The sequence below is a fragment of the Leucoraja erinacea genome, chromosome 6 (genome assembly GCF_028641065.1).
Source record: "Leucoraja erinacea ecotype New England chromosome 6, Leri_hhj_1, whole genome shotgun sequence".
Lineage (NCBI taxonomy): Eukaryota > Metazoa > Chordata > Chondrichthyes > Rajiformes > Rajidae > Leucoraja > Leucoraja erinaceus.
Genome location: NC_073382.1, coordinates 45,643,950 through 45,883,380, shown reverse-complemented (window position 1 = coordinate 45,883,380; position 239,431 = coordinate 45,643,950). Strand labels below are relative to the sequence as shown.

Here is a 239,431-nt window from a genome sequence, read left to right as displayed (position 1 = left end):
GCTTTGCTTATAGTTCTTACAGCGATAGAAAAAAACAAAACCAGTTTCCATGGGAATTGATATTAGAATTAAAATCAGAAAGTTACAACAATATTTGTAGTCAAATATCCACAATTATGAACCCAATCTAATTCAAACATAAAACATTTAAATGATAGAATGGGAATGGAAACAATTAAGAGAATTATAGAAGTTTTAAACACTATCATATTTGTTTTATTTCAGGAAGGGGAGCAGTTAAATAGAAGGGAAAAACTGGCATTTCTTATCAAAAGCATTTCTATTTTCTCCTCCCACTAATGTCAGTAGGTTGCAGCTGCAAAACATAAATAATTCTGGGGACATACTTTCAATCAATAGTTGATGGATTGTAAAGCTGGCAACAGATGGGACACGCAAAACGGCAGGATAATGTGGAGATGAGTGGCAGGCACAGGATGTCACATGCACTGGTGCTGTACTTTTGCACACTGTAATATTGCCCAACGCAATTCACAACTCATCAAAAACTCTGGCGTACTAAAATCCAATAATCCATTTTCCCTGTTCCTGCCAGTCTCAGCTGGGTTCCTTACTGTAGCATATTGACCATAAAATGATTGCTTGTAGCTGAATGTACATGACTTTCTATAAAATTGGGGTATTAAAGCATTCATTAATGGAAACGTTTTGTGAGAAAGCGCAAAGAAAATGCACAATGATTGGAGCTTTAGGCAAATGATTATCTAAGGAAGTATTTAGTCCAAGTCTTTTTAAATTTAGTAGAACATGTGGATGTTTTAATAGGTTGCTAAATAATCATGTTAAAAAAATACAGGCTGAAATTCATATATAATTCAAATAGATTTGAAAACTAATGCAGCATTAATGATTGAAAATATATTATTTTGGGATAGACTGGAATATTACCAGCATAGGTGCTCAACTTGAAGAGAATTCATAGAATACATTCAGGGCAGTTTTCCAAGTTCAGTGAATGAAATGTCTAATGCTGAACTTAATGTTGAAAAGATACAAACAAAGGAAATAAAAGAAAATATAATTGGAATACATTTTGGACCCCAAAATCATAATGACCCCAGTTTTCACTGATGCCCACTCTGTTTGCAATCCTCACTTTTCTCAATCTTGGGTCACAAGTTTGTCTACGTTTGTCTAAAAATGCGGTGATATCTCTGCTCCTCTAAATAAATACCGGTCTGCAGATTGCAGAACTTATTATATTTGAATCATATGGGTTTGGTTAAAGTGGATCATCTGTAAAAAGTTTGAAAATCACTGCCTTAAGGGATCTTCTGAGATCCATGATTTGCATTTCGCTGGAGTTCAGGCATCAGAGTGTTATCCCGCATTGAGGATCACATACCTTACTTCAAATTGCAAAATGGTATCTAATCAGAAAGTATTTTATTATCCAACTAGCATCGCTTAACGAGATGAACAAACTAAAAATGAGATGAATGACATTGAAAGATTGGGTGAGTGGTAGTACACTGTTGGAAGTACATTGAGAATGAAATGATGATTGCAGTGGGAGAGAATTGGCAGTTGTAGATCTGTATGCAGGTAAGCTTGTTGGGCCTGGTAAATTGTTCCAATTATTCCTGACGCAAGAGCATTGCTGAAAAGTTGAATTTTAGATGCAGCCCTTTTATTCCTAGTCAGTATTCCCAAATCTGCCCAAGATTACTTAAAAATGGAAAACTTTACAATGGAGTAATTTTGCCTTGATTAAAAATGTAGCTGGCAAATTTGCCTTCTAGTGGTAAATGGGTCATCTGCCTAGCTCCCTCGTCTCTTAAAATAAGAAATCAACACTTTCATTTGGGATTGAATTGATGGTTGTTAAAATATTATTCTACACATTTAGGGATTTAAAATATCCCCAAAACAATTCACGCTATGTTTCTCTGTACACAACATATGGGCGGAAATGTCATCATAGTATGTTGTGAAGTCACCTAATTTAATCTAGACCTGGATTATGACAATATGCAGGTTAGATGAAACACTGAAATGGAGATTGTTTCCAGTGACAACATTGTGGGAACTGGGCCACATAACAATAAATTGGCAACAAACTCTGACACTGTTGGAAGCACAGTTGTAAATCCTTTTAAAGAACATATTTACTATATGTTAACCTATGTCTGGTGGTTTTTAAAATTTACATTTAAAGGCATGGAGAGATTTGCTCATTTATCAATTATATATTTTAAAAACGAAGAAAGGTTTAGTGAAAAAATCAACCTGAATGTTTTGATTTCTTTCTGTAATTATGAAAAGCTCCATGCAGCCAATTATCATTTTTTAGATCTTCATTTGGTTTAAAGAGTTTCTTTATATGCCTGTGGATTTAAATTAACAAAATTGTGAAACTTCATACAATTATCTTAGTTGGCGTAGTTGAAGGCTTCTATGTTTTACTTGAATCAATTAATCCATGTTTAGATACCAGTTTCTTTATAAAGTGTGGTGTTTACAATGGAGTCATTTTGTGGTATAATGGGCCCGCAATGGCCGTCTCACTAACAGTCTGTCTCGTCCCTTCCTTCTTTGGTGTTTCTTAGTATGTGTTAAATGTATGTTTTAGTGTTCTTTAGCTTGTTTTATGTGTGTGTGGGGGGGGGGGGGTTCCTTATCGTATATCCGTCTGCATTGCAGCCTAACATCGTGGAGTTGGCGGCCACTGCTGGAGACCAACTTCGGGAGCTCCAACTGGAGCCTGCAGGACTTAACATCGTGGAGCTGGTGATCCCTTTCGGGGATGGACCTTGGAGCTCCAACCTGCGGACTTTAACCATGGAGCTCGCAGTCACTGATTGGAGACCAACTTCGGGAGCTCCAGGCCGCAGGAGCTTCGATCGCCCCGACGTGGGATCTTCGGCCACTCCGACGTGGGAGCTTAGATCGCCCTGACGTGGGAGCTTCGATCGCCCCGACACAGGGGCTTTGATCGCTGGCTGCGGGAGCTTCGATCGCCCTGACTGCGGGTGGTTCGACTACCCCGACCGTGGGAGAATAAAGAGGAAGAAGATTAGACTTTATTGCCTTCCATCACAGTGCGGTATGTGGGGAATCCACTGTGGTGGATGTTTATGTTAACTTTTATGTAGTTGTGTGTCTTGTTGCTTTTTTTTAGTATGGCTGTATGGTAATTTGAGTTTCACTGTACCTTAATTAGCACACGTGACAATAAACAGACCTATGAACTTTTGTTTTGTGTAATTTGATCTTTTAAATCACACGTTAAAAGTAGTACAAATGTCACTAAATGAATCATGACCAATTTGGTTGTCTCAAAGCCTGGGTTAAACCAAAAACCCAATGAAACCTGCTGCCTATTATACCTGCAGTAAACAACAGTGGCATTTAAGAGACTTTTGGATAGTCATAGGGATATGCAGGGAATGGAGTGATATGGATTATGTACAGGCGGATAAGAGTTGGCTTGGCAACATGTTCAGTACAGATATTGTGGGCCGAAGGGCCTGTTCTTGTGCTGCACTGTCCTATAAGTATTCTGCACAAGGTGTCCATGCGATGAAGAACTATTTAGGCTTTTGGAACAGCAGACCTTTTTGTCAACTTTGTGCTGACACTTTTATCAGTAAAGTGGCCTTTTAAAACCTCAATCTACTGCTTGAAGAAAAATGTCAGTGACAGTCAGGCAATAAAACAGATTGAGACTGAAGATAGATTGCCCCTTTTCCATTCACTGACAAGTTAGAATGTTGAGTAGCTACTCTAGTAGGCTACTTTGGTTTGTAATTTTATCTATGTAAGCTTCCAGTTGCTAAAACAGTCCAGATATGATCATCATGCTATGCACAACACAGAAGCTTTCCACGGTGTACTAGAACTATTTATAAAATAGGTTTTCTGTTCAGTGCAAGGAGTTTTACTGAGCCCTCCAGTCAAGTGCTCAGATCAACTAATGTGAATACTCCGCTGCTTACCAAAGAGGTTCCTGTTCTTGTTAAAGTCGGAGAAAAAAGCATTAACTTAAAATTTCAGGGTGCATTGTCATCATGTGAAAAACCATGTTGATGCCGGAGACAAAAGCAGCATTAAAGCAAACTGCTGTATTTCAATTGGTTGATAATTTTTGGATCATATTTTCATTGTTTGCATTCATTACAGTATAAATGAGTATGACAGCAATAAAACAGAATATCAGTGTTGTTAATGGAACCAGCATCTGTTCAGTCAGTGATGTGTTTTGAGAGAATAATACATATAAACAGCAAAGGGGACAATTGAGAATAGGAATGGTGAGTGAAATGGGATTAAAAGATGATTGATGAATAAATGGAATACATGCCACAAGATCAGCAGCTGAAGTACCTGTAGCGATTTGGTGCTGCCTATGACTACACAACTGTATTCACCGGCACCAGTGGCTCTGGCCATAACTACCACATCGGTATGAATAATGTATTAATCAAGAAATATGGTGAAAGTCCTAAGAAAGAAAGCTGCTCAATATCTAGGCACTCTATCCCTGAGTGTGGAGACTGAGTCATTAAATACATATTGATGACTGAGGTTGAATTTGGATCCTGTCCTCATTGCACTGCTCAGTTTCATGATCTCGACTTTCTGCATTGGCAATAGTTGCAAAAGGAACGTTTTGTGCATTTCTCTGTGTGCATGCCCTATTCTACATGACACTGGGCTTCATGCATGTTCCATTGTTTAAAAAGGGTTCTAAGAGTAAACCTAGCAATTATAGACCTGTTAGTTTGACTTCAGTGGTGGGCAAATTAATGGAAGAGATACTTAGAGATAATATATATAAGCATCTGGGAAAAAAGGGTCTGATTATGAACAGTCAACATGGATTTGTGCCTGGAAGGTCATGTTTGACTAATCTTCTTGAATTTTTTGAAGAGGTTACTAGGGAAATTGATGAGGGTAAAGCAGTGGATGTTGTCTATATGGACTAGTAAGGCCTTTGACAAGGTTGCTCATGGAAGGTTGGTTAAGAAGGTTCAACTGTTGGGTATAAATGCAGGAGTAGCAAGATGGATTCAACAGTGGCTGAATGGGAGAAGCCAGAGGGTAATGGTGGAGGGCTGTTTGTCGGGTTAGAGGCAGGTGACTAGTGGGGTGCCTCAGGGATCTGTGTTGGGTCCTTTGTTGTTTGTCATGTACTTCAATGATCTGGATGAAGGTGTGGTAAATTGGATTAGTAAGTATGCAGATGATACCAAGATAGGGGGTGTTGTGGATAATGAAGAGGATTTCCAAAGTCTACAGAGTGATTTAGGCCATTTGGAAGAATGGGCTGAAAGATGGCAGATAGGAGTTTAATGCTGATAAATGTGAGGTGGTACACCTTGGCAGGACAAATCAAAATAGGACGTACATGGTAAATGGTAGGGAATTGAAGAATACAGTTGAACAGAGGGATTTGGGAATAACCGTGCATAGTTCCTTGAAGGTGGAATCTCATATAGATAGGGTGGTAAAGAAAGCTTTTGGTATGCTAGCCTTTATAAATCAGAGTATTGAGTATAGAAGCTGGGATGTAATGTTAAAATTGTACAAGGCATTGGTGAGACCAAACCTGGAGTATGGTGTACAATTTTGGTCGCCGAATTATAGGAAGGATGTCAACAAAATAGAGAGCTAGAATGTTGTGTGGGTTTCAACAACTAAGTTACAGAGAAAGGTTGAATAAGTTAGGTCTTTATTCTCTGGAACGCAGAAGGTTAAGGGGGGACTTGATAGAGGTCTTTAAAATGATGAGAGGGATAGACAGAGTTGATGTGGACAAGCTTTTCCCTTTGAGAGTAGGGAAGATTCAAACAAGAGGACATGACTTCAGAATTAAGAGACAGAAGTTTAGGGGTAACATGAAGGGGAACTTCTTTACTCAGAGAGTGGTAGCGGTGTGGAATGAGCTTCCAGTGGAAGTGGTGGAGGCAGGTTTGATGGTATCATTTAAAAATAAATTGGATAGGCATATGGATGAGAAGGGAATGGAGGGTTATGGTATGAGTGCAGGCAGGTGGGACTAAGGGAAAATAATTGTTCGGCACGGACTTGTAGGGCCGAGATGGCCTGTTTCCGTGCTGTAATTGTTATATGGTTAGAATATTAGAACTTGGGAATCTTGCACTAAAATATCAAGTTACACCTGCATGGTGTTACATCAATGCATGTTTTAACATGCATGAGAGTCTACTAAGTACAACTGTATGCTTCTAGAACTACCTAGATATGCAGCAGGGAATAATATATATTTCCAGAATTAAGTGTGTGGAAATATCAAAATCCAAATGGTTTGATACCAAGGTAATTCAATGAGCTGGAAATCAAAACCTTCTCGTGAATGAATTCTCAGAACTATTTTAGATGTTAAATATTCAAAATGGAAAGTGGCAGTAGACGTTCAAAATGGTAATATAAAATCCATTAAGCCAGGATAAGTACGTGGCAGTACAGTGCAATGGAATTATCTACTGTAAACAAATGATGCTGAACTAACCTTTCCATAACATTCTTTTTTGTAAGTACATTGTTTCCTTTTTGAGATCAGTATTTTAAGTGATGGTTTGTTCTGCATTAAGATATCACTCAGGCTTTAAGTAATTTTTTCATTAACAGTTTCAAAAATTAAACTTTCAAACATTCACAATGCATCATTTTGACTGCTTCTTGTCAACCAATGTTAGAGTTAGCAGCAGTGCTGCATTATTGATTTTAACTGTACTGTACATAAATATCTTCCTTCAATTTGCAAAGGCTGAACCATCAAAGCACTTAACCATCACTCAAGAAATACAAATGTCAATGCCCTTGCCTCAAACAGCTTTCCCTAAATCAGGCGATCAGAAAAAGTGAGCTCTTTTTTTACTCTGCTGAAGCCTGATTAAAATAAGACCCTATAAGAAAATGACATGGATCACAAGGGCATGATCAATTAAATGACTTAAGTTATGTTCTATTCCATCATAAATTATTTCTAATAAAATGTTAGCATTTGTATTATTGTGGTTAGAATATACATTTCAGGCCTTTGCTGGATGTGTTAAGGAATGTATGTGAAGTGCATTCTAATTTTGACAAACACTTTTAATTATTTTAATATCTTATATGGTCAGGGATAAAGAAAAACAGTGATGAATCACATTGGCGATTATTCTGTGTGACAGTTTTAAGCATAGGCAAGTATTTGAGTAACTTGGTCGGCCTGGACGAGTTGAGTCAAAGGGCCTTTATCCCTGCTTGTATAACTCTATGACTATACCTCTCTGGGAATAAAGAATTTTGGAATTCAATGGTTGTGATATATCTCAATTTATTGGACTTAATTTGAATTTAGCTATCTGGAAATAAATGTATATATTTTGAAATATCACGTGGAAATTATCAAAGACTAGAAATTAATACTCGAAGAAAGGTCTCGACCCAAAATGTCATCTCTTCATTTTCTACAGAGATGCTGCCTGATCCGCTGAGTTACTCCAGCATTTTGTGTCTTTTTTTGGTGTGCAAACCAGCATCTGCAGTTCCTTCCGACACATAAACACAGACAATACTGAAATTATTTTGCTGGTCAAGCAGAAATTAAAATGTTCAGATATTTTCCAAAAGGGAGTATAAATGGGAGTAAATTAATCCTTGTTTGAAATTCCAAAATAAAAATCCTGTGGTTGCTGGTGATTGAAAGAAAGCAAAATTGTTGGAATATTTTTGTATTTGAAATTGTTAAACTCAGATTGAGTCACGAAGGGAGTATATACTGAATCGAAAGATGAGAGGTTGTTCTTTGAGTTTACACTGACCTTTGGGACAGTTTAGATGAATGTTAGAGAGGGGTTCAATATCTCTATCCTGCTTTTTTTTAACACATTTATTTCATCAAAGGTCATGGAACAATGTGACCCCACAAAACAGGTAACAGTGACTGTGTAAATTAAAATAAGGAAATGGCAAACGCATTAAATGATGATAGTGCATCAGTATTTTCATAAGAATAATAGGACAGCATTCAAGACATCCTGGGGAAACTAACAATGAACAAAATAACACATGTGTAGAAAATAATAACATAAAAGGATGTCTATGTCTAAACAGATGTCAGATTTTGTAAGTATGTTGGTAAGCACATTCAAGATAGACACAAAATTCTGGACTAACTCAGCGAGTCCGGCTGCTTCTTTGAAGAAAATGGCTAAGTGACGTTTTGGGACTGGACCCTTCTTCAGACCCTTCATTTTTTCCAGAGATGCTACCTGACCAACTGATTTACTCCAGCATTTTGTGTCTATCTTTGGTATAAACCAGCATCTGCAGTTCCTTTTTATCGCATTCTAGATATCCTACCTATAATCTTCCAAAGTTGTTGCAATTCTACATATTGTCATTTCTATATCAACAACCATGTGGAATTTCAGAGTCAGCCTCACTTTTCTCTTATGTTTGCGTTACTTGTTAGCCATATTATTCCCATTCCATCCAAGCTCCTTTTTAAAGATGCAAATCTGTTCAATACTTTGTATGTTGCATTTCTAAACATGGCTCTTTCCAAGCCTTTTCTCTGCAAGAATAAAATCCATTCAAAGTTTTCTTAATTTATGGTGCTTTGTTTCTGAACAATTTGCCGGCAATAAATAGGGATTATCCTCAGCCTTTTTGCTTGTTTGATTCTAAACCCAAGATCTTTACAAGTACATATAGTGCCCTTACAGTATGTGAATTGCAATTAGAAATGCTTTTTATGGGCCTGTCCCACTTAGGCGACTTTTTAGGCGATTGCAGGAGACTATGCCACATGTTCGTGGATGGTTGCCGGGTAGTTACCTTCATGGTTGTGAGGAGTTCCCGCATTCTGGGCACTAGTCACGGCCTCATTATGGTCACCACAAATTTTTCAACATGTTGAAAAAGTTTCAACGACCAGAATGAAGCCGCCATGGTGAATAACAATATTTCTCGTGCTGTTGGTGCAGTGGAAGTGGGTCGCCAGGAGGTCGTAGGTTCTCGTGGGTTGTAGCCTGTGCTGACCAGTGAATTTCATTGGCTCATTAGGAAAAAAAACCCATAAGGAGTAGTTTTCAGAACCAAGGATAACTGTTCGGTAAAAAGCCGTGTATCTCTGGCTTCTTAAAAGTTGCCTCCACTCCTCCTTCCCCCTTCTCCCCCCTCTTTTAAAGGACTTACGTGACCCTTCCCATACACTGTGCTTTCACCGTCTTAATTACAGCGCCAGCTTTCCTGTTCATCGCAGTGTGTGCCTGTATCACATTGGCTTTACACCGTATGAATTTCACTCAGACAGCGCACCCCCCCGCTTGCCCTCTCCCTGCCTGCATGATGGGCTGGTGAAGGAAGCGATGTGTGTGTGTTCCACTCTGACAGTCGCTGTTCCAGTCGCCTGTTTTCCAATCGCCTGAAAAATCGTCTAAGTGGGACAGGCCTATTATGAAACATGAAAGAACTATCAGGGTGCAAATGAAGAAGTGATCTGTGTGAGCATATTTTGGCATGGATGGTAAAGTGTTAGATTTGCTGCCATACACTGCCAGAGACCCAGGTGTTATCCTGACTGCAGGTGCTGTCTGTACGGAGTTTGTACATTCTCCCTGTGAAGGGGAAGGGGAAATCGTGCTTGAGTAAATGTCTGGAATTTTGTAACAAGTTGAATGAATAAGGGAGAGCCAGTGGATGTGGTACATCTGGACTTTCAAAAAGCCTTTGACAAGGTCCCACATAAGAGATTAGTGTGCAAAATTAGAGCACATGGTATTGGGGGTGGGGTGTTGACACGGATTGAGCACTGGTTGGCAGACAGGAAGCAAAGAGTAGGAATTAAAGGGTCCTTTTATGAATGGCAGGCAGTGACTAGTGGGGTGCCGCAAGGCTCGATGGTGGGACCCAGTTATTTACAATATATATTAATGATTTAGACAAAGGAATTAAATGTAACATCTCCAAGTTTGCGGATGGCACAAAGCTGGGTGGCAGTGTGACCTGCGAGGAGGATGTTATGAGGCTGCAGGGTAGGATGGGTTGGGTGAGTTTGCAGTTGCAGTATAGTGTGGATAAATATCAGGTTATCTACTTTGGTGGCAAGAACAAGAAGGCAGATTATTATCTGAATGATGTTAGATTAGGAGAATGGGAGGTGCAATGAGACCTGGATGTCCTTGTACATCAGTCACTGAAAGTAACCATGCAGGTACAGCAGACAGTGAAGAAACCAAATGGCATGTTGGCCTTCATAGCAAGAGGATTTGTGTATAGGAGCAAGGAGGTCCTACTGCAGTTATATAGGGCCCTGGTGAGACCACACCTGGAGTATTGTGTGTAATTTTGGTCTCCTAATTTGAGGAAGGACATTCTTGCTATTGAGGTAGTGCTGCGTAGATTCACTAGGTTAATTCCCGGAATGGCGGGACTGACAGATGATGAAAGAATGGTCGACTGGGCTTATATTCACTGGAATTTAGAAGGATGAGAGGGCATCTTATAGAAACATATAAAACTCTTAAGGGATTGGGCAGGCTAGATGCAGGAAAAATGTTCCCGATGTTGGGGGAACCAGGAGTTACAGTTTAAGAATAAGGGGTAGGCCATTTAGGACTGAGATGAGGAAAAACCTTTTCACCCAGAAAGTCGTGAACCTGTGGAATTCCCTGCCACAGAAGGCAGTGGATGCCAATTCACTGGATGTTTTCAAGAGAGAGTTAGATACAGCTCTTAGGGCTAATGGAATCAAGGGATTTCAGTAAATATTGTAAATTGTCCCTAGTGTGTAGCATAATGCTAGTGTATGTGATGATCGCCGGCCGACACAGACTCAATGAGCTGAAGGGCCTGTTTCCAAGCTGTATTTCTAGACTAAACTAAACGATACCAAATGCTGATGTAATTGATTCAAGAAGATGTGAAGTACCCAAAAGTCGGGAAAACACCTCTTGAAGTCTCTCAGCTGGCAACTAGGACACTATAAAAATTAATAAATTAAAAAGCGCAGTTATTGGTAGCAGGAGGACTGTTTTAGCTTAGAAGCCCAGGAAACAAATCAGCCAAAAAAAAAGTTTGAAGCATTCTCTATAATATGAGGATAAGTAAACACTGAACTGAAATTTAAAGAGAATTAATATTAATATTGGTGCTTGCATCATTTGCTGTTTAAATGGAGAGACTTGATAGCAATTTCTGGAGGATGCACATGATCAATCAAACGGGGAAATCTAAATGTTGCTTCTTTGGTCCTCCACTTGTGAGCTGTTTTTGCACCTGTTCTTGTGTGACAGTATTTAAAAAAAAGGAGCATAAATAATTTGGCTCTTTGAGCCTATTTTGCCCTTCAATATGATTATGGCTGCTGCTTAACACTATATTCCCACTCTCTTCCTGTATCCCTTGATCCCTTTTGTGCCCCAAAATCTGTCCACCTCTTAAATATACTCAGCGGTGTAAGATATTTTGACAATTTATGAGCGAGTTTCACTGCCGAAAATCTGAAAATTATACAATTTGATGCAAGAAGCGTATGTTTTTAATGATATATGGAGCCATAGTTGACAGTTTAAGAACTACTTTGGCTTTATAAAACTAAATATCATACATGAAAAATTGTTTGTTTAAAGAACATTTTAAAATTTCATAATTGTATGAGATAGAAACATAGAAATTAGGTGCAGGAGTAGGCCATTCGGCCCTTCGAGCCTGCACCGCCATTTAATATGATCATGGCTGATCATCCAACTCAGTATCCCGTACCTGCCTTCTCTCCATACCCTCTGATCCCCTTGGCTACAAGGGCCACATCTAACTCCCTCTTAAATATAGCCAATGAACTGGCCTCAACTACCCTCTGTGGCAGAGAGTTCCAGAGATTCACCACTCTCTGTGTGAAAAAAGTTCTCCTCGTCCCGGTTTTAAAGGATTTCCCCCTTATCCTTAAGCTGTGACCCCTTGTCCTGGACTTCCCCAACATTGGGAACAATCTTCCTGCATCTAGCCTGTCCAACCCCTTAAGAATTTTGTAAGTTTCTATAAGATCCCCTCTCAATCTCCTAAATTCTAGAGAGTATAAACCAAGATGATATTGCTTTATTTTAAAAGGTTGTTGGAAATGAAAGAAACTGCTCTTGCTGGAATCTTAAACAAAAAGCAAAATGCTGGTGGTACTCTGGGTCAGGCAGCATCAATTGAGGGATTACACAGATGATGTTTCACATCTTTTCACAAATGCTGCCTGGCCTGCTGTGTTCCTCCAGCACTGTTTTTATTTAAAAGATTGTCTTTTTTTTGTGCTTATACCTTCTGTATTTTACATTTTTTACAGAAGGTTAAGGGGGGACTTGATAGAGGTCTTTAAAATGATGAGAGGGATAGACAGAGTTGATGTGGCAAGCTTTTCCCTTTGAGAATAGGGAAGATTCAAACAAGAGGACATGACTTCAGAATTAAGGGACAGAAGTTTAGGGGTAACATGAGGGGGAACTTCTTTACTCAGAGAGTGGTAGTGGTGTGGAATGAGCTTCCAGTGGAAGTGGTGGCGGCAGGTTCGTTGGTATCATTTAAAAATAAATTGGATAGGCATATGGATGAGAAGGAATGGAGGGTTATGGTATGAGTGCAGGCAGGTGGGACTAAGGGAAAAAAGTTGTTCGGCACGGATTTGTAGGACCGAGATGGCCTGTTTCCGTGCTGTAATTGTTATATGGTTCTTATATGGTTATAACGTGCCTGTCATCAATTTTTAAATAATGCATGTAAACAACTGAGTCATACAATCTGGTCTCCGATTGGAGGCGTGGGTTCGAATTCCACTTCTGACACCATGTAAACAACTGAGTCATACAATCTAAGATCCTAGATCATCTATAATCAGCATTCAAACTATAGCGGTACAGCAGGTTGTTAGTTGTCAGAGCATCATAACCGCTTCCAAGACTGAGCAGTACAGGAAGTGGGTGTTAATATAAATGGTACAGTAGGGTGTGGTTAGTAATGCAGTCTACTATGATTGGTTGTCATGCATAAACTAATCTACAATGCATGTACTTCCTTATTTGCATTTAGCATAATAGGCTGCTCAATTAGCTTGATGACTATGTTGAAATGCCCCAGAAATCTCCCTCAAAGGTGAAATCCATACCACAGAGAATGCTAAATCTTTGTGAGCAGTATTCTTCAAAGATGAGAGGTGAACATCAATGCTTTCTTGCAAAATTCATGCCCTTTTTATTTTACCATTGCCATTGCTTCTGACTGAAGCAATTGCAATGAATTGCAAAGTATAGAATTTGGGTTTGATTCCAGCATCATGGATTTGTATATCAAAGAGCAACTTCTTCACAATACATAGAACAGTAAAGCACAGCTTTTTCTTTGATTGCATTCAAAGCAGAGATGACAAATTTCTGGATGTTAAAGGATTTGGAGTAGAGATGGAAGATTAGCCATGATGTTGTTGAATGACCAACTCCTGCTCTTGTTTATTTTATCCTTGTGCCTGGCTCCATACGGCACAACAACACAGCACTCCCCACAAATTGGCGTAGATACTAATAAGCATGCCCCTGTTGCAGCTCATAGGCATGTGGTGCTTGTCCATTCCTCGGATTTGCAACAAGATCAACAACTGTTCCAGCAGATAGCCTCAAGTGAGTTCCACAAGGGAGTTGAAGGAGCAGGAGCTCTGGAATTTTGGGAAGAGTTGAAACAACATTTTCCAAAATCCAAGAAAGCGAAGTGTAGTTTAACATTCTTTGATCCAAGTGCAGCTGTTTCATGAGCTGTGAATGATCGATTGTGTTCTTTAATATGGAAATAAATATTTATTAAGGATTCTTTAATAGGGTTCTTATATTGTAAATGTTTCAGGAAGTGAATGCATTTATTCCCATTTATTTTGAAGCTGAAGTCATGCTTAATACTATATTGAACATTTATGCACAGCAAATGAAGTTGCTGGATCAATATATTTCATCATTGATACAGTAAAAATCTTGCAAGCACAGACTCTATAAAGGAATATGTAAGTAGCCCACAGCTGGGCAGAAAATGTAACCACAAATATCAACACTAGAAGCACAAACATTGCGAATTTTAACATAATTTCATGAATTGCTTTAATTGTAAATTAGCTTTTCAAAATGAAGAGTACGTCTTCTGTTTGTTAATGTTTTTCCCATTTCCCTTGATTAATTTATCATGAATCCACTAGAATTTTGATTGAATGCTATCTTTCATTTTCAGTTATTGTGAAATTATGACAAACAATTAATGTAATTTTTGCAGATTCGAACAGTGGAAGTGAAGAAAAAATTAACTCAAAAGCAACCGCTTCAGTAAGTGATGCTTCCAATGGGAAGGCTGGCCTGCAGACTCTGGGAAGTACACAAGCAAATCGGTGGAGTTTGCTCTCTGCACCAAAAACGACCACAGCAGGCAGTGAGTATCAGCAGAAAATAGCACACACTTAGTACAAAGTCTCTTGAATTATCTGCATGAATTATGTACTCAAATATTTCAATCTTAAATTGAGCCGAAGGGAATTTCAACCTCATAGGGCCTGCTATATTAGAAAATGATGCATTTTGTAAAAAATACAGTACATTACATTTTTAGTAGTAAATCGCCCTGCCACTGGCATTCTCTAGTCAGCAGGAGAGCAAATAGAATCATTACTTTAACAAACAAAAACAAAGACAGCACCAACCTACGTCACCTGGTGATAACCTACATTAATCTGGCGACAAACTACGTTAACCTGGCAACAACTACGTTAGGAGAAGTCATGCTACTCTCATTGGCGCCAAACACACTGTCGCTGACTGTCTCCGAAAAATTTTCAACATGTTGAAAATCCAGCGGTGACCAGAAAGACGCTACGACTCTTTGGGCGACTGAGTAGACTACTCACAACCATACAGGCGACACCCCGGCGACCATGTGGCGACAGCCTAGTCGCCGAAAAAATAGCCTAAGTGGTACAGGTCCTTAAATCTTTTCCATCTCACCTTAAACTATGCCCTTTATTTTAGACTCCTTTACTCATGGAAAACTGACTCTTTTCTATCTAGTTTTATAAGGTCACCCAACAGTCTCAACTGTTCTAATCTCTTGTTAGTACTCAAACCTTTCTACCTCTATCTTAAACACATGCTTACTATAACAAGGCAACTAGAACTGCAAATAGTACTTCAAGTACAATGATTTGTTCAACTGTAACATGAGTGGTGATCTTATTGAGGTGTATGAAATCATGATAGGAATAGATCAGGCAGTCTCTTGCCCAGAGTAGGAGAATCAAGGACCAGAGGACATAAGTTTAAGGTGAAGGGAAAATGATTTAATAGGAATCTGAGGGGTAACTTGCTCACGCAAAGGGTGGTGACTGTATGGAACAAGCTGCCTGACGAGGTAGTTGAGCCATGGACTATCCCAACATTTAAGAAACAGTTAGACAGGTACATGGATAGGACAGGTTTGCAGGGATATGGACCAAACACAGGCAAGTGGGACTATTGTAGCTGGGACATGTTGGCCGGTGTTGCCAAGTTGGGCTGAAGGGCCTGTTTCCACACTGTATCACTCTATGACTCTATGATGTCCCAGTTCCTATATTCAATGCCTTGGCCAATGAAGACAAGTATTCTATATACCTTCTTCACCACTTGATCTCCCTATGTTGCCGATTTAAGGGAACTATGATCGTGTACCCCAAGCCCTTGCTGTTCAATAAAGCTCCCCTGGGCACTGCCATTCACATTTGAGATTAAGATAATTGAAAATATCTTTATAAATTATTTCCTATATACAAGACATCAAAATGCCACGGACAAAATAGACACATTAAAAACGCAAATAAACCAGACTGAATATATTGATGTTATGCCCCTTGACACTGATTTCACTGTAAAAACGATAATTAACAGAAAAAGGCCAAGGAATTTAATCACAAAGTAGATTTTTTTCTCAGGACTATGAAATTGAAAATTTACTTTCCTAAAGTGAAATGGGATAAAAAACATTTATGTGGGTGTTTTGTGTTGCTATAGAAAATCGATAGAGCATATCCTGGAATGGTTCGCCCTTGTGCGCCTGATGTGATTTCAGTGTCAGACACAGATTAAGTTACATCATTCCCTGTGGAGCGCACTGAACAGATAATTGCAAGGGAAATCGGAAAAGGTTGTCTGGGCGCAGCCATCATTATACATTCCCAGAACAACTATATTTTTTATCAGCCACACACCTTTCCACCATGCTCTAATCCTCAGCGCATGGGACAGGAGATGCTACGAGGCCTGCCCTATTGTGATCACGGCGTCCCCAGGCCTCAACTCCTCTTATGTGCCACTTCCCCATAGTCCTCAATTCTTCAATCTTTCAAAAGATTTCTACTTCCTTTCTAAATATCTCCAATGATCTAGCCTCCACATACTGTATGGCTGGGTTAGAGAATACCAGAGATTCACATCCTCTGTAAGGAGAAATTCCTACACTCAGTTTTAAATGACCATACCCTTAGACCTGACAACTTAGATCAAACAAATTCAAATAGCCATTAAGATTGGAATTGATCTCTCTGATCCTCCAGCCAACACTGTATTCTGAAGCCAGACCTACAAGATTGTCTACTTAAAAAGTAAACCATTGGCATCTTCTGCAGAAGCTAACATTCTCACCATTCAAATTTAAACTTGTCCCTCCTAATTGAGAATGCAATCAAATCTGGGAATTAAGTGTAGCAAATGGAAGGTAAACACAAAATGCGGAGTAACTCAGCGGGTGAGGCAGCATCTCTGGAGAGAAGGAGTGGATGACAGGATTGTTGCCTGAGCTAGTATCGCCCTAGGTTTATCCATCTGATCTCCAACATGGCATTTTTTACGCCATTTCAAACACCAATGTCTAAAATCAGTGTCTAACTCTGCCCTTACTGACAACTCCCCCATTTTAGATATATGTATTTACCCATTTACTGCCATCATCAACGCTTAGATCACAATATCTGCTTTGATTTATTTAAAAGGAATAAAACAATGCATGAATGGTAGACTATTGATTTTGCAAATCCAAGGATGGCAGCACAGATAGAAACGATGATGAAGGCGGCACATTGAATATTAATTGTGGCTCGTTAATTGTGGCCTAGCAAAAGCATAACAGGATGGTTAAGGTATAACTTTATAAAACATTGGTTGGGCATGGCTGGAGTATGGTGTACAGTTCTGCTTGTCATGCTATAAGATTGCACTGAATCAATTAGCCCATGGTGTAGCATTTAAGCTATGAAGAAAGTTTGAATAGGCCAAGTTTGTTTTCTTTGGAGCTGAGGGTGTATGAGGTGGGACCGATCTTATAGATATATACAAAATTATAAGGAGCAGTGATGGGGTAAACAAAAGGAAGATTTCTCCAGAACAGGGATATCTAAAACTGAAGGACAGGGATATTGAGTAAGGGATAAGTGGGTTGCTTCTGGTGCACCCAGTGGGTGGTTGGAATCTGAAATGCAGTGCCTGGTGGGTGCTAGAGGCAAGTAATCTCACAACATTTCAGAAATAACTGGACGAGCATTTGAATTGCCCCCGTATTAAATGCTATATAAGTAGTAAGTAGGATTCATGTAGAACTGGTACTTGCTGGTTGGTATGAAAAGGTAGGCCAAAGCACTGATTTCTGCATTGTATGACAAAAACATCATGAATGCACAATTGAACTAAATCTATGAACTAGTTTTTATAAATATCTTATAAATATTTTATATATAAAAGTTTGTATTTTTAATAATATTTATGAATCCTAAGTGTTGAGTGCCTTCCATAGTCACTAGAGTTTACATCACGGGGCCATTACTGAAACTAAATTACTTGCTTTGTATTTTGAGTCTAGCCAACTAAAGAGCTGTGCAGTTATGGAACACACAATTTGGGAATAGACTACGATGATAACAAAATCTATTTGATAATCTGAAATGGATCATAATTGTCCTAAAGTACAGAAATGTCCAATAATTTATCTCTCTCCCCACAGACCAGAAGTTTAAGTTACTAATGCAAAATCATGTCGTTTGTGGTAACAAAAGGGGTTGTTTTTGGAAAATCTAACAATAGTCTAAAGATTCCCATATAATTTATCTTTTTAAACAATTTTAATGTTACAGTGGAACTTAGATTTTTGATATTGTTGAAAACATTGCCAAGAATTTTTATAATGTGTATAATGTTGTATATCACTTTAAATGAACAAAATGTTTATCTTGAATAGGTTATTATCTTGCTGGTCTATGCATTTTCTTAAGTTATTTTTAACTGCTTTTGTAGGCAGTTCCAACAAGAGGTTTATACTTGATTTTCGAGTTATTAAAGTATCCTGTGTAAAAAAATTGTGAGGAGATATTATTTAACAAATAGAGTATACGAATCAGGAAATCATGTTGAAGCTTTATCGGGCATTAAGTAGGCCACATTTGGAGTATTGTGTTTGGTTCTGTTCGCCCCATTACACGAAGGATTGGAGATGTTGGAGAGAGTGCAGAAGAGATTTCGCAGAATGCTGCATGGTTAGAGGGTATTAGCTAGAGTATAAAGAGAGGTTGGACAAACTTGAATTGTTTTTCTCTGGAACTTCGGAGGTTGGAGGAAGTTAGAAGGATTTAAAATTATGAGAGGCATGGATAGGGTAGATAGTTAGAATCTTTTCCATGGTGGAAATATCAAAAACAAGAGGGTGTAGCTTTAAAGTAACATGGGCAAGTTTAAAGGAAATGTGCAGGGTGTTGGAGCCAGATACAAGAGTAGAACGTAACAGGATTTTGAATAAGCACACGGGTATGCAGGGAATGAAGGGATATGGATCACACACAGTTTAAAGTGGCACTCTGTTCGGCACAGACATTGTGGGTTGAAGGGCCCATTCTTATGCTATACAGGTGCACAACCTTTTATCCGAAAGCCTTGGGACCAGACACTTTTCGTAATTCAGAATTTTTCGGCTTTCGGAATGGAAGATTTTTAGCGTAGATTTTAACGGCTGGCTCAGTGGTAAAGTGCTCGGCTCGTATCCGCAAGGTCGCGAGTTTGCGCCTCGATCCCGGCAGTTACTCGATCGCGAGTTTGAGTTTTCAATGTAGTTTTTTCTTGCAGAATAGGAGAGAATAGGGAGGGTTAGGCTGGGATCATTCTCTGCGAGATGATCTTAGTGCGGGAGACAAGTGTAGGAGAGGTGTACTGACTGTGTGGGCAGAACTTTGGAAGTGATTGCCCACCATTCTCAAAAGCCGCTGTGTCTCCCTGTCCCTCCAACTCCAGAGGAATCCGCTCCCCGATGGGCCACTACGGCGACAAGTGGCAGTTCGCCCACAGCCCGAGCTGCGCCCACTCATCCGCAACCCGGGTTCCTCTGGAGTTGGAGCGGGGCTGGGCTAGAGTTGTTGCTGGCTGTGAGTCTCTGGGATCTCCGTGCTTGCAGTGGGTCTGGGGGTCGGTGTCCCGATGAGGGGGGCGCAGCTCGGGCTGTGGGCGAACTGCCACTTGTCGCTGTAGCGGCGCATCGGGGAGCGGCTTCTGGTGGTCCTGACGTCTCTCAGCTCCTGTCCAGGGGGGTGGCCGGAGACGTCAGGACCAACAGGAACCCGCTCCCCGTGCGCCGTTACAGCGACAAGTGGCTGTTCGCCCACAGCCCGAGCTGCGCCCCCTCATCCGCAACCCGGGTTCCTCTGGAGTTGGAGCGGGGCTGGGCTAGAGTTGCTGCTGGCTGTGAGTCTATGGGATCTCCGTGCTTGCAGTCGGTGTCCCGTTGGTCCTGACGTCTCCAGTCACCCCCCTGGAATGGAGCTGAGACTGGGAACTGTACCGCCCTTGCCCCCTCCCACTGCAACTGCAAACAACCCCACAGTTCCCAGTCTCAGCTCCTGTACAGGGGGGTGGCCGGAGACGTCACAGCCCGAGCCATCAGCTTCTGTCCCTACGGGGACAGCGGAGAGCGTGTTCCTCTGGAATTGGAGCGGGGCTGGGCTGCTGCTGGCTGTGGGTCTCTGGGATCTCCGTGCTTGCAGTGGGCCTGGGGGCCGGTGTCCCGTTGGTCCTGACGTCTCCGGTGACTGGCACTGGCTCGAACGTGAAGACAGTGCAAAGCCCCCGCGCCGGTGCAATGCGCGGGGAGCTGGAGAGGGGAGGGAAGGGGTCACACACATGGCCGGGAAGCAGAGGGGTGTAGGTGGGGTGAAACTGAAGGGAGCGACAATTTGCTGCTGCCTGCCCGCTTAGTTAAAAAGTTCCCACGATACACTGTGTATCGTGAGTCTACCGTGGGAACTTTTTAACTCAGCGGGCAGGCAGCAGCAGATTGTCAATTATTAACCCTCCCGCGCAATATACCCTCACCTTCTCTTTTATGAATGGGGATTTAGTTCCCCTCTCTTCGAGGACCGACCGGAGGTTCCGCTGTCACCTCTGCGGGCCGCCCTCGGTGAACGTTTTCAAGGACCTTTCTTCAAGGACTGAAAAAATGTCCGCTATTCGGAGGTTTTCGTTATTTGGATCTTCGGATAAAAGGTTGTGCACCTGTACTGGAACCTAGAACTGTACAGCAAACAATGTTCCATACCAAACATGATACCAATTAAACTAATCTCCTCGTGATCCATATCCCTCCATTCCCTGCATTTCTAGGTGAATATATAACAGTATTGTACTACTGTATTGTTCTATGTCCTAATTGTTAAACTCCTAAAGCAGCAATGAAGAAGGAGGTCCAAAAAGACTGTGATATTCCAAAGGCGATTATTTCATCACCAAAAAGACTCGTCATACCTGCCAGCAAGCTTCACTCACCAGGTACGTAAACATTCTGCAACGCATCCTTAGACATTAAAATGTTAACAGGATTGTATGTTATGTTATGATTATGACTTGATTTCAGTATAATCCTGTTCCCAAGTTCAAAACAATGCACATCACAATTTGTCGTGTTATCTGTAAACATACAGTAATTGCATGCCTATCAGGTGCAGTGGTGTTACATGGGAACAGGTTCAACGATCTGACTAGTAGAACAGAAAACGGCTCACTCATCTGTTTAGTTACAAATCAGTTTTATTGGCAAGAGAGAACAAAAACAATACTTGGTATGCGCGGGGTCCGTTTTACAAAAGCATACCTCCCTCTCTGCCTCGTCCGTGGCGCTGATCGCGACTCAGCCCATCGGTGAAACCCTCTCGTACATGAACACATCAGATTTATTGGCAAAAGAGAGAACTAAAAGAATACTTGTCTTGGTATATGCTGGGTCCGTTTTGCAGCAGCACACGTCTCTCTCTCTCTCTCTCTCTCTCTCTCTCTCTCTCTCTCTCTCCCTCTCTGCCTCCGTCCGTGGTGCTGATCGCGAGTCAGCCCATCGGTGAACCCCTCTCATATATAAACTAACTTATGGCTTACTGGCACCTGCCTTTATACAGGTAAGAAATCAGCCGTTGAAATAACCACCGGTAAGTCCTGCCCAATAGCGCTGCTCCCAAATTCAAACTATAACAATGGCAGGGACTGCATCTGAGCGAGCTCCCCCCCTCCTTTGGGAACAAAGGCTATCAGCCGCAGACTGACGGTTAAAGCAATACACAGCACTACAGACTTGGTGCCCAAATCAATACACACTGTGCTACAGACTTGGTTTGTAAAGGTAATACACACGGCGTTGCCGGTTTGGTGCTCAAAGTTTAAACAGAGTGTGGTCGGCATAGTGAGTGGGGATTTAAACAAAGCACTGTCGGCTGCAATGCTATGGGTTTTAAATATAGCACTACCAGCCACATTGCTATGAGGTCTAAATGTAGCGCTACCGGCTACAGCGCTATGGGCTTTAAGCATAGCGCGATGGGTCACAGACTGTTCGGGCAAAATTCTCATATAACATTCCACCCCTCAAACAGTCTGGTTACCATTACATCCGGCCCGCAGGCGTTATCTCATGACATCCGGCTCACAGTCTGTAGTAAAGTCCAGCGGTCGTGATGCCAATCCACACATACAACGTCGTTATATTATAGCCAACAAGATTGTCCCAATGGTCAGTCCCCAGTGCACCACTGTTGTCCACCAGCCTCCAAACATCCCAGCATCCTCCCGGCTTCCTGGACATGGTCAGTGAGGTTGTTGATGTTCTTTTTTACCCCACTCAGGGTCAAACCAGCCACTGAGTCTGTACGACCACACATGGTATAAATTAACTTGTGTTGTCGGTCCCAAACCTTAATGTCGTCATCAATACCACCAGAGACAATCTGATCGCTTGTGTCATTAAAGATTGCTGCCAGTACTTGGTGCGTGTTTTGAAACGTATGGATTGCAGCCTTCTTCCAAATGTCCCATAGCTTCACTGTTTCGTCGTTGCTTCTTGTACAGACCAACTGTGGTCCATATCGGGCTTGATACCTGAATTCACAAAGGATGTGTGACCTTTAAGTCTCTTGATTCTTTCACCAGTTTCACTGTCCTACACTGCTAGTTTTGTCTGTTGATGCTGGAAAAAACATGTTGCCACCCGTGTTAGAATGCAATTCCATCACTGCTCCTTTCAATGTAGCATAATTATCGCAGTCGCCATACAAATTCCAAAACAATAGTAGTCGATCAAATCCTGCAGGTGTCAGTGTTGATCCATTCTGGTGAAATTTGCAATAAACTTCTCCCTCGTGACCCGATAAAAGCATTAGAGGAGCTTGAAGACTCAAGGTCATTGGACCCACCTGCAGCACGGCCTATTGCAGGCCCCCATACACCGAGGGCAGCAGCTTGTTGCGGGGGGTGCTTGGCCTGCACCAGCGGCATCTCGTTTGATATTTCTTTTTTACCAAACATTTTCTATTCTATTCTTCAGATCCTGCCAACTACGCCAAATGTTCCAAGGGAACATTTTAAGACTAGTATCTGACTAGTACAACAGAAAAAGCTCACTCGCCTGTTTAGTTACAAATCAGTTTTATTGGCAAGAGAGAACAAAAACAGTACTTGTCTTGGTATGAGCGGGTCCATTTTACACCTCCCTCTCTCTCTGCCTCCATCCGCAGCGCTGATCGCAACAGACCGTCGGTGAACCCCTCTCGTACATGAACACATCAGCTTGATCCATTCTGGTGAAATTTTGCAACAATAAACTTCTCCCTCGTTGGCAAGAGAGATTTAAACAAAGAGCTGTCGGCTGCAGCTCTATGGGTTCTAAATATAGCGCTACCGGCCGCAGCGCTATGGGCTTTAAAGATAGCGCTATGGCCACAATTCTACGTGTCACAAACAGTTCGGGCAAAATTCTCGTATAACAAATGGTTTGGGGAAAAAAAAATTGTTGCTTTTCTGGAAAATAGAAACATAGGGAAAAACATATATTGAAAGGTGCAGGAGTAGGCCATTCGGCCGTTCGAGCCAGCACCGCCATTCAATATGATCATGGCTCTAACAGCTAAATCTAACTCTCTCTTGAAAACATCCAATGAATTGGCCTTCACTGCCTTCTGTGGCAGAGAATTCCACAGATTCACAACTCTCTGGGTGAAAAAGTTTTTCCTCATCTCAGTCCGAAATGGCCTACCCCTTATTCTTAAACTGGTTCTAGACTCCCCCTTCATCAGGAACATTTTTCCTGCATCTAGCCTGTCCATTCCTTTAAGAATTTTATATGTTTCTATAAGATCCCCTCTCATTCTTCTAAATTACAGTGAATACAAACCCACTCGACCCATTCTTTCATCATACCAAAATAAAATCAGAAAATTGTGCAAAGACTCGACAAGAGAAAATACAAAGAGACATGGTTATGCGCTGAAATGTAGGTCAGAGATGAAACTGCAACCAATACGGTAATCTCAAAGATAGACACAAAGTGCAGGAATAACTCAGCGGATCAGGCAGCATCTCTGGATAAAAAGGATGGGCGACGTTCCGGGTTGGGACCCTTCTTCAGACTAAAGAAGTTCTTAAGTTCTCCAGAGATGCTGCATGACCTGCTGAGTTATTCAAACACTTTGTGTCTATCTTTGGCATCACCAGTTCTTTGTTTCTACCAAAAGGAGAATGTTGGAAATAATGAGCAGATTGAGCAGTATCTGTGGACAGAGAAACCTGAGATAATATGACAGATGGCTAATCTTCCAGCAGACGTAAGAAATTCTCATATAAATAGAATATACAGTGCCCTCCATAATGTTTGGGATAAAGACCCATTATTTATTTACAGTATTTGCCTCTACTCCACAATTTGAGATTGTAATAGAAAAAAAAATCACATGTTAAAATGCACATTGTCAAATTTTAATAAAGGCCATTTTTTATACATTTTGGTTTCACCACGTAGAAATTACAGCAAAGTTTATACATAGTCCCCCCCCATTTCAGGACACCATAATGTTTGGGACACAGCAATGTCATGTAAATGAAAGTAGTCATGTTTATGATTTTGTTGCATATCCTTTGCATGCAATGACTGCTTGAAGTCTGCGAATCATGGACATTACCAGTTGCTGGGTGTCTTCTCTGGTGATGCTCTGCCATCTCTGGTATTGCAGCCATCTTTAGTTTATGCTTGTTTTGGGAGCTAGTCCCCTTCAGTTTTCTCTTCAGCATATAATAGGCATGCTCAATTGGGTTCAAATCGGGTGATTGACTTGGCCACTCAAGTATTGGCCATTTTTTAGCTTTGAAAAACTCTGTTGCTTTAGCAGTATGTTTGGATTCATTGTCTTGCTGTAGAAAGAATTGCCGGCCAATGAGTTTTGAGACATTTGTTTGAACTTGAGCAGATAAGATGTATCTGTACACTTCAGAATTCAATATGCTACTACAGGTGCACAACCTTTTATCCGAAATTCCGGAAACCGAAAAGCTCCGAAAACCGGACATTTTTTCCAGGATGTCGTCTGCACACCAAAGCTCGCGTTTGGCGCCAAACTTGACCCGAAACGACCCACGGTCAACCCAGGTCTGTACTACTGTAGCGGCTGCCTCCTCCCCAGAGACCGGGGGGACACTTAAACATCTGTAAATCATTGCTTAAATGTTAGTCAGTTAGTTTGGAGGGCTTTTATGTGAAGGGGGGGGGGCGGGGTGAAGGAGTAAACTTTAATTCTTAGTCCCCTACCTGGTCGGAGAGGCGGGGAGCGGGCAATGCCTTACTGGGTCGCCGTGCAGTAAGCTCCGGAGCGCTGTGGCCGCCGACTCCCAACATCGCGGAGCTGGGGCTGCGGGCGTCCGGCCGCGGACGGCGCCGGTTGTAGCTCCAACCCCGGCAACTCTACCCGTGGCTGCGCGGAGCTCCAAATCCAGCGCGGCCCGCGGCCGGACGCCCGCAGCCCCAGCTCCGCGATGTTGGGAGTCGGCGGCCACAGCGCTCCGGAGCTTACCGCACGGCGACCCGGTAAGGCATTGCCCGCTCCCCGCTGGTATCCCAGTGCTGTGGCCGCCGACTCCCAACATCGCGGAGCTGGGGCTGCGGGCGTCCGGCTGCGGGCCGCGCTGGATTTGGAGCGCCGCGGAGCCAGGGGTAGAGTTCGCCGGGGTCGGAGCTCCAACCGACGCCGCACGCGGCCGCACGCCCGCAGCCCCAGCTCCACGATGTTGGGAGTCAGCAGCCACAGCGCTCCGGAGCTTACTACATGGCGACCCGGTAAGGCATTGCCTGCTCCCCGCCTCTCCGACCAGGTAGGGGACTAAGAATTAAAGTTTCCCCCTTCACCCTCCCCCCCCCCACCACATACAATCCCTCCAAACTAACTGACTAACATTTAAGCAATGATTTACAATGATTCCCTGGTCTCCGGGGAGGAGGCAGCCGCTCCAGACTTTTCAAGCCGCCCGCGCTACCTACCTAATGTACGCTAAAAATCTTCCATTTCGAAATCCGAAAAATTCCGAAATCCGAGAAGTGTCCGGTCCCAAGGCTTTCGGATAAAAGGTTGTGTACCTGTACCATCAGCAGTTGTATCATCAACGAAGTAAGCCAGTACCCTCAGCAGCTATACATGCCCAGGCCATAACACCCCCACCACCATGTTTCACAGATGAGGTGGTATGCTTTGGATCTTGGGCAGTTCCTTCTCTTCTCCATACTTTCCTCTTGCCATCACTCAGATATACAGTGCATTCAGAAAATATTCAGACGCCTTCACTTTTTCCACATTTTGTTACGTTACAGCCTTATGTTAAAATGGATTAATTTTTTAAAAATCATCAATCTACACAAAATACCCCAGAATGAAAAAGCGAAAACAGGTGTTTAGAAATTTTTGCTGGGGAAGGGTATAAAACAATTTCTGCAGCATTCAATTTCTGCTGGATCCAAAGAGTAGTGGCCTACGTCAATCTTAAATGGACGAACTTTGGAACCACGAGGACTCTTCATAGAGCTGGCCGCCTGGCCAAACTGAGCAATGGGAAAACCTTCCAGAAGGACAACTATATCTGCAGCACTCCATCAATCAGGCCTTTATGGTAGAGTTGCCAGATGGAAGCCACTCCTCAGTAAAAGGCACATGACAGCCCGCTTAGAGTTTGCCAAAAGGCATGAGAAACAAGATTCTCTGGTCTGATGAAACCAAGATTAAACCCTTTGGCATGAATGCCAAGCATCACGTCTGGTGGAAACCAGGCACCGCTCATCACCTGGACAATACCATACCTACGGTGAAGCATGTTGGTTGCAGCATCATGCTGTGGGATGTTTTTCAGCAGCAGGAACTGGGAGACTAGTCAGAATCGAGGGAAAGATGAACAGAGCAAAGTACAGAGAGATCCTTGACGAAAACCTGCTACAGAGCATTCTGGACCTCAGACTGGGACAGAGGTTCACCTTCCAACAGGACAATGACCCTAAGCACACAGCCAAAACAACGCAGGAGTGGCTTTGGTACAAGTCTGTGAATGTCCTTGAGTGGCCCTGCCAGAGCCCGGACTTGAAACCGATCGATCATCTCTGGAGGGACCTGAAAATAGCTGTTCATCTACGCTCCCCATCCAACCTGACAGAGCTTGAGAGGATCTGCAGAGAAGAATGGGAGAAATTCCCCAAATACAAGTGTGCCAAGCTTGTAGCGTCATACCCAAGAAGACTTGAGGCTGTAATCGCTGCCAAAGATGCCTCAACAAAGCATTGAGTAAAGGGTCTGAATACTTATGTAAATGTGATATTTCAGTTATTTATTTTTAATTATTGTGTAAAAATATCTAAACCTGTTTTCGCTTTTTTATTACGGGGTATTGTGTGTAGATTGATGATTAAAAAATGAATTTAATCAATTTTAGAATAAGGCTGTAATGTAACAAAATGTGGAGGAAGTGAAGTTGTCTGAATACTTTCTGAATGAACTGTAATCTTTGTCTCATCTTTCCACAAGACCTTTTTCCAGAACTTTGGTTGCTCTGTTAAGTACTTCTCGGCAAACTGTAACCTGGCCATCCTATTTTTGTTGCTAACCAGTAGTTTGCATCTTGCAGTGTAGCCTTTGAATTTCTGTTCATGAAGTCTTCCGCGGACAGTGGTCATTGACAAATCCACACCTGACTCCTGAAGAGTGTTTCTGATCTGTCGGACAGGTGTTTGGGGATTTTTATTTATTATAGAGCGAGTACTTCTGTCATCAACTGTGGAGGTCTTCCTTGGCATGCCAGCCCCTTTGCGATTAGTAAGCTCACCAGTGCTCTCTTTCTTCATAATTATGTTCCATACAGTTGATTTTGGTAAGCCTAAGGTTTGGCTGATGTCTCTCACAGTTTTATTCGTGTTTCTCAGTCTCATAATGGCATCTTTGCCTTTCATTGGCACAACTTTGGTCCTCATGTTGATAAACAGCAAAAAAAAAGGTTCCAAAGGTGATGGAAAGACTGGAGAGAAGACTAGGTGCTGAGAGCTCTCTTGTACCTGCATGAAGGAGGCAATTAAACACACCTGAGCAATTACAGATGCCTGTGAAGCCATGTGTCCCAAACATCATGATGCCTTTAAATGGGGGGGACTGTGTATAAACACAGCTGTAATTTATACATGTTGAAACCAAAATGTATAAAAATGACCTTTAATAAAATCTGACAATTTGCACTTTAACCACATGTGATTTTTTTTTCTATTACAAATCTCAAATTGTGGAGCACAGTTGCAAATAAATAAATGACGGGTCTTTGTCCCAAACATTATGGAGGGCACTGTATGAGTAGAATAATCAACAATCATTCCGCAATTTGGCAACATACCACATCTCTATTGAACAGTAACAACTATATGCAGAGATTATGTGATCTTTGGCAAGATTAAAAGATGTTTAATGAACAAAATAGCAAGGACAATAATATCTATCTTCTACTTCTATACTATTACTAAAACTCTCATCTTGACCACGTCCGGTCTACGTTGTAATTAAATCGGCGCAAAAACGCTACCCTATATCGCTAGGATTTTTACGCCACCTTACTCACCGTTCTCCTCCCCTCCAACCCACCAAGTTTTGTTCCGATCGATGAAATATGAGAAAAGTTGTAAAAGGTTTAAAAAATCCTGAGGTCAGCAGATTGGTCTTCTCGCCTGTCAGTCACCAGGAAGGTAACACCCCTTCCAGAACCCACTGGAGAATAAAACCCCGGAGGCGGAGCTGAGTAAACAAGCCATGAGCAAGATTGAGTTCACAAGAGTGGAAGCCGCCCTTCCCCCTCATACAGCCCCCCCTCACACACGGTACGCGCTGAGTGGAGTCCCTCACATTCACCCCCCTCACACACACACCCTTCCCCCCCCATTCCACCTCCCCCATTCCCCCCCTCCCCCCCCCCCAACGCGGGGCTGCCCCTCCCTCGTTCCCCCCCCCCCTCCTCCCCACACACTTCCCTCCCCCCCCCACACCACACCCTCCCTTTTAACCCTCCCCTGTTTCTCCCCCCTTCCCTCACCCCCCAAAACTACATTAAAATTACATTTTTCACAACCAATGACAAGTGTATTTTTGTAGACAACTATCGGCAAGAGTCAGTTTATGCATAAAGGAATCTCACAAAATGCATAGTGATAATTGACAGGTAGTCACAATATTTGGATATGGTCACAGAGCACTATAATTTCTCATGCCCTAGTATCATTCCACTGTTCATTTTGTACTTTTCTAATTATTTATAGTATACTTTGTAAAATGTGGCCGTCTAGAGCTTCACAGTTGTAGTCCAGATGTACGTTCAAAATTAAGGCATTCAGCTTTATGTTCAAAGCCTAACATTACACAATATTATGATCATATATGACATTAATGTTATAAATGTGACAGAATACTTGCTATTTGCATTGAAAAGTGCAGCTGCAACAAAACACAGGAAACTCATTGTTGCCAAGGACTGGCCAAGGACTGGCAACCTACATCTGCAAGATGCATTGGTACACCAGCGAAGGTGTCTTGAACAGCATCTCCCATGCATGCAAACTCAGAAAAATGTCAGTAGGAACATCCTTATGTCCAAATGCGGCCATAAACCATGCACAATTCTGATTTGGAAATGTATCGCTGCTCCTCAATATCTCTTGGTAAAAATCCTGGAACTCCAAAGTAAGAGCAGAAAGACTTCAAGAGATTAGGAACAGTAATTTGAAGCAATTCTGTCATTGGAAAAAAAAATTAATTACCAAAGAAACCCTTTGTGGGTAACAGCAGAGAATTTTAATGAACACAGGGAATAGGAAAGCAGGTGTTTGTTCAGCAAAGAGATCAGCTTCTAGTAAGGTCCACAGAGATCGATATTAAACTTATTACTGCTCGCCAGCTTTGTCGTTAATTTGAATCAAGAAAACACTCAAAGTTCTTAAATTATAAAAATATATAAGGACTAGATCCTAAAATGAGACATACTCGTGGGGAAGAGCCGGGTAGAGTGAGATGGGCAGGGCCCAGGTTAAACGGGGGAATAGAATGGCTGGAATTGGGGGGAGTGGAAGAGAAAATGAGAGCTAGGGGATTGTGGTGCAGATGGGATAGGGTGTATGCGAGGGTGATGGAGGGGGAAGTTACATGTACTTGCCGTGTACATTGTAAGGATGTATTGTGATTTTTTATGACATTTTGAGATTCAATGGTTTAAAAAATGATTTTGTTATTTCAGAAACTTGTATTAATGCAGTTTAAGTGTCTAAGTCTACGATGGAAATTCTTGAGCTCTGGAACACAATCAGGCTGTTTGTGAAAACTAATGGTTAATGATTTTTTCAACTTGCAGTGTTTCAGAGTTTCATAATATCCCTTCTTAAATCAAGGATACGTTTAATAAAGTCTGATCAAAGAAGTGAAATATATTCATGAAGCTAAGGACATGAAAGTTCAATCAAGTTGACAGCATGAAGGAGAATAAAGTAGTGAATCCAAAGCTCTAAAATATTGAAAATATTGAGGACTAATCAGACTTGCTTGCTTTCTCTTGTGCAGGAGAGGAGATAATTAGTGAATAATTAGTGAATCATATTACCATATCTGAGTTACTGTGTGGAGATATGGGGTAACACCTACAAAACCAACCTACAGCCGTTATGCACATTACAGAAAAGAGCAATAAGAATTATCAATAACGTTGGATATCTTGAACATACCAATTTATTATTCTTAGTCACATACACTGAAGTTCACCGATCTGGTTAAATTTAAGACTGCACAAATCATGTACAAAGCAAGAAATAATTTACTTCCAAGAAATATACAAAAACTGTTTATGGAAAGACAGGGTGGGTATAATTTGAGAGGGGAACATAATTAAAAAAAAACTCAATGTCAGAACAACTCTTAAAAGTATGTGCATAGCAATCTGTGGGGTGAATTTGTGGAATGGTCTGGAACAGGAGATAAAACTTAGCACAAACATAATTCAGTTTAAAAAGATGTACAGAAACACTTTTTTTTAAAGGATATTGGGATGAGGATAGGTGATTGTGAGTGGGATATTTGTTATACTGATTGTATTGGGAAGGGTGATTATTGGGTGATGGGTTGTATATATGACTAAGATACTGTATAGTATATGAGGGTTTGTTTTATTTTCTTCTCTCTTTTTTGTATGGCTTTGTAAATATTTGATTAGTGTATAAATGTAAATAATTTGGTGTACATATAGCTGCTGGTGTACATATGGTGTACATATAGCTCCTAAATTTGTATAAGATAATTATAAGCAGTTGAATAAGGGGTGGGAATTAATAAGCTTTGGCTTCTTCCTGCTCCTTTTCGGACACATACGATTTCATTTATTTATAGATATTGTTTATGACACTTTATAAATATTCTTGTTTTGTTTTTTGTATGCTGTTTCACACTTGCTTTTTATTCTTTTATTCTGTCCTTGGGGAAAGATGAAACAAGCATTAATTCTAAAGAATTAATAATAATAAGAGTCAAGAGTCAAGAGTCAATTATTAATAATAATAATTTGTTATGGCTTAGCAGTTTCTATTTAGTTTATGATTAAGATCTCTAATCTCTCATACCTATGAACAACTTTAGTTTACACAAATATTAAAAATACACAGGCCTCTATGTTATATGCTGCATTATTGTGATTTTAAATCTTTATTCGGAATGCTAACGCCTATGCATGTTTGTACTCATAACCCAAGAAATATGGGCAATAGCCTAATATCAAGGGTTAAGAAACAAAGGGCAGTTATCATTCATGGTAAAGGCATATACAGATGTGGAATTGTTGCCTTTGTGAAATAGTATTTGAATTTTGCAGTATAGCAGTATTCTTTTTCACTCACGACAAAATTATTATTATAGAGCTTCATATTGTGACATTGACAGCAACACAAATTTAAGTATCCATATAAAGTTGTTCGGCCTGATAGAGCATCATACCATGTACTAACACAATGAAAGATGCTGCAGTCATTACTTTTAATGTATTCATTTAACTACTTGGCCATTGCTCACAAGGCCAGCAATTGCTACCTCTCTCTAATTTCCCCTGAGATGGAGGTGGTAAGCCTCCTTTTTGAACTGTTTTTAAAAAAATATAGAATATTACATTTACCTGTCTGACTTTAATTTTTGTGAATTCGCTTTTTTTATTGGATCATCTCACCATAAGGTGTACCCTGGTAAAGGATTGATTATGTAAATCTAAGTACAATTTTTAAAAGTAAATGCCAGTGGCAATAACTTGAGACAGTGGAATACAAATTGAAATGATAAATGCATCCATATGCGTAAACCCTTATTCAAAGAATGAGCATGATCCTTCAGATGATTTGATTTAATGTAATATTATATGCAAACTAATTCTGCATACAAATAATTCACAGAGAGCACAATTATAATATAAGACATCTGAGATACTGAAAGGTTTGAAGTCTTTGACTTATTTCCGCTTTGTACTATTTGCTTTGATGATGACTCTGCCTATTCATGAGTTTAATCTTCCTTGAATAACTAATCTTGTGGGTACTGCATTTAAATCACATTTTTCCTCCGCTCATTCAATTGCCCTATCTTACTCAGCTGGAGACTAGTATGTTACACACTTTAAGCAGACCATGACCAATGAAATTAATTACATCCGTAGTTGAAATGATTTCTGTTTTAATGATTGCTGGCGTTTAATCTTATCTAATTTGATGCAACTATTAATTAAGTCTTGGTTATACAACCAAAATTGGATGATGCAAAATAAGAATAGGTGATTTTTGCTTTAAAACATTATGCACTGATTTGGTTTTTAAACTTGCTGAGTCTTTGTCTAAAACCTCTAATGCTTGTTTCACCTTTCCCCAAGGACTGAGCAAATTGAGGAGTGCCGCAGCTGTTACAAGAAATGGATTTTCAGCCAAGCCTGACCTCCAGTCACGAGAGACAGAGCGCCAAACCATCCAGAGACTCAAGGAAAGATGTAAGGAGCAAACCAGACAACTGCAATCACTCCACCAGCAACTGAAATACGCTAGTCTTAGTATTGAGGTTCTTGCAATAACAACGCAACATTTCCATCAGAAAGTGAGTACAGCATATATAAATCTGCAGAAAATTGTCACGCATCAACAGGTATTTTCATTAAAAAACCATGGATTTTGTAATGTTATATATATATATAATGGGTCACAAATTTAAGAGCAATGTTGGACCAAAATGTCACAAATTGGCACAACGACATGCCTGCTGATTTTATTGTAATAGTAATTAGTAAGCCATTAATTAGTGGTAATGTTTATTACAAATTGAATTCAATGTTACCCCCATTTCACAAAATCTAAAAACGCCATTGCTTTTAAGATTCATTTGTTGTAAATTTACATTTGATTTGCAATGAAATAGCCAGGGCAAATATTGACACTTGTGTTAGTGCCATTGAAGAAAATGCACTCTCAGTACTTACATTTTCTATAATTTGAACTGTCTTATATAACTTTGGTCCATACTGCCAAAGTTCAAAATATGATTACTCAAAATGGACTTGAAATTAAGTTGCAGCCAAATTGGGTGCAGTGGGAGTGGAGCAGGGCATAATTTCAATCCAGTGAGGATAGAAGCAGAATCATGCAAAATAGTATATTTTGCTTCATAGTATACAAATGTGGGTGCCAGGCTTTGTCAAAGAGAAGATCCTGCAGAAAAAAAAATGCAGAGTGGATTGTTGAGTTGGAAACAGTAAAGGAGGGTGGGCCGAGTTTGCAGAATGGTTCGCATTCCTGGTTTTCCCACATGTACAATAAGGAACCAAACAAATAAAAACTTACCATTCAGGTAGCTATATTGGGTCTTTAAAGATGACTTGCCCTGTAGCTGAATGTGAGAGTACAGACCTCATCTCATTCATATAATTACATGAATTTTGTAAAAGAGATGTGAAGCATCTATTACTGCTTTCATATCTACTCCTCAATAGTTTAAATGGCAGAATTCGCATTTTACAAGTAATACTCCTCTTTCTTTTCTGTATCCACCACCCCCATCCCAGTGCACTCCCATTTGCCCACCATCTCCCAAATCCCCCCACCCTGTCACCCTGTCACTTTCCCCTCCTCTAATTCTCCCATCCTCAAGTCCCCCATTTCCCTTGTATCCCCCTCTTTCCCCTCTCCCCTGATGCCATCCATTCATTCATTCATCCATCCATCCATCCCTCCCTCCATCAGAAGGCAGGAGAATAGGATTGAAAGGGAAAGATCAGCCAGGATTAAATAGCAGTAGGCTCGATTGGTTGAAAGGCCTAATTTTGCTCCTATGACTATTGAACAAGAGTACAAACTAAAAAAATAATCGATTTTTGCTATTTTCTGAGGATTGCAAATCTTTGCACCTTTCTTCCACAAAAGCCAGTAAAGGCAGTATGTTTGAATATTTTGAAGGCAAAGATAAATAGATATTTGATATTCAACATGGTGAAAGTTTACTGCAAAATTGAGGTTTCAATCCAATCAACTATGATCTTATTAAGTGGTCAATGGGTACTCCTGCTCCTAATTTGTGGTATGCAAAATTAAAGTAATCAAGAGACTTGGTTTTTATTGACAGACTAGCGTCACTCCAACATAGGGATACAGGTACCTGAAAATGTTTTACGGTCCCAGAAATATCTTTGAAGTGCTGGATTAGTGCAGGAGGTAAGGCATTTAATTTAATAAAGGAAGCCTCCCCAATATCAGTGCTAGAGGTAAGAAAGTATTTTTGTTATAGTGTTGAATAAAAGATAGATATCAGTCAGGCACCATGGATATCCCCCCCCCCCCTGTTCGTTTTACAATAACATTGTAATTATTTTAAGGTCCATCTGAGAGAAGAGATAGTTCCCGTGTTTAATGAATCTTGATAGTGGGACCATTGCGAGTGGAACAGCACAACTGCCCCCCAGAACTGCATTGAGATGTTAGTCTGAATTTTGCACTTGAATGTGTGGCTTAACACCATAGCCTTCAGAATTGGAGGCAGGAATGTTACTACCTGACCTAGGGCTGCCATGTCATGCAAACATAACACAATCCTCATTGTCCTTTTAAGTAGGGATTCATCTAATTTAATTTTTTACAGTGCCATACAATTATCAACTTTATCAGTTTTCAAATGTCTAATATATGCCATCTGCTGTTTGTCAATGTAATTACAGGCAATTTGTTTCATTTGACTGAATATCAGTCTATTTATAATTATCGTGCAAGTTAATAAATGAGAACATGTGAGTTAATGAGAACAGATTAATTTTGCTGATGTGCTATTTGGAAAAAGCTAATGTTAATTGTAGAGATATTCACTAATTTATTTAATCTAATGCTCTATTCATGTCTTTTTATTGCTATCAGATTTCCACAAATCTTTTGTTCCCTGTTATATTTCCTTCTTTAAGTGGCAGATTCTGATTTAGATAAAATGCACTTTGCCTGATCTCTCTGTGAAATCCTCCATCTAAAATTTTATTCCAGTGCAAGTACATGTTGAAATTCATCCCTCAATGAAAATTGTATTAACAGATGGATGATCAAATCAACCAATTGAGGATGACCTTGATAGTAATCTCTTGAACAGTAGTGAGGTAGTGTTGCAATATGACAATAAAATAAAGTCCTTACAAGATTGGTCACCAAAGATTCCTTAATTTCTTAAAGGTGTGCTTCCATTCCTGAGTCCGGTTGCAAGCAGTGTTAAAGATGGTTGCAAGCAGTGTTAAAGCATGTCATGTAGTGCTGTTGCCTGTTGTGTTAGTCACTTTTGTGATTAAAAAAAACTGCATTGCTGAAGAGGCAGTGCTACGGGAAAATAATTTATTGACTATTTTTTAATGATCTGACTAAAATTCTGTTTTTCATTTTAATATTTTGATATTTTCCTGAATGCCAGAGGCATTTCAGAACATTTAAAAGCCCTGACCACTTGGAAAGCTGGCAAAATTGTGTTGCTCTAGGCCAACTGGATATGTCTTCCACATAAAGGTGAGCCGGGAAGGTAGTGATTAATGGTGACCAGCTAACAAAATGCAAATATTAGTCGTGCACATTATTATAGTTGAAATCTCGTTTTACAAATGCACTATCTGCTGGATAATAACATGTCTTTCACCTGTTTGATACCTCCCCTGAAAGCAACAGGCCATATCTTGCTATTGAGGGAGTTCTTGCTATTGAGGGAGTGCGGGAGTGAGGGAGGGTTTACAAGGTTAATTCCCGGGATGGCGGGACTGCCATATGCTGAGAGAATGGAGCAGCTGGGCTTGTACACACTGGCGTTTAGAAGGATGAGAGGGAATCTCATTGAAGTATAAGATTGTTAAGGGCTTGGACACACTAGAGGCAGGAAACATTTTCCCGATGTTGGGGGAGTCCAGAACCAGGGGCCACAGTTTAAGAATAAGGAGTAAGCCATTTAGAACGGAGACGAGTAAACACTTTTTCACACAGAGAGTGGTGAGTCTGTGGAATTCTCTGCCTCAGAGGGCGGTGGAGGCAGGTTCTCAGGATGCTTTCAAGAGAGAGCTAGACAGTGCTCTTAAAAATAGCGGAGTCAGGGGATATGGGCGGAAGGCAGGAACGGGGTACTGATTGGGGATGATCAGCCATGATCACATTGAGTGGCGGTGAAGGATCAAAGGGCCAAATGGCATACTCCTGCACCTATTGTCTATATCATGAGAGATGATGGCCACTCATGTTCTGAAAATGTCTGATGCTGAGCTACTTCAATTTTCAGCAGAGTTTATTGCCTGAGAGTCTGGCATCATATTGTGTTTTACCTAATTGCAGCCATTGCTCCGTAACTGTAAGTTACATCAAGTCTACTCTGCCATTCAATCATTTATCTTTTCCGCTCAAGCCTTCTCCTCCTTTAAATTATCGGGCATGCATATTTCTGAAGATCTTTCCTGGACCCAGCATATGCAATTATAAAGAAAGACCATCAACTCCTCTACTTCCTGAGAAGATTGTAGAGATTGGGAATGTCAGTGAGGACTTTCTTGATCTTCTACAGGTCTACAATAGAGAGTATATTGACTGGTTGCATCACGGCCTGGTTTGGTGACTTGAATGCTCAAGAGCGAAGACTGTAAAATGTAGTGAACACTTCATCACGGGTTCTTACCTCCCCACCATCTAAGGCATTTACAGGAGTCACTGCCTCAAAAAGGCAGCCAGCATCATCAGGGACCCACACTCAATTCCTTCCTGCCATCGGGAAGAAGATAGTCTGAAAACTGTAACATTCAGGATCAGGTGTGGGTGTGTGTCTCTCTTTGCTTTCTCGTTTATTATATTGTTTATAGAGTACTATGCTTACATATTCTGTTCAGTTCTATCTGGGCCATATAGTATGATAATAAAGCTCTTGAAATTACCCAATGGATGAAGCTGAAAATCTGTAAATTCCTATCCTTAGGTTCCAAGGCATACGTAATGTCCTCAGACATGAACGATAGTTTTGTGTTAGGTCCCCCCACAGTGCAAGGGGGAACTGAGGTACCAAGTCAGCTTGGTCTAGTAAAATGACAAAACAGACTACGGAGTGTGAATGGTACATATGCCAATAATTAATTACTGCTCATCTTGTGACTAAAATGTGGAATCAGCAGGGCACCTAATTAAACAATTGCATCATATGATCATTTTCATCAAGTAAACCATTTTCACAATATTTTAGTGAAAATTCACACTTATTTAATTAATGTCGGCATTGTTTACATTTGGATATCACGTGTGAGACCCATAACAGTATGCTTTTATAAAATTAAATACATGGAAAACTGATACTTGAATTTTTATAACCATACAACATTTAAATAAAGAACTTCCAAATAAAATCATAGGAAGTAAAACTCTGTTTGCTATTCCCATGGCAATAACATAAAAATCTAAATCTTTGGCCCATCTTTTCCATGCTGACCAAGTAGGCATTTTAGGATAGTCTAATTTACGACCATTTGGCCCACATCCCTCTGAACCCATCCTATCCATATATCAGATGTGTGAGAAAGAACTGCAGATGCTGGTTTAAATCGAAGGTAGACACTAAATGCTGGAGTAACTCAACGGGACAGGCAAGCATTCCTTCTCTTCAGATATGCTGCCTGTCCTGATGAGTTACTCCAGCATTTTGTGTCTACTATCCATGTATCACATATTTAAAATGGAAGAGATAGAAGAGTTGGAATAATCAACAGCCTTGGTGATGTTCGCTCCATCATTGCCTTATGAGCCTGTCTCAGGCGACATAATCGCCACATGTTCGCGGGTGATTGCGGGGAGTCGCCTTCATGGTCGTGAGGCGTTCCCTCATTCTGGGAACTAGTCGCGGCCTCATTATGGTCGCCGCGCATTTTTCAACAGCAGTTTTCAGAACCAAGGATAACTGACCGATAATGTTAAATGTCCGCCGAGCTTCACAGCCGTGTATCTCTGGCTTCTTAAAAGTTGTCTCCTCTCCTTCTCCCCCCTTCTCCCCATCCCCCTCCCCCCCTCTTTTATAGTACTTACCGGCCACTGTTTTAGCCGCCTTAATTACAGTGCCAACATTCCTGTTCAACGCGGTGTGTGTCTGTATCACCTTGGCTTTGCACCGTGCGAATTTCACTCGGACAACGCTCCCCCCACTTGCCCTGTCCCCCGCCTGCATAACGGGCTGGTGAAAGAAGTAATGTGTGTGTGTTCCACTGTGACAGTTGCCGTTCCAGTTGCCGGTTTTTCAGGCGACCATAATGAGGTCGGTAGTCTCCTGAAAAATCACCTAAGTGGGACAGGCCCATTATTCCAAGCATATCCATAAACTAAAGTGACATTGAAACCAAACCCGTACCATTCACTAGTTTGCTGGGTGGACAAATTGGAAGGAGAAGTCGTGGTCCCTGGTCCAAGGTGTTCCGGCCAAGGAAATCATAATTCCTATACTGATTCTGTTACGCCCCATAGGATTTTCATTCTTCTGAAATAAACCATGACCGCTTTAATCCCCCGACCCCCCCCTCCACCCCCCCCCCCCCCCCCCCCCCCATTTCCATTGTTATATTGAATTGAATTGAATTGAATTCCTTTATTGTCATTCAGACCTTAAGGTCTGAACGAAATTTCATGCCTGCAGTCATACATACAATCATACAATAATAAACAACACTAAACACAAATTAACATCCACCGCAGTGTATCCTCCAAGCACCTCCTCACTGTGGTGGAGGCAAAAATCTTAGGGCTGCAGTCTCATCCCTCCTCTTCTCCCTCTCCGCTGAGGCGATTCCCCACCGGGCGATGGCACAAACAGTCCCGCGGCTCACCGAACCCCGCAAACGGGCCGGCTCAAACACCGCGGCCCGGGGTGGGCGAAGCTGCCGCCCTTCAGTCCAGCGTAGGTTAACATCTGATAAGCATTTGACGGCACTGGGCGTGTCCTCGCTGGAGTATAGAAGGATGAGGGGGGGACCTCATTGAAACTTACAGAATAGTGAAAGGCTTCGATAGAGTGGATGTGGAGAGGATGTTTTCACTAGTGGGAGAGTCTAGGACTGAAGGTCATAGCCTCAGAATTAAAGGGCGTTCCTTTAGGAAGGAGATGAGGAGGAATTTCTTTTGTCAGAAGGTGGTGAATCTGTGGAATTATTTCCCACAGAACGCTGTGGAGACAGTCAATGGATATTTTTAAGGCAGAGATAGATACTTGATTAGTATGGGTGTCAGGGGTTATGGGGAGAGGGCAGGAGAATGGGGTTAGGCATGATAGATCAGCCATGATTGAATGGCGGAGTAAACGTGATGGGCCGAATGGCCTAATTCTGCTCATTTCACTTATGTCCTTATGACTACAATCCTCCTATTCCAAGAGCCAATCTGTTGAAGCTTCTTTGCACTGAATCACAAGTATGTTGTTCCATTGAGACCAACTGCAGTCTCCCCTTTGTAATTTTAGTAAGATGGTTTTAAGATGGTTTTGATGCTTTCAAATCATCTTGAAATAAGGGTCAATATCATTTATCTCTCATTTTTCCTGAATTGCCTAGTGCACCTGCTTTCTAACATTCAATCAGTTGTCTGTAAGTTCACCCAGGCCTCTCTGAACACCAACACTTTTCAATCTCTCATCGTATGAAGTGTATTCTTTTTGTCTATTCTTTTTTGTGGGGGGCAGGGTGGTGCAGCTGTAGAGTTGCTGCTTTACAGTGCCAGAGACCAGGGTTTGATCCTGACTACAGGTGCTGTCTGTATGGAATTTGTTTGTTCTTCATGTGACCCTGTGGGTTTCCTTTGGGTGCACCGGTTTCCTCCCACATCCCAAAGATGCACAGGTCTGTAGGTTAATTAGCTTCAGTAAAAATTGTAAATTGTTCCTGCACCGCTGTATCTCTAATGTCTAATAATGTCTAATGTTTTCCAACAAATGCTGGATGTTCAGTTGCTGCGAAAATGTCCTCGTTGGTAGAATCTGTTGTTCTATCTAATAAGTGATTTATTTCACCACTTCCCACTAACAGCCTACCGCAGGTCCTGAAGCATGATCAGCATCAAAATAAGTATAAAAATAGTTTATCACCCTGCCAACAAAATGTGGAATTATTAGTTGTCTCCCAACAACATGATCAAGTAGGTATATCCTATCTTTCAGTGATTCCTTATTTTTCCTTGTTGCATCCCATCTCAGACATTAGTTTTTGTTTTCTGTCTGTCTGCCTTCCATTGTAATTATGTATTGATTTTCATAACTGAGTACTTTTAGCACATTTCTTCCTAAAATATTAATCCCGGTGGGGTATCGCCTCAGCGCAGAGGGAGAAGAGGAGGGAAGAGACTGCAGCCCTAAGGAAATAAAGGAAATTCAATTCAATTCAATTCAATTCAATGTTGTTCAGTCAACATTCATGGGGTGCTTGACATTCTATTAGTTGGGATTATGTTGGAAAAAAAACATCCGATATGAAACTAGCATTTATTAGTTTACATCTGTTCATATGAGAGTATAATTATAAAATGTAATTACCAACTAATATGTTTCTAAGACTGGCTTCCCTCCGAAGCACAGTCTGTGACACACTATAGGCATATTACTTATGAATGAATATTCAGCCACAGAGATGAAATACTAAATATACCGTAAGCAAAAATAATGTTCAATTGTAACCACGGCAACTTAAATGATTCTGTAAATATTTTTAAAATGTTCATAGAGGGCTTTGCAATATATGAAAACATCACCTTCAATTTTCATTTGTAATCCAGATCTCATTATTTCAAGTAGATTTTGGTTAAACATAAGTGTTGCATTGCTGACACCTTCTGGAATTATTTGGCAAGTGCTAGCACAGTTCTTCCAAAAATCCAAAACGCATTCAAGGTGCAAGTAAAGTTCAATTAACCTTGTTGCTGACTTTATGGCATTGATTATTGCATTAACCAAACATTAGTTAATTTACGAATGGACAGAACATTTTTTGACTTTCAAGGACAATATTTATGACCATTTGCTCAAAGTAAAACAGAAATTGGGAAACATGATAACTGAGGCAGGTATAGCCAACAAATTTTTATAAACTCAATAGTGGTACACGACTTTTAGCAACTCTATATTCATATTCTGGAATATGCTGCTCGCTACTTTTTAATTAATTAATTTAATTCAAGATAATTGAACAAAGGTAATCAGGCTTTATGTAAATCAGGCTTTACCAGGTGCCACCTATACTCAAGGATCATTACAGAAATTGATATCCAGTAAAAGGAATTCTTCTTTACATCATTTGTAAATCACCTGTTATTGGTGCTTATCAAGTGAGAGGTGCATACAGGTGCCGGGGGTTCTGTTGGTAGATGGATGAACAAAGGCCAGAGATGAAAAAACAGTAAGTATGAATAGGGGGTGCCATCTTGTGGCAATGCTGCTAGCTAGCAGCTGTCCGTCTTTCTCACTCTTTTCTTTAATTTTTAGTGAGTTTCAGTGTTTGTTTTTAGGAGGTCTAGACTTTTTTATGTGGGGGGAGGGGGGGGGAAGGGGGAAACTACTTTCTAGGTCCCTACCTGGTCGGAGAGGCAGCTTTTCTCCGGGCTGCACCGTCGACCCGTCCTCGCGGCCTACCAGCGGGCCTGGAGCGGCGTTTTCCCGAGGAGACCGCCCAGCATCTCGGCTATCGCGGAGCAGAGCGGGCGATGCCTCGCCTGGGTCGCCGCGCTGGAGCTCCGGTGAGCTGAAGACCGCCGATAAAAACATCGCGAAGCTGCGGGTCTGCGGAGAGGGCAGCTGCGGGTGGCGGCACTGACTTCAACATCTGGAGCCTGGGATCTCTCGATGTGATCGCCAGTGGTAGAGCTCCAACCGTCGCGGCCTTGTCGGCTTCGGAAGCCGCGGTCTCCGGTAAGGAAGCGGCCGTTCCAGGTGTCCCTAGCCGCTGAGAGGACTCTCCCGACGCCGGAGCACCATCTCCCGGCGAGAACGGCCTGGAACATCGGGCCTCCGTAGAGGCAACTATGGAGGCCTCAATTGGCCCGACTATGGGTGAACTGGGGATGGGGACTGGACATTGTGCCTTCCCCCATAATGGTAACCATTGTGGGGTGATGTTTCTATGTTAAAGATCCTTATTGTTCTGTTTCCAAGATGGCAGCCGGAAGGGAGAGTGAACGCTGGCGCGAATAGCTGCCGCTGCTCTCTCTTTGAATTGTGTCTTTGAATTGTGTCTTTGAATTGTGTATTGTTGATATTTTTTTTTTTTGTCGTTATTTTTTGTTTTGTTTCATTCCGCTTACATGTTTTGTATTCTGTTTACTAAATTTTGTAAGGTGTCCTTGATAGTCTTGAAAGGCGCCCATAAATAAAATTTATTATTATTATTATTATAAGGATGGAAGAAATGCAAATTGTGAAGCTAGAGGAAGGAATATAGGTGGAAGGAGAAGGGGGAAGACAAGAAATAGTTGCAAATTCAGGTGGGACACTAAGCTACCCAAGCAGAATATGAGGTGGTGTCCCTCTACATTTCCCTAACCTAGATTCATACGCATTTCTCCCCAATCCCTTCCATCTATATTCCTTTCTCTGGCTTCACAATTCACTCTTCTTCAATCCTCATCTTCTTGTCTCACACTTATTGTCTTTTCATCAATCGGAATCACACTTTATTCACCAAGTATGTCTTGCAACATCTGAGGAATTTCATTGGCCAGGTCAGTCATACACTTTAAAAGCAACAGATCACTGATAAACACATTTTAACATGAACATCCACCACAGTGACTCCTGCACATTCCTCACTGTGATGGAAGGCAAAGTAAAGTTCAAGTCCTTTTAGTTCTTCCTCGGTCGTGGACCTCGAGCCCCCGTTGACGGGACGATTTTGATTCCCATAGCCGGCGGCGTTCGGGCCCTCCGCATCGAGGTGATCAGCTCCTGCATCGGGGGGATGTCAGCTCCCCCGCGCCGGGTGATCGAACCTCGCGTCGGGGCTGGTCGAACCTTCTGCGACGTTGGAGCTCCCGACTCAGCCTCTCCTGACCACGAGCTTGATGGTACGTCCGCAGGCCGCGGTGGGAGCGATCTCAGGCAAGGGATCAGCTCCGATGTTAAGTCCGTGCCCCGCGGTGGGACTCACGACAGTCCGAGGAGGCTTCCAGCTCCATCGATGGCAGGCCACAGAGCGACCGGACAATGTGAACCGAAAATTAATCACATCTCTGGCAAGGTAAGAACCTGAAAAAAAAAGTTTCCCCCGATCCCCTCCCCCAAATAAAACAAACCGAGGAACATTAAAACAAACTTTTAACACACTAAAAAAATAACAAAAAGAATGGAAAAACAAACAGACTTTGTTAATTCATCTGCCAATCAACCCCCCCCGCCCGAGTATATCCACTTCATATGAAGATGGGTCTCGAGCTGAAACGTCACCCATTCTTTCTCTCCAGACATGCTGCCTGTTACTCCAGCATTTTGTGTCTACCTTCCACCAATCACTTGCCAGGTTATGGACTGCCCCCGCCCATGTTCCAGCTTTTAGTGTAGTTTAGAGATACAGCATGGAAACAAGCCCTTTGCCCCACCGAGTCCGCACCGACCAGCAGTCCCCGCACATTAATATTACCTTACAGACACTAGGGAGAATTTTACATTTATACCAAGCCAATTAACCTACAAACCTGTACATCTTTGGAGAGTGGGAGGAAACCGAAGATCACGGAGAAAACCCATGCAGCTCACGGGGTGTAAGTACAAACTCCGTACGGACAGCACCCTTGGTCAGGATTGAACCCGGGTCTCTGGCACTGTAAGGCAGTAGCTATAAGGCTCTACCGCTTTGCCACCATTTTTCAGAAATTTACATTTTCATTATATTTGCTGAATTAAGTTTGTTCTTTTGATATAAGTTGTGTTTTTGCTGTGTTAACCTATTACATTATCCTCATGCATGCTACAGCTTGCAATGAAAAAAACATACCGCCATTAGCAAACAACAGACCACATTAAATCAGCCTGCATTACATAACGGGCCCACTTCTTTCACTTTAGTATTGAAGCACTTTAGTATCGCCTGGAGAATCACCAACAAGTCCTTCTCTGGTGAGGAGCTTGACAAGAGACTTACAAGTAACTTGAACCAACCACTGCTGACAGTTTGACACCATATTACACCTTGGAAAGGACAATGAGTAAAGCTCCCTGTCTCCTGTCCCTAAGTCCCCACCATCACGAGTGATCCCAAGTGTAAGAGAAAAAGTCAAAGTCGTGGTTGTCTACGAGAAGCGGAGTTTCACACTTCAGCAGTGTTTTTAAAACACTGACTGGAAGGCGTTTGTGTCAAGTTTGCCGTTTGCTTCTTGATTTCTGCGATGTACCATTGATTCCTATACATCGAGTTTGGACTCTTAAACTCCACCATCAATAGTGTCACCGACATGTGGAATAAATCATCACAGAAGCCATGGATGAAATGTCATGTGTTTTTTTTACTATAAAAGCCTCCCATGACCATGGACAGAAGGTCAGCCCCGATGATCGAGCTACAGTTCTCCAGGTCTCTTAAGTAGCTTCATGCTTCCTTGTCATGTAATTAACCGCTTTTAGGAGCACTTCAACAAAACTCCGACCCCCGTTGCATTTAAAGGCACTTGGCCTGTCGGAAAAAGACGCAAAACGTAAACATCCAACGGACTGCAGGGAAAACCTTCTAAGCCTTTTGACAGGGACAATCTAGAGACAGCCAATTCAGGGCTAAGTTGAACAAGATTTCAAATCCCCTGAAAGTTAGGTTTCACACAGGATAGATGTTCTACCAGAATAAAATGCGTCTCCTGACGGCATCCCCGTTTCGCGTGCATGACCTCGGCTTGCCAGCTTTATTTCACACTCCGGGATCTGTGTAATGTATATGCTGACATAATAAACTGTCACTTGCCCCAGCAGTTGTCCCCACCTTGCCCTTAAAGCCAGTTTAGAGATCGTGCCAGTGCCAAAACACTCCACTGCGGCTTCGGACCAGCGGGTCCGCACCGAGTTGCACGACCCCCATCATCACCAAGTGCTTCGAGAGGCCTGGCACACCTCAAAAGCTGCCTTTTTACATTCACTGGATCCCTATCAACCTACAAACCGGAGAACAGGAGTGTGGGATGCCATCTCAACGGCAGAAAACTCCGCCCTCTCCCACCTTGACAACTTACAACACTCATGTAACAGCACTGTTAGTCGGGATACGCTCAGCATTCGACCATTGCATTCCATGTGATCAGGCAACTCACCACCTGGAATGAAGGCCTCCCTCTTTAAGTGGATAATAGACTTTCTAAGCAAGAAGGTGATCAAGGTCTGAAAGTGTAGAGACAAGCCCACCTAGTCCAACTCGCAGGAGTGCAAGTCCACCATGAGGCGAGGGATGTAGACCGTGATCTGATTGATCCACCACACGAACCACCTAGCGTCGCAGGTGCAGAGAAAGTGGTTGCCGCTTAGCCGCAGCTCCCGAAGGTGTTTGATGGCGCTGTCCGGGAAACTGGAGGCCTGGATGATCTTCAGGTTGTTGTAGCTGAGATCCAGGTATTGCAGGGAGGTCACGTCCCGCAGGAAGTCCTTGGTCAGCGTGGAGATCTTGTTGCAGGTGAGGTTGAAGACGCGCAGGGTCCGGTTGCAGTTGGACAGCATGTGAGGCACCAGCGGGGGCACGTGGTCAAACACGTTGTGTGGCATGAACGGAGTTTCTTCCCCTAATAATCCGCTGCTATCTGTGTTTGAGAGCGAAAACTTGCAAAGTGCGGGCACGGTTCCTCGCCAGCGAAGATGGACACAGAATGCTGCAGTTACTCGGCGGGGCAAGCAGCATTTCTGAAGAGAAGGAATGGGTGACGTTTCGGGTCGAGACCCATTACTTCTCTCCAGAGATACGGCAACAGCACAGCACAAAACCAGTCTGAAGAAGGGTCTCGACCCGAAACGTCACCAATTCCTTTTTTCCAGAGATGCTGTCTGCCCCACTGAGTTACTCCAGCATTTTGTGTCTATATCCCATGGCTTATAATGTCACCCTACATTGTAAAATCATTATCTGAAGAAATGTCTCCTCGCTGGCTCAAACACAATCTATGTACAACTCACTGTTTCTTTCTGCTTCATATACGTGGGAATTCCCTCAGTATGGTCACTTTTCACGCGTCCCGCCCGGTGTTAACCCTTCCCATCAATGCTTGAGCCCCCATCTTCGCTCTGTACCTTCAGCTTCATCGGCGGCTCTCTTACATCGAAAGTATCCAAGTTAATTTCAGACCCTTATCCATCCATACATCCATTCATTTTCCATTAAGATCTAACTAATCTTCAGCATTTCACTTCTGACACTCAGGCCATACCCATGGTAGACTCAAGTCACTACGGTAAACTCACGGGCCACTACGTTCTAACGACGAGTTTAAATGTTTCAAATTTTAACTTCAAGAGTAAATTTGACTCGTGGAAATCTTTAAACATGTTTAAAATTTTTCAAGAGTTAACATTTCCTTAGCGCCACGAGTCGCTAAGTTGCGTCCACGAGTTCCGACGTTCCCGCTACGTTAATCGTACGTGATTACCACGAGTTTAATTTGTTTTAAACTCGGGGTCACTAGTGGGTCGACTTGCACCGTGAGACAGGGGTTTAATGCATCATTTATGGAAAATATTAGGACAGTGCTTTTATAAATCATGAATTTCAAATCCCTTGACACATATGAGTCAGATTTGAGCTGGAGGCTTGAAATCTTTGCAGTGAATTGCTGTTGGGAATTTCTAAGGTATGTTACAGTTTCCATATTCTGAGCCCTTGTGTCCGGTAATATCACAAAGAGATTGATAGGCTAACTATTTGTCAATTTACCACAAACATGGAAGGAAGTCATCTCTGTGTTGAGACGCGGAACTGAATTTGAATTTTCACGTCTGTTTGGACCGGGGATTCCAGTAGTATCCAGGAAACTTGAAATATATTGCAAAGTCCTAGCCTCTGATTTAATATATTTTCCCAGATTTTGCTAACACAGTCTCACTACTTGGAATTGTTACTCTCCATAACTCACTTAATCTGAGTACGGAGGGTTTATCTTTATGGCCTAATGCTCCCAAACTCTCAAAGGACAGTCGAGTCACAAACAATGCAATGACGAAATCTTACTCTGAATCTTTTCTGACTGATGACAACTGGAAAAGCCCAACCCTCAAGTTGTTGACAATCAGGTTTTTAGCTGTTTCTGAATGTCTGTGAGAAAAGAATACTGGCCATAAAATAAACAATTAAAAAAGTAAAATACTTTTTAAGTAAACTCAGATAAAGTCACTTAAAATACTAATTGATTAAAAATCTCACGCAAACCACAAATAATTTAAAATAAAGTATTCACCACTTTACCTGCGTTCAAGTGAGCTTATGAATGCTGATACAGGATCTATGAGTCAATTAAACAGAGTATGTGTACAGAACTCAACAAGAATTCCAACTCCACCTATGGATTCCGTAGATGTCCAGGAATTAAGTTTATTGAAAGATATAGAATCAACCATAGATAAGAAAGTTTGAGATTTCCATGTCAAAATGGATCCCCTAAACTTGCTGCCTTTTACCAGCAAAATATTGATAATTTTTTCTGGACTTATCATCTAATGAGGTTGAGAGATTTGACGACAACTTGTTCATTTCAACTCCACTGTTTAAAGATTCGTAGAGTTGCAGGGAGGAAACAAATAGATAAAATGTCTAAAGGCAATCCTTTGATTTGGTGATATCTTGCTTTGTGCCACATAAACATGACACATTTATATTGATGGGAGAAAGAGCAGAACTGCCAACTAACAAGATGTGGCTAGAGTTTGTTCCAGTATTTATCAGCAGGTGCTTGCTACAATCTTTCAACAGGTTATCACACCGGTACATGATAGATTTGCTCTCCAAAGTGGGAGAGAATAGGGGAGAGAATAAGCAATTGGATCCAAATGCTGCACACAGACACAAACACTGATAGTACAGTTCAAATCAATGGTAGGAAATGTATAGCCTCCCCATCAAGGTAGTCTGATGAAGGGTCCCAACACAAAACGTTGCTTATCCATTTTCTCCAGGAATGCTGTCTGACCCGCCGAGAACCAGCACTTTGTGAGCTTCCATGGAGTAAGACATGAATGCCCACTCTCCCCTGTCTTGTTTATGTAATGCATTGACCCATTTCCAAATCCTTTTGGAAGGACACATGCATCGAGGGCATCCACACCAAAGCCTCCCTCCACATGAACGACATCATTGTCTTCTGGTCAGGTCCATGGTCGGTCTGCAGATTGATCAGCGTCTGTGACCAGTTTAAGTTGGCATCAGGGGCCAGAGTCAATCGCAGGAAGAGAGAGATCTGGCCTCACCTTGTCTTCCATTCCCGTCACCGTCGGGTCTGATTGGCTGACGGTGCTGGATATCTGGTTCGAAGGGGCTGAGGCATTTAACAAAAATTGGCTGGCATGGACAGGAAAGATTAAACAAAAATTGGGACTACAAGGGAGGGCACTCTCAATGATTGGTCAGAATCGTGTCATCAGTTACGAGGTGCTCTCATGGGTGAAAGACATTATTTTGTTTTGCCCAAAACCTATTTGTCTTCAAGTACAATGTGATGCCCGTAATATTCTAGACTGCAGGAGAACAGTCATACATTGTGGAAACAGGTCCTTCAGCCCAATGTGTCCACACCGACCAACATGTCCCATCGACACTAGTCCCACTTGCCTGCATTTGGCTGAGGGAAACACTTTGGTGCATCCAATGCAAAGGCTCTGTGGGGAAGGACTGCATTCTAGAGTCATTCTGCCACTGGGTATTGGGGGCCTGGGCCCAGTGTAGAAGCCCCTCAAACAACAGAGGTTTGTATCACCCAAGATGGCCACCTGCATGGCATTGGTGCTATGCACATAGAAATGTGTCCAAACAATGTAAAAAAAATGTGCGCAACTGCAAATGCATAACTGAATGACAAATGTAAAAAGCCATGCACTGTTTATTTTCTTTTGTATATATTTGTAATTATGAATAAAGTCTATGTTTGATGTACAACATAACAGAGCTGCACATAGTCCTCCTTGCATCTCTGTGACTGCTCTGCCCTCTCCTGCAGGCTGAAGGTAAAGCAGGCGAAAGCTTCTCTCTGAGTGTAGAGTTCCCTAAGGAGCAGAAACATTGCAGAGTTGAACCGCAACAACCTGGAATGATCTGAGGCAAGGAAGCAGAGAGCGGCTGTGACCTTGACCCCAGTAGTGACACCAGTCCACGCACATGTCTGAGGCTGTATTTGGAGTTGCAGTAGATTGCAGCAGTCTAAGAGCACAAACGCTGTTGTTTCAGTGTTGGCCTTTAAAAGCACGGTTTCAGTGAAAGCAGAGTTGGTTAGATTGTGTTATAAGCAAATAATTTACTATAATTCAATATTGCTGGTTAGCATTCTCATTCCTCTCCCTCTCCCTATTTCTTTCTTCCTTTTTCCATCCCAATTTACCTCTCTCTCTCTCTCTCTCTCTCTCTCACTATCTTTCTCTCTCTCTCTTGCATCTGAAGGCTCCAGACCCTTAACATTGTATTCTGAGCGATTAATGCATGGAACGTAGCTACGCACTGCTTCAGAGATAGTTATCTACGGAGACACAAGGAACTGCAGATGATGGTTTACAAAAAACTGAGTTAGAGTAACTCAGCAGATCGGGCAGCATCTCTGGAGGGCATGGATAGGCAACGTTTTGGGGGTGGGACCCTTCTTCTGATTGCAGATAAATGTTAAGACTTTTCCAAGACTTGGAGAGTCTGGAATGAAGGGGACATGGTTTGAGGATAAGTGTGCAGGAATTTTTCTTGCAGAGGGCAGTACATCTCTGCAATTCTCACACTGGAGAGTTGAGGAAATCAGATCGCTATGGAACTTTACAATGAAAATAGGTACAGTTTTGAAAGATTTGGAATTGAGGCCTATGGGGAGTTGGTATAGAAGAGAAGTTAAGTCCTGAGGCAGATCAACCATGATCCTGCTGACTGACAGACAGGGCAGTTTTGTAAGACTGATGGAGTACGTGACCTGCCCTGCGCCTACATTGTGGTGTTCTAGTTCATATTTTAATTGTACTGAGCGCTTAGAGATGGACCCCGGCCTGAAAATTTATTTGTTTTTGTTTCTTAAGATCAAAGGATTTTAAAAAACTATTAAATACATCTCTCAAGGCCTGCCCATGGCCTTGCCTCCTGTCAAATGTTGTCAGGGCATTTGGAGATTGAGGGCTTTGGGAGTGTACCCTCTGAGGCCTCACCATGCCACACTGCCCGGCCCCTCAGAATTGAGAGTCACTGTTCAGCTCTCCACATGTGGCCCTGGTGAGAACTGGTGGCATGAATACTCCTCCATTTTGCCCATTATTTTCTCCTCATCCTGATTTTCTTTTCTACTATACGTGCCTTCAACTTTCTTCATCGTGATGAACCTTTCTTTTAGTATTGTGACATTCGGTGTAAATACAACTAGATCTGAAGTAATACATGATCATATGTAAAATAAAAATATAGAAACATAGAAAATAGGTGCAGGAGTACGCCATTCAGCCCTTTGAGCCTGCACCGCCATTCAATATGATCATGGCTGATCATCCAACTCAATATCCTGTACCTGCCTTCTCTCCATACCCCCTGATCCCTTTAGCCACAAGGGCCACATCTAACTTCCTCTTAAATATAGCCAATGAACTGGCCTCAACTACCTTCTGTGGCAGAGAATTCCAGAGATTCACCACTCTCTGTGTGAAAAATGTTTTCCTCATCTCGGGCCTAAAAGATTTCCCCCTTATCCTTAAACTGTGACCCCTTGTTCTGGACTTCCCCAACATCGGGAACAATCTTCCTGCATCTAGCCTGTCCAACGCCTTAAGAATTTTGTAAGCTTCTATAAGATCCCCCCTCAATCTTCTAAATTCTAGCGAGTACAAACCGAGTCTATCCAGTCTTTCTTCATATGAAAGTCCTGATATCCCAGGAATCAGTCTGGTGAACCTTCTCTGTACTCCCTCTATGGCAAGAATGTCTTTCCTCAGATTTGGAGACCAAAACTGTACGCAATACTCCAGGTGTGGTCTCACCAAGACCCTGTACAACTGCAGTAGAACCTCCCTGCTCCTATATTCAAATCCTTTTGCAATGAATGCTAACATACCATTCGCCTTCTTCACTGCCTGCTGCACCTGCATGCCTACTTTTAATGACTGGTGTACCATGACACCCAGGTCTCGTTGCATTTCCCCCTTTCCTAATCGGCCACCATTCAGATAATAGTCTACTTTCCTGTTTTTGCCACCAAAGTGGATAACCTCACATTTATCCACATTATACTGCATCTGCCATGCATTTGCCCACTCACCCAGCCCATCCAAGTCACTTTGCAGCCTCCTAGCATCCTCCACACAGCTAACACTGCCACCCAGCTTTGTGTCATCCGCAAATTTGGAGATGTTGCATTCAATTCCCTCGTCCAAATAATTAAATATATATCGTAAATAGCTGGGGTCCCAGCACTGAGCCTTGCGGTACCCCACTAGTCACTGCCTGCCATTGTGAAAAGGACCCGTTTACTCCTACTCTTTGCTTCCTGTCTGCCAGCCAGTTCTCTATCCACATCAATACTGAACCCCCAAAACCGTGTGCTTTAAGTTTGTATACTAATCTCTTATGTGGGACCTTGTCGAAAGCCTTCTGAAAGTCCAGATATAACATATCCACTGGTTCTCCCTTATCCACTCTACTAGTTACATCCTCGAAAAATTCTATAAGATTCGTCAGACATGATTTTCCTTTCATAAATCCATGCTGACTTTGTCCAATGATTTCACCACTTTCCAAATGTGCTGCTATCCCATCTTTAATAACTGATTCTATCAGTTTCCCCACTACCGATATTAGACTAACTGGTCTGTAATTCCCCGTTTTCTCTCTCCCTCCCTTTTTAATATGGCCTAATATTTTAGGCAGAGGTTAATTTTAATAAAAAGATTCTATGAGACATTCATCTTTTTTTTTCACTTCTCTGATTCTGATGTATCCTGCTTTCTAGTTTCAATATTTTCTCTTTTACAACCTAAATAAGACGCATAGTGAGGAAACAAACTGAATTGATTTCCTTACTCCGCAATACCGCTCTATCTCTTATTTACCATCGAACTAGAGATATCTTGAATATATCTGGGTTTGAGTTATTGTATCCCCACCCATTACCACAATGAAGCTAGTGGCTGCACAACTAAAAGCTACTTAAAATATACGATCTATTTTAAATAGCTTGATAGCTACGGCAGCTACTGGGAAGAACGGGAATGAATTAGTTCCTTAATATAATTAATCATTTTTACACTGCAATACGCTTTTTTCATTTTTTTGTGTGCTATGTTAATAAATCACCACAGTGCCATAATGTTGTCAGCTTTAAGAGTGATGGAATCAGTACCATACCCTTAACGAGAGTATTGATCAGCCTCATACTGACGCAGGTTACACTGGAACAGTGACTTCCCTTTCAGCAGGATGTTGATAATCTTCCCGTACCCTCCTCTCCCTTTCTGTGCCTTTGGAAATATTAAGAAGACTAAGGTAGTTCTTGGTGTTACACACAGGTAGCTGTTAGCAGTGTGCAGCATTTACTAAACATCATAGCAGCAAAGGACCTGGGAGAAGGCCGATTGAATGAAGCAGGCTTGTATTTCACCGGGCCTGCTAGAATGGGCCAGTGCTGTTGCAAGCTGCACTACTGCTTTGATTGTCTGGACAAGAGGGTAATTTAACTTCCATTCTTTCTTTTTGTGCGACTGAAACAGGGTGGCTTTTCAAGTCATGCTGCCTCCTAAATTAAAATAATTTAGGAACTGCCGTTATGATTTTCAAAGTGTTTTATGGCACAAAATATATTTGTAATCGATATATAATTTAACTTTTATACTGTAAATATTGGAGGATGTATACAAAGAGCGCAATTTAGTTCACAGCTCTGTTCATTGTAATAACTTAAATTGGTAATTTTCTATCTAAAAGAGATGTTTTAATTGGGAGCAACCACAATACTTTTGTTTATTTAGTTTTAGGCTCGGTGTAACGTTGCACGACCACAGCTGATTTTGATTTGAATATTAGAGGGATACAAGTGAGGTGACTTATCATTCCCTCTTGAAGTTACTTTCTCAATCTCATCTTGGTTTTCTGTAAGAGCACAAGGTCATTTTGGTTAATTTTAGACTTGAAAATAGTCCTTAAATCTGTGATTTATTAACCTCTTGCTGCCACAAGTAACTCCCCTTACTCATTCTTCAATAACTTTGCATTCAGTTTCAGTAAACAATAATTATGCTTTCTCTCGTTTAAAAAAAATAGATCACTATAATCTGTATTGATAATACATTAAAGTAAAATTTTGAAGAAACTGTGTTTGTCATTAGTTCTAGGCTTAACTTAGTTGATTATGGAGGGATAAGTTTTCATCTATGCTGGCCTGTGGATTGCATGTCTGGTATACCATTGTTTTTTCGTGAGCTGGCTAGATTAAAATTGCTTTCTTCCAGCAGTTCCTTTTTTAATGTTCTTATCCTTATTTGCAGAATGAAAGTGCCCTTATCAAAGAGAAAGAACTTTCCATTGAGCTTGCTCATATCAGGGACGAAGTAGGTAAGTCAAACAATGAGATGAAATTTAGCTTTATTGCCTGCCTTCTAACAGTATATTTTATCTGTAGAGGTCGTACAAAAGTATAATTACAGAAATAGTTTTAATTGCATGGGAGCTGCTCTTCTTGTTACTGTGGGACTGTAAGGAGCAATAACTTATCCACTCATCTACTCATGTTCCTGTTTTCTTATGCTCTTATGACTCACTCTTGATTGTAAGATACAGCATGGAAACAGGCCTTTTGGCCCACCAAGTTCACGCCGATCATCTATCGCCCGTTCACGCTAGTTCTATGTTATCCCGCTTTCGCATTCACTCCCTACATACTAGGAGTAATTTACAGATCCAACTTGTTACTTTGATGACGGAACTACATCTTGGTTGTGGCACAAACTCATACCCGGGTGTTATCAGGTAATTTTCTCAGCAACCTTTTAATTGATGCATTCTCTTTCATTGCTGCTCCTAAGGGGCTGTCCCACTTGGGCGACCTAATCCGCGAGTTCTGGCGAGTTTGCCCTCGACTCATACTCACAGCATGGTCGACACGAGGTCGTAGGAGGTCTTTGTAACTCTCCTTCATGCTCGAGAGAAGTCCCCGTATACTCAAGGCCTCAGCTAGGTTGCGGTGTATTTTTCAACATGTTGAAAAATGCCCGCGAGTAAAAAAACGTCGCCATGGAAATAATCTATACTTTTTTTACTCGTAGGTTCAGTCGTAGTAGGTTGTAGTAGGTCGGCATGTTAGTCGTAGATAATCGAGGGTAGTCGAAGGTAATCGATGGTAGTCAAAGGTAGTTGTAGATGGTCTGCATCATAGTCGAAGGGAGGTCGAAGGAGAGCGAAGGAGGTCGTCTGCACTCTCCACTATTCGGTGTCCAATTTTCCCAAAGTTAGTCGTATCTAGTCGAAGCTAGTCTTCAACATGGTCGAAGGAGGTCTTCTACAGAGTCGAAAGAGTTCTTCAACATGACATTTTTTCAAACTCTCCTAAACTCTTCCAAGCTTGCCAATTAGGTCGCCCAAGTGGGACAGCCCCTTAAGGCTAAGTAACATTGTTTCATAAATATATAGTTAGTTCCAGTTTTCTTTCATCTCAGTGATTTTTTTCAGGTGTTATTCATTAATATAATAGTTTGATTGAAATGTTAACATACTACATGAATCCTTCTCTTTTATTTTCAAATAAGGCAGCATTGCTTTAGACTGAGTGCAGACATCAAAAAATATACTGAAATCATTGGATATAATAAACTGATTGATAAATATTTTGGACTATCTGAAAGATATGTATATAAGCTTTCCTTGCACTATAAAGCACTGCGATGAATTGTTTCCCATGTATCTATGTGATTTGTAGAAAAGTGATAAAAGATTTACTAAGAAAATTAAAATTTGGTTATTGTATGATAGACAATAGGTGCAGAAGTAGGCCATTCGGCCCTTCGAGCCAGCACCGCCATTCAATGTGATCATGGCTGATCATCCCCAATCAGTACCCCGTTCCTGCCTTCTCCGCATATCCCCTGAATCCGCTATATTTAAGAGCCCTATCTAGCTCTCTCTTGAAAGCATCCAGAGAACCTGCTTCCACCGCCATCTGAGGCAGAGAATTCCACAGACTCACCACTCTCTGTGAGAAAAAGTGTCTCCTCGTCTCCGTTCTCAATGGCTTACTCCTTATTCTTAATAAATCCTGATAAATTCATAAATCATAGGAGCAGAATTAGGACATTCGGCCCATCGAGTCTACTCCGCCATTCAATCATGGCTGATCTACCTTTCCCTCTCAATCCCATTCACCTGCCTTCTCCCCATAACCTTTACCACCCTTGCTAATCAAGAATCTGTCAATCTCCGCTTTAAAATGTTTGGCCTCTACTACTATACACGGCGATGTATTCCAAAGATTCAGTAATATCTGACTGAAAATCAAGTTTAATTTGGGAGATGGCTAATGCTTATACTAGTATAAAACACGGAGACTCTTATTTAATTTTATAAATGTTACACGTTGAACTTTGAACATTCTAATTCCGTTTTCAGAAACCTGACCTCTTTTCAGCTGAGGAGGGAGGGACTGAATGGTACAATTTTAAACACACTCCTAATCAGTTGCTAATGGAAAAATATTAACAGAGATTGCAAGTTAGGCCACAGTCAGTATGTTCCAAGCTCTCAGAAGATGGAAATTGCAATCATTAGAAATAGCTCACGAAAACATAAAGATAAACATGCTTTCAAATAATCAGTTTGCATAATCTTGAATGTCATTTAATTTCATTTCTATATAAATACTGCATGGTGGCACCTCTAGGTCATAATAAACCTGTTATTTTGGTTTTAAACACCTACAAGTCATTACATGGAAGCCAAAAGTAAAGACAAAAAAAAACTTTTTTTCAATCTGCCTACGGAGAACCGGAAAAACAATAGAGTAAAGAAAATAAAGAATATGGCCCATTGAACTGAAACTGAAATTCTTATCTGGTTATTTAAATGCAAACAACACATCTCAAAGGAAAAGGTATTTTGGTTGTTGACAGCAATAAGGGTTGAAGAGGCCAAGGCCGTAGATGTCTGCCTATATGTACTTCAGCAAAGCCTTTGATAAACTTCCACATGGTAGACTGCTCCGGAAGGTTAGATCGCATGGGATCCAGGGAGAGCTAGTGAACTGGAAACAGAATTGGCTTCATGGAAAGAAGCAAAGGGTAATGGTGGAAGGATGTTTTTCGGACTGGAGGTCTGTGATGAGTGGTGTGTCTCAGGATTAGTTGCTGTGGTTTATATCAACAGTTTGGATGAGATGTACAAGGCATGATATGATGACACTGAAGTAGGTGGTATCATGGACACTGAAAATGGTTATCAAAAATTACAACAGGCTCTTGATCAGCTGGGCATGTGGGCTGAGGAATGGTTAATTAAGTTTAATGCAGATAAATGTGAAGTATTGCAATTCGGGAAGTTAACCCAGGGCAGGATCTTCACTGTGAATAGTAAGGCCCTGGGGAGTGTTGCAGAGCAGAGGGATCAAGACGTACAGGGAGAGAGTTCCCTGAAAGTAGCTAGAAATGTAGATAGGGCAGTCATCTTTTGGTAGATAGGCCTTCATTAGTCAGGATATTAAGTTTAGAAGTTGGTGCTTTATGTTACAGTTGTACAATACATAGGACACACATGGAGTACAGTATTCAGTTTTGGTCACCCTGTTATAGGAAGGATGTCATTAAGCTGGAGAAGATTTACGTGGATGTTGCCAGGACTTGAGGGGCTGAGCTATAGGGAGAGGTAGGTCTTTATTCCTTGGAGTGCAGGAGGCAGAGGGTGATCTTATAGAGGTGTATACAATCATGAGAAGAATTGATAAGGTGAATGCAGAGTCTTTTACCCAGGGTGAGGGAATCAAAAGCCACAGGACATATGTTTAAGGTGAGAGGGGTGGATTTAATAGGAACCTGAGGGACGACTTTTTCACCCAGAGTGTGGTGGGGATATTTAAAAGAGGAGACATTTAAAAGACACTTCGAAAAGCTAGGAAAGCTAGAGGGATATTGGTCAAACACAGGCAAATGGGGCTAGCTTGGATGGGGTATCTTGGTTGGCATGGACAATTTGGGTCTGTTTCCTTGCTCTATGACTATATCTTAAGGAAAGACAATAGAGGTTTAGAGTCTTTATATTGAGACGTTTTTTAGCAGTGAGGTCACATGGCCATCTTGAAGGTGTAAAACTTAGAGTGAGCTTAGAAATGAACAAAGTTTTTAATGTGAGCAGTTTTCTGGTATAAGAAGTTGGAGTATTAAGCTTAGCGGTAATGAAGGCAAGAATGAGGGTTTCAGCAACAGCTGATTTGATGCAAGATTGAAAATAAGCAATAAGCCAGAGATGGATATGGGCAGACACAATTATGGAGTGGATATATGACTCGGCTTTGGGCAGTTACAACATCAGAGTTGCGACTGGGCTGACTCAGACATATTCTGGGAATGGGAATGATAACCAGGGAGCATGAACAGAAGACAATGATATCAGCCTTTCCTGCAACTTCTTATTCAATACCGGTTTTGAGAGAAATTAGGTGATAAATCTGAGTAGTAGAGTGTTTAAGAAAGATGGTGTTGAAGCAGTGCGGGATGTCATGTGCTCACACGTGAACTTTGAATGATATTCAGATGAGAAATATGGTTGGTAGTCCTTGGGATACTCAAGATATTGATGCAGGAGTTGAAAGACATAGATAACTCACTGACTCTTTTCAATAAATAATAATGCAACCAAGAAAGAGAAGCTCCACCCAGCTCTACAACAGGGGAGAGATTTTGGATCAGAATAGATGGATAACTGTCGATAACTGCAGGTCGATTGAGAATAGGTCACAACAGTTGAAATCAACAAGTAGCTCTTTAAGAACAACGAGGTGATATTTAATAATTAAAAATACATCTAAAGAAATAATACATTTATTTTAAAACACTATCTTAAATATTAATGCGTTAAAATACATTTTAACTTATCTTTTCCATCCTAGAATGGGGCCACAGTAGATATGTGAGTTAACATAGAAACATAGAAAATAGGTGCAGGAGGAGGCCATTCGGCCCTTCGAGCCAGCACCGCCATTCATTGTGATCATGGCTGATCGTCCCCTATCAATAACCCGTGCCTGCCTTCTCCCCATATCCCTTGACTCCACTAGTCCCTAGAGCTCTATCTAACTCTCTCTTAAATCCATCCAGTGACTTGACCACTGCCCCCTGTGGCAGGGAATTCCATAAATTCACAACTCCCTGGGTGAAAAAGTTTTTTCTCACCTCAGTCTTAAATTACCTCCCCCTTATTCTAAGACTGTGGCCCCTGGTTCTGGACAAGCCCAAAATTGGGAACATTTTTCCCGCATCTAGCTTGTCCAATCCTTTTATAATTTCATATGTTTCTATAAGATCCCTCCTCATCCTTCTAAACTCCAGTGAATATAAGCCTAGTCTTTTCAATCTTTCCTCATATGACAGTCCCGCCATCCCAGGGATCAATCTCGTGAACCTGCGCTGCACTGCCTCAATCACAAGGATGTCCTTCCTCAAATTAGGAGACCAAAACTGTACACAATATTCCAGATGTGGTCTCACCAGAGCCCTATACAACTGCAGGAGAACCTCTTTACTCCTATACTGAAGTCCTCATGTTATGAAGGCCAACATTCCATTAGCTTTCTTCACTGCCTGCTGTACCTGTAAGCCAACTTTCAGTGACTGGTGTACAAGGACGCCCAGGTCACGCTGCACCTCCCCCTTACCTAACCTAACCCCATTGAGATAATAAGGTTATGGTTGATGTAAAGTTGCAGACTGAAATATGTAGTGTATCTGGTCTCTGAGCTCAAAGTGATCTGGACTGGGCCAAGACTCATTGCCGAGTCCAAGGTGAAGTGAGATGTCAGAAGTTCTGCCATTTAACCCTCAGCTTGGCCCCAATTTCCACCTTGCAGAGCACAGACAGGGGTACATTGACCCACACACAGCAGTCAGTGCTACAAGAACATATTGCTCACTTTAATCCTGTAAATTTGTGCTCACTTCTTGTTTCATATAAATATCCTAATTAAAAAAAAATTTAGCAAGAAGGATAATAGTTTAATTCAAAGTACATTATCACATTAGTAGGTCACATGAAATGATCTACTTTTAAATTAGTCATTCCTAAAACACTTGAAATTAGATACAGGCTTTGTGGATGGTCTTCCATTCTTCCTAAATAATATAAGCACGACAAAATAAATATCTGCATGCACTGTTGTGAATTTCTACAAAATCTTTAAATAATAGAATATTGTACATGTTTGATTTGAGAGGAAGATTATATTTTATTGAGGAATCTACTGAGCATTTGATCACAGATGATGTCTAATAAACTATAATTAGAGAGGGAAAATCAAAATACGATGATTTCCAAGTTAAGAAAAACCTAACTCAACAAACCATATTAATATATAAAGTAGAAACTAAATTACACCACTGCGGATGTGGGGCTAGTCATTATTGCAGCATTAATGAACTGAATCTTCAAAAAGCAAGAGATGAACATCCTTTTACGTCAGTGGCTTTGGAGCTCAATGGTAACAAGAATTTGGAATACATCTGTAAAGCATATTCAACTTTCTCATGCAGTTACGAAGCATTTAACTGGTGAACAGCAATCATGCTGACTGAGTATGTCAATGGTGAGAAATTTGTGCTTTAGTAACCAGATCCTGCATACACTGGAAATGTTGCAGTGGACCATCATTGTAAGATTTTAGTGTTAAGCCCCTGTTCCACTTGGGCGACCTAATTGGCGAGTTTGCCCTCGACTCATACTCGCAACATGGCCACCACGAGGTCATAGGAGGTCTTCGTAACTCTCCTTCATGCTCGAGAGTGGTCTCCGCATATTCGAGGCCTCAAGTAGGTCACGGCGTTTTTTCTAACCTGATAAAAAATGTCCGTGATTAAAAAAAGGTCGCCATGGAAAAAAATCGATACTTTTTTACTCGTAGGTAGGTCATAGTAGGTCGTGATGGTAGTCGTAGGTACTCGAAGGTAGTCGAAGGTAACTGGCCCTTGAGAAAAAAAAGATGAGTAGAAAAAAAAGGTTATGTTAACATCAGCACGTGACCTCTGTCACTCCACGGCGTGTTCATTCATAGCTGGAGAGTTTTTGGAAGCAGACACTTGTGTAGAGATGGCACCTAAAAGACAGCAGCGTAGGGGCAGGGCAGTAACCATTGTCTCTTAAGCACACTGGTTGCCTATTTCATATCAGGAGGCCATTTAAGAGAGTCATTTTGGAATTTGATGAGCAATCGTTTCCATTGATAGTTATGCAACTCTTAAATAATGTAACCTTAGCCTTACCCTTTAGTATTTTTAGCTTGCATAAACAAGGTCAACCTATAGCTATTTAATAACACCCTTAGTTTTAAAAAATTCCTGCAGAAAAATTAACTTTGTTATTGTGAGTCTGAAATTCTCTAGTCCCTAACCCATTTTCCCAATGACAATTTGTATTATAACATAATTTATAACTTGATTCTCTAGCGCGTGGGAGCAAATATCGTGTTATAGCAGAACTATTCGTATTGAATTTGATGAAAGGATCAAGTCAAGTAGATCAGATGGAAGTTGAAATTTACTGGAATCTAAATGATAAAATGGGAGCTAACATAATGGGAACTAAGTATGTCAAACACTGTAAATATGCAATCAAAATAAAAAATGCTGGAACCACTCAGCGTCAGACAACATCTTTGGAAAGAGAAACAGTTAACAGGTAGGACACCCTTCTTCAAAACTGGGAAAGAGAGAAAGCAAGCTTATATTCAGTGGCAGAGTCCATGGCTAGTGTGGGGTATGGTGTTGGGATAGGTGCTACAAGGGGAATATCTCTGTTAGGCCAAGACCAATTGAGTTATTGTAGCGATGACACTAGCTGTTAGAATCGGATTGTGCTTCTTTGTTTGGTGTAATGTGCTGCCAATTGCAAATCTTATGGGACATGCCCGACAATCAAGACCACACTAATAAAAAAAGAAACAAACTAGGTCAAAATGACAGGCAGAAATGTTATGGTTCTGTTACAACAGAAGGAAAGAGTGAATTGTCTAAACTTGGAGAATTCAACATTGAATCCTTAAAGCTGTAGAAAGAAGAAGTGTTGTTCCTAAAGTTTGTTTTATGCCTCACTTGTAATAGTGGAGGTGGTCGCTTCGGAATACCAAGTGCCGATTTAAGGATGTAATCAGTAAAAGAATAGTTAAGGAGTGTGCATTTGCTTACGAATGAAGGACCTTGTGGAGAACAAAGATGTGAAACAAATGTTAATTTTGTGTTTTGGGAACAAGTTTTTAAGAAAGAGTGAAAGTGAGAATGAAGGTAAACCAAGAGAGAGAGGAGGGGGGTGAGAGAGAGGAGGGGGGTGAGAGAGAGGAGGGGGTGAGAGAGAGGGGGGGAGAGAGAGAGAGAGAGAGAGGAGAGAGAGAGAGATGGGAGAGAGAGAGAGAGAGAGATGGGGAGAGAGAGAGAGTTGATCCGCCCGCAAGCGACAAAATGATATACAGATGGAGGGAGAGAGAGAGAGAGAGAGAGAGAGGAGGAGAGAGAGAGAGAGGGGAGAGAGAGGAGGGGAGAGAGAGAGAGAGGGGAGAGAGAGAGAGGGGAGGGGGGGTCCGCAAGGTTTTTTTCAAAGCTCGCTTGCGAGCGGCGGCGTGACTGGCGGCGCGTTCGGTTCGCAGCGGGAGGGAGGGAGGGAAGGGCAGCGCGTTCGGTTCGCTGCTCCGGGGGCAGGTTCCCCAGAGGGAGTAATGGCCGCAAGGGCCGCCTTCTCATCGCGTGCGGGGGGGGGGGGGGAGTGATAATGTACCTCGTGGAAAACTGTGCATGCACATTGACATTAATCTGGGGGGGGAGGGGGAGGGGGTGGCACAGAGAGGGAGACATGGATGCACATATAGGGAGACACGGAGGCACAGAGAGAGACACTGTAAGGGTTTTCTGCGTCGAGCTTTCGCCCGACCTAAGGTCCCTGCGGTTTGCTCTGGTCCCTCGACCAGGTCGCGCACAATGGTTCCCCGTGAGTGGCTCGACCCACTCACCCCCTACGGTTCTAGACACTGGACTTAGTTGCAGGAGCGTTGATGGTGCAGAAAATTCAACCAGACCAGATTTGAAGACCAGGGTTTAAACAGGAAAAAACTTTTATTTAGCGGTCGGGACTACAGTACATGAATACTTTGACACAGTTCTATAAGGCATATGCATAATTACAGTTCCTGTTTCGGGATCATAGACGCAATAACTACGATACAATACTCGAGTGCAGGATGGGGAACATACGGCACATCGTAAAATTTGCCAGCGCATCTACACTTACACCCACGTTAATATAACCCCCTCCCCTCTATACTAAACTATGTCCAGGATGTGCAGGATCGGGGTACACGCTCACCATGGGGCGATTACTGAGGTTACTGGCTGGTCGTGCTGCTTCCTCCGATTAGGTGGCTGTGGAAGGGTTGGCAGTGGTGGTCTCGGTCTTTCGGGTGGTCCCGGGGGTTCACCTCACCCAGGTTCCTACTGCTTTCCTTTTTCTTTCCACGTGGCGGGGACTCCAGCCGGAGTGTGTGTCACACTAGATACCATGTACTTTTTAAGCGCTGTCCTGTGTCCTCTCTCTCTCTCCGCAAGTCTCCAGATTCGTTCAGTGACTCCTTCTGTGTCTCCCTCCTTTTTCCTTTCTTAAACCCAAAAATTGTGGCTAGTTATTCTAATCCTGACCCGTCCTATCTCCCGCCAGATCTCGGGATCTCTTTGCTTACAAGATGGGTTTCGAGCTTTCTCTTTGTTCTGCGTTATGTCCGGGAGTATCGGTGATGGCTAGACTGTCTGTTAATTTGTTTCTCGATAAGAGGTGATGGGTTTAACTGGTTTTCCCATCACCAGCCAGGTAGGTTTCTATGAGCTATTGTGCTCCCTTAACGAGATTAACTATGTAGGTCGGCTTGGGGCATTGTGATGCCTGCTGATGTCAGCGCCCCAGTGTCTGGACTTCGACCTGGTTTCGGGGTTTCTGCATGGCCAATATCCATCTATTGTTCAGGCCGTGACTTTGCAGAAACCCAGAGACTGGGCTGTGGGGTTTCGCTTTTGTGGCTGGTCACGAGGTCCCGCGGCCATCTTAGGCCCCACTGATTGTGACATCCCTTGTTAAAACTGACCGCAGCTTTTCTCTCTCTCAGTCCCAGTCCCGTATAAAAAATGTCCAAAATGCAGCTCTTTGGTTTTGTTGATTGTAGCATGAGGGAAAACTTCTCAAATCTTACAGCCCCTCCTGTTGATTTGCATAACCCCAGCTTATCGAATCAATTAAATAATGTGGTTGAGCAATGTTTTCCCGATTCCCCACATCCAGACCCCTGAGGTTTTAACTAACTAGTGCCCCATTACGAACATACAGTCCCCATCTTTTAGGCTGACCTACACTGTCCGTGTCCCGGGCAAAACTATATTATAAACATTTGCATTTTGTGTCTACCTATACACTTACACCTTGCCCCAGGCCGATGCCTCCGCCATCCTCCTGCTGGTGTAAGCTTGAATGTAGGACATGAAAACAAAACCACAGCAAAACGATACATTTTCGTGCATTCTTTCAAAACAATCACTTTTTTTTCCCACCATTTCGAAAAGGACAATACAAAACACAGTTCACTCGGTGTGGAGGGGGCCCGTCCTCCTAGCAGCTTGCAGCTGGGTCCTGCTCGCCCACCCGCACGTAACGGTCTCTCCATTCTCCTTTATTTACCCGGTCATTGAGGCGCTGCCCTCCTTTACATTTCACACATAGTAAATATAACACTATTCCTGCTTGTACAATAACTAATGCATGTGACGCTATCCTAACCCAAGACGGGACCTCGATAGTGGTGAACAGGTCCCACCATGGTGGAACCACAATGTCCAATATCTCAGACCCTATCTCTCTTGTCTTTTGCTCCAGGGTGTAAAAGTGCCTTTGTGATACGGCGACTGCCTTTAACAGGGTTGTGAGATGTTCGGGGAGAGGGGGAATGGCGTACCCGAAATGCGCTACAAATCGCTGCAGGTCGGTGAAGTTTTTCTGTACAGTTAGGTGAACCATGGAGGGTTCAGGAATGGGGACAATTCGCTGCTGTGCCACTTGAACCTCTGCCCTGGGTTTAAAACAGAAGTTGCTGTCCCTTACCGGACACGAACCGTGCTGCCCGTGTCAATAGTGCTGCACGGCAGTGGTAACACAATAGGTGCCACCCCCATGTATGCCACCTGTGGGGGCACATGGCCCTGTGCCATTGCCTCCATGGTACAATTCATAGGCTTCGCGCCAACAGTCCTGAACCCGCACTGCTGTTTCAAAAGGACATTCAAGTGCTGAGGACACAATATAATATGTGCTCCCCGGCTCCGACACCCCGAGAGGTCAGTACCCGTCATCGACTGCTCCCAGCGGATGACGTACGGTGGGACCGCTGCATAGCGAAAATGGCCTCCCCCCTGAATGACTCCAATGTTCTCCACCCTGTACACCGGCGCGGGCCTTGTCGTCTTGCCCAACACCGGCATCCGCACCACTATTCCCATGATTGTGTGGTTTGATTGGCCACAATCTACGGCACCAGGGTACGCCTCCGACGCTAACCTGAGCTGGCACGGGGTGAACGCCTTCTGGAAGGGTAGCAGCGCTTGTAGGTGTTTGTTACTGATCCATGATGGGACCAATCCTTGTTTCAGGTCCTCGAGGTTGCTGCGGCCCTCGCCCGGCAACCACGCCCCATACAGTTCGCACACCTCATTTTGCGCTGCCTGATCAGACGCGTTCCGATCTTCCCTAATCATTGCGTTCACCGCGCCGGCATGCCTTTCCAGCTCAGCAATGATCTCGCACAGGTGTAGTGTCATCGCCTGGTCCTCATGCAGCTCGGACCCGGCGACCTTGTTCCCATCCGTGAGGATGCATTTCAACTGCGACTGTAACCCGTTAATCTGGGTCTGCAGCTCCATGTTATCTAGAGCGTTGACCACAGATGTCCCAGTGTTAAAGCCCGTAAACACATCATTCACTACACCCCTCCTTTGCCTCCCCGTCCGACCCCAGCCCTCCGGCTATTGGCTATACAAGCTCTCCTTGTCCACGCTGGCAATACAATACAATACAATACAATACAATACAATACGGTTTATTTGTCACATTGCACATAAAGTGCAAGTGAAATGAATATGTCAGCAGCGGTACAATGATAAAGAACACACACAAAAACACAATAAAAATTTAACATAAACATCCACCACAGCATTCATCACTGTGGTGGAAGGCACACAATTTGGCCAGTCCTCCTCCATTTTCCCCCTGTGGTCGGGACCTCAACCCCCCGCAGCCGTTGCTGCGGGCGTCCAGATGGTAAAAGGACAAGGTACAAGTCCAGGTAAGTCCAGGATCGGCTCTTCCCCACCGGAGACCGCGGCTTTAAGTTGGTGTAGGCCGCAGGCCGGCGGTCGAGATTTAAAGTTTAAAGTTCCTGCCGCGCCGCAGCCAGAAGCACCGCAGACCGCAGGGCCGGCGGTCGAAGCTCCCCTCCAGGGGTGATGGTAAGTCGCCACTGTGCCCGCGGTAGAAGTTGGCCGCGGGCCGGCAGCTTTTGTGGCTGGTCACGAGGTCCCGCGGCCATCTTGGGCCCACTGATTGTGACATCCCTTGTTAAAACTGACCGCAGCTTTTCTCTCTCTCAGTCCCAGTCCCGTATAAAAAATGTCCAAAATGCGGCTCTTTGGTTTTGTTGATTGTAGCATGAGGAAAACTTCTCAAATCTTACAGTCCCTCCTGTTGATTTGCATAACCCCAGCTTATCGAATCAATTAAATAATGTGGTTGAACAATGTTTTCCCGATTCCCCACATCCAGACCCCTGAGGTTTTAACTAACTAGTGCCCCATTACGAACATACAGTCCCCATCTTTTAGGCTGACCTATACTGTCCGTGTCCCGGGCAAAACTATATTATAAACATTTGCATTTTGTGTCTACCTACACACTTACACCTTGCACCAGGCCGATGCCTCCGCCATCCTCCTGCTGGTGTAAGCTTGAATGTAGGACATGAAAACAAAACCACAGCAAAACGATACATATTCGTGCATTCTTTCAAAACAATCACTTTTTTTTCCCACCATTTCGAAAAGGACAATACAAAACACAGTTCACTCGGTGTGGAGGGGGCCCGTCCTCCTAGCAGCTTGCGGCTGGGTCCTGCTCGCCCACCCGCACGTAACAGTCTCTCCATTCTCCTTTATTTACCCGGTCATTGAGGCGCTGCCCTCCTTTACAAAATGCAGCTCTTTGGTTTTGTTGATTGTAGCATGAGGGAAAACTTCTCAAATCTTACAACATGGAGGCACAGAGAGAGGCACGGAGGCACAGAGAGAGACACGGAGGCACAGAGAGAGACACGGAGGCACAGAGAGAGACACGGAGGCACAGAGAGAGACACGGAGGCACAGAGAGAGACACGGAGGCACAGAGAGAGACACGGAGGCACATAGGGACACGGAGGCACAGAGAGAGACACGGAGGCACAGAGAGAGACACGGAGGCACAGAGAGAGACACGGAGGCACAGAGAGAGACACGGAGGCACATAGGGACACCGAGGCACAGAGAGAGACACGGAGGCACAGAGAGAGACACGGAGGCACAGAGAGAGACACGGAGGCACAGAGAGAGACACGGAGGCACAGAGAGAGACACGGAGGCACAGAGAGAGACATGGAGGCACATAGGGACACCGAGGCACATAGGGACACCGAGGCACAGAGAGGGACACCGACGCACAGAGAGAGACACGGAGACACAGAAAGGGACACCGAGGCACAGAAAGAGACACGGAGGCACAGAGTGGGACACAGAGGCACAGAGAGGGAGACGGAGGCACACAGAGAGGGAGACGGAGGATGGAGTGGGCGGGCAGGCGTGATCCCGAGTGAGCCTGCGGGCCGCCAGCGAGGTCGGCGAAAAGCAGCGTGGGGACCAGCCGATCTGTGGCTTCTTCCAGCGTGACAGCCGGGCTGGGGCGGGGGGGGGGGTGGGGGGGGGGGGGGGGGTGGGGGGGAGTGGAGGAGAGCCGGGCGGCGACAGCATCTGCTTGAATGGAGAGCGTGGTGGGGGTGCCGCTTGGGTCTGTTCCTCCAATGGCCAGTTGCGGTGGGGGGGCTGGGGGGGGGGGGGGGCGGTATGCAGCGTCACACGCACTAACCACCCCCCACACACACTAACTACTAATCCCCACGTGCGCAAAGGGCATTGTGACGTCCGCAGCTGCTGATTTAAAGAAAACAGTAAGTCTTGTGAAGGATTTTATTGAAAATGTGTACAGAAAAACGACCAAATTTCATGAGGAGTGGATTTGCAAATGTAAAAGTAAAATCGCTAGCGAAATGGTAAAAATCGCAGCATTTTTGCGTCTGGTTTTCGCGGAGTAACGAATCAAAGGCAAAATCAAAATCACACACACACACACACACACACACAGTTTTAAAAGTATATAGATATGATATATGATATGATATGATATGAATAATACTGTTGAAATAATTCAGGGACATTCTGGTCAAAGTATATGTCAATTTTAAACATTTGAGTTGTATTGTAGGGTAGCTATGTAACATATTTGTTTAAGAAAGAATGAAAGAAAGCTGGTTGGCATAGACATATTGGGCAGAAGGGCAGGTTTCCGTGCTCTATGACCCTACTATTACTTTGCAACTGTTGACTAATTGCCTTTCATTAGATGAACTATTAACTTTGTATTTCACACATGCTGCCTGATCTGCTGAATATTTCCAGCATTTATTTCTTTGATGAGGGATTAAAAATCGTATAATGCATTTGAACAGAGTGTTAATCTCATTAGTTACTTCCAATTAAATCCTGTTTAAATTAGCATAAAGACTAAAAGGCCTGAAAAGAGTTCCAGGCATCTTATAACACCTCGTGTGGTCAATTAGTAAATCTATTACTGACTCAGGCCAGCTCATGGATAAGACTAAAAAAATGGTGTAAAAACCCTCAGTATTTATCACATATGTACTTATGCAAATGTTTCTAGCTCTGACTATGAGTAGTACAAGGAATATTGAGAATCACAGATAACTGATTACACTGCTCTAGTGTATTTGTAATACATTTATGCACACTCCGCTGCTTCCCACTTAGGAAATAAGTGATTTATCTAATCTCATTAGTCGCAGATTTCTTAACCTCTTTGATAGGGCAGTCACGGTGGCGCAGTGGTAGAGTTGCTGCCTTACAGCAAATGCAGCGCCAGAGACCCGATTACGGGTTCTGTCTGTACGGAGTTTGCATGTTCTCCCCGTGACCTGCGTAGGTGATCTCCCAGATCTTCGGTTTCTTCCCACATTCCGAAGACGTACAGGTTTGTAGGTTAATTGGCTTGGCAAATGTAAAAATAAATTGTCCCCAGTGGGTGTAGGATAGTGTTAATGTGCGGGGATCGCTGTGCGGCGTGGACCCGGTGGGCCGAAGGGCCTGTTTCCGTGCTGTATCTCTAAACTAAACTAAATTAATCATCACAAAGGATTTTGTATCATCCATTTCTTAACTGACAATCACAATTTATCTCAATTCAATAGAAACTTGGGTCATTTCTTCGCCCGTTTCCACTGGATCAACTACTGAATATCTTTCAACATTTAAAAATTCTCTTTCATATCTTTTTTTTCTGGAATTGTCATTTATGAATCCACCACCAATTGTACCTCTTTTTTTCACGATATCTCTTTATATCACCCATTTTAACCCAGCATGCCATTTCTGGGTGTCAATTGTCCTCAAGGTGTCAAAAAATTCAATCATTTTGTTTGATTTATCTCTCTCCACCACATGAGTAATAATTTTGTTGCTGTTTCAACTGCTTGTCTTCCACTCTCCCCTCAAGCTTTGGTTGAACCAAGTTCAATCATATTGAGTCTTCTGCGCATTAGTAACTCAGCTGTATACAACATTTTATGGTGTTGTCCTGGAGTTTAGATGATCAGTGTACTTAAGCATCTTTCTTGCCAGTTCTCACCCATCTTTCCACTGCACCATTTGATGCTTGATGAAACGGTAAAATGAGGAAGTAAACCATTAAGAAGAACCCAAAACTAAATGGACAAATGATCATTATCTGAAACTAGCCCTTCTTAAATTATCTACTTTATTAAGAAAAATAGAAAAACAGATTATTGTTTAAGGGGAGAGAGACTAGAGAATGTTACCAGGCATAGCGATCTGGGTACAGTAAACATTGAGGAAGGCAAATGGAACCTTCTCCTTTATTACAGTGGGGATGGGGTGTAAACATAGGGAAATCTTGCTACATATATATATAGACAATAGACAATAGGTGCAGGAGTAAGCCATTTGGCCCTTCGAGCCAGCACCGCCATTCAATGTGATCATGGCTGATCATCCCCAATCAGTACCCCGTTCCTGCCTTCTCACCATATCCCCTGACTCTGCTATTTTTAAGAGCCGTATCTAGCTCTCTCTTGAAAGCATCCAGAGAACCTGCCTCCACCGCCATCTGAGACAGAGAATTCCACAGACTCACCACACTCTGTGAGAAAAAAGTGTTTCCTCGTCTCCGTTCTAAATGGCTTACTTCTTATTCTTAAACTGTGGCCCATGGTTCTGGACTCCCCCAACATCGGGAACATGGTTCCTGCCTCTAGTGTGTCCATGCCCTTAACAATCTTATATGTTTCAATGAGATATCCTCTCATCCTTCTAAACTCCAGAGTGTACAAGCCCAGCTGCTCCATTCTCTCAGCATATGACAGTCCCGCCATCCCAAGAATTAACCTGGTAAACCTACGCTGCACTCCCTCAATACCAAGAATGTCCTTCCTCAAATTAGGGACCAAAACTGCACACAATACTCTAGCTGTGGTCTCACTAGGGCTCTGTACAACTGCAGAAGGACCTCTTTGCTCCTATATTCGATTCCTCTTGTTATAAAGGCCAACATGTCATTCGCTTTCTTCACTGCCTGCTGTACCTGCATGCTTACTTTCATAGCCTGCACATAAAACTGCACACAATGCTCCAGGTGTGGTCTCACTAGCGCTCTGTACAACTGCTGGCAGGGCCGGATATACGTATAAACTGGACAAGCTTCAGCTTAGGTCCTCGAGATCTAGGGGGGCCTCGCAGAGCCGGATATACCTCTAGGCTTCATAGGCTGAAGCCTAGGCCCTCGAAATCTAGGGGGCCTCCGGCCAAGGCAGGACACCTGCCGTTCAACTCTGGGCGCCCCCCCCCCCCCCCATCTCTCTCTCTCTCTCTCTCTCTCCGTCTCCCCCCGCTATCCGTATCCGAGCCACCGGGCTCCGCTCTCCGCTCGCTCCTCATCCGCCGGCATGGTAGGCCGCCTTGCACATGCGCATTGCTGCGGCCTGCACGTCCTCCCCTGCACATGCGCACAACCACGGCCCGCACATCATCGGCCGCCCTGCGCATGCGCACTGCCACGGCAACTGGTCGGCGCTGGGCACTTTCTCCCTCGCTTTGAATTGTGGGAGATTTGGCCGCCGTTGCTGTCCGGTCGCTGCCTCGCCGCCAGCGCTGAAAACCAATGCAGAATCACTCCCTGACCCTGGATCAGAAGTAACTCCCTGGAGTAACTCTTGCTTCTGGTTTCCTGGTCCTCCATAAATATTCTAAATGGAATTTAAACTGGAGGTGGTGGAGGGCTGAACAATAACAGCCTATTGCATTTTATCTGTTTATTTATTGTGTATATATATGGTCTATGGTATATAAACACACTGAACTTTTATCTCCTGTTCTGTATTATGTTCACATATTCTGTTGTGCTGCAGCAAGCAAGAATTTCATTGTCCTATCTGGGACACATGACAATAAAACTCTTGACAGATGACTTGGACTTAAGCAAAAAAGGGTTCTTGGGGAAAAAAGAGCTACCTTAAATTTAGTTGCGTCTGGTTGGGTAACTATGGTAGGGTGAAGACTATTCCATGCTTTAATTGTGCGGGGGAACTCCATGGAGCAGCCAGCAACTCGAGATAGAAGAAATTGGGTGACGTTTCGGGTAAAGACCCTTCTTTAGACTCTCATCTGGTTTTAGTGTTTCGTTTAATTTAAAGATACAGCGTGGAAACAGGCCCTTCAGCCCACCGAGTCAACGCCGACCACTGATCACCCGTACACTAGTTCTTTCCCACACATTAGCGGAGTAAGTCAAGAGTCAAAACTATTTTATTCTCTCACGTCCCAGTTAGAACAATGAAATCCTTACTTGCACCAGCACAACAGAATATGTAAACATAGTACTCTGTAAACAATGTTATAAATGAGAAAACAAAACGGTGTATATTTATATATGAATATATAACTATATAAATATATATATATATGTGTGTGTGGGTATAAATATATACCTACACACACACACACACACACACACAATTTCCCTCCTGGTATTAATAAAGTTCTATCGTATAGTATAGTGTGTGTAAGAAGGAAGTGCAGATGCTGGTTTAAACTGAAGATAGACACAAAAAGCTGAAGTAACTCAACAGGTCAGACAGGATCTCTGGACAAAAGGAAATATAATAGGATTTGGGTTGGGTCTGAAATAGGTTCCTGCACACCTTTGGAATGTGGAAGGAAACAAGAGCATCCGGAGAAAACCCATGTGATCAAAGGGAAAAGGAGCAAACCATACAGACAGCACCCATATTCAGGATCAATTCCGGGTCTCTGGCACTTTTAGGCAGCAACTTTATGGCCAATGTACAGCCCCATAGTCTTGAACTTAATTAAAACGACAAGTGTGGCAAGGGGGGTGACATGAAAAAGAAAGTAGGCTGATGGAGAGCTGGGAATGGGAGGGGAAGGAGGGAGAAAGCAAGGACTACCTGAAATTAGAGAAGCCAATGTGCATACCGCTGGGGTGTAAACTACCCAAGCAAATATGAGGTGCTGCTCCTGCAATATGCGGTGGGCCTCACTCTGGCCATGGAGGAGGCCCAGGAAAGAAAGGTCGGATTCGGAATGGGAAGGGGAGTTGAAGTGCTGAGCCACCGGGAGATCAGGTTGGTTATTGCGAACTGAGTGGAGATGTTGTCCGAAGCGATCGCCAAGCCTGCGCTTGGTCTCACCGAGGCTGATCATACGCTGAATAATCCAAACACATTTTTGTTTGGAAGTGGAAAGAAATAATAGAAATTGCATTCATAGCAACGTGTAAAAAGAGTTGAGATACTGTATTATAATTTTGCTGCATGTCATTGTGGTATATATCATGTCTTGATTGGTGAATGTTTAGTTAGTGGCTTTATTTGAAGCAGAAATAATATGTGAATGCTTCATTGAGCATAATTCCGACTGGTAACTACGCACTTCGTCCAAGCACATTATCGCACGCGTCATGCAAGCCATCTTAAATGACCACCTAAACTGTCATTTGGCAAACTAAAAAGCTGCCAAGGTTGCCCGGCTGATAACAGAGAAAAAACATATGTGAGAGCCCCGCAAGGTGTATAATATTTTTGACACTGTCATAGGCCTTTCTTACATATGCTGTCACAACGCACTGTAGTCTCTAAACAACCCTTCAGTAATTTTCCTTGCCCTCCATTTCAGAATAATAGTGTTTTAAGCCAATAACTCGACACTAGCAGTGGCGATAGATAGATAGATAGATAGATAGATAGATAGATAGATAGATAGATAGATAGATAGATAGATAGATAGATAGATAGATGAATAAATAAAGCGCAGCTTTCCAGCCCCTTATCTCATTGGCCACACTCGGCTGCAAATCGGTGTCAATCTGGTGGACCATCTTCCTCTAGTCGTAGGCGTGGGGGATTGGGAGGGGCCTCACAAGTGGAACAGCTTAGGGCCTCTCTTCATCTAAATCCGGCCCTGACTGCAGAAGGACCTCTTTGCTCCTATATTCGATTCCTCTTGTTGTAAAGGCCAACATGCCATTAACTTTCTTCACTGCCTGCTGTACCTGCATGCTTACTTTCATAGACTGATGTACAAGGATCCCCAGATCCCATTGTACTTCCCCTTTTCCCAACTTGATTCCATTTAGATAGTAATCTGCCTTCCTGTGTTTGCTACCAAAGTGGATAACCTCACATTTATCTGCATTAAACTTCATCTGCCATGCATCTGCCCCTTCCCCCAACCTGTCCAAGTCACCCTGCATTCTCATAGCATCCTCCTCACTGTTCACACTGCCACCCAGCTTTTTGTTTCCTGTCTGCCAACCACTTCTCTATTCATGTCTGCACTCTACCCCCAATGCCATGTGCCCTAATTTTGCCCACTAATCTCCTATGTGGGACCTTATCAAATGCTTTCTGAAAGTCCAGGTACACCACATCCACTAGCTCTCCCTTGTCCATTTTCCTAGTTACATCTTCAAAAAATTCCAGAAGATTAGTCAAGCATGATTTCCTCTTCGTAAATCCATCCATGACTTGGACCGATCCTGTTACTGCTATCCAAATGTGCGGCTATTTCATCTTTTATAATTGACTCCAGCATCTTCCCCACCACCGATGTCAGGCTAACTGGTCTATAATTTCCCGTTTTCTCTCTCCCGCTTTCCTTAAAAAGTGGGATAACTTTAGCTACCCTCCAATCCACAGGACATCCATATTGGCATTCGTGAGATCACTCCTGAAGTATTGCATATAATTCTGCTCCGTGTATTTAAGAGATTACGGGATTACAGAGGCTGCGTTAGGTTGATTCCTGCAATGAATGTATTGATTTACAAGGACAGGTTGAACAACCCCAATGTCCATGGTTCAATCCTGATCTCAGGCAATGACAGTGTGAATTTTGCACCTTCTCCCTGTCAACACAGTTAACACAGTTATTTCCTGTGGTGTAAGCAAGTAGTAGGAGAAACAGAGTGGAGTTGACAGAGCGAATAGGTTACAGTGAAATAAGTAGGGAATTGAGAATGATGGGATCAGTGGCAAACAAAGCCTGCAAGTGATAGGTGGATACAGGTGAGGTGGATCCAGGTGATTGGCAGATGGGTGGAATTAGTGACAGAGATGAGAGGTGAAAAGGAGTTGTTATTGGTATTGGTTTATTGTGTGTTCTGAGATAGTGGAAAACGTTGTTTTCCACAATATGCAGGCAGATCATACCATACATAAGTACAATCATACCATGTGTGAATATAGCAAATTAGCTACACTCTGAGCTGTGATAAAACTCCATAATTTAACTCCATGAGTTATAAGATATAACAGGTTTGAGATGCTAGTTTCTGGGTTTGTGTATTCAAAGAATGTTGACTAAGGTTCCAATGTGCCTGAGGAGCCGTCAAGGAAAGATCATTCACCCTCCTGTGAAAAATACATCACATAGGGCTTTACTGAAAACACAAATAGAACTAACAGTTCACAAAGTTCCATCAACTGCCAATTAATTTGCTATTATAAGTGTAAGAACGGATATAGTGTTGTGCTGCCTAAAAATCTTAAGCACATGATACAGGTATTGTCTTATGATAAAGCCATTCTGGTAAGTCTTTCCGCTGTCGTCATTTCAGTTCATTTGTTATTGCCCAACTTTCTTTTTCCCTGTTGAGGATTCATAGTGGATGCTACTCTTTCTCACATTGTTCATAGTGCTGGGCAGAAGAGTTCCATTAGACTATGATCAGAGGGAGGGATATATGGTAAGCGCTGTTCTAAGACTTCTGCAATGGTTAACAAGAAGAAAAGATAGCAACCACTGTTCAAAAATATTATTAATTGGTATACTTAAAACAAATCAGCCAAGTTACCTTTGTTTTGTTTTGGTCCCACAATAATCACAGTTAGCACTCAGAACTAATGATGCATGGGTGTTGATTGAATGATTACAGGACATATTGAAGCTTATTGATGTCTGCAGCCTGTACAAAAACAAAACACTGCTTTATACTGATGATTCTTTTGTGATGCTTTCAGTTCCTCACCTTGAATGACACTTGCATTAAATACCACACATAACCAATCTGCAACCTTCACTACTTCATTGTTGTTCGGTACCTCAAAATCTGTGCTCCGAATACCAGCCATGTTTGGAAATGATCATTTTATTTTACCATTGCATTTTACTAAATAGAACTGATGTAATGATTGCATTGATTGCTGTGCTGTTGTTTTTTTAATGTTTTAGACATCTATTTTATCCAGAGGTGGTCTTAATATTCTTTCCTGTCATTATATATGATCCCAGTGCTTTGCTGATCTTATTAGTGATCGATCACATTTGTTTCAGCCTTTAATACAGCACGATGTGAAAAGCTGCAAAAGGAGAAGCAAGGGCTGGATAGGAAGTTTGAGATTGAAGTACAGAGGCTTCAACTGCAACAGCAAGCAGAGATCCGGGACCTTGAAGAGAGGTTGAAGGCTCATTTCACTGCAGAAAAAGAGCACCTCATTGAGGAACATGCAGTGTATTTCAAGAACACCCAGTCTCAGCACAAGGAACAGGTCCGTATCAACATCTTAATAATTAACATAAAGCTTAATTGGATTTAAAATCCACAACCACGCCAGCTCATAAATCTGGCAGTGTGTAATTTAAGAGTCACCAACGTAACGGGGATTAAGACAAGCAAGGGACCCACTTTTTCTGGTGGAGAAAGTGACAAGATCAAGATAAGGTAATGCAGGGCCAGGACTGTTTTTCTGCTTAGCTTCGTCATCTGGGAGTGGATCAGCTTGGTATAGCAGGACTGAATTACTGTTGAGCATAGAATATCAGAAGTTTCTCAGTATTTTGCATTTTATTGCCGTGGTTAGGGCCAGTTTAAATCATTTTTATTTGTGCTACTAATTAACTTTCCTCCTCGCATCATCCACCTAATCATCAAGAACAAAAGAACGTGCAATATACCCCCCTGTCTGCCATCCAGTTGACTTTACTCCAGATTTTTGTGTCTATCTTCAACTTTAATTAGTTGATGATTCCCTGATCTTACATACCTTGGCCAAATCACACCCCAGGACTTACTGGGACTTGCATATGGTTAGGGAGCCTGAGCATTTTCAGACCTATTGTCTTCAAAGCTACAAAAAGGCAACAGGGCTTCTTGAACCTGCTTTCACAGAGAAAATATGAATGTAATCCCGTCGGATTAGAAAGGGTGAATGCACAAAGTATTTTACTCAGGGAAGAGGAATCATCAATTAGAGGACATAGGTGCGATGGGGCAAGATTTAATAGGAACCTAAGGGGCAACTTTTCACTCAGAGGGTAGTGGGTGTATGGAATGAGTAGCCAGAGGTGAAAGTTCTATAACAACATTTAAAAGACAGTTGAACAGGTACAGTGCCCTCCATAATGTTTGAGACAAAGACCCATCATTTATTTATTTGCCTCTGTATTCAACAATTTGAGATTTGTAATAGAAAAAAATCACACGTGGTTAAAGTGCACATTGTCAGATTTTAATAAAAGCCATTTTTAGACATTTTGGTTTCACCAAGTAGACATTACAGCAATGTACATGTACATCATAGTCCCCTCATTTCAGGGTACCATAATGGTTGGGACACATGGCGTCACAGGTATTTGTAATTGCTCAGGTGTGCTTAATTGCCGCCATCATGCAGGTATAAGAGAGCTCTCAGCACCTAGTCTTTCCTCCAGTCTTTCCATCACCTTTTAAAACTTTTATTGCTATTTAGCAACATGAGGACCAAAGTTGGGCCAATGAAAGTCAAATAAGCCATTTTGAGACTGTGAAACAAGAATAAATCGGTTAGAGTCATCAGCCAAACTTTAGGCTTACCAAAATCAACTGTTTGGAACATCATTAAGAATAAAGAGAGCACTGGTGAGCTTACTAATCGCTAAGAGACTGGCAGGCCAAGGAAGACCTCCACAGCAGATGACAGAAGAATTCTCTCTATAATAATGAAAAATCCCCAAACACCTGTCTGACAGATCAGAAACGCTCTCCAGGAGTCAGGTATGGATTTGTCAATGACCACTGTCCACAGAAGATTTTGTGAACAGAAATACAGAGGCTACAATGCAAGATGCAAACTACTGGTTAGCTGCAAAAATAGGATGGGCGGGTTACAGTTTGCCAAGAAGTACTTAAAAGAGTACTGGAAAAAGATCTTGTGGACAGTTCTGGAAAATGGTCTTGTGGACAGATGAAACAAATATTAACATATCAGAGTGATGGCAAGAGCAAAGTATGAAGGAGAGAAGGAACTGCCCAAGATCCAAAGCAGACCACCTCATCTGTGAAACACGGCGGTGGGGGTGAATTTATAATAGAAACAAGGAATTGGCAGACCAGTTCAACAACTACTTTGGTTCTGTCTTCACTAAGGAAGACACAAACAATTTCAGGAAATACTATTGGACCGAGGATAGTGGGAGGGAGGAAGGTTTCAAGGTCAAGGTTTCATTTAATCCACATTAGTCAGGAAATGGTGTTATGTAAACTGTTGGCTGAAGGCATATAAATCCCCAGGGCCTGATGGTCTAGAAATCGTGGTTGCATTTGTGATCATATTCCAATGTTCTATAGACTCTGGATCAGTTCCTGTGGACTGGAGGGTAGCTAATGTAACCCCACTTTTTAAGAAAGGGGGGAGAGAGAAAAAAGGGAATTATAGACCGGTTAGCCTTACATCGGCAGTGGGGAAGATGCTGGAGTCAATTATTAAAGATGTGTAATAGCAGTGACAGGATTGGTCAAAGTCAGCGAGGATTTATGAAGGGGAAATTATGCTTGACTAATCTTCTGGAATTTTTTGGGAATGTAACAAGTAGAATGGATAAGGGAGAGCCAGTGGATCTGGACATTAACAAAAGTATATGACAAGGTCCCACACTAAAAATCAGTGTGCAAAATTAGAGCACATGGTATATTGGAGGTAGGGATTGACATGGATAGAGAACTGTTTGGGAGACAGGAAGAAAAGAGTAGGAATTAATGGGTCTTTTTCAGAATGGCAGGCAGTGACTAGTGGGGTACCACAAGGCTCAGTGCTGGGACCCCAGTTACAATATATATTAAATATGTAGACAAGAGATTTAAATGTAACATCTCCAAGTTTGCAGATGACACAAAGCTGGGTGGCAGTGTGCGGTGTGAGGAGGATGCTATGAGGCTGCAGGGTGACTTGGAAACTTGGAAGGAGTGCAGTGTAAGTTCACCAGGTTAATTCCTGGGGTGGCGAGACTGACATATGATGAAAGAATGGGTCGACTGGGCTTGTATTCATTGGAATTTAGAAGGATGAGAGGGGATCTTATAGAAACACATACAATTCTTAAGGGATTGGATAGGCTAGATGCAGGAAAAATGTTCCCGATCTTGGGGGAGTCCAGAACCGGTGTCACAGTTTAAGAATAAGGGGTAGGCTATTTAGTGCTGACATGAGGAAAAACATTTTCACCCAGTGAGTTGTGAAACTGTGGAATTCTCTGCCGCAGAAGGCAGTGGATGCCTATTCACTGGATGTTTTCAAGAGAGAGTTAGATATAGCTCTTAGGGCCAACGGAATCAAGGGATATAGGGAGCAAGCAGGAACGGGGTACTGATTTTGGATGATTAGCCATGATCATATTGAATGGCAGTGCTGCCTCGAAGGGCCGAATGGCCTACTCCTGCGCCTGTTTTCTATGTTTCTATTTGGGCAACTTCATTTATTGCTACCTTGAACAAAAAAAATTGCTAACTAAAAAGCCATTTCTTTGAAGATGGAGCAAAAGCATAGGAGAGAGAAGATGAAAAACATTACAGAACAATGTTTTACCAAGTACTACTTTATCTTCTCTGGGAAGAATTGAAGATGACATAAAATATGTAGGTGATGAAAGGATATAGATCATGTGCAAGCAGATAAGATTAGTTTAACTTGCATCATGTTCAGCATAGACATTGTGGGCCAAATAATCTGTTCCTGTGCTGAACTTTTCTAAGTTCTATGTATACTCTAAAACTTTGAAAATCTTTTGACCATAAGAAGGTTAATTGTGAAATAGCTATATTTGTCTCGTTCAGACAATAAAAGCAAAGGGCCCGTCAGGGCCCGCTGAAGTATTATAACATTTAAGTGTCACAGTTTCTTGCTTTCTCCCAGTTTGACTTTGCCATGTAGCAGCACTTGTTTCAGTGAAGTGGGTGCACCATTTGTGAAACACCACTTGCTTCAGTGCATACTGAAACAACTGGAGAAGAAATGGGACATTGGTGTTATTTGTAAAGGCTGTGTTGAAGACACAGTTGAACGTTTAAGCAGCAGTCTGCTAACCAACTCTGCTATATAGTAGCAATGTTACAACATTTTGAGATTTAAAAAATAAAGTCTGTAATTTATCCCATCAGATAAAGCATAAAAAAGTTTAATTTGACACCTAATTCACTTTCATATCTCAAGTATTTAAAAAGTTATGGACAATTTCATACTCGGAAATTAGCATCTTGTTCCCTATTGATTTTCTATAGACATAACAAAAAAGCTGTGATCGCGTGCTATCAAAAGGCCATAACCTTCTTAAAAATTAAGAGAACTGAATGAAATTTTCAGTTATCGTAGATTGAAGCATTCTGAAACAAATATAAAATAATCTTACTTGGATGACCTGAAATTAAAACATATAATTAGTTAGTTACCCAAGTGTAGCAAATTTCAAACTTCAATTACTAGATCTAAACATCTATCCATTTCTTAATAAATTATTAACATTTTTAAATAGCCCAAGTGTCCAAATAATATTCATAAATAATTCACAATAAAACATGATTTTTAAATCTCATTTACATTAATTTATAGGCCAAATGGAAGGAATTTAGTGTTCAATTGCTGCAAATTAAAGTCCATTTTAAATCAGCTTTCTAGTGGGTTCCTATGAACGCGCTGGTTTAGAACGTTCACATTGCGGTAGATTTGTGCCTCAAATGCCCAGAAAAATACTGCGGGATATAATGGGCTCAAAATGAGCTACTCTTTGTATATTAAGAAGCCCTTTTTAATGTAAAAATAAGCTACATACCTTTAATTGTTTGCTTTATAAAACCCTGGGGCTGCGAGAGGTCGCGGGTTTAGAGAGTGATTTTTAAACTACTATAACTATTATACAAGGCCATAAAAACTAATATTACCTTTTGCGACGGGGTCTTTCAGCGATTTTTCATTAATGATTTACTAGGCTGAACATTTTCGATTGCAACAGTCTAGTAAAAATCGCGTTTTAAACCCGCCCCCTCAAAACAGCGCCAAAATCACACACACGGGCTGGGGCAGATTTTCAACGACGCTTCACGTAGGTTTTGCAACATACCTATATATAGACCTAACAGAATAATATTTGTATGTCCTTTATCAAAACAATTGACAGGATTGCCATCTTAATGGAGACACAAGAAACAACAGATGCTAGTGCTCCCCCAACACTATATGTGTTGCTATCTGAAATGTTTTTCATGGCATAATCACTGCATTGCCACATTGGAACATTTTGTTATTCTTTTGGAACTTCAGATGGCTAGTGGATTTTATGGGAAACTAGACCAAGTGGGACCAGTTGGGCCCTGTCCCCCAACGTGGGGGGTGGGGGGGGGGGGGGGGGGGGGCAGCGTCGGCGTTCACCCCGAGGAGGGGTGGAAGGAGGGGTGTGGGGGGGGGATGTTTATCGCCACCAGGGGAAAAATGTGAGTAGGATGTGTGAAAATGGGAAGGCTGTGGCCTCGCATTTGGAAGAAGATAGGAATTTACCAGATTGGCACGCACACACGCATGCACGCACAGACACACACACACACATGCAAGCACAGACACAAACAAGACAAAGACTTTTAGTTATATAGAGATTTTGGTTAACTAATGTCAGTATGGACAAAGGAGGGTCCAGACCCAAAACGTCACCTATCCATATTCTTCAGAGATGCTGCCTCACCCGTTGAATTACTCCGGCACTTTGTGTCATAAGATGATAAGGTCATAAGGAATAGGAGTAAAATTAGGCCATTACGCCCATCAAGCCTACTCTGCCATTCAATCATGGCTGATCTCTGTCTCCCTCCGAGCCCCATTCTCCTGCTTTCTCCCCATAACCTCTGACACCCATACTAATCAAGAATCTATCTATCTCTGCCTTAAAAATATTCTTTAACGGCCTCCACAGCCTTCTGTGGAAAAGAATTCCACAGATTCACCACCCTCTGACTAAAGAAATTTCTCCTCATCTCCTTCCTAAAATATCGTTCTTTAATTCTGAGGCTACGACTTCTAGTCCTAGAATCTCCCACTAGTGGAAACGTCCTCTCCATGTCCACTCTATCTAAACCTTTCACTATTTTGTATGTTTCAAGGAGGACCCCCCTCATTCGTCTAAACTCCAGTGAGTACAGGCCCAGTGTCAACAAACGCTCATCATAGGTTAACCTACTAATTCCTGGGATCATTGTTGTAAAACTCCTCAGGACCCTCTCCAGAACCTGAACATCCTTCCTCCGGTATGATGCCCATAATTGCTCACAATATTCCAAATGCGGCCTTACTGGCTCCTTATAGAGCCTCAACATTACATCCCTGCTTTTGTATACAAGCCCCCTTGAAATAAATGCTGTCATTAAGTTTGCTTTCTTTCCTACCGATTGTCTTCAATATGGACAACCTTTATATCCATATTCCAAATTAGTTTGGAAAGTTTACAGATAAAAGATACTTGAAGTGTACTTGAGGTTTGTGGTGGTTACCAAATGTTTTATTCTTATATTTTATTAGATTGAAGACATGACAGCTATCCATACTAGTACAATCACAGAACTGGAGAATAATCACACTGTTGCAATAACTATTCTTCAAGACGAACATGAAAAGAAACTTGAAGGTATTACTTGGGAGCAGTGCGACTGTTGTGATGGTGGATAATCCAAATTTGAAAATACATCACCATGCCTTCAATCGTCAGGTCTGAGTCCTGAGACTCTATCGTGACCGTTGTTGAAGACTCCCATCAGAGGAATCACAGTGAGGAAAGTGGGTCACCACCACCTTCTCAAGGGCAATTGGAGATGGGCAATAAATTTTGGCCTTGACAACAATGTCTAGATCCTGCAAAGTGAATAAGTAGAAAGAGCTGTTTCGCTCCGTTCATCACATGGGATCCAGGGCAAGAAAGCCAACTGGATCCAAAATTGGCTTGAAGGTAGGGAACAGAAGATGACGGTAGAGGGTTGTCGTTCAGACTGGCCTGCAACAAGTCGTGTGCCACACGGATTGGTGCTGGGTCTACTGCTGCTCCTTCTATATATATATATATATATATACTAGACGAAATGTGGAACCGTTGGGTCCCCCTCCCCAACGCACTATTCCACCACTCGCCCATACACGAGGCGATGTTCAGTCAAAATGACGATCCCGGCCCAGCAACACTCCCCCAACTGCGCAGGCTCGGCTGCCGGGCCCACATTACGCAGGCACGACTGCCGCGATCAAAGTTGTGCTGTTGACGGTTAAACCCTCCCCCAACTGCACACGAGCGAGGAGACGACACCATTTTGCATGGTGACGCCGCTGACGGGCCCAGCAAGCGGGAGCGAACTGCGCAGGCATGACTGCCGCAATGATTCACAGTGTAAAGTAGAGAATAAAGTAAATTAAAGTTTATTAAGGGAATTACTTTGTCAAATGGAACAAAACTTGCTACTGCACACCCCAGGCAAATGGTGAGTAAGATGCCCCTAAAATTAAAGTGCTATCGTGTACCGTTTTGGCTGTATTTCGAGAACGTAAAGGCATGCATAAAAAAAGATACTTTTTAGCTATATTTTAAAAGTTTATAAAGGGAAATACTTTGTCAAATCGAACAAAACTTGCTACTGTACACTGCAGGCGAATGGTGAGTAAGGTGGGCCTATAATTGTTGCGCTATCGTGTACCGTTCTGGCTGTATTTCAGGCATATACATACATACAAGATGATAGTTTTAGTTATATACTAGACCAAGTGCTCCCCCGACGCACCCATTCCCTACCCGTAGCCCCCACGGGAGGCGTGGTTCTCCAACTCAAACCGTTCCCGAACATAAATGAAGCTGATCACTGCTAGCCGAGCCATTGTGACGTCATCAGTTGATGCTGGTCGTTTTAAATTCAAAGTCTTTTCATTTTTTTAAACTTTAATCAGTAATAAGTCGAGAAATAAAGCATAAAATGTTCGGTGAAGGTGATCTCTGCCTAGAGGGGAAAAATGAGAATCAGAATATGTAAAAATATTGTGAAAGTTGGCATTTTTAAAGCTTTAATCGCAAATAACTTGTCAAATGTAGGATGAAATCTTCAGTGAAGCTGATCACTGCTAGCCGAGCCATTGTGACGTAATCAGTGAAAGCTGGTTGCTTTAAATTCAAAGTTTTTTGATGTTTTTAAACTTATAACTGATTAAAAGTAAGTAAGAAGTCGAGAAATAAAGCATAAAATGTTCAGTGAAGGTGGTCTCGGCCTCGAGGGGAAAAATATCAATCAGAATATGTAAAAATGTAATCATTACCGCGAAGGTGTAAAGACAACTACTTATACGTCTGAAGAAGGGTTTCGGCTCGAAACGTTGCCTATTTCCTTCGCTCCATAGATGCTGCTGCACCCGCTGAGTTTCTCCAGCTTTTCTGTGTAACCTTCGATTCTCCAGCATCTGCAGTTCCCTCTTAAATACTTATACACACATATACACACGTACAAGATCAGACTTTTAATAAGTATATGATAGATATACTAGACCAAGTGGGACCCATTGTGTCCCTGTCACTGGGGAGGCCTGGTCTCCCAATGCAACCCATTCCCCCAACGCAATATTCCACAACTCACTCGTTCCCCCAACGCAATATTCCACCACTCACCCATAGCCCCCAACTGTGCAGGTGTGGCTTATTTCCCCTCATCCCCCAGCACTCCCTCCCCCTCTTCACCCTCCCTCTTCTTTCCCCTCTCCTCTCCCCCCCACTCACCTCTCCCTCCCTCTCCGTTCCCCTACCCTGAGTCATTCCCTCTCTCCTTCCATAACCCTTCTCCCCTCCCTACCCCCCTCCTCTCTCTCTATTAAACAACAATCCTCTGTTCGTCCCCACCGCCAGTCCCTCCCTCTTCTTACAACAATGTTACAAATCTCTGATTGAACTGGGAGTCCTGTCTTTGTTACATTGCCCATAACCCCTCTCCCCACCCTACCTGAAGTGGGACCTGTTGGGCCTTGATCCCCCAACGCAATATTCCGGTCTGGACCCGCGGGAGGGAGAAGTTGGAACATGACTCCGGGCCTAGCCCGTGTCTGTGTCCAACTGCGCACAAGGCCTTGGGCTGTGGTTCGAGCTGGTGCGAGAGGGCCCGCGGGGAAGCTTCTCCCTCTCCCTCCCCCCGCCCTCGGCTGGCTGCCTCTCCCTCTCCCTATCCCTCTCCCTCCCCCCCCCCCCCCTCCCACGACTCCACACATGCAGCATTTTAAAATAATTGAAAGGTCAGTCAGTGACTTTTTGAGGCTGAGGTCTTGATCCGCAGGAGGGGAGGGGGAGGGAAAAGCGGGACTCTGGGCGCAATCCGTGTCCAGCGTGCTTTTATCGGGGACGAGTTTTTTCTTATGTAAATTAGATCCCATTGTGATGTCATAGCCGTAACTGCCACTGCACTTGAAGTGGGGTTTTGTAAAGTTAAACATGTGAATAACCTGTAAAATATAACATCAATCTGAACGAAATTTGATACAACACACGACAGGACAATGGTGAGTAAGGTGTTGCAAAAATTGTAGCGCTATCATGTACCGTTTTGGCGTAGTTCAGGTCATGAAAAGCAAGTAAACAAACACGCAAATGCAATATTCCACCACTCACTCGTTCTCCAACAGGAAAGGCCTGGACCCCCAAAGCAACCCATTCCCCAACCCAATATTCCACCACTCACCCATTCCCCCCAACGCAATCTGTTCCCCAACGCAATATTCAATCACTCACCCATAGCCTCCAACTGCGCAGGGGCCGCTCATTTCCCTTTATTCACGCTCCCTATTTTAAACTTTAAAAAAATGCAATTGCACTTGCTTGAGCTGGCAGGACCCAGTGTCCTGGGTTAGCAACATTGTAGCGAGCAGGGCGACAATCTCATTGTGACATCATAGCTGTAAGTGCCAGTGCAGAGGGAAGAATTTTTTCTCAAATTGGGGTTTTGTAAATGTAAAAATGTGAATAACATTTAAAATATAACATCAATCTGAACGAAAATTGACACACTACACCACAGGACAATGGTGAGTAAGGTGGTGCAAAATTGTAGCGCTATCGTGTGCTGTTTTGCCGTAGTTCAGGTCATGAAAAGCACACACACACAAACACGCAAATTCACACACAAGATTAGAGTTTTAGTAATATACTAGACCAAGTGCAGACCCGTTGGGTCTGTTCCCCCAAAGTGTGGTTGCGGGGGGGGGGGGGGGCATGCGACGTCACACACACTAACTACCCCCCCACATGCTAACTACCCCCCTTGATATTATATTAATATTATTAATTTGCTCCTTTTACCCCATAACCGCCCTATCCACTGACGCATAGCCCCCAACTCGCAGGCACTTCTAGAGAGGGAGTTGGGGAGGGGGTAGAGAGTGAGCGCATAGAAACATAGAAATTAGGTGCAGGAGTAGGCCATTCGGCCCTTCGAGCCTGCACCGCCATTCAATATGATCATGGCTGATCATCCAACTCAGTATCCTGTACCTGCCTTCTCTCCATACTCCCTGATCCCTTTAGCCACAAGGGTCACATCTAACTCCCTCTTAAATATAGCCAATGAACTGGCCTCAACTACCTTCTGTGGCAGAGCTCCCCCCCCCTCCCTTTTTCCCCTCCCCTCCTCTGTCTGTCTCTCTCTCTCTCTCTCTCTCTCTCTCTCTCTCTCTCTCTCTCTCTCTCTCTCTCTCTCTCTCTCTCTCTCTCTCTCTGTCTCTCTGTCTCTCTCTCTCTCTCCCTTTCTCTCCCTTTCTCTCCCTCAGTCAAATTCAATTTCAATTTAAAAACTTTATTGGCATGATAAAAAACATTGTTATATTGCCAAAGTATAAAACATGACATACATATTTAAAATGCATAAGTATAAATACAAGTATACAGTGCATGGATAGATATGTCCCTGTACATAAACTTGCAATAGGCCTATAGCCCTTTATTGATTGCTACACGTTCTTGCAGCTGTAAGCAGTACACCACAATAGCAAGTTTAGCAATTCAATATTAATTTCTTAGTGTTAGTTAATGTCGATTAGTGTGTACGTACATATGTGCATGTTGGTCATTCACCGTCTCTCAGGTTATGGCATGCTGTTACGTATAGTGCACCAAGATGTGCCGTATTTCCTTCGCCAAGGATTATTCTTAGTTTTGATGTATCATCTAGTTCTTTAAAGTCAGGGGTTGCCACACTGAGTTTGTCAAAGTATGCTTTCCTTGTTTTGTCAATTTTTTTTGCATTTTAGGAGGAAGTGCACCTCTGTTTCAACCTCATCTGTCAAACAGTGGCCGCATATTCTGTTTTCTCTTGGTTGCCAGAATCTCTTCTGTCTTCCTTTTTCAACTGCCAAATAGTGGTCACTTAACCTGTATTTGGTGAGGGTCTGTCTCTGCTTTATGTCTCTAACAGTTGAGAGATAGTCTGCCAATTTATAATCTCTTTTTAGGGAACGGTAACATTCTAATCTGCTTTGGCTTTTGGTTTCTTTATCCCAATGTTCCAAGTACGTTTCTTTACATTGTTTGATAATTTGGTTCACTCTAACTGGTGATTGGGGGTCAGTATTGATCTGGGGCCGGTCAGGGTTTAACTGGATAGGGTTTAACTGAATAGGGGTAGTTAGTCTCAGTACCAACTCTCTCTCTCTTTGTCTCCCTCTCGGTCTGCCTGTGTCTGTTGTGTGTGTGTGTGTGTGTGTCTCTCTGTCTCTCTCTCTCTCTCCCTCTCTGTCTCTGCTGACTCTCTCTCTCTCCATTTCTTTGCTTCTCTAACTGTCTCTCATTATTTCTATCTCTCTCTGTCTCTCTCTCCCTCTCCCCCTCTCTCTCTGTCTCTCCCTCTCTCCTCTCCCCTCTCTCTCTCTCTCTCCCTCCCTCTCTCTCCCTCTCTCTCTCCCTGTCTCTCTCTGTCTCTCTCTCTGACTCTCTCTCTCTCTCTCTCTGTCTCTCTCTCTCTCTCTCTCCCTCCCTCCCTGTCTGTCTCTATCTCTCTCTCTCTCTCTCTCTCTCTCTCTCTGTCTCTCTCTCTCTCTCTCTCTCTCTCTCTCTCTCTCTCTCTCTGTCTCTTTCCCTGCCTAGCTCTCTCTATCTCTCTCTCTCCAGTAAATGGGGTAGGAGAGGCCGAGGTTCCTCCCTGTGCTCTTCCCACCCAGTGCCGCTCCTTGGACCGGGGGCTGTCGGGGGGGACGGGCCGAGCTGTGCGGAGCCAGGGGAGGTCGTGGGCCCGTTGTCACTCCTCGGAGTGGGGGCTGTCAGGGGAGACCGGCCGAGCGGCGTGGAGCCTGAGGAGGGGAAGATAGAGGGCCGTGGGCCTGGAGAATGTAAAATGGAATTTGTGAAGTGAGCAAAAAAATAAATACAATTCTAGTAAGGCCACGCTGAGGACCCGTGGGGTATCCTTTTGATGCCAGTAAAGTAAACGGGCAAAGTAAATGAAACCTCATGTTGGGAATGGCATCGGCGCTCCACGGAGGCAATCAATCGTCCCCAAGTAGGGGAGGGGGGGGGTGGCGCAGCGGCGGCGTTCTCTTCCCCTACATCACACACCCCCACAAGGAAAAATCTGGATTTTTTTTTGTCAATGAATCGTTTCCCCTATTCCACCCACCCACAATGAAATGGGGACCTCCGCCCCATCCCCCCCCCCCCCCCCCCCCCCCCCCCCCCCCCCCCAGGAAAATCTCAATTTTTTTTAGTAAATGATACCTCTCCCCTATTCCACCCCCCAACATTGAAAAAACTACTTCCAAAAAATCTTGTTTCTTTACATGAGATTAGCGATCCCAGTTTTGCTGCTAAATGAGATTCCGTTGCGATGTAATAGTGTTTATGTAAATGAGATCCCATTGTGACTTCATACCTGCTAACTGCCAGAAACTCCCAATTATTGGTCTCAAAGTGGATTTTGTAAAGCTAAAAATGTTAATAACTTGTAAAATATATCATCAATATGAACGAAACTTGGCACAAACCACCACAGGACAATAAGGTGGTGCAAAAATTGTAGTGCTATTGTGTACCGTTTACCCATTGGGTCCCTGTCACATGGAAGGCCTGGACTCTCAACGCAACCCATTCCCCCAACGCAATATTCCACCACCCACCCCTAGCCCCCACGGGAGGCCTGGTCCTCCAATGAAAACCGTTCCCCAAGGCAATATTCCACCACTCACCCGTTGCCCCAACACAATATTCCACCATTCACCCATAGCCCTCAACTGCGCAGGGGCTGCTCATTTCATCTTATTCACCCTCCTTCATTTTTAAACTTAAAACAAAATGCAATTATACTTGCTAGCTAGCAGAACTCAGTGTACTGTGACTTAAATAAAAATGCATTTGCACTTGCTGGGGCTAGCAAGACTCAGTGTACTTGGATAGCAACAATGTTGCGAGCAGGGCTACAATTGTGACGTCATAGCTGTAAGCACAGGGAAGAGATTATTCTCATTGGACTTTTGTAAATCTAAAAATGTCAATCTTGTGAAATATAGCATCAATCTGAACGAACCTTGACACAAACGACCACAGGAGAAAGGTGAGTAAGGTGGTGCAAAAATGTTGTGCTATCGTGTACCGTTTTGGCCTAGTTCCAGGATCACATGGGGGATAGATAGATAGATAGATAGATAGATAGATAGATAGATAGATAGATAGATAGATAGATAGATAGATAGATAGATAGATAGATGAGAGTTTTAGAAATAGATAGATATATACAAGATGAGAGTTTTAGAGATAGATAGATAGATAGATAGATAGATAGATAGATAGATAGATAGATAGATAGATAGATAGATAGATAGATAGATAGATAGATAGATAGATAGATGAGAGTTTTAGAGATAGATAGATAGATAGATAGATAGATAGATAGATAGATAGATAGATAGATAGATAGATAGATAGATAGATAGATAGATAGATAGATAGATAGATAGATAGATAGATGATTTGGATGTGAATGTAGGTGATGCGGTTGGTACGTTTGCAGATGACACTAGAATTGGTGGCATAGTGGACAGTGAAAAATGTTATCTACGATTGTGACAGGATTAGGTGGCACAATGGCACACCTGGTAGAGCAGCTGCCTCAGCTGTCATAGACCTGTGTTCAATCCTGACCTCAGGTGCTGTTTATGTGGAGTTTGCACGTTCTCACTTTGACCACTTAGGTGTCCTCTGGGCACTCCACTTTCTTGCCCCATCCCAAAGACGTGCATGTTTTTGTAGGTTAATTGGCCTCTGTATATTGTCCCCCGGTTTGGCGGGAGTGGATGCAAAAGTGGATATAACATGGGAAAAAGCGTGAATGTTCCATGCTATATCTTTTAATTAACCAATTCAATCAGTCAATCAATCTTGATGAACTGGGCAATGAGCCAAGGAATGGCAGATGGAGTTTAATTCGGATAAATACGAGATGTTACATTTTATAGGGAAAAACCAGGGTAGGACATACACAGTAAATGCTAGGGCCATGGGGAGTGTTATCGAACTGAGAGACTTGGAGGTGAAGGCATATAGTGTCGTTAAACTGGTGACAGGTGTGAACAGAGTGGCGACGATGGTGTTTGACATACCTTATGTCCATTTGTTGGGGTATTAAGTACAGAGAGGACCATCATGTTACAGCTGTAAAATCCATTGATAAGGTCACATCTGGAGTACTGTGCACAATTCTGGTGGCCCTGCTGTAAGAAGGTTATTATTAAATGGAGAGGGTGTAAAAAGGATTTATGAGGATGTAGGGTAGACACAAAATGCTGGAGTAGCGGGACAGACTGTGTCTCTGGAGAGAAGGAATTGGTGATGTTTCGGGTCGAGACCCTTACGATGTAACTGGGTCTGGAGGATTGAGTTATAAGGAGAGGCTGGATAGGCTGTATTTTTTTTCCCTGGAGCATAGGAGGCTGCGAGGTGATCTTACAGAGGGATATAAAATTAAGAGGGCCATAGTTAAGAAGAACATCCAGTCTTTTTCCTCAGAGTAAGGGAGTCAAAAACTAGAGGCCATAGGTTTAAAGTGGGAGAGGAAAGACTGAAAAAGCAACTGAGGGGCAACTTTATCACACGGAAGTAGATGTAGTGCCGACATTTAAAAATCACTTGGACAGATGCATGGGTAGGATAGGAAAGGTTTGGAGGGATATGGGTCAGGTGCACACCAGTGAGACAAGCTAGGTTAAGCATCTTGCTTAAAAGGAGGATAGAAGCAAAAGATAGAAGGGAGGTCAGAAAAACCAAACTATATGCGCTTTGCGTCTATAATGCGAGGAGTTTTCGTAAACCATGCGGTTAATTGAATGTGCAGTTAGTAGTTCCGGGGCATGATATAATTGAGACTAGGTTACGGAGACATGTTTCTGTAATGACCAAGGCTGGCAGCTAAACATGATGGAGTATAGAATACTAGGAACGATAGACAGAAAAGAGGACTTCTACTGTGGTTATCCCATTGCTGCTTAAAGTAGGAGATTAATGCAATAGCAAGGAGAGACATTAGATTGGATGCTGTGGTTGTCGGTTTGGTAGAACTGGATTTAGAGCCAAGATCACTGAAAACGCTTCTGGGGAGGGGTATACTGTACCAAAGGAGACCGCAGTAGGCAGGTTGGGGATAGGATTAAGCAGGAAATTAAAGATGCATGTAGCAAAGGTACACCAGTTATCATGGATGACTTTAATCTGCATATAGATTGGGCCAATCAAATTGGTAGCAGCGCTGAGGAGGAGGATTTCCTGGAATGGTTTTTTAAACCAATATGTAGATTAATCGATTAGAGGACAGGCCATCCTAGACTGGGTATTGTGTAATGAGGAAGGATTAGTTAGCGATCTTGTTGTGCAAAGCCCCTTAGGTAACAGTGACCATAACATGGTGGAATTCTGCATTAGGATAGAAAGTGACAAACTAGGGTCCTGAACTTAAAAAAATGACTTTGAGGGTATGAGACGGGAATTGGCCTGGATAGACGGGCAAATTATACTTAAAGGTTGACGGTGGAGATGCAATGGGAAAGATTTAAAGACCGCATGGATGAACTCCAGAAATTGTTCATCCCTGACTGACGAAAAAATAAAAAGGCGAACGCGGCTCAACTGTGGCTAACGAGGGAAATCAAGGGTAGTGTAAAATCCAAGGAAAAGGCACATAAATTGGCCAGAGGAAGCAGCAAATCGGAGGACTGGGAGAAATTTAGAACTCAACAGAGGAGGACAAAGGGGTTAATTAAGAGGGGGTTGGGGGGGGGGGGGGAAGGAAATTAAAATAAGGCATTGGAGGGCAATTAACTGGATGTTTTCAAGAGAGTTAGATTTAGCTCTTTGGGCTAAAGGAATCAAGGGATATGGGGAAAAAGCAGGAACGGGGTACTGATTTTAGATGATCAGCCATGAACATATTGAATGGCGGTGCTGGCTCGAAGAGCCGAATGGCCCACTACAGCACCTATTTTTCTATGTTTCTAAGTGCAAGAAAACATTAGAGGGCGAGTCACTGTTGAATTCACTGCAGTCTCACCTATACCTCGTGGCGAAATGACCAAATGTCATGTCATGGAGGAGAGGCTGGTGTTGGCACTGATTCAGTGAAGGCATTCACTAACCCTTCAGTGAGAAGGGTGCACAAAAGGTTTCATTGGATCTCAAGTCCTTTCTCCCTTATCAGGTAGGTGGTACAAATCTGAACTATATCAGGGTTGAAACTGAGAAACAACGATAACTCGTAATGCAAAGCATTAAAATTCACTCTTAAAGTATAGCACTCAATCTAAAGAAGATAGACACAAAAAGCTGGAATAACTCAACAGGTCAGGCAGCATCTCTGGAGAAAAGGAATAGGTGACGTTTCTGGTCGACACCCTTCTTCAGACTGAGATTCAGTCTGAAGAAACGTTTGGACCCGAAATTTCATCCATTACTGGCTCGAAGAGCCGAATGGCCCACTACAGCACCTATTTTTCTATGTTTCTAAGTGCGAGAAAACATTAGAGGGCGAGTCACTGTTGAATTCACCGCAGTCTCACCTATACCTCGTGGCGAAATGACCAAATGTCATGTCATGGAGGAGAGGCTGGTGTTGGCACTGATTCAGTGAAGGCATTCACTAACCCTTCAGTAAGAAGGGTGCACAAAAGGTTTCATTGGATCTCAAGTCCTTTCTCCCTTATCAGGTAGGTGGTACTAATCTGAACTATATCAGGGTTGAAACTGAGAAACAACGATAACTCGTAAAGCAAAGCATTCACTCTTAAAGTATAGCACTCAATCTAAAGAAGATAGACACAAAAAGCTGGAATAACTCAACAGGTCAGGCAGCATCTCTGGAGAAAAGGAATAGGTGACGTTTCTGGTCGACACCCTTCTTCAGACTGAGATTCAGCCTGAAGAAACGTTTTGACCCGAAATTTCATCCATTACTTTTCTCCAGAGATGCTACCTGGCTCGCTGAGTTACTCCAGCATTTTGTGTCTATCTTTGATATAATCCAGGGGCCTCCAAACTGTCCCGCGGGCCACATCCGCCCGCCACCGTTTATTAGGCCCGCAGCAAGCTCTGAAACACGGGGTGCGGGCGGGCTATTTAGCGGGTTATGTGGTAGCTCTTCTCCGGCTCCCTCGGCCAGCGAGCTAAAACCCCCCCCCCCCCCCCCCCCCCCTCCCCCAACATCATCGCCATCCTGCTGGACAGGGACCCGCCACAGGTAGTTTACTTTTCTGAAACAGATTTATAGAAAGAGAGACGCCACACAGAGAGATAAAGAAACCAAAAGCCAAAGCAGATTAGAATGTTACCGTGCCCTAAAAAGAGATTATAAATTGGCAGACTATCTCTCAACTGTTAGAGACATAAAGCAGAGACGGACCCTCACCAAATACAGGTTAAGTGACCACTATTTGGCAGTTGAAAAAGGAAGACAGAAGAGATTCTGGTAACCAAGAGAAAACAGAATATGCGGCCACTGTTTGACACACGAGGTTGAAACAGAGGTGCACTTCCTCCTAAAATGCAAAAAAATTGACAAAACAAGGAAAGCATACTTTGACAAACTCAGTGTGGCAACCCCTGACTTTAAAGAACTAGATGATACATCAAAACTAAGAATAATCTTTGGCGAAGGAAATACGGCACATCTTGGTGCACAATACGTAACAGTATGCCATAACCTGAGAGACGGTGAATGATCAACATGCACATATGTACGCACACACTAATTGACATTAACTAACACTAAAAAATTAATATTGAATTGCTAAACTTGCTATGTACTGCTTACAGCTGCAAGAACGTGTAGCAATCAATAAAGGGCTATAGGCCTATTGCAAGTTTATGTACAGGCACATATCTATCCATGCACTGTATACTCGTATTTATACTTATGCATTTTAAACATGTATGTCATGTTTTATAGTTTGGCAATATAACAATGTTTTTTTATCATGCCAATAAAGTTTTTTAATTGAAATTGAATTGAAGAGAGAGAGAGAGAGAGAGAAAGAGTCACACAGAGAGAGAGAGACACAGAGACAGAGAGAGACGGAGAAACAGAGAGAGACTGAGAGAGACAGTCGGAGAGAGAGAGAGAGAGACAGACAGAGAGGGAGCAAGAGACAGATAGCGACAGAGAGAGAGAGGGAGACAGAGAGAGACAGAGAGAGAGAGAGAGAGAGAGAGAGAGAGAGAGAGAGGCAGAGAGAGGAAGAGACAGACAGAGAGAGAGTGACAGATAGACAGAGAAAGAGAGAAAGATACATTAAATTTATAAAACTGACATTTCTTTATTTTTCCTACGGCCTGCAAAAATGTGCGAAATATATAATGTGGCCCTCATACTGAAAAGTTTGGAGACCCCTGATATAAACCGACATCTGCAGTTCCTTCGTAGACACATTTTCCATATGCTGTTTGTTTATCTTCCTTGCTTATAGCGGATTTGAGCCTTTCAACAGAATTTGATGCAAAATTTCATGGAGCATTTTCTTTTTCAGAACTAAAAACCATCCATGAACTTGAGAGGATAACTTTAGAAGAACAATTTGAAAAACTAAGACTTTCTCTTCAGGTTAGTTACATTTTGGGAACATGGAGTTAAGACAAAATCTAATTAGAGCCAGATTTTTTACAAAACAATGTTCTTCTTTGTTTGCAAATATGTAGGTAGTGATGAAAGTAATTGTACTGTTATTTTGTGCATGATATTCTGACAAGCATGACTCTGAGTTCAAGCGTCTTCCTTCCAAAGCATGGTGCAAGTGGCAGATGACCAGCAGATTAAAAAGCCAGCAGAACCTTCAAGCCTGCCCCACAATTCAATGATCATGCCTGATCTGTCCCAGTTCACCACTCCTTCTCTCTGCCAATTCCCCACATCCTTCAATTCCCTGATCATTCACTAAAATATTTATTTTTGGAACGGCACAGTGGCGCAGCAGTAGAGTTGCCTGGTTCGATCTTGACTGTACAGAGTTTGTACGTTCTCCTTGTGATTTTCCTCCATATGCTCTGGTTTCCTCCCACACTCCAAGGACGTACAGGTTTGAGGTTGATTGACTGGTAAAAATGGTAAATTACCCCAGTGTATAGGATAGTGCTGGTATACAGGGTGATCGCTGGTTGGTGTGAATTTGGTTTGCCAAAGGGCCTGTTTCCACACTGTACTTCTAAAGCCTAAAGTGTAATGCCCATTTGGCTTAATTTTGGGTGTCATAAATTATGGCATTTGCCTTTAAATTTTGTCTGCCTGTAATTATGTGGGTGGGATTTATTACGTAGTCGGAGGTATGTTTGCTGCTGGGATTCTTGCGCAGAAGCTAGTAGTTTTTTAGTTCGGAGGAGGCATGGAGAAGGAATATCTTTCGACCATGTGGAGCTATGCGGAGACATATGGAGTTTGACTAGGTTAAAATGTACGAGTCAAATAAGAAGGTTGGGTGAATATCTTACTGTTTTGCTTTGACAATAAAGAAACTATTAATCAAGAAGATTTATCTTTCGAGAGGCTTTGAATGTCTCGTGGAGAGCTCCCATGCGTAAAACGACACACTGTCCTCATCCCACTTCTAGTGGCTAGAGGGTGCGATTCCTTGAATGATATAATAATCTGCCACTATATATAAAGTAAAATTTAAAGTTCTCCTCAATAAATACCTCCACTACCCACCGGGGCAGAGAATTCCAGGGATTTACAAACCTCTGTGAGAAGACATTTCTACACATTTATTTTAAGTAATCACCGCCTTATAATTTCTCCCTTATTCAAGACTCTCCCACTTGCTAATGATCAGAGTTTGCAAGTCCACGGACACACATGTGCTGTTAATGGTTAGAGTTTGCAAGACACACACCAGATTTGGGAATCATTATTTCCCTGAGAATCAATTTAAAACAGAATAGTCTTGACAATTTATTGAACCAATTTTGTGTTTTTGTATTGAAGGATCAAGTCGACACATTAATATTTCAGAATCGTTCACTGAAGGACAAAGCAAAACGATTTGAAGAGGCCTTAAAAAAATCTACAGATGAGCAAGTTGAGGTAAAAGAAATCTCAAGTTTGTATTTGTAATTAGGAACACTGAAGTAATTGAAAATGTCTTAATCTTTCATTTCTCTCTGCATGTCACAAACCAACTATATCCACAAGAACACTTGTGTAACATTGTGTCTGTTATCCATAATTGTTGTTAATTTAGCTCTGTAAATTCTATTTGCAGGCCAGAAACCGGCTGTGCAGGAGACATATAGTGTGGGCTCAGTATACCATACCTCTAGAGGTTATGTAGATCACAAGCCCAATGATTTTTTTAAGCCAGTTGTGAAATTAGATTGCTCAGTTGCACAGCGGCCAAACAAGTGATTGTTCGAAACAAAGTTTGGGAGGCACATCTTCTCCAGAGATGCTGCCTGACCTGCTGAGTTGCTTCAGGACTTTTTGTCTATCTTTGGTATAAACTAGCATCTGCAGTTCTTTGTTTCTACATGCTGGAGGATCAGAGGAACTCAGGCAGCAACTGTGGATGATGAAAATGGACTGACGACATTTTGGGTCGGAACCCTTTCTTGGATGACCTGTAATATTGTCCGTCCATTCCCTCCACTGATGCTGCCTGATCTGCTAAATTCCTCCAGCACTTTGCTTTTCGCTCAAGATTCTATATTTGCAGTTTCTTGTATTGTGTGTTACAATGTGTCACCAACAATGCACATTCTTTGGTATAACACCTAACAGTAGTAGTGGAGTTGGGGATGGCATCAAACAGGAAATTAGAAATGCGTGCAACAAAGGTAAAACAGTTATAATGGGTGACTTCAAACTACATATAGATTGGGCGAATCAAATTGGCAGGGGTGCTGAGGAAGAGGATTTCTTGGAATGTATGCGGGATAGTTTTCTAAACCAACGTGTAGAGGAACCAACGAGAGAGCAGGCTATTCTAGACTGGGTATTGAGTAAAAGAGGAAGGGTTAGTTATCAGTCTTGTTGTGCGTGGCCCCTCGGGCAAGAGTGACCATAATATGGTTGAGTTCTTCATTAGGATGGAGAGTGACATTGTTAATTCAGAAACAAGGGTCCTGAACTTAAAGAAAGGTAACTTTGAGGGTATGAGACGTGAATTGGCCAAGATAGACTGGCAATTGATTCTTAAAGGGTTGACGGTGAATATGCAATGGAAGGCATTTAAAGACTGCATGGATGAACTACAACAATTGTTCATCCCAGTTTGGCAAAAGAATAAATCAGGGAAGCTCGTGCATCCGTGGATAACAAGGGAAATCAGGGAAAGTATCAAAACAAAAGATGAAGCATACAAATTAGCCAGAAAAAGCAGCCTACCAGGGGACTGGGAGAAATTCAGAGTCCAGCAGAGGAGGACAAAGTGCTTAATTAGGAAAGGGGAAATAGATTATGAAAGAAAACTGGCAGAGAACATAAAAACTGACTGCAAATGTTTTTATAGATATGTGAAGAGAAAAAGATTAGTTAAAACAAATGTAGGTCCCTTGCAGTCAGAAACAGGTGAATTGATCATGATCAAGACATAAATAATCTGCCGGAAATAGCAGGGGACCGGGGGTCAAATGAGATGGAAGAACTGAGTGAAATCGAGGTTAGTCGGGAAGTGGTGTTAGGTAAATTGAATGGATTAAAGGCCGATAAATCCCCAGGGCCAGATAGGCTGCATCCCAGGGTACTTAAGGAAGTAGCCCCAGAAATAGTGGATGCATTAGTGATAATTTTTCAAAATTCTTTAGATTCTGGAGTAGTTCCTGAGGATTGGAGGGTAGCTAATGTAACGCCAAAAAAGGGAGGGAGAGAGAAAACGGGGAATTACAGACCAGTTAGTCTAACATCGGCAGTGGGGAAAATGCTAGAGTCACGTATTAAAGATGGGATAGCAGCACATTTGGAAAGTGGTGAATTCATTGGACAAAGATTTATGAAAGGTAAATCATGTCTGATGAATCTTATAGATTTTTTCGAGGATGTAACTAGTAGAGTGGATAAGGGAGAACCAGTGGATGTGTTATATCTGGACTTTCAGAAGGCTTTCGACAAGGTCCCACATAAGAGATTAGTATGCAAACTTAAAGCAGACGGTATTGGGGGTTCAGTATTGATGTGGATAGAGAACTGGCTGGCAGACAGGAAGCAAAGAGTAGGAATAAACGGGTCTTTTTCAGAATGGCAGGCAGTGACCAGTGGGGTACTGCAAGGCTCAGTGCTGGGACCCCAGCTATTTACAATATATATTAATGATCTGGATGAGGGAATTGAATGCAACATCTCCATGTTTGCGGATGACACGAAGCTGGGGTGCAGTTACCTGTGAGGAGGATGCTAGGAGGCTGCAAGGTGACTTAGATAGGTTGGGTGAGTGGGCAATTGCATGGCAGATGCAGTATAATGTGGATAAATGTGAGGTTATCCACTTTGGTGGCAAAAACAGGAAAGTAGACTATTATCTGAATGGTGGCCAATTAGGAAAAGGGGAGATGCAACGAGACCTGGGTGTCATGGTACACCAGTCATTGAAAGTAGGCATGCAGGTGCAGCAGGCAGTGAAGAAAGCGAATGGTATGTTAGCATTCATAGCAAAAGGATTTGAGTATGAGAGCAGGGAGGTTCTACTGCAGTTGTACAGGGTCTTGGTGAGACGACACCTGGAGTATTGCCTACAGTTTTGGTTTCCAAATCTGAGGAAATACATTCTTTCCATAGAGGGAGTACAGAGAAGGTTAACCAGACTGATTCCTGGGATGGCAGGACCTTCATATGAAGAAAGACTGGATAGACTCGGCTTGTACTCGCTAGAATTTAGAAGATTGAGGGGGGATCTTATAGAAATGTACAACATTCTTAAGGGGTTGGACAGGCTAGATGCAGGAAGATTATTCCCGATGTTGGGGAAGTCCAGAACAAGGGGTCAAAGTTTAAGGATAAGGGGGAAGTCTTTTAGGACCGAGATGAGAAAATCATTTTTTACACAGAGGGTGGTGAATCTGTGGAATTCTCTGTCACAGAAGGTAGTTGAGGCCAGTTAATTGGCTATATTTAAGAGGGAGTTAGATGTGGCCCTTGTGGCTAAAGGGATCAGGGGGTATGGAGAGAAGGCAGGTACAGGATTTCTGAGTTGGATGATCAGCCATGACCATATTGAATGGCGGTGCAGGCTCGAAGGGCCGAATGGGCAACTCCTGCACCTAATTTCTATGTTTCTTTTACTTAAATGTGGAACCACGGTAACCACCTTCCTCATTGAAACTGAGGGCCACTTTTGATTTCTAATTGCTTTACACCACCCCAATACCCTCACTTTAGTCCCCTGTCTGCCATGCCACAACTAGCCAAGGAGAGTGCAGTTGGTACATTGATGTTTATAATTACACTTTTAATTCCGGGACCTGGATTCTGCATGTTGTATCTCCCAGTGGCATGGCATATGTTGAGGACTCAGCTACCACAAATGGAGTTGTAACTTTCTATTCAGAGAGTCTGCACTTTCAGACAAACTGCACAGTAGATATACATGGTACACAAAAATGCTGGAGAAACTCAGCGGGCGCAGCAGCATCTATGGAGCGAAGGAAATAGGTGACGTTTCGGGCCGAAACCCTTCAGTAGATATACATCACTGTCAATCCACAATATACCAACTGCACTCCCCCTGGCAGCTTGCTAGTTGTGGTGTGGCAGACAAGGGCCTAAAGTGAGGTATGGGGTGGTGTCATTAGATACACATGATTCCTGATTGGACAGAGTTCTACATAGTTAATAAAAAATAATTAAAGATGCTGGTAATCTAAAATGTAAGTAAAAAATGCTGGAAGCACTCAGCAGTTCTGGCATTTGTACATTTTGATCAATACTAATGAAAACAGATTTTCTGGCCTGCCAACAATACACATTTTGTATAAAGTGACTTTAAAACATAGACCTAATGTTAATAGTATCCAGATACACAGTTGTGATTTGCATCTGGATACTATTAAAGAATTCCATTCCCTCGTCATGTATCAGGTCACTATCCACTACCGCTGCCATTTAGCCTCTGCAATTTGCCCCTAGCGTGTAGGAAGAGGATGAGACAGTGGGATTTCATCAAACTCTGGTGTAGATACGGTAGTAGCTTTTAAGAGACATTTAGACAGGCACATGGAAGGGCAGGGAATAGATGGATATGGACCATGTACAGGCAGGTGAAATCAGTTTAACTTCACATCATGTTCGGCATAAACATTGTGGGCCAAAGGGCCTGCTCCTGTGCTGAAATGTTCTATGTTACATGTACCTGGTCACCAATCAGAATCCTTTCAATAAAAGCTAATTGTGTCAATATTAATTGAATGTAATGATGGCACCATTGAACTCAAGGATTTAGCTTTATAGACCACTGGGATCTCTACAGGGGTAGGGGTGACCTGCACAAAAGGGACAGGTTACACCTTAACTGGAGTGGGACCAACGTTCTGACAGGCAGGTTTGCTAGAGCTACATGTGGGTTTAAACTAAATAGCAGGGGGAGGGATTGACAAATTGGGAGTATAAAGATGGAGTTAAAGGGGAAGTGAGTACAGGAAAAGTTACAAAAGACTCCCGAATTAATGGGAAGGAAAGTTCGAGAAGGGATAAGAAAGTAAGGTCAGGGCCAATAGTGAGAGGGGAGGTGAATACAAAAGTCAAAGTGTTGAATAAGAATGAGCGAAGTATAAGAAATAAAGTGGACGAGCTTGAGACTCAGTTAGAAATTGACAAGTATGATGATGTGGGAATTACAGAGACATGGCTACAAGAGGGCCTGGGCTGGAAACTGAATATTCAAGGGCACACATCCTATCGAAAAGACAGGCAGGTGGGCAGAAGGGGTGGGGTAGGTCCATTGGTGAGGAATGAAATTCAGTCCCTTTCAAGGGGTGACATTCAAACAGGAGATGTGGAGTCAGTATGGATAGAACTAAGGAATTGTAAGGGTAAAAAGACCATAATTGGACTTATCTACAGGCCCCTAAACAGTAGCCTGAATATAGGGTGCAAGTTGAATCAAGAGTTAAAATTGGCATGTAGTAAAGAAAATGCTACGGTTGTTATGGGAGATTTCAACATACAGATATGGTGGGAAAATCAGGTTGGTACTGGACCCCAAGAAAGGGAGTTTGTGGAGTGCCTCCGTGATGGATTCTTAGAGCAGCTTATACTGGAGCCTACCAGGGAGAAGGCAATTCTGGATTTAGTATTGCTTGATGAACCGGATTTGATAAAGGAACTTGGGGTTAAGGATCCATTAGCGGGTAGTGACCATAATATGATAAGTTTTCATCTACAATTTGAGAGGGAGAAGGGTAAATCAGAGGTGTCAGTATTACAGTTGAACAAAGGGGACTATGGAGCCATGAGGGAGGAGTTGGCCAAAGTTGACTGGAAAGATAGGTGGTACACAAAAAAGCTGGAGAAACTCAGCGGGTGCAGCAGCATCTATGGAGCGAAGGAAATAGGCAACGTTTCGGGCCGAAACTGGAAAGATACCCTAGCAGGGATGACGGTGAAGCAACAATACCAGGTATTTCTGGGAATAATACAGAAAGTGCAGGATCGGTTCATTCCAAAGAGGAAGAAAGATTCCAGGGGGAGTAAGGGGCAACTGTGGCTGACAAGGGAAGTCGGGGACAGTAAATAAAAAAAAGAGAAGTACCACATAGCAAAGATGAGCGGGCAGCAAGAGGATTGGGTAACATTTAAAGAGCAACAGAAGATAACTAAAAAGGCAATACGGGGAGAAAAGATGAGGTACGAAGATAAGCTAGCCAAGAATATAAAGGAGGATAGTAAAAGCTTCTTTAGGTATGTGAAGAGGAAAAAATTAGTTAAGACCAAAGTTGGACCCTTGAAGGCTGAAAAAGGTGAATTTATTATGGGGAACAAGGAAATGGCAGATGAGTTGAACAGGTACTTTGGATCCGTCTTCACTAAGGAAAACTCAAACAATCTTCCTGAAGCACTAGTGGCCAGAGGATCTGGGGTGACGGAGGAACTGAAGGAAATCCACATTAGGCAGAAAATGGTGTGGGGTTGCCTGATGGGACTGAACGCTGATAAATCCCCAGGGCCTGATGGTCTGCATCCCAGGGTTCTTAAGGAAGTGGCTCTAGAAATCGTAGACGCATTGGTGATCATTTTCCAATGTTCTATAGATTCAGGATCAGTACCTGTGGATTGCAGGGTATCTAATGTTATCTCACTTTTTAAGAAAGGCAGGAGAGAAAAAACAGGGAATTATAGACTAGTTAGCCTGACATCGGTGCTGGGGAAGATGCTGGAGTCAATTATAAAAGGTGAAATAGCAGCACATTTGGGTAGCAGTAACAGGATCGGTCCAAGTCAGCATGGATTTACGAAGGGGAAATCATGCTTGACTAATCTTCTGGAATTTTTTGAGGATGTAACTAGGAAAATGGACATGGGAGAGCCAGTTGATGTAGTGTACTTGGATTTTCAGAAAGCATTTTGCCCACATAGGAGATTAGTGGGCCAAATTAAGGCACATGGTATTGAGGGTAGAGTGTTGACATGGATAGAAAATTGGTTGGCAGACAGGAAACAAAGAGTAGGGATTAACGGGTCCCTTTCAGAATGGCAGGCAGTGACTAGTGGGGTACCGCAAGGCTCGGTGCTGGGACCGCAGCTATTTACAATATACATCAATAATTTAGATGAAAGGTTTCAAAGCAACATTAGAAAATTTGTAGATGACACAAAACTGGGTGGCAGTGTGTACTGTGTGGAGGATGCTATGAGAATGCAGGGTGACTTGGACAGGTTGGGTGAGTGGGCAGATGCATGGCAGATGCAGTATAATATGGATAAATGGGAGGTTATCCACTTTGGTGGCAAAAACAGGGAGGCAGATTATTATCTAAATGGTGTCAAGTTGGGAAAAGGGGTAGTACAATGGGATCTGGGGGTCCTTGTTCATCAGTCAATGAAAGTAAGCATGCAGGTTCAGCAGGCAGTGAAGAAAGCAAATGGCATGTTAGCCTTCATAACAAGAGGAGTTGAGTATAGGAGCAAAGAGGTCCTTCTGCAGTTGTACAGGGCCCTAGTGAGGCCACACCTGGAGTATTGTGTGCAGTTTTGGTCTCCAAATTTGAGGAAGGACATTCTTGCTATTGAGGGAGTGCAGGGAGGTTCGCAAGGTTAATTCCCGGGATGGCGGTACTGTCATATGCTGAGAGAATGGAGTGGCTGGGCTTGTATACACTAGAATTTAGGATGAGAGGGAATCTTATTGTCCAAGGGGGCACTGTTGAGTATGGCTGCCCTGCCAGCAGCTGTTAGTCTTTTCACCCTTTTTTTATTTTTAGTTAGTTAAAAGTGTTTGTTTTTGGAGGTCTTTTAGTCTTTTAATGTTGGGGGGGGGGGGGGAAACTATCTTTCTCAGTCCCTACCTGGTCGGCGATGCGGCTTTTCTCCGAGCCGTGCTTTCGCCCTTTCCTCGCGGCCTACGAACAGACTGGAGCGGCGTTTTCCTGCCGAGGCCGGCCAGGACTTCAGCTTCGGTGGCGGCACACGCTGAGGCACCGTCGTGAAGCGGGCCATGCCTTACCCGGGTCGCCGTGCAGTAGGCTCCGGAGTGCTGTGACCGCCGACTCCAACATCGCGGAGCTGCGGTCTGTGGTCTGTGGAGCTTCCAGCTGCGGGGGGCGTTGAGCTTTAAACACCGCGGAGCCTGGGATTTCACGTCGAGGTCGCCAGGGTCGGAGCTCCGACCAGAGCGGCTCGTGGACTTCGGAGCCACGATCTCCGGGGAGGAAGCGGCCGCTCCAGACACTCCGGGCCGCTGAGAGTGTTCACCCGACGCCAAAACGGCATCATCCGGTGAGTGGGCCTGAAGCACTGGGCTGCCGTAGAGGCGACTGCAGAGGCCTCAACAGGCCCGACTATGGGTGAACAGGGGTCGGGACTGAACTTTTGCTGCCTTCCCCCACAGTGGGAACCATTGTGGGGGGATGTTTTTATGTTGACTGTTAAATTTTCTGATGTTGTGTCTTATCTTTATTTGTGTGCTGCAATGGCAAGTCAAATTTCACTACACCAATTGGTGTATGTGATAATAAATGTCCTTTGTGTCCTTTGTAACATATAAGATTATTAAGGGTTTTGACAAGCTAGAGGCAGGAAACATGTTCCCGATGTTGGGGGAGTCCAGAACCAGGGGCCACAGTTTAAAAATAAGGGGTAAGCCATTTAGAACGGAGATGAGGAAACACTTTTTCACACAGAGAGTTGTGTCTGTGGAATTCTCTGCCTCAGAGGGCGATGGAGGCCGGTTCTCGGGATACTTTCAAGAGAGCTAGATAGGGGTCTTAAAGATAGCAGAGTCAGGGGATATGGGGAGAAGGAAGAACGGGGTACTGATTGTGGATGATGAGCCATAATCGCATTGAATGGTGGTGCTGGCTCGAGGGGCCGAATGGCCTACTCCTGCACCTATTGTCTATTGACTACCCACTTTAGGGATGTTGAATAGTATACCATGGGAAAGGGATTGATATGTGCAGTAGAGAGAAATTGGTGATCAGACAGTTTGACCAGAATACTGGAGCTAAACTAGATAGACTGTTAGTCTTTCTGTTACTGCTTTTTTGTGGTTCAGTTTGTGTGATTCCCAAAACAATGACTGATAATGCTACCACTTATTTTAAGAACCAGTATTTTCAGAACTACATTGCTCCTTTTTCTAGAAAGTTATTGTAACTAGCAGCATGTGTGTGCATGCATGCACGCGCGTGTCTGAGTGACAACCTATTACTAGGTTTAAGGGGCTGTCCCAGTTGGGCGACCTAATCCGCGAGTTAAGAAGAATGTCTTCGACCTTCAAGCTCGAGGGCACTCGCCTGGAAAGCCTCGAGCTGGATCGACCGTCCGCGTTAAAACCGCTAGCTGGATCGACCGACTGCACACACACACACACACACACACACACACACATCGCAAAGGCGGGGGCCAGGGAAAGCGGGGGAGCGCTGTCTGCGCGATGAAGAGGAAGGTAAAGGGCTGCCACAGAGTACGGTAAGTCCTTTAGAGAGCGCGGAGGGGGGGAGAGAAGGTGAGAGAGCGGGAGAGAAGGTGAGAGAAGGGTGGGAGAAAGGGGAGAGAATGGGGGAGAAGAGGGGGAGAAGGAGTGGACACACTTTTAAGAAGTATAATAAAGTTTAGCGGGCATTTTACCTACTGGTAGGTTTTCCTTGGTCCTGAAAACTCCAATGAGCCAAACAAAATGCCCGGTCAGAGAAGGAGATTGCCTACGGCTGCCATTGACTGCCTTAGCTAAATAGCGACCCCACTCCACTGCACTACGAGTTAAAAAGAACCAAGCCGACCAAATTTTACTCACGGAAAATTTTTCATCATGCTGAAAATTTTCCGCAACCTAGCTGAGGTCACGAGTATTCAGGAACTTCCCTCGAGCATGAAGGAGAGTTCCAGTGACCTCATGGGACCTCCTTGGACCACGTTTCGTCCATGCTGCTAGTTTGAAGGTCGAAGACACTCTTCAAAACTCGCAGATTAACGTCGCCCAAGTGGGACAGCCCATTTAGGTGATTTTAACATCAGTGATATAGGGTGTTGCTTCAAAAGATTTATCAAGTATGATTATATTCGATTCAAGGAACTGAAGTAAAAATGAATGAATCTTAAATGTTACTATATTTATGTTGTACTTTTTATTATAATGTCACAGATTGCCTTGGCACCTTACCAGCATTTAGAGGAAGACATGAACAGTTTAAAACATATTCTTGAAATGAAAAATCAACAAATCCATCACCAAGAAAAGAAAATTATGCAATTGGAAAAACTGGTTAGAAACAAAATGGATTACTATTCATAAAACTTACATGGTTTAGAATCAGATTTGTCAGTTTGTAAATCTGTATAATTTTGATGGGTGTGTCAGAATAGTGTCCTAAAATTTGAGTTTTGAAGCTGTACTGAATATGTAAAATTGGTCTGCGTTGGGCTTTTAGATTAGGTTAAAAAGTACAGCCCTTTAAAAATTGGCATGATTAGCAAGCTTGCCGAGAACACCAAAGTGGGTGGTATTGTAGATAGCAAAGATGGTTATCAAATATTGCAGCAGGATCTTGATCGGTTGGGCAGGTGGGCTGAGGAATAGCTAATGAAGTTTAATGCAGAGAAGTGCGAGATGTTGCATTTTGGTGTCACAATGGCAGGGGTCTGAGGAGTATTGTAGAGCAGAGGGATCTAGGACTGCAGGTACATAGTTCCTTGAAAGTGCCGTCATAGTTAGGTAGGATGGCCAAGAAGGTGGCGGCATATTGGCCTTCATCAGTCAGAATATTGAGTATAGAAGTTGGAAGGTTATAATACAGTTGTACAAGACCTTGGTGAGGCTACATTTGGAGTATTATGTTCAGTTATGATCACCCTGTTATAGGAAAGTTAAGCAAGAAAGGGTGCAGAAACGATTTACGAGGATGTTTTCAGCACTCAAGGGCTTGAGCTATAGGGAGAGGTTGAGCAGGCTAGGGCTTTATTCCTTGGAGCACAAGAGGATGTGGTGATAGAGGGGATTATAGAGGTGTTCACAGAGTCCTCCATAATTTTTGTGACAAAAGCCCATCATTTATTTATTTGTCTCTGAACTCCACATTTTGAGATTTGTAATAGAAAAAAAAATCACATGTGGTTAAAGTGCACATTAAAGGGTATTTTTATACATTTTGGTTTCACCATGTAGAAATTACAGCTGTGTTTATACATAGTCCCCCTCATTTCAGGGCACCATAATGTTTGGGACACATGGCTTCACGGGTGTTTGTAATTGCTCAGGTATGTTTAATTGCCTCCTTCATGCAGCACCTCATCTTTCCTCCAGTCTTTCCATCACCTTTGGAACTTTTATTGTTGTTTATCAACATGAGGACCAAAGTTGTGCCAATGAAAGTCAAATAAGTCATTATGAGACGGAGAAACAAGAATAAAACTGGTAAAGACATCAGCCAAATATTAGGCTTGGCAAAATCAACTGTTTGGAACATCATTAAGAAGAAAGAGAGCACTGGTGAGCTTACTAATCGCAAAGGGACTGGCAGGTCAAGGAAGACCTCCACAGTTGATGACAGAAAAATTCTCTCTATAATAAAGAAAAATCCCCAAACACATGTCCGACAGATCAGAAACACTCTTCACGTCAGGTGTGGATTTATCAATGACCACTGTGCGCAGAAGACTTCATGAGCAGAAATACAGAGGCTACACTGTAAGATGCAAACCACTGGTTAGCTGCAAAAATAGATGGCCAGGTTACAGTTTGCCAAGAAGTACATAAAAGAGCAACTACAATTTTGGAAAAAGGTCTTGTGGGCAGATGAGATGATAATTAACTTATATCAGAGTGATGGCAAGAGCAAAGCATGAAGGAGCTGCCCAAGATCCAAAGCATACCACCTCATCTGTGAAACACGGTGGTGGGGGTGTTATGGCCTGGGCATGAATGGCTGGTAAAGGTACTGGCTCACTTATCTTCATTAATAATACAACTGCTGATGGTAGTAGCATAATGAATTCTGAAGTGTATAGACACATCCTATCTGCACGTTCGAACAAATGCCTCAAAACTCATTTGTCAGGGGTTCATACTACAGCAAGACAATGAACCCAAACATACTGCTAAACCAACAAAGGAGTTTTTCAAAGCAAAAAATAGGTAAATACTTGAGTTGCCAAGTCAATCATCTGATCTGAACCCAATTGAGCATGCCTTTTATATGCTGAAGTGAAAACTGAAGGGGACTAGCCCCTGAAACAAGCATAAGCTAAAGATGGCTGCAATACAGGCCTGGCAGAGCATCACCAGAGAAGACGCCCAGCAACTGGTGATGTCCATGAATCGCAGACTTCAAGCAGTCGTTGTATGCAAAGGATATGCAACAAAATGCTAAACATGACTACTTTCATTTACATTGCATTGTTGTGTCCCAAACATTATGGTGCCCTGAAATGGTGGAGGGGACTATGTATAAACACTGCTGTAATTTCTACATGGTGAAACCAAAATGTATAAATATGGCCTTTATTAAAATGACAATGTGCACTTTAACCACATGTGATTATTTTATATTACAAATCTCAAATTGTGGAGTACAGACGCAAATAAATAAATGATGGGTCTTTGTTCCAAACATTATGGAGGGCACTGTAAGATCATGTGGGGATTATATAGGATATTTTACAGAGTATTTTACCCAGAGTAGGGGAATCAAGAACCAGGAGACCTAGGCTTAAGGTGAGGTGAGAAAGATTTAATACGAATCTGAGAGGCAACTTCTTACACAGAGGGTGGGGGGTATATAAATTGAGCTGCCTGAGGAGATAGTTGAGGCAGCTACTATCACAATGTTTAAAAGACATATTGACAAATACATACGTGAGACTAGTGTAGATGTTGGCCGATGTGGGCAAGTTAGGCCAAGGGCCCATTTCAACTCTATGACTGGCTGTTTTTAATTATCTATTTAATTGTTGAAATTTCAGTGACATAGCTCATCAATGATAAAAATTGACATTTCTTTGGTTTTTCACTGTCTGCCAAATCATTCCCTGTAATGTTTTTCAGATTGAAGGAATTCTTAAAATGCTTAATCTAACATCTAACAATTTGCTCATCTATTTAAACAGTTTTGGTGGGGATGTAGTTCTTTCTCCAAGGTTAAGAAGGGGCATAAATTGAGTTGTTCTTCAAATTATATTATTTTACCTATATATCCTCTATTGAACACCATCACTAACAACAATACAGTTGGTACGAGTTCATGGTCTCCCTCATGACGGAGATCTTCAGCATTGTTCCAATGCATCTGGACTTTACAGCCTCTATTCAAGCTGGTAAAAGGCTGAAAAATACTTATTTCTCCCTGTTCCTTTTAGAAAGTAAAATACATTGCTATGTAAACTTTGAAAAACGCAACTCTAATGACAACAGAATGGACATTTCTCTCCTGTTGTCCCATACAAGAGAAACAGACACATATGCAGAGAGAAAATGCATGATCGTTGTGAAAAAGCATTCATTTAAAATAGAATACGGGAATAACCAAAAGCAGAAGACATATGACTAAACATTTTATTACTTTTAACACCATACACCAGAGAAAATGCACATGGTTGCAAGGAGAACATGCAAACGCTGTACAGACAGCACCCAAGGTCAGGATTGAACCCGGGTATCTGACGCTGTAAGGCAGCAGCTCTACTGCTGTACCACTGTGCCACCCTTGAATGTTTTGGATTAGGATCCTTCTTCAGCCTGATACTTGTTGGCAGTTTCCATGATTCACAACATAATGGAGAGAAAATCATGGATATGATTTACCAGGATGAGGTACTAGTTAGTGAAGGTTTCCAGAGTTAATCCTCTTCTTCTTTCGTGTGGCCTAAAGTTGTGCACAGCCTAAAGTGACTTGTTCGATTTGATCTTCCGTTAGTGCACGTCTAGTTGATTGCATTAGTCGAAACAGGGCGGACCACGTGAAGGTTGCAATCTTCCACCCCAGAGTTAATCCTCCATACTTGCTCAGTATATTTTGCAATGCAATATTCTGAACACTCCACATCATGTTATTATTTGTCCCTTGCTATATGTTTAACTAAGACTTTGACACCCATTATGTGAAATATTCACAATGATGTGTTTAAATATGTTCTTTTTCTGTCATCTGTGCAGTCTGAGAAGAACGTGGTATTAGAAGAAAAGGTTCAAGTACTTCAACAACAGAATGAAGACCTGAAAGTCAGGATTGATAATAATGCTGTCTTAACAAGGCGAGTCATCCTTGTAAAATGCGACTATATAAATCCTGTAGATAATTGGCAGAACATTTACAAGTAAAAAGCAAATGCTGGAGTAACTCAGCGGTTCTGGCAACATCTATGGAGGAACTGAACAAATGACGTTTCAAGTCAGACCCTTCTTCAGACTGATTAGGTAGTGTGGAGAAAGCTGGAAAAGTGAGATGGGGTGGAGCAAAGCCTGCAAGTTAGCAGGTGGGTACAGATGGGGGGAGGGTGATAGACAGACGGGTGGAGAGTGTATAAAACTGAAGGTGGAAAGGAGACAAAAGGGTGTGAGATAAAGAAAGGGTGAGATGTAAAACGGAGTCTAAGTTAAGGATGGAAGGGACAGGGTGGAGGGAAAAGTGGCTTTCCCTCCCCTACTCCATCAGTATTCCAGCATCTGCAGTCTCTTGTGTTATCTTTTCATTACAAGTAGATTTGGGGTCCCTGAGGCTTTCATGAGAAATTTAACTGTGCAAGCTTTTTATTTATCTCAATGAACAGAAAATCATAAACTTTGCATCCAAAATGTGCTCGATAGAATCCTCAAGAGCACTATTACCTGCTGGGAGTGTGTAGAACATTTGCAGTAGTTAATTTTTCAAATGTCATCTATTATTTAATTTCACCTATTATTATTATTTATGTAGTATGTGTTCTTCTCTGATTCAGATCAACTTGTTTTTTTACACAAAGGGTGGTAGGTGTACAGAATGAGCTGCCGGAGGAAGTGGTTCTTCTTCTTGCATATGATGTGCACAGCCTAAAGTTGTAGGACAACTTGTTCTATTTGATCTTATTTGATTGTGCATGCCGGGTTGATTGCATTCGTCGAAACAGGGCAGACCCAGGAGGTGGTTGAGGCAGGTACTAAGCAATGTTTAAAAAACATTTAGACAGGTACATGGATAGGATGGGCCAAATGCAGATAGGTGGGACTAGTGTAGATGGGATATGTGGGTAAGTTAGGTCGAAGGTCCTTTTTTCATGCTGATTGTATCTATGATTGTATAAGAGGCTTGAGCTAATATTGAGCCAAACCCATGATAAAATGCCCTTTAATTTCAGATTAAACTATTTTCAAATTCAATTTACCGGAGGAAGGACGGCTGAAATCACCTCCGTAGTAAAAATGGTTCCTGTCAGTGGCCTAATTTTAATTATTTTCACTCCTGATTTTCAGTAAATTCTGAAAAAAAAACTTTTTGCATGTTCTTGCAGACAACTCTCTGAAGAAAATGCAACGCTTCACAACTATGTTGAGAAGGAAAGCAAGGAAAAGAAACGGCTTAGCAGAACGAATGAGGAGCTGGTCTGGAGACTCCAGACTGGTGAGCCCGTCAGTCCCATCAAAATGTCCCCCTCGACTTCCAACTTCCAGTCTTCTCAGGGCACACTCCCACCTCCAGCAGTGAGCACCAACCCAAGATGATGAAAAAGGATCAGAATGAAAATATGTGGGCCATCGTTATCCCTGTTATGTCTGAAGCTCAGCTCTAACTGCTGAATATAGTGCTTGGTTCTGCTCAAAGAGAAGCCACCATTTGTACTTTGAGCATGCTTGTTAGCAGATAACAATAAGCAAAAGGGATTGCTTTTAAATCTCCGGTCAGTCTTGCTGATGTGGTTCACTGACCCAAATTCTAGTAAAGTTATACCCTGGGGAGTTCGTTCTCAAAAAGCTCTTCCAAAACAGTCCCGGGCCTACTGTTAATGATTCTTATTGACCAGGTATGCAAAAATCAAAAGATTTTCCTTGATCATATGGGCTTTCAAAACATTTGTACCTATGTCCAAATTTATCTTTTAGTATTCCCTTCAGTAATACATTTTAAATAATTCAGGATTTTGCTTCTTGCTGTGAGTGTTTAAACAAATGTGCAGAATTATATATTTTTACACAATTGTCAAAATATTTTGGCTGGTTGCCTCTTTTAAAATATGTCCCAAACAGACTGTGGTGATCCCTGAGTAAATTCCCATTATAGTGGGTGAAGGAAGAAGGTTGTCCTGCAGTCTACTCTCACTTGGTAGTGCTGCTGATCACTGAGGTGCACATCAGTGGCTTGAGATGGAACTCTACGGCCTTCAACGCTGCAGCAGCTTTGAAAGGTACACCTCAAAAGTTGCAAATTAATTTTGCAACGTGCTCATTGTTAAGCAAAGAATCAGTTATTGTATAGAAAAATGTTTGTGTTTCGTAAGCTAAGACCTATATCTGCTGTTGGTATTTTCCTACTGTCCTGAAACATTGATCAAGGAAGCAAATGCACTGCTTGCTGCAAGGCTCCTACTTCCCTTGAATATACCGAAATGAAAACTCTGCAGATGATGAGACAAAGGCTCAAAATGGCTCAAAATGTACTTAAAACCTCAAGTAATGAGCATTTAGCATTAATAGGGTGATTTCACGAAAGGTCACTGGATCATAGATCCTCACCCACGTGACCGCAAAATTTAACTGGGGTACCAACGTCACTTCCGGTACATGTTATTGATGCTAGAAACGCGAACTTTCAAACCTGTTAAAAACCGCGAAAACGGCCCGTTTTTGAGCTGTAAATAACTGTGCCAGTCGGGGTGACCGTGAGGCACAGTTATCTTACTTTACAGTCCAGAAGATAAAGAAAAACAAAGGTAAAGACAAGAGAGCGCTGAAGGGGCAACAACAGCGGAAGTGTTTAGCAAACATTGGCCGTGGAGATATAAAGATAGAAAATATCGGGAATTATCGCGTTTGCTCGCTGCATTTAATCAAAAGTAAGGCATTATGTTTTATCTTTATTAATGTGTCATATAAAATGTTTTAAAAGTGAAAAATCCATCATTAAAATTGCAAAATCGCCCATGGTTCTCAGGTGGGTTTTAACATGCAAAAAGAAAATGCTTCTGAAGCTACATTTACCATTTAAATAATTGTAAACCATAAATGCGTTTTGAAATGAATTTTACTCAGATGCAAGCAAAGGAATGGGATAATTGTCAGCTGTTAATTAGATAATAATAATAAAATGTCCTGATTTTGACCCCGACTGGCAGTTATTTACAGCTCAAAAACGGGCCGTTTTCGCGGTTTTTAACGGGTGTGAAAGTTCGCGTTTCTAGCATCAATAACATGTACCGGAAGTGACGTTTGTACTCCAGTTAAATTTTGCGTCCACGTGGGTGAGGATCCAGTGACCTTTCGTGAAATCACCCTATAAACAGAATGCCAGGAGACAATTCTTCCTGAAGGATCACTGAAGCAAAACCATTGATACAATCTGAAAATTGATGCCTCTTGCTTGTGCAGATTGTATTGCAGACTTAATTCTAAGGAACTGTCAGTGTGAACTAAAATAAATATTTTTGCTACATCTTCACAAAATGTCAGCATATTTTCTAAAAGGTCAAGAAAGAAATCTGTAACATTTAAACAGCAGCTGGGGCTGAACTAGAGTAAATCAGTGACAACAGCAGCTGTGGATGTGGAAGAGATGAAATCTAAAAGAGCCTCAGAGATAGAAAATCAGCCTGCACTTAGTTTTAAGCTAATGCATTAAAATTCTAAAAGCAAAACTGTAGTCGTATTACAGGTTTGGGAAACAATAACAGATGAGAAATGGATTTGTTAAATGAAACAACCAAAAAATAATAACAAAATAATTAAATCAGAATTAGCTACTCCTTGAAATTAGTTGAGGATTCTTGTCCAGTCCCTATAAATTGGAAAATTGTACCAAAGCATATTACAAAAGGTAATAAATATATTTACAATACAATTATAATTTTGTGGGGCATTTTACAGAAATATCAATACAGTTTATGTTTTACAGTCAATTGATAGCTTTGCAAATTGAAAACGGAATTTGGGCCACACAGGCTGTCAAGAGAGCAGTGGGTGCAGCCATACAGTGCATCTCCAAATTGATACTGTAATTTGTCAAGGAGGAATATTTAATGAAAATTTTAAGTTGGAATCACAGGGAACTGCAATTCAGATGCAGTGAGTTATTATGTTCACTTTCATTAAATGATTCAATTTAGAAAGCTAGAAAGACGCTGTGGCATTATTCTAACCATTTTGGTTTACTCTACCAGATTCATCCTTAACTGAACTCATACTGAGGCTACCTTGGTGAATTTTGTCAGTGCCTTTGCAGTCATACAGTGCTAGATAATTACCTTCACTGGTGGGCTGGAGTACTTAATGCTGATTGCGGATTACACATACAGAATGTGTAATGTGAGAAGCAGATATTCCTTCTCTCCAGAGGTGCTGTCTGTCCCGTTGAGTTACTCCAGCATTTTGTGTCTATCTTCAGTTTAAACCAGCATCTGCAGTTCCTTCCTACACAATCTATCAGATAAATCACTTCCAGAGGCACCACTTCTGAGACTTTGTCCAAACCACAATATTAACAACCAAACCACAATTTTAACAACATTTTACTAATACTTAAAATGGGGGAAAAGCTACAAAATAATTCTTAGTTTAGAAAATTCAAGCTTTCCTGTTATTGGAGAAGATTGCTGCTAAAATAATTTAAGTGTCCCTTAGATTTAGGATAAAGTCTTAAGTATGATCAAATAGAAGGAATTTTGCTTTGTATGCAAGAATGCTATATATAAGCTGGGAATGTTCAGTAGATCAAATCATAATGTAATGAAAAGGGAGCCACGGTATGTTATAGGTTTTGTACCATCTGCAAAGCACTAACAGGTTTAATTAAATTTATTGGTGAAAATGGCATTAGATGAGGGCTCATGATTGCTCACATTTGCACTACTAGTTACTTCTGACCCTTGATCATCCCACATTTTGCAATCGTATCTCCATGACACTCCATGTATACAGGATATTGCCCTGTTCTGGCTCCTTGTTACTGGCCGCTTTTTATGCATTTGGTCTGCAGCTGCCGCAAAGAGTTCCTTTAATATCATCCTTCCCTTTGATCAGCACAGAGACAGCAAGTACAGAGAATCTAATACATATGTAAACTGATGGATCTCTATTAATGGACACAAAATGCTGGAGTAACTCATCTCGACAGCCAACATCTCTAGAAAGAAGGAATGGGCGACGTTTCAGGTCAAGACCCTTCTTTAAGCTGACCTCTTAATATAGTTTTGACAAATTTAACATGGTTGATCCAGTTCAATTCAATGTTAGCACCAGGTCTGGTAGATGTGTGGTGCACAGAAGCAAGTGAATTGTTCCATGCATTTCTTCCATTAACAATGATTCCAAGGATAGGAAATGGATTACTTTAACCTTAATACAAAATATCCACCAACAAAACTCTAAAAACTTGATCTTTTGTTTTCATGAAACAATAAGGGCTTCTGCAGGGAGAGAGGTAAACAACTGAGAGGTCCTGTTTTTTGTTGTTGTTGATGAGATGGTTCCAAATTTGGCTGCAGGTGCCAACTCGGCTGTAAGGCTACAAGGCCATATGTGGATGCTGAAAAGATTGGAGGGGGGGGGGGGGGGGGGGGCAAGAGAGAGGCAAGTGGTATAAGCAGCCCATCACCCCTCTAACACTGGAGAAGTGCAGGATGGTAGTTAATGTGTCTTGAAGAGAAGTTAGTGGCCAATGAAGGACCGAAGTTTAGATATCAAGCATCCAATTCAGCATGGCATTCACAACACAGGGAATGTCTCCATACACTCACGTCATCCTCACCATTAGCACTACATGCAGATGGTCATTCTTAGCAGAACTGACGTCAATGGAAACATTGTGCCCTGCAAACCCGTGACAGAATTCTCCAGTCTCTACAGCTGGGATGCTTGCCAGAACATCACAGGTTGCATCAGCTCCAGAAATACCGTGTTTGTCAATGGCCTTCGAGGTGCAGGATGCTTGTCTATCTGCATAAACTTCACTGCTGTTTTGTTTCATCATGTTATCTCCTGGGCCCGATGTATCACAAGGATTAAGAGGGTCAGCTGTGGTCGCTACCTCTCCCTTGTGCTCCATGGTACTACTGCTGCAGAAAGGAGACCCTAGTGAGAATAATGGCATATGTTGAATATGTGGGGGTCAGTAAACAATGGTTACACTGTAGGAAGTTGAAGATGGATGTTAGAAGTGGCTGGATTACTGTAGGCAAGGAAGGATTTGTAAAACAAGCTAGTGCTAGGAATGGATCTTTTGGAGTAGACTCGAGGGAACACATTCACATGCTCGACTAAGGTGGAGACCAGAATGTTGGTGAATCTTGCAGCCACAAAAGGCAGGAACAAGGTTCCACTTTACTGCTGCTCCATTTCTACAGCACTTCCTCCATTCGCAACCCTATTAGAACCTTAGTGAGCTTTCCAATACCATCCCATCATATAATATCGAAAACATGCTATAACATAGTGGTGTGAAACTGGGTGGTAGGCATTGGCAGTTCATTGAGAAAAAAAGTCACCTCAGAAGTTACAATTCAGTCTTAGAAGTGGCAGTTTGACAGACTTTAATACCCTCTTAAGACCAGAATTGCTAAAACCAATTAGATGGCTACAGTATACGTCAAGGTGTGAACCCTTAACTCAACCCAATTACTGCTTTACCTTAAGCATCTGTGGATATCGGGTACTCCAACACTGGAAATGTAAGCATCTATCGAGTCATCTGGGACCACAAACGTGCTTTCATTACAAACAGCTGTTCTATGACAGGTTTTATTGATGCAGCAACAGTGCATTGTGCATATCCTAACCACAGGAGATCAGAAACAATGTTATTATTTATATGCAAATTAAACTCATTTCTGGGCAATTTCAATAGTTATTTCTATTACTTGAAGTGCAGATCTGATGAGTATCTGTAAAAAGTGTACAGAGTAATAAAAATCAGGTATTTATAATGTCCACACTAATTGGGTCTATGTCCTGTGGACACACAAAATTGAAGTTTGATATGTAGAATAAGCCTAGTGTAATTTAGTTCTAGTCGTTAATGATCTGTGAATTGTATTTATTTCTGCCAATTGACCAGGATTGTGTGAGAATTTAGTGTAATACAGCACTGTATTATGTATGTATACATACATGTTCCTACACAATAAAAGATGGACGCATGCAAGTAGCTTAATAAATTGTATTCAATTTGTTAATTTATAGACATGAAGTAACTGTTTTTTTTTTAATATAGCTCAAAGTCTTAGATAACTTTGGAAAGCAAAAGATGTCATAATGCTTTCACATTGTGTGAATTAATTAAAATAGGTTGTTCTCAAAAACAATTTGAGCAGTGTATTAAAAAAAAGGAATAACTGGTCAGTTACAAATTCTATCTTTACAGGACCAGTGTATCTTTTCTCCAGCCAGTCAGCTCAGAAGCCATCCACATGGTGACAATGGATATCCCCTGACTAAACATACACCAGCAGGTCTACACATTTCCCTTTCATCTTAAAGAAAAAGCATTGCATGTACAGTGAAACTTCATAATCCACTATACAATTGTTTGGAAATGCTGATGGTTCAATATCTGGTTTACCAGGCCCCAGTTCCTGCATCCCATTAAAACACTGCAGCCCAGGTTCTTAAATTTCCTCCAGTTATTCCTTTTTCATACATTAACTCGAGATTGTTTTTATCCTTCTGTGTAATATCTAAAACATGTGTTGGAGTATTATTTGAAATAATATCTAATAGTAAAGAAAATCTGTCAGTCCAGCACCAGTCCCATTGCTGGAGTTTTAGTGTAGTTCAGAAAACAATCCAATAATGCGTTCAAAGAGAAATAAGCCTTTGCAGTAAATTAGAGTTATAATCAAGTTTTAAGAATGTATTTTGGTTATTTGTCATCAATTGGAACACCTTTACCAGATAATTTTCCATGTGTAAATAATGCAGAGTACACAAATGGCCAAATTAAAATGCCATTTAAAAAAGCTGTTTATTTACAATATGCAAGAACAGAAAAGTCAGAAACAAAATCGCCAAAACAATCCATTTGTTACAGATGAATGCAAAAAACATATTTAGTATATAGAATGTAAATAGCAAGTATTCTGCAGAATGATTTAAAAAAAAGTATTTTAATACCCGTGAAGAACAGCAAATTGCGCCAGACAATAATTTACTGAAAGGCAAAACAAAAATCTTACAATTTAGTTTTTTTTTTACATAATTACAAATCCTCAACCATACGATTATATACAGAAAACCATCCCATTTCTGGACTGAAATCACTAGGCTATTTACATGATATCACTAAACAATCCACTTTAGAAAAAGTACAATATTACCTATTTTGTTAGAATTTGTTGCTTTTTTAAATCATCTCTTTGCCTTAAACACCAAGCTGGCAATTAGGTGGAATATAGACAATAAAAAGACAGTAAGAACAATTAGCAGGTCAAGATATTTGTAATAATTCTTCTTGTAACATTATACTACAATATCCTGTAAACCTAACCACTTTCTTTCCACCATGGTGAAAATTAATCTTTGAAAATTCTGTACCTAGTCCAAGAATTATTATGCACCAAGATTACTTCAAAATCCATCACAAATCATTTTCACAGTGATTTCAGGTAAAAAGCCCAACACAGCCAAATTCAAGTGTTGAAAATATTCAGAGATCATTTGAAATGAAGTTACATCTTGTAAACACTGGTCAAACAATTATCACCAGAATATAGGTACTGTATTGCTATATGAAAGCAGCAAATTTGGTACCGTCAGATGTGCCAGCTGTCCAGTTATCTGACTCTTGAGAGTGTAACATCAGACCAGTACCTGAGACAGCAAAGACAACTAACACTCTTATGGTGTGATGCATTTAACTCAAACTACACAGGCCCACTGGTTCTGATTTTAATAGGCCTGACAGTCACACTTGTAGCGACAGTTTACCTTCCTTTTCCATTTCAAGGATTTGCTTTGAATTTAAAAGTAAGCCTCCAAGTACGAGCAGCCTGGACTGGACATCAAGATGTAATGCCAGCAAAACAGAACATTTTGGAAATTTTGACCTAAAATGGTAATTCAATTTCTCTTTTTGGCTAACCGATTTGAGTAATTCCAGCATTTTCTGTTTTTGTTTCAGTTTTCCAGCTTCTAATTGTTTTATATTATTTTTGTTTAATGTGCGACTGAAAAGTGGCAGGAACGACGGTCATGACGTTCCCTGTTCATTTGCATAGCTTCATCAAAGCATCTCTTCCCATTCCCCATGGAGAAACTAGAATCCATATATTTTTAGTTCCCTCACTCCTCAACTCCACCCTGCTTTGCTATTGGAAAAATAAATATGGTTTGAACACAAAATTGACTCCACAATAGACAGTGACCCTCATTTTTGCTAAAGTAACGGTTTGAAAATTAGTGGGGGAACGAGTGGACTAGATAAAATCACAGGAAGAAAACCGATGGCTGTTGATCAGATAGATGAACAGTGAATACAGGTGGTGAGTGGCAGCAAGATTTTCGTCAAAGCACTTGCACATGAGCATCTCATCATATCCCCAAAGATAGATCAGTAGGTTGCACTCTATTTATATCTCCCCAATGACTAAGTGGACACCACATCAAAGCAGGGTGAGAAGGCATGATGGGCCCAGCTCACCTGTGAATTACTTACACTTTACAATGACACTCTTGCTTTCCCATCTGACCAAGTAAAAAGTTGTACTGTCATTGAAAAACAAGTTACTTTCGTTTCAAGCAATAGCAATCAAACAAGAAATCCTTCCACTGTGTCAGTGTTGTTTCCTTTTGTTTCTCATTAAATAACCATAAAGCCTAACTATGTTACTCAGAATCTTTCAAAGCTTAAAGCAAGACACAACAAAAGCCAATTACAACTCTTTTAATGCAAATGTAAAGCATGAAGCAACGCACTGCATACTTCAACTGAATGAGGAGATCATTTAAAATAATGTCACATAATGTCAAAGAACTTGGGTTCCCTTTTGAGGGATCATATAATGGGTTTGCCCATTTGAACCTCACCCTGGAAAAATTCCATGGGATCCGAGATAAATATGCCTTAACAGCCGAAGATAATTGTTACTTGTATTATTCATCAGTGGCTAAGTGACAGTAGCTTGTGTAAACAAAACTAAAAACGGAAGTAGATATCATTTGCGGGTTAGATGTTTTATTTTGTTGGGCAAGTTCATCTGGCACCAATGGCCCACCAGCTGTGGTGTTATATATCATCGTCACAGGGGAGGGCTGGACCCCGAACGCAATACTTCACCACTCACCCATATGTCCCAATACTCACCATTCCCTAAAGAGGGAGGGGGTAGACAGGGAGGGGTGGGGGGTAAAGGGAGGGGAAGGGTAGAGAGAGGGAGAGGGGTAGAGAGGGAGAGGGGGTAGAGAGGGAGTGGGGTAGAGACCCCACCCCATCTCCCTCATCCTCCTCACTCCGCAGCACCTACCCAGGTCGCAGAGGAACGCCAGGGCCTGGAACTTGGCCTGGTTCTCGTACTCAGCCTGGCCCTGGCTGTAGACTGCAGCCGTCAGCACGGCCACCTCATGGGCTCCAGCCCAGGCCCGGACTTCATCTCCGGGCTCGTCCCTGACCCCGACTAGTCCTTGGTTCCACCGGAGGCTTCTTCCTCGGCCCCAGTCACTCCAGCTCCAGGCTCGGCTCCAGCCCAGGCGCAATCGACGGGTTCAGCCCGAAGCAGTAGCCTCCCCACCAAGCACCGGGCCTCAAGCGGACGAGGACCCGAGCGAGGTCGCGTGCGGGCGTGTTTGAAACGGGTGCCAACCTGTGTCATAGTGCCCGCCCACCTCATTGTGACATCATATCTTTAAAGATGGCTGTCAGAATGAAGCATCAAGGAATGAGAATGAAGCAGGTCCACCATTGGGGAGGTGGTGAAGCATTTGAGGAATGTTCTGGAAATGCGACCCTCCCCCTGACGTCACTCGAAGCTTGTGGAATATTCTGTGTGTGAAACGGGCTCCGAGCCCAGCCATCGTGCCCGCCCACCTCATTGGACGCCGTCACTGGAAGCTGGTCGTTTTAAAAGGGAGTTTTTTAATTTATTTAAACTTTAATCAGCAATAAATTGCAAACTAAAGCATAAAATCTTAAGTGAAGCTGTTCAATGCTTAGATTGGAAAAATGTCAGAACATGTAAAAATCATATTGTTTTTGCGAAAATATTAAAACACACACAAGGTGAGAATTTTTAAGTCATAGAGATAGTGCCCTCCATAATGTTTGAGACAAAGACCCGTCATTTATTTATTTGCCTTTCTACTCCACAATTTGAGATTTGTAATAGAAAAATAATTCACATGTAGTAAAAGTGCACATTGTCAGGTTTTATTAAAGGCCATTTTAATACATTTTGGTTTCACTATGTAGAAATTACAGCTGTGTTTATACATAGTCCCTCCCATTTCAGGGCACCATAATGTTTGGGTCACATGGCTTCACAGGCATTTGTAATTGCTCAGGTGTGTTTAATTGCCTCCTTAATGCAGGTATAAGAGAGCTCTCAGCATCTAGTCGTTCCTCCTAGTCTTTCCATCACCTTTGGAAACTTTTTTATTGCTGTTTATCAACATGACGACCAAAGTTGTGCCAATGAAAGTCAAAGATGCCATTATGAGACTGAGAAACAATAAATAAAACTGTTCTAGACCAGCCAAACCTTAGACTTACCAAAATCAACTGTTTGGAACATCATTAAGAAGAAAGAGAGCACTGGTTAGCTGAGCTTACTAATCGCAAAGGGACTAGCACCACGGAAGACCTCCACAGCTGATGACAGAAGAATTCTCTCTATAATAAAGAAAAAACCACAAACACCTGTCCGACAGATCAGAAACACTCTTCAGGAGTCAGGTGTGGATTTGTCATTGACCACTATCCGCAGAAGACTTCACGAACAGAAATACAGAGGCTACACTGCAAGATGCAAACCACTGGTTAGCGGTAAAAATAGGAAGGCCGGGTTATAGTTTGCCAATAAGCACTTAAAAGAGCAACCACAGTTCTGGAAAAAGGTGAACAGATGAGACAAAGATTAACATATCAAAGTGATGGCAAGAGCAGTATGGTAGAGAAAAGGAACTGCCCAAGCATACCACCTCATCTGTGAAAAAAGGTGGTGGGGGTGTTATGGCCTGAGCATGTATGGCTGCTGAAGGTACTGGCTCACTTATCTTCATTGATTATACAACTGCTGATGGTAGTAGCATAAACCGAACTAAATAGTGGGGGGGGGGGGGGGGATGGATTGACAAATTGAGAGTATAAAGATGGAGTTATAGGGGAAGTGAGTACAGTGAAAGTTACAAAAGACTCCTGAATTAATGAGAAGGAAAGTTCGAGAAGGGATAAGAGAGTATGGTCAGGGCCGATAGTGACTGGTGTGAGAGAGGAGATGAATTAAAGTGTTGTATGTGAATGTGTGAAGTATAAGATATAAAGTGGATGAGTTTGAGGCTCAGTTAGAAATTGGCAAGTATGATGTTGTGGGAATTACAGAGACATGGCTGCAAGAGGGCCAGGGTTGGGAACTGAATATTCAAAGGTATACCTCCGATCGAAAAGACAGACAGGTGGGCAGAGGGGGTGGGGTAGCTCTGTTGGTGAGGAATGAAATTCAGTCCATTGCGAGGGGTTACATAGAATCAGGAGATGTAGAGTCAGTATGGATAGAACTGAGGAATTGTAAGTGTAAAAAGACCCTAAGTGGCCGTTATCTACAGGTCCCCAAACAGTAGCCTGGATATAAAATCAAGAGTTAAAATTGGCATGTCGCAAAGGTAATGCAACGGTTGTTATGGGAGATTTCAACATGCAGGTAGACTGGGAAAATCATGTTGGTGCTGAACCCCAAGAAAGGAAGTTTGTGGAGTGCCTCCCTGATGGATTCATAGAGCAGCTTGTACTGGAGTCTACCGGGGAGAAAGCAATTCTGAATTTAGTGTTGTGTAATGAACTGGATTTGATCGAGGTAAAGGAGCCATTAGGAAGTAGTGACCATAATACGATAAGTTTTAATCTACAATTTGAGAGGGAGAAGGGAAAATCGGAAGTGTCAGTATTACAGATGAACAAAGGGGACTATGGAGCCATGAGGGAGGAGTTGGCCAAAGTTGACTGGAAAGATACCCTAGCAGGGATGACAGTGGAACAACAATGGCAGGTATTTCTGCGAATAATACAGAAGGTGCAGTTTCAGTTCATTCCAAAGAGGAAGAAAGATTCCAAGGGGAGTAAGGGGCGACCGTGGCTGACAAGGGAAGTCAGGGACAGTATAAAAATAAAAGAGAAGTACAACATAGCAAAGATGAGCGGGAAGCCAGAGGATTGGGAAACTTTTAAAGTGCAACAGAAGATAACTAAAAAGACAATACGGGGAGAAAAGATGAGGTGTGAAGGTAAGCTAGCAAAGAATATAAAGGAGGATAGTAAAAGCTTCTTTAGGTATGTGAAGAGGAAAAAAATTGGTTAAACCAAAGTCGGACCCTTGAAGACGGAAACAGGTGAATTTATTATGGGGAACAAGGAAATGGCAGATGAGTTTAACAGGTACTTTGGATCCGTCTTCACTAAGGAAGACACAATCTCCCTGATCTACTGGTGGCCAGAGAATCTAGGATGACGGAGGAACTGAAGGAAATTCGCATTCGGCAGGAAATGGTGTTGGGTAGGTTGATGGGACTGAAGGTTGATAAATCCCCAGGACCTGATGGGCTGCATCCCAGGATACTTAAGGAAGTGGCTCAAGAAATCGTGGATGCATTGGTGATCATTTTCCAATGTTCTATAGATTCAGGATTAGTTCCTGTGGATTGGAGGGTAGCTAATGTTAACCCACTTTTTAAGAAAGGCGGAAGAGAGAAAACAGGAAATTATAGACCAGTTAGCCTGACATCAGTGGTGGGGAAGATGCTGTAGTCAATTATAAAAGATGAAACGGGGGCACATTTGGATAGCAGTAACAGGATCGGTCTGAGTCAGCATGGATTTACGAAGGGGAAATCATGCTTAATTAATCTGGAATTTTTTGAGGATGTAACTAGGAAAATGGACAAGGGAGATCCAGTGGATGTGGTGTACCTGGATTTTCAGAAAGGTCCCACATAGGAGATTAGTGGGCAAAGTTAGAGCACATGGTATTGGGGATAGGGTATTGACATGCATAGAAAATTGGTCGGCTGACAGGAAACAAAGAGTAGGGATAAACTGATCCCTTTCAGAATGCCAGGCAGTGACTAGTGGGGTACCGCAAGGCTCTGTGCTGGGACCGCAGCTATTTACAATTTAATTAATAAATTGACGGAATTAAAAGTAACATTAGGAAATTTGCAGATGACACAAAGCTGGGTGGCAGTGTGAACTGTGAGGAGGATGCTATGAGGATGCCGGGTGACTTGGACAGGTTGGGTGAGTGGGCAGATACAGTTTAATATGGATAAATGTGAGGTTAACCACTTTGGTGGCAAAAACAGGAAGGCAGATTATTATCTGAATGGTATCAAGATGGGAAAAGGCGGAGTACAACGAGATCTTGGGGGTCCTTGTTCATCAGTCACTGAAAGTAAGCATGCAAGTACAGCAGGCAGTGAAGAAAGCGAATGGCATGTTGGGCTTCATAACAAGAAGAGTTGAGTATAGGAGCAAAGAGGTCCTTCAGCAGTTGTACAGGGCCCAAATGAGACCACACCTGGAATATTGTGTGCAGTTTTGGTCTCCAAATTTGAGGAAGGACATTCTTGCTATTGAGGGAGTGGTTCATGAGGTTAATTCCTGGGATGACAGGACTGTTGATAAAATGGAGCGGCTGGGCTTGTATACTCTGGAATTTAGGACGAAAGGAGATCTTATTGAAACATATCAACATATTATTAAGGGGTTGGACACGCTCGAGGCAGGAAACATGTTCCCGATGTTGGGGGAGTCCAGAGCAAGGGCCCACTGTTTAAGATTAAGGGGTAAACCATTTAGAACGGAGATGATGAAAAACTATTTCACACCGAGGGTTGTGAATCTGTGGAATTCTCTGCCTCAGAATCTGTGGAATTCTCTGGATGGTTTCAGGAGAGTTAGATCGACTTAAAGATAGCAGAGTCAGGAAATATGGCAGGAACTGGGTACTGATTGTGGATGATCAGCCATGATCATATTGAATGGTGGTGCTGGCTCAAAGAGCCGAATGGCCTACTCCTGTACCTATTGTCTATTGTCATAATGAATTCTGAAGTTTATGGACGTATCCTATCTGCTCAAGTTCAAACAAATGTCTCAAAACTCATTGGCCGGGGGTTCATTCTACAGCAAGACGATGATCCCAAACACCGCTAAAGCAACAAAGGAGTTTTTCAAAGCGAAAAAAGGGCCAATTCTTGAGTGACCAAGTCAATCAGCCGATCTGAACCCAAATGAGCATACCTTTATATACTGAAGGGGACTAGCCCCCTAAACAAGCATATGCTAAAGATGGCTGCAATACAGGCCTGGCAGAGCATCACCAGGAAAGACACCCAGCAACTGCTGATGCCCATGAATCTCAGACTTCAAGCAGTCATTGCAAGCAAACGATAAGCAACAAAATACTAAAAATGACTACTTTCATTTACATGACATTGCTGTGTCCCAAACATTATGGTGCCCTGAAATGAGGGGACTATGTATAAACACCGCTGTAATTTCTACATGGTGAAACCAAAATGTATAAAAATGGCCTTTATTAAAATCTGACAATGTGCATTTTAACCACATGTGATTTTTTGTATTACAAATCTCAAATTGTGGAGTACAGAGGCAAATAAATAAATGATGGGTCTTTATCCCGAATATTATGGATGGCACTGTATATTCTATTTATATGAGAATCTCTTACGTCTTAAGATTAGCCATCTGCCATATTATCTCAGGTTTCTCTCTCCACAGATACTGTTCAATCCGCTCATTATTTCCAAAAGTCTCCTTTTGGTAGAAACAAAGAACTGGTTTATACCAAAGATAGACACAAAGTGTCGGAATAACTCGGGTCAGGCAGCATCTCTGAAGAAAAATGATGGGTGACGTTTTGGGTGGGGACCTGTGTCAAAGTCACGTTGACATGTGTCAAAGTCACATTAACCACACATTAAGATCTACTGCTCTGGCCCTGTGCTACTCCTCTGCAGAGTATGCGTGTCCTGTTTGGGAGAGATCATCCCATGCCAAGAAACTAGACCCAGCGTTGAATAACACCTGCCGCTCAATCACTGGCTGCTTGAAGCCCACCAACATAAACAACCTGCACCTCCTTGCTGGCATTGCCCCTGCCGATGTGAGACGGGAAGTCGCCAGCCGAGTAGAGATGACTAAGGCCAGCAGTGATGAACGCCACCTCCTCTACGGACGTGTACCCCCGGCCCAACGGCTGAAGTCCAGGAGAAGCTTTCTCATCCATGTCCAGCCCCTAATAGCATCACGGGAAGAAACCAGACTCCAACTATGGGCAAAAAGACTTGAGGACGACCCCCCTCCTACTGACATGGGTATCCCTCCTTCTGAAGCCCTCCCTCCGGGCTCAGAAGCACCATGGGTCCAGTGGAAGACGCTCAACCGCCTGAGAACAGGAACAGGGCGATCAAAAGCTGCCATGGCCAGATGGGGCTATAAAACTGGCCAAACCACCTGTTTTATGTGGAGAAGAGGACCATACAATGCAGCACTGCCTTTTCTGCCCCCTACTACCCAACCAGTGCAGCCCAAAGGATCTTGCAGTGTTCAATAAAAACGCAAAGGACTGTGTAAAGGAATGGGAAACTGTCATATAACCAACCAGCTTCAAAGACACGAAAAGAAGAAGATTAACCAGAATTACATGCCAAATACATTACGCAAGGCATTATTGTAATTCCCTGTGCTATTTAGGTTTTAATTCAGAAATCACATTAAACCTATGTTACAAAAGAAAACCACAACTTATCTTACAAACAATCAAGCTCATATTCACTAATTTTATGCACCAGAGGACACTCACTAGGTACATCCTGAATCACACCATTTCAGGATGTACCTAGTGAGTGGCAGCTAACACTGCAGCTTGAAGTCCAATTACTGTCATGAAGCAAGAACCCCAAATACGTAAAGCAATTTCACACCAACCAGCAAATGTTCAAATAAACTATGTTAACCAGCAAACAACTCAATTGTGGTTGATTGAGGAACGAGTATTGATTAGAAAACTATACATCTGTCCTACTCATCCAAATAGTCCACCAGATGGGGCCGACAGGCCCTGATGTGAAGTCAGTGCAGCAGCCTTCAGAAGTGCACTCCTCTATGGAGTGGGACTTCGCCTCTATAGTTCTGATTGAAGCAGAAATGCTACCATGCCAGCCACGACAGACAGCGGGGGAGGGGACTAGATCCACTGATCTGCAAACTCGCCCTGCCCAGTGCACATTTTACGCAACACATCAGTCCTTTGGCTACACCTCCCCACCCCAAAAATATGCTGCACTAAAAGTTAAAGGATGTATCAATAATAGATTCAATTTCAGTACTGTTAACTTCCCGCACTGCACTGCCAAAAGCAGACATTTAATCACCTTTTCGAAAAACTGGAACCAAATTTACAAATATATCTTTGATTATTTGCTGTGATTTTCAAATACATGCAACAGTCTGCAGCAAAACCTTCCATTAGTACCGAATGTTCATGAAACAGACCCTCTCACTGAATGCGCTTTTCTCATATATTGTATTTTTAATGTTGGTGGAGGACCTTCCCTACTGTAAATATTTCTGTTTTTGGTAATCCATTATTCTTTAAAAAATGTTGATATGTACTCTCGATGACACAACCTTTCGTAGTTCAATAATCTAATCAAGTACTCCAATCACCACAATTTTAAATTGCCCATACCTTTGTCATTAATGTCCTTGCCTGGGGGAATGGCCTTTTAATTATTCTTCACCAGGATATTAATACATTTCTTCTTTTCTATCTCGGAAGTAATGCAAAACTCCCGATATCTTACTCTCAGAATTATACCTTCTTACTCCTCGACTCATGTGTGAATTTACACTTTATGGATTTATACATTCAGTAACGTGCTGTGAAACCCTGTAAACTGCTTTACATGTGGCCTCAACGTCATATTGTTTAAATTGATAAGTTACATAAAATTATAAACCCTTTGTATAATATATAAAATGCTGATTTAACGTTTTCACTATCATTTTCTCTCATCCATTCCCTTAACCCGGCCGTGGCTCAACAATTCCACATTCAAAAATCTCCATCCTCCTTAAATTTCCCTTTTCAGCACTTCCATTTCTTTGCCTCACCTTTAGTCACCCACATCTCACATTCTTGAAATAGTTCCTTAAAATAGTAATGGCAACTCCATCTCCTCTAGTTCTTCTGAAAAATCCAAAGTCTGGGCTCTGCTGACAACTTAAACCCCTTGTGGTGAAGCACCAGGAGACATTGCTCTACCTGAAGCAAAGACGTCAGCTAAAAACACAATTTTCCTGTTTAGCAACAGTGAATCAGTGACGTTGTGCAGTTACATCATCTTGTAATGGAGAATTATTTACCAGCAGTCTATTAATTAAGAAATACTTGCCTAGATGAGTTTTCACAAATGATTCACCTGCTTAAGCTGCAAATTCCTTTTATTTATTTATTTACTTCCATGAACTCGTGGGTTACAGGTGCAAATCCCAAAATGATGTGCAATTTTGAATTTGATAAATCCTGACATCTGTCACCTGGCATGGAATACAATGACCATAATATAATTTTCAAACACTATATCATTCATTAATATTCTTTAAGGAATGGAATCCCTGTGCAACTGGTATTGAATTATGGACTAGTTTTAAATACTATTAATAAATTGCACCCGGTGTTACAGACCCCAGGACGTGATGCATCACATGTTGCTATACACACAGCACCATCCATGATTAAAATAGGTATAATACTCAGTGACGAGGACTTGGCATTTTGTTATTATCAATGGCCATCATTTGAGTCATTGCCATTATTCATTTCCAGTGATACCTGATGCCAAAAATTTGCTCAGTATCTTTTGCTATTACAGGCACAACCTTTGAAAATTTGCCTACGGATTTAGTAGCTTGCTAGTTCTGTAACCCAACATGGTATAATGTGGTCTGTGATTAAACCTAAATCTTGCAGGTGTTCACATTGTAAATAATGACAAGAATCTGCCTTACATTCCACTGCCGTCACATAGCTTTCAAGATAGTTAACTATAATGATCTGTTGTCTACCAAACTGGATATAAGTGTTGTGTATACACCATTTCCTAGTACTTTCATTGGTCTTTCTCGAGTTCAAATTTCTGCTTTCAAGCAAATTTATATCAATGAATAAAGCTTGCAATAACAGATACATGAAATGAAAGTTCAGTTTTTATAACAAGCCCATGTCTTTAACTTTAAAGACGACACTGATATGACAGGAAAAATATGAATGCATATGAATGCATATTAAAACATAATATGCCCAAGTTTCCTGATAACAATGCCTGTAGAGTCCTCACTGCAAGCCTTAGGCTGACATCTCTTGACATCAGAAATGGTTGGTTAATGTTTGATAAGATAAATCATCCCAATAAGATTTTCAAAATAAATGCAAGCCAACAAAACTAAAAGGTCTAGATTGTTAAATTTCCATTTGTTCAGTGAATATACCATTCCTCACCGTTTGTTATAATGTCATACAAACTAATTTCTAGTCATAAACTTGTGATATTTCGTGCTTGAGAAGAGTCACATTTCCAGAATCCAGAAAGTTAATACTTTCCCCAATCACCTTAACTTTGTGGGACTAACTTCAATGATTTTGTTAATCTGCACCCCACAGGAAATATTGATTGATTGAGTTGTCAATGCTGTTTCAAATAATTAACCAGCTGATTTTAAAGATTGTAAATGCTTTCACTAACATTCAACAGAAGTCGCTCCTCTCTGGAGGAGAAATATTAGATGAGACAGATTTCAAGCCCAAATTCGTTCACATAAAAATAAAAGCATACACCTGTAACTAAAGATTGGTGCACTATCGGAAGAACAGTAATATGATTACTTTCACCATGTGAACCTACAGAAGAACACGTAAAGACAATGTAACATTACCCACTGGAAATATTATATAAATCTGAACTATAGAATCAAACCAATTATAGGGATGATAAATTAAATTAAATGTTCATAGCAAAAAGCCACACTTAGCAAAAGCATCAGCATCAGAAAATTTCTTATTCTGTCCCCACATAATAAATTGCTTTCTTTGCTGGATTTACTACAATGTTTCATTAAGCAACTAACTTTTAAACAAGTCAAATGAAGCAGTCTGAAATTGTAGCTCACAGGCAGGAAATGATTGTCCACGTTGTGACATTCAGCATCCTCTACTGAAGCTTAAGGAAAGTAGTGCACCATAAAGATTCTAAGCCCAGGTAAAAATAGATACTTTTATACATTCTATCAACTTATAAGTGCTCACTTGACCAAAGAAAGCATTTCTTTTGCAAAAATATATATCCACCTACACTTTGTGCACATAATCACAAGCTAAAAGTTCAGTATCCCCAACAGTATTCGTCCCTAAAACCCAATAAATAGCTCTAAAACCATTTTGATCATTTTGTTTGAACCACTATTCCTTGGTGTAAATAATGTCACCAGTAGTTTGGAGGTTATACAAAAACAAGGAGTTGAAGTAACATAGCAACGTCACCCTTAGTCACAAATGCTCACTGGTACTCAAAACCCTCACCTGCATGTTCGAACAAATATACTCCCTCCCTACATGATGCAAGTAGCATTCATTCAATTGTACTTTTAAATGTTCAAGTTAGATGCCAAACACATAATTAGAAGAATGTGAACCCCTGTTGATTTAAACATCATCCTCTGTGTTCCTACTATCTGCAAGATCCTCATCGATATTGTGTAAGAAAGCTTCCTTCTCTGGTGGTACAGCCTCACCATTTGACACACTCACTGTGTCCTTAAAGACCCTTGCAGTTCTGTCAGTGGGAAGGCTGGAAGAACTAGATTCTGAGCTGTTGTGTATTCCGTACACAAAGTAAATGACACAGCCTGTCAAGAAAAGGAAATAAAAAGGCATCTTATTTGAAATTCAACTTCATTCTGAAAGCTGCAGCCATACAAGAAATATAATTCCCCCAATTTTTTTTTATTTTTTAAATCATCTGGCAATCATTTATTCATTATCGCTACATTTCCTAATGTAAATAATCCCACCGTTACAATCAGAAAGTTAAAAAAAAAACTTATTTGATAGGGCTGGACACAAATACTGGACTAACTCAGCAAGTCGGGAAGCATAAGGTACACAAAATTGCTGGAGAAACTCAGCGGGTGCAGCAGCATCTATGGAGCGAAGGAAATAGGCAACGTTTCGGGCCGAAACGTTGCCTATTTCCTTCGCTCCATAGATGCTGCTGCACCCGCTAAGTTTCTCCAGCAATTTTGTGTACCTTCGATTTTCCAGCATCTGCAGTTCCTTCTTGAACAACAAGTCGGGAAGCATCTCGGGAGAAAATGGACAGGTGATTTTTCTGAAGGGTCTTGACCCAAAATGTAACCTATCAATTTTCTCCAGAAATACTGCCTGACCTACTACATTTACTCAAACCCACTGATTTACTCCAGCATTTTGTGTCTATCTGGTATAAACCAGCATCCGCAGTTCAGTTTTATTATATTACCCAGGTTGTCTCGGAATCTAGGCAAAAAGTAGCAAATAAACAATGTTTTCCCTACAACTCGTGTTTCTTGATGCTTGACCCACCCCCAGCTATAAAGCAAGATCACCAATACAAAAAGTTCTCAGAGGAAATACAAACTGGTGAGAATTGCAATCCAAAGATACAAATACTTTCTTTCTCACCTATTACCATCCAGATAGCGAACCGTATCCAAGTGCCTCTGTCCAACTGCATCATTAGATAGACATTCACAACAATACTGACAACAGGCAAGTAGGGCAAGAACGGTACCTAAAAATCATTAGATGAAACCAAAAATATATATTGAGGTAAGTTTAAATTCAGAGAAATCGATCAAGCAACTCCAGCAACAACAGAGAAATCTCAGAATGCTTACCTTAAATGAGAGCTTTGTTTTGTTTTCTGGTTGTCTAGCAATGATGGCAGTGAAAAATGTGCACAGAAGCATTATTACAAGCAGTAAGCATATGGACCAGGGTTTCCCCTCCAACAAAGGATCTTTTGCATAAACAGCGAATAGGCACAATGTCAGAATAAATAACCCTGCAACAGAAAGCAAAGTACATTAGTGGTGTTCCTATTGGGAACTTGTGAAATTCTTCTTTGTTGGCTCAAGTTGGGATAGAAAAGCAAGATATCATTTGGTACTTTGTTATCCATGGTACCAGTTTAAAAAAAAATCCTAATTCTTGTCTATTGTGCATTGTTTAAAGTCAGCAAAGAGGTGCACAAAGCATTCTCAAAACGATCCAATTACAGACACCTCACGTTTTACACAGATTATGTTATTGAAAAGCAGTGCACATCTCAAAAATATGTAAATTAAATATTTTACTTTACCAGGTATAAATTTAAGCATGTTACTTCAAAAATACAGACATGCAAATCTGGCTTTGGTATTAAATGAGCAAGCACTATATTCTAAAAGCAAGAGTAAAGCACGAGGTGCCTTATTTTGTCACAGTTCAAGACTATCCCCACTTTCTGGATTCTACCATTTGTGGAACGAACTGGCCCCCTTTCTACCCTCGTCTTAAAAATCTCCATTACTTCAGTCCTTTACCATTATAGACAATAGACAATAGGTGCAGGAGTAGGCCATTTGGCCCTTCGAGCCAGCACCGCCATTCAATGTGATCATGGCTGATCATTCCCAATCAGTACCCCATTCCTGCCTTCTCCCCATATCCCCTGACTCTGCTATTTTTAAGAGCCCTATCTAGCTCTCTCTTGAAAGCATCCAGAGAACCTGCCTCCACAGCCCTCTGAGGCAGAGAATTCCAGACTCACCACACTCTGTGAGAAAAAGTGTTTACTCGTCTCCGTTCTAAATGGCTTATTCCTTTATCTTAAACTGTGGCCCCTAGTTCTTGACTCCCCCAACATCGGGAACATGTTTCCTGCCTCTAGTGTGTCCAAGCCCTCAACAATCTTATATGTTTCAATGAGATCCCCCTCATCCTTCTAAACTCCAAAGTGTACAAGCCCAGCTGCTCCATTCTCTCAGCATATGACAGTCCCGCCATCCCGGGAATTAACCTTGTAAACCTACACTGCATTCCCCCAATAGCAAGAATGGCCTTCCTCAAATTAGGGGACCAAAACTGTACACAATACTACAGGTGTGGTCTCACTAGGGCTCTGTACAACTGCAGAAGGACCTCTTTGCTCCTATATTCGATTCCTCTTGTTATAAAGGCCAACATGCCATTCGCTTTCTTCACTGCCTGCTGTACCTGCATGCTTAAAAATAAATAAATATAGGATTCCGTAGTTTCTGATCAGTCAAATCTGTATTTGCTATTTTCAAAACTATTAATTGGCTTCCTCTGAAGCCAATAATCTAAGAGAAAGAGCGAGAGAGCGAGAGAGCGAGTGTGCGAGAAGGAGAGAGCGAAAAAGAGGGGGAGAGGGAGAGGGGGAGAGAGGGGAGAGAGAGAGAGAGAGAGAGAGAGAGAGAGAGAGCTTTTGCCCCAGGTCTGGCTGTTGCGTCCAGGTCAGCTTGCCTAGCAAGATACCTTGAAAAGCTGTTTCAGAGATACTTTAGCAGTTTCATGCTAAACTGCCTTAATAGAGCAATAAAGGAAATGCAACAATACCACATAGGAATAGGCCCTTCAGCCAACAATGACCACGCCAATCCTGATGCAAATCACAACTAATCTCATCTGCCCGCACACAGTCAGGACCACATATTCCGTCTGTTCATGTCTATCGAAATTCCTCTTAAACATTACTATCATATCTGCTTCTACTACATCCCTGGCAGTACGCTCCAGGGACCTACCATTTAAAAAAAAGTCTCTCAAATAGTCTTTAAACTCTCCCCATCCTACGTTTAACCTATGCCCTGGGAAAATAGATTCTGACTAAGCCTCATGGTTTTTCAGAATTTTTATCAGCTCATTCCTCAGACTCCCATGATCCTCAGAAAACAATCCAAATGTTCCCAACCTCTCCTTATAGCTAAAGGGCCTGTCCCACTTTCACGACCTAATTCACAACCTTTTTTACTCATGGACATCTTTCATCAGGCTAGAAAAAACGCCCCGACCTACTTGATGCCACGAGTACCTACGACTAGATTCACAGTCTGTTACGACCTACCTACGACCTCGTGATGACCATGCTGTGAGTACGAGTCAAGGCCAAATTCGGCAGAGGTCGTGAATTAGGTCATGAAAGTGGGACAGGCCCTTAACACACTCCAATCCAAGCAACATCCTCATATGCAACTCCACTTGCAACCTCTTCAAAACATATTTCCTACAGTGTGGCAATCAGGACTAGATACGATCAGGGCTCCAAGTGTGGCCTAACCAAAGTTTTATACAGCTGCAGCATGACATGCCAATTTTTATACTCAATGCTCCAACCAACAAAGCATGCCATACACCTTCTTTACTACTTATCCACTGCAATTGGCACTTTCAAGTGCTGGATCCCATGCGATTTAAATCTTCTGGATCACCTACTATGCACCCCAAGAGGGATCAACAGAGGGATCTTGGAGTGCAAGACCATACTGGACTGAACAAATTCCATCCAGCAGTAAAATGGAGACACAAGGAACTGCAAATGTCAGAATCTTGCTATCCAATTAGATCAGATAATATTACACAAATACAAACAAGTCAAACTCAAGTACAATAGACAGAGTGAAGTGAAAGATAGAATGCAAAATATGGGGAAGGAGAAGCAATTTAATAAACTCACCATTTAAACCCACACATGTATTGACTAAAGATCCTGACTGCTGGGTAGGGTGTATATTTTCAGGAAATAACACGGCATTCAATGATAATCCGTAATTTCCTTGCAAAACCTCTGCTTGAGAGTCACTTGTGCTTGCTGATTCAGTCAAATCTGTATCATCAGAGGTATTTGCCATTTGATATGTTGCATTAGAAAATTGGTCAGGCTGATATCTGCAATGAGGAAATGGCCATGTTATTCATCTCAACAATCTTTTTTTGAAGTCAACCTTCTAAGTCAACTGAAATAGTTTATGGCTAGCTGAACTCAAACTGCAAAGGAAGTGTGCAGTACTGGACACAGGAGCAAAATGGCAGTGTTGTTACATCCCCTTCTCATCCAGGCATGACAGTCCTGCTCTTAAACCTCACAGACTGATCTGTTATGTGAAAAATAGCCCTTTACCTAAAGGGCAGAGGTCTTAAGCTGCATTTATATTAAGGACAACAGATGATTTGCCCCTGAAGAGAAACACATTTCAATTACCTGAGCACCAGAACACAAGCAGCCACCAGTGAGTAGGCAAGAAGGGTCCCAATCGACATGAGATCCACAAGATCCTTGAGGTCAAACAACAATGCCATGATAGCTGCAGCAAGAGAGTAATAACATTCTAAATTTCTGCCAATAGATCAATTACTTTAACATAACATTCAAGAGAATTTGTGTATGGTTTCCACACATCACAAGCATAGCTTTCCTTATTCTGCAGGTTAGCCTTGCCTTTAGTACAAACGGCAAAATAGCAATTGTGCAAACTGCCTATTCCTTGGACACATCTGCATGCAAACTCATCTGTGGATGGAATAATGTGTTCAGTCTGAAGAAGGGTACCAACCTAAAACTTTGTCTGTCCATTTCCTTCCACAGATGCTGCCTGACTCACCGAGTTCCTCCAGCACTACGCGTTTTGAACAACAATACAGGTTTGTATAGGCGTTTTATCTCACTTGGGCCTCTCACACTACACACAATTATATTTCCTCTTGGAATTATTTAGCCAACCAAAGAAGTCATTATGTAATAGTAATGTCCCAAAGAAAGCAAAGGCACTAGGTATTTTTAGTGGCGGAATTGGTTAAACATTGGCCAGACTCCCAAAAAAAGGTCAGCTGGTATTCAGTGGTCAGTGGATTTGGACATTTAATACAGGCTTATATGGAGTAAATCTCCCCCCAAAAAATGTATATATCAGATACACGCGGCAGTTGGTAGCGCGTGAGAAAAAGTTCACGTTGAGCTACATCAACAACAGAGCCTCAAAAATGACAATATTTAAACTTCAGAAAAGAAAACATGTCATCAACATGTATATGGAATGAGCGGGTAGTTGAGGCAGGTAAAAAAGATATTTGGATCGGTACATGGATAGGACAAGTTTAGAGGTATATGGACCAAACGTAGGCAGGTGCAACTAGTGTAGAGGGGACACCTTGGTCGGCAAGTTGCAACAAAGGACATGTTTCCATGCTGTAATACTCTAACATGCATAAGGATCATTGTAAATCTATTACAAGGTAACCCAAAGCCCAATCAGCGAGCAAAGCCTAACCAAATAATTGGTAATTAAGAATCACTGATATTCTAAACCATCACTGTTCAAAGGCAAATTTCCACCGGCCAGACAGGATTTCCTCAACCACTACAGGAAGATGCATGGGCAGTTCACAATTTAAAGTGTTCTTACTGATACCAGATAAAGACACTGACTGCGCAATCATCGCTGTGCATACTGTTCCGTCTTCTTTGTTGAGGCAACCTAGCTAATGAGCTAATCTGGAGCTAACATTCTGTGCTCGAAGCTTATCTCCATACTCACACAGGTTAGCTATGCAGTCACAGGGCAATGTTATTGACTCAAAAATCCACTGCAGTCCAGTTCTTAGAACTTCATTCAAACGCTTACCAGAAAGTACCCCAGCTGCAATGGTTGAAACTATTGGGGCTTTTCTTTCACTTACACGAGACAAGAATCTGAACAGCAGACCATCCCGTGCCATTGCAAACACAATCCTTGGCAACGGAAACATTGAACCTAATAGGCTGCAAGGGAGAAAGTGAATTTTAAGAGCAAATGACTTGGATTTACAGGGAAGGTAAACACAAGGACACCAAAAGGATAATAGAAGCACTTGATTTAAAAGAGGATTTATTCCAACTTTTCCAATGAGTTCAAACTCAGTTTTTTAAATTGATATATGGGAAATGTAAATTTGGAAATGTGGTTGTGGCAGGCACAACAATCAGACCAAGCGACAAAATGTGAATTTGAGTAAGCGGTCAATCATTCTTCAATACTGCTGTGAAGAAATGCCACACAGAATCAGACATTTTTTTCAGTGAGTTGAGGGAGGATTTCCAAAGCAAGTGCACACTAAAAGTTGGAGGAGGCCTCTGCTCATAATTTTGAGAAAAAATTCCTAGCAGTTCAATAAAATTCCTAGCAGTTCATTTGGCCCAATACATTTACCTTCCCTGACATTCACTGTTTGTTAGAATGCCTTACCTGCAACAACCCCTGATACTACTGTGGCAATAAGTGGCGTTTTAGTCCTTTTGTTGATTCGGGCCAACACCCTGAACAGCAGTCCATCCTCTGCCATTGCAAATATTACTCTGGGCATTGGAAATATGGAGCCAAGAAGACTAATAGAGAAACACAGTCCATCCCATATTAGTATTGTACAATCAAAGGCACAAGCAGTTAATTGCAAACAACAACCATAAAACAGCCACCTTTGCTGAAAGGCATTAAGAAATATTAAACTACTTTTATCCCTTCAATGTCCAAATAAATGTTCTCAAACATGTTGAAAAATAACATTATGTTGATTAGACACCCAGAGTGCTGCAGTTATTTTAAATGAACATTTACATGAACAGTGTAATACTCAATATTGGACTGCACTTCCACTGAAAAGGTCAGGTACAGTTAACAACTAGTTCACCAATTATCTGCCAGAAAGAGTCCATCCTTACCCAGCGAAGCCTATACTTCACTCTCGGTAGCAAAGCAAAAAATAGTTACTTATCCTTTATTTCCCCATCACATTAGTTTGGTCTAACGTATAGACAAGTTATCCGATTTCCTTTCCTGAAGAGTATCAGTGAACCTGATGGGTTTTACTATTAGTACCTTCATGGTTATTGTTACCACTGCTCGCAAGGATGGGGGGGGGGGGGGGGGGGGGGGGGGGGGGGGGGGGGGGGGGGGGGGGGAGTACAGTAGAGCCGCTGCCCCACTGCACCAGAGACCCAGGTTTGATTCTGGCCTCATGCACTGTCTGTGTGGTGTTTGCACGTTCATAACCGTGGGTGTCTCCTCTAGGTGCTCTTGTTTCCAATGACGTGCGAGTTTGAAGGTCACCGTATTTCCCGGCAATAAAGAGGCTAGTTTTTACCCAAAAATATCTCTTTTTACTCTAAAATCACAAATTCTCTCTCTAAAATCTCAAACTCTCTCTCTCTCTCTCTAAAATCTCAAATTCTCTCTCTCTCTCTCTGTGTGCGAACTGCAGCTAGTCCCGGGGATGCGAGGGATCTGAAGCCTTCATTCAAACACATACTTAACTCGTTCTGTACAGCAAGTAGCTCAAATACATATCAGCAATGAAATACACTGGCCTTTTAAATAATAACATTTCAAGAATTTAAAAATGTACAAAATATTGTGAAATACCGCAATGTTATATAAAATAAATAACCAAAAGTTAATAATAAAATGTAAAGTAATATATACAGTGAAAATAAAAATCCCAGTCAATTATCCCACATATAACAATGCATAGGTCCTTGAGAGTTGCAGCACAGGCAAAGTGAAGACGGCATCTTGCATGTTTGCCTACATCAATCAAGGCGTTGAGTGCAAGTGTTGGAGCATGATGCTACAGCTGCATAAGCGATGAGACCACGCTAGGAGCACTGTGCAGAGTCCCGGTTACGTAGCTATTAGAAAGGACATCATCAAACTGGAAAAGGTGCAGAAAAGATCCACAACCATGTTACCGTGACTGGAGGACTTGTTATAAGGAGAAACTGAATAGACTGCACCTTTTACCTGGAGCAGAGAAGCCCAAGGGGTGACGTTACAAAAGGTATATAAAATCACGAGGGGCAAAGATAAAGGTGGTTGGTCAGTCTTTTACCCAGGACAGGGGAAGCTAAAACTTGAGAACACAGATTTAGTGGAACAAAAAAAGAGGAAGTTAAGTAAACCCACCGCTGGGTAGAGGAAGGTACAATTACATCATAGAAAAGACACTTGGGCAGGTACAAGGTTAGAAAAGAGGGATATGGATGAAATGCAGGTAAATGGCACAAGCTCAGACAATTTGGTCGGCATGATTGAGTTGGGCCAAACTCTCCAATTCTAAATGTAAATGTTTCTCTGTGATCTTTACCAAACAAAAAGTTCATGAATTAAAGTGTGTTTTAGAGGATCCGGCATTCGAGGTGTGATGTCAATTTCTTATGAAACTTTACTGAGATCGATTTTGGAGTTGACAACATATTTTTGCACTTCATATCCATAACCATAGTACAGGAAGCACACTGCGGCAAAGCAGGGTTTGTGATAGATTCTCCAGGAAACTACTGTTGCTTAGGTGAGGTGGGAGCAGTCTTCATTGAAATCATTATCATAATATGGTTAGTGACAATTTGGCTGCTCCATCCCCTACATTTACTACAGTGACTATGCTTGAAGTATTTCATTGTCTATAAAGTGGAACTGCAAGAAACAAGATAAAATAGACAATAGACGCAGGAGTAGGACATCCGGCCCTTCAAGCTAGCACAGCCATTCGCTGCGATCATGGCTGATCATCCACAATCAGTACCCCATTCCTGCCTCCTCCCCATATCCATTGACTCTGCTATCTTTAAGAACTCTATCTAACTCTCTCTTGAAAGCATCCAGAGAATTGGCCTCCATTGCCTTCTGAGGCAGAGAATTCCAGATTCACAACTCTCTGGGTGAAATGTAGAGCATTTGATTGATTAGATACAGACGATTCCTGAAGGTGAAAAATGCTGAAAAAAAAACTAACTCTGTCATCATCTGGGGAATGTGGTAGAATCTTCCACATAACCCATGACACAGTCATAGAGCTAGTAATTGAAAGTCATGAAGGTCATGCATGGGTCATGGAAAGAACGTTCACGTCGCGGCCCTGTTTTCACCAATCTTTCCACCACCACGCACAAGAAGCCAAAAAAGCGCAAGACAGACACCATTGTATGCAGATGCCGAGAAGTATGTTCAGCTCTGGCTGAACAATTTCTAATTTTGTGTGTAGACTCGATAAGAAGTGAAGGAAAGATCACAGCAGCATTGAATGGAGTTCTGTGGCTGTTACAACTTCAGGGGGGTCTTAAACCACTTTAGACAATGAAGCACAGTCACTGTAGTAAATATAGGAAGTGGAGCAACCAATTTGTCAGCAACAATGATGTGATAATGACCAGTTCAGAGATATAGAAGTAGCCAGGACACATGGGATATTAGAAGCATAGAAAATAGGTGCAGGAGGAAGCCATTCGGCCCTTCGAGCCAGCAGCCATTCATTGTGATCATGGCTAATTGTCCCCAATCAATAACCCGTGCCTGCCATCTCCCCATATCCCTTGATTCCACCAGCCCCTAGAGTTCTATCTAACTCTCTCTTAAATCCATCCAGTGATTTGGCCTCCACTGCCCTCTATGGCAGGGAATTCCACTAATTCACAACTCTGCGTGAAAACGTTTTTTCTCACCTCAGTCCTAAATGGCCTCCCCTTTATTTTAAGACTATGGCCCCTGGTTCTGGACTCGCCCAACATTGGGAACATTTTTCCTGCATCTAGCTTGTCCAGTCCTTTTATAATTTTATATGCGTTTCTATAAAATTCCCCCTCATCCTTCTAAACTCCAGTGAATACAAGCCTAGTCTTTTCAATCTTTCCTCATATGAAAGCAAACCCTCCCTCCCCTGCCAAGGCCGGGAGGAGGGAGGGAGGGAGGGGGAGGGAAAGCGCCGTTAGCGGATTTGCAAGCAGTGGCTGCTATCAGGGAGGAGGAGGGGATGGAGCCGCTGTCGCGGCTGCTGCTGCTCTTCGGGGCCCGTCAATCGCTCCGACCCTTCTGAAGCAGCTACACCAAAGATCCTATGGCTATAGGATCTTTGAGCTGCACCAATCGGCCCCGCACCTTGCTGTTGGCTGGCGGAGGAGGGGGCGAGGAAATCCCAACGGCCAAGGCAGCGGGGTGATGTTGTCCGAGGAGCGCTGACCTTCCTTCCTCCTCACCTCACCCCCCTTCTCTCTCTCTCTCTCTCTTGTACGCCCCCCCCCCCTTACCCTGGGACCCCTCCTCTCCATCCCGCACTGATCCCCATCTACCCACCCCCCATCTATTCATCCTGCGCTGATCACCCTATCCACCTCGCATTGATTTTCCTGCCACCCCCCCCATCCATCCCACACTGGTCCCCCAATTTATCCTGTACTTACCCCCCTTCCCATCCATCCTGCACTTCTCCTCCATCCATCCTGTACTGATCCCCCATCCATCCTGTACTAATCCACACATTCATCCCGTACTGACCCACCCTCCATTTACCCTGCACCTTCCCCTCATTCATCCTGCAGTGATCCCCCATTCATCCTGCACAGACCCTCCGATCCACACTGTACTGACTCCCCCCATTCATCCTGTGCTGATCTACCCCCCCCATCCATCCTGTACTGATCCTCCCATTCAAGAAGAATGGGAGGGAACAGTCTGAAGAAGGGCCTCGACCCAAAACGTTGCCTATTTCCTTCGCTCCATAGATGCTGCCTCACCCGCTGAGTTTCTCCAGCACTTTTGTCTACCCCATCCATCCCTTACTGAACCCCCCCATTCAACACCACTGACATCCCCCGTGCTCTCCCCTCACAATTTTACCTACTCTAACCAACACATACTAATTCACCTGCCTCAATCCATCCATTCTGCACCGACTGCCTTCTAACCCGCAACCGCCCCCCCCCCCCCCCCACCCCCGCCATCTATCCACCCCGCACTGATTCACACACACCCCCCTCCCTGACCTTATTGTGCTGGAAATGTCTTCAGAGCAAACACTAACTATGTTTGATAACGGAATGCAATCAAATGTGTTTTAATTCCCAATGTTATTATTTGTTTTAGTCCATAAAGATGGATTAATTATATTGTGAACACGTGAAACATTAAAACCGCAGTGTTCGATTGTCACTGCTGCCATTGTCATGTTATTACAGAATTCATTTTAACGGCAAATCAATGCTCTTAATATGGAGTATCAGTACTGTAGTTATTTAATGAGCAACAATCACAACTATACGTTGGATTTATCCAGGTTTTACTTCTACAGTCGATCGTATACATCACAAATTTGATCAGGAGATATTTCAGTTGAAATTTTAACGTTAATTCTGAAGTGGGAATGATGGAAATGGCGTTTATCAATAATTTTTTTTTTAACCTGGTGCTTACAAACTGGGTATCTTCATTGCTGTTCACAACACGTACATCTAATCTGAATGTCTGGTAATGTGGCGTCTTGACACCTTTAAATATATTACCAAAAGAATATTTGCTGCAGTTATGGCCTTTGGCCATCTCTTGTCAGTTAGTGTAATGTTTAACCTGTCAGATGGGTATGGTCGGTTTTAACACCTATTATCATAAAATGCCTATAGAAATTTCCTTGCAACCTGTATATTTTGTTTTGAAATGAAATTGAAATGAAATGATAAATTTATTGTGTGGGAAGCAGAGACGAAATGCATTTTTAGCATGCGGTTGCCCGCGCCTGCCGCCGTACAGGCAATAGCAAACGACAGACTCCCATGCTATGGCCCATGCCCATTGTGCTATCTGTCGCCTATAAATTATGTGGGAAGCGAGAGTGTTTCTGTACCAATAGCAATAACGACCCATGCTATGGCCATGTTATGGTAATTTTCGGTTCTTCACAGAAAACATGCTTGCATCAATCTGTAGTGTGCATGGTTAAGCATATATGTTACCATGGTCCAGGATTTATTGACACAGGTTGATCATACGCTGAATAATCCAACCACATTTTAGTTTGGAAGTGGAAAGAACTAATAGAAATTGCATTAATTGCAATGTGTAAAAAGAGTTGAGATACTGTCTTATAATTTTGCTGCATGTCATTGTGGGATATATCATGTCTTGATTGGTGAATATGTTTAGTTTGTGACTTTATTTGAAGCAGAAATAATATGTGAATGCTTCATTGAGTATAATTCCGACTGGTAACTACGCACTTCGTCCGAGCACATTATCGCACGCGTCATGCAAGCCATCTTAAATGACCACCTAAACTGTCATTTGGCAACCTAAAAAGCTGCCAAGGTTGCCCGGCTGGCAACAGGGAAAAAAAGTTAAACGAGAGCCCTGCTACACTGCACTGCCTCAATCACAAGGATGTCCTTCCTCAAATTAGGAGACCAAAACTGTACACAATACTCCAGGTGTGGTCTTACCAGAGCCCTATACAACTGCAGAAGAACCTCTCTGCTCCTATACTGAAATCATCTTGTTATGAAGGCCAACATTCCATTACCTTTCTTCACTGCCTGCTGTACCTATAAGCCAACTTTCAGTGACCGGTGTACACGGACACCCTGGTGTCGCTGTATCTCCCCTTACCTAACCTAACCCCATTGAGATAATAATCTGCCCCCTTGTTTTTGCCACCAAAGTGGATAACCTCACATTTATCTATATTATACTGCATCTGCCTTGCATCTGCCCATTCACTCAACCTGTCCAGGTCACCCTGCAACCTCCTAACATCCTCTTCACAGTTCACACTGCCACCCAGCTTTGTGTCATCCGCAAACTTGCTAGTGTTGCTCCTAATTCCCTCTTCCAAATCATTAATATATATGGTAAATAGTTGCGGCCCCAATACCGAGCCTTGCGGCACTTCACTCGCCACTGCCTGCCATTCTGAAAAGGACCCCTTCACTCCTACTCTTTGCTTCCTGTCTGCCAACCAATTTTCAGTCCACGTCAACACCCTAACCCCAATACCATGTGCTCTAATTTTAGTCACCAGCCTCCTGTGCTCCCCATCAATCCATTTTACTTGTCACATCCTCAAAAAATTCCAGATTAGTCAGGCATAATTTTCCTTTCATAAATCCATGCCGACTTGGACTAATCCTTTTATTGGTATCCAAATGCCCCATTATTACCTCTTTAATAATTGACTCAAGCATCTTTCCCACCACCGAAGTCAGGCGAACTGGTCTGTAATTCCCCGTTTTCTCTCTCGCTCCTTTTCTTGAAAAGTGGGATAACATTAGCTATCCTCCAATCCACAGGAACCGATCCTGAATCTATTGAACATTGGAAAATGATCACCAATGCGTCCACTATTTCTAGAGCCACCTCCCTGAGGACCCTGGGATGCATACCATCAGGCCCAGGGGATTTATCATCCTTCAATCCCATTAGCCTACCCAATACTATTTCTCGCCTAAAGAAAATTTCTTTCAGTTCCTCTACCCCCTTAGATCCTCTGTCCTCCAGTACTTCTGGGAGATTGTTTGTGTCTTCCTTAGTGAAGGCAGATCCGAAGTACTTGGTCAATTATTCTGCCATTTCCTTGTTCCCCATAATAACTTCACCCGTGTCTGCCTTCAAGGGACCCACATTTGACTTTGCTATTCTTTTTCCTTTAACATATCTAAAGAAGCTTTTACTGTCCTTTACATTCCTGGCCAGCTTCCCCTCGTACTTCAACTTTTCAGGCCGTATTGCCCGTTTTGTTTCCTTCTGTTGTCCTACGAAAGTTTCCAATTCCTCTGGCTTCCCGTTACTCTTTGCTGTGTTATACATCTTTTCTTTTAGTTTTATTCTATCCCTAACTTCTCTTGTCAACCACAGTTGCCTCCTACTCCCCTTAGAATCTTTCTTCCTTTTTGGAATGAAATGATCCTGCGTCTTCCGGATTATTACCTGAAATTCCTGCCATTGCTGTTCCATCGTCATTCCTGCCACAGCTCCTCGCTCATGCCTTCATAGTCCCCTTTGTTCAACTACATCACTGACACTTCCGATTTAACCTTCTCCTTCTCAAATTGCAGATTAAAACTAATCATATTATGATCACTACCTCCAAGCGGTTCCTTTACCTCAAGTTCTCTTATCAAATTTGGTTCATTGGACAACACTAAATCCAGAATTGCCTTTTCTCTGGTCGGCTCCATTACAAGCTGCACTAAGAATCCATCTCGGAGGCACTCTACAAACTCTCTTACTTTGGTTCCTGAACCAACCTGATTTTTCCAGTCTACTTACATATTGAAATCACCACAGTGGCATTACCTTTGTTACATGCCAGTTTTAACTCCTGCTGCAAAGTACACCCTACATCCGGGCTACTATTTGGGGGTCTGTAGATAACACCAATTAATGTCTTCTTGCCTATACAATTCCTCAACTCAATCCACAGTGACTCTACCTCGTCAGTCCCTATGTCTTCCCTCACAAGGAACAGAATTCCATCCCTCACCAGCAGAGCTACCCCCCATCCTCTGCCCACCTGCCTGTCGTTTCTATAGGATGTATAACCCTGAATATTAAGTCCCCAGGCCCGATCCTGCTGCAGCCACGTTTCAGTAATCCCCACAATGTCATATCTACCAACCTCTAACTGAGCCTCAAGCTCATCTACTTTACTTCTTGTATTTCACACATTCAAATACAATACTTTTAATTCCTTACGCATCTCACCTTTCACATCAATCCCTATTACACTTGGCCATACTCTCCTATCACTCCTATTCTCCTTGCTCTTCTTCAATGTACCATATCCACTTGAGGGAAGCCAAAATATGTCACTTCCAACAGAACAACCCTGCAGTATTGCAATGACAGTCTATAAGTTTGCAATCAAATCTGTACAACTGCCAAAGGTGAAGAAAAAACATGAATTAAAAAGAAAATCAAGAAATTGCAGATATTGAAAACTTGAAATAAAATCTCAAGACAGCAGGTTAGGGGGAAAGAGAGTCACATGTTTCAGGTGCCAGGACCTTCACGTGACTGTGATGGTCTTGAAATCAGCATCATCTTACTCAGCCATTTAATGAACACTAACATAAGTACAATGCTGAGGCCATGCCAAGCTCTGTAATAAGCAATTGTCTTTTGCAGATATGCCTCACTCAGCAACTGCCCGGCAGAAAGAAAAAGATGATTACAATGTTAATCAGTAAAACATTTCTAAAACTTTAAACAACCCATTCAAAGGACAGAGACAAGTCAATGCCTACTAGGAATACAGTCAGCACCAAAATGGTGGCACTCTCTATTGAGCCTGATTGTCTACAGACTCATTAGGAGGGGTAAAGGGAGTCATTTAAATTCCTAGAAGCAAGCAATAACATGCAGCAAGCCAAAAACGTCAAACGCCTTGTTGAAATTCTTAACGTGCACTCTAGTGATGAAAAGATATAGCGGAATCAGCACAACAATCAGCCCCACCACTGCACACTACCATACTCCCCAAAAGGCTCAAACTAACTGAAGAACCCGACTGCTTTTGTCATTTCTCTATCCACTTTACAACATTAAATACGCTGGTACTAACAACAATATTATATGTATGTTCCAAACAAACAAGAACCAAACAAAATAAAGACTTCAAATCATGCCTCTGAAATGAATTTAATGCCAACATAGCTAAATGGGTTAAGCAGTTTCAAAGTTTTGACCACCTGAACATTTGATTAAATGGAAAATTAGCAGTGAACGATAATGATTCCTTAAACATTTACTGTTCAGCCGTTTCATTTTGTGAATTTTCAGGACCAAAATGCATACTTATTCATGCACACTAAATGTCAAAATTTCTAAAGAAACATTTGCATCCAATCCAATCAATGACCAATTTAAGAAAACAAGATTGTGCAAATACCTGGTGGAGAGAGCACAGAGCGAACCCACTGCAACAGCATATTTCGCCCCATCCCATCCAATGTATTTGAAAGCGACTGGCAATGGGCTGTTCTTGTCCAGTAAATAATATGGCATCATCAAAGTAAGGGCAGCAGATACTCCAAAATAGGCAACAAAACAGATCAAAAGGGAAGCAACGATTCCGAACGGAATGGCTCGCTGGGGGTTTTTTACTTCCTCACCTAAAACAAAGTGGAAAAAAAGCAATGTAAAACCTTAGACTGCACATTTCTGGTGCATCATAATAGCTCAACAGCCACATTCAAGTGAAAGGAAAGCCCAGGTAAGTAGTATTAACTGTTGGAAATGTTACAGTTTAGCTCTTAATTTCCTGCATGCTTCTCGATACCCTGCAATAGACTTTACTGTGCCTGGTTCAAACAGCTAAAATTTATCACCAGTTCTTTACCAAAAAGTACCCAGGTTGCAATTATTAATAGTATTTTATAGGGCAAGTGGGATGGGGGTGAGGGGGTGGGGGGATGTAACCCGAAGCCTAATGCGAGCCAGTTACATCACCATGTATCCTTCAGGAATCAAAAGCGGGATCTTAAATAGCACTGGCAGTTTAGCACAAAACAATCCTTTGGCTTCTATCAAAATTAACCTGGAGTATCGTGGTCAGCACAGTTTCAAAAGAAAAACTTGTTCAGATAGTAGTCAGAAACGTGCAGCCAATTAAAAACAAATATCATCCATATATTATGACTTTGTTTTCTCCTCACCTGTAGTTGCAATACAATCAAATCCTACAAAGGCATAGAAGCACGTCGCTGCACCCGAAAGCACTCCTGAAAAGCCATATGGCATAAATCCCCCAGCGCCATAATGCCAGGTACCGTCTCCTTCAGTGAAACTGGAAGAAAAAATATAAAGAATTTAATTTTATGAGTGAACAGTCTGGGATCGTGATTAATATAATAGTTGTGCCAAGTATTGTTTCTCAAGATCTACCTTAGTGATTTCAGAGACAGCGGAATGTTTCACCTGGCTGGATTGTCCAGAATCAGAGGTCACAGGGAGCAAGATATTTAGATGAAGAGAAATTTCTTCATACATTCACAAATAAGGTGAACCTGTGTGGTTAACTAGCTTTAAATGAAATAGATTTGTAAACAAAAAGGCAAAGATATGTGAGAGTAGAAGTGTGATTGTAATTAACAGCATTGCAAACCACTCCTATTATTATATTTTGATGTTAACTGAAAATATGGGCTGATGGACCTCATCCCAAGATCCCAAAAGGAGGGGCTAGGTTAGGGAGCAAGCCAATGCTTTGGTTTAAATTTTCTACAATTCTCCCAATTTAGGGAACAGTTCCATGAGATTGGAAAAGAAACATAACGTTTATTTAAAAAAAGGGAGACAAAAAAACAGTTAAAAAAAAAAAAAAAAATGCTAGTTAGTTAACATTATCTGCCGTGTGAAAATATCAGCAAAGATTAAAAAGGTAAATATTAAAATAATTAAGGTAACCAGGCAAACTCAACATGGATTTGTGAAAAGGAAAGGAAAGAAATAGATGTTTGACCAATCCATTGAAGCAGTAACGTGCAAAAAGCTCAGTGTCAAGAGATAAAATTAGGTTGGAGGGGAGACATAGGGGGTCAGGGGGTACATAACAGATCTATAATTAAGTGAGCGGACACGAACTTGCAAGCAATATAATGTAGAAAAATGGTACTTTATCATTATGATGTGAAAAATTATATAAATGATGAGAGATAAAAAGTACTATGGGATCTGCAGAGAACTATAAAAATAACATGCCAGCACTAAAACTAATTCAACAAGTAATTAGAATGTTATTGCTCATTGCTGGAAGATCCAAATAGAGAAGTAGGAGTGTTATGTTCCTGTTTTAGAGGGCATTGTGAGAACACATCTAAAGTATTGTGTTAAATATTAAATCCTTCCTTAAACTGTAAGTTCAGTGAAAGTTTACAAGACTAAAGCCCCTATCCCACTCTCACGACCTAATTGGCGACCTCTGCCGAGTTTTCCCTTCACTCATACTCGCAGCATGGTCGCCACGAGTTCGTAGGAGATCTTCGTAACTCTTCCTCATGCTCGTGAGTGGTCTCCGCATACTCGTGACCTCAAGTAGGTCGCAGTGTTTTTTCCAGCCTGATAAAAAATGTTCATGAGTAAAAAAAAAGGTCGTCATGGAAAACATTTTTTTTTACTTTTTACTCGTAGGTAGGTCGTGATGCTAGTCGTAGGAGGTCGAAGGTAATAGCTCCGGGTGAAAAAAAAAGGTCAGTCGAAAAAAAAAGTTGTTTAAACAGCAGAACGTCACATCTGTCACTCCAAGGCATGTTCATTCATAGCTGGAGAGTTTTGCTGGAGAGGAGACTTGTGTTTTAAGAGATGGCACTAAAAAGGCAGCAGCTCAGGGGGAGGGCACAACCCTAAAAAAAACCTGCCATGCAGGTGTTGCCCACCCAGGAGGAGTAGTGGCAGGAAGTGATGCCCAGGAGGTGATAATGCAGGAGGAGGTAACCCTGCATGAGACACCCCTGGAGGAGGAGACCAGAGTGGTAGTATATGTCCCCACCACCACCCCATCCTTCACTGCCTCAATTCAAGACAGCAAAGCAGCCCTTTCTCCTGTGTCTGACACAGCATCAGAGGCAGATGCCCCGTTGGTGGTGAGGGAAGGCTGGAGGAAGGTTATGACCTACACCTTCACCAGGCAGCAGGAGAGGGTCCTTGAGGAATGGTTCCAGCAGAATGCCATCCTGTACGAAAAGGAAAATGAGGGGTACAGAGACAGGGACAAGAATGGCACGCTTGTCCATTTTACTTAAAGTTCCATCTTTTGTCAAAGCCCAGCACCACTCTCTTCCAGTCATCTGGTGTACTGGGACGGTCCATCACATCATCTCCATTCACCCATTGAGATTCTTCTTGTACTTCCTCTTCACCCTTGCTCTTCCCCTTCTGCCTTTCTTAAAAGGCTGCTGAAGCAAAAGGGCTACTGCAAACAGCAGTTGTATTTTTACTAACATCCTCCAAACTAGTTCCTTCCTTGCTTGTATTGTTCACAATAATTTTCCAGAGACCAACGTACATGGTCGAAGCCAGTATTTAACATAGTCGAAGGAGGTCTTCTTCATAGTCGAGGGAGGTCTTCAACATAGTCGTAGGTCTACAACATAGTCTTGGAAGGTCGTACACATAGTCGAGGAAGGTCGTAAGAGGTCGTAGATCATCGCGACCTTGATTTTTTTTTAAAGTCGCTTAAGGTCACCAGAGGTTGTGGTGGAGGTCTTCTAAATGGGACAGGCCTTTAATAATTGGAATGGACCTTATGATGAAATATTAGACAGACTGAGCTCGCATCTATCTGGTGGTGTTAAATAAGAATAACAATGGACTAGATTGAAAGATACAGGTTCCCGTTGAGTCCAGAGAACGGAGGAGGTGAAGATAGAGAGAATGTTTCCCCTTATGGAAGAACCTAGAACGAAAATAAGGAGTCTCGCACTTAAGATAGATGACATACAATTATAGCTGTGAGTTTTTGTAACGTTCTTCCTCAAAGGATGGTGGAAGTCTGAACCTTATTCTTTAAAAGCAGAAGTAGATAGATTCTTGGTATCAAGTGAAAATAGCAGTGTGGAGTTGAGATCACAATCAGATCAACCTGATCAAGTGTACTCTGGGACATTGTAAGATGCTAGGTAAGAAATTGTGGGCCCCTGGTAGATATATTTGTACCACTGATAGCCATGGGTGAGGTGTCTCAAGATTATGGTCAAAGCAGTGCCTTTATTTAAGAAAGGCAGGGAAACCCTTGGAACTACAGGCCAGTGAGCCTTACATCAGTGGTGGACAAGTTATTGAAAGGAATTATGAGGATCTACATCATAATGGAAAGGTAAAGACTGATTTGGAATAGTCAGCATGTAAAATGATTTCTCCCAAATTTGATTAATTTTATTTTTTGAAGGAGTGTCCAAGAAGATTGATGAGGGCAATGCAGGAGATGTTGTCTACATGGACTTCAGCATGGCCTTTAACAAGGCATTACATGGTGGTATAGTAGGTTGGTCCAGAAGGTCAGATCATATGGGATTCAGGGCAAGCTAGCCAATTGGAAAAGAAAAATGGCCTGAAGGTATGAGACTGAAGCTGCATAGCCTATGACTGTTTTCCCTAGAAGGTAGGAAACTGAGGGATGATCGTCTAAAATCATGAGGAGCACAGAAAAGGTGAACAGCCAGTCTTTTCCCCAGGGTAGGGGAGTCAAAAGCTAAAGGACAGAGGTTTAATGTTTGAGGGGAAGGGTCCATTGTGAGAGGTACGGACAGGGGTTTCTGTGGCAACAGATGGGATTCGAGGATGGTGTGCTGCCTCCCTGGTGCCAGGACCCAGGATGTCACGGACAGAGTGCAGAAAATCCTCAAGGGCGAAGGTGAAAAGCCGGAAGTTGTAGTGCATGTTGGCACAAACGATGTCAGAAAGAAGGGGATGAATATTCTGAAGCGTGACTTTAGAGAGCTCGGAAAAATGCTGATAACCAGGGTGGTTATCTCCGGTTTGCTTCCAGTTCCTCGTGCTGGACAGAGCAGGAACAGGGAGATACAGGACCTGAATGTGTGGCTGAAGAACTGGTGCAGGGGGCAGGGATTTAGATTCTTAGACCACTGGGATCTGTTTTGGAGTAAGGGGGAACTGTACAAAAGGGACGGATTGCACCTTGACAGGTGGGGGACCGGCATTCTGGCAGGCAGGTTTGCCACTGCGACACAGGTGGTTTTAAACTAAATAAGGGGGGGAGGGTGTCAAATGGGATAGTCAAGGACTGAGTTAAAGGGAAAGGGAGTAAAGGGATAGTTAATGACCCCAGAATTAACGGGAAAGAAAGCTCACAAAGGGATAGGAGAGTATGGCCCAGTGTAATGGGGATCGATGTGAAAGGTGAGATGCGTAAGGAATTAAAAGTATTGTATTTGAATGCGCGAAGTATAAGAAGTAAAGTAGATGAGGCTCAGTTAGAGGTTGGTAGATATGACATTGTGAGGATTACCGAGACGTGGCTGCAGGAGGATCGGGCCTGGGAACTTAATATTCAGGGTTATACATCCTATAGAAACGACAGGCAGGTGGGCAGAGGATGGGGGGTAGCTCTGCTGGTGAGGGATGGAATTCTGTCCCTTGCGAGGGAAGACGTAGGGATTGATGAGGTAGAGTACTTGGATTGAGTTGAGGAATTGTAAAGGCAAGAAGACACTAATTGGTGTTATCTACAGACCCCCAAATAGTAGCCCGGATGTAGGGTGTAAGTTGCAGCAGGAGTTAAAACTGGCATGTAACAAAGGTAATGCCACTGTGGTGATGGGGGATTTCAATATGCAGGTAGCCTGGGAAAATCAGGTTGGTTCATGATCCCAAGTAAGAGAGTTTGTAGATTGCCTCCGAGATGGATTCTTAGAGCAGCTTGTAATGGAGCCGACCAGAGAAAAGGCAATTCTGGATTTAGTATTGTCCAACGAACCAGATTTGATAAGAGAACTTGAGGTAAAGGAACCGCTTGGAGGTAGTGATCATAATATGATTAGTTTTAATCTGCAATTTGAGAAGGAGTAGGTTAAATCGGAAGTGTCAGTGATGCAGTTGAACAAAGGGGACTATGAAAGCATGAGAGAGGAGCTGGTCAAGGTAGACTGGAAAGGGATCCTAGCAGGAATGACGGTGGAATAGCAATGGCAGGAATTTCTGGGCATAATCCGGAAGACGCAGGATCATTTCATTCCAAAAAGGAAGAAAGTTTCTAAGGGGAGTAGCAGGCAACCGTGACTGACAAGAGAATTTAGGGATAGAATAAAACTAAAAGAAAAGATGTATAACACAGCAAAGAGTAGCCAGAAGCCAGAGGATTGGGAAACTTTCATAGGACAACAGAAGGAAATAAAATGGGCAATACAGGCTGAAAAGATGAAGTACGAAGGGAAGCTGGCCAAGAATGTAAAGAAGGACAGTAAAAGCTTTAGATATGTTAAGGGAAAAAGAATAGCAAAGTCAAATGTGGGTCCATTGAAGGCAAACACGCGTGAAGTTATTATGGGGAACAGGGAAATGGCAGAAGAGTTGAACAGGTACTTCGGATCTATCTTCACTAAGGAAGGCACAAACAATCTCCCAGAAGTCCCAGAAGAGGATAGCTAATGTTATCCCACTTTTCAAGAAAGGAGCGAGAGAGAAAAGGGGGAATTACAGACCAGTTAGCCTGACTTTGGTGGTGGGAAAGATGCTGGAGTCAATTGTTAAAGAGGTAATAATGGGGCATTTGGATAGCAGTACAAGGATTAGTCCAAGTCAGCATGTATTTATGAAAGGAAAATCATGCTTGACTAATCTTCTGGAATTTTTTGAGGATGTGACAAGTAAAATGGATGAAGGGGAGCTAGTGGATGTAGTGTATCTAGACTTTCAGAAAGCCTCCGATAAGGTCCCCGCACGGGAGTATTGTGTACAGTTTTGGTCTCCTAATTTGAGGAAGAACATCCTTGTGATTGAGGCAGTGCAGCGTAGGTTCACGAGATTGATCCCTGGGATGGCGGGACTGCCATATGAGGAAAGTTTGAAAAGACTAGGCTTGCATTCACTGGAGTTTAGAAGGATGAGGGGGATCTTATAGAAACATATAAAATTATAAAAGGACTGGACAGGCTAGATTCAGGATAAACGTTCCCAATGTTGGGCGAGTCCAGAACCAGGAGCCACAGTCTTGGAATAAATGGGAGGCCATTTAGGACTGAGGTGAGAAAAAACTTTTTCACCCAGAGAGTTGTGAATTTGTGGAATTCCCTGCCACAGACGGCAGTGGAGGCCAAATCACTGGATGGATTTAAGAGAGAGTTAGATAGAGCTCTAGGGGCTGGTGGAATCAAGGGATATGGGGAGAAGGCAGGCACGGGTTATTGATTGGGGACGATCAGCCATGATTACAATGAATGATGGTGCTGGCTCGAAGGGCCAAATGGCCTCCTCCTGCACCAATTTTCTATGTTTCTATGTTTAAGAGAGATGTGAGAGCCTACGGTTTCCATACAGCGAGTGATGTGTAGATGGGGACGTGGAAGTACAATTATAACTTTTAAAAGACATTTGGAATGTACATGGATAAGAAAGATTGGGAGGAATATGGTCCAGGCAAATGGAACTAGCCCGATTAAGCAACATATTCAGCGTGGTCAATTTGGGCAGATGGGCCTGTTTCAAGGCTCCATCATGCCATTTATTGATCTGCACTATTTGGATTGTGACAAACTTGACACTCTTTCTTGGCAGCACGTTCAGTTTCAATGACTTTGGATGCCTCCAATGGCTCCAAACACTCACATTCAACTGAATGGTTCTACCTCAGCTGCTATTGTTATTTATCTGTAGTTTTTTTTAAAATATGTATATATTTTTACCTTTTCTTATATATTTAAAATTGCTCTTGTGAATCGCACCGTGGGATTGACTTTTAAATTTCGTTGTACCATGTGCAATGACAATAAAGAGATTCATTCATTCATATATCAATGTCACAATTGTAACAGGCACATGGGAAAGGCCCCAAATGTGCAAGCCCCGTTTAGTACAGGGATACCCTCTTAGGCCTTTTGTGTAACAGAATTTCACAGCCATAAGCCAATGAACACGGTGCTCATTGGCACAGTGAAAAGTGTACGAACATCAATTTCTGGACAATTAATTTTAGTCATCAATGTTGTCCAATACAACTCATTTTATAAAGCACCAACTGATTTATTCAAGTTTCTCTGACGTTGCTGAATTTGGACTTCCTCTATAATTTGTATCTCACTTGTAGTTCTGTATTCTATAATTCATATTTTCTATCTCCCTCCCCATTTTACTATTCACAGGCCTCATACTTCACCCCTCACATATTGGCTATTGATTTGTCCAATAGCTTTTGTGATATTTGCTTCCTTCTGCAGTTGCATGTATTTCTGTTTTTATGTCAATTTTCTCTCTCTCTCTCTCTAGTTCGCACATTACTTCTTCCTCACTCTTACTGACAAGGCAGACAGAATGTTTTCTCCATTTCAAGTTAATCATTAGGTAACATTTTTCCCACTTACTTCTCAGAGCCAGTATTGTTTGTCCCATTAATAAAGGTATTCTCACTGAGCTGCCAATTTTTCAATGAACCTTTTACAAAGCCAGATAGCATGACGAAACATAGCACAAGTACATTGATGCAGGTGAAGACTTTGGTCACCATTGCAGACTCCTTCACGCCAAACGATAATAATCCTGCACAAAAAGAAAATGACATATCAAAAACGCGTACTCCTCTTATAAAATCCTTCTGAACACCCACATATATACTAAATGTTTATCCCAAAGATTATGCAAATTAACAGAATTTCTAAAAGTTTGAACTGTAATATGGTTGACATGGAAACTAAGGAAAGGAAATAATATTACAGATGCTGGAAGCTGAAACCCAGTGTGTTAAGCAGCATCTGTGGAAAAAGTCAGACAAATGTTAATCTGTGAAAAAAGTCAGTCTAAGGCTCCTCTTCAGAACTGAGAGAAAAAGCAAGTTGAGAAGGTGGGGTGAGAAATGGATGGAACAAAGGGGATGTCTAACAGGATGAAATTATGCAGCCATTGAATCATTTAATGGTTTCTCTTTCCGCAGATGCTGCTTGACCAGCCAAGTTCTTCCAGCACTTGTTTTTAATGGAAACCAAGGATGATGTTGAGTCCACAGACATGCATATTAAATCCAAACCCAGGCTGTATTCAGTCCGTCAAACCTCCAGAAGCTATTCAAACAGAGAGCACTATTAATATAGCAACAATGGTGAAATATCAAATAAAAGGAAAATCACTTGGAATACTCAACACCTTGCTTCATTCAGGGCCAAATTAAAGATGTGGACCCAAGAAGTATAAAACTAAGAAATACTTTGTCTTATCTGTATTACTGATTTTGGGTCAAGTGGAGTAAAAATCATGGAACTCCGTATCTCAACAGCATCAAGAAAATATCTTCAGTAGAAAGACAAGGGAGATTCATCATATTCTCATGCAATTATGGGCAGACAATATATAGTGGCACTGCTAATAATACCCATAAGTAATCAAACAACTCTTCCTCTTCCAGAACAACAGCCAAGTAAACTAGTCCCTAAGGTTTAAAGCAATTCATGCAATGATAATCTAGTAAGGACTCTATGCAAATACCTACATGGTTGCAGTATTTGAAAATTAAAAGATCTTTGCTTAATTTCCATAGAGTATTGCAGTCATGTCACATCAATTAAATTTGTAATGACTTAAATTGTACACATTCTGTCACTTCACATTTAAAGTAGCTAAATGATTCACAAGATTTGAAATCAGTAAATAGTACTGCAGAAGAATACATGCCTGTTAGCAGTAAGATTATGAATACAGCGAAAATATCCGGGTACTCTGCCAATATGTTTGGGGCATTCATTGCCATATGTTGATGACAGAATGTTTCAATGCGTTTACCAATGAGCTCATCAAATGTCGCACTCCATGCTCTTGCAACACTTGAAGTTCCTATATCAGAGAGAAAAAAACACTATTTGTTGCTGGTTATTATCAGAAATTAGAATTAATATTTCCTTATGAGAATTTTAAACACAAAGAATCTATGTCAACAGTTTCAAACATTTCAATTAAGCTGAATTTATATCTAATGTACCATTTTCACATGTAGACTGTAATAGTTAAAGCAATGTTAGAGAAAGTAGACAAACTGACCTTTCGAATTATATTACTGCATTTCAGTTTTTTTTTTAAATAACAGTCCATTTGTGATAGAAAGATTCTGTGACATTCGACTAATGCAAGCAAAGCAGAGAATAAATTAACCATCATTCACTATCTAAATGAGGCAAACCACTGTTTGCAGGTTGTATTAACATATCTGACAATAGTAAAATAAACAATTGACATCTTACTAACAGTTGAGCTTGAAATGGTTTGAAATTATTGCATGTCAACTATTCTCAAATGTATTGATAACATCTGGTTAAAGTAATCAAACAAATGCTACATTGCTTCCTGACTTACAGCACATCCAGCATTAGGTGTGAGACAATAAACTCATGGCGGTCAATCTAGAGAGCAGGAACCTAGAGCCTGTGCTCAGGAATAACCACACCTACCGCACCAGCCGCGATGCAAACCTTAGCTCTGCAACTCCACACCAAGGCATGGGGCAATTAAAAGCCTGGGCAGCATTTGGTTCTCTGTGCAGCAATGAGGGCAAGAATTTCTGTTAGATTCCCAGCACAGAAGTGTCAGTAACATGTCACTATATGCAATCCTACAATGATCCAACGTAGCAATGATTCTATTCGTACTCCCGGCCCTGAGAACACATTGAGCAAGGTACCAGCATGCAGTTAGTCATCAATCAACTCATCCAGAGTTTCTTCTTGAGATTCCTGACTTCACACACTTAGCATTCCCAGGGCTCTCACTTAACTTTTTTCTCTCTGTTGCCAACTTTTCAGTTTGCCAAATGACAGTTTAGGTGGTCATTTAAGACGGCTTGCATGACGCGTGTGATAATGTGCTCGGACGAAGTGTGTAGTTACCATTCGGAATCATGCTCAATGAAGCATTCACATATTATTTCTGCTTCAAATAAAGTCACAAATTAAACATATTCCCAATCAAGACATGATATATACCACAATGACATGCAGCAAAATTACAATACAGTATCTCATCTCCTTTTACACGTTGCAATAAATGCAATTTCTATTATTTCTTTCCACTTCCAAACAAAAATCTGGTTGGATTATTCAGCGTATCAACCTCAGTGAGACCAAGTGCGGGCTTGGCGATCACGTCACACAACACCTCCACTCAGTTCCCAATAACCAACCTGATCTCCCGGTGGCTCAGTACTTCAACTCCCCCTCCCATTCCGAATCCGACCTTTCTGTCCTGGCCTCCTCCATGGCCAGAGTGAGGCCCACCACAAATTGGAGGGAGAGCACCTCATATTTAGCTTGGGCAGTTTACACCCCAGCGGTATGAACATTGGCTTCTCCAATTTCAGGTAGTCCTTGCTTTCTCTCTTCTTCCCCTCCTCCCCTGTCGGCTTGCTGCAGAGACCACTCCCTCCGTAACTCCCTGGTCAATTTGTCCCTTCCCACCCAAACCACCCCCTCTCCTGGCACTTTCCCTTGCAAATGCAGGAAATGCTACATTTGTCGCATTACCTTCCCCCGTGACTCCATTCAAGGACCCAAGCAGTCTTTCCAGGTGTGGCAGAGGTTCACCTCCACCTCCTCCAACCTCATCTATTGCATCTGCTGCTCTACATCAGTGAGACCAAGCGTAGGCTTGGCAATCGCTTCACGCAACACCCCCGCTCGATTCGCAATAACCAACCTGATCTCCCAGTGGTTCAGCACTTCAACTTCCCCTCACATTCAGAATCCGACCTTTCTGTCCTGGGCCTCCTCCATGGCCAGAGTGAGGCCCATCGTAAATTGGAGAAGCAGCACCTCATATTTCGCTTGGCCGTTTACCTCCAATTTCAAGTAGTCCCTGCTTTCTCCTCCGCTTCCCAGCTCTCCCTCAGCCCATTGTATCCGCCTCTTCCTTTCTTCTTCACTTCCCTTCCCCCCCCCCCCCCCCCCCCCCCCCCCGGCAACCTCACATCAGTCTGAAGAGGGTCTTGGCCCGAAACAACGCCTATTTCCTTCACTACATAGATGCTGCCTCACGCGCTGAGTTTCTCCAGCATTATTGTCTACCCATTCACACAAGTTCTGTTATCCCACTTTCCTCACCCACTCCTTACACATTAGGGGCAATTTTACAGACAAGTTAAGCTACAAAGCCAATGCGTCTTTGGGATGTGGGAGGAAACCCACACGCTTACAGGGAGAAGGTGCAAATTCAACACAGACAGTGCCCGAGGACAGGATCGAACAGATCTCTGGTATGTGAGGCAGCAAGTCCACCAGCTGTGCCACTATATTTTATTTTCCAACACACAAAAAATTATACGTTGATAACTTTGGTTACTAAAAAACTATCCATTTTCAGTCTTAAATCTCTAAGTGACGCTAAGTTCCCCTTCAGCTACTGTATGTTTTAATTCAGTTCAAGACTATGGGGCAGTACATTGGCCATAAAGTTGCTGCATAAATGTGCCAGAGACCCGGAATTGATCCTGAATATGGGTGGTGTCTGAATGGAGTTTGCTCCTTTTCCCTTTGATTGCATGGGGTTTTCTCCAGGTGCTCTTGTTTCTTTCCACTTTTCAAAGATGTGCAGGAACCGTTTTCAGACCCTTTATTTATATATATATATCTATCTATATATTAAAACTGTGTGTGCGTGTGCGTGTGTGTGGGCGTGCGTGCGTGTGTCAGATTCCATTTTCAGATATTTTTTCAGACTAGATTTTTGGCCTATGATTCCTTGGTTCCAAGACCACATGCTGAAACTCCGAGATTATTTCAATTTCGGTAGAGATTTCACTTTTACCTTCTGAAATCCACTCCTCATTAAATGTTGTCGTGTTTATGTACACATTTTTAATAAAATCCTTCCCCCACCCCCCCCAAAATTCCAAAATGTAAACAAAAACAGCTTTCACCCATAGAATGTTGGTGAACGGTCCATCGTGTGATGTCACAATGCCATTCCTCACAGATATCCAATCGGAATGGATCTCATTTACAAATGCCTTTGCACCAGCCCCAGCCCCCCCCCCCACACACACAGCCTGTGTCGAAGCGCGTGATCACGTGTATGGGAATAGAGAAAGAGGATTGGAGGTGATAGGGAATGGGGAATAGATGGGCTGCCCCTACCCCTTCCACTCTCCCTCACCACTCTTTAACCCTCTCTCCCCGCACCTCTCTCCCTCTCTCCCCCCTCCCCACACACCCCTCCCCACACCCCCCCCCCACCCCCCTCCCCCTCCCTCTCTCCCCCCCCCCCTCCCTATCCCCTCCTCCCCTCTTTCTCTGTCTCTCTCCTCCCCCCCATCCCTCTCCCCTCCCACCCCCCATTCCCTCTCCTCCTCCCACCCCCCTTCCTTTCCCCCCCACCCCTTCCCTCTCTCTCCCCCCGCCCCCTTCCCCTCTCTCCCTCTTCCGCCACTCCCCCTACCCCCTCTCTCCCCACTCTTCCACTTCCCCCACCCCTCTCCCTCCCTCTCTCCCCACACCCCCCTTCACCTGCCCCTCTCCCTCTTCCACCACTCCCCCCTACCCCCCCTCTCCCACTCCCTCCCCATTCTTACTTTTCTCTCCCCCCCCCCCTCCCCATCTCCCTCCCCACCCCCTCTCTCTCCCTCCCCACTCCTTCTCTCTTCTCCCTCTTGCCCCTCCACTCTTCCCCTCTCTCCCCCCCCCCCTTGCCCCTACCCTCTCTCTTCCCACCCACTCCCCCTACCCCTCTCCCCCTCCCTCCCCACTCTTCCACCTCTCCCCCTTCCCCCACCCCTCTCTCCCTTCCCCCACCCCCTTCACCTACCCCTCCCTCCACTCTTCCCCCTCTCCCTCCATCTCCCCCCCACCCCCCCCCCACCCCCTCTCTCCTCCTCCCTTTCCCCCCCTCTCTCCTCACCCCCCTCCCCTCCCACCTCTCTCCCCCTACCCATATCTGCCTCTTCCACCACTCCCCCCTACCCCCTCTTCTCCTCTTCCCCACTCCCCCCCCTCCCCCTCACCACTCTTCCCCCTACCACTCTCCCCCTCCCTCCACTCTCCCCCTTCCTCCTCCTCCTTCTCCCCCCCCTCCCTCCTCTCTCCCCTTCCCCCACCCTTCTCCCCCCCCTCTCACCCCCTTCCCCTCCTCCTTCCCCCCTCCCCCCCTCCTTCCACCCCCCCCCACCCCTCTTCACCCCCATCTCCGCACCACCCCCTTCCCCTCTCTCTCTTGCACCACTCCCCGCCACCCCTCTCCCCCTCACTCCCCACTCTTCCCCTCTCCCTCCCCCACCTCTCTCCTCCCCCCTCCCTCTCTCCCCCCCCCTCCCTTCCCCTCATCCCCACCTCTGTCCCGCCCCTCTAACATCCCCATTCTGCGTTGGTTTTCAGCGGTCGCGGCAAGGCGGCGACTGGACAGCAATGGCGGCCAGATCTCCCACAATGCAAAGGGTGGGAGAAAGTGCCTGGCGCCGGCCAGTTGCCGTGGCAGTGTGTATGTGCAGGGCGGCTGATGATGTGCTGGCCATGGTTGTGCGCATGTGCAGGGGGAGGATGTGCAGGCCGTGGCAGTGCGCATGTGTAAGGCGGCGGGCCATGCCGGCGGATAAGGAGCGAGCGGGGAGTGGAGACCCGGACAAGAATGGCAGGCGGAGAGTGACAGAGAGAGTTAGAGACGGGGCCCCGCTCAGAGTTGAACAATAGGTGTTCTGGGTGCTTGCCAAGCCGGGCAAAATGGCAGGCTTTTTGGTTGCCCGGCAGGACTTTAGGTCGCCATTGGCACCCGGGCAGCCGTTAATTTCGAGCCCTGATTCCACTGCTCCAAGGTTAACTGGTTCCTGCTGAAAACCCAATATACATTGTCTAAATTCGCACCTAACACACAAGGCCTAACAAATACCAAATCAGCACCCTGGTGGTTTGCCATTTCAGGCAGCCATCAATTTATCAAGAAACTGAACTGCCTTGTCCCATCCATCAAATTTCAACAAAACTATCAGATAGTTCAATCAGAATCAAGAATTCAGCATCTGATATATTAATTTCATCACTTCACAAAGCATATACCACCAGGGGTGCTGCACGATTGGCAGCCTCGCTAACAGTCTGTTTACTTATTTGTCTTTTTTTAATTTTTAGTGTGTGTGTTAAAAGTTTGTGTAAATGTTGTTTTATGTTAGGAGAGGTGGAGGGGTCGGGGGAAACTTTTTTTTCCAGTTTCTTACCTTGCCGGAGATGCAATAAATTTCCGGGTCGCATTCTCCGGTCGCTCTGCGGCCTACCATCGATGGAGCTGGAGGCCTCCTCGGACTGACCTTGGGCCCCACTGCAGGGCGTGGACTTATATCGTAGTCGATCCCTTGCCTAGGATCGCTCCAACTGCGGCCTGCGGACTTTACATCGAGAGCTTGCAGTCTAGGGAGAGGCCGTGGATGTTGGGAGCTACAACGACCAGCCCCGACGCAGGGTCAGATCGTCCGGCGCGAGGAAGCAGACACCCACCCCCCCCCCACCCCCATGCAGGACTTGATCGCCTCGACACGGAGGGCCCGTCACCGGCTATGGGAGTCAAGATCATCCCGTCGACGGAGGGTTCGAGGCCCCCGACCACGGGAGAGCAAAGGTAAGAGATTGAACTTTTTTCGGATTCCATCACAGTGAGGAATGTGGAGGAGTCACTGTGATGGGTGCTTATGTTAAAATGTGTTTTGTGTGTTCCATTGCTTTTTATTTGTATGACTGACTTGGCAAATTAAATTCCTCGTAACTTGCAAAACATACTTGACTAATAAAGTATTATTGTGATTGTGATTTTGGAGATAGCGATCACAACTCCAAAAGTTTTAAGATTGTTTTGAATATGGTGAATGCTGGACCGTGCTGGATAAAGAAGGAAATGTGTGCTTGGATGCAAGTTCTAAACAAGTATTTTGCATCTGTTTTCACCGAGGAAAAGTACATGGTGGACGGTGAAATCAGTGTGGAGAATACTAACAGGCAAGGATAGTTTGAGATTAAGAAGGAGGCAGCTTAGTTCAGAGATTCAACGTGGAAACAAGCCCTACTGCTCACAGAGTCCGTGTCAATCAGCGATTACTGGTGTACTAGTTCTATCCTACACACTAGGGACAATTTACAGATGCCATTTAACCTACAAACCTGCATGCCTTCAGGAGTGGGAAGAAACTGGAGCACCCAGAGAAAACCCACGCGGTCACAGGGGGAATGTACAAATTTTGTGCAGAAAGCACCTGTAATCAGGATCAAACATGGGTCTCTGAGGCTGCAAGGTAGCAACTCTACCATTAAAAGGAGATGTGCGGGCCAAGTTTTGTTTTTCAGAGGGTGGCGAGTGCTTGGAACGTGCTGCCATGGGTGGCAGTGGAGGCAGATATAATAGTTTTGTTTCGGAACGTGCACATATGCAGGAAAACGAGGGATACAGATTATATGCAGGCAGATAGAAGTTGGATCAACATCATGCTGGGCACAGACATTGTGGAGCTAAGGGTCTGATCCTGTGCTGCACTGTTGTATGTTATAGACAATAGACAATAGGTGCAGGAGTAGGCCCTTTGGCCCTTCGAGCCAGCACCGCCATTCAATGTGATCATGGCTGATCATCCCCAATCAGTACCCCGCTCCTGCCTTCTCCCCATATGTTCTCACATATCGATGGATTTCTGCAATTACATCGTGATAAAGCCTTACAGGCCAACCAGCCTCAATTTACTGCGGGCTAACACCAAAGATAAACAAGCCTAACCCCTGAAATATTAAGTGTGTAGGAAGGAACTGTAGATGCTAGTTTAAACCAAAGATAGACAAAAAATACTAGAGTAACTCAGCGGGACCGGCAGCATCTCTGGACAGAAGGAATGGGTGACGTTTCAAATCTGAAGAGGGGTCTCGACCTGAAATGTCACCCATTCCTTCTCTTCAGAGATGCTCCATGTCTCGCTGGAGGATTATGTGTCTATCTCTGAAATACTAACTTCAATTGACATTAAAAGCAGAAATATCAAAGATGTAATAAGCCCATTCTCCACTTTGTCAATCACACAACAAATTTCAGATGGCAAACATAGAAACATAGAAATTGTCAAAACATAAATAACTGTCAAAACACCCCTATCCACCTCCCTAAACCCCTGTGATAAAATTCCCATTTGCTACTGGAGCTGCCTGAAAAGTTGCACATTCCAAACAGGTAACTTGATATTCAAGCATAAAGTTGTCACGGTACACCAATCATTGAAAGTAGGCATGCAGGTGCAGCAGGCAGTGAAGAAAGCAAATTGTATGTTAGCATTCATAGCAAAAGGATTTGAGTATAGGAGCAGGGAGGTTCTACTGCAGTTGTACAGGGTCTTGGCGAGACCCCACCTGGAGTATTGCGTACAGTTTTGGTATCCTAATCTGAGAAAAGACATTCTTGCCATAGAGGGAGTACAGAGAAGGTTCACCAGACTGATTCCTGGGATGTCAGGACTTTCATATGAAGAAAGACTGGATAGACTCGGTTTGTACTCGCTAGAATTTAGAAGACTGAGTGGGGATCTTATAGAAACTTACAAAATCCTTAAGGGGTTGGACAGGCTAGACGCAGGAAGATTGTTCCCGATGTTGGGGAAGTCCAGAACAAGGGGTCACAGTTTAAGGATAAGGGGGAAATCTTTTAGGACCGAGATGAGGAAAACATTTTTCACACAGAGTGGTGAATCTGTGGAATTCTCTGCCACAGAAGGTAGTTGAGGCCAGTTCATTGGTTATATTTAAGAGGGAGTTAGATGTGGCCCTTGGGGCTAAAGGGATCAGGGGGTATGGAGAGAAGGTAGGTACAGGATACCGAGTTGGATGATCAGCCATGATCATATTGAATGGTGGTGCAGGCTCGAAGGACCGAATGGCCTACACCTGCACCTAATTTCTATGTTTCTATGTTACACTCAATTTGCGTTCCTGTTGCCGGTCTCTCTCAAATATTCTACATAATCTACACGGAAGTACTGGGATTAGAACAATGGTTTTTCTTAAACAAGTAGCTAAGCAAACACACAAAACTCAACCATTCAATCTGAAGTAGCCACCATGCTGGCCAAGCATTACCTTCAAGCAAAGCATCCATAGGATGGAGAAAACAAAGGAGAAAAAGAGTAAGGCAAAAAGGGTGTTTTCAGAGAGAGGGCAAGAAAAGGGCAGAGTGGTGGCAGTGGAGCTGGGGGATTAAGGGGAAAGTAGTTGAGTTTATAGGACTTGATATTACAATCCCTCCTATAATTGGCATCTTCTTAATATCTTAAGTGGGGGTAGGGGTAAAAACTTAATTGGGGTAATCAGGCAGGCACCCTCCTTCCTTGGTGTTTTGTTGATAGGCTCACGACACCTCCAGAGGGCTCAACAGCACCTGGCGTCCCAGGTGCACTCCCCTTTGTTTTACCCCTCTTGCTGGTCATTTTGCAGCCGAGTTGGAGTCCTTCCTCTTCAGCCACAGCCAGTTGCTGCTTCGCTCGGCAGCCTCTGACAGCGACCTGACCGCTTGCCGGAAGGCATGTCCTCGAACTCCCATTCCCTTCAGGAGTCTGGTTGTTGACATGGCTGCAAAGCTTCTACAACCAACCTCTACAGGGAGCACCTGGGTACGCTAGCCTTGTTGTTCTGGCTCAGCTGCTAAGTCTGAATACTTCAGACATTTGTGTTCATGTGCTTCACCAACTGCAGCATCCCAAGGCACAGTTAACTTCACAATGTACAGGGACTTGTGTGAGGTTGACCACAAGATCAGGTCCAGCCTGAGATTAGTTGTGATGATTTCTGGTGGAAAGATGAGCTTCTGGTTTAGATCAGCCTGCATTTTCCAGTCCCGGGCAGTGTCCAGGAAAGTCAGTTCCTTTCTTGCAATGGCTTCTCTGGAAGTTGTCCTGCCTTTACAAAAGGGATGGTGTTCGAGAAACCAGGCGTTGGGGGAGGGAGGGCATTGGTGGTAGCTCTCCTTCCTTCCAAGGTTATCGCCAGTTGTTGCAGGACCTGATTGTGCCTCCAGGTGTAGCGACCTTGTAAAAGACTGGTTTTGCAGCTAGTGAGGATGTGCCTTAATATGGCTGGGGTTTGGCAGAGAGAACATGAAGGATCCTCTCTAAGCCACTGGTTTAGGGTCTTGGGTGTGGGAAGAATATCGTAGGTGGCTCTGATGATGAAATTAAGGCGGCTTCCTTCCATCTCCCACAGATCCTTCTAGGTAAGCTTACGATGCTCCATGTTTTCCCAGGCAGTCCACTGGCCCTGTTTGGACTGTGAGGCTGCCTTTGCGCATCTCTCTGCCTCCTCTTGCTGACGGACCTCAGTAACTACCAGCTTTTTTCGCTGCGTGGATGTTGCCTTGTGCCATGTGGGTCGACTTGTCCCGAGTCTGGCTCGAAGGGCCAAATGGCCTACTCCCGTACCTATTGTCTATTATCTCCCACATTTCCTCCAATGTTCTCCCGGGGATCTCATTGAAACATATAAGATTATTAAGGGATTGGACACGCTAGAGGCAGGAAACATGTTCCCGATGTTGGGGAGTCCAGAACCAGGGGCCACAGTTTAAGAATAAGGGGTAAGCCATTTAGAATGGAGACGAGGAAACACTGTTTCACAAACAGAGTTGTGAGTCTGAGGAATGCTCTGCCTCAGAGGGCGGTGGAGGTACTTTCAAGAGAGAGCTAGATAGGGCTCTTAAAGATAGCGGAGTCAGGGGATGTGGGGAGAAGGCAGGAACGGGGTGCTGATGGTGGATGATCAGCCATGATCACATTGAATGGCGGTGCTGGCTCGAAGGGTCGAATGGCCTACTCTTGCACCTATTGTCTATTGTTTATTGAGTCCAATCCCATCTCTTCCCTGCTGCACCTGTCCTACAATGTCTCCATGCCTGAGACCAGATTTTGCTTGCTGTACAGCCTCCGATGGGGTCCACTTCCTCCCAGTTGCCAGTCTGGGAGCAGCCGCTCGTACCGCTCATCTTGAGACTCGGTCAGGGTCATGTCCAGCCTCACTTTGGTGCATTTTTATTCTTCTGTGAGGCTAGAGACAGGCAGCTCCAGAGCAACGCGGGAGTCCAAGCCACTTCTTGATGTATGAACTGACTGTCCTCTCCAGCTTCTCGACTTTGTGATGCAAACCTCGTAGACCGTCAGAGGCCACATCAGACGGGGGAGCAATCCAAACTGCAGGCACCACCGTTTCAGCTTACCAGGAAGCGAGGTCTTGTCTACGCTAGCAAGGCCTTTGATGTTTTTTTCCCTCAGTTTGTCACACTGGTCTGAGTCTTTGAGGCTTGCATTATACTACCGTCCTAAACTCTTGATTGGCAGCTCTGACACCATCGGAATGGGCATTTCATCAATGTGGAATCGCTTGTCTACATGAAGCATGAAGCTTTTCCAACAGGTGCTTGGTACATGCAATGGTTAAGGTCAGGGTGGTCATGTCATCCATGTAGGCGCGAATGGGAGGTAGCCGCTGCCCAGACTGAAACCGCTATCCTCCTACGACCCACTTGAAAGCTCGGATAATCACTTCCATCGCCATGGTGAAGGCTAGCGGGGAGATGGTGCAACCTGCCATTATTCCCAACTTCCAGTGATTGCCATAATGTTGTGTATTCTGTTGTTGTAATGCAGAATTGCAGAAGGACTCAAAGGATAATGGAAGAGCAAGGTCAAAAGACAGTAGAGATAATTATTCATGTAAAACTTAAATCAGCATTAGTAAACAAGTTGGGTGAAGACTCCATTCATGATGAACATACCTGAAGCATATTCACTCACACTCACCTTTTCTAACAAGTCGTTGAACTGCCTGAAATTTAATTCAGATCAGCTAAATTTCACTCAGCAGCAGAGATCCAGGAACTAGTCCAAAAACAGTGCTGTCATCAAACCCAAGATCTTTGTCTGTACATATCAGTATCTCATTAACCTACCCAACAGGCTCTTTGAAAAAGTTACCATTCCTCTTCTATCATGCAGACATCAAATCTCCACCCTCAACATCAGTGAAATGTTCAGTGTATATATTTCTACAGTAATCCTGCACTTACCAATTACGTAAGCAAGAATGAGATTCCAGCCAGTAATGAAAGCGCAAAGTTCCCCAACTGTAACATAGCTGTAAAGGTAAGCAGAACCTGTCCTGGGAACCCTTGCACCAAATTCGGCATAACAGAGTCCTGCAAGCACAGATGCCAGAGCTGCAATCAAGAACGAGATAACAATGGCAGGTCCAGAATTTTCCCGGGCCACTGCTCCAGCCAATACATAAACGCCCGCTCCAAGAGTGCTGCCAACGCCAAGCGCAACCAAGTCTAGTGTGTTCAAGCATCTGGCAAGTCTGGTTTCTTCGGTACTGCAGTCCACGTATTTACGACGGAAAAGCTGACGTCCAAAAGAAATAAGCGGTTTACAATCCATCTTTGAAGACCAGGCCTGCCAAACAATCCCAACCTAAAATGTAAGGAAAGATATTGATGAGCACAAGAAAATAATCTTCAGTATTCAGTATATTCATAGTTACAAAACAATTTCAGAGTTGTCCTTGTGAACTATAGTTAGGCCAACAAAATATGTCGATACAATATTCTGCAAGACTGCATGTTTAGAAATAAATCAAGACAAATAGTTTACACTCATGTGCTGTCACATGCTCTGAATTTAGTTGTTACTGACATCACTCAAAATAATTTATTTTCCTTTTGAATTTTATTCGAGGAACATTTTTGATATATCTACCTAATAGTTTGAATAAAGACCTTCTAAAGTAAAAATAAACATCTGAATCTGGCACTATTTCTTTGCAGGGAGGTTTGCTTGAGCTACTTGGGAGAGTCTAAACTCACATGGTAGGGAGTTTGGGAACCAGAGCAGTAGTGATTGAGGAGGCGAGAGATTAATTCATCATCATCGTTAAAAACATTAGCGACGTAGTGGTGCTGGTTTCCAATAGGAATGGTGTCGGACGCACCACACATCTCTGTCCTCCAGTTCATGCGCACTTCCGCTGCTGGAAGTATAGGATTTTGGTGTATGTGCTTTATCATCATTTCTTACAATGCTATGTAAGACAGTGATCGCAACTTCTACGTAAGTGTGGATGACCGTTGGCTCGCTAGAAGCTCATCCGCCCTTTGACTGGTCTTGTTTTTGGTCCTGCAGGGGGTCCACAGCCCCCTCCTCCTACAACTTGCAAACCACAGTTTGCAAGTTGTATTAACATATCTCTCAATAGTAAACTTAAACAATTGACATCTTACAAAGATATGAGGGTGTGTAAATGGTTTTAAATCATTGCATACTGCAACTATTTTCAAACAGTATTGTGCATAGTCTGATATCATCTGGTTAAAGTACTCAAACAAATGTTACCTACATACATGTGTTCAAGAAATGAACTGCAGATGCTGGAAAATCGAAGGTACACAAAATTGCTGGAGAAACTCAGTTGGTGCAGCAGCATCTATGGAGCGAAGGAAATAGGCGACGTTTCGGACCAAAACCCTTCTTCAGACTGATGGGGGGTGGGGGGGGAGAAGGAAGGAAAAGGGGAGGAGGAGGAGCCCGAGGGCGGGCGGATAGGAGGGTGGGAGGAGACAGCTAGAGGGTTAAGGAAGGGGAGGAGACAGCAAGGGCTAGCAAAATTGGGAAAATTCAATGTTAATGCCATCCGGACACAAGGTCCCCAGGCAGAATATGAGGTGCTGTTCCTCCAATTTCCGCTGTTGCTCACTCTGGCAATGGAGGAGACCCAGGACAGAGGTCGGATTGGGAATGGGAGGGGGAGTTGGTGCTGAGCCACCGGGAGGTCAGGTTGGTTATTGCGGACTGAGCGGAGATGTTCGGCGAAACGACCGCCCAACCTACGCTTAGTCTCCCCGATGTAAATCAGCTGACACCTAGAGCAGAGGATGCAGTAGATGAGGTTGGAGGAGCTGCAGGTGAACCTTTGTCGCATCTGGAACGATTGCTTGGGTCCTTGAATGGAGTCGAGGGGGGAGGTGAAGGGACAGGTGTTGCATTTCTTGCGGTTGCAACGGAAAGTACCCGGGGAGGGGGTGGTGCGGGAGGGAAGGGAAGAGTTGACAAGGGAGTTGCGGAGGGAGCGGTCTTTGCGGAAGGCAGACATGGGGGGAGATGGGAAGATGTGGCGAGTGGTGGGGTCACGTTGGAGGTGGCGGAAATGGCGGAGGATTATGTGTTGTATTTGCCGGCTGGTGGGGTGAAAGGTGAGGACCAGAGGGACTCTGCCCTTGTTGCGAGTGCGGGGATGGGGAGAGAGAGCAGTGTTACGGGGTATGGATGAGACCCTGTTGTGAGCTTCATCTATGGTGGCGGAGGGGAATCCCCGTTCCCTGAAGAATGAGGACATTTCTGATGCCCTGGTATGGAATGTCTCATCCTGGGAACAGATGCGGCGTAGGTGGAGGAATTGGGAGTAGGGGATGGAGTCTTTACAGGGGGCAGGGTGGGAAGACGTGTAGTCCAGATAGCCATGTGAGTCAGTGGGTTTGTAATGTATGTCGGTCAGGAGTCTGTCCCCTGCGATGGAGATGGTGAGGTCAAGGAATGGCAGGGAAGTGTCCAGGTGTATTGGAGCGCCGGTTGGAAGTTGGTGGTGAAGTGGATGAAGTAAGTCAGTTGTGTGTAGGTGCAGGAGGTGGCCCCAAAGCAGTCGTCAATGTAACGGAGATAGAGGTCGGGGATGGGGCCCTGGTACGTATTGAACAGGGATTGTTCAACGTACCCGACAAAGAGGCAGGCGTAGATAGGGCCCATGCGTGTGCCCATAGCTACGCCTTGTGTTTGGAGGAAATGGGAGGAGTCAAATGTAAAGTTGTTGAGGGTGAGGACCAACTCCGCTAAGCGGAGGAGAGTGTCAGTGGTTGGGTATAGGTTGCTCCTCTGGTCGAGGAAGAACCGGAGGGCTTTGAGGCCATCCTGGTGGGGGATGGAGGTGTATAGTGACTTGACATCCATGGTGAAGATGAGGGGGTGAGGGCCTAGAGAGTGGAATGCGTGGAGGCGGCGGAGAGTGTCTGAGGTGTCTAGAACATAGGTAGGAAGGGATTTGACCAAGGGGGATAGGATGGAGTCAAGGTATGTGGAGATGAGTTCGGTGGGGCACGAACACGCAGAGACAATGGGTCTGCCGGGAGAGCCGGGTTTGTGGATTTTGGGGAGAAGGTAAAAACGGGCCGTGCGGGGCTGGGGAACGATGAGGTTGGAAGCTTGGTCGGGCAGGGCGTGGGAATTGCTACCTGATTTATAGCACATCCAATGTTAGGTGCGAAAGAGACAATTTAACTCATGGCACTCCATCAACCCAGAGAGCAGGTGGCACCTGTGCTCAGGAATGACCACACCTACCGCACCAGCCAGGGTGCAGACCTTAGCTCTGCAACTCCACACCAAGGCATGGGGCAATTAATAGCCTGGGCAACATTTGGTTCTCTGTGCAGCAATGAGGGCAGGAATTTCTTAGATTCCCAGCAAGAAGTGTCAGTAACACGTCACAATATGCAATCTTACAATGATCCAACGCAGCAATGATTCCATTCATACTCTCGGCCCTGAGAACACATCAAGAAAGATACCAGCATGCAGTTAGTCATCAAACAACTCATCCAGAGTCTCTTCTTGAGATTCCTGACTTCACACACTTTGCATTCCACTGCTCCAAGGTTAACTGGTTCTTGCTGAAAACCCAATATACATTGTTTAATTCCCCACCTAACAAATACTAAATCAGCCAAATGGTGGTTTGCCATTTGAGGCAGCCATTAATTTATCAGGAAACTGAACTGGCTTGTCCCATCCAACAAGTTTCAACAAAACTATCAGATAGTTCAACCAGATTCAAGAATTCAGCATCTGATATATTAATTTCTTCACTCACACAGTGCAAAAGCATTTTGGAGTTAGCGATCACAACTCCAAAGGTTTTAAGATTGTTTTGAATAGGGAGGAAGCTTGACCATGCTGGATAAAGGAGGAAATGCGTGCTTCGATGTAGGCACTAAACAAGTATTTTGGGAGTGTGTGGGTAATGCAGATGAGTACATGGATTCACAATATCATAGAGGTTACAGAAACCTGGTTGGAAGAAGGAAAGAACTGCAGCATAATGTTGCAGTTTACTGATATTTCAGATGTGAGACAAGGGTGCAAAAGATACACAAGAAAATGCAGATGCTGGAATATTGTGCTAATAAATAAAGTGCTAGAGGAACTCAGCGGGTCAGGCAACATATGTGGAGAGAATGGCCAGTGTCTTGAGAGCAGTCAGCATTACGGTCGCAGATGTGTTGAAGTTCCTGACGCGTATCTGCAACCTGATCCAGCAGCTTCTCCAGTGCCCCAACACGGTCCTTCAGGAGCTGAACCTAGACACACTTACCATAGTTGTAGCAGCCAGAGGCTCCATCGGTGTCCCTGGCCTCCCACATCCTGCAAGCATCACACTGAATCATCTTACCCGTCATGTGTTCACCGCGTCCCGTCCTCTCCAGCTTTTGGCATAGTCTCCTCTCCGAAGACTCTTGAGCCAAAGACACTTTCCTCTCAAGGTCAAAGGCTCGTGCTTCCCTCTCAAGGCCAAAGGCTCGCGCTTGCTATGAGAATGCAGGGTGGCTTGAACAGGTTGGGGGAGTGGGCAGATGCATGGAGTTTAATGTGGATAAATGTGAGGTTATCCACTTTGGTAGCAAAAACAGAAAGGCAGATTACTATCTAAATACCGTCAAGTTGGGAAAAGGGGAAGTACAACGGGATCTGGGGGTCCTTGTACATCAGTCTATGGAAGTAAGCATGCAGGTACAGCAGGCAGTGAAGAAAGCGAATGGCATGTTAGCCTTTATAACAAGAGGAATCGAATATAGGAGCAAAGAGGTCCTATTGCAGTTGTACAGAGCCCTAGTGAGACCACACCTAGAGTATTGTGTGCAGTTTTGGTCCCCTAATTTGAGGAAGGACATTCTTGCTATTGAGGGAGTGCAGTGTAGGTTTACAAGGTTAATTCCCGGGATGGCGGGACTGTCATATGCTGAGAGAATGGAGCAGCTGGGCTTGTACACCCTGGAGTTTAGAAGGATGAGAGAGTATCTCATTGAAACATGTAAGATTGTTAAGGGTTTGGACACGCTAGAGGCAGGAAACATGTTCCCGATGTTGGGGGAATCAAGAACCAGGGGCCACAGTTTAAGAATAAGGAGTAAGCCATTTAGAAAGGAGACGAGGAAACACTTTTTCTCACAGAGTGGTGTGTCTATAGAATTCTCTGCCTTAGAGGGCGGTGGAGGCAGGTTCTCTGGATGCTTTCAAGAGAGAACTAGATAGGGCTCTTAAAAATATCAGTCTGGGGATATGGGGAGAAGGCAGGAACGGGGTACTGATTGGGGATGATCAGCCATGATCACATTGAATGGCGGTGCTGGCTCGAAGGGCCGAATGGCCTACTCCTGCACCTTTTGTCTATTGTCTTCCCTCTCAAGGCCAAAGGCTCGCGCTTCCCTCTCAAGGCCAAAGGCTCGCGCTTCCCTCTCAAGGCCAAAGGCTCGCATTTACCTCTCAAGGCCAAAGGCTCACACTCCCCCATTGGCTCTAGAGCAACCTTGCTTATATTGGCAGATAAATTGCCTAATTCACCTATTAACAAACCAAATTCCTCAGTTTAAAACTGTTTTTCCCTCTAACTCACGTTCTTTCCCACAGACCTTCAAGCCAATAGTCTCTTCTCTCTGCTTATGATTGATTGCTGCTTCTCCGAGCTCCACGTAAGTGCCCTGAAATGGGGGTGGGTGGGTGGGGCACTGTATAATTTCGATTTCAATGGCATGGTTAGCAGGTTTGTAGATGACACAAAAGTGGGTAGTATTGTAGTTAATGAAGATTGTTGTCAGAAATTACAGCAGGATCTTGATCGGTTGGCCAGATGGGCTGAGGAATAGTTGATGGAATTTAACACATAAATGTGGGGTGATGCATTTTGGGAGCACTAACCTGGGCAGAACCTCTACACAGTGAAAGGTAGGGCACTTGGGAGCGTTGTAGACCAGAGGGATCTAGGAGTACAGGTACATAGTTCGTTCAAAGTGGCATCACAGGTAGATGGGATGGCCTTCATCAGTCAGAGCATTGAGTATAGAAGTTATGAGGTGGTATTGCAGTTGTACAAGACGTTTGGTGGCCACATTTATAGTATTGTGTACAGTTTTGGCCACCATATTATAGGAAAGATGTTGTGTCATGCTGGAAAGGGTGCAGAGATGATTTACGAGGGCAATGCCAGGAGTCGAAGGCCTGAGCTATTGGGAGAGGTTGAGCAGGCTAAGACTTTATTGCTTGAAGCGCAGGAGCATGAAGGGATGATCTTTAAAGAGGTGTATAAAATCATGAGAGGAATAGATCAGGTAAACATACGGTATCGCTTGACCTGGTAGGGATATCGAGAACCAGAAAACTTTGGTTTTAAGTGAGGAGGGGAAATATTTAATAAGAACCTTTGGGTTAATTTTTTTTTACACAAAGGGTGGTGGGTGTATGAAACGAGCTGCCGGAGGAGGTAGTTGAGGCAGGTACTATTGCACCGTTTAAGATTTGGACAGGTACATGGTTAGGACAGGTTTAGAGGGATATGGGCCAAACGCAGACAGGTAAGACTAGAGCAGATAGGAGTTGTTGGCCGGTATGTGCAAGTTGGGCTGAAGGCCTATTTCCTCACTGCAAGACTCTATTAATAGCTCCCCCAGTTACACCTTATCCTTCAGACTTCACTCTCTTTCAGCTGATACCATCAGCGCTTCTGTCAATCTATCTTACCACCAATGGGCCTTTTAATTCTTTCCAGTGTACTGCAACTCAGAACATTGCCTTATCTGCAACATCCCCCAATTTTGATGGAAGGCCATCAACCAGAAACTCTGCTGCTGATCTTACCTAACCTGTGGAGTTTGCCAGCATTTTCTGTCTTTACATAGCTGCCAATTTTCGTCCATAGGTAGTGATACTGAGCTAGAACATGAGTTTTACTCCATGTATCATTTTACTGGTCCTGGCAGTGTTTAACCAGCCACTGCCAACAGAACTAAATAGATGATCATTAAAACAAAAACCAGCAAATCCAAGCAATTGCTCCATATTGGCAAGAACCTGTAGCCACAGTCCAAATCTTACCAATCTTGGTATACTGTGGACAGCCACTCCCCAATTTAGAGAGAGAAAAAAAAGACACTTTCAAACAAATTCCAGTTTTAGTCAGCTATTAACTGGCAATTTACCATGACAAGCAAGAAAATAATCAAGCAAATCTTCCATAGCTACTCATGCACTGTTGCCAGCTTCCACTGAATCATACAAAATTAATTGGCCGGAGAAGTTATCATGGAAAATAAAATAAAAATGATAGCATGCAAAGGTTTTATCTGTTTAGCCTTGAGGCAAACTGTGAGCACCACTTCACATAATGTGCTTTCAGAATGGATGAACAAAAAGCGCAACAAACAAGCTTTACAACTGCTCAATTTTCCAGAAGGTACAATAAGTAGGTATTGTCAGAGATACTGCACTTGACTGAAGGTTTATTCCCACAACCGGAAGCATTTACGCCAAGTTTACCCTGCATTGCCATCAACATTATGATCACTAGACAAATGTATTTCTATCTGTTTCAAAATGACTGCCTGATTATAAACTATTACAAGCTACTACAAGCGTTGCACTGCATTTAATAGGATTTCAAACAGACAGCAACCAAGTTCAGGATTGAATCCAGATCTCTGGTACTGTAAGGCAGCAGCTCCATTAGGTGCGCCACTGTGCCACCTCCAACATGCGACCACATGCAACACACAAAACCAAACTGCTCAAACCTAATCCACAAAATTTCACACAGACACAGCTTTTTCAGAGTAAAAAAAATACATGAATCTCTAAAGTATGAGTGAAACTCAAAATCAACTTCCTTGGACGAAAGAGTTAAAAAATAGTTCACTGCACCAGTTTCCTTTCTACTTCTGCACGACATGTTGTACTCATGCAAGGTTTGATTGTATTCGTGTATGGTACGATCTGCCTGGAGAGCACGCAAAACAAACTTTTTCCACTGTATCTTGGTACGCATGACAATAGTAAACCAATACCAATCTCTGGCATCATCTTTGCAAGCCATCCCATTGCTTGCATATTCTTTTTATAGTATCTGGACCAGGATCAGCCAATACTGCCTCAGTTCCATGGACCCAAGTTCAATCATGGACTCTGGTGCTGGTTTGGCAGAGATTGCATGTTCTCCCCATGGTCAACTAAATATGTGCAGGGGGAATCTTGAATGGGGGGGTGGGGGGGGTGACAGTAGCCCAAGGATGAGCAGAACATCGTCTGGCTATTTCCCTCCACCGATGCTGCTTTACCCTCTCAGATCCTCCTTGCATAAGATTCCAATATCTGCAGTTTTGTGCATCTCTGAAGATAAGGATAACTGGTCATTGAATTTTATCTGCATAGGCAAGTGGCAAAGGAATATCACTCTGCAGGACTCCAATTTTCTAACATCAGAAATTAAGAATTTAGTATATTATTGGCACCAATTTACTGCTTTATCACGTTATTGGGCAAACTTGTATGTGGGAAAGCAAAAACTGCTTATTAACATTTTTAATTGAGAATAAACACTGAACAGTACTTCCAATAAATGGGATGATAAACCACTTGCAATGTGGATATGTCAACCGCCGTTGATTTAATGAGACATTGAACAACAATATGCTGCCGCCTTTGCTTACATTCTTTCCGACCTTGGGTGTCAGCTATAACTTTAATACTGCGTCCAACAGACACCCTATGTCACAATCACGCAATCAAATCTTCCGTCATCCCAGAGCACCAACTGCCATGAAACAAGACAAAATAACGATCCCTACATCATCAATTCACTAAATTACAATAAACTTTACCACCAACATTCTCTTTATCAAAGGACGATAAGGGAATGGAATAAGTTACCACCCAAAACAAGTGCTGCTCCCGATATTAAGTAATTTAAAAAGAGCATTGAGCAACTAGATCTCCTCAACTTGGTCAAAAAGACCCACTTCAAAATGTAATCACTACTCTACTCACTCCGACCTGCGCGAGATAATCACTTATGAGGTGTTTGCACAGTAATCAACCAGAACCAATCACAAACAGCTGATTACCTGCTGGGTAGACAGAGCAAGGCCAAGAGCTTTAAAATAGATGCTGACTCAACACATTTCAGCTAGTTGGTCACTAGAAACAGACCAGCAGATTTTCAGATCAACTACCTTTTAAAAAACAGGCTCACTCAGACAACTTACAGCGGGATAGAATCGGCAGAAATCAAGTGTACTGCTAGCTACTGTCACCCCCCAGTTCAAGGTGCCCTCTGCACGTGGTGACAGCAAAGTTTCCCATTTCAGCTTTATCAGCAGACTGCAGGTCACTGACAGGTGCAGCTTCCCAAGAATTGGACTCTTCCCCAGCTTATTGAACTTTTCAGTAGCCTGATAAAAGAGGGCAAGTAGCCGTTTATGTGTCTCATATTGTGCCCTTCCGAGCTTCTGTTCAACATGGGTGAGGAGGAGAATGGCTGGGGTGAAAAGGGTTTTTAATTTTGTTGGCTGCTTCTCTAAAACAAAGTAAAGTGTAGACGGAGGCAATGGCGGGATGTCTATTATTTTAGTTTAGAGATGCATGGACTAGGTGATGGACCTGGCTACAACCACAACTCTCTACAACTTCTTGCAGCCTTGAGCAGCTATTCCCAAACCAAGCTGTGATGCAACCCGACAGTATGATTTCTATGATGCACCTGTAGGAGTTTGTAAGACATGCCATATTTTCCTCAGGAGGAAGTAGAGGCATCGGTGTGGCTTTTTGGCTGTTGCTTCAATGTGGTTGGTTCACAACAGATAGTTGGTAATATTTATCTTGGGCAAATGTTTTCCTTTGTTGCAGATTGGATCAATGCACTTTTTTTTTTTAAACTCTTAAAAAGTCCTGAAGCTGCAGGATTAAGAGCTCTAAACTCCAGGAACTCATCAATGCTATCTGTGTTCTACTAAGCCTTCTAGTCTTGGATTGATTAGAAAAACTTTTAAATCTGCTTAGTCATATTGTTCCCTTTGGCAATTCTTCCTTCAATAACCCACAAAAACTTTGTGTCTCCATTACATTTATGAATGGAGGAGAAAAGTCACAAACTTGTCACAAATGTGCAAACTAGTTACAAGAATTCCTTCAGATCTTTGAATCAGTCCCAATAACCTGTAACCCCAGTTATATGGTATGCCAGGCTTTTTTAGTTAAAGCCTTGATGACCAAATGCAGCCTTCCAGGTGAAATTCCCATCAGTGAGTGCAATCTTATTAAAGGTCTAATTGTTGGAACCAGGAAGTACACCAGGCTCATGCTCTTGTCAATGTGAAGTCATTATAATTATACATCAGTGCAGGTTTGACAAGACTGGGCACACTAATCCTCCTGGAATAGTTTTTTAAAAACACAGCACATAATTTGTATCAACACAAGAAAGCTATCATTGCAAGCAAATATAAACTGCTCCTGCCATTCAATTGCTTAAAATGTAATGTAAGTTTCTGAAATTTGTCAGCGTATAAGGAAATTTTATCAACAACTCTGCATTTTAAATGAGGTTACTAATGACTAAACAACCTTGGAAGCTGAATAGATTTAAAATAAACAGGAACTTAATCTAATATTTCCTAACGAGCTGTAAATTCCTAGAAGATTCCATGATACAGCTATTCGATTTATTTGTTTACGTGATATGGATGCAACAGTGGGATGGACAGGGGTGTAACAGTTTGTGCCAATCGGAATAGAGCCTGGTACAGCCAAAAAATTTGGCATGAGGCAACAAAAAACACATCAAATGACTACTACAAATAGCCAGGTTGGGACAGTAGCACGGAAAAATAAATGATTCAAATGCTGCCATCATGTTGTCACTTAATGCTCTAATGTAACCCTACAATCTTCATATTAGTTCTAAACTGCAAAGCTATATCAATATTATCACCCAATGAGGCCCCAGAACCAGGAAGGCGTAGCAGTTTGGCAGTTGCCGGGTGGTGTGTCAAAGGAAGAACATTGCAGTGCAGCTAATTTTAAGATAGTCCATCATGCCTGGGCAAATTGAGACCTTGCTCAGGCAAGGAGCCAGATGTTTACCTCTCTTCTACTTTTCCATGCACTAGTTTCACAGCAACACATTTAAAGGGTAAATGCACCACTGAAGTTCAACACTTCACCTTGTGCTGATCTAGATAAAAGTAGAAAGATCAGCAGGTTTTCTACTGTTTCCCAAGATTCACAGGCCTTCTCTTTGCCTTCCCCCCCTCATTCTCTAGCACTGGAGCTCCAATGTGTTACTCAGTTTAGCAGGTAGCAAGGCCCTTCCATATCCCTACATTCTTCAGACTTCATGAAGTCTGCATCCTCTGTGCACCCTCATTCTACATGGACACCACAGATAATTGTGGTAATTGGTTGCTTAAGACCTGCATCCCAAAAGCCCCCCTCTCTCTCCCACCTTTCCTACTGTTCATCCAAGGTTTGCCATATAAACCGTCTCTAACCTTTTGGTTTATCTAAATAACTAATACCTTGACTGAATGTCAATTGACAATGTTCCTGGAAAGCACAAAAGTTGGCATAAGCAGCTGTTTATGAAAGTAGTAATCTAGTTTTACTCCTAGAGAGACTCCTGTAAATAAACTGTACTAACTTGGTTAGTTATTCCAAAATCAATAGATCCAGTCAGGTAGAATAACTTGTTCTTGAAAGAGGAATTTTCATCAGGTCTTGACTAGTGCTTCATAATGGTTTTAATAGTCAGATAATGAGGTAATTATACAGTCAAAGTCATACAACATGGTAGCAGGCCATTCGACACACCACCAGTCGTACGTCTTTGACTGTAAAATTGTCTAAAATGCAGCCTAATAAGACATTCATGTCAGAGAGATCCAAACAGTTCACTGCAGTTGTAAAAAAAATTTGAATGTAATGACAACTCATTATATCCACTTATACTACATCAGTGGAGACACAAGAAACTGCAAATGCTGGAATCAATAGCAAAAAATAAACTACTGGAGAAACTCAACTGGTCAAACAACATTGGTGGAGGGGACATTTCGGGTCAGGTCCCTTCTTTCGACACTGCTTGCCTAACTCCGTTCCAGTTGAACCCCAAGCCTTGCAAGTTCAACTTTACCGATGCAACCCAAAGCCCAAATCAACAGAATGAGAGATTCCATTAGCTCCTGGCTGTGAGAAACATTACACAAGTATTTCAAATATGTAGCTGGCAGGATGCATTAAAGGGAAGTACTGGACATAGGCAATGTGTTAGGTATCTAAAATGGAATTTGATGAGATGCCACATAAAATGTTGTAAGTTCATAAATCATAGAAGCAGAATTATGCCATTCAGCCCTTTGCATCTACTCCGCCATTCAAATATGGCTGATCTATCTTTCCCTCTCAACTGGTACAGTGCATTCAGAAAGTATTCAGGCCCCTTCACCTTTTCCACATTTTGTTACATAGAAACATAGAAATTAGGTGCAGGAGTAGGCCATTCGGCCCTTCGAGCCTGCACCGCCATTTAATATGATCATGGCTGATCATCCAACTCAGTATCCCGTACCTGCCTTCTCTCCATACCCTCTGATCCCCTTGGCCACAAGGGCCACATCTAACTCCCTCTTAAATATAGCCAATGAACTGGCCTCAACTACCCTCTGTGGCAGAGAGTTCCAGAGATTCACCACTCTTACGTTACAGCCTTATTCTAAAATTGATTAAATATATATTTTTTAATCATCAATCTACACACAATACCCCAGAATGAAGAAGCGAAAACAGTTGTTTAGAATTTTTTGCAAAGTAATTCAAATGAAATAACTGAAATATCATATTTACATGCGAGTTGCTATGAAACTCAAAATTGAGCTTAAGGTCATCCTGTTTCCATTGATTATCCTTGTGATATTTCTACAACTTGATTGGAGCCCACCAGTGGTAAATTAAATTGATTGGACATGATTTGGAAAGGCACACACCTGTCTATATAAGGTCCCACAGTTGACAGTGCATGTCAGAGCAAAAACCAAGCCATGAAGATGAAGGAATTGTCCGTAGACCTCCGAGACAGGATTGTGTTGAGACACAGATCTGGGGAGGGGTATAAAACAATTTCTGCAGCATTGCAGGTCCCGAAGAGCACAGTGACCGCCGTCATTCTTAAATGGAAGAACTATGAAACCACCAGGACCATTCATAGAGCTGGTCAAACTGAGCAATCGGGGGGAAAAGGGCCTTGGTCAGGGAGGTGACCAAGAACCCGATGGTCATTCTGACAGAGCTCCAGAATTCCTCTGTGGAGATGGGAGAACCTTCCAGAAGGACAACTATATCTGCAGCACTCCACCAATCAGGCCTTTATGGTAGAGTGGCCAGACGGATCCCACTCCTCAGTAAAAGGCACATGAAAGCCTGCTTGGAGTTTGCCAAAAGCCACCTAAAGTACTCTCAGACCATGAGAAACAAACAAGATTCTCTGGTCTGATGAAACCAAGATTGAACTCTTTGGCCTGAATGCCAAGCGTCACGTCTGGAGGAAACCAGGCATCGCTCATCACCTGGCCAATACCATACCTACAGTGAAGCATGGTCATGGCAGCATCATGCTGTGGGGATGTTTTTCAGCGGCAGCAACTGGGAGACTAGTCAGGATCGAGAGGAAAGTGAACTGAGCAAAGCACAGAGAGATCCTTGATGAAAACCTGCTCCAGAGCATTCTGAATCTCAGACTGGTGCGGTGGTTCAGAATGTGTGCTTAGGGTCGTTGTCCAACAGAGCCCGGACTTGAACCTGATCGAACATCGATTGAGGGACCTGAAAATAGCTGTGCATCGACGCTCCCCATCCAACCTGACAGAGCTTGAGGATCTGCAGAGAAGAATGGGAAAAATCACCCAAATACAGGTGTGCCAAGCTTGTAGCGTCATACCCAAGACTTGAGGCTGTAATCGCTGCCAATGTTGCCTCAAAGTACTGAGTAAAGGGTCTGAATACTTATGTAAATGTGACATTTCAGTTATTTATTTTTAATTACTTTGCAAAAATTTCTAAATGCCTGATTTTGTTTTTTTTATTATGGGGTATTGTGTGTAGATTGATGATTTAAAAAAAGAAAAGAAATTAATCTATTTTAGAATAAGGCTGTAACGTAACAAAATGTGGAAAAAGTGAAGGGGTCTGAATACTTTCTGAATGTACTGTTCCTCGAATTTGCAATTTAATTTCCAATCAGCACCTCATATTTCAGCTTACAACCTTGAGGTATGAAAATAGATTTCTCTAATTTTAAGTACCCCCACATTCCCCCTCTCTCTCTCTCTCTGCACCCCCACCCTAGTTGGCCTGCTAGTTCCACTGTTTGGATCCATATATTCCTTCATTATCATCTCTTCCACAGCCATTGTGGGCTCCACATTTCATTGGTCATCAGTGCAGACACTGCCTTGTCCTGAACCTTTTCATACCTCTGGTTTCCCTCTTCCCTGACTCTCAGTCTGAAGAAGGGTCTGACCCAAAACGTCACCTATTCCTTTGCTCCAGAGCTGAGTTACTCCAGCATTTTGTGTCTATCTTCAGTGCAAACAAGCATCTGCAGTTCCTTCTTACACATCCACTGACTTTCCTTTGAATATTCTACATTTACTTCCTGAAAAAATTCCAACAGATTTGTAAGGCAAGATCTCCCCTTCACAAAACCATGCTGACTTCGACCTAGTTTATCAAGTACACAGAAACCTTTATCCTTAATAATAAACTCTTTAACATTTTACCAACCACCTAAGCCAGGGTAACCAGACTATAATTTTCCCTCGTTTACTTCGCTCCCAGCTTGAACAGCGGAGTAATATTTGTAATTTTCCAGTCCTCTCTAAGACCACTCCTGACTAGTGTTTCTTGAAAGATCCCTGCAAATGCCTCCACAATCTTGAAAGCTACCTCTTTCAGAACCCGGGGGCGCAGTGTGTCTGGTTCAGATGACTTATCCACCTTCAGTTCTTTCAGATTCCCAAGCATTTTCTTCTCTGTAATAACAATTCCACTCATTTCTGCCCCACTGGCTCTCTTGAATTTGTACCAAGTTGCTGGTGCATTCCGTTGTGTAGACTGATGCAAATGGATTCAGTTTGTTTGCCATTTCCTTATAGCAAAAGTTAAGGACTCAGGAATTGAGGATAACATTATTATGAATGAAGAGTTGGTTAACAGGAAATAATAAGAGTAGGGATAGATGGATTATCAAATGCATATCAAGCGAACCTGTTTAGTTGTTATAAAAGTAACTTTTTCATACACGGCGCCGCCCTACTAGAGGCAATTAATTTGCCAAACTGCACATCATTGGATGTGGGAAAAAAGCCACATGGTGATAGGGACAAACTCCACAAAAAGAGTAATGGAGGTCGCCATGTAACCTGACTGGGGCTGGAACTGTGAGTCGGCAGCTCTACTAGCTGCACCACTGTGCGTCCTCTCTGAGGGTAGTGAACCTTTTGGCAATCTCTACTGTAAAAAGCTGTGAAGCCAAGTCAGGAACAAATTTGAGGCTGAAACAAACATTCTTAAACCACGGGGCAAATCAAAGATTTTGGGAATGGCATTCAGGACAGATCGGTGGGGGCGCTGCTAGCCGGCAGCCCTGCCAGCAGCGTGTTAGTTTTTTGTTTTTTTTAGTGTGTCTTAATGTGTGTTTTTAATGTCTCTCTGTGTGGGGGATGGTGTGGGGGGGTAAAGGGGAAACCGCTTCGGTCACCTCCTCCACAGAGAGGCGACTTTTTCCATGTCGCCTCCCCCGTGGCCTAACAGCAAGGATCGGTGCAGCCTTTCCCGGAGCCTTCCACCACAGTGATGAATGCTGTGGTGGATGTTTGGGTAAATTTTTATTGTGTGTGCTTTTTTTAAATTGTACCGCTGCTGGCAAATTCATTTCACTTGCACTTTATGTGCAAGTGACGAATAAAACTTGACTTGAGATCAGCCATCGTTGGTACAGCAGGCTTGAGAGGACACACAACCTATTCTCGCTCCTATTTCTGATTGCGTGTTTATACCACAAATTGGCACTAATTTAGCATTCTTAATGTACAGAATTTACATTTGTACATTGTGCCATGTACATGTAATTTTTTTAGCAACATCAAGTTATTGAATAAAGAGGAAGCATTATTCTGCACTGACTATATCTGGCCTCGGAGAAGCAGATGTCTAAAATGGATAGGTTTCTTGTCATCCATTATGCCGATGCATATATAAATAGCAATTACTTAAGCCACTTTCCTGTACCTCAGAAGAAACAACTCTCCGGATACAAGGAACTGTAAATGCCGGGTTACAAAAAAGACAAAATGCTGGGAGTAACTCAGCGGGTCAGGCAATATCTCTGGAGAACATGGGATAGGTTATGTTTCAGGACGAGATCCTTCTTCAGCAACCCTATGGTTTTCAGATAATGATTTTACAGTTATGTCAATTAGATTTAGCTCTTAGGGTGAAAGAAATTAAGGGACATGAGGGAAAAAGGCAGAAACAGGGTACTGCTGGAAAATCAAAGGTACACAAAAATGCTGGAGAAACTCAGCGAGTGCAGCAGCATCTATAGAGCGAAAGAAATAGGCAACGTATCGGGCCGAAACCCTTCTTCAGTCTGAAGAACCCGTCTGAAGAAGGGTTTTGGCCCGAAACGTTGCCTATTTCCTTCGCTCCATAGATGCCGCTGTACCCGCTGAATTTCTCCAGCATTTTTGTGTACCTACTGATATGAGATGATTAGCCATGGCTGATCTCACCATGTACTGGCTCGAAGGGCCTACTCCTGCACCCATTTTTCCATGTTTCTGTCATGTACAATGCTGCCAAAAATGAGCTTCCTTTAGTTAGCTTGTACTCTTTAAAAAGTACCTCGGGGTTCTGCTGGGAGATCACACCATACCTTCATACAATCAAAAGTGATTCAAGTCCAGTTGCATCAGGGCAACTACTACAATATATTCCGAACATTACAGCAAAACACATGCACAGGTATAATACATAACAAAACCTGTCTTTGTATGTAGGCTGTGGGCCGAGATCAAAAATGTGTCTAGAAATCAACTTTCGTGACCCATGTCTCGGAACTCCATAAAATTTTGCACAGATTTAGATAAAATATAATTGAGAAGGAAGTCATTACTCGTCAGTGCCAAAAGTTGCACATTAATTAATTATACTAATTAGAAAATGAGATCGGGAAAGCGCCATCTAGTGTCCAATGCCCATATTACACCATGGGAAGCCTATTTTCATGTCGCAGTCCATTTTAAACTATATTATTATCTTGTGAATATGACTGCAATCATATATAATTATATTATACAATAATAATATAATTAATATAATTGCCTGTGTTTTTTGAATGAGACTGCTGCAGAAGTCCGGCTCCTGAACCAGTCTAATTAATGGGTGAGGGCAGTTCTTCTGGGTTCCCCGTTTACTGAACCCCACTGACTACCAGTGTGCAGAGTGGGGGATCACGCCCATAGTGGGACTGGGGCAGTGCCAGGCTGGGGGAAGGCTAAGGCATCTTCCACTGAGAGGAAAATGTCTAAGCCTATACTAACCCTAACTCGCCCCCCCTTCCAGAGCTGCCCACAGCTGGAGCTGGAGTCGCTTTGGGACCGGCTACGGGCTCCCTACATGTGGTCGCTCAGTGAGTCCACCTCGGCCAGCATGCCCTTCTGGATCGTCGTGGTGATGATGGTGGGGAGCCTTGCACACCGCCCGGGCCGCCTTCAGCACCCCATAGCGCCGGCTCTATCAGTCCGCCCGCTTGCTCGCTGCAACACCGGCTGACCGACAGCCCGACCGACCCCTCGCAGCATCCACTAGCCTACCAACTGCCCGACCGACCCTTTGCAGCACTCACCGGCCTACCAACTGCCCGACCGATCCTCCACAGCATCCATCGGCCTACCGACAAGCATGACCGACTGACCCGGACCCTGACCCTAATCCTAGCTGTACATTTGTTATTTATCATTTTTATTTAACAGTTCACAACACATCATAACTTTCTAAAGATAAATCAATTGAAAAACAAAATGATCAGCAAGATTGGTATTACCTTTATCTTTGGAAACCTTGCTATTGCTATTGTGAAGATAAAGTAGGGGGCGCCGTCGAGTATGGCTCTCCTGCCTGCAGCTGTCCGTCTATTCACCTCTTTTTTTATTTTAAGTGTGTTTTTGTTTTGGAGGTCTAGTCTTTTTATGTGGGGGGGGGGAGGGGGGTGGGAACTGTATTTCTCAGTGCCTTAACCGGGTCGCCGTGTGGTAAGCTCCGGAGTGCTGTGACCGCCGACTCTAACATCGCGGAGCTGTGGTTGCGGAGCGTCCAACTACAGGCGGCGCTGAGTTTAAACACCGCGGAGCCCGGGATCTTTTGCCAAGATCGCAAGAGTTGGACCAGCGCGGCCTGAGTACTTCGTAAGCCGCGATCTCCAGGGAGGAAGCGGCCGTTCCAGACACTCCAAGCCGCTGAGAGTGTTCTCCCGACATCGGAGCACCATCATCCGGCGAGAGGGCCTGAAACATCGGGCCACTATCGCGGTGACTGCAGAGGCCTCAATAGGCCCGACCATGGGTGAACAAGAGGAAGAGGACTGGACTTTGTTGCCTTCCCTCACCGTGGGAACCATTGTAGGGGGATGTTTTTATGTTTTATGTTAAATTCTTTGATGTTGCTTTATTTTTACTGGTGTGCTGCCAATGGCAACTCAAATTTCACTACACCAATTGGTGTACGTGACAATAAATGTCCTTTGATGTAATGAGGAGGCACCCATGATCCCAGAGTCCTCGCTGCCTAGCGACCATAAAACAAAGCGCGGGATTGGTCAATTTGCGTCCGACCTTAATGTCAAACGTGCATTGATTGGACAATTATTACTCGGAAAATTGGAATTTTTTGTCATATTTAATCAAACTGTGCAGGGTTTGTACTTGACGAATTTCAGGTATGATTTATATAATAATTTTACACAATATGTTAAAAATTCAGGTAGATCCGTGGGTCATGAACCTGAACGAAAATGCTCCTCGGCCCAATGTGGGTAGGTATTTGGGGGGGCATGTGTGAATGAATGCATGCCACATCGAATCCTATTTACATTTCACATTTGATGATCACAGGGTTGCAAACCCTTTGACAACTTCATAACCAATATTAACACCAAAAAAGTGTTCAAGTGTTCAAAACTGCAGATGCTGGAAAATCGAAGGTACACAAAAATGCTGGAGAAACTCAGCGGGTGCGGCAGCATCTATGGAGCGAAGGAAATAGGTAGCGTTTCGGGCTGAAACCCTTCTTCAGACTGAAGAAGGGTTTCGGCCCGAAACGTTACCTGTTTCCTTCTTCAGACTGAAGAAGGGTTTCGGCCCGAAACGTTACCTATTTCCTTCGCTCCATAGATGCTGCTGCACTCGCTGAGTTTCTCCAGCATTTTTGTGTACCTTAACACAAAAAAAATCCTGTTTACAGTCAATTGGGAACCTTAAAAACGTCAGCAGAGATTAAACCAATAATTTAAATGTACAATGCCACCACATTAAGGATCTATATCCAACAATTACGCCTGTGAATAAGGCCTAATATTTTGTACCCAGTGACATTTGGATTCGCAACAATGTCTTTTGCTAAATTAATTCTGACGGTGATATTTTTATTAAGACTGTAGATGCTAGAAATCTGAACTCATGTGTTATGGACCCGAAACATAAACCCCGTTTCCGTTTCCACAGATGCTGCTCGATCTGCAGTCTATTTCCAGCATTGGAGACACAAAATATTGCAGATGTTGGAATATTGCGCAAAAATTTCACAAATGTTGCCTGTCCCGCTGAATTTCGCCAACACTATATTTTTTGTTCGTATTTTCAGCATTCCGTTTTTTTTAATGTCCCGACCTCACGGCATCTTGCACATGATACATTAATGTACGTCTCTCAACCCCCTTCAAATATAAATCAGCCGCAAAACAAAGGATGCAACTGTCAAAAAGGGAAAAATAACTATCCTGCAAAATAAGATTCAAAAGTTTGCATTTAAATAACTCTAACAGTGGGAGCGGAGAGGGAGTCTACGCTTCTGTTTACATCGAGTCATTCTTGCATCATCCTCCACGAGTAGAAGCTGCCATGTGGCCTCTCCAACTGGGGAGGCATCGGCTGTATCCTGCTCGCTCAATGAACCCCATCGGCTGTGTATAGTTTTTAATAAATCCCCACCCACTCCCTCCCCGATATTTATTAACCGAGCGGCGATCGAATAAAATAAAAGAGGGTGGTAAAAATAGGTCGAAACGTGGCGCTTACCTCGGGAAAGATGCGGAAGGCAGTTGGAGCTTCGCCTCAGCCTGGGCGCGCGCGCGCGGGGGGCGAGAGCCGAGTGACGGTTGGGCGCACGGCCGATAGGAGGGCGACAAGGGGTCGCGCGGGAGGGGGGGCGCCGAGGCTCAGGTGCGCGCACACTCCGGGAAGGACGGTGCCCGCCGCTCAGATGCCCCCCAAATCGTTCGTCCGGTCCCGATGGAGAGGCGCACCCGCTCAGTGTAACACACCAAAAAAAAATGGCAACGTGACCTCACCGCAGCGTATAGCGTCGATGAATGCTTTTAGCAGCAGTTCGTCCCCACGCCTGTCTATGTTTGGGCACCTGATCCCCGTGCTCAAAGCCGATTAGAGAATGAGGGGGGGCGGGGGGTAAAAGAAGGGCTTGTATTTCCTTTGCGCCTCTCAAGGTTGCATCAATGTGCTCGCAAATCTCACTGTGCAAGCTCGCATAATGGTTATGTGTTCATCGGATGAAAATCTATTATGTCTCATCCAAAAGATGCACTGCAAAATACATCAAGAAATGAGAAATGGAGGTAACCAAAATCCACCTTTGGCCAACAAGGACGGAGGTGTACATAAATTCCTCTTCTGTCTGGTCTCATTTTTTTGTAGTCGAATTTTATTCTAACTTCTGGAAGGCAAAAGTTCTCCCGATTGGAATGCAGCTGACAAATGTTTGAGTTCTGATGAAAAAGAAATAAGTAAATAATTGCCCTAACCACAATGCCCCTTTGGCTTCGCCATCAATATTATTTTGGAACTGAGTGATAAATCAACAAAACTTTTCTCTCAAAACTGGGTTAAATAATCAGATAATAGACAACCAGTACAACTAGGTAATTAATGTGTGTGTGGAATCTCTGGAGTGGTCGTTGGAGATATTAATGCATTGATCATTTGTATTATAGCAAGCCAGGACAGGGGGGACTTCTAGGCCATTTAAGTGCGGCCTTTTGAATTAATCCAATTTTTGTAGAACAAATCCTTTTATTTTTATTAATATGTTTGTGTTCCTCTTTCATTATTTTTTATTTTAATTTAAAAATGAACGTATTTAAAATACCAAAGAGTAAAAGAAGATTCAACGAAATAATCCTCCCCGACTGACGGCCACAATTAAAACATTAATAAGCCATGAGGGCTATTTTAAACCCTGTTATGCTCATGACTTAGTTCTAATGCGACTCTAGAATGTACGTTATCTTTGAAATGCTTTCTTGCTTTTCAACCACTTATTACTGCGAATCTACATTCTCCTACCTAACCCAAATCAAGACGCCCTTAAGGTCACAAATGACGGATACCCATCTAGAAGATCAGCTGAAACTGTGTATCTCTGTGTTGCAACCAAATATTCAAATGCTTTTCCCAAAAAAGGCAGTCACAACAAAGTCATGCAGTCACTAAAAGTAGACAAAAATGCTGGAGAAACTCAGCGGGTGAAGCAGCATCTATGGAGCGAAGGAAATAAGCAATGTTTCTGAAGAAGAGTTTCGGCCCAAAACGTTGCCTATTCAGTCTGAAGAAGGGTTTCAGCCCGAAACGTTGCCTATTTTCTTCACTCCATAGATGCTGCCTCACCCGCTGAGTTTCTCCAGATTTTACAAAATAATATACATTTTGAAGTATATCCCGTTGAAGTTTCTTGGATGCAGCCTTATTAGATTACAGCTAACTTAATGTGGCATTCCAACATGAAAAGGTTCCCCATCACTGAGCCAGAAGATGGGGAATCACCGTTGGAATAACCACTGCCTTGAACACTAACATTTTGGTGTCTGTTCAGATGTCAATATTTTGAAAGACTCTCGTTCGAAGACGTCCAAAAGCTGTTCCAACACACTTAAGACGATGTTGGATCTCGTCATCGAGGTCGACATTGGAGGAGAGGTGACTTCCAAGGTACGGAAAATGATCCTCATTTTCCAGGGTTGTTTCACCAAGCTGAATTGATGGTTCTTTCCGATTTGTCTCAGTTGATGACGATTGGTACATAACCTGAGTCTTCTTGAAGTTGATGGTAAGTCCAAGTTTCGTGTATGCACTGTTGAAGGCAGTCAGGATCTGTTGCAGATGATTTTCTGAGAGAGCTGCAACACAGTTGTCGTCTGTGCATTGGGGGAGCTCATAGATGTCTTACTTTTGGACTTGAGACGAGCAAGATTGAAATGTCTGCCATCTGTTCTGTAGACGATTTCGATTCCTGGGAGTAGGTCATCTGGATGCTGTGGATGGTTGTCGCAATGAAGATGGTGAACAGTGTTGGGGCAATCACGCATCCCTGTTTCACTCCTGATCTAACTTGAAACGGCTCACAGTTGCTGTTGCTGGCCATGACTGTGGCAAGCATGTCATCATGGAGGAGTCTCAGGATTCAGATGTACTTTTCAGGACACCCCTAGATGAATAGGACATCCCATAAGAGTTCTCTGGATACCGAGTCGAAGGCCTTAGTGAGGTAGATGAATGCCATGTACAAAGGTTGAAGTTGTTCATGACATTTGTCTTGTAGTCACACGGATTGTGAAGATCATGTCGGCTGTTCCACGTGATGGTTTAAAACCAGCTTGTGTCTCCGGAAGGGTCTTCTCGGCTAAAGGCTTGAATCGGTTGTTCATGATGCGGGCGAGGACCATGCCTGCTGTTGCAAATAGGGAATTTCCACGATAGTTTCCACAGTCAGATCGATCGCCTTTTCTTTTGTAGATGGTAACGATTGCCGAGTCTCTAAAGTATCCTGGTACGTCTTCATTTATCCAGATCTTGATGAGAAGTTGATGCAGTTGGTAATGGAGCAGGTTACCTCCAATGTCGTTGGCGTGTGCTAGTTGTTGGATTTCCTGAGCTTTCTCCCTCCACCATTGATTTTTCAGGTTTAGGGTGCTCTTCTGGACTGCAACCTTGCATTGCTGATAGCTCTTCCTTTTGGTAGCCGACTGTTGGTCATTTTGTATGGTGATGAAAGCTTTTCTCTTTTCATTGATGAGTTGTTCGAGTTGATTGTCATTATCGTCGAACCAATCTTGACACATTGCAAAAGGATTTGAGTATAGGAGCAGGGAGGTTCTACTGCAGTTGTACAGGGTCTTGGTGAGACCACACCTGGAGTATTGCGTACAGTTTTGGTCTCCAAATCTGAGGAAGGACATTATTGCCATAGAGGGAGTGCAGAGACGGTTCACCAGACTGATTCCTGGGATGTCAGGACTGTCTTATGAAGAAAGACTGGATAGACTTGGTTTATACTCTCTAGAATTTAAGAGATTGAGAGGGGATCTTATAGAAACTTACAAAATTCTTAAGGGGTTGGACAGACTAGATGCAGGAAGATTGTTCCCGATGTTGGGGAAGTCCAGGACAAGGGGTCACAGCTTAAGGATAAGGGGGAAATCCTTTTAAAACCGAGATGAGAAGAACTTTTTTCACACAGAGAGTGGTGAATCTCTGGAACTCTCTGCCACAGGGTAGTTGAGGCCAGTTCATTGGCTATATTTAAGAGGGAGTTAGATGTGGCCCTTGTGGCCAAGGGGATCAGGGGTTATGGAGAGAAGGCAGGTACGGGATACTGAGTTGGATGATCAGCCATGATCATATTGAATGGCGGTGCAGGCTCGAAGGGCCGAATGGCCTACTCCTGCACCTAATTTATATGTTTCTATGACACAACAGTCACTTATCTGCATATATATTACACTTTCTATCAATGGCAGGGCTCGAAATGCAAGGTTGCCCGGGTGCCAATGACCACTCAAACTGCCGCCGGGCAACCTAAACGGCGAGTCATTTTGCCCGGCTTGGCAACTTGGTTTATACCGAAGATAGATGCACAAAAACTGGAGTAACTCCGCGGGTCCGGCAGCATCTCTGGAGAAAAGGAACGTGACGTTTTGTGTCGGCGACGGTTGTGGGAAAGATGCTAAGTGTGGCGTGACGGAGGGTCGGAGCTAAAGACGGGACAGCATCTCCTCCTCCCGCACCCCGCCCCGCCCCGCCCGGCCTGTTAGCGGGAGCTGCTGCCACTCCGCCAACGGCTCTTTCAAAACAGACCCTTGGAGGAGGGAGGTGTCGGTCAGAGGCGGAAGTAGAGTAAGAGGGAGACGAACCAAAACACTCTCGGCAGACCTGCACGGCAGACTGGACCGATCCCGGTCTCCGGCGCTGCAATCGCTGGACCATCCCCGTCCCCGCCCGAGAGCCTCCACACGCCCGGGGATGGCCAGAGGCGTCGGGAGTCAGACGGACGCGGCGCCCCCAGGCCCACAGCCAGCGCAAAACCCAGCTCAGCTCTGCCTGTCCCGCCAGGTTAACCAGCAGCCATGTCTGGATTGAGACGGGGCTGTAGGCGAGACAGACAGTTGAGCTGCATTTAGCGCTGGATTGAGCTGAAATTACCGTTCACAGAAGCTTCCTCTCTCTCTCTCTCTCTCTCTCTCTCTCTCTCTCTCATACGCCCCCCTCCATTCCCCTTATCATGAGAGCCCTCCTCTTCATCCCGCACTGATCCCCATTCCTGTCTTTATTCAGTCCTCACTGACATCCCCTGTGCCCCCCACCCCCCCCCCCCCCCCCCCCCCCCCCCCCATCTATTTATCCTGCACTGATCTCCCTAGCCACCTCGCATTGATTCTCCTGCCGCTCCCCATCAATCCTACACTGGGTCCACCAATTCATCCTGTACTGACCCCACTTCCCATCCATCCTGCACTGCTCACCCCTTCATTCTGCACTGCTCCCCCATCCATCCTGCACAGATCCCCCCCCTTCAACCCCACTGACATCCCCCCCGCGCTCTCCCCTCATAATTTTACCTACTCCAACCCACACTCACTAATTCCCCTGCCTCAATCCATCCAATCAACACCGATTCATACCCCCCCCCCCCCGGACCCTATTGTGCTGGAAATGTCTGCAGAGCTAACATTGACTATGTTTGATAACGGAATGCAATCAAATATGTTTTAATTCCCAATGTTATTTGTTTTAATCCATAAAGATGGATTAATTAAATTTTGAACACGTGAAACATTAAAACCGCAGTGTTCGATTGTCACTGACACGTTATTACAGAATTCATTTTAATGGCAAATCAATGCTGTTAATATGGAGTATCAGTACTGTAGTTATTTAATGAGCAACATTCACAACTATACATTGGATTTATCCAGGTTTTACTTCTACAGTCAGTCATATACATCACAAATTTTGTCGGGATATTTCAGTTGGAATTTTAACGTTAATTCTGAAGTGGGACTGATGGAAAAAGCGTTTATCAACAATTTTTTTTTAAATGGTGCATACAAACTGGGTATCTTCATTGCCACATACATCTAATCTGAATGTCTGGTAATGTGGCGTCTTGACACCATTAAATATATTACCAAACATTTGCTGCATTTATGTCCTTTGGCCATCTCTTGTTAGTTAGTGTAATGTCAGATGGGTATAGTCAGTTTTATCAACTATTATCATAAAATGCCTTTAGAAAATTCCTTGCAACCTGTATATTTTGTTGTGGATAAATTATGTGGGAAGCGAGAGTGTTTCTGTACCAATAGCAATAACAACCCATGCTATGGCCATGTCATGATAATGTTCGGTCCTTCACAGAAAACATGCTTGTAGTGTACATGGTTAAGCATATATGTTATCAAGGTCCAGGATTTATTGACACAGGTTGATCATACGCTGAATAATCCAACCACATTTTTGTTTGGAAGTGGAAAGAAATAATTAAAAGTACATTAATTGCAATGTGTAAAAGGAGTTGAGATACCGTATTATAATTTTGCTGCATGTCATTGTGGTATATATCATGTCTTGATTGGTGAATATGTTAGTTTGTGACTTTATTTGAAGCAGAAATAATATGTGAATGCATAATTCCGACTGGTAACTGCGCACTTCGTCCGAGCATGCATCATGCAAGCCATCTTAAATGACCACCTAAAATGTCATTTTGCAACCTAAAAAGCTGCCAAGGTTGCCCGGCTGGCAACAGGGAAAAAAAGTTAAGCGAGAGCCCTGAATGGGCAAAATGTAGAAATACAAGTACAGCAATGTTCAAGGTTTGTTTATTGTCTCATGTACCAATTAAGGTACAGTCAAATTCAGATTGCCATACAGTTATACCAATAAAGAGCAACAAGACACCCAAATAATTTTTTAACATGGACAAATACAATGACAGCTGGTCTTTTCTTGAGCAAAATAAGTTATGAATGGATATACTGTATATATTTGGGGATTTCCTGTTGATGAAAAAAAAGTGGAGGAAGGCTTTGGCAATGGTTCCTACTGATTTCAACTTTTTAAAATGAGATAGACACAGGTGCTGGAGTACCACAGGGGTCAGGCAGCATCTCTGGAGAAAAAGGATGGGTGACAATTCAGATTGGGACCCTTCTTCAGACATCATGAAGAAACCACAAAGAAGGGTCCCTACCTGAAACGTTCTACAGCACTTTTTGTCTCTTTGGTATATATAAACCAGCACCTGCTGTTCCTTGTTTCTACATTTTATAATGAAATTTCCACTTTTGACACACCAGTCACTTATCTGCATATATATTGCACTTTCTATCAATGGGCAAAATGTAAATAATTGTAGAAGGATTAGAGAAAAGCTGAAGAAAATGTTTTCATACAATAAGAAGTGTGAGTTTGGAACGCACCTGATTTTAAAAGTACTTGAGTAACCACTTAAGGAGTCAGAATGTGTAATGCTATGGATCAAAACTGAAAAATGGGATGAAACTAAAGTCATTTTTTAATGACATGAATGTGACATTACATAAATTTCTACATGCTTTCTTAAATCTCTTTTTCTTTCTCCACGTGGCTGAGGTGAAGCATAATCAATGCAGTGACTGGGAGCCATTTAAATCAGTCACCATTACCAGAAATGTGAGAACTGTTGGTAATCAATAAGGGTGTAACAATAAATGAAGACAAACCTGGGAGAGTCAATTAATTCCACTGAAAAGCTCGAATGCGTTTTCCTGTAAAGAGCAGGTGTTTGAACTGATAATACAGAATAAGGTTAAGGCAGTACAGAGAAAAGGATCTTGGATTAAAAGGTTGACACAAGACATTTGGACCTGGATAACAAAAGTTTAGAGGGATATGGGCTAAATGCAGTAAAATGAGATTAGCTCAGGTAGACAACTTGGTAGGCATGGATAGATTTGGACAAAGGCCCTGTTTTCATGCTATATAACTGAGTGGTTGAACTGCAATGATGTGTGTAAAAATATAGCTGGATATGCAAAAAGAGGAAAAGGGAATAGGAGGATATAATGGTTGGGTTAAATTAAGCAGAGCAAGGGAAGACTCGAGTGGAATATGTGGGTTGAATAAAAATCAAAAGAACTGGAGATCTTAAACAAAAATAGATAATGCTGGAAGAGTTCAGCAAATCAGACAGCTAGCATCTGTGGAAAGAGAAGCAGACAATATTTTGAATCTGTGGTCCTTTGTCAAAACTGGAAAAGAGAGAGACGCCGGTTGATTTTCAGTTGAAGGGAAGGTGGGGGAGAGTACCTGTGATAGGATGAATCATAAAAGCTTAATGAGACAGATATCATCACATTAAGCGATACGGCATGTGTAATGAGTTGTTAATGTTAAACTGGTAGCCTGATTTATGCCAGTAAGATTAGGAAATAGGAAATGCTCGAAAACTAAGCAAGACAGACCTGAAACATTAACTGTTCCTTTCAGATGCTACATGACTTGCTGAGTTTTTCCAGCATTTTCTGGTTTTATTTCTATTGACTATAAACGATCTGTTTATGTGCAATAAATTCTATGTAATTTTACATGTAAATCCTTCTGTTGCCATGCCTCTCTTAGCACACAATATATCAGCGTCAAAAATAGCAGATGAAATTGCAGATGCATTTGTCATAATCTTTCAACTATATACCTGTACTATATGTTCAGTACTAGCAATCAGGGTTGAACTTATGTGCATTACACCTTTCTTAGGTCTTTTAATACTTATTAAAACAGTGTTCCAAAAACAAAATATTAAAGGAACACTGTGGGTCAGGCTGCATCTATAGAGAGACATACATCGTTTTGGGTCAGGAGCCTTCTTTAGAGTAGTTCATCTGAAACGTCATCTGTCCATTTTCCTGCACAGATACAGCCCGAGTTCCTCCAGCATTTTGTTTTAGTTCAAGATTCCAGCATCTGCAATCTCTTGAGTCTCCAGGCTTTTGTTCATCTTCTTCCTCGACCTAGCTGGTAATTACTTTGTACAAATGTAAGACAGCTTTTACACACATGTCTACTTTAAAATATGTAATAAACAGAAGCAGCTATGGTAGTCATCAAGTATTACATTTTACTTCGGAGTCACGCGTGTGTCTACGTGAAGAGCCCGTCAGCCTGCATGCACATCATTACGTCAAACGCATGGCGCTCTGAGTTGCTGGTTGGCGCGTCGCTCCACCAGCGGTAAGTTTTAAAAGACCTCCAGGTAAGTTCTTGAACTTAGTCTGCGGTCGTTTGTCTTCTGTCTTGTTGCAGCAAGAACATCATGGATAAGGCGAGGGTGAAGTCTCGATGGGCTACAGGGAGAACTGCTTCGGAAGACCACGGGAGTGCGGTCAGCGGGCGGCAGTCTGTTTCACCATCGCGGTTGCTGACAGCTCAGCCAGCGACTTCGGGCTCGGTGCCCATGGAGAGCACTTTGGCTACCCCGCGGGTTGGGAAGGCCAAGTGAAAGTCCAACAGGCCGGTTGACTCGGACAAGTCCGGCCGGGAGGGTTCGCCTCCTCCAGCGGGAAGTGTTGTCGGACACCTTTCCCAAGTGGAGCATCTTATGGAGAAGATGCTCCAACATGATATGCTCCTCGGTCGGGACTTATATCAGAGCGGGTCTCGGGGGCCCGCAGCAACGCCTGGTGCTGGGCTGCATTACGTCTCCCCATCCGAGGATGGGAGTGTAGACCACCAGTCTTGGGTGGAGGAATGCTCGATACGGGACCTGCGTGAAGCAGAAGTGCCAACCATGATCTCTAAGATCTCTTAGTTGGTTTGGGTGTTGAGCGAAGTACATTTGTAAGGACACTAAAATATTTTCCAACTCCTTGGTGAATAGTGCCCTAGAAGCTTTATCTTCACTTAAACCATTGGAACTGTCACTGCAGTAATTTCACATTGTACTGGAAGGGTGATGCAGTACTCCCTCAGTAACACATCGGATTATTGACAAGTTCAGGTGCTCAAATCTGGAGCAAAACTCCAAGTCACCACATTTAACTCAAAGGGAATAGTCCCACTGAGACTAACTCATACGAGTACCAAATGTTGAGCGTTTTTGGATTTGTTATTGACCGTAACTCAAACAGTTGTTCCATTTTTTTTTAAATAAATATTAAGGGCTTGCAATATGAAGATTCCGATTTTGGATGAAAGCTTGAAGTAGCTGGCCCTCATATTTCCTTTCTCTCTTTGTAATTGCAGATTGCAACAACCAAAGTTACTCATTTTTTTCTCAGCAGGTGCTTTTTGTGATATTTTGTAGATTCCATTTCAGTTTATTTCTTTTATAAAATTTTCCTACAATTACAGAATCTGCAGAAATTATATTTCCCATCAATCTTACTTTATTTGTCGCATTAAACATAGTTTCAAATAATTTTCTTGCCATAGTAAATTTCAAAACCCCTGAGCTCATATTCCAAGCCCACAATCATTGTGGTGAGCATATGGAACGAGCTGACAGAGGACATTGTTGAAGCAGGTACAATAACAACATTTAAAGGACATTTGGACAGGTACATGGATAAGAAGAGTTTAGCAGGATATGGGACTAAATCGGATGGGACATATTGGTCTCCATAGATGAGTTTGGCCGAAGGGTTATTTCCATGTAGACAGCAAAATGCTTAGGAACATTTTTGTAAGTTGCCCTCCAAGTCACACACCATCTTGACATAGAAATTTATCACCGTTTCTTCAACATAATTGGGTCAAAATCCAGGACCACCCTCTCCAATAGGAATGTGGGTATACAGTAACTACAGCCTCTTCTCAAGGGCAATTACAGAAGGCCATTGAAATACTAGCTCAACCTGTGAACCCTATGAGCTAATCTATGAGCTCACAACTTATAGGTGAGGTTTCAGGTCGGGACCCTTCTTCAGACTGTTACTCGATGACTCCGTGTGACAGCTGGACTATTTTTGTGCGGAGGAGTTTAACTAGGAATATATTCAAAGCTGAAAAGAAAAAGCTACCAATACCGAAAGCCCGCAATAGACTTTTAGTAATGTCCGGACACCCGTTATATTTAGTATAATGCTCAATGTTTAAATCTGTAAATCTCAAGGACACCACATTTATTTTAAGTAGGTCCTGGGAGTTCTCAGGACAGATATAATGTAAATTTGTTTTCAACAAAACATGGAAACATTGTACTATATTAACATTTCTTACAACAAAAGTCACACAAGATGACTGGAATCTTATAACCCATGCACTCCCTTAACAGCCTTTTAATTTTTCACAAGATCCTATTTTGATTTTCGTATTTCTGTTAAATCCAAGCACTCAGCATGAAGCTCAGAGGGTAGAAACAGTCCTTACCTCACAACAATCGATTCCTGCTAATGAAACACACCAGACTAACTGTATCTATGCAATTAAATCTATTTTGTCTGGCAAGTATAAATGTGAATGGTTAATTAAGGGCATGTGTTTGCTGGATGACCCTGCCATTTGCTTCGATATTCCCTTCTATTGTTCTCATTGTTTTTCTTTGCCTCCTACTTATAGTGTATCTCCATGCTTGGGCATGTTGTTCTTGGTGTATCTATGTGTTCAGACATATAATAATGCTATTGAATAGAAGAGTATGCAGTGTTCCTGCTTTGCAACAATGTAAGAGACACAGTCCGCAGCAATGAGTTTGAAGAGTCAGTATGCATGGTAAGACTCTGATAATCTGGAACACTTATTTTGATACTTACGGACCAAAGAAATGAGGTACCAAAGAAATGCCTTAGACACTATTGGAAAGGTTGTTTACAATCAATCTTTTTTTCTGGTGAAACAGGAAAAACTTTCATTATTAATCTACTTTTGTCTAAAGCTCAAAGACAAAATATTGTGCGTAGTTCTTGTTGCCTTATTACAGCAAGGATGTGGAGGCTTGGAGATGGTGCTGAAGGGGTTCGCCAGGATGTTGGCTGGATTAGATCGTATTAGCTGTAAAAATAGGTTGAACAAACTTTGATTGTTTTCTCTGAGGATTGGAGGCTGAGAGGCGACCTGAAGAAGTATATACAATTATGAGAGGCACAGACAAGGTAGATTCACAGGGGAGGAAATGTCAAATACTAGTGAGCATATCTCTGTGAGAGGGTGAAAGTGTAAAGGTTTACATGCCAATTTATTGAAATTACTAAATTTATATAATGTACATAGATATTTAGCTATTTGAGAGCTATACTGAAAGTAATGTTTGAATGTATGTTTAATTTCAGTGTGTATGTTTTTGTTGGTAATGTGTAGGAAGGAATTGCAGATGCTACAAATATAGACACAAAATGTGAAATTACTCCAGCATTTTGTTTCTATCTTTTTGTCGGTAACTTCAGTTAAACGACATAATTTTACCCCTACAATTATACTATTCATGGAATAATTATGTATTCAAGTTAGATTTTACTTCATTTACAAGCATGTTGTAAAACCCAACTGCGTGGAAATAAATGCAAACATCATAATTATAACACGAGCAATGAGGGGTATAACACCTGATCCAATCCAATCCAATCCAACTTTATTTGTTAAGCACTTTAAGACAACTAATGTTGAACAAAGTGCTGTACAGTGGAATAAACAAGACATCATAAACAGACAACATAACAGAACATAACATAACAGCTCACATAAAGCGCAAAAATACAACAATAAATTAAAAGACATAAAACATGAGTAAAAATAATAACCACGCAATAAAGCAATCAAAAAAGAAATTAAATCAAGTAAATAAAGTCGACATCTTACTGTGTATCAAAGGCCACGGAGAAGAGATGGGTTTTTAGAAGTGACTTAAAAACAGACAGAGAAGAGGCCTGTTTAATATGGAGAGGCAGATCGTTCCATAATTTAGGTGTCGACACAGCAAAGGCACGGTCCCCTCTGTGCTTCCACTTAGTTTTAGGCCCACTCTGGAGCAGCTGATTATCTGACCTGAGAGAGCTGGCGGGTGTATAAGGATGTAGAAGCTCAGATAGGTAGGGTGGGGCAAGACCATTTAGGGATTTAAAAGCAAATAAAAGAATTTTTAAATGATGTTTCATGTACATGTTTAATGTAAATAACTTTTTGTTGACTGCAAAACCTGACAAACTGGTTGATCCCAGATTTGAGTGCACTACCATGCCTGTCTTCTGTGATTAAGATAATCTTTTGGGTAGACAAAAAAGCTGGAGAAACTCAGCGGGTGAGGCAGCATCAATGGAGTGAAGGAATAGGAGACGTTTCGGGACGAGTTACTTCTTCAGACCAAAGATACTAGAGGAGCAAGATGGACCACTCCAACGAAATCCAATGGACTGACGTGTAGTACGCATCGGAACGCAACGGAATGTCACTTCCGCCATTTTAGGAATAAGACCCCGATCCCCGTTATGCCTCTCGCAGTTTAATCCACGTCAGTCCATTGAATTTTGTAGTTTATCTTGGTCTATTTTAGCCTTCTATGATAGACCAGTATGATATTTGTTTATAATAAATAAGGTGTTTCTTTTAAAAATAATTGTTTTTTTAAGGGAAACTGCGTACAAAATGGGCGACAATGCGCAATGAAAGGTCTCTGGACCATATGCATTCTATGATCTTTGGTTTAATCAGTGTTGTGGGGGAACGGTATGTGTGTGTTTCTGTGTGTGAGTGGCAAGATAGAGATAATATATTTCAAAGTTCCTCATGGATCAGAAGCAACTTTGATTTCAAGCAACTCATGATGTACATGAGCCATTATCATGATGTACATGCCATAAAGGCAATTATATTTGCCTTTATTTTTTTGCCTATCAGATATAAGGAACATAAACCATGAGCCAATATATTTGCCTATATATATATATACAAATATTCATGATATATATATATATATATATAAACAAATATTCATGATATATATATATATATGATGCGTATATATGATATGTATATAAATATATAAAACACACATATGTATATTTCTCTAGTTTCTTGTGATCTCTAATTTTGTTTAACTTATTTTTCTTTTATTCAACCACTCTCTCTGAAATCCTAATATCGTGAATAAAATATAAATGAACACATACCAAGATATTTTTAAATTCTATATTAGAGTAAAGAAATATAGTGTATACCTACATTGATGCAGAAGTGCGAGCTTTAGACATAAATACTGTGCATTGCTACCATAGTTAATTTTTTAATTTAACATATATTTGAGGAAAATCTAACATATATTTGAGGGAAATAAGTTACCATATTTCCCGGCAATGAATACGCACCACCATTTGAGTTGCTAAATTTTGAAAAAAGGATGACGGGACAGGATCAAGGGTTTGGTTTAGTCCAGGGGTCCGCAGCCTTTTTTGCATAGTGGCCAGGACCCTCCGGGTCTAGCTGCAGTTCCGCTGTCCATTCCCAGCGGTCGCTCACAGCCACCCGAGTTACTGAGTGAGTTTTAAAATGTGAATATCTCGCAACTAAACATTTGTGGGTTAGCAGTATATTGCCTTAATCCACTCGATTTAAAATCATTCTACATTAAAATTCATAAAAAAGGATAACACTTTTTAAGAATGATGTTGCTGTACTGAGGGACAGCCAAGTCTATCCCTCGTTGCTAGCAGCTGATGGGAAGTGGCTATAAAGTGGGAAGCGGCTGAAAAAGGACATCGCTGCTGGGGGGGGGATTCTTTCACAGCGTGTGGGTAGTCTGTCCAGCGGTAAAGTTGTGGGGAGGGCAGGAGGGTTGAGAAGGAGGGGGTCGGCCAGGGATCATCCAGCTCAAGAGCGGGTCAGCGGGCGATGGATAACAGGACAGCGGGTGGTGGAGCTTACTCCATATGTCAGGGTGAGTAACCTCAATTGATCCCTTGCTCGCGCTGACACAGGAGTAAGCTCCACCGCCCGCTGTGATGTTATCCATCTCCCGCTGACCCACTCCGCTCTATGATCTTTGCTCTTGAGCTCGTCCCCTCACTGTTCAGACAGAGAGCACTGCCAGAGGTGAGCGGGCCGGCAGAAGGCCACCGAGATGGCAGTCGGTTCCGCTGGCCGGTGATGGAGGCCACTCGTAGCCACGCGAGCAGCTTCCCTCCCTGGCCACAATGCGGTGGCGTCCGGAGCGCCCCGGCAGCGGTGAGTGAGTGTTACTGGCATGAACCCGAACCCCTCCTTCTCATCGCTCCTTCCCTCCTCACAACTTTACCCCTGGCTAGATTCCCCACACGCTGTGAAAGGAACTCTCCCCCGAATTGTCATGTTACTCACGACACGTGACTCATTTATAATTATTTATTTATATTTCTACTAACTTTTTTCCCAATTGGGTCCCGCACCTCCTAAGGCTGGCCCCGTGTACAGTGAAATGAAAGTGGCAATGCTTGCGGGATTGTGTAAAACAATAGAACAGAGCAGAACCAGTATTTACATTTAAAAACAAGATGCAACAGTATTTACGCCCTGGTGAGATCAGAGTTTACAGTCCTGATGGCCTGTGGGGAGAAACTCCGTCTCATCCTCTCTGTTTTTGCTACATGCCTGCGGAGGCGTTTGCCTGACCGCAGCAGCTGGAACAGTCCATTGCTGGGGTGGTAAGGGTCCTTCATGATCCTGCTGGCTCTGGTTCTGCACCCCCTGGTGTATATGTCCAGCGGGGGGGAGTATAGTTCCCATGGTTCATTTGGCCGATCCTTCTGCAGATCCTTCCTGTCCTGGGCAGAGCTGTTGCCAAACCAGATAGAGAGGTTTCCGATCAGGATGCTTTCTCCAGCACCAGAGTAGAAGGATTGAAAGATCCTCAGCGAGACTCTGAATTTCCTCAGCTGCCTGAGGTGGTAAAGGCACTGCCTTGCCTTTCTCACTAGTGCAGTGTGTGTTGTCCATGTCAGATCCTCTGTGATGTGGACTCCCAGGTATTTAAAGCTGCTCACACAATCCACAGCAGTCCCAGTAATCCACAGTGGCGTGTACGTCCATGGTTGTTGTGCCCTTCTAAAGTCCACAAAAGTTATTAATCTTTTAAAAACAGTTAAAAAAATTAAAGTTCTTCAAGCTCACCCATTTTGAAGAAAAAAATTCCGACTGACGTCACAATCAACTCGCACACACCGGGCACGAGGAACATTCCAGCACTTCAACCCGCTCGGCCCTGCTGGGATCTCTCCCTCCCCCCCACTCTACCCTCTCCTCCCCTCCCTCTACACTCCCTCTCTATCGCCCTCACTTCCCTCTCCCTCTCTACCCTCTCCCCCTCCTTCTCTACTCCCCTACGAGGGGCACTCCAGCACTCCAACCCGCTCGGCTCCGCACGGCCCCGCTGGAACCTGTTTGACCCCGCTCGGCTCCGCTCGGCTCCGCTGGAACGTGTTTGACCCCGCTCGGCTCTGCTCGGCTCCGCTAGGACCCGTTCGGCCCCACACGCTCGACTCCGCTTAGCCCCCCCCCCCCATATACCGCCTTGGCCTCAGTCCACTCACCTGCCTTCCTCCGGCCCCATCCCCCATCCCTGCCAAATGTTCACCATCCCCCCTGACCTCCTCCTCTCAGATACCGTACGGTCTGTCCGCAGCAGAGGCCTCATCTTTGTCCTCCTCCGTACCCACCTTAATGAGTTCCGCGCCCGCCGCGATTTGGAGCTCTTCTTCCGTCGCCTCTGCCTCACACCATTCCGTCTCCTCGCCTCCATTGATGACCCCTTTTCCTATCTCCAATGGACCCCCCGCCTCTTGGACCCCCCCTCATGGCCATCTTCCAGCCTTAGACCATTTTATTTTAAACTGCCAGCAGGACATCAACCGGCTTAACAGCGTATAATACCATGTAATTAGCAATGATACAACATTTTGAGATTTAAAAAATCAAGTCTGTAATTTATCCCATCAGATAAAGCATAAAAAGAAGTTTAATTTGACACCTAATTCACTTTCATATCTTCAGTATTAAAACAGTTATGGCCATTTTCATACTCGGAAATTAGCATCTTGTTCCCTATTGCTTTTTCAATGATTAACACAAAAGCTGTGATCGAGGACAGTCAAATGGCCATAACTTTCTTAAAAATTAAGAGAACTGAAAGAAATGTTCAGTTATTATAGAATGAAGTATTCTGAAACAAATATGAAAAACAATCTTACTTGAAATTAAAGCATATAATTAGTTAGTTACCTAATTGTAGCTGTTTACAAAATTAAATTACTAGATCTAAACATCTATCAATTTCTTAAGAATAGATTAACATTTTTAAATAGCCTAAGTGTCCAAATAACATTCATACAAGAATTCACAATATAACATAAATTTTAAATCTCATTGTCATGGATTTTCTATGCCAAATGGAAGGAATTTAATGTTTAATACCTGTAAATTAATGGCCATTTAAATCATCTAGTCATATATTCAGGTGGGTGGCGAGACTCACATCGCAGCGGCCTCTGCAGTCCATCTGTCGTTTTTTTATTTTTTGTCTCGTTTGTATGTAGTTTTTATTTTTTTTTAAGCTGGGTATGTATGTGGGGGGGCGGGGTGGGGGGTGGGGAAACTTTTTTAAATCTTTCCCCTACACGGAGAACCCGACCTTTTCTCTGTCGGGTCTCCGTTGTCGTTGGGGCCGAGCACCGTGGAGCGGCCTCCAACCGGAACGGCCTGGGGCTCCAGTCGCGGAGCCTGCGGACTTACCCACCATCGTGGAGCTGGCCGCGTTTGGAGCAGGAGGAGCTGTGGTGGCGCACTGCTGCGCCACGACCCCGGAGATTCGGAGGCTCCAACCGCAGGTCTGGTGGACAGTAACACCGGGAGACCGCTTTTCGGGGCTTCCGCAACCGCGACTTCTCCTGCCCGAGTTGCGGGGTTGAGGATGACCTGGAGAGGGGCCTTACATCACCTGGCGCGTCTTTAAATGGCCGCGGGACTTGTTATCGCACGCCGGGGGCTCCAACACCAAGACCCGGAGCGCGACCTTGCGGCCAAAGCCGGGGGCTTTGACTCTGACATCGGGAGGAGAACGAGGAGTGCAGGGGAGAGATAAGACTTTTCCTTCCATCACAGTGAGGAGGAGATTCACTGTGATGGATGTTTGTGTAAATTGTGTTGTGTCTTGGTTGTTCTTCTTGTTTGTATGCCTGCAGAAACCAAATTTTGTTTGAACCTCTGGGTTCAAATGACAACAAATAAATTGTATTGTATCTTGCGAGTGGGTTTTTCTGGAACGCGATCATTTGGAACGTTGCGGTTTGCGGTGAATTTATACCCCCATATTCGGCAGGAAAAATACTGCCGGTTCATATGGTGAAAAAAATCACCGTTTCGCAACTTAAAATGTGAATTAAAGGCATCTTAAGGAGCACTTTTATACATAAAATAAACGCCTTTCTTTTACCTGTCCCGTACCTGAAATCCGTCCCCGTTGTCAACGTTGACAGCTTTGGAAGCTGATTTTAAAATTACTCCAGTGCCAACATCATGTACACGGCCAGTGGCAGAATTGCAGCACCGCTGAAGGTAGGTATTGTAACATACCTAATGTAATTCTGTCTTCAGGGAAGTGGAGAGAGGACAACCAAGTGTCTGTGTTGCTCACTTGGGTGGGGTTCGTTTCTCTTGCCACTTCCATCGGCCGATGATTAATAAAGTTTTGAATTGGTCTACCAAACTTCTTTGTGAGTTGTCTGTTTATTAAGAAATGAAACTGTTTGTTTAGTTATAAGTTAGCCATTTTCTTTTTTTTTAAATATTTTTATTTATTAGAATCAAATGCACAAGAGTAGAACAAATGGCATATAAAATTATACAATTATTGTACAGCTTCAATTTTGACTTTTTAGCTTAGAATTAGAAGAAAAGAAAAGAGAAAGAACAAGAAAGAGAAAATGTGAGATGTGCAGAGATAGGAGCTGTAGACTACCAGTGTAGTGTAGCCAAAGAGTGGGTAAAAGAGAGAGCGAAGAGAGAAATAGAAAAAAAAAGAACAAAAAGAAAAAGAGCAATACCTGCATCTCGTCCCTCCTCACCCACCTCACCCAACCCATAGTGGAATTAAATCTAAAGTTGTGTTGCGCCATACTATCCTTGTAAGAAATTGGTAAAGGGTGTCCATGTCTTGGAAAATGATCTGTTTTTTCTGCCAAGACAAGTCTAATATTTTCAAGATGTAGTGTGTCGGACATGTTTGTAATTCACATTAGGGACTGATGTATGTTTCCAAAATGTAAGTATTCGTTATCAGGCCATAATTAAGGAAACGTCTTTGAAATAGTGAAAGCTCAGAACAGGCTTCTGAAGTACCTAGAGTGATCAGTTCCATGTCGAGCATCAATTTTATTTTTAGTGTTTTAGAAAGAATTTCAAAAATTCCTCTCCAAAAGTTATGTAACTTTATACACGAGGCAAAGGAATGGGTTATAGAAGTTAGTCTTTTTCAAGCAGATTTGATTCAGATTTGAATCAGGTTTTGCATTATAATTGTCAATAAGGAACAATTCTTCAAGAAATATTTCCCAACTATTATACAGATCAACAAGCAAAGGCCACCTTGCCAGATGCCAGTTCCTACAGAACTGTCACAAGGAGACAAAGAGTAGGGAAATGGCAAGGAAATGATGGAGGTGCAACTGGTCCTAATGTTTTAGATAAACTCTCTTCAAAAAATAAGTTTAGGATAAAATCCTTTATTCCTATATTAGATGCACTTGAAACCAATTTAAAAAGAAGAGGTACTGTGTACAGTGAAGTTGCACAACAGTTTTCCTTTCTTGCTAATCTGACAGCTCTAAGCAAGAAATTCAGCAAGGTGAATGGAAGCAAGCAGATGGGGAACTGATCTCTTATACTACAAACCTTGCAGCACCAGCCACCTTTGACGCTGAGGATTCCAAGTGCCCCATGGTCACTTTGTGTCAAAGCCACTAATTTACTACAACATTTCAACATTGGATATTTTCCAAATTGGAATTGTCAGATTTACTCCACAGGTCAATGTTCCTGATCAGTAAACAAAGTGCTTGATAGTGCAGGGAACCAGAGAGAGGTGTTCAAATCCCTCTAAGGCAGTGGTTCTTAACCTGCCTATGGGGGTCATTTGGGCCTTTGCCAGAGGTCATAGAAAACATAGAAACATAGAAATTAGGTGCAGGAGTAGGCCATTCGGCCCTTCGAGCCTGCACCGCCATTCAATATGATCATGGCTGATCATCCAACTCAGTATCCCGTACCTGCCTTCTCTCCATACCCCCTGATCCCCTTAGCCACAAGGGTCACATCTAACTCCCTCTTAAATATAGCCAATGAAGTGGCCTCAACTACCCCCTGTGGCAGAGAGTTCCAGAGATTCACCACTCTTTGCGTGAAAAAAAAAGTTCTTCTCATCTCGGTTTTAAAGGATTTCCCCTTTATCCTTAAGCCCGTGACCCTTGTCCTGGACTTCCCCAACATCGGGAACAATCTTCCTGCATCTAGCCTGTCCAACCCCTTAAGAATTTTGTAAGTTTCTATAAGATCCCCTCTCAATCTTCTAAATTCTAGAGAGTATAAACCAAGTCTATCCAGTCTTTCTTCATAAGACAGTCCTGACATCCCAGGAATCAGTCTGGTGAACCGTCTCTGCACTCCCTCTATGGCAATAATGTCCTTCCTCAGATTTGGAGACCAAAACTGTACACAATACTCCAGGTGTGGTCTCACCAAGACCCTGTACAACTGCAGTAGAACCTCTCTGCTCCTATACTCAAATCCTTTTGCAATGAAAGCTAACATACCATTCGCTTTCTTTACTGCCTGCTGCACCTGCATGCCTACCTTCAATGACTGGTGTACCATGACACCCAGGTCTCGCTGCATGTCCCCCTTTCCCAATCGGCCACCATTTAGATAATAGTCTGCTTTCCTGTTTTTGCCACCAAAATGGATAACCTCACATTTATCCACATTATACTGCATCTGCCAAACATTTGCCCACTCACCCAGCCTATCCAAGTCACCCTGCAGTCTCCTAGCATCCTCCTCACAGCTAACACTGCCCCCCAGCTTAGTGTCATCCGCAAACTTGGAGATATTGCCTTCAATTCCCTCATCCAGATCATTAATATATATTGTAAATAGCTGGGGTCCCAGTACTGAGCCTTGGGGTACCCCACTAGTCACTGCCTGCCATTGTGAAAAGGACCCGTTTACTCCTACTCTTTGCTTCCTGTTTGCCAGCCAGTTCTCTATCCACATCAATACTGAACCCCCAATGCCTTGTGCTTTAAGTTTGTATACTAATTTTTTTATGTGGGACCTTGTCGAAAGCCTTCTGGAAGTCCAGATACACCACATCCACTGGTTCTCCCCTATCCACGCTACTAGTTACATCCTCGAAAAATTCTATAAGATTCGTCAGACATGATTTACCTTTCGTAAATCCATGCTGACTTTGTCCAATGATTTCACCACTTTCCAAATGTGCTGCTATCCCATCTTTAATAACTGACTCTAGCAGTTTCCCCACTACCGATGTTAGACTAACTGGTCTGTAATTCCCCATTTTCTCTCTCCCTCCCTTCATGAAAGGGACACAAATTCCATATCAATTTGTTGAGCCCATGTTTAGAAACCTAACAAAGGTACATACCGCATACAGTATTTTGTTTGTGCATACGCGTTCTGGTGCCAAAAAGGTTAAGAACCACTGCTAAGGCATCTGTGGGATTTAAATCTAACTAATTGAATAAATCTGAAGAAGGGTCTTGATCCAAAAGGTCACTTACTCAGAGAAGCTGTCTGACCCACGGAGTTGCAACACCTTGTGTCTTTTTTGGTAAACTAGTATCTGCAGCACTGCAGGATATTGCAGTCATCTTGTATTTATAACTTTCCTAAAATTAATATTTATTTATATAGTTTTTAAAATTTTATTGGTATTTCAGTTTTTTTAGTTTTCCATACCAGAACTATTATTTTAAAACAATAAAACATTAAAATTGGGAGCAAGAGTGGACCATTTCCCTTCTCATGCCTGCTCTGTCTTTCATTAACATCAGGGCTCGTCTTGTTCCTCAGAGCCACTTTCCTGCACCAATCCTATAAACTTTGATTTCCTTAATGTTAGACGATAAGAAATAGTTGCCATTTTGGTCCCTTGAGCCCACCCCTCCATTCTCTGCAATCATGATTGATTTTTAGACCTCAACACCATTTCTAAGCACTATCTGCTTATCCCTTCAACCCCTTAATGTTTAGACATTTTAGCTTCCTCAATGATATAGGTTAAAGAAATCCAAAATTCACCACTTCCCTACTGAAGAAATTTCCTCCATCTAAGTCCTAAATAGCCTCAGTTTACTTTCAAAAGCAGTTTATTTTTAATACAATTTTAGAAAGGTTATTACGTGTTCAAATATAATTTGTTTTTAAATTTTAATAGCTTAGGCTTTGTTATATGATGCCCCATAAACATTCACTCTTAAGTGAGTAAGTTTAGGAGCTGAGCAGGACTAAGATGGCACTGGAGCGTGGCGACTCTTTGCGTTCTGGTCACAGAAGAGGATTTACTATCATCCGATATAATCGCTCCACTCTTTTAAGTCTACCACCATTTCTAGTTGCTCTAATATATATATTTTAACTGTTATACTACAATGCTTCGAACTATATACTGAGTTCAGTATCGTTCCCTTCGCTCTACCTTCTTCTTCTTCCTCTTCTTGCGTATGGCGTGCACAGCCGAAAGTTGTAGGACAACGTGTTCTATTTGATCATATTTGATTGTGTATGCCGGGTTGATGGCATTCGTCGAAACAAGGTGGACCATGTGAAGGTTGCAATCTCCCAACCCGCTCTACCTATTGTACATGTATTTAGCTTGATTGGATTCATGTTTCCAGCCACCACACATTTTATGCGCATTTGTTTTTTGCATTTTTTAAATAACCGGCTTGTTTAATTAAAATCAAAAAGGAATTCGCATCCTTTTTAAAAAAAAATCCCTATTTAAGTGTTTAAATTTACATGTTTAATTTATTCCTTTTTGAATTATGCGCCACTTTCAGGAAAGTGACCCCTGTGTAAAATGTGAGGTGCCTGTAAAATGCAAGTGGCCTGCTGTTATCAGGCACACTGAACCATCCTATCAACAACTAGATAGTGGTGCTGAACTACTATCTAACTCGCTGGAGACCCTCAGACTAGTAGAATAATGAATTCGGAAGTGTATAGACACATCCTATCTTCTCAAGTTCAAACAAATGCCTTAAAAATCCAGAACAAGGGGTCACAGTTTAAGGATAAAGGGGAAATCTTTTAGGACCGAGATGAGGAAAACATTTTTCACACAGAGAGTGGTGAATCTCTGGAACTCTCTGCCACAGAAGGTAGTTGAGGCCAGTTCATTGGCTATATTTAAGAGGGAATTAGATGTGGGCCTTGTGGCTAAAGGGATCAGGGGGTATGGAGAGAAGGCAGGTACAGGATACTGAGTTGGATGATCAGCCATGATCATATTGAATGGCGGCGCATGCTCGAAGGGCCAAATGGCCTACTCCAGCACCTATTTTCTATGTTTCTATGTTTCTAAAACTCATTGGCTGGAGGTTCATTCTACAACAAGACAATGATCCCATAAATACTGCAAAAGCAACAAAGGATTTCTTCAAACCTAAAAAAATGGTGAATTCTTGAGTGGCCAAGTCAATCACCTGATCCGAACCCAATTGAGGCAAATAAATAAATGATGGGTCTTTGTCCCAAATATTGTGGAGGGCACCGTAACTGAGGCCCATACAACACGTTGGTAATAAGAATGGATGCCTCCTGTGAGAGTTTCTGTTGCTGGAATGGGAATAGAGAATTTAACATATAGCAAACCTCAGGAAACAGAATCATGATTCCCACAATGGTGAAGTAACATAAATGAAAGAGACTCAACACAAGAGGGCAGAAAGAGCACATTTAGAATACATTGAGAAACATGCCATATATACCAGAATGCAAGAGGAGTGGGACACTTGACCTGAATTACTAGAAGGTAGACACAAAACGCTGGAGAAATGCAGCGGGACAGGCAGCAAGGAATGGGTGACGTTTTGGGTCGAGACCCTTCTTCAGACTGAATTACTAGATATGTCTTTCAAAGCCAGCAACATTACAGAAGTTACAGTTAAGAATTCTGAAGTTTAGTTTAGTTTATTATTGAGAAAAGTTTTTATTTGAATGCTATCCAGTCAAAGAAACGACTATACAATCAAACCATCCACAGTGCACAGGGAAAGGATAAAAGTGTGGTACAATTGGAATTGATGATAGCAGATCTTCTCGGACCAGCATACAAAGAGTCGACACGCTGCTAGATTTTACTGCAAAATTCTATATTCTACAGTTGCATTAGTACTGTAAGTCATGGGAGAAGAAGTAGGCCATTCAGCCCATCAAGTCTACTCTGCCATTCAATCATGGCTGGTCTATCTTTCCCTCTCAACCCCATTCTCCTGCCTTCACCCAATATCCTTTGACATCCTTACTAATCAAGAACCTGTTAATCGCCGCTTTAAGATTACCCAATGAATTGACGTCCAACAGCCATTTGTGCCAATGATTCACCACCCTCTGGCTAAAGCAATTCCTCCTCACCTCCTTTCTAAAGGTGTGAGCAAAAGAAAGCTATACTGATTGTGGAAATGACACCTGGCACCACAATGTCTGATTTCGGGTGGTAGTTCAGGTACTGAAGATTTATTGTAACTTGGCACCAGCAGGAATATCATAAAACTACACATTTGATACATGTAATCAAATGCCAGGGTCAGCAACCAGAGATTACATTATGAATTTGAAAGAGCTAGCGAGACATTGTAATTTTGCAACATTTCTTGGCCAAGGGCTGCGTTGCAGTGTAACTGGTAGAGCTGCTGCCTCACAGCACCAGAGACTCGCTTCAAACCTGACCTTGGGTGCTGCCAATGTGGAGATTGCACCCTCTCCCTGTGCATATTTGTAGGTTAATTGGCCCTCTTTAAATTGTCCACTGGTGTGTATGGAGTTGATTCAAAAGTGAAATAACATAGAACTAATGTCAATGGGTGATCTATGGTCAACGTGGGCTGGGTGGGTTGAAGGGCCTGTTTCCATATTGTATAGTTCAATCAGTCAATAATCTTCAACTTATCATGTAGATATGCTACTAAGTAAAATAAAAACTGGGATGTAAGATCAAGGGTAGCAATAACATAGAACTAGTGTAAACGGGTGATCAATGGTTGGCATGGACACGGCGAGCTGAACTCCATTGCTATATCTCTAAATTAAACAATTTAACAGTGGAGACTTGGGTGGAGCTTTTAGGTAAGTAAGAGCTGATTTTCACCAAAATGTTTGGTTCGCTGCTGAGATGGAGGGGATGAATGCCACTGAATCTCAGTTGGCATCTGATTCTAAGAAACAGGACATTACAGATATAACAATGGAATCATCTTAATTTTTTTCACAGCTTATTTGAGAGCAGATGGTGGCTTGGGCAGGAAACCAAAGATATCACTGTTGAATATCTCTGAAGCTAGCTACACATCCAGAATATCTGGCAGCTTTGGTGCAACCAAAAATGCATCTCTTACTGAAGAGGTAAAGGTAGCATTAACAGTAGCATTATCTGGTGCAAATCAAGTATGCAACTAAAACATTAGCAATAGTTCAATCAAGAGGGCAGCACAGTGGCGCAGAGGTAGAGTTGCTGCCCAGAAACCTGGGTTTCATCATGACTACTGGTGGGAGTTTGCACATTCTTCCTATGATCACATGCGTTTTCTCTGGGTGCTCCAGTTTCCTCCCACATTACAAACAAGTGCAGGCTTGTAGGCTAATTGGCATCTGGAAATTGTCCCTAGTGTGTAGGATAGAACTGGTGTACAGATGATCGCTGGTCGGCGCGGACTCGATGGGCCGAAGGGCCTGTTTCCGTGCTATGACTCTAATCTAAACTAAACTAAGCAGCACATTCGATCATAGATAATATAGTGCAGTAATTCAATAATGTGAAATGGAACAGTGGTTTAAATTAATATTTAACTTGAAGTTTTATAGCTAAATAAGGCAGCATCAGATTTCAAATCAAATATTGTGGAATGTGACTCAGATAGAATTTCTGCATTCTTAAAATTTCTATGAACATTAGAAATAGGAGGGGTCCATACAATCTCCAGAACCTGCTCTGCAATTCTATAATGACTCATGAATATTTCTTCATGGCCACACCAACTGCACTGCAGATCCAAATTTATTTTACCAAGATCAGGGAGAGCTAGCCGACTGGATAAAGAATAGGCTTCATGGAAGGAAACAGAGATTAATGGTGGAAGGTTGGTTGTCAGACGGGAGGCCTATGACTAGTGGTTTGCCTCACTGATCGGTGCTGTCTGTGGTTTACAGCAACAATTTCGATAAGAATGCAGAAGGCATAAGCATGAAACTTGCAGATAACTGATCAAGGAATGCAGATACGTAGTTCCCTGAAGGTATCATTACCAGTAGATAGGGTTATCAAGAAGGCTTTTTGTACATTGGTCTTCATAGTGTAGGAAAAAAAAGACACACAGTGCTGGAGTAACTCAGTGGGGCAGGCAGCATCTCTGGAGAACATGAATCGATAATATTTCAGGTCAGGAACCTTCAGACTTAAATTATAGAAGTACAGAAGTTTGGATGTGAAGTATTGTGTTCAGTTTTGGTCACCCTGCTATAGGAAGGATGTTATTTCAGCAGGAAGGAGTGAGAGAAGATTACAAGGATGTTGCCAGGACATAATGGTTGGCATGGACAAGTTGGGCTGAAGGTCCTGTTCCGTGCTATAGGACTTAACCAACAATCTCAACCCTGAATTTAAATGTTTGAATATTCTCGGAGATCAAAATTTCTCAAGATTTCCACTTCCACTTCTCAGTTCTATGTGGTGGACCCTTTATCCTGAAAGTAATCCTGAAACATATCTTCCATTCATTTGTCCTTTGTACCGTCTATATCTCGTGCTCACCACGGCCCTAACTTTCGGTCTGAAGAAGGGTCTTGACCCGAAACGTCGTCTATTTCTTTTCGCCAGATATGCTGCCTGACCCACTGAGTTGCTCCAGCTTTTTGGTCTGTCTTCCCCCTATTTGCAACTTTGCCTGAAACTGTACCTGGTGTACTACATGTGGTTTTGACTTTAAACGTTGGATGTACAACATGGAAACAGGCCCTTCGGCCCACCGAGTCTGCACCAACCAGCGATCTGCATATACTACCACTATCCTACACACTAGGGACAATTTACAATATTTACCAAAGCCAAATAACTTACAATGTTGAAGGTTTTTGAAGTGTGGGGAGGAAACCGGAGTACCCAGAGAAAACCCACGATGTACAAACTCCGTACAGACAACACCAGTAGTTAGGATCGAACCTGGGTATCTGGCACTGTAAGGCAACAACTCTACCGTTGCCCCAACATGCCGACCTGTCAACTGCATCAAAAGCTGTGTAAAGAGAAGAAATAGATTCTACAGACAAAACCATGCAGATATAATTGGTGGCTTTAGTAAATGTGGGTTGGATGAAAATCAAGCTCAAAGATTAATATTGGGAGTGACAGAACAAGGGTTGTGTTCAAAAATCTCAGAGAATTGGGTTAGAGAGTTAGAGTTGAAGTGATAATGGGACTTCTTGAGGAACAACTAAAGTACAAATAATGTTTCGACATTTTCAATGCCTGCCTGAACTGATGAATAGACCCAGCACATTGGCGATGCTGGTGGAACTACTGCTTCACAACACCAGGGACCTGGGTTCGATCCTGACCTCTGGTGCTGTCTGTGCAGAGTTTGTACATCTCCGGGTGCTCCGGTTTCCTCCCACAACCCAAAGACCGGCGGGTTTGTAGGTTAATTGGCTTCAGTAAATTGTTTCCCCGGTGAGAAAGAGTTCTAACGTAGAACTAGTGTGATCACGGACTCCATGTGGCGCAGCGGTAGAGCTGCTGCCTCACAGCACCAGAGACCTCGGTTCAATCCTGACTACGGGTGCTGCCTGTATGGAGATTCTACAGTATGTTCTTCCTGAGACCGCGTGTGTTTTCTCTAGGTGCTCCGGATTTCTCCCACACTCCAAAGACATATAGGTTTGTAGGTTAATTGGCTTCGGTAAAATTGTAAATCGGTCCTAGTGTGTAGGATAGTGCTAGTGGAAGGGGTGATCGTTGATTGGTGAGCTGAAGTGCCTGTTTCCTAAAGAGGAACTTAATATGCAGTCTTGGCAACACAGAAATCTTCTGGTATACGTGAACTCACAGCTCCTCATGTCCTTGATCTGTTCTCAAATACATTCCCTTTGGCAAAAAACAATGACAAATTCTGTCAGTGTTGAAGAATAATTTCCAGTGGGAGTTATGTTTGAGGAACTGTAAAAGCCTTGATGGACTGTACGCATTATTCTCTCCAAACAGATTACTTACAGAACATTTTGATCCCCGTGGATTGCAAAGGCAATACTGTCTGGCACAGCATGTTTACAACTCGTAGCAGGAATTACAGTGACCTCTGTAGGCGTCCAGAAATTTAATTCAGTCACTCTAGTTTAAAGATTTTCAGCATTAAATTTGTCTTCCATTACAATTATACCATTTTAATCCATCATCAATCTTAACATATTTTGCAGATTTTAGTGCTGCCACATTGTAAGTTTCCTTGTACAGCTAGTTCTGCTATAATGTAATAACAAGGAACCGCAGGTGTTGGTTTATACGAAAGAAAGTTCATAAATTCTAGGAGCAGAATTAGGCCCATTAAGTCTACTCCACCATTCCACCATGGCTGATCTATCTTTCCCTCCCCTCATCCCATTCTCCTGTCTTTGCCCCATAACATGACACCCTTAGACACAAAGTGCTGGAGTAACTCAGGGTTAGGCAGCATCTCTGGAGAAAATGTATGGCTGATGTTTCGGCTCATGACCCCTTTCCAGAGTGTGGGGGGGGGGGGGGGGGGGGGGGTAGTGACTCTACCTCATCAGTCCCTATGTCTTCCCTCACAAGGGACTGAATTCCATCCCTCACCAGCAGAGCTACCCTCCCCCCTCCTCTGCCCACCTGCCTGTCCTTTCTATAGGATGTATAACTCTGAATATTAAGTTCCCAGGTCCGATCCTCCTGCAGCCACGTCTCAGTAATCCCTACAATATCATATATACCAACCTCTAACTGTTCCTCAAGCTCATCCACCTTACTCCTTATACTTCGCGCATTCATATACAATACTTTTAATTCCTTACTCATCTCACCTTTCACATCAATCCCTATTACACTTGGCCATACTATCCTATCTCTTTGTGAGCTTTCATTCCCATTAATTTTGGGGTCATTAACTCCCTTTACTCTCTTTCCCTTTGACTCCATCCTTGATTATTCCATTTGACACCCCACCCCCCTTATTCAGTTTAAAACCACCCATGTAGCAGTGGCAAACCTGCCTGCCAGAATGCTGGGCCCCCACCTGTTAAGGTGCAATCCGTCCCTTTTGTACAGTTCCCCCTTACTCTAAAACAGATCCCAGTGGTCTAAGAATCTAAATCCCTGCCCCCTGCAGCAGGCCCCCCAGCCACACATTCAGGTCCTGTATCTCCCTGTTCCTGCTCTCGCCAGCACGAGGAACTGGAAGCAAACCGGAGATAACCACCCTGGAGGTCCTGCTTCTCAGCATTTTTCCGAGCTCTCTAGTCTCACTTCAGAATATTCATCATCTTCTTTCTGACATCGTTTGTGCCGATATGCACTACCACTTCCGGCTGATCACCGTCGACCTTGAGGATTTTCTGCACTCTGTCCGTGACATCCTGGATCCTGGCACCAGGGAGGCAGCACACCATCCTCAAATCCCGGAAACGGGCAGGGCGAGCGGCTTTGGCAGGCCGCGGAACCCCAGCGCCACTTCCACTTACCAGCTTCTCCCAGAGCGGGGGACTCAGTTGTGTTCTCCGTGGGCTCGGCCCCTGGTCGCTGTGTTTTACAGGGTGCTGTCGACACCCGATCGAGCAAACTGCTGTCCTGCTGCTTGGACAGCCACAGCTCATTGGCGGGTTCTGTTAGCTGCCAGGAGTCGTTGAAGTTCTCACCTGAGAGCAGCAGGCGGATGTCGTCCGGCAACTGCTCCAGGTAGGCGCATTCAAAGAGCAGGCAGGGCAGTGGCAGTCCATCAGCGTGAGCATTTCGCTCATGAGGACCGATGGCTTGCGGTCGCCGAGCCCGCCCATGTGGAGGAGCCACGCCACCCGATCCAGGCGGCTGATCCCGAAGGTGCGGAGAAGCAGTGCCTTGAGGCCCTCATACGTATCTGCATCCGGTGGCTCGCTTAGGTAAGGAACCAAGCGACCGCCCGTCTCCTGATCGAGTGCGCCAACCACCTAACAGTAGCGAGCGTGGAACTGGGCCTCGGCCTGCTGGAATCACACCCGCGGCTGCAAGGTCCAGAAAACCGGCAGCTTATGCGCGACAATGTTTTATTGGGCCGGATCGGCAGCAACAGCGGGTTGAGTGTCAGCAGTGTCCATTTTTGCACTGTCGGGGTCATCAATATAGTGAGACACGTGTTGTCAAACAAAGTGATCTTTTTTAACACAAAACAGCTCTCAGAACCACAAGGGGCAAGGGCATTACTAGCAGTATATAAACCCCAGGGGGGGACCCGTGATCCACTCTACCTGCCATACCAAGTCACATGACCCAGCCCCCAGAGCCGAGGGTTCGCACCCTGAGTGACTAACCACCAGGGACCGCCACAATAACATGTGAACTGACAAGTTAAGGGCCTGTCCCACGAGCATGCGACTCCATGCGGCAAGTGCGACCTAACGTGGTCACTTGAGCCGTACGGCCTCGCGGGGCAGGTCCCACTTCAATCGCCGGAGCCGTATGTAGTTGTGCGGAGCTGGTCCCGACATCGCGCGGGGCTCCGAAAAACTGACCGTGTTTCAAAAATTCCGCGCGGCAACGGCCTGCCGGCCCGCAGCCACCTCGACGCCGTACGGACCGCCTCAACGGGCGTGCGCAGCGTCTTGACGCCGTACGTCACGCGCGAACTTCCCGCGAACTTCGCTCGAACTTCACGTCACTCACTCGACCTCCGCGCGGCCCCCGCTTCCGGTTTGGTCGCGCTTGCTGCATGCAGGTCGCATGCTCGTGGGGCAGGCCCTTAAGGCTTCCATTCACACTTGCTCTAAAAAACAATGTGACATTCAGTCTCTATTTTTATGCAAAAAATAAAATTCTAATGAAAAGACGTCTATTGTGGAAATTGGGCAGGAAAAGTAACTTTATTATTGCAAGCTTGAAAACTCTCGAGGCCCTAACCACCCTTCTCCTGAGACACAATTGTTTTTATCACAAGATTTTGTACAGTATATTGCAAGGCTTCTTAGTGCTTAGGAATGCAACTATTGCAGAATTATAGCAGAAATATCTGTATGTAAAATTTTCAACTGAGTGTCATGCAAGCTATAGGTAATTGAATTGCTGCCTGGAACTGAACAGATATTGACCTGGAGTATTGCGTACAGTTTTGGTCTCCTAATCTGAGGAAAGACATTCTTGCCATAGAGGGAGTACAGAGAAGGTTCACCAGACTGATTCCTGGGATGTCAGGACATTCATATGAAGAAAGACTGGATAGACTCGGTTTGTACTCGCTATAATTTAGACGGTTGAGGGGGGATCTTATAGAAACGTACAAAATTCTTAAGGGGTTGGACAGGCTAGATGCAGGAAGATTGTTCCCGATGTTGGGGAAGTCCAGAACAAGGGGTCACAGTTTAAGGATGAAATCTTTTAGGACCGAGATGAGGAAAACATTTTTCACACAGAGAGTGGTGAATCTGTAGAATTCTCTGCCACAGAAGGTAGTTGAGGCCAGTTCATTGGCTATATTTAAGAGGGAGCTAGATATGGCCCTTGTGGCTAAAGGGATCAGGGGGTATGGAGAGAAGGCAGGAACAGGATACTGAGTTGGATGATCAGCCATGATCATATTGAATGGCGGTGCAGGCTCGAAGGGCCGAATGGCCTACTCCTGCACCTATTTTCTATGTTTCTATGATATTGTTCACACCTCTTCGGGTCAGCCTCATGTTCCAGTTAACAATGTTATCCTGGTAAGAATTACTAACACACAATAGAAATATATAGAATGCACAACAAGCAGCGAGATTTGAAGAAGGGTCTCAACCCAAACGGCACCCATTCCTTCTCTCCAGAGATGCTGCCTGTCCCGCTGAGTTACTCCAGCATTTTGTCTTTACCCTATATATATTTGGAGATTAGTTCAGCTCAACCCAAATCGATGGGATAAGTTTAAGCATTGAATCCGTTTTCTAAGAGGCATGTTCCTGCACACCATTGCTTTATTCAGTCCCAGAAATCTCATCCCAAACTTAATCTGCTTTCTGAGTGCTTTGTGCTAAAAGCTTCTGTGTGTAATATGAGGAGTGCTGACCTTTAGTGCTAACAACCAATATCTTATGAATATGGAAAATGCACAAAACATCAACATATTCTGTGGTGATTTCCAACCTACTAATTTTGTACACAAAGTGTGACAGATTAGAACAGTAATACAACAATTTAGGTTCAGAGCACATACAACCACAATGTCTTTTAATGCCATAAATTTAATATGGTAAGAACCTTCATGGCATTTGACAGTAGAGCAATGTTGATGACTAACAACATCGAGATATTTGAGCAGATAAACAAAAGATTGTTAAAGTAATACAATTTAAAGAATATCAAGAGAGATAACAAGGTGGATAGATTTTTCTACTGGATAGGACTTGCATTACAGCTGCCAATGTCAGGGAAAGAATGCACAACAAGCAGCGAGATTTGTTGTTGAGGTGACTCCACCAATAGGGAGACAAGAAACTGCAGGTGTTGGTATCTTAACCAAGAAATATAGTGCTGGAGGAACTCTGCGGACAGGCAACACGCAAAGAAGGATTCTGACCCAAAACATCATCTGCTCGTTCTCTCCACAGATACTGCCTGACCTGCTGAGTTCCTCCGGCACTGTTATTTTGCTGAAGATTCCGGAAGTTACGGTCCCGATTGTCGACTGTAAAATACTACCCTTGGCCACATGGTGGAGCCGTCTCATCAAAAATGCTGCAATGTATCAAAATGCACAAATGTGTGTGGATAGATGGACATCTCATCATTTTAGATCATTCTTGACAATCCACCAGTCATCCAAAAAATGGGGGTGGGTGGGAGGTGGGAGAATAAATGTCCATAACAACAAAGATCTTTAGAGAGGTTTGAAAGGTAGAGAAGCAGCAATTTTGAGTTCCAGCAAGTTCCAGCGACTGAAAGCAAAGCAGCAGAAGATGCAGATGACCTTAATGAAGCAGGAGAAGAAAAGTTGGATTATTGATACATGCAGTCAGGACCAGTGAGCAGGAAGTAAAGGGAACAAAAGGTACGGCAGCACAAGGAACTGCAGATGCTAGAAAATCTTAAACAAAACATAAAGCGCTGGAAGAACTCAGAGGTCAGGCAGTGTCTGGAGTGAATTGGTTCAATGGTGTTTTTATTGTCACATATGCCAAATGCAGTGAAATTATTTTCTTACAAACAGACCAGTAATGTATTGTCATACCTAAGCACAATAGTCCAGCAGAGAATTGCCATTCCTAAGCACATCCCTGATAAGCAAATGTATATTACAGAAATAGGCTACTCATTCCACGTGCAAGTGGCACCATGTTTTGGGTTGGGACCTTCTTCAATCTGATGGTAGTAGTGAAAGCTGGAAACCTGTATCTATCTACCTCGTCCCCACCCAAACCCCAAGTACTTTCTCCTGCAACCGCAGGAGATGCAACACCCGTCCCTTTACCTCCCCCCTCGACTCCATCCAAGGACCAAAACAGTCTTTCCAGGTGAGGCAGAGGTTCACTTGCACCTCCTCCAACCTCATCTACTGTATCCGCTGCTCCAGGTGTCAACTTCTCTACATCACCGCGACCGAGCGCAGGCTCGGCGATTGTTTTCGTTGAACACCTCCACTCAGTCCGTCTTAACCTACCTGACCACCTGGTGGCTCAGCAATTCAACTCCCCCTCCCATTCTGACCTTTTTGTCCTCCAGCACTTTGTGTTTTTGCATGAAATTCCAGTATCTGCAGTTCCTTGTGTCCTTAGAGCAACCCAGATAATATTCTTGCTGGACCTGCCGTCTGCTTCTGGGTGCCATCTATGACAGGAATATTAATCATAGTACATGCGACCCCTGCAATAAACGAATTATGTTCCTAGACAATCCAATAATTATTTTTCGCAATGCAAAACCACCTTATTTGTATGTGCATCAAGAAACGAGATGAAAAAAATTAAATTGTATTCATTTACTTTTTTATCTCCCGCATTAACTTCGTGAGAAATCATTTTATTCCATATTTCAACATTTGGTAGGGATGTATGTTCTGTAAGAGCGAAATTTCATAACCAGAATGGCCGTAATGTGGGGTTCTCTTGCACTAATTGTGGGAAACTCCAAAAGACAATGTTGCTTGGGCTGCAGGGTGGCTCAGCGGTAGAGTTATTGCCTTACAGCGCCAGAGACCAGGATTCAATCGAGACCACCGTGTACAGTTTGTTCGTTCTCCCTGTGACCTGTGTGGGATTTCTTCAGGTGCTCCGGTTTCCTCCCCCATTCCAAAGATTTGTAGCTTTATTAGGTTAAATTGTAAAATGTCCCTAGTGTAGGATAGTGCTAGTGTACTGGGTGATTAGTGTGGACCTGGTGGGCTCAAGGGCTTGATTACGTGCCCACTGAACTAAACCTTAAGGGACCATGATGATTTGTAGCAGATGGTGCTCAAACGCAAGCTACCTGTAATAACATTAGATTTATTTCTTTGTGCTCAGGCAGACGAAATATGCCTAGATACTGATTTGGATCACTCCAGAAGTTTGTGTGGGAGCTGGGTTCCTGTGTGTGGGGAATTGCTCAAGCGTGTTGGGTTGATTACCATTTGCGGCAGAAGTTTTACCCCTTTTCCTCTTTCATTGGTTGGCGCCGCAGTTGTCAGTGATAAACTAGCACATTTTGTGACGTGTTTAATGCCTATTTCACTAGGTTGCAGTTTTTTTTCCTGATTTTATCTCCAAAGCAAACTAAATTAGAAAACCAGCAAATGCTGACAATTTAACAACTGTGCTGAATATCAACCCACACCCCTCAGAAACAAGTTATCATGTTGAAATGCTGTGTAACATTGACATAACTTAGATTGAAATATTTAATGCAAGTTATTGGAAGAGAGAATAACAGGATATACAAACACGCATTGAAAAGCCAGCAGCTTCATGTTTCCCTCTAAGAACACCATACACCTCTGCACATTGATGGAGCTGATGTGGAAAGGGTCAGCAGCGTGAAGTTCCTAGGACTCCACCTGTCAGATGACCTGATGTCCACAACCAACACCACAGCACTGGTCAAGAGAGCCCAGCAGCGACTACACCCTCTCCGAAGACTACGTAAAGCAGGTCTCCCCACTACACATCTACGAACTTTTTATAGGGGGACAGTCGAGAGCACATTAACCAACGGCATCACTTCCTGGTTCGGGAGCTGCAAGGCGTACGAACGGCACCAACTTGACAGGATTATGAAGACCGCCAGCAGGATTATTGGTGCTCCACTCCCTTTCTTGCTGGACATATACAGGAAGAGATGTATCAACAGAGCCATCTCCATCATCAAAGACCCCTACCACCCATCGCATCACATATTCTCCATCCTGCCATCTGGGAAGAGGTACAGGAGCATTAGCTGCAAAACCAGCAGGATGCTCCTCAGCTTCTTCCCACAGGCTATAAGGCTGATAAACGGACTTAGCCCCCTGCCAAAGTATCGCGCACCAACCATCAACCTGGACACACTGCAGCAGCTGTCGATCGGAACGCCTGTTGATGTTTAGTAGAGAGTAGAGTGTTTAATTTAATTTGTTCATGATATATGTATTTTTATTTCTATTTACTTGTTGTTATTTGTACTGCACACTGAATGGACACTGGTTGAGCAACGTTTTTTTTGTTTCCTCTGGGTATGTGAGTACTCAGGAAATGACAATAAAGATATACTGAAGACACACACTATTGTAATTTGGAAATATATCGCAAACTCTTATCATCACTGGATCCAAATCTTGGAGCACCCTCCCAACAAATTTCCTACTTAGCAAGATGGCATGGCGACTCTTTGCATGCTGGTCCCAGAAGTGGATCTGCAACATTCACTGCAGTCACTCCACTCTTCTAATTCTTTATTTTTCTTTATCCCATATCTGTACACGGCTTGATTGTAATCATGTAGTCTTTCTGCTGACTGGATAGCATGCAACAAAAAAGCTTTTCACTGTACCTCTATACACATAACAATAAACTAAACAAAGCTTTTGGCTGCAACAACTTTTCCAAAGGGCTAAATCATCCACCTTAGCTAAAATGCAATCCTTTTGCATAGAAGAAAACTGTATTTATCCCAAAATTCATATGTGACACTAATATGATGTCTGTTACTGCAAGGACAACTGTCAGGTGCTTTTATATAAATAATTGCAGTAGCACATTTTACCCTTAACATAATCAATCCAAGCAGATAGTTCAGAAGTTGCAGCCAGTGATGCAGATTGGAGACACGAAGAAATGCAGAGGCAGAAATCTTGACCAAAACACAAAGTGCTGGATGAACTCAGTGGGCCAGGAAGCATCTGTGGAGGGAATTAATGGGTTAGGACTCGGATGGGGGCCCTTTTTCAGATGTAGTTCTGACCCAGCCTACTCTCCAGTTCTGTAACTCTCTCTCTCTCGCTGTTCCTCTTCTGCGATTCATGCTATTCGACCATGTTCTGACCCAGAGTCTGAAGAGACCCGACCCGAAGCACCCCTCCACAAATGCTGCCTGATCTGCTGAGTTCAACTGGCACTTTGTGTTTAGCTTAAGGTGACGCAGACTATTGTGTTTTAACCTCCTAAATAAACAGCTTCACTATTGCTGTATGGCATGACCACCTACCTTTTAGGTTCCGTGCTTTCAAGAATCTGTTTTCTAAATGTCACTTTACTGGAGACTGGTTTCCATTAACTGGGACACTTCTTTAATTGATGTGCAACAATTTCTTGAAAACTTAATTATATTCTTGCATATATAATTCAAAATTGCATGACATTTGAACGCGATTAATAAAGATTAGTGTCTTAAGAATGGTTCCATTCAGTCCATACATTTCACTCTGTTTAATCCACTTCTTGGACTTTATTTTATTATCTCAATATCCCCTTAGTCTTGGTGGAAGGACAACCAATGCTCCTACAGATAGTTTCCCATGTACTCCAGAATGGTTCAGAGGACGTTTGTTCATCTTGATCAGTTTTAGTTAATTTTCACATAGCTCGGTATTATATCATGCTCATTATTTTGCACATATGATCTGGAGCAAGAAATGATAAAGTGAGGAGCCAAATATTTCTAATTCGTATGTTTATAAATGTCATTCCAGTAGAGTCCATGATTTTATAAACCTTAATCTTACTATTCAACTAGCAACTGTTTGAATTGAATATATTTTGCATTAAGAAATCAGCATTTCACTGTATTGAATTTATAATAAAACTTCAACCAGCATTTCTCCAAGTGTTTTTACAGCCAAGAAAGTGCTTTTTAAAAAGCAATCACTGTTGCCAGAAGTGCTAGCCAATGTACACACGACATGGTCTCACAAAGGGCGATGACTAGATGTAAATAAAATTCTGCAAAGGTTCAGCAGGTCAGGCAACACCTGTGGGAGAAAAAACATTTTGGGTTTGAGTCCCAACATGTAGTTTGACATTGACTTCCCCCATGTAATCTCTAACATTCTGGACACTAGGGGGCGATCATTTGATGCATAGAGGGGTGAGGCATATTGGCTTAGGGGACAGGGAGTGATTCAGATCAGGCACAGGAGGTGAGGAGTACACAGTTCTCACCAGATCAGGGAGAACAGAAAGCTACAACGTACGGGAATAAGGAGAACCTTTATGTTCATCTCTTTGTATGTACAACTACAATAAAGAACCAATTAAACTGGAAATAATGACAGGCAGATCTGTTATTTTTGTTCACTCCTACTTACCTGTGTAGTAATGGCAACAGGAAAGAAGACACTGGAAAAATTAGGAATTGCCATTGCAACGATGTTTGTTTGTGGATGTATCAGTCAAAGCAAGGGAGCAATTCCCTGCTTTGTTTAAAACAGTGCTTTGAATTTTCTTTATTCACCCGAGATGAGTCGTGGGGTCTATGGTCTCAGTTGAATAATGCAACTTCTCCATGTGCACTATTACTGAAGCACAAAGTCAGCCTGGATTTTGTGCATAAATCCAAAGTGACCCTTGCAATCTACAAGCAAACCACTGACTGACTGTTTTTGAATAAAGAGACGCACATACTCAAGGTCAGTGTACACATTGAGTGACGATGGCAGCCCAACGAGACATTTCTGGTCTCACAACTGCAGGATGAGGCTGATACATTATTCCCATGTAGAGCATCAAGTGGCTGAAATCTACCAACAAGCTGGGAGAAGTTCTGGATTATGCCACAGGCTTTGGGTAGTAGGGTTGCTGAACAAATGGTGGCACTAAGGGTGGGAGGTATGGAACAAGATAAAGTGGCTACAGGGGAAGCAGACAAAGATATTTATTTTTTTGATTGAAGAGGGGAAGGAATAAAAAAAATCATGGTTTGGGACTGATCAACCATCTAGCTCTAGCAAAGTCCAAGAGCACCAGGCACGTGCCGTCAGGGTAGGCACTGCCCACCCTGACTAAAATTATAACATGGTAATTACTAAATATAAATAGTAAAGGCATGGGAGAATTATGCCTATCTAAGAGATCGATCTCTTAGGTAGGCATAATTCTCTGTCTCTTTCATCCGCAGCACTTGTAACCCTTGAAGGTCTGTGCAGCCCACTTGCCGTCAGCGCTGCTGGAAGATGTCAATTTCAAGTGGGGCTGAAGGCAGCAGAAATTCTGCCTTTGCAGCACTGTGCAGGTGCAGCAACCTACTGCACAGGCGCAGAGCTAGTTTCTTGGTGGGGTTTTCAAATATGGATTGGCATTATTTTAAGTGTATCTTAGGAGAGAGAAGAATGGAGCTCGTGTACCAATGATGTGGTATGTACATTTCTTGGTGATGTTTTTAAATACCGTATTTCCCGGGGTAGGGGGAGAGCTCCTTTCACAGTGTTTGGGGAGTCTGGCCCGAGGTAAAATTGCGGGGAGGGTAGGAGCGTTGTGAAGGAGGGGATCTGTATCATACCAGTAACCCACTTGCGACGCTCCTTGCACAGAGCCACCGCATTGTGGGGGGGGGGGGGGGGGGGGGGGTGGGGGTGGGGGGGGGGGGGGGGGGATTGGGGGGGGGGGGGGGGGGGGGGGGGGGGGGGGGGGGGGGTGGGGGGGGGGGGGGGGGGGGGGGGGGGGGGGGGGGGGGGGGGGAAGAAGTAGCATGGGTGGCTGCGAGTAGCCACCGGACCGGACAGCAGAACCGGCCGCCACCTCAGTGCCTTCTGCCGCCCCCTGCTCACCTCTGGCAGCTCTGTCTAAAAACCTCTCTCCTGCCGCTGTGGGGAATTTAAGGATTTGCAGGAAGCGGCTGACATGCCGCTTCATGCATGTGGATAAATGTGAGGTTATCCATTTTGGTGGCAAAAACGGGAAAGCAGACTATTATCTAAATGGTGGCCGATTGGGAAAGGGGGAGATGCAGCGAGACCTGGGTGTCATGGTACACCAGTCATTGAAGGTAGGCATGCAGGTGCAGCAGGCAGTAAAGAAAGCGAATGGTATGTTGGCTTTCATAGCAAAAGGATTTGAGTGTAGGAGCAGGGAGGTTCTACTGCAGTTGCACAGGGTCTTGGTGAGACCACACCTGGAGTATTGCGTGCAGTTTTGGTCTCCAAATCTGAGGAAGGACATTATTGCCATAGAGGGAGTGCAGAGAAGGTTCACCAGACTGTTTCCTGGGATGTCAGGACTGTCTTATGAAGAAAGACTGGATAGACTTGGTTTATACTCTCTAGAATTTAGGAGATTGAGAGGGGATCTTATAGAAACTTACAAAATTCTTAAGGGGTTGGACAGGCTAGATGCAGGAAGATTGTTCCCGATGTTGGGGAAGTCCAGGACAAGGGGTCACAGCTTAAGGATAAGGGGGAAATCCTTTAAAACCGAGATGAGAACTTTTTTCACAGAGAGTGGTGAATCTCTGGAACTCTGTCACAGAGGGTAGTTGAGGCCAGTTCATTGGCTATATTTAAGAGGGACTTAGATGTGGCCCTTGTGGCCAAGGGGATCAGAGGGTATGGAGAGAAGGCAGGTATGGGATACTGAGTTGATGATCAGCCGTGATCATATTGAATGGCGGTGCAGGCTCGAAGGGCCGAATGGCCTACTCCTGCACCTAATTTCTATGTTTCTATGAGCGAAGCCGGCGAACGGCAGGTGAGAGGTTCAGGCGGAGAGCACTGCCAGAGTTGAGCGGGCCGGCAGAAGGCGCTGAAGTGGCGTCCAGTTCTGCTGTCAGGTCCCGGCGGCTGCTGGCAGCTGGCAGCTCCCTGAGCTGCGTCTACCCCCGGCAACAGTGCGGTGGCTTCGTGCCCGGAGAGCTGCGGCAGCGGTGAGTGAGCGAGCTACTGGCATTATCCCAGAATCCCTCCTTCTCAACACTCCTGCCCTCCCCGCAACTTTACCCTGGCACAGACTCTCCACACGCTGTGAAAGGAACTGTCACCCCAATTGGTCCCTTGAACAAGTGTTGTCATTCAATTAGATGACAACTGATTCAACTTGTCCCTGTGCTCCCGTTTTTCCCACCATCTCTCCACCTGCCATCACCCTTCACCCCCCACCCATTCAGTAATTCAGAATAAAGGAGACTAGGAAGCCTTGGGAAAATTGAATTGTTACTGTTTTCAATTTTTATTTTTACAGAGAGAACAATCTGCGCATGCGCGGTTTAATTTTTTTTTTAAAGCCGACTGACTGCCTACCCCGAATAATTACTCACGGCACGTGCCTGAAGAGCAGATATAAAATTCAAATTGATACAAAACTAATGTTTGAGAGTGGATGCAGAGAGGACGATTCCACTAGTGGGAGAGTCTAGGACCAGAGGGCACAGCCTCAGAATAAAAGGACGTACCTTTAGAAAGAAGATGAAGAGGAATTTCATTAGTCAGAGGGAGGTGAATCTGTGGAATTCATTGCCACAAACAGCTGTGCAGGCCAAGTCATTGGGTATTTTTAAGACGGAGATTGACAGATTTCGGATTAGTAACGGTGTTGAGGGTTATGGGGAGAAGATAGGAGAATGGGGTTGAGAGAGAAAGATAGATCAGCCATGAATAAATGGTGGAGTATACACAAATGGCCTAATTTTTCTCCTATGAGTTATAAAGTAGAACACCACAATATCTTCTGCAAGTGGTCAAAATGATGGGTTCCTTTCATATTTAAATGATTTCAATCACGTCAGGTTGGATGGATTGCTCTCTGCAATTAGGATACGGTTGCATTATTTAGTTACTGATCAAAATTTGGTTTGGCCATCTTTAAGAACACTGCAGAACTCTAGCACTGTTCACGCAGGGTCTAAATACACCTCAGTATGTCCAAGGATGATTGCCTAGAATTATATTGTTCAGGAAACGAATATAGGAGCAAAGAGGTCCTTCTGCAGTTGTACAGAGCCCTAATGAGACCACGCCTGGAGTATCGTGTGCAGTTTTGGTCCCCTAATTTGAGGAAGGCCATTCTTGCCATTGAGGGAGTGCAGCGTAGGTTTACAAGGTTAATTCCCGGGATGGCGGGGCTGAGAGAATGGAGCAGCTGGGCTTGTACACTCTGGAGTTTAGAAGGATGAAAGAGGATCTCATGGAAACATACAAGATTGTTAAGGACTTGGACACGCTAGAGGCAGGAAAAGTGTTCCCGACGTTGGGGAAGTCTAGAACCAGGGGCCATAGTTTAAGAATAAGGAGTAAACCATTTAGAACGGAGACGAGGAAACACTTTTTCTCACAGAGAGTGGTGAGTCTGTGGAATTCTCTGCCTCAGGGCAGTGGAAGCAGGTTCTCAGGATGCTTTCAAGAGAGAGCTAGATAGAGCTCTTAAAAATAGCGGAGTCAGGGGATATGGGGAGAAGGCAGGAACGGGGTACTGATTGGGGATGATCAGCCATGATCACATTGAATGGCGGTGCTGGCTCGAAGGGCCAAATGGCCTACTCCTGCACCTATTGCCTATTTCCGGTACATATGTCAATTAAACACTCTTGACAGGAATGGTATCAGAACACAGTGGCCACTACTATTAGAAAAATAAATGAACAGACTTTATTGTAGCCCGAGATATTTTCAAGTGGAGAAATCTAAAACTGGAGACTACAAGCTTAATTTTGTTACTATAAGCCATAACTCTGGAAGGAGTAGGTAACATCAAACCTGTTACATCTTTCAACAAGGTTACATAAGATCTAATCTTTGGCTTCAATTCAGCTATCTTGACTGACTCCTACCGTCCTTGAAAGTAATATTCAACAAGATTTTGTACAGAATTTAATAAGGGTATTAGCTCAGGTAACTGAAAGCTTGAGGAGAGACATTGGCATATGCAGCAAAATAGAGAAGCTGGTGGAAATAGTTTCAGAGTCTAGATTGCAAAATGTTGAAGGCAGAGTTACCAATTGTGAAGCAACTGAAATTGTGTAAAAAGAGTAGAGAGGTCTGAGTATTTTATATCTGGATATAGTTAGTGGTAGGAGTGGGCAAGACCAAGGAAAAATTTTAAAAGAAAATTTCAAATCAAGTTGTCCAACCAGGAGTCAACGCAGGTGATGGTGCACAGGACGATGCAAGTTTGGATACAGACAGCATCTTCAGATCAATTGAACCGCATGAAGGATCATAGAGAGGAGCAGGACGAGAGGAATATTTCAATTATCATGCGGGGTAAAATGGACAAGTGCTTCAGCAGCCGATAAAATAGATGTGCTGATGCAACATAGTGAAAGAAAACTTGTATAGGAAAATAAATGACCACAATGGAGGATTAGGAGACAATCTGACGTTGAGGATAAGACATATTATAATAGCAGGGATGTAGAATGGACATTTCATACACATCTCTCTGCAGCTACAGCTGTGACAATATAAACAATCTTAAATAAATTGTAACCTAATCAATAAGTTAGCAAGAAACTAACTATACAAAATAAAAATAATGGACATTAGAATCAATCATGAATTGCAATATTTTATTTAGTTTACAGGAGTAATCTATCAGTACAGGTTGCAGAAAGAAAATGTTCAGTGATATTTACAATCATTGCAAAACTTAGCTCTATACAAATTTTATCCTGATCAATATGAACAATATTTTGTAAGAACCATAGCATGTAAAGCATATTAAAAGCAATAAACAGATAAAGGGAAAAAATAAAATCAATTAAGATACCATGCCTACAATCTGTAAAACTATTACATATACCATTGAGTTCAACCTGGGAAGATGCATCTATTAGATATAGAACACAGTCAACCTGCAACATTTTAAAGCTGCTAATGTTACTTACATTGGTATATTCTGTTATACTACAAGGAAATCTATGCTTGTTAATAAGTTCTATTCTCAGTACTGTATAAGATTCTTATTAAATATATTCTACACATTTGTAATTCAGCTGGGAAGAAATAACCTCCCCCACCGAAAAATATAAAAACTTTTTTTTTTTTTACAGATTCAGATGAAAGTAGCTCATGCTTCAGTGCTGTGCAAATTCTCTAGATTTTAATTAGCATATCATTTGTAATTTTCTACAAAAGGAAGGGGAAGGCCTACTTCCAGAACAAATATGGGCCAATTGATACTTCAGTTTCCCCATCTTTTGCACAATTGCAAGCACTAAATACAGAAATGCAAATTAATACATCTACTAAAATAGTTTATGGTTAAGAAGTTTGAAGTTTGAGACAGGTTAGAAATATCCAGTCAACAGTAAGACATAAGACAAAAACATTATTGATAGAGACAAGATGATTAATAGAACTTTCTACCACAAATACAGTAAATGATATTCAGCAGTAAGAAAGAGAAAAGCTTGAACAAAGCTTCATCCTCTCTCATCAAGGCTACAAAATGCTTTGTGCAACAAAATATGCCTTTGTAGGCAATGTTAACATATTGCAGTGCATAGAGAGAGAATCTTTGAAATCAAATCTATAAACTCTCATCAAAATACAGGCACATCCACTTCCATAACCTAATTCTTAAATTTACCGATATTTTAATAATTATGAAATTTGCAGGTTGTTCAGTGTTTGTGGAATTTGTATTAATTCACAACTAACTGCCATGTCCTTACTGAAATTTAATATTTAAGTCTGGCTTCATCATCTGGTCAACAAGGCAACATTAACACTGCAATCCGCAGTGCATATTTCCTCCAAGAAATGCTTGGGTTAAAAAGTATTTTTTTTTTAAAAGCACTGATACACATGTATCGTTAATTCTGCAGAGCATGGTTATAGCATGGGTTCAGTGGTGTAAAAAATCTTCAGTTTAATTCTGCCTGTCCTTATATAGAAATAAATAGAAACTAGAAGGCTTTAGAGGAAGTAATGGAACATTAACAAAAATGATCATGGTAACAGAACTGCTTTAAAAACAGAAATGCTCCAGTTTTTAAATATCGTTTTCATGGACAGATTTGTTTTTAAAAAGAGTTCTTGAAGCAATGTTATTTTTTTTTGTACCAGCAGCATGAAAGACAAGGACTATATTACACCACGGTTAGCAGAAATAAGTGGAAGTATTTACAGAATGACACAACAATTGCTCTCTCCAGTCTTTTCACGGTTCCTTTGACCTAGAGACATTAAATAAAAATTTTGGTGAGAAGATGTTTGTTTCATTTTGTCCCTGAAAGGTTTTCATTTTTACACATTCTCCACCGAGTAAAGAACACCACACAATTCCGTACTGTCAGAACAGGCTGGAGACAGCTTTGAATTAATTACAGACGCCTTATTTTTTAAAAACCATGCCACTGCTCACTCTTAAAATAGTCACCTTTTTTGCAGCTTCCCATCTAACTATTGAGGCGAAGGGTCCTGACCCAAAACATCACCTTTCCATATTCCCCAGAGAAACTGCCTGACCCGCTGTGTTACTCCAGCAACGTGTCTTTTTTGAAAACCAGAATCTGTAGTTCTGTGTTTCTACATTCTAACTATTTAGGTATCTGGGGAAGTCAAGGAATTAATGTTTTACTGCTCTGCAATGAGTGGCAGGAAAGCTTTTTCAAACAGGGCAACACAGTGGCAAAACTGAGGAGCCGCTGCCTTTCAGAGACAGAGGCGGATTGGATCCTGACCTCGGGTGCCGTCTGTGAGCAGTTTGCACGTCCTCCCTGTGACCATGTGGATTTTCTCCAAATGCGCCAGTTTCCTCCCACATCTTTGTAGGTTAATTGGCCTCTGTGATATTGCACCTAGTTTGTAGGAAGCTGATGCAAAGATGGGATAATATGATGAATAGGTTCAGCGGTTGGCCTGGACTCGATGAGCCAAAGGGCTCTTCTCTATCCCTTAACCAAACTGATAAATCAATTGAAATAATAATGAACCCTATTTCTTATCTACCGTATTTCCCGGCAATGAAGACGCTATTTTTTTACCTTAAAATAAGGCCTGAAAATTTACATATGTCTTGGAGGCTGAAGGTTAGATTGTACGCCATTAGACAATAGATGATAGACAATAGGTGCAGGAGTAGGCAATTTGGCCCTTCGAGCCAGCACCGCCATTCAATGTGATCATGGCTGATCATCCCTAATCAGTACCCTGTTCCTGCCTTCTCCCCACATCCCCTGACTATTTTTAAGAGCCCTATCTAGCTCTCTTGAAAGCATCTACAGAACCTGCCTTCACCGCCCTCTGAGGCAGAGAATTCCACAGACTCACCACTCTCTTTGAGAAAATGTTTTTCCTCGTCTCCGTCCTAAATGGCTTACTCTTTATTTTTAAACTGTGGCTCCTGGTTCTGGACTCCCCCAACATCGGGAACATGTTTCCTGCCTCTAGCTTGTCCAAACCCTTAACAATCTTATATGTTTCAATGAGATATCCTCTCATCCTTCTAAACTCCAGAGTGTACAAGCCCAGCTGCACCATTCTCTCAGCATATGACAATCCCGCCATCCCAGGAATTAACCTTGTAAACCTACGCTGCACTCCCTCAATAGCAAGAATGTCCTTCCTCAAATTAGGGGATCAAAACTGCACACAATACTCCAGGTGTGGTCTCACTAGGGCTCTCTGTACAACTGCAGAAGGGCCTCTTTGCTCCTATATTCGATTCCTCTTATTATAAAGGCCAACATACCATTCGTTTTCTTCACTGCCTGCTGTACCTGCATGCTTACTTTCATAGACTGATGAACAAGGACCCCCAGATCCCATTGTACTCCCCCTTTTCCCAACTTGACGCCATTTAGATAGTAATCTGCCTTCCTGTTTTTGCTCCCAAAGTGGACAACCTTACATTGATCTGCATTAAACTTCATCTGGCATGCTTCTGCCCACTTCCCCAACCTGTCCAAGTCACCCTGCATTCTTATAGCATCTTCCTCACAGTTCACACTGCCACCCAGCTTTGTGTCATCTGCAAATTTGCTAATGTTACTTTGAATCCCTTCATCCAAATCATTGATGTATATTGTAAGTAGCTGCGGTCCCAGCACTGAGCCTTGTGGTACCCCACTAGTCACTGCCTGCCATTCTGAAAGGGACCCGTTAATCCCTATTCTTTGTTTCCTGTCTGCCAAAAAGGTAGACTTGGCTACCCCTCAGTACAGCGGTTGTAAAGGGACAGCACCGCTGGGGGGGGGGGGGGGGGGGGAGAAGAGAGTTCTTTCCACAGCGTGTCCCGAGTCTGGCCCGGGTCAGCACGGCTGGGCCTCCAGGGGTAAAGTTACGGAGAGGGCAGGAGCGTTGAGAAGGAGGGGGTTGGGGATCTTGCCAGAAACTCTCTCAGTAGCTTGGGTGGCTGCAAGCGGTCGCCAGGACCGGACAGCTGAACTGCAGCTAGACCCGGGGCTCGCAGGTGACCTGGGAGCTATAGCTAGTCCCGGGGACGCCAGGGATTTGGGAACTGCAGCCAGTCCCGGGGACGCGAGGGATGTGGAAACTGCAGAAAACTAATTGAAAAACATGTGAAAACTATGTATTATTAGTATGTATTATTACTAATTTATGTATTATTTGTATGTATTATTACTAATTACTAATTTAGTTAGTATGTATTATTACCTCCATTTATTAACTATGGCGATAGATGTGGCCCGCCATCCGCTCTCAAACATGGGTCCTGTCCCCTAAGCAAAAAAAAAAGTTGCCGACCCTTGGACTAAACCAACCCCTTGATCCTGTCCCGCCAGCTTTTTTTCAAAATTTAGCAACTCAAAATGGGAGTGCGTCTTCAACGCAGGTGCGTCTTCATTGCCAGGAAATACGGTATTTTAAAAGTTAGGTTGCAAACACTTTTAGGAAATAAAATCTATGGCATTACCGGAATAGGACAGGTAATTTGTGCACTGCAAGTAAGCATTGTCACAGATAACCACAATTTTAAATAACCATATAATCTGTTTCTGTGCTGTCAGCTACAGGCAATTTGTCAGGATGCCTGACTTCCTTGAAACATGTCATGGCATCCTTTGTATCACCAGAAAGGGGCCTCCCACATCTACCAATAAAAGTACCAAAAAAAAATAAAATATATATATATATTGTTCCATTGTTGTTTTCAGTAAATTATGAACTTAAAAAAGATGGAGCTGAATAGTCCTTACCCTGGGAATTTGGCTCTGGCAAAGTTTCTCTTGCAACCAAATGCATCACAGTAGTTTTGCCAAGTGGAAGCTTTAATGCTGTAAATATAACATTGTCCATGATAATCAAATAATCTCAAATCTCCATAATGTCCTTTAAAAATACAATTGATTAAAAAGGCAAAAGAGAATCAATTTATTCAAATAATACAAGTATTCTGAGGGAATTTTATTCACACATCTTCCACTGCATAACATAACTTTTCTGAACGCTCAGTCATTCTGGGACTATGTTTTTAAATTAATATATTATTAACGTTCATTTTTTAACTGACAAGGGACAGATAACACATGTCTAGAATACATCTCCAATACATTGACCAGAAGACATCCCAACCTTCTGTCCAGACCGTTAGTGATGCAGAATTTCATTATGGTTAAATTGAAAGTCAATGTAACTGCTCTGTCAATAGTGACAGAACTAGGGTAGAAGGGAAGGATGAAACACAGCCTTGGCTCAGAGTAATGACCCCGGCAAACCTTTTTTACTGCAAATCCCACATACCCACAGTACCTTTAACTAGGCTGCCTTTAACCCAGGGACAAGAACAGCTGAGTAGTAGGGCAAGTTCCTAGACAAGGCATGGTTATACACAGAATTGAGGAGGATCAAGTGTGGCTCAGAGGGCGGTGGAGACAAGTTCTCTGGATGCTTTCAAGAGAGAGCTAGATAGGGCTCTTAAAAATAGCGGAGTCAGGGGATATGGGGAGAAGGCAGGAACGGGGTACTGATTGGGGATGATCAGCCATGATCACATTGAATGGCAGTGCTGGCTTAAGGGCCAAATGGCCTACTCCTGCATCTATTGTCTATTGGCTGGCAATTGTGGCTGAGTGGATACAGTAGGTATGTTACAATACTTACCTTCAGCGGCGCTGCAGTTCTGCCACTGGCCATGTGAGTGACTTTGGCGCCTTTTTTGGGGGGGGGGGTGGGATTAAAATGCCCTTTCTCCTGCCTGTCGGAGTCGATCTTTATTAAGCTGTTAAACTGCTGAAGAATAATCGATCTGACTTGCGTTCTCGGAAATTATTTTTTTAAAATCGCGGGACAATTTAATCCCTGGAGTAAAATAAAAAAGCTACTTCTAACGCCGTCAATGGGACGGATCTCACGTAGGGGACAAAACATAAGGCAAGTCGTTTATTTTACATATAAACTTGCTTTTTAGGATTACTTCAAATTCACCACAACCGCAACATTCCAAACGATCGCGTTCCACAAAAACTCACTCGCAAGATTTAAATGCCCATTAATTTACAGGAATTAAACACTAAATTCCTTCCATTTGACCCATAAATTCATAACAACGAGATTTAAAAATCATGTTATATTGTGAATTCTTGTGTGAATGTTATTTGGATACTTAGGCTATACGAAAATGTTAAACCTTTTCTTAAGAAATGGATAGATGTTTAGATCTAGTAATTGAATTTTGTAATTAGCTACAATTAGGTAACTAACTAATATGCTTTAATTTCAGGTCATCCAAGTAAGATCGTTTCATATTTGTCTCAGAATGCTTCAATCTATAATAGCTGAAAATTTCATTCAGTTCTCTTAATTTTTAAAAAGGTTATGGGCTTTTGACTGTCCTCGATCACAGCTTTTAAGTTATCAATGGAAAAGCAATAGGGAACACAAGATGCTAATTTCCGAGTATGAAAATGGCCATAACTATTTTAATACTGAAGATATGAAGGTAAATTAGGTGTCAAATTAAACTTATTTTTATGCTTTATCTGATGGGATAAATTGCAGACTTGATTTTTTAAATCTCAAAATGTTGTAACGTTGCTAGATACAGCACTGTGAAAATGAGGCCAAGTATCTTGGGAGATAACCAAGATACCTGGTGTGGGGACTGGGAATGAAGATAGAATACCATGGGGATCAGAGCAAAAGTTGTGGCTGAGAATGTGGGCTGGAGAGGAGATGGAAGGGTAGGAGGGTGTTCCGAGGGAGGGCAGGAGGCGGCGTAGAGGATACTCAAGTATGAAGGGCTGATGACACATTGTGGGAGACTCTCTCACTCTGATGCACCATAAATGTGTGCACATGCACGCACAGAGCCACATTGATTGCAGATCACCATTCCTAAAATGTTGCATTACACCGTTTGTATATTCCATAAATATTAGTATAATGTTCCATCCCAGCAGCCAAAAAATGTGAATAAAAACTTCCTGAATGTAAAAGAGAGAGAAAGAGATGCAAAATAAGTGTAGAGCAGGAAGTTATTGATGCTAGGAGATGCGAGGAACAAAACCTAAGGAAAACCAGTCATAAAGAGAAGCAGAAATATGAGATCATACACAAAAGCAGAAGAGAAATATGAGAGGAGAGACAATGTGCTTGCAAACATACAAGTCCACATTGCACACTATAAACAGCATAGAGCGAGAATTGAGGGAGAGCAGAAAAATAGCAAGCAGAAATTCAGAGAGCAACATACAGATGCAAGCTACAGCTAAATCATCTGTTGCTCTATGTATACTTATGCTATATGTATTGGATGTTAACACATGAAGGGCAGAGGAAGAGACAAAGGCAGAGTGAAGCACGAAACCCAATGAGGGCAGAGACAGGGTGGAAAGAGTGACAAGCAGATAAGCAGAGAAAATATGCACAGACAAGGATAGGCTCAAAGTGAAATGGAGTGAGAGAATCAAATGGAGGTTAAAAGCAAGACAGCGAGAAAGACAGAAAAACTGAAGGGGGGGGAATGAGAGTTAAACAAATTTTAAAAATGGGGAGGGAGAAGGGAAAAGATCACAAGACAGATACAGAGAGAGATAGACAGAAAAACATTAAGAGAATTGGGGTGAGACCAGAATAGCATTATAGAGAGAGAGAGAGAATGAGAAAGACATCTGGGAGAGGGACAGAAAATCTGAAAGTTGCAGCGAGATAGAGGAAGAAAGGCAAATACACAGAGACAAAGGATTAACTGAGGGAAAGAGGAACAGGGCGTAAAAAGTGGCACAGCAGCTAGTTTTGCCACTGGACAGCTACATGGATCCTGGTCATCCAGACTTCTGACACTGTAGTTTGCATATTCTCCCTTTCACTGTGTGTTTTTATACTGTCTGCTCCAGTTTCCTCTGACATCCCAAAGATGTACTGATGTATAATGGGCTATGTTATGGTTTGTTACTCCATTGTAAACCAGGCTGATAAAAGGAGAATTGATAGATGTGAGAGAAGATGCAAGCATAGAAGGAGGTGGAGCTTATTCTCTGCAGGGACCAAACGTAGGATCAATGGGCTAAATGACCATCTTCTGTACAGTCATAAGCAACCATGAATCTGGTATGAGACAGGAAATTATTAGTGGGAAGCAAACAATGATTTAACTTAGTAGTTAATCTTTTCCCTAAAATGACCGTGATTGAAATATGACGAAAATTTGAGTTGGGGTGTGAATTGAGATATGGAAGTGAAGAAATGTGGCATGACAGAATGGAGTGAGATCAAATAAATTCAATACCAAGCAATTCTGAAATTAATTGAGTGGCAATGATGGATGGCAAAGTGAGAGGTGGCATATTGCTGACATGTGGGACAATGCAGGCAGGTGCTCAGAATTGGCTTATGTACATTGGATATAATGGCCACTGATGCGTCAGAGAAACAAATTTATGCAACGAGAAGAATAACAAGCTATTTTGTTGATGTGGAAATAGATTTGTCTTGGTGGTGGACTTAATGACACTTTGAAATA

At 42.8% G+C, this 239,431-nt stretch overlaps 2 protein-coding genes and 1 long non-coding RNA gene across 3 annotated transcripts; 1 reads left to right on the top strand and 2 right to left on the bottom strand.

Moving 5' to 3' along the window:
* Window positions 1-52,719: 52,719 nt before the first annotated feature.
* Window positions 52,720-118,419, top strand: LOC129698050 (microtubule-associated tumor suppressor candidate 2-like). Its single transcript, XM_055636887.1, has 9 exons — window positions 52,720-53,215; window positions 54,032-54,098; window positions 75,992-76,206; window positions 82,471-82,576; window positions 94,951-95,024; window positions 96,399-96,497; window positions 106,201-106,320; window positions 110,206-110,303; window positions 111,537-118,419. Exons 1-9 carry the CDS (start codon window positions 53,162-53,164, stop codon window positions 111,745-111,747), a joined length of 1,044 nt encoding a protein of 347 aa, XP_055492862.1. The 5' UTR covers window positions 52,720-53,161; the 3' UTR covers window positions 111,748-118,419.
* A 3,189-nt stretch (window positions 118,420-121,608) lies between these two features.
* LOC129698048 (high affinity cationic amino acid transporter 1-like) lies at window positions 121,609-189,029 on the bottom strand. The gene is made up of 12 exons (XM_055636886.1): window positions 188,468-189,029; window positions 168,044-168,446; window positions 156,674-156,832; window positions 155,374-155,548; window positions 147,997-148,127; window positions 147,231-147,453; window positions 137,774-137,913; window positions 135,754-135,856; window positions 135,229-135,440; window positions 132,389-132,555; window positions 132,174-132,282; window positions 121,609-131,359 (listed from the first exon to the last, which is right to left on the bottom strand). Exons 2-12 carry the CDS (start codon window positions 168,411-168,413, stop codon window positions 131,157-131,159), a joined length of 1,992 nt encoding a protein of 663 aa, XP_055492861.1. The 5' UTR covers window positions 168,414-168,446; window positions 188,468-189,029; the 3' UTR covers window positions 121,609-131,156.
* Window positions 189,030-231,054: 42,025 nt separating this feature from the next.
* LOC129698046 (uncharacterized) lies at window positions 231,055-235,792 on the bottom strand. The gene is made up of 2 exons (XR_008723610.1): window positions 235,668-235,792; window positions 231,055-232,682 (listed from the first exon to the last, which is right to left on the bottom strand). It is a non-coding gene; the product is annotated as an uncharacterized LOC129698046 (long non-coding RNA).
* Window positions 235,793-239,431: the final 3,639 nt, after the last annotated feature.

Excerpts from the sequence above, each read along its gene's own strand:
- LOC129698050 (XM_055636887.1), top strand. The coding sequence starts at position 53,162 with ATGGGCCAGTGCTGTTGCAAGCTGCACTACTGCTTTGATTGTCTGGAC. Across the intron at positions 54,099-75,991 it reads TCATATCAGGGACGAAGTAG|CCTTTAATACAGCACGATGT; the intron begins GTAAGTCAAACA and ends CATTTGTTTCAG. Across the intron at positions 76,207-82,470 it reads AGTCTCAGCACAAGGAACAG|ATTGAAGACATGACAGCTAT; the intron begins GTCCGTATCAAC and ends ATATTTTATTAG.
- LOC129698048 (XM_055636886.1), bottom strand. The coding sequence starts at position 168,413 with ATGGATTGTAAACCGCTTATTTCTTTTGGACGTCAGCTTTTCCGTCGT. Across the intron at positions 135,857-137,773 it reads AGTATCAGGGGTTGTTGCAG|CTATCATGGCATTGTTGTTT; the intron begins GTAAGGCATTCT and ends CTCTTGCTGCAG. Across the intron at positions 131,360-132,173 it reads CGCTATCTGGATGGTAATAG|GCTGTGTCATTTACTTTGTG; the intron begins GTGAGAAAGAAA and ends TTTTCTTGACAG.